The sequence below is a fragment of the Mesocricetus auratus genome, unplaced genomic scaffold, assembly GCF_017639785.1.
Source record: "Mesocricetus auratus isolate SY011 unplaced genomic scaffold, BCM_Maur_2.0 Super-Scaffold_100691, whole genome shotgun sequence".
In the NCBI taxonomy this organism is placed as follows: domain Eukaryota; kingdom Metazoa; phylum Chordata; class Mammalia; order Rodentia; family Cricetidae; genus Mesocricetus; species Mesocricetus auratus.
Window position 1 is genome coordinate 3,468,557 of NW_024429267.1, and position 246,664 is coordinate 3,715,220.

The 246,664-nt window shown below is 41.5% G+C and overlaps 2 protein-coding genes across 11 annotated transcripts; one reads left to right on the top strand and one right to left on the bottom strand.

Annotated features, from left to right (window-relative positions):
• Window positions 1–6,402: 6,402 nt before the first annotated feature.
• Iqch (IQ motif containing H) lies at window positions 6,403–199,646 on the bottom strand. 6 transcript variants are annotated; one of them, XM_040739798.1, is made up of 22 exons: window positions 199,525–199,645; window positions 190,996–191,118; window positions 190,434–190,525; window positions 180,239–180,359; window positions 165,891–166,007; window positions 136,860–136,980; window positions 133,674–133,802; window positions 128,015–128,133; window positions 126,195–126,233; window positions 115,534–116,085; window positions 114,762–114,828; window positions 103,783–103,866; window positions 99,999–100,174; window positions 92,001–92,273; window positions 86,836–87,027; window positions 75,935–76,055; window positions 64,463–64,749; window positions 40,942–41,112; window positions 32,826–32,948; window positions 15,821–15,882; window positions 11,597–11,705; window positions 6,403–6,722 (listed from the first exon to the last, which is right to left on the bottom strand). In XM_040739798.1, exons 1-22 carry the CDS (start codon window positions 199,573–199,575, stop codon window positions 6,588–6,590), a joined length of 3,264 nt encoding a protein of 1,087 aa, XP_040595732.1. In that variant the 5' UTR covers window positions 199,576–199,645; the 3' UTR covers window positions 6,403–6,587. The 6 variants fall into 6 exon arrangements, with proteins under 6 accessions (XP_040595732.1, XP_040595735.1, XP_040595738.1 ...); XM_040739799.1 differs by lacking the exons at window positions 6,403–6,722; window positions 11,597–11,705 and adding an exon at window positions 11,720–11,833 and having other exon boundaries at window positions 199,525–199,646; XM_040739801.1 differs by lacking the exons at window positions 180,239–180,359; window positions 190,996–191,118; window positions 199,525–199,645 and having other exon boundaries at window positions 190,434–190,499.
• Window positions 199,647–199,731: 85 nt separating this feature from the next.
• On the top strand, window positions 199,732–241,029 carry Aagab (alpha and gamma adaptin binding protein). 5 transcript variants are annotated; one of them, XM_013117457.3, is made up of 10 exons: window positions 199,732–199,886; window positions 214,045–214,235; window positions 214,346–214,442; window positions 214,675–214,764; window positions 218,205–218,288; window positions 234,964–235,046; window positions 235,799–235,898; window positions 238,157–238,261; window positions 238,708–238,757; window positions 239,339–241,029. In XM_013117457.3, exons 1-10 carry the CDS (start codon window positions 199,814–199,816, stop codon window positions 239,414–239,416), a joined length of 951 nt encoding a protein of 316 aa, XP_012972911.1. In that variant the 5' UTR covers window positions 199,732–199,813; the 3' UTR covers window positions 239,417–241,029. The 5 variants fall into 5 exon arrangements, with proteins under 5 accessions (XP_012972911.1, XP_040595739.1, XP_021086061.1 ...); XM_040739805.1 differs by lacking the exon at window positions 199,732–199,886 and adding an exon at window positions 199,899–200,193; XM_021230402.2 differs by lacking the exon at window positions 199,732–199,886 and adding an exon at window positions 199,899–200,135.
• Window positions 241,030–246,664: the final 5,635 nt, after the last annotated feature.

Here is a 246,664-nt window from a genome sequence, read left to right on the forward strand (position 1 = left end):
TTCCTTGTTATTGTCTACTGGTCTTACTCTATCAAGCAGCTTTCTGTTCCCTATTTCATTTTCTCTTCACAATACCCAGTTACCTCTTTATAAATCAAAGTTGATTTCGGTTCATACTGGACCCTATTGCTATAGCTAGTTCAATTCTGATTAAATATGCCCTTACCCACTTTAACCAGTATGTGGTCTTGTTTATCTTTAACAATATTTAAAGTGTATAGATTGATGTTTCAATACGTGCTCATATCCAAAGACCACTTGGATTGCAACACAGTGAATAGAATACTACCCTCGGAATTTTCTCTTTATTCCTTTATCACCCTCCTGTTTCTCCTCACTCCAGTTCACCCCAGGCTAGCATTTCCTACAGTTTATAATTCCTAATGTTAAATAAATATACTTTCTGTCTGAAGTTCTTCATTCTGTGTAATTAGAGATTGCTTTATGTAATGGAGTTTATCAGTTCTTTACTCCTTTTCATTGCTGAATAGTAACCCATTGTACTATATCATTCTTTTTTCACCTGTTTATCACTCCATGGATAATGGGTTGTTTCCAGTTTTTATTTGGAAGTTCCTATAGACTTGTATTGTAAGTACTTCCATGAACATGAGTTTTCTTTTCTCTTGAGTAAACACCTACAAGTGGAATGGCTAGATTATGTGGTAGGCATAGTAATATATGCTTTCTAATAGTTAAATGGAGGTCTTTTATAGGAAATACCTCATAAAAGGCTTGTTGAACATTTATACCATTCTGGTTTTTCACTACTGTTGCAAATGACTAGAGTTTATTGTTACTTCTTTCCTCCCTTCTCTTTCCATCCTTTGTTCTTTGTATGTATGGTGGTGGTGCATGCCCTCGAGTACACACACACACACACACACACACACACACACACACACACACACACACTGTTGTATGCACATATAATGATAATTATAAGCATGAAGCAAAATGTTATGGAGTGGCAAAGAAATGCTTTTGGGAAAATCCATTATCCAAAAAAGAAATATAAAACCAAGGACTGGGAAGATGGCTTAGTCAACAAAATGCTTAACTTGCAATCATGAAGATCCAGAACCCACATTTTTGTGTTTTGTTTTTTGTTTACAAAAAAAACCAACAACCAGCCATAGTGGTTGGTATACACTTGTAATCCAGTCCTGGGGAGGCTGAGACAGGTGGTTATTTGCTACTTACTGGCCAACTAGCTAGCCTAGCCTACCTAGAGAATTCCAGGCCAGTGAGAGAATCAACCCGAAAAAGAAAGGTAGACAGTAACTGAACAGCAATACCCAGGGTTGTCCTCTGGCCTTTACATTCGTATGCATACATGTGCACATTCATTCAACACAAATGTGCCTTCCCACACATAGAGACACAAAGAAATTAAAACAAAACCTTCCAAATCTACTTTATTCATTGGTATCAAAGCTATATTTTCCTGTGCTATATTTAGGTTGTTTTTACCAACAGATTTTTAAACAGCAGGGACATGCTTATTATTTACTGTTTTGGTGTCTTTCCCTCATTTACATAAATACCCCAGAAACCAGCAGTTTAAAACTAATAAAAGCCAAGGCCTTCCATCAAGTGCAATAAAGTTTCACAACCATGAGTTAGATTGTTAGAGTGAAAAATAAACCTATATATGTAGTTATGAAGTTTTTTTTTTCCTGGAAAGTGTATAATCACATTTCAAAGTTAGAACTTCCATTTGAAGTAGCAGTGTAATAATAATGCTTAAACATTTATGCAGAATGTTTCATCTTTGAAATACTCTCCCAACACTGGCTATTTAATCTCTGTGGCTTCCTTAAGGAGCAGGTATTACCATCTGCCATTTATCTACATAGAAAATTGTGGGAGATAGGACTAGACTGAAGAGAGGGAGAGCTGGAACAAAAAATTTCTGGCCCTTATTAAGTCTGTGTGTCTTTGGAATGTAGCTCCTAAAGCTCCAAGAGAACACATCAGGTTTCAAAAAATTATGTAAATAACAGCTTACTTTATAAACTCAGGCTCTTAGATACACTGCTGACTAATCTGTGGTATGTGCTGTGGAGGAATGGTGTCTCAGTCCATTCTGTTTCTATAACAAAATACCTGAAAATTGTCTCTTTTTAACAATGAGATGCATATTTGGTTCATCATCTGGTGACTAGAAACTCCAAACAACATAGTGCCAATATCTGATTAGGGGCCCCTTGGTTGTATGACAGAACAAAAAACGGGAAAGGGAAACCCAGAGCATGTGTGGGAGCCTTGTTTTACAACTGGCTCTTGCAGAAAAATTAACTCCATCCTCAGAGAACTACATTAACCTCTTCCAAGGGGGAGTGCCTATGAATTAACTTTCTTTCATCTTCCAACTCTCAATAGTGTTATGCCTGGAGACTAAGCTACCAGCACACATACCTTTGGAGGCACACTGAAACCATGTAACAAAAGAGAAAGGATCCATAGCATACTCCATTTACACTTGTAGTGGATTGAAACAAACATTTTATAGTGAGAAAAGCAAAGGCAGGCTATGGCCATATCATCCTGAAATATAAGTCTCGTCTGATCTTGGAATCTAAGCAGGGTCTAGCACAGTGAGTACTTGGAAGGGAAAATAGCAAAAGCAAATGATTCCTTCCTTCCTGTCTTCCACCCTCATGTGATCTTGCCATCTTAGTTTTTCAAATAAGACTATGATTAGTGCATTTGAGGAATTGAACAAACGAGCTCTGCACATTAAAGCTAGAGGAACAGTAAAATAAAACTAATGAACATTTATAGTTTTGAAAATATAATTAATATATGCTTGAGAAATTTTGAAAGATAAACATTTAAATGTTAAGATACTTATTACTTTCCCCACAGGGACAATGTGGGGAATTAATGAGATAACAAATGGAAAGTGCTTTGAGCTCTTTAGAAGAAAGGTGCCAGATGAATACAAATGGTTATTAATTGTTAAAACTATCAGATGGTTACTAATAAATCACTCATGATAGAAAGGGTATTTTCACACTTGAAAATCAGGGTGTTTATACTTCTTAGGCTGTTACAAATGAAATGCTCCCCTTCCCTAACTGATCTCCATCTTGTCAGAGTCCCACTTCTTGACCTCATACTCATTTCTCAAAACTTCACAATGGAACTTCCCTATTTCCAAACTCCAACACTTTCCTGTGTCATTTCCTTTCCAAAGTCTCACAGATCTCACACCTCAGGAGAATTCTACTGACAAAATGTCCTTTTCCCCTTAATTATTTGATCACATAACTGTGATGTCTTGTGATACTGCCTGCTCACAAGTAGACTTTTTGCTATATATTTATTGTAAATTTAGGAAAAGAATGTTAAAAGTGTAATAGAATTTTCACCACAAACTTCCTACTTTTAAAGGGGATGGGTATGAAGCTCAAAGGATGAAATGTAATTGATAGTTGTTTTAATCAGTGTTCTATTGCTGTGCAGAGACACCAAGGCCATGACAACTCTTATAAACAAAAACATTTAATTGGGGCTTGCTTACAGTTCCAGAGATTTAGTCCATCTTGAGCATGACAGGAAGCAAGGAAGCATGCAGGCAGATGCGAGAGCAGTAGCTGAGAACTACATCCCGAGCCACAGGCAGAGAGAAGATAGACAGACAGTTACTCTGGCCTTGGCAAGGGCTTTTGAAAAGTCAAAGCTCACCCTCAATAACACACTTCCTCCAACAAAGCCACACCTCCCAATCCTTTCAAGTAGTGCCACTCCACAGAAGGCCATTCTTATTCAAAGGACCACAAAGCTCCATTCAAAGCTCCATTGTTTTAGAGTAGCCAGTCTCACTGTAAAGAAATTCATTGAGATGTAGAACTGGGGACTAGGCAAGTGCTGGAGTGGTTTCCTTAATGAAGCTATATGATAGTTTTATTTGTGAGTTAGTTAGAATAAAGTGATTTTATTTAAAAATAAAATTTGTTTGCCTTGGCGATATATGCCTTCAATCCCAGCACTTGGGAGACAGAGAGGCAGATATCTGTGAATTTGAGGCCAGCCTAGTCTACATAGTGAGTTTTAGGTCAGCCAGGGATAAATAGTAAGTTCCTATCTCAAAATAAGTAAATACTTAAATTAAAAATTTGTATTTATCATTTGAAAATTTTATACATGGATATATATATTCCCATGCCCTTGCTCCAGCCCTCCCCAGGACTGCCCTAGCAAGTTGATTTTGTTATCAGGAAATGTGTTTAACTTGTTTTCCTATATTTTAGGCAACACACTAGAATTGTTATAAAAGAAAGCAAATGTGTTGTGTGACCTGGAACAAGTGTTAAATCATGGCCAAAAGGAGCAAATCTCAAATTTATTTTCATTTAATCTAAAGCATGGGGTGAAGCACTTTTACTAAGTCTTGATTTTTTCATATCTAAGATGAGGACAGTAGTAATAACTACCTGCATGGGTTTGTTGGGAAGATGCAACAGAATTACATAACTTCTGGTCCAGCATGTACCTAGTCCTACTAAATGTTCAGTGAGTGGCAAGTCTAAGTAACCAGTGGGCAGAAGGTATTTCAGTGCACAGCATGGTTTATGACCTATTGGTTTCTTTAGAGTTAATATGAAATGAACAATACATTAAAGACACTCACCAACAATGCTTTCCTAAGTAGTGAGTGCACTTTTCCACTGAAACTCATCAGGAGGCAGTAGGTCACATCTCATACAGAATTAGCTCTACTGTCATTTTCCAACTTTTGCTAATACAGGTTAGTAAGAATTCAGCAATTCATCTTCACTTGACTATTTGGGATGCTTTAGACTACACACATAAGCTTGTTTTCAAACTAAATTTAGTTTGCTAGCTACACAGTATCTTTGTAACATATATATGCTGAAAGATAATGGACTGTGTTTCTTTGCAAATATTCTGTAATTAAAACATTTCACTAATTTAATCTGGTCCTCTGGCTTCTTCCACTTAATTACTTGATGTGATTGTGTTAGTCTACAGATATTTTGCCTTTTATTGTGAAACTGTAGGTGTCTGGGCAGAGAACCTTCTTCCTATTACTTAGTATGGGCCTGAATCTGGAGAGGCCTGAATTTGGAATCAAGTGTTTTGCGTTACAAAATAATGATGTATGCAAAGGAGGCAAGTGGCATTGTTTGAGAAACCAATCATGTTGTTTAAAAAAAAAAGTTACAGGAAAGCAAGCTCCTTTACTGTTGCCAGCAGCTCCAGGCTCAGGAGTGCTAATCACAGGCCACACTCGGAACTTCCCTATGGCTTTGATGGTTTTGTGAGGAGGGTTTTGACCATGTGAATGATCCACTGCTGTGCTGAACAAAATGGAGACAGTTTTCTTTTAAAGTCCAGAGCAGATGAGAGCCATAAGGAGACAGAGGGTTTCATTTACTCTCAGGACATGATTGTGCCAGTGAACTAATGAGTCTCCTGGACCTTATGTTGCTCTGGCTTCGATATAAGAGCGACCATAATGGGCATGCAGCACTTCCTATCCGTCAAGTGTCTGGACAATAGGCCCCTCGTATGGATTAGAGAGATCTGGCAAGAAAAAGAGGTCATCACTGTACCTAGCACAGACAGGAAACCTGGCTAATTAATGTATTTCCTACGATGGCTAAACAAAAGCCAACACACAGAGAAATGTTAATTTTATTGCAGAAACTCTTAGCCTGTGGCTGAAGCAGTTTTAGAATGACTGTAATTCCACAGGTAAAAAATATTTCCCGAGTGTATGTGTTTTTATAGATGTAAAGGTTGTTCTTTAAAACTGTATGTGATTTTGGTGTTGCACCTTGCCTATTTTATCCTTCAGTAAAGCTGGCAAATGTAGAAATGTTTTTAGACAATGTATGAAGCAAATACCGGTGGTTCATGGCACACTTAACTTCAGCCAGTTGCCCTTTAAAAGGTGCAGTCGAATTCAGCTTGCAAAAATCCTACTGTTGTGTAATACAGAAAACTTGCAACAGGGATTTTTAACCAAGCTAGGGGCTCCAGTTACACTGTCTTAAACCAAGAGCAGATACTGCCACCTAGACACATTCAGATGTCGTGGCTAACTTCATGTCTGCTTTTCTTACTCTGTGACATCAAAAACAAACAATAAGTGCTTGGTACAGTGTAAACAGTGAATGATAAAGAATCACTTAAACTGATTTAATTTGATGGGGGAAGAAGATGTTTATGTTTAGACAAGATTTATTCATTGTTTTAGAGGCGGAAGCTAAGTGACTCTTGAAGAAGAAAACTAGGTGTCACAGTACTGAAATCATGGAGAAGTAGATGTAGGAGTGAGGCAAAGGCTTCCTTCTGGTTTTTTTTCTTTTCTGAGGTCACGGCTGGTTACTTTGGGAGGAGGAAGGGATTACTTACCACTCACAAGTGAAAACACCAGTAGGTTTGTTTAATGAGTAAGATAACAACATTACATAATAAATAGGATTTTAAAGACTATTACATTACAATTTGTTCTGATTTACCTCTTGGCAAACAAAGCAAACTTAACTTCCCCACTTTTACACTAACAGCAAAGGAAATATTGTTCTTTCTTTCTCTAGACAGGGATCCAGTCATGATGTATCTAAGTGTATCTCAACAGGCTCATACTGGTTTTTCTCCTTGTCTTTGAGCTCTTTTTCTCCTTCAAATCTCATTTTATTTTCTTCAGTTACTCCTAAAATGGTTTCGATATCATCAATGGTAGTCTGGAAATAACAGTAAAAACAGTATTTATTACTTTACAGATTTCTTATAACACCTACCTCTCCTCAAGTATTTATTCCTTTTTGGAATTAAGTGTGGTTTAGATCAATTTTGCTCAAAATGTGTTCCACTCACTGGCACCCATCCACATATTACTGGTTTTTAGAATTGCTGATGAGTGTTTTCAAAAAATGATCTAGAAGCCAGGTGATGGTGGCACACGCCTTTAATCCTAGCACTCAGGAAGCAGAGGCAGTTGGATCTCTGTGAGTTCAAGGCCATCTTGGTCTACAGAGTGAGTTCCAGGACAGCCAGGCCTACACAGAAAAACCCTGTCTTGAAAAACAAAACAAAACAGGCAAAAAAGAGCTAGAACTCAAAAATTTTATATCCTAGAATTTTTATATTCATTAAGTCTAACAATGAAAACATTAGGTTTATATTTTGCACATTTTTAGTTTTTTATTATTTGATGTTTCTAGTCAACTTGGTGTACCAGATAAAAAGCATTAATCTATGATAGGTCAGAAAAAACAACTTGAGAAGTAGCAATATAAAACACTTTAAAAGGAGGGCTAGTCAGCTGCCATGGTAGGTCAGAAAAACCAATTTAAGAAGTAGCAGTCTAAGATACTTTAAAAGGAGGGCTAGTAGGTTGAAAGACTATTTTCATTGTTTTCTGGGAACAAAGCTGACAGCTTCCTATTTTCCTTTATGTATATTAAGGAATTGTCTTACTATATGAGACATCTCTTTTTTAATTTGTTTTTCTGACAGTAGATATTTTATTTTTTTATTTAAATTAGAAACATGCTTGTTTTATATGTCAATCCCAGTTCCCTCTCCCTCCCCTTCTCCCCTGCCCCCCATCAGCCCCCTATCCCATTCCCATTTTGCTCCCCAGGGAGGGCGAGGCCTTTAATCTTCAAAGTCTGTTATATCATTTGGAGCAGGGCCTAGGCCCTCTCCCATGGAGACATCTCTCTTTTTGTGTGTGTGTGTGTGTGTCCACATTTTTTTTATTTTATAGAAAATTACATATCCGTCTCTCCATTCCCTCACCCTCCCATTCTTCCATGCTTCCCACCAACCCCCCAACCCACCCACCATCCACTCTCCAGGGATAGTGAGATCCTCCACGAGGGATCATCAAAATCCATCACATCATTTGGGGGAGGGCCCAGGCCCTCCTTTCCGTATCTGGGCTGCAATAGTAGGGGATGGACTTCCCAGGTCCCATTTGTGGCCTGGGAATAAACTCTGGCTCCACTGTTAGAGGTTCCATAGACTGTCTTGGCCTCCTAGCTGGTTTGGTCCAATGCTGGTTCCCCCACTTTATAACTTGGGTCTGCGTGCTCTCATTAGGTCAGGTCAACTGTTTCTGCGGGTATCTCCAGTTCAGTCTTGGTTTATTTGGTCATCCCTCCTCTCTCTCCACAACTGGATTCTGGGAGTATGGCTCAGTTCTCAGCTGTGAGTGCCTGTTTCTGCTTCCATCAGACATCTCTTTCTAGTATAGAATTCAGTAGGCAAACACATGGTGTGATTTCATAGCATCTTCATCATCCCAGATAGGAACCTTCTATCTATTAGCCCGTGTTCTCCCTTTCTTCCCTTTTCCCCCAGCCCCTGGCAACCACTTACCCATCTCTTGTCTATGGATTGGCTTGCTTTGCTTACTTCATATAATGGAATCATACAGGAATTGTCTTTCTATGACTGGTTTCTTTCACTTAACACAATGTCTTCAACATTCGTCCATGTTGTAGTACACACTGTCAACACACATCATTTCTTTTATGGCTGAACAATATTCCATAGTATTCCATTATATGAATATTATCCATATACTATAATGGAATTTACTATTTTCTCACTGATATACATTTGGGTTGTTTATACTTTTTAGTTATAATGAAGCATGCTTCAATGAACCTTAATGTACAATGTTTTTGATAATTTTGTGTACATATCTAAGAATAGAGTTATTGTATCATAGGTAATTTTATATTTAATTTATTAAGTTATTATCAAACTCTTTTACAACAATATGTGACATTTCCAGTTCCCATTTTCCCCAAATCCTTGCAAATGTTTGTTATTTCTTTTCTTTTTGATTATAGCCATTTTAGCTAGATATAATCTTGATTTGTATTTCATTAATGACTTATGATGTTTAATATTCATACATTGGCCATTTGTATATCTACTTTGAAGACATATCTATTCAAATCATTTTAACTGAATTATTTGCATTTCTATTGTTGTGTTATAAGAATATTTTTATATACCCTGATACTATAGGCTTCTCAAATATATACTTTGCAAATGTTTTTACAACATTCTATGTCTCATTTGATAAGGCCCAAATAATTTGTTTTTAATTTGATCACTTTTGCTTTAGGCATCACAGCCTTATACCTAAAATAGCCTGATCCCTGTGTTTCTTCCTAAGCATCTGGTAGTTTTAACTGCTATATTGTGGCTGTTGATCCATCTATTTGAAAAGGGTACTTTGGAGAAATCCAACCTTATTATTTGTAAGTCTTGTTTGTTCCAACACTTTGTATTAAAAAAGACTGTTTTTTTTCTTCCACTGAATTGTTTTAGTACCCTTTTAGAAATCATAACCTATGGAGAGGCTACCTTAAATGCCCTTCCCCGATAATGAGATTGATGACTACCTTATATGCCATCCTAGAGCCTTCATCCAATGACTGATGGAAGCAGAGGCAAACACCCACAGTTAAACACTGAACTGAACTCCTGGAATCCAGTTGCAGAGAGGAAGGAGCAATGAGCAAAGGGGTCAAGACCAGCCTGGTAAAATCCACAGAGACAGCTGACCTGAACAAAGGAGAGCTCATGGACCCTAGACTGATGGTTGAGAGGCCAGCATGGGACTGATCCAGACCCCCTGAATGTGGGTGTCAGTGAGGAGGCCTTGGCAATCTATGGAGCCTCAGGTGGTAGATCAGTATTTACCCCTGGCATACGAATGGATTGGGGAGCCCATTCCACATGGAGAGATGCTCTCTCAGCCTGGACACATGGGGGACGGCCTAGATCCTGCCCTGAACAGAATGACAGACTCTGGAGATCCCCCATGGAGGGCCTCATTCTCCCTGGGGAATGGAGTGGGGATGGGGTGGGAGCATGGGGGGGCTGCTGGGGCGTGGGGAAGAAGGGCAGGGAGAGGGAGCTGGGATTGACATGTGAAGCAAGCTTGTTTCTAATTTAAATAAAAAAAGAAATAATAAAATATGGGTCTGTTTCTGTTATCCCCATTTCATCCTATTATACATACTTTAGCTCACAACTTTGGAGGCTGAAAGTCCAAGATTGGGTGTCAATACAGTCTCTTACCCCTTAGCAAATGGCACCATAATGGGAATTCTACTCAATAGGAAGAGATGTCAAGGGGAGTCAGGAAGCCCAGAAAGTGGGGAGAGGCCAGTCTTGTCTTCTCTTGCAAGGACTAAATAGTATTCTATGAGAATTACATCAGCCTCATTCAAGCAGGATTTCCCCAATGAATTCCAGACCAGCTTCATCTCATATCACGGGGAAACTGAAGATCAGGCTTCCACCACGGGAACCACTGGGATACACACACAAACTGTATCCAAACCTTTGCAGATTCCTTGGTAATTTTGAATAATGACACAGAAGTGAGCCTTATTTGGACAGACGCACATTCTTGGGCCTCACTACCCCAAACCAAGATTCTGACTTTGTGAATTTGGGTAGAGGCCAGGAATCTGTTCTTAGGAAGAATCAAGAGTCTAGCATGAACTCTGGTAATGAAACACAAATTACTTTTCAAAATTTCTGAGAGAGAGAGAGACAGAGAGAGAGAGAGACAGAGAGAGAGAGAGAGACTAGTGAGTAGCAGCTAGAAAGGACAGGCTTGTCCTTAGACTTTAGGATTGCAGCACAAAAAATGCAGAAGCACCAATTTAGTCTAATTTGTTCACATAAGATAATTTTTACTTTATTTTTGTCAAATCATCTCAGTCATGATGGGCAAAAACCAACGGTCAGTCTCTTAGGTCTTAAATCATTTGAAGGCAGAAACATTGTTATTAAAGGGGTTAACCCCTAGCTTGAGTAAAAAAGGAGAAAGATTAATATTTTGTATGAAGCTTGAGCTGTCTATTTAAGAGAAAAGTGACATGTGATTTCCATTTGCGTTCTTAGAGTTATGTGATCCATTCAAATACTGCTAAGGCCTACACTAGGAGTAAGATGAAAACTTTGCTTGTCAGGACCACGCCAGCAGCTCTTCTCGGCAGCTGTCTCCTGCATTCTAGACTGTGGAGACTTTGGAGTTTTAGAGGCCATATAGAGGTTTAAAAAGGTTAGTGATGAAGGTCACTTCACTTTGGAGAAATGGAATGAGTAGATGACCCACATAGGTGCTTAGATTTTTTTCTTCTGCTTCTCTTTAACATACACTGTTCTTGGGTCTGAGTGCTTATCTGGCTCTAGAAACTAGGCACTGTAGGAATCACTAGCCAGACACGCATCTACAGATAGGTACATCGTAAATTAGTTACAGTCTTAATTTTGGTTCTATTGCGACGTTTCAGCTTCACCTCCAACATCAGAGAGCTCTGTTGTCTTATGAGCCTGACTTTCAAAATGGCAGCAAGTTAAAGCAAGTCTACTATATTTCAAAGAAAAAGTTTCAAACTATTAAATTTAACTAACGCGTTCAATGGGAACCTTACAAAATTGACCCTGCTCATTGTAAAATGTGTACTGCTTACAAGAAGAAAAAAAGATGGTTTAGCACTTGTTTACAATACAGCATGAGGTATTTTCAGCCCTTGTATAGAAATTAACCAGAATCGTTAGTTAATTAACACCTCACCTTAAAATTGGTCTCGCCTTGCATATTAGGTGCTGATATTTCCTGATGGATGATGAAGAGATTGCGAGCAAAGGTCATGAGGACCCCCTGGAGATCCACACCGATTGTTCTGTTAATGATATCCAAACAAATGAGTTTACCAGCGATTCTCCTCACATGCTTAAAAACAATCGCCCTCTCATTTGTACTGCTGGTGATGGAATTTAATGAGTATTTTCAATCTCACAAGGTGGCAATCTTCAGGGAGATATGAAAGATGAGACTCCATTTTAACTTGTCAACAGAAAGGATTTGTGTAATAAATATTTTTTATTAATCAACTTAGCAGAATATAGCAATAGGTTCAGTCATTTCTAGTAAAAGGCTACTACTATACTAGGACAGCAGTGCTGATTTTGAGAAGAATCGTTGATAAGTGTCTTTCATATCTAAAATTTTTCTTATCTGTAGAGACATTTGCATCTCTGGTTTCTTAGAGGCTTGTCTGAGTTTTACTTTTCTATTTCATATGAAAAAGTAAATTCTGCTTCTTATGAGTAACTCATATTCAAAGATATATGTGCCCATTCATGAACAGCTACTGTTACTCTATACCATTTATACCATGACCAGAGAACATGTCAAATGAGGAGATTATTGTTTCACTAGAGAAAATCAAGAGAACTTTTTATATGTATGTATGTATATATATATATATATATATATTAAACCTTATCAAAGGAAAAAGCAAAAAAAGTTAGGTGCATGGGTTGGTATTATTATTTTAGATAGGAACACATCATGTAGTCCTGGCTGGACTAGAACTCACAGAGATCTGCTTGCCATGTGCTGGATTTAAAGGCATGTGCCACAACATCTGTCATGAGTGGATTAATTTTTAATAAGTATTACTTCTTTTTTTTTTGGTTTTTTGAGACAGGGTTTCTCTGTATTGTTTTGTAAGTATTATTTCTTAAGGGAGATAACACTTAAGTCAAGTGAGATGCCCCTTAAGTCAACTGCAAGGATGAAGACAAAACTGGACTGCTTTCACAGTCACCTCTTGAAAACAAGCCCTGAAATCAAAGCCTCCTAGTTTCTAAAACTGGAGTTCAGTTTTTGTTTTGTAGTTTTGTTTTGTTTTGTTTTGCCACTGGATAATTTTGTGGCAAGTCTCTGAGCCTTCATGTCCTTCTTCTATAATAAATGACTTGGACTAAATCAGTGATTCTGAGCTTTTTGAGTTCCATTTCCTAAATCCAAGGACAAGCCCACTGATTAAATGGACAACCATTAGTATCTCTTCTTTTAAGCAAATAAATGAGCTGGTGGTCATGGTGTGTGCCTTTAATTTCAGCACATCGGATGCAGAGGCAGGTGGCTCTCTGTGAGTTCCAGGATGGCCTGGTCATGTTATATAGTGACTTCTAGGACAGTCAGGGCTACAAACAAGCAAATAAAAAGAAAATAAATCATAGTAAAAATCAACTCCGGACTGAGTAATTTTGAAAAGTAATTTGTGTTTTATTACCAGAGTTAAGTGTTAGACCCTGGCTTCTTAGGGCAACAGATTCTAGGGTATCTGAGAATGTCTGTCTTCATGAAGCTCCTTGGGCATTTTTCATGTATACATTAAAAATAGAGATCCACTGAAAATTTTGTAGGTATATGTGTGCATGTGTAGATATATGTGTGTACAAATGGTTAAATGCCTTCTCTTTCAATTCATTTTAAGAATTTTCTTCATATTTCCCTTCCTTGGAATTTCTCCAATTTTATATCTTCCAGAAATATCCCAGAATAAATGGAGTTGTGAAGTTATCCCAGAAAAGCCAAACTGCAGATGTCTGGTCTGTAGGGTCTTCCTCTCTCGAACTGTTTCCCATTTTTTCCTAAAGGGGTGATTGCCTGGTGTGCCACACCTGGCATGACATGATTTTAGTAAAGCCAAACATGCTGAGCCGTCTCCTGAAAGTCCTTTGTTAAAGTACTAGAGACAATTAAGGAGCAGCTTTTCTTTTTCTGTGCAAATTGTATAAAAACGAGACCATCTCCTGGACACTGCCTCTTAAATAACCTATTCTCCACTGCCCATGTTCCTAGTGTAGTGCAATTCTTTTGTGTAGCTGTTATTCTGCCCCTTCATTCAGCTAGATACAAGTGAGAATTGCAAGGACATCTGGGATCTTCTCTAATATTCAGAAAAAGTAAATCAGCAATTTTGTACAAATGTGAACAATGATGTACCCTAACTCACAAAAATCCAAACAAGTCACATCTCTTCTCTAAGCCTATTTCCTACCTATAATACGAGTGTGGCTTAATCCTCAGGGTCCTACCCTGCTCTAACATTCTTTAGCTCATGATTGCAATAAGAGATGAGAAAATGAAGGGGCACACAACATAGTAGAAAAGGCAGTAGACTCTGAAGTTCATTTCAATGCTACCCTTTCTGTAGACTGTGTGGGTAGCAATGACTTCCTAGGAAGTACACTGATAGGGCCTTTTCTGCTGCTGAAGCTGTGATGCAGGTCAAAACATTCCTGCCTGAACTTTCAGGTCAAGGTGTAGGGACAGCTGGGTGAGGACTACCAGTCTGATTATTTTTTCTGTGGGCATAAGTATCAAATCTACCTTGCTGATAGGTCAGCTTGATGATTGGGAGCTTGTTCATGGAAGTCACTTATAGTTCTTAAATTCTGTAGTGGACTTCCTCTTGCCTGGTACTTCTAAGCCTAGGAACCCACCACATAAATCTTCCTGTGGCCCATATGCCAGGAGCTTTGCCTATGCTCTATTAATACTTGCTGGTGCCACTCTGTCAGCTTTGGGATACAAATCCTGCTCCTGACCCTGGGCCCTGCCACTTGCTGACAAGCTTTCCACAGCCTCCTACTGACCTTCATGCATCTCCCAAAGTGGCCTCATTTTAAAGATCCTATGGCCAGGTTCCCCCTTTATGACTTTCAAGTTGTCTGTCTACTCTTTGTGACTGAAATTTTGCTAATGGTGTGGGCTTCTTGCCTCAGATGACCTGCTCCTATCCACCTGAATCCAAGGGGATTTGGCTTCCCTACCTGGCTGCCTCACCTCATCCCATGTGCATGTGGGTTTATTTAGTTGCAGCCCTAAGGCAGCTTGTCCTTAGTAGTTCACCTTTTATGCCAGCTGGTGGACAGTAAGAGTTCATATATCCGTGTTCTGACTTCTAGTTCTTGTAATTAACCAATGTATTTGCCTGAGTTCCTGAGCTTAAAAATATACTTGGAGCTTGTATCTTTCCCATCTAATTAGACTCCTACTCTGGAAAATACTTATTTTTTTATTAGCTTGCCAACATCAAATCCAATTGGCTGTATTGTTTGCCTAGTCACAGTAGTTGCCTTGCTGGTTTTGCCCTGCTACTGCCCTAGCACCCCAGTAGCACATCTGTAGAGTGTAGACATCTAGGTTAGGGCTCAGAGCAAAGAGGGAGCTGAGGGATAGGATGTCACTGGGACGCAGAAGGTGCTCCTTTCTTACTCCTTGTTATTCTGGATGTAAATACCTGAATAGATGAAATGAATGCATGTTTGTGTAGATGTTACAGGTAGAGAGCTCATTTCTGGTATGATTAAACTGTAGCCACATTCTATCTCCAAAGGGAAAGAAACAGCACTTCTATGAATGCAAAAGCATCAATGGGGATGAGTGGATCTAACATCAGGACTCTGCTCAGAATCCATATTCCCTGAGAAGACTGTACCTACTTTGGAAGAACATCTGCCCAGGTCACCAGAGCATTTTTCTAAGCACTCCAGAATGACAACTAGCTTTTCACAACTGGGTCATCTGAGCTGGCTCCCTATCAGTAACACGTGAGCCTTCTATGTGTATGAAGTTATGTTAAGCATAGACTCCTACCTGATGATTGGGATACCATATTTATAAGGAACCTGACACCAACATCTACAGGTACTTTGTGAAGTACTAGAGGATCTAAATAAAACAAGATAAATTAGCATGCTGATTAAAACTCAAGAGAAGCTGGGCGGTAGTGGCGCACGCCTTTAATCCCAGCACTCTGGAGGCAGTTGGATCCCTATGAGTTTGAGACCAGCCTCCAAAGCCACAGAGAAACCCTGTCTCGAAACAAAACAAAACAAAACAAAACAAAAACAAAACCTCAAGAGAAGCACCAATCTTGTTGGTGTTATAGACATTTTTTACTTATTACATATCATAATAGACATACTTCATACTTACAACATGCCCAACTTGTATCTCTTCAGAGGTTCATATAATATAAAAACAGTTCCTTGTCTGTCCTATAAGGTTTTCGTGAGAAGAAAACAAACAGTATATTTATATAGGAAGCAAAGACATTATAGTCTACCACAGGCAAAAAGACTGACCAGAACTGAAATCTAGAGCTACCTTCAAGTACCATTTAAGGAAGTTGCCTCCAGAAAAGGGAGGTAATAATGCTGGAGGGTGATACTTTCATTTAGTATGCTCCTTACAATATCTACAACAGAATTATCTATTGCACCGTTAAGATGATCTTCATGGACATCATCCAAACTTAGAATCCTTGGACTTTGCCTTTTAGGTCCTTCTTAGGTGATTATTATATCAAAACTTGTGAACCAATCACTGTTATAAGAACAACCCATAAAACTGGGTGTGTGTATGTGTGTCTATGAAAAAGAATTTGAGGGTGAGGGAGATGGCTGAAGTGCCTACCTTAAAAGTATGAGGATCAGAGCTTGATCCCAAGAACTAACATATTATATAAGCTGGTTAAAGGGGTACACATGGCCCTAGCACTGGGAGATGGAGACAGGTCCATCCCTGGGACTTGTTGGCCAGCCAGCCTAACCTAATCAGTGAGTTCCAGTTTAGTGAGAGACTGGGGAAGGTTGTCCCTCTGGCCTCCACAGGCATATACCTACACATGTACCTGTACCTGCATTTACATACATGAACATGTTCATACATACATACAAAAGAATTTGAATTTCAGTGGGAAATCACATATAGTATAGCACACCCTACTGCCTTATGGCATAGATTTTGTAAGACATTTTATACTTCTGTAAGTGATAGCTTGAAATACTGCCTTTGCTGACTTCAAGGACAATGGTCCTCTTATGGCATAGATTTTGTAAGATATTTTATACTTCTGTAAGTGATAGCTTGAAATACTGCCTTTGCTGACTTCAAGGACAATGGTCCTCTTAGGCTCTTATGTTTGAATGCTTGCTTCCCAGCTGGTGGGACTGTTTTGGGAAGGATTAGGAGGTGTGGCCTTGTTGGAGGAGGTGTGTTACTGGGCATGGGATTTGAGGGTTTAAAAGCCCCATGTCAGGCCAAGATACCCTCCCTCCCTTTCTTCTTCCCTCCATCCCTCCCTTTCTCTCTCTCCCTTCCCTGCTCTCTCCCATTCTCTGTCTCTGTCTCTCTTCTCTCTCCCCCTCTCTCTTCTCTGTGTGTGTGTGTCCTCCCCCCCCCCCGCAACGTGCTCTCGAGACTCCTGCTTATGGATCAGATAATAAACTCTCAGCTACTACTTCCAGCACCATGCCTGCCCACTGTCATGCTCCCCACACAATGGTCATGGACTCACCCTCTCAACGGTAAGCAAGCCTCCAAGTAAATGTTAAGTGTTGCCTTGGTAATGGGTTGTCTTAGAGTAATAGAACAGTAACTAAGACAGAAGTTGGTGCCAGGGAGTGGTGTATTGCTGTGACAGGCAGGCCTGATCAGGTAGGTTGTTGGGAGAATATGGACTTTGGGATTTTGGATTAGGAGAATGGTAGAATTCTATAAATAGGGATTAACAAGCATCTTAATAGAAATTTAGAGGGCAGTAGTGTTGAGAACTGTGTAGGCACAGTTTAAGAGGTTTCAGGAGGGAACAATATTAGCAACTGGGGTAAAACCATTCTTTAGAACATAGCTTTTTTTCTAACCTTTCCAAAACAATCTGCAGAGGCTAAATTGAAGAGTTTTGGACTAAACCACCGGCACAAGAGATTTCAAGACATTCTAATATTGACTGTGTCATGTGGTTATTAGTGATTTTTCTTACTCAGATATATAATGGAAAAGAGCAAGCAGGGTGAAAAAAATACAAAATGGACAGTTAAAGGGGAAAAAAGAACACTAGGAATTTTAATGTTAGAACCTTGGTTTGTGCTGGAAGAGTTGAGAAGAAATGAAATAAAGGGAGTTGTGCCTTTAGGGCAAGACCTCACCCAGCAAAGCTTCCAACTTAGCTGGAATGCCTAAGGAATCTTCTCCTAAAGCAAAAGAAAGTTTATTCAACAAAGGAAAGCATCAACAGATCAAATCTTATGCCAGTGTAATGCTCCTGGAACTTTCTCTAAAACTGACCACATCCTTGCACACAAAGCAAGACTCAAGAGATATAAGAAAATTGAAGTAACACCACCCCATCTAATCACCGTGAACTAAAGTGGATAACAGAAACAAACTTATGAAAACTGAGCTCACTACTGAGTGAAAAATGAGTCAAGACAAATATCAAGAAGGAAATTAAGCTGTTTAGAATTAAATGAAAATGAAAACATAACATACCCAAACCTATAGTAGTTCTATGAACTCATAGCATTAAATGCCTACATCAAAAAATTGGAGAGATCTCATATTAGTAACTTAATAGCACACCTGAAAAATCTAGAACAACAAGAATAACACCTAGAAAGAATATATGTCAAGAAATAATCAAAGTCAGGTCTGAAATCATTGAAATAGAAACAAACAAAAAAGCAATATAAAGAGTCAATGAAACAAATAATTGATTCTTTGAGAAAATCAACAAGATTATCCAGACCTTTACCCAAATTAACTAAAAGACAGAAGATACAAATTAATAAAATTATAAATGAAAGGGGGAAATTACTACAGACACTGAGGAAATTCTGAGAATCATGAAGATATACTTTAAAATTATATTCCACTTATGTGGAATAATTCTTCTGTAAATTGTGAATTGCTAATAAAGAGTTTATTAGATTGATAGCTAGGCAGGATTTTTGGGGTAGAGAGAATGCTGGGAAGAAGAGCAGAGTAGGAGTAATTGGAGGAGTCTCATGCCAGATAAGGAAGAAGCAACATGGGAAGTTCACAGATGAGGTAAACAAGCCTCAGGACAGCAAATAAATTAATAGAAATGGGTTAATTTAAGTTGTAAGAGCTGGCAGAAGTCAAGCCTAAGCTATTGGCCAAGACCCAGAGAAACTTCTATACTCCACCAAAATGGAAAACTAAAATCAGTGACTGTCTTGACATATTTAACTTACCAAAGGTTAAATAAGATCAAATAATCAATTTAAACAGATCCATAACCCCAATGAAATAGAAAACAGTAGTTAAAAGTCTCACAAACAGCTGGGCGTTGGTGGCGCACGCCTTTAATCCCAGCACTCGGAAGGCAGAGGCAGGCGGATCTCTGTGAGTTCGAGGCCAGCCTGGTCTACAAAGTGAGTTCCAGGACAGCCTCCAAAGCTACAGAGAAACCCTGTCTCGAAAAACCAAAAAAAAAAAAAAAAAGTCTCACAAGCAAACAAAAAACCCACCATCAAGTTGCAGAAGAATTCATGCTAACATCTCTCAAATTATTTCCCAAAATAGAAACCGAAGGCACCTTTCTTAGTTCTTCTTTTTTCTTTCCTTCTTATCTCCTTATTCCTCCTCCTTCTCTTTGAGATAGAGTTTCTCTGTGTAGCCCTACTGTCCTGGAACTCTGTAGACCAGGCTAGCCTCGAACTCAGAGGTCTACCAGGCTCTGCCTCTAGAGCACTAGAACATGTGCCATCATGACCAGCTCTCCTAATTCTTAAGAGCCCACTGATACCAAAGTCACACAAAGGTGTAGTGAGATATCCACCTGCCCATACCTGTAGAACTGACCACGTATGTTTGGGCATGGTCACAGGTGAGGATGTGATGGAGGACAGGACTAGATCTGGGGTGCAGACCCCAGAGTGCTCTCTTGCTGCTGGTCTAGTCACAGGGAACAGCCTGGGAGAATCCTTGGAGCTGGAACCTGTGGCAGCCACCCTCCTCTTGTGTAAGTGTTATCTCTCTGAATAAACTTCATCTAACCTGTACTGAGTCTAGTGAATCTTGATTCCCACTCAATACAAAGACTCAACAGTAAAAGAAAATTATAGATCTTCCGGAGGCTGCTCCAGGCATTGAGAGGACCTGCCCACACAGGAAAGACTTCACTCTTCACAGACCCAACCCGCAGCAGTGCTCCTCACACCTGCATGCCCAGTCCCAGGTGATGTTGGGTCCTCCTGGGACCCTTTCCTCACCCACCATCCACTCCCTCAATCTTCTAGGGGCCCACTCCTGGCATCAAGAGGATCAGCACACACAGGAAAAACATAAGCCCTTCCAGACCCCACCCTCCGGCATGCCCAGCCTCAGCTTCAGGAGAGAAGGAGACCAGTGGAGACAGAAAGACCCCACCTGCACCCACTGGAAGGGAGATGGGAAGAAGACGGAATAAGAACTCACTCAGTGATAGAAAGACCCAATGCCAGGAAGACCTGAAAAGCACAACATAGATGAAGAAGAGACAGACCTTAAAAATTATTTTATGAAGATGATAGAGACCCTCAAAGAGGAAACGAGGAAATCCCTTAAAGAAATAGAAGAAAAAACAAACAAAAATACATGAAATGGAGGAAAAAATGAACCAAAATATTCAAGAAATAAACAAATCTCTTAAAGAATCTAAAGAGTACCAAGAAAAAACAACCAAACACATGAAGGAAGCAACTTAAACAGTTGAAGGATTGAAAGCTGAAATACAAACAATAAAGAAAACACAGAATGAGGGGATGCTGGAAATAGAAAAGCTGAGTAAATGATCAGGAACTACAGATGCAAGTATCACCAATAGAATATAAGAGATACAAGAGAGAATCTCAGGTGTTAAAGACTCATTAGAGGATATACAGTCATCAACCAAAGAAAATCTCAAAACCAAAAAATCCCTAACACAAAATATCCAGGAAATATGGGACACACGAAGAAGCCAAACCTGAGGATAATAGGTATAGAAGAAGGCGAAGATATACAGCTCAAAGGTACAGGAAACATATTCAACAAAATCATAGAGTAAAACTTCCCTAACCTAAAGAAGGATATGCCTATGAAAATACAAGAATCTTACAGAACACCAAATAGGCTGGACCAGAAAAAGAAGTCACCTCGCCACATAATAATCAAAACATCAAACCTACAGAATAAAGAGAAAATATTAAGAGCAGCTAAAGAAAAAGGCCAAGTAACATATAAAGGTAGACCTATCCGAATTACACCAGACTTCTCAATGGAAACTAGGAAAGCCAGAAGATCCTGGACAGATGTCATACAAATGCTAAGGGAACAAGGATGCCAGCCCAGACTACTATATCCAGCAAAGCTTTCAATTACCATAGATGGAGAAAACAAAATATTCCACGACAAAGCCAGATTTAAACAATACATATCCATGAATCCAGTCCTACAGAAAGTGCTAGAAGGAAAACCTAGACCCAACAAAGATAACTACCCTGACAAAGACATAGGCAATAGATAATCCCACTTTACCAAACACCAAAAGATAAAGGGAGGAGAACCTACATACAATAACACCACTACCAATAAATAAAAACAAACAAGAATCATCAATTAATGGCCATTAATATCCTTCAATGTCAATGGTCTCAACTTACCCGCAAAAAAACACAGACTAGCAGAATGAATACGAAGACAGAACCCATCCTTCTGCTGCATACAAGAAACACATCTCAACATCAAAGAAAGACGTTACCTCAGAGTAAAGGGTTGGGAGAAGATTTTCCAATCAAACTGACCCAAGAAACAAGCTGATGTAACAATCCTAATATCCAACAAATTAGACTTCAAATTAAAATCAATCAAAAGAGATGAAGAAGGACATTTCATATTCATCAAAGGAAAAGTCCATCAAGATGAAGTCTCAGTTCTGAACATCTATGCCCCAAATAAAAAGGCATCCACATTCGTGAAAGAAACATTACTGAAGCTCAAATCACACATAAAATATCACACTCTAGTAGTAGGAGACTTCAACACTCTGCTCTCACCGCTAGACAGGACCTCCAGACAGAAACTTAACAAAGAAACAAAAGGACTAATAGAAGTTATGACCCAACTGGGTTTAACAGACATCTATAGAACATCCGCCCAAACACAAAGGGATATACCTTCTTCTCAGCGCCACATGGATCCTTCCTGAAATCGACCACATAATAGGAAACATAGCAAACCTCCATAGATACAAAAAAATTGGAATAACCCCCTGTATCTTATCAGACCACCATGCATTAAAATTAGAATTCAACAATAACACAAATCGCAGAAACCCTACAAACTCATGGAAATTGAACAATGCACAATTGCATCACGCCTGGGTATAGGAAGAAATAAAAAAGGAAATTAAAGACTTCCTGGAATTCAATGAGAATGAAGACACAACATAACCAAACTTATGGGACACTCTGAAAGCAGTGCTGAGAAGGAAGTTCATAGCACTAAGTGCACACATGAAGAAACTGGAGAACAGTCACACTAGTGAATTAATAGCACAACTGAATGTTCTAGAACAAAAAGAAGCAAACTCACCCAGGAGGAGCAGATGCCAGGAAATAATCAAATTGAGGGCTGAAATCAATCACGTAGAAACCAGGAAAACATTGCAAAGAATCAATGAAACAAAGAGTTGGTTCTTTGAGAAAATCAACAAGATAGACAAACCTTTGTCCAAACTAATCTAAAGGCAGAGAGAGACTATGCTAATTAACAAAATCAGAAATGAAAGGGGGGACATAATAACAGACACTGAGGAAGTCCAGAGAATCATCAGGGCATACTTTGAAAACCTGTACTCCACAAAATTTGAAAAATTTAAAGAAAATGGACAGTTTCCTGGATAGATGTCACTTGCCAAAACTAAATCAAGAACAGATAAACAATCTAAACAGACCTATAACCCTTAATGAACTAGAAGCAGTCATCAAAAGTCTCCCAACCAAAAAAAGCCCAGGCCCAGATGACCTCAGTGCAGAATTCTACCAGAAAAATCAAAGAAGAGCTAATTCCAATACTCCTCAAAGTGTTCCACACTATAGAAGCAGGAGGCTCACTAGCAAACTCTTTTTACAAGGCTACAATTACCTTGGTACCCAAGCCACACAAAGACACAACTAAGAAAAAGAACTATAGACCAATTTCCCTGATGAACATCAATGAAAAACACTGAATAAAATACTAGCAAATCAGATTCAAGAACACATCAGAAAGATCATCCACCATGATCAAGTAGGCTTCATCCCAGGAATGCAGAGATGGTTCAACATTAGAAAATCTATCAATGTAATTTACCATATAAACAAATTGCAAAGAAAAAACTACATGATCATCTCACTAGATGCTGAAAAAGCCTTTGACAAAATCCAACACCCCTTCATGATAAAGGTCCTAGAGAGATCAAGGATAACAGGAACATACCTGAACATAATAAAAGCAATATACAGTAAACCAACAGCTAACATCAAAATAAATGGAGAGAAACTCAACGCAATTCCTCTAAAATCAGGAACAAGAGAAAACTGTCCACTTTCTCCATACCTCTTCAATACTGTACTTGAAGTTCTAGCTAGAGCAATAAGACAACAAAAGGAGATCAAGGGGATACAAACAGAAAAAGAAGAAGTCAAGCGTTCACTATTTGCAGATGATATGATAGTTTATGTAAGTGACCCAAAAAACTCTGCAAGGGAACTCCTAGAACTGATAAACACCTTCAGCAAAGTGGTAGGATACAAGGTTAACTAAAAAAATCAGTAGCCCTATTATATACAGATGATAAAGTGACTGAGAAAGAAATCAGAGAAACATCACCCTTTACAATAGCCATAAACAGCATCAAATATCTGGGGATAACGTTAACTAAAGAAGTGAAAGACCTGTATATCAAGAACTTTGAGTCTCTAAAGAAAGAAATCAAAGAGGATATCAGAAAATGAAAAGATCTCCCATGCTCTTGGATTGATAGGATCAACATAATAAAAATGGCAATTTTGCCAAAGGCAATCTACCGATTCAATGCAATCCCTATCAAAATTCCAGCACAATTCTTCACAGACCTTGAAAGAATAATAATCAACTTTATATGGAAAAACAAAAGACTCAGGATAGCCAAAACAACCCTATACAATAAAGGAACTTCAGGAGGCATCACCATCCCTGACTTCAAGCTCTATTATAGAGCTGTAGTCCTGAAAACAGCTTGGTATAGGCACAAAAATAGACAGGTAGACCAATGGAATAGAATTGAAAACCCTGATTTTGACCCACACACCTATGAACACTTGGTTTTTGACAAAAAGATAAAATTATACAATGGGGAAAAAAGCATCTTCAACAAATGGTGTTGGTATAACTGGATATTGGCATGCAGAAGACTGCAGATAGATCCATGTCTATGACCTTGCACAAAACTTAATTCCAAATGAGTCAAAGACCTCAACATAAATCCAACCACACTGAAACTTTTAGAAGAGAAAGTGGGAGATACTCTTCAACAAATTGGTACAGAAGACTGTTTCCTGAACATAACACCAGTAGCACAGACACTGAGATCGACAATTAACAAATGGGACCTCATGAAACTAAGAAGCTTCTGTAAGGCAAAGAACACAGTCAACAAGACAAAAAGGCAGTACACAGAATGAGAAAAGACATTCACTAACCCCATATCTGACAGAGGGCTAATCTCCAAAATTTACAAAGAACTCAAGAAACAAGTCTCCAAAACACCAAATGATGCAATTAAAAAGTGGGGTACAGAACTAAGTAGAGAATTCTCAATAGTGGAGTCTAAAATAGCTGAGAGACACTTGAGAAAGTGCTCAACATCCTTAGCCATCAGGTAAAAATAATCAAAAAACTCTGAGATACCATCTTACTGCTGTTAGAATGGCTAAAATCACAAACACCAATGACAATTTATGCTGGAGAGGATGTGGAGAGAGGGGAACACTCCTCCACTGCTGGTGAGAGTGCCAACTTGTACAACCACTTTGGAAATCAGTATGGAGATTCCTCAGAAAAATGGGACTCAGTCTACCACAAGATCCATCAATTCCACTCTTAGGCATATACCCAAAAGATGCACATTCATACAACAAAGACATCTCTTCCACTGTTCACAGCAGCATTATTTGTAATATCCAGAACCTGGAAGCAACCTAGATGCCCCTCAACTGAAGAATGGATAGAGAAAATGTGGTACACAATGGAGTACTTCAGCGGAAAAAAACAGTGGAATCTTGAAATTCGCAGGCAAAATGGATGGCACTAGAAGAAACCATCCTGAGTGAAGTAACCCAGTCACAAAAAGAGAAACATTGTATGTACTCACTCATATATGGATTTTAGACATGGATCATGAGAGTGCCAGTCTGGAGTTCCACTGACAGAGAGTCTGGGAAACAGGAAAGAACCTAAGAGAGATATACATGGTACCCCAGAGAAGAGGAATGAAAATCTTCATCCAGTGACTGATGGAAGCAGAGGTAAACACCCACAGCTAAACACTAAACTGAACCCGTGGAACCCAGTGACAGAGAAAGAGGAGCGACGAGCAAATGGGCAAAGAATGGGCTGGCAAAACCAGCAGAGACAGCTGATCTGAACAAGGGGGAGTTCTTGGACCCCAGACTGACATCTAGGAGGCCAGCATGGGACTGATCCAGATCCCCTTAGTGTGAGAGTCAGTGAGGAGGCCTGGGCAACCTATGGGGCCCAGATCAGTATTTATCCCTGGCATACAAATGGACTTCTTGTGTCTATAACACAAAGAGAAATGATCTCTCAGGCTGGACTCTTAGGGGGAGTGCCTGGACCCTGCCCTGAGGGAAATGACAGACTCTGGATATCCCCTATGTGGAAGGAAGTGGGGGATAGGATGGGAAGCTGGGGGAGATGGAAAGGGGGTGCGGAAGGAGGGGAGGGAGAGGGAACTGGGATTAACATGTGAAGCAAACTATTTAATAATAAAAAAGAAAATTATAGCCCAATATCCCTTATGAATATAGATGCAAATATTCTCATTAAAATACTTTCCAACTGAATCCAAGAACACATAAAAAATTGCCCACCATGATCAAGTTGGCTTTATTACAGAGATGCAAGAATGGTTCAACATACATAAATTAATAAACATGATCCATCACATAAACAGATTGAAAACATGAAATTACATAAACATGAAAGTCACATGATTACCTCATTAGAAGAGGCTTTTGACAAAATTCAATGTCTCTTTATTATAAAAGTCCTGGAGAGACTAGGGATACAAGGCAATTTATAGTAAGTCTACAGTCAACATCAACTTAAGCTGAGAGAAATTTGAAGAATTTCCGATAAAATCAGAGCAAAACTCTTCCCATACCTATTCAGTTTAAGTACTTGGAGGGTTAGCTAGAATAATAAGGCAAGTGAAGGAGTTCAAGGGGCTACAAATAAGAAAAGAACTGAAACTATCTTTATTTGTAGATGATAAAATTTTTATAAATAAAAGGCTCTAAAAACTTCACCAAGAAACTTCTACATCTGACAAACATCTTCAGTAATGTAGCAGGATACAAAATTAACTCACAAAATCTTCTGATATACAAATGACAAATAAGAAAGAAACCAGGGAAAGTGTACCTTTTAAAATAGCCTAAAAATAAAAAACAAAGATAAAATAAAACAAAAACTTGGAATAACTCTAACCAAGCAAGGGAAAGTCTTGTGCAAGAAAATCTTTAAGACATTAAAGAAAGAAATTGAAAATACACAGGAAGATGAGATCTCCCATGCAATCAAGATTATTGCAATTAATATAGTGAAAATAACTATCCTACCAAAAGCCATCTATAGATTCAATATATAAAAATTACAACACAACTCTTCACAGAAATTGAAAAAAAACTTCATAGTCACATGGATATAAAACAAAACCATAATCGCTAAAACAATCCTGAAAAACAAAAGACTGGCTGGAGGTATCACCATCCCAGATATGAAGTTGTAACTAGGGAGATTTTTTTAAACCATGGTTATTGGACTAAAAATACACACACTGACCAATGGACTAGAAGACACAGATCATAAGTCCACACACTTGATTTTTGACAAAGGAGCCAAAAATACACACTAGAAAAAAGATAGTATCTTCAACAAATGATTCTGGTTTATGGTTGCATGTAGAGGAATGCATCCTTCACAAACTTCAACTCAAAATGGACTAAAGACTTCAACATAAGGCCAGTTCCCCTGACTATGGTAAAGGGAAAGTGGAGGCTTAGTATCTAAAATATCATATAAAGAACTAAAAAAAAACCTGAACTAAAAGAAACAAACAGCCCAATATAAAAATGGGGCACAGAGCCAGTAGGCAGTGGCACACTTCTCTAATCCCAGCACCTTGGAGGCAGAGGCAAGAGAACCTCTCTGAGTTTGAGGTCAGACCGGTCTACAGAGTGAGTTTCAGGACAGGCTCCAAAGCTACAGAGAAACCCTGTCTTGAAAAACAAACAAAAATAGAGAATAAAAAAAGAGAAAGAAACAAACAAATAAACAAAGAGGGGTACAGAACTAAGCAGAAAGTTCTCAAAAGGTGAATTCCAAATGGTTAAGAAATATTTAAAGAAATGCTCAATACACTTAGTTATCAGGAAAATGCAAATCAAAGCTATTTTGAGATTTCATCTTACACCAGTCTTAATGATGAAGGTCAATAAGGTGAATGACAACATATGTTGGTGAGAATGGGGAGGAGGGAACAATTATTCATTGCTGATGGGAATACAAACTTGTACAGCCACTATGGAAATCAGTGTGGTGGTTCCATAGGATGCTGGGAATCGATCTACTTCAAAACACAGCTATACCACTCTTGGACATATGCCCAAAATCCTACTATACAGATACTTGCTCATTCATGCTCATTGTTGCTATATTCATAATAAACAGAAAATAACTGTTATCCGTCTGATAACTTAAATATTGGATCACTTGTGGACACTTTTTTTTCTATTTGCTTTTAATTCTTTGGTCCTATCTTTCAGTACATCTTATGATTTTTATTGGATTCCAGTAACTTAAGAGAGAAAACTGCAGAGGCTTTGTATCAGCATTTCTCAATCTGTGGGCCATGACCCATTTGGCAAACCTCTATCTCCAAAAATATTTACATTTATGATTCATAACAGTATCCAACTTACAGTTATGGAGTAGCAATGAAAATAATTTTATGGTTGGGGGTTACCACAGCACGAGTTATTAAAGGGTCACAGCATTAGGAAGATTGAAAACCACTGCCCTAGATGGTGTTATTGTTCGGTGTGGTGGGTTCTAAGTTTGTTTTCTGTTAGAGAAATGGCTATTCGTCTGGATATACCAAGGGCTGAGGTTAAAAGGCAGTTTTTCCATCCTCCTTGTGTTGGGTCTTTTCCCGTAGGCAAATGCCACTCCTCTCACACTCTTCTTGAAGTTCTCACTTAAAGTTTGGGGTGTTTCTTAGGATCCTTCCAGGTTAATAGCTTGGGACATTTCATCCCCAGTATCACAGGGTTTTTGAAGTCCTTACCTGGTCTTTAGCCTTCCAGCTATTCATTGTATTAGTAATAAAGTACTAAATTCTTTGGCCATTCTGAATTTAACCCTTTCTCTCCTTAGACCAGTATGATTGTGATTTCTGTTTGGATCTATTGTTCTCAAAGCAAAGTAAAACAAAACAATCCTACCTAAAACAAACAAAATTGGGGTAAATTTGACAGTCGTATTCCTTTTTTTTTTTATTTGAAATAGGGTTTCTCTGTGTAGTCTTGGCATTCACTCTGTAGACCAGGCTGGCCTCAAACTCACAGAGATCCAACTGCCTCTGCCTCCCGAGTGCTGGGATTAAAGGTGTGCACTGCCTGGTGACAGTCTTATTCTTAAGGACCAGAGTTCTTCATGTATTGATTGATTGGTTGTGATTATTTTCAAAAAGTAGTTCTATAAATGTTTGTGCACGTTTTACAATTCAGTTTTGGTGATTAAGTTGAGTACAAACTACATTGTCATAGACAGAAAGAGATCTCTAGGCATGGCAGTACATTTGTAAGTATCTCTCTAGGACAGTTAGCCAGGACTTTTTTCAGCCTTCATCCGAAGGCTTACTCAAACTTTTTGTCTTTAATATCCATAAAAGAAGTATTTTACTTCACTTGTGCGTCAGAATGACTTCAGCGTAGACAATTCTACTCTAGCTCCATGGCCTAGTCTTATTTCCTGGAAAACACCCTCCCATTGTTACTTGCCGGCCATCAGTTTCCTTGTTTCTATTTTACTCAGGCATGCTTCCCTGGGATGGTAACTTAAATTAACTTTTTACATTTGTTTTTATCTTATTCTTTCTTTTAAAATATTTAAGAATTTGCTCTTGCATAAAAATCCTTTATACAAGACTAGTTACTGGAAAGCACACAAAAATAAGGCTATGCTATGGATCCTTGCAAAGCTGTTAATTTTAAACCTTAGCGTTCTCATCTACAAAATCAAAGCAATGATGTTTACTTTTTAAGTTATGGCAGCGATAAAACAAATTTTTGGAACATATTTTACACAGTATATGATGTGTTAGAACAACATGATTATGGATGACCCATGTTGTCTCCAGATTAGGTCTGGGTCTCGAAATGGAAAGACATGTGCTAAAAAGGAGAAAATAATTATCTGTTCAACCTTCACCACTCAAACCCTGTGGGTAAAGGGACGAGGCCACTGCTATAATTTCTTCCATTTGGAAGGGGAAAGAATGACACAAATGGAAGACAGTCTGTAGCGGTTCTGAAGTTCCACTGGGCTCCTGTAGTATGTGGGGGAAATATTCTCTAGCAGGGTGTTTCCATGAACTTCAGAGGACTCTTGTAAGTGGTGGGTTTTGTGTTTTGTTTCTTGTGGCCTTGACTGTGCCTTCTGATTATCCTCTTTCCATAATAATCCTTGGCCATATCTGAAGTGGACATCAGAGATTATGCTTTCCTTAGAACCTCTAAGACTTCCTACCACTTACTATCTATTGATAGCTGAGGACCCAGAGGTTGTTTTATGTCTTAAACTTGTACAACCTCCTTCAGTGTATATTAATGTTTCATTTAACTGTTGAAGTCCTCAAAAATCTTTACTTCAGGTTAAGAAGATGGCTCAGTTCATAAGAGGTCCTGAGTTTGGATTCTCATGGCCATCATCTCCCTTCCTGAGAGAGGTCCATCAAGACAGGAAGGGGAGCAGGCATGTGAAGAATGCCTGCAATCCCAGGGATTGAGCAGTTGAGGCAGGAAGATTGCCAGGAATTTAAAACCAGCCTAAGATTCAGAGTAAGATCTTGTCTCAGGAAATCAAAAGAAGATGATGAAGAAAAAGGGAGCAAGGGGGCAGGAGGAAGACGAAAGAGGGAAATGTAAGGAAAGGAAGAGGAGTTCTCACTAGGGATCAGTTTCTAAATCCGTTTCTACAGTCTAGAAACATGAGAGCCCAGCTTAGGGAAAGTCAGGCAATAATACAACTGGAAAGCTTGTAAGCACCCATGTGTTCAGATGATTATCACTTCAGCCTCGCTCGCTTCCTCTCTCTCTCTGTCACATACCACATGCATACATTGTGTTGTCCCTAATCCATACACATGCGTGCATGTATGATTTATGTGGTATATCTATATACATTTATGTGTATTAATTTATGTACGTGCGTATACATTTATGTATATAAATGTATTTATTAATATATATTTGTTTGCTTGGATTCCGGTTATCCTCCCTGTTTTCTTATGAGTTCCTCCAATCTCTGGGCTTTATCTTTCCTTTGTTTCTGATTCTGTTTTTCTTCTTCGTATTGTTCCATTACTCTGTTGTCCCTAATCTGTATTTTTCTTTACATTTTTATCTTCCATCCTTTGTAAGTTATTGAACACAAGCAAATGTGCAGATGAGTCTGTGGAACTGTCATGGCTATCTGTGATGCCTCTCTGTCCATTCTTTCTGTATCTTTCCCTAGCAAGGCCTGACCCTCACCGATCTGCTTCCTCTGCACCATGTGCTTGCCCCCTGGACCACAACAATTCTCTCATTACGATACTGCTCTTAGTTGCAGCATCATAGCCAATGAGGTTTACTGTAGGCACAATTATCACTAATTAACAACTTTTCCCAATACCTCTTGTGACAACTTGCAATACACTCAGCATTGGCAAATTTTGACAGTCTCTACAGAGACCAAATTGGGAAAAAAAAAAAAAGAAGTGACTGCAGGCAATCAATCAAGAAACAAAGGTGTAAATAATTCCTTGAGTTCTGGGCTTTACTTTTCTCAAAAGTATTATAACTCCAATCAAGTGCAAAGCCTTGAGCTCAAGAATAAACACACTTTAGTAGGAAGTGATAAAGTATGTTTTGTTCTGGGCGTCTTTGAGACTTTCCCTGCCAAATGTGCTGATTCATAGAATGTATTCTGTTTTGATAGTTTAGAAAAATAAAAACAAATAGATTAGCTATCTTGTGATACATGGAAATATTTCAGTCCCATCAGTTTGGGACTAAAAACTATTTCATTCTGAAGGGATTGTGTGCACTATATGTAACAATTTCAGGTAAATCAGTTCATTCTTGTATTTTCATTTTTTCTGAATTGCATCAAATTGAATGTAATTTACAAAGCAATATGAGCTCTATTATATACATTTGCACCAGCACAGATCAAGCTAACCAAAGGGCCTCATGATCGTGACAGTGCCCTGGCAGCTGACTGGGGTTGCCATCTGTCATCCAGGGCGTCCTGTTCATAGCTGGTACTGTGCTTAATGTCTGGATGACTTTAAGGAGCCCATAAAAAGTTGACTCTTGAAAACAGTATTGTTTCTCAAGTAGGAAAACTGAAAATTCATAGACACCAGAGCTGTGAATGTGGCTCAGTGGCGACTGCTTGCCTAAAATTCATAGGTATTGAATTGTATCTCTACAAATCAAAAAATCAATTAAGTTGTAACTTATAATTATCATGTCATTATATTTAATGTGGGCAGCGGAATTTATTCTTATAACATTGGTGTGATGTGGGTTTGTATCTGTCAAATCAGCACAGGGTCATGTAGGGTCTCAGAGCATCCTGGAGTGCCAGAGATTTGAAAATATGTGTTCAAGTGGAAAAATAGGAAATTATTTCTCCAGAGCAGCATGAATTTCTGGACATAAACTGGAGGTCCTGGTTTAGGAATAAGGCCTTGTATTTCGCATGCTACATGAAGGTACATTAGATGGAGCTGCTTCACAGGGACAAAAATGGAGATACTGCCTCCCTCTTTAAAAAGTAATCATAACTCCTTCCTGAAAGAAGCCATCACATGTAAACAGCAGAATGGTAAAGACTTCTTTTTGTTGTTGCCCAATTTGTATTTTTAACCCTAAGACACATATGTGACTATACTGGAAACAGGGCCTTTGAGGAGGTCACTAAGTTAAATGACTCATAAGAGTAGAGCCCTGATCGTTTAGAGTTGATTTCCATATACAAAAGACATCATGTCCTCTGGTGCGTGCGTGCGTGCGTGCATGAGTGTGTGTGTGTGTGTGTGTGTGTGTGTGTGTGTGTGTGTGTGTTAGGGACACAAGAAGATGATGGTGGTCTATAATCAAATAAATAGATTCCCTTACCAGGAACCAAATCTACCAGGGACTTGTTCTTGGATTTCCACCCTCTAGTTGTGAGAAAACAAATTTTTTTCTGCTTAAGCCACTCTGTTAGTGCTTTCTGTTCTATGCATCTAAAAAGACCAAGAGAATATTTCTTAGTAGTGGGTAGGCTCTGGAGGCTCAGGGCATGCCTGCTGCAGGATCAAGAAATGCCTCCAGGGTAATCCTAAATCTGGTAACCAGGATTATTGCTCTATGATGTGGTTGTGCAAGTCTGGAGAAGAAGGGAACTTTCCAGGACTAGTGCTACCCCTGGTGGAGCTGTTGTTGTGCAGGTGCCTGTCCTGTGAAATGCCTAGCCTTCCTCTGAACACACCCACTTAATCTTTAAAAATAAACTCTTTGAAGGGGCAGCAGTTTATCAGCCACCTAAATTCTACACATACATGATTGGTCCAGTCCCAATGAACTATAACCCCTCATACCTCAAGGTCATAGCCAATGCCACGGGCCTTACACATCTGAAGAAAAACATAATAGAAGACTAGGGAGAGATTGTCGTGCTTCAGCTGGGTGGTCATCACTGCATAGCGACTGGTTTCTGGTGACTAGAAAAGTCACAACTGAAAGTTAGACTCTAAAAATTTTCAAATCAAATTTTAACTTTATAGTTATAGATCTGCAGAAATTACTAGATAACACAGAAGTGCTTATCCCACCACAATTGCATGGCTATTACTATCTTACATTGCTTTGGAACATTTGTCTTAACTAGGAACCAAACTGCTACATTACTATGATCTACCTAAGTTCATACTTAATTTGAATTTCATCAGTTTTCCCATATTTCCCCTTTCATGTTCCAGGATTCCATCTTATTTTTAGTTCTTTCTTAGGTTACTTTTTCAATTTTTTTAAAGAGTGAGAAACTATTTTTAATAGAATGGATAAATGAATTTCATTCTATTTCCATTTTACATGCAATGAAAAGGTGGATCACACAACAAACCCCAGCAGGCAGTGTCAGAACTAGGATCTATTCCCTGTCTCCTTATTTCCATTTATCTCAGAAGATGCTGCTCCATCTGCTAGGCAATGGGGATTCCCAACAAGCTAGAGCTACTGGAATTGCTTACTAAACAAAGCCATACCATGTAAAGTATGTTTATCTCGAGTTTCATTTTTTTGTTTTTATTTTATTTTTTATTACTTTAATTTTTAAATAGCTTGCTTCCCATGTCAATCCCAGTTCCCTCTCCCTCCCCTCCTCCCGCACCCTCCCGCCATCCCCCCCAGCCTCCCATCCTATCCCCACTTCCTTCCACATAGGAGATATCTAGAGTCTGTCGTTTCACTCAGGGCAGGGTCCATGTGCAGTACATAACTATTGTCAGTAGTCACCATGTTGCAAATATCGTGGTGACAAGAGCCGGCTAAGAGAACCTCTGATTCAGCTGGCTAGACTCTGTCATGCCAGACACACACCTATTCTCATAGCGAAGGCCCCGAAGCCTGAGCCTTTACACATGGATATGAACTGCAACACTTTGGAATTCCACTGTGGCTGCTGAGCATGTAAGTGTATGGCAATTTCTGTGAACTCACATGATAATTCCATCCAAGAGGTTATATTTGTCTTCTAAACTTGTCTTATGCTACCTCAGTATATAAATAAGCACAACCAAGACTGTGCCACAGTCAGTGAGAGAGGCAGGGAAGCACCTGGTAGGCAGGTCACCCTCCATACTGTGGTGCTCCCTCACAAAGCTCAGCAGAAGAGCTCAGGGCCCAACAGAGTAGGACTTCCGGGTGTCAGTAAGACCAGGGCACCCCGAGGCTACTTCTCGGTGGAATTCAGAGCCTAGCTTAGTGTGCAGACTCTTCCAGAGCTCAGTGCACTTCTTCCATCACTCCCCTCCCTCTTCCAATGATTTGCCATCTTCTAAGAGACCACCGGTCGTACAGACATTCTCCCTCTCTAATGGAGGCCTTCCCTTCCTTCCTACTCAGTGACTACCCTGTCTTTAAGGCCTGACCATGTATGTCTAAAGAGCCTCCTCACCCTACCAGGCTATTGTCACCCTCTTAAGAACTCTGGAGCAGTCACTCTAATGGCACCTATAGATGGCCTTGTGGATTTTCTTTGCGAAAATGTATATTTCATGTTTTAGTATATAAACTGTTCGTTTTTAGAAAAGGTGGCTCTTTGTTTTAATTGACTTGATCTTTTCCCTCCTCTCTGTTACTTATGTAGACATCTGTGCTGCCTAGAAAACCAGAGCTATGTCTACTCATGCTTCCTTTAAAAAATGTACAACTCCATGATCACCAGCCTATCCTGTCACTGAGACAGTGAGTGGGTAATACATACTGGAAAGCAACTTAGTCACAGGGACATGGCTTGCCCTTTGGAAAGTGAGTTCTGAAGTCTCAACCAGAAGCATCCTCAGGAAGGAGCTGAAGCTCCCAGGAACTCAAGCCCTAACTCTGAATCAGTGCAGGGCAAACACAGGTTTCAAGTTTGACAGTCTGTACATTAAACCTTGGCTTCCCCATTTGTTTGCTAAGCAATCTTTAACACGTGTTCACCTTCTCTTAACCCAAATTTTCACATCTAAAAATGAACATAAGCCAGACATTAGTGGTACAAGCCTTTAATCCCAGCACTCGGGAGGCAGAGGCAGGTGGATCTCTGTGAGTTTGAGGCCAGCCTGGTCTTCAAAGCGAGTTCCAGGACAGTCTCCAAACCTATAGAGAAATCCTGTCTCAAAAAACGAAAAAAAAAAGTTAAAAAATGGACATAATAGTGCCTGCCTAATATATTGGGCTATGAACAGGTTTATGTGATGGTCTTAGTGCATATGGATAAGGCTTAGTGAATTGTGATGCTGCCCTCACCCTAAGCTCTGTGCAGATCCAGGCACTGCCTTTCATAAGTGGTTCTTTGCCACTTATTCCAGTTTTCTCCATGTTTCATGTGTTGGATGAAAGACCTTCTGTTTTTACTTCTAGCTGATTCTTGATGAGTGTTTAATGATACAGCTAAGTGATGACTGATAGTCTCAGGTATGGCCTTTCAGAACAGTTTCTGCAACAACAATAAAAACCAACCTAAGGACCTTTTCGAGAAAGGCTGTGGTATAGAGAGACAGCCTTTCCTATTGGTTCGTGACTGTGTTCATCCTTCTGTCCTCTCCAGTGTGTGAGGTTCCAGCCAGGCGTCCTACAGACAATCTCATTCTCTAGGACCCATAACATAAAGCTGTTCAGGACACCTTGGGGATTATTTAGCCCTTCCTTGTTTACAACTGAGGAAACTGATGCCAGAACTAAGATCAGAATTCGTGGTCTCTGACCTCTCAGACCAACATCTTCCCTCCAGATTCCCATTGGCCACATCTGGAATGTGTGGGGAATCTTGGAAAGATAGCCTTTCCATGAAAACAAGAAGAAACAGCACACAAAACATTATCAGTGCTAGTCTAGTCTTATTAAACCACCTTTCTAAATCATGATCTAACAAGAATACTTCAAGCTAAATAAAAGAAGCCAGGAATACTCTTTTTCACTGGAGAATATAATTTTGCTTCAGCCACAATTTAAATTGATTTAGTTGTGAGCACAGCGTCTGAAGTGTGGGACGCATTCTATTTTCACCATGATACTTGTTTTGACAGTGATGCATTTCAGTTGACATAGCTGAAATCCTCATGTAATAAATCTCTGCCTGAAAATTAATCATGTTTATAATATTCTGAGAATTAATAACACCCATTGCTCAAATCATTAACTTAAAAAAGGAGCTTCCAAAATCTGTTCTCGGCAGTAAGGGACCACAAATAAATGAATGTTTGATAAAATAATCCAAGTAGCAGTTTAACAAGCGTAAACTGGAATGTGGCTGCAATAACACAGAACTATTGTTTAAGGGTTGGCAGAGGCTGATGAGGTTCTTATTCCAGTTATGAAGCAGGCATCCACATGCATAATGAACTGCTCTCTGAATTATTAATGTGTTGCTTATTTAGCCTCATCTGTCTAGAAGATAATGTATCCTAACTCTAATGAGTGATCGGTTTTGTACATAATTACAGTAGCAGCAGTAGTGGGGAAATGTGTGCCTTCAACGAAGGAGTTCTAAAAATAAAGTCATCACATAAACTCTGATGTGGTTGCATTCTATCAAAATCAAACCCGAAGCATTTGAGAATTCATAATAAATTACAGGAGACAGAGTCATTATTAACATCATAATTTAACACAAAAGGTTTTACTTAATCATTCATTACAGATCATATCTGTTCAAACATGTATAAATGACTTGGGTTGTTTTAAGATGTAGCAAAGATGACTTGTTTATGGCTACTCAGCATCTGTGGTTTAGAAGGTCCAGGAAGAGACCTTCTAAAGTTGACAGAAAAGGGTGATTATTTATGCTAATTTTGAAGTTAATTAAAAGTTTTTAAAAAATGACCCCCTTTGTGTGTATGTGTGCATGTGTACACACGTATGTAAAGGTAGAAGATGGCACTGAATGTCTTCCTCAATCACCCATTGTCTTATTTTTCACTAACCCTGAAGCTTACGGATTTACCTAGGCAGCACTGCACCCAGATTCGTATGTGGGTGCTGGGGACCGAACTCGGGTCTTTGTGCTTGTGCAGCAACTGTAGCAAGCACTGTGCTTACTAATCCAGCACCCCGGCCCTTTTTATTTCTAAAATATGCATATCTGGGATTTCTCAGGCTTTGCTAATGCCTTCAAATGTATTTGGTTAGCTGACTGTAAAGGAGTCTAGATCAGACGTCATGACCTGACCCAAGGGGTTCCCAACAGTCTTGACACCTGTTGCTCACAGTGGACATGGCTGAGCGCTCCTGAGAGTCTAGATCTGGGTCTTTGCTCTTTTGTTGTTTGCTTTTCTTGTCTCAGCACAGCACTTTATTTAAGGAATAGAAGCAAACTAGGAGCATTTTACATTCCAGCTCTTAGTTCTGAATGTGCTGTCATCAGAGTGGGAACATTATCACAAATGTCATCCCTTCATAGTGACCTCCTAATTTCCTCCTACCATCTGCAAAAAGGTGCTGATTGTGAACCTATCACTGTGAACATTATCACAAATGTCATCCCTTCATAGTGACCTCCTAATTTCCTCCTACCATCTGCAAAAGGGTGCTGATTGTGAACCTATCACTGTGTGTTCATACTTGCTTTGGAAGTTTCAGGTTGGCTGAAAATTGTTCTGTGTACACATGTACATGCTTCCTTTTAAAGAACCTAGCGCATGTATAAATATGCCTGGGGCCTACACACACACACACACACACACACACACACGCGCGCACACACACACACACACACACACACAGGTTCAGACTGGAAGAATCTATTACACTCTGAAGCCTACAGCACTTTAAGCTAATTCTCACACCAGAATCCCTGAATAGCTTTTCTGCCATGATTCTAGAAATACTTGATTTCTCAAGGGTTTCCTGTTTTGTGTGGGCAATTCATAAAAGTAAACAATAGTTTTCACGGAATTCCCATTGTTGGCCTGTATCTAGGAATGTCACTTAGAGGCAAGAGGGGGAGAAATGGGAGAATGCTGCTGATTTGAGGTACAACTACTGCTTATGGCTACCCAAAGCTACACTCCTATGCAGTGGATTGTCTTTGGAAGGCTGTGCTGAGACCAGCTCAGCGTCTAGCTTCTTACTGGCATGGGGTTTTACTGCATCTTTTCATCCAGCACTGAGCCAAGGCTTTCACGGATCCTCCTGCTGAAAATAGAAACCTTTAGTGGGGGCAATTTCCTCATACCCAGTTCAGTTCTTCTTTTCAATAAGCAAAGATTGAGGTGACTCCTGGGAGCAAGGCCCTAGCTGGCACCTCACAGGAGAACTGGACTGAAGGGGCAAAGGAAGAAGCCACATGAGCATTCAAGAACCTCTCTAGGATGGTGGAGGTACAGGGCAGACTCAAACAGGCCCCTTTAAACCTAGAGGCATCTAGTTCTGAAGTTGTTCAGCAGAAAGGTAGAGGATGTTGCTCCAAGAAGGCTCTGAAACAGAGTCTAATTAAATATTGATGGGCTGTAGACCAGGCTGGCTTTGAATTCACAGAGATCCTCTTGCCTCTGTCTCCCCAGTGCTAGAATTAAAGGTGTGCGCCACCATTCCCAGTTGGAATTCTCTGTCTATTTAATGTATTTGGGTGTCAGATGGAGCCTCATTTTCAAGAAGGACAAGAAGCTACTGTTTGAAAGGGCAGAAGAAACGCTTCAGCAGCACTCAGGACAATTGTGGCTGCAGAGCCTCAATTACACTCTTACACCAAGGGCCATCTCACCGTGCTGACCTTTGTTCTTTTCCACAGTGACCTGTTTAGCTAGTTCCACAAGCACCCACTCTCCCCATGGAGACCTAATCTCTTTATACCCCGGATGCTATAGTTGGTAAACTTTACTAACAGCAGGTCTTAGGCCTGTCATCCTAGTGATGATAAAGGAGACTATGGTACAGAGAGAGACAGATCATGGGAGGCCTCAGGAACTAAGCTAGGAAGGGAAACCTCCAGTGCCAGGAATAGGTTACATCTGGCTGAATTATTGGCCAAAGGGGCCCATGGAAACCCCCAAACATCTCAGACTATTGGCAAGCCTATTGGTTACTTTCCACAACCTGATTGTAAGACCTTATCTCATTGAACACAGAGAAGTCAAGCTGGTGTCCAACTACAGCCTTTACCCCCCACTCGATAGCGTTCACGGTAGTGGAAGGTACTCTGTATGCTACCACTAACCCAACTACAAACCCTGCGGTGATGCGCTGGTGCGATGGTGGCACAGACTTTGTGGGTGTAGCCAACCACTCTGATTGTTTTTAAGGTCTGCTCCACAAGATGGAACCCACACCTGACAGTGCTCAGGTGGCCAAGAACCTGAGACTGCATAAGCTACGGACTTATGGAAAAACAAATAATATTGTTTTGCTAAAGGAAAACATCAATAAAATGACTCCTTAGGACATTCTGTTATATCCACAGACAAGCGTCTCATTCAGCCATTATCACAGAAGCTTCTTTCTGCAGTAGATGGGAACTAACAGAGACCCATAATGACAATGTGCAGAGTAAGAGACTTTGGGACACTCAATCCTAAATGAGATTAAACCCGTTCTCTACAGGCTCAGGGAACTATGTAGAAGAGAAGGTAGAAAGGTCCTTAAGAGCTATAGGAAACAGTGTTTTCTAGACACAAGAGGACTAACACACCTAGGAGACTGGCAGCATCCACAGGTTCAATCCAGACAGGACCCCAGTGCTGAGAATGGGAAGTGAACACTGGCTCCCAACGCCTAACCGAGAAGCTATCTCCAGTTGATATCCACTTGCAAGGGAAAAGTTAGTTTTCTCCAGTGGATTCTCACTGGATACATTAACCACACTTAAGGGCAGGCCCCATGACAGGCAGTATGTGGCAAAACAAAACAAACTCAGTGATACTTCTTTTTAGTCTTGTCTTCATATGGCTTAGTTTGGGCATTTTTTTTTGTCTTATTGGTCTTTTGTTGGTCTACTAAGTTTCTGGTTTTGTTTTTATGTGTCTTTTTGTTTATGTTTCTTGTTTTTTTTAAAATTCATGTTTATTTGTTGTTTTGTTTGCCTGTTTTCTGAAGAGAGAGAAAAAGAAAGGACATGAAATTGGATGGGGGAGAGGAGGGTGGTCCAGGAGGAGCTGGGGGAGGGAAAATAGTAAACAAAATATATCATATATTTTGTTTTGTTTTTTGTTTTTCAAGATAGGGTTTCTCTGTGTAGTCCCAGCAGTCTTGGAACTCACTCTGTGAACCAGGCTGGCCTCAAACTCAGAGATCCATCTGCTTCTGCCTTCAAGTACTGGGATTAAAAGTGTGTGCCACCATGTCCAACTTAAAAACAATTCTATTGAAAAAATTCTGGGTAGGGGAGTGGGATGCTTAAAGTTGTCTTTTGCTATTCATCAGTCTTCACTGTAGTTTCTAGACTAAGGAGAAAGAAGGGAGACAGGAAATCTGGAGGAATTGCTCCTAAACTAGTGTGAGATGGGGGCAGTTCTAAGGTGGCATCTTCATGGAAGCAGGGTACTGGTAGGATCTAAGACATTTTAGCAGCTAGAAGTATTGTAGTCTGGTTGTGGCAGGGAGTAGGATGAAGGTAAGTCTTGCTGGTCTCTGGTTTGATTCCCCAAGAAGATGTAGGGGGAAGAGACCATACAGTTTTAAATAGTTTGGATCTAGGAGTGTAAGCTCAAAATGGAAATGAGGGCCAGAAAAATAGGGATTAAGGTTGTCAAAAATAGCTGTTCACTGATGCACTATGGAGAGAAATGGAGAAAGCTAGGAGGTTCCCAAACAGAAAGCCTATGGCCTCTGGCATTCCATACCTTGCTTCCTCCCTCTTCCTGGGTGGCTACCCCTTTTTATGGCAAAGACTGTCACATTTATGGACCTTGTTTTGAAATGGTTCAGTGACCTCTCTGGTACGTCATTCTCTTTTTGCTCACTTAGCAGTTAAGTACTGCTGAACACCAGACCAACCAGAAAGAATCTGTTGCTTACCAGCTCTGCCTGGATGCTAAGGCGCGTTTTCTTCCTTTCTGTATCTTGATCAAAGCGGGGCACTTCCAGGGTGCTCATACCACAATCCAGATGGCCATTTGTCAAGTACAGGGTGAGCTGAGTCATGGATAACTGGTCACTGTATGAGAGGTTGAGGCCTGTTGTCCATACCTGGTTAAAACATGAACCAGAGAAGTGAGGGTATGGTAAGACCAAGAAGAAAGTGAGCTACACCAGTCCTAACTAGATCAAGCAAGAGGCCAAGAAGATTCATGGAGAAGAGATGTCTTTGCTTCTGTTTCTGTATCACATAGCTGGGGGTCAGCGCTTGTTTCTCATTAGAATTTTTGTGATTATACAGGAAGTTTAAAAAAATGACAACACCTGACCAAGACAATCTAACAGAGATCTTGGCAATGTTTTTTGGTGGTGGTTTGTTATTTCAGAGGTGGACAGTACAATGTTCTCAACTGAGACTGGATAAAAGCTAAAGAAGGTGGTAACTAAAGTAAATACTGAACATTCACTGTGTGTTCAACTGGCTGTGACAAAAGTAGGTCATGTGCTACCTCCTCCTTCTCCTTTAAGTTTGTCATTCAGGCTCCCATGAGAGCCCCAGAATCCAACTTAGTTGAATGCTCAAGGCAGAGCATGCAAGTCAGCAGAGTCAAAGATATAGAGGCCTAGGCCATGCCATCAAGATAACAGATCCACATATACTCAGTGAATCACAGCACAGTGTAACATATACTACAGTGATGATTATGGAAGCAGAAAGGACAGCCTGAGTTTGCTTGGTAGAATCAAAGCTGCCTTTGAAGGTGACATTTGAGCTTTAAACTAGTAATAAAGCCATCTTTTGCATGGACTAAGTATATATGGTATTCTAGGTATTGCACAGACTTCTCTGATCTTTCTAGTAACTTTAAAAACTACAACCCATGCTACAGATAAAGAAACAGGTCCAGGAGGTCCCTAAGTCCACACAGTAAGGTAGGGGTAGCACTCAGACTCTAATCATATCTGTCTGGTTCCAAGCCCACCCTTCTCCCATGCACCACCACAAAAGAGGCCATTGATGTTGTACCAATCTTCTAGTCAAATTAAAAGTCAAAGTTGCAGAGGATCAGAACATGTTCTTGTTTAATACAACCCATGCCATGGAAGTGTCTTGTGGAGAAAACATAAAGTATTGTATTTCTGCAGCATGATGTAATTAGCAGTAATGCATTTTCACTGTAGGAAGTTGGAAACTAACACATTTTCAGGAAGATTTGATTAAATATTTTTTTCCTCTTAGAAGGCATACAAGTGCCCCACTCACCAACTCTGTATGTTAAAATACACAATACATCTGCCCTAGAGTGGACTCCTCTAAAACAAATCTAGCAGTGAGTGACTTGAGTAAGCATTGAATGTAAATGGCATCATTATAAGAATATTAAGGGGTCAAGCTGTCAAGGCCCCTTGCTAAACTGAAGCTAATTTCAAGATCATATTCACACAGTAATCCTCTTTCATAACAGCAAATAAATCACATTTGCAACAATTGTTAAAAACTAGCTGCCAAGTATCTGCTGCAGTTGTAAATACCCTATTTGTCAACTTAAATATTTCCTGCTGTATGGCAGTACATGTAAATCAGATTGGGACAGCTCCTGTTCCCTCTGAGGAGAAAGAGGACTTACACTCCTTACACATCCTTCTCCAAAGCTTCTCTTTTCATACTTTGGTGCTCTTCACCAGAAGATGTATACACAAACGATTGCTGATATTTATATTAATGATACTAATGTTTTGGTGATAAAGCTTTTGATAAGAAGGCAGCATAGTCTAGGGAAGACAGAACCAAGGAGTAAGAGCACATGTGTGTGGTCCTCACAGGCAGCATACATTTAGACTAGTGTTGGTGCGCTCTCCATCCCCGTATACTCAAGAGTCAAGGAGCAAACAGTAATACCTATCTCATGAGGTTCTGAAAGTCAAACAAAAGCCCCAAGATACACATAAATTACCCTATGAAGCTGAATACAAAAGCTATTTACAATTACTAAGCATTCCCTTTAAAAGGACAGTCTCCTTACTAAGCATAGTGGTGTGAACTCATAATCCCAGCACTCTGGAAGCTGAATCAAGGAGGATCACAAATTCAAAGCCAGCCTGGGCTAATGGTGGCAAATGCTGTCTTTTAAAACAGATTCTCAGGTGACTTGTGGCTACTAGATGGTACAGTTTTCTAACTGGTTTGCCCTATAATGGCAGGTTTGGGGCAATGCTGCTACTACTCTAGCTCCATTTTACTGAGGATACTGAGAGCAAAAAGCTGTCTCATAATTTGTCTGAGATGGTAGAGCATGGGCCAGAGCTCTGAATTTTCTAGAGGTCAGTATTTTTGCTTCTTGCCTCCCCAGGCTGCCCTAACTTCTTGGTTCACAAAGGAGATAGAACACATTTCCTTAAGCCTTTTCCTCAACAGCAGGCTTGCCTGATTTGCTCAGATAATTGTTCCCTTCTCCATCTGGTTTTCCCTGCTGAAAACATTGCCTAAGGCATACTTGTTTGTGTACAGGGGTTCCAATATTCCCCTCTAGATTGTTAATCCTTTAGGGGAAGCTGCTAAGTCTTTGTCTTCCTGCAGCCCCCAGTGTGTGGGGTATGGTTGGCAAAGCAGGGGACAACCACTATTCCAGTCCCATTCTGTGATTGCCTCTGGAGCCGTTCAGGAGCAGGCAGCTGGGGGCCATTTATGGCTGAGTCCAGATTCAAATCAAGTAAGTATTTCTCTGCACCTCCTTGGTGCCTGTCGCATGTTCTTACTTCCTCTTACTTAATCCTGTTTTTAAAATTCAATGTTCACTTTGTAAACTTAAAGCTCTGGGCAGTGGATGTTCCTGTCACAAGCACCCCAAGAAGGGATAAGGACAGAATGAAGGTGGTGCCTTTGACACGACTTGCTTTGATGGCTTGTAATGACTTGTTTGATGGATTCATTGATTAGATTCGAAGGTAAGGCTAAGGCAGGAAAGACTCTTAAAAAACACACAACAACAAAAACCCACACTCAGCCTTGTAGTGGTGGCACATGCTTTTAAAACTAGTAAGATTATTTTCATCTTTTTGTAACTTACTAGAAAATAAGAGTTATGCATGTGGTTTAACACCCTCTATGCCACTGCAACTTTACCAAAGAGGTGAACCCAGTGTGTGGGTAGGAGGCCCCTGCTCTCCACTTTTCCGACTGTACTTGCCTGAATCCAGAGAACTAGCATAGGCCAGAACTGTCCTGTTCTCAAGTTCTTTGGGATGACAAGGCAATAACATGCTCCTGTGTGAAAAGGGTTGGTATAGAGGCCTAATGTAAACCCCCTTTGCCTTAGGTATTCTGGGCAGATGGAGGCCGCCTGCTCACCCCTGCTGCTTCTGCCTTTTTCTGGTGACAGGCAGGATGGATGGGTGATGAAGCATCCAGATGTGGGCAGCTGTGCTTTGGTCCTACATTCTGTAATTGTCCTCAAGTGGAAGTAAAGTTACATGGCAAAGAGCTTTGTCTTGTTTCTTGTTAGCCTTCTTTTATGAACATTAGTGTAAGAATGAGACTGGGAGACTCGTTTATAGACTGTCTAGTAGACATTGAAGAACCAGAATTTCTGAGATTTGAGAATCCACAGACTTTATAAATTCATTTTTTCATCTGCTTTTCTTTTCTATGGAGAAATTGAGGCCTAGAGCAGCTAACAGGTTACTTGTCCAAGCTTATTCTGTCAGTGTCTGAGATACATATTTGTAGTCCACAATTAAGTCACCTCTTTGAGCCCCACTTCCCTTGACTAGTTCCTGGAGATTAAGGTCTGGGCAGACCCCTTCATTGCCCCCAGATATGTCAATGAGGCCAATTTGGGATTATGAAGATTTGCCATATGGTGATAACAAAATTTAAGTGTTTTATTATTCTCCAAACTGGCCAATCTTAAGAAATGTAACACTGAAAATTCAGCTACTATAAGGTTGGCACCAGTCCTTTGGAGTATATTGTGATGTATATCCACTCTCCTTAGCAGCCTGTTGGACTGAGGGATATAGGAATGACCTCCATGCCCATATTCACAGCTCCAAATCTGATGGGCAGTTTATTATTGGACCATTTTATTCTTCTTAGAGAAGGTCCAAACCATCTGTCAGACCAATGGGCAACTCTTCTGGGAGTCACATAATCCAGCTGTGGCTAGGCCAGGGTTCCTTCTACCCTTATGGCTTGACTAAGAGGCAAGCAACGGACTTATTTCCCACATACAACTAAGTGACAAACAAAGGACTTATTTCCCACATACAACTAAGTGACAAGCAAAGGACTTATTTCCCACATACAACTAAGTGACAAACAAAGGACTTATTTCCCACAAACAACTAAGTGACAAATGGAAGGACTTATTTCCCACATACAACTAAGTGACAAACAAAGGACTTATTTCCCACAAACAACTAAGTGACAAACAGAAGGACTTATTTCCCACATACAACTAAGTGACAAATGAAGGACTTGCTTCTTGCATATAATTTCAGAGGCTGGAAATTTGTTGGAGGGTGTTGAACAGAGGGATGACATGCTCTGGTGTCTATTTTTAAAGAGTTGATACACAGTAAGGGACCATGAACAGTAAGAATGAAGACAGGGGGTCCAGTTAGGATGACACTGCCATAGTTTGGGTGACAGATGACAGTGGCAAGACCAGTATCAGAACCATTAAGGGTAGGAGTGATTTTCTATAGACACATTTCAATAGTAGGTCTCAATGGACATACTGATGGGCTTGATGTGGGACATGAGACAAAGAATCAAAGATGTCCCTAAGCCTTTCCCCCAGAAAATGGAAGAATTACGTCCTAGTAGAACAAATTGGAGACTACTTAGAGGGTAAAATCCAGGCTTCAGGCTTAGGTGTATTCAGCTTGCAATACCTCTATTGGACAATATTCCAAGGGGTTGCGATCACCTATTCTTTCTCACTGTATGTCAGAAGCATGTGTTGGGCTTCTCTTGAGGCTTAAAGATGGCTCAGGCTGTGGTAAGCAGACAGCTCATCTCTGATATCATTTCTGAGCTTAGAGTACCAGGCTTTCCCTGGATGGGGAGACAGGTGAGGCCCATAGGACCTGAGATCTTATCTAAGAGACTGTTGTAGAGATAGGTCATCCTGCTGCTCACCATGGTTAGGCCAAGATGCACCAAGCATGAGAAGGATAGAACAGATGGATTGGGGCACAGAAGTGCCAGCAGTGGAGGGTAAAGATGGCTAAAGAGGAGAGTGGGTTGAGGGAGGCAAGTTCCTCCTGGGTGGAGACTTTTGGACAAGTTACAAGGACTTGCTGGGGATGCCAGCATTGCCTTTTCTGTTATCTGGTCTTCCGAATTTCCTTTCCTATCTCTAGGCCTCCTTCCTTGTCTGTTAACATAGGCCAAAGGCCATGGAGTGCTTACCTAACACACAGGAGGCCCTAGGTTCAATCTCTAGTTCTGTCAAATCAAACCAAATACAGTGGGCCTACTGGCATGAATCCTTGTCTGTTGTAAGGTGACTGTATGAGACAGTGCATGTGTGGCTAGTATTGCAAGGTCAGGGCAGTGGGAGAACTCAGTCGTTTGACTCTGAATTTGATATGCTTGCCCATGTCTCAGAAACAGAAAGCAGGACAGGCCCCAGCATCCCTGTAACCATGAAGACATGATCTCCTTGGCATAGTAAATGCCATCTCTTCCCCATCTTAAAATGCCAGACAGCATTGAGGACACTATGTGGTAAACACACCTTGCACTTCATTTTTAAATAAGTGGGTACACCACACTGAAAGAATTTTCAATTAGTAAAATAGTAATAAGACTGTGATATTTAGTAAGAGTTGTCTGCATTACAATAAAAAAATCAGTAGACAGGCAGAGCAGGGACCAGCTGCCTCTTGGCCTGTTGCCACCTAGTGGCAATTTCTGGGATAGCTCAATGTCTTCTAGAAGTCTCTCTGAGAGATGGCAACAATCACCTACCAGATTAACTGTTCAACAATTGAAACTTTAACTGTTCAACAATCGAAACTTCTGGAGTTACATGAGATCCCACTTACATGAGGTGTCTAAGATAATGAAATCCACAGAGACAGAAAATAGTTCACAGTGGCTAAGGGAAAAAGGGATGGGAAATGACTGCTAATTGGCCTATACTCATTTTTCAGGCTGTGGGGAGTAAAATAAATGTAAAATTTGATAATGATGATGGTTGTGCAAGTCTGAATACATGTGAAACTACTAAATATTGTCTTTGAAAAACTGTCCTTTCTGGCATAAAGTGTATCAATAAAGCTGTTACAATGTATCCCCACAGCCCAGGCTCCAGAAAGCCCATTGTAGTATAGACACTTGCACTATCTGTGTGTCCCTTCTTTGAATGTGGTTGAGTATAACTGATAACTGAATGAATCAGTCTGTGACAAACCTCTTCTAAAATTGCCTTCCGTGTTTACTTTAGGTACTCTTCAAGGTGGAACCTTATAAACCTTTGCTATGTCCAACAAATGTCTGTCACATATGTTAAAGCTAACTAGTGGCCAACAGAGGTTAATACACAGGGCTTAATAAGCAGCCATGGAATGGAAGAGATAACCCATTTAGCATAATATCATATGCATAGTGTCAGATAGACTCAATGCATGCTAAGAACCAAGTGTCACTGTTCTAAAAGCCGGGCTATTTCCTCCTGCCCTACACACAGGCTTTCATTTTGTGCAGCATCTGGACTGAGTTGGGCTGGGCGCCATCAGGAAGGCGGGACTGGTGAGACCGTTGGTGAATATGTGGCACAGGAAAGCTATGTCCAAGACACACTTTCCACCTTCTCTCTCTGCTCATTCTCCACAGACAGCGTTTCCCACCCCAACGCTCCTCCACGGGGGGCTCTCCTCATCCCCATCAGGTTAGTCCAATAATTTAATAAGTCCTGATTATTTCTTGAATTTTTTCCCCCATTTCATGGATTTTTTTTGTTTGTTTTTTCTTCTATTTCTTTAAGGGATTTCCTCATTTCTTCTTTGAGGCTCTCCATCATCTTCATGAAATAATTTTTAAGGTCTGTCTCCTCTTCTTCATCTATGTAGTGCTTTTCAGGTCTTGCTGGTGTTGGATCCCTGGATTCTGGTGGGGTCATGTTGGTGTTTCTATTGCTGAGTGATCTCTTATTCTGTCTTCTTCCCATCTCTTCTTCCAGTGGGTGCTGGTGGGGGCTTTCTGTCTCCACTGGTCTCCTTCCTTACTGCAGCTGAAGCTGAAGCTGGCCTCGCTGGGGTTGGGGTCTTGGAGGGGCTGATCTCTTTTCTGAAGCTGGGCTCGCTGGGTTGGAGTCTTGGAGGGGCTGATCTCTTTCCTGTGTGGGCGGCTCTTCTGGAAGCCGGGAGCGGCCCCAAAGATGGAGGGGGATGGGTGATGGGCGGGTGGTCCCAGCCAGAGACCCAATCTCACCTGAAGCTGGGCTCGCTGGGTTGGGGTAAAGAGGAAGGGAGTTGGTCATGGGGGAACAGGAAGTTGAGGGGGTGGGGGTAGAATAGGGGGAAGAGGGAATCATAGGATCGAAGACAGATCAGGCACCAGAGTGACCTCGAGTGATCTAAAGGTGTAACATCAATTGGCAAGCTAAGCAATAGTGGAAGGACCACCTCGAATGCCCATTCCTGATAATGAACTTGATGTCTATAACTATCCGGGAGCCTACATCCTGGGACTGATGGAAGCAGAGGCAAACACACAACTAAGCACTGAACTGAACCCAAGGAACCCAGTGACAGAGAGAGAGGAATGATGAGCAAATTGGCAAAGAATGGGCTGGCAAAACCAGCAGAGACAGCTGATCTGAACAGGGGAGTGCTCTTGGACCCCAGACCGAGAGTGGGGAGGCCAGAATGGGACTGATCTGGACCCCCCAAATGTGAGTGTCAGTGAGAAGGCCTGGACAACCTATGGGGCTCTGAGCTGTGGATCAGTGTCTATCCCTGGTATACAATCTGTCTTCATGTGCCTATAGCACAAAGAGAGATGCTCTCTCAGCCTGGACTCTTAGGGGAGTGCCTTGACCCTACCAAGAGTAAAATGATAGACTCTAGACATCCCCTATGTGGAAGGATTTGGCAATAGGGTGGGAGGGAGGGTGGAAGGGGAGTGCGGGAGGAGGGGAGGGAGAGGGAACTGGGATTGACATGTAAATAAGTCCTGATTAACCTCATGGTGGTGGAGGCATGGTTCCCTGGTGACATATTTGTCATAGCGCGGCCTTTTGGAGGATGGTTATCTGGAGGTGAACCTGGATTCCACTTTGCCTTTGCTCCTTACAGTGTCTTGTGTTGGAAAAGAGTGAGCACCCTATCGAGACACTACGCTGTCATTTTTATGGGACTGGTATTTAGGGAACTGCCTATTTGATGTCATGTAGTGAAGACTGCAGAAAGGAAATGTGGGAAACGAAGAGGAAGGGAAATGAGTGTGTAGTTAAGGGCTGTCAAGTGCAAAGCATTGTGGCTTTTCTCATCGTCCTCATGGCAGCCTTGTGAAGTAGATATCAAACGTGTGTTTAATATAATTGAAAGCAGAGGTTCAAAGATTCCACGAAATGTGCTGTCAGTTCCCAGCTGAGGCAGGGCTAGATTAAACTCCAGAGCCCAGGTTTTCTCTGCCATGCTCGATCCTGGAGGTGATAGAGCTTGGCCAGAGGAGTCATGTCAGGAAGCTCCACTAGTTACTAGATAGTTCTAAAGCCAGGAGAGTCTCAACTTACTGTGACTTTGGGGAAGTCTCTTAACATCCTTCAGCCCCATGTTCTCATTATTTACCTGCGAAACACTCTAAGAATGTGTGTTTCTAGAAATCCATGAGGATAGAGAAATACTGTAGTACATGAGGACAGAGATTACCTTGCAAGGCCCCTACCTCAGTCCAATAACTCGTGTGGCTCTTTCCACAAGTGCGCGGGTGAAGCTCTGGGGCCTTGGAAAACATCCCAGCAGACTCACTGCTGACTACACGTCACCCTGGAGTTACACTGAATGCATGTGGTGAGCCTTACTTTTTCACTTGCATTCCCAGGCTCTGCCCTGTGTTAACTTGGCTGTTGAGCTACCCCCACAGGCTGCTTAGAACTGACCACCTCTCTGAAACCACTCATTCCTGGGCGGATCTCTAACAGAGTTAACTTGAGGAAGATATTTTTCCTTCCTTCCTCTTCTGTTCATCTCTTCCTACTCCTCTTCTACCCAGTCACTGCACGGTTTCTCTGTGTGCTCTTTCATCTCAGGAGAATGCACCAGAAGACTCTTCATTATAGCGGCTAACTATCAAATCTGGGTTTGTAACTGTTTGTACCCACTAAGTGCTTTACATAGAAAACAACTGTGAAATTCCTGTCTTCACATTTCCTTCATTGATTTTTTTTTGTTCATCCATTGAATCCCCCCCCCAAAGCTCTGGGGTGGCATATTCTTTAGTACATTCTAGGTCTTTGGTGTGACTAGAAGTTTCACATTGTTACTCCTTTGGAAACTGTCTCTTGAGTTTTAGAAGTGACTTCATGCGCATGTCTGTTGTAGAAAGTAGGGAACGTCACTGCAGTGCTATACAGTGGGAGAGATTCAACACATAGTTCACCCAGCCAGGAAAGGGCTCCGTTGTCTGCCCTGGTGGTGGCTGCTAGCCTTAGGAGAGCTCAGTGTTCTTCAGCACCCTGCCTTCTGTGCTTTCCTTAAGGAAGCGGTGAATTGCATTGATCTATTTGCACTTGGTTTTGGAAAGGCTCCTTACTCTGCCTGAACAGATTTCAATGGTTGGCTTAGTATCATCTATATACTTAGGAATTAGTATAGAAACTTAAAGAGGTTAAAAAACAGACATCAGGTAAGTAGGTCTTCCAGGTCAGGTAGGCCTGTGGCATGATGGGCAGGTCCGCTTCCCAGGAAGGCGGGTTTTTCATTTGCTCATAAGGATTTGGGTCCAACTGTCAGTACAGTAAATCTTATGTTTAAGAAAGTGAACTATATGTTGAAATGAATGTACATATTGTTAAAGCATTTCTATTTATGCAAAAGATTCATGTAATTTTATAAAGGATTTTAAGTGTTGTGTTAGACTGTACTAGTAACAGATGTTCAACCACATGTTTACATTGTTGTTATACTGAAAAGTCATGGACTACCTGATATTTTACTTTTAAAACATTATGCCAATGCCATCACATTTTAAGTTAGCTCAAATTAGTTATTACTAGAAAAAGATGAATAATTTAAAATAACAGAAGGGCTCTTAAAAACCAATACCGCTAATAGAGCCAGAAGATTTTGTTAAAGGAGCCCCTTCAGAATCCCAGGCTCTTGTGCTGGTTCTCGTTCTTTTTCTGCAAAGACAGATGGTGCCAGTAATTGCCTATATATTTAATTAAGTTAAAAAGCTACATAGTAAGGGCTTGGCAAACAACAACAACAACAGGAAATTTCGTGTTGTGAGCAAAGTAAGCAAAGGGGCAAACACTGGTAAGTAAGACAGAACCCCCATCGCATAGCTACTCAGATACCCACATGGACTGGAGTGTGGACTGCATTTTATCCACCTAATTATAAGAACAATAATAAAGCCCACACTAGAAACATCAGCAGAAGAGCTTTTTATTGTTTTTGACCAACTGAAGGAGAATGACCCTGCTTGTTGTGGCCCTACCATTTGACCTAACACTCAAATCACTTTTGACTTAATATTTGAGCAGTTACTGTAAAGTCCTTTCACACTGTTTGCCTGGGATTTCTCACCTAGCATGCTGGCTAATCATTGTGAAATTATTATGGGTGGTGGGGAGCAGGATCTACTTGTAGAAAGTTGTTTGGAAAACTGACTTAACCATTCTTGTGGTGTCTGTTTTCAATGTTCCCATTCCGTGAATCCACCTTCTGGCTTAATGGCAATATGGTGCTCCCAGCTGTGGTATAGTTATATGGGCTGCACATTTAAACTCTTAAAGCTTAAAAATGGCTACCACAACACTGATTTTATTCCATTTCTCTTAGTCATTAACATTTAACGATTACCTTATGTGCTGAGCACAAGGATGGAATATATTAACAAAAATAGGAGATGTGTTTTTCCAGCTTTAAGCTGTTCAACTCAATTCAACAAGCATATTGAGGAAATGCAAGAGAACAGACATTTTCTCTGGTGTGTGCATGGTGTGGGGAGGGCATGGAGCTCTCGAGGGTGTCACCATCAAGCCTGTGTGGTACCACAGTGTTTACTGGGAAAGACCATAGGCTCTGTAGTCACCTAAGCCATGGTGGGAACCCAGAACTAGCTACTACACAGCTGTGTGATCCAGAGCATGGCACTGTAGCCTCAGTCTCCTCATTTGTAAATTAGGGATAATAATTTACAGTGATTATCAGAATACTTACCCTGACCATCAGTACTATACCTCAGCCCAAAGAGACTAGAGGACTAAGCAGTAGTTGAAAGGGAATTAATTAAGATAGGTGTCCATGTAGAGTTGAATTTTGAAAGAGGGGAATTGAAAATTTGCATATTAATAGACAAAAAAGGAAAGGCAAGTTGGGATGAAGGTAGACTGTGAGAGGTAGGACAAGAATACGTTTGTTGAAAATGGAATCACTAACCCTGCTTGTTTTGGAGAGTTCTGTGGACGTGATAAATAAACCCCCAAACAGTGCCATATTTACTGCAATAGGAAATGATTCAGGGTATTTAACAAAATAAGACTTAGGGCAAATTATCTTGTGTGTAGTCACTCTAACATTATGGTATAAAAAATTAAAATTTGAGTGTTAAAGACAGTTTTATGGATCCCATTCAACTCAACAGCAATGGGCAACTCAACTCAATTATTTCCTAAAGAAGACAAATGGCCAGTAGACATATGAAAGGCATTCAACTGATTATCAGTGAAATACGCATTGGAACTGTGAGATATTTTCTCATACCTGTTGGAATAGCTATTGCCATGGAGTAGGTATGGTCCATTCATTTCACACTCTCCCATACAGAGGGCCATATGCTGGAAGCTTGATTTAAATGTGATGAAATTTTTAAGGGTCATGTTCTACTGGGAAGTAAGTAGTTCATTGACCATCTATGAATAGACTGATACTGGTTTTACAGAGTAGAAAGGGTAAGTTCTCTAAAGAGCAGGTGGTTCTAAGGGAGTCTAGCATTCCTTCTCAATTCCTCCTTTAAAAAACCATCTATTGTCATTATATCACACACACACACACACACACACACACACACAGCACCCACACATACACACACACAGCACACACACTATATATATGACATGTGAGCCACAGCATACATGTGGAGGTCAGAGGACAACTTTCTGGAGTTGGTTCTCTCCTTCCACCTTTCTGTGGATTCCAGAGATCCAACTCAGGTTGCCAGACAGCAAGCATGTTTACCTGCAGAGCCATCTCACTGGCTCTTTTACTTCCTGTCTTACCATGGACAGTTAAAGGGAATTTTTTAACTAATATATATTTCCATGTGGAATTGAATTTTCAGACCTATTTTGAGAGAAGGGAAGGCATATACTGACAGGCAAGAGAAGAAAGAAAGAAAGAAAGAAAGAAAGAAAGAAAGAAAGAAAGAAAGAAAGAAAGAAAGAAAGGAAGGAAGGAAGGAAGGAAGGAAGGAAGGAAGGAAGGAAGGAAGGCAGGAAGGCAGGAAGGCAGGAAGGCAGGAAGGCAGGAAGGCAGGAAGGCAGGCAGGAAGGCAGGAAGGCAGGAAGGCAGGAAGGCAGGAAGGCAGGAAGGCAGGAAGGCAGGCAAGTTGAATGAAGGTAAGAGTAGGAGGTAGGAAGAGAAGGCGTGTGCATCTGGATGTGCTTTTCTTCTTGGGATACCATCCACCATGAGACTCTCCCAGGCTTAAGTTCCAGTTCAGCTCCTGAGCCTCCAGCACTGCTGACTGAGGAAGTCTCTTTATAAGTTAGTCCATTTCAGTTTTTTTATAGTAACACAGAACAAATATAGCAATTTCAAAAACCCAAAAGATAGGGCTGGGTGTGGTATCGAACACTTTTAAACCCAAAACTCAGGAAAAGAAGGCAGGTTAATCTTTGTCAGTTCAAGACCAGCCTGGTCTGCATAACAAGTTCCAGGCCAACAGGGCCCCATAGTGAGATTACTATATTTTTATAGCTAGTTGTAAAGTTGTAATACAACGCTATCTAGTATGGAAAAACAGTATGGAGACTCCTAAGAATAGGGGTAATGGAGAGATGGCTCAGTCGTTAAGGGCACCGGCTGCTTCTTCAGATGACCTAGGTTCAATTGCCAGCACCCATATGGCAGTTTAAAATTGTCTGTAACTCCAGTTCCAGGGAACTTCTGACCTTTGTGGACACCAGGCACACTTGTGGTACACATGCATACATACAGGCAAAACACAAACATAAAATAAAAATAAACAAATCTTTAGAAAGGAATAAAATAAAAATAGACAATTCTTTAGAAATAAATAAAAGAACAGAACTGTCATATGATCCAGCAGTTCTACCATTGGGTCTGTACCCAAAGAAAACAAAGTCATTATTTTGAAGATATATGCATGACTATGTTCATGAAAGCATCATTCATAATAGCCAAGATCTTGAACAACTTTTCAGTGGATTAATAAATAAATTGTGGTATATACACACACAGATGTGGACACACAAAATGGAGTGTTAGTCAGCCATTGCAAAGGAAATCCTAACATTTGTGATAATATGGGTAAATCTGAAGATTGTTTTACCTACATAAAGAAACTGCAAATGTCTACCAGGGGTCAGGAGGTAGGAGAAATAAGGGAATACTGGTTAAAGAGCACAGACTTCAAGTTAAAGATGAGTAAGCTCTGGAGACCTAGCATATGGCATGGTGACTATAGTTGAATAATTCTGTGGGCTGCCAGGGAAGGCCCCATGCCCAGTAATAGTTGGCCAACACAAAACAAACTCAATGTAGTTTTATGGGCTTTTTGTTTAATTTTGCTTTGTTTTGGCATTTTTGTCTAATTGGCCTTTTGCCTGATTGTTTTGATTTTCAGTTTTGTGTGTATTTTCCTGTTCATCGCTTTTTTATTTGTTTGCTTTTGAAAGAGAGAGAAAAAGAACAAAAAGTTGTATGGGGAGAGAGATAGGGAGGAAAAAAATTATTCATATTGTATGAAACATAATTTCTTCAGTAAAAAGCTTCTAATTGAATAAGGAGTAAGAAATACTATGCGATACTGTATGGCATTGTAACCATAGTTGGTAATACTGTGTGCCTGAAGTCTGGCATACAGGAGTAGTCTCTCACAAACAAGACAGCCATATGAGGTGATAGATGTGTTACCATTTGATTGTGGTAATCACTTTACAGTGTGGATACACACTAAAATATCGCAGTGTGTACCTTAAACAATTGTTTTTATTTGTCAGTTTAATAAAGCTAGGGAGAAGGAAGGGCAGCCTTGCCAGGGAACACTCATCCTACAGAAAGTCAGGTGACAGCTGAAGAGGGAGATTTGTGGGAACACCAGACCTTGAGCAGAGACCCACTTCCCCTTCTGCCTGGGAGTAGGCAGCTGTAAGACAATGTTTACTAAAAACATGTTTACTAAAAACAATACAATGCCCGGGGGCAATAAGTTCCTGGAAAAGGCCTGCCCACAGAAACCACCCTCGACCTTGTCCAAAGACTAACCGCCTCTTCTGCCACGCCCAGATCAGTTTGGTGTCAGGGCAGAACCAGCCAGGGGAGAGGAGAGAGCAGAAGCTTCTCTGGTGGGAGCCTTTCTTAGGAAGTTTTCTTGAACCTTTTTGGAGCCTGTTTAAAGTTTTCTTTACATCGTTGAACAAGTCTCTGTGTTGTCAATCCCCGACACCCTCCGCACGTTCTTGGACACAGGCCGCGCAGCAGACGCGACAGAGATTGTCAGCCTTGTTTCTGCCACATTGTATGGCAAGGGACACACACCTTGTGTATGGAATCTTCTAGTCTTTCTTAGCATTTACAGGAAAGCTTCCCTGCCCTCCTGAATACTGCTAAATTGCGGATCTTCTGAACAGCGCACAGGCAGTGAGCATGCCCAGATTCTCTATGCCCTGGAAGTGTTTCTGGGGGAGAGAAGTGTCTTGGTTCTGAAAGGAAATAAGGATGTGAGAGACATTGGGGAGAGTAGCTAACAGAACAGGGTTGCTGTTGTTTAGGATGTGGAGTGTTCCCTCACAGTGCCCATGCTCTCAAAGGTTGGCCCTCAGCTGCTGGTGATGTATGGGGGATTCAGGAAACTCTAGGTAGTGGAGTACAGCTGGAAGAACCAAGTTGCTGAAAACAAGTTCTTGAGTGCTCTGTTTTCCCCAGGTCCCTATCTGTATCTTTGTCCTTGTCCATCAGGAGGTAAAGGACTCCTCTGTCATATGACCCACTGTAAGGTTGAAAAACCATAGCCTGAACCCTCTAAAAGTGGGTTCAGATAAGTCCTTCCTCCCTTACACTGTTTCTCTATCAGGGGATAACAGTGACACAAAGGTAGCTAAAACAGGTTCACTTTATGTAGGTCCACAGGCTGCCCACCTAAGATCTGAGGTTTAGGCTTAGATTCAAGCTTCCTAAGTGTCAGGGTTTATAAAGTAAGGAGGTTCGTAAAACATTTAAGAATAGTCACATATGGTAATATTGTACATAAAGCTGGCCACTTGTTCACTAATCAATATAAATGCAATTTCACACTATAAAACCTGTCATTGTGTCCTTGTGTTTATTGCTGAAATTCTCATCATCATCATTGTCATCATCACTTGTATGTTGCAGGTCTCTATCACTGACACAGAGATACACATTTAAAAGGGACAAGGCTTTTGTTTTACTGTTTCAGGATCCTCTGGGATCTAATTCCCCTTCACTAGGTATTAAGTTGTGATTAACAGTGTGCCTATTATAGCATTTAGAAACACTGACTAATAGGCACTTCTGTTTATACCAAAGGCCTATTAAATTTTAATTTAGATATACACTATTAACCCTCTTATATATAAATAAAATACCTTCCCTAAAGAGGAAAAGTAAATCTCCTTGAGCTCCCTTGGTGAATTCCTTATATATCTTGAAAACAAAGATAAGGAGCTCTTGCAAATGATATTACCAGAGGGGGACTGAGAGAGAAGTATTCATTCATTCATTTAATAAATATTTATTCAGCATCTATTATCTGCCAGACAGGGTGCTAGGTGCTGGGCTTACAGAAACAAGCAAGAAGGAATTATGATATTTCTGTAGACCTTGAGCTTTGCATTCTCTGAAATAAATGTATTCATTTTTGATGCTTATATATCACTTTGAGATGATAATACTCAGTGAGTTTTTAAAAATAATGCTAATTCGATTCAGATTCCACTCACAGTTTGAGAACCTGCTGAGGGTCTCTCTGACAGTTTTACATGTGCTTATGGCATTTGATTTAGTAACAGCAGCACCTTGCATCTATCTGTTCAGCCTCTCAGAACATTCTGTGAGAAACAGGGCAGGAATTCTCCACTTGCTAATGCTGGATCAAGGCTCAGTGAGTTGTCTATGTGAAGAGAGAGGCTGACACTCACAGCATCATAGTGAAATATTTTTAGGTGATGTTTCTGTTGCAGGATTAAACTCTGCATTTAGAAACCCATAGATGCATTTTTCAGAATATTTGGGTTTGATAAGTCCATGTATTGAAAGATCCTTGATACTACTTGCATTCAGAGGTGACATGGATGGATTAAATCACAAGTGGATTAAAAATCCGAATGCACTATTGTAAAGTGTTAGAACTGTGAAGGGTGGGGTCTGGTTGGGGGATGTAGGTCATTTGGGGCAAGGCTTGAAGGATGGAGTTTGTCCTCTGCCCTTGTACATGATATTCAGCTTTGTCTCAGGCTCACAGTAATGGAGCCAGCTAGCCACAGACCAAAGCCTCTGAAACTGTAATCTAAAATAAGTATTTCCTCCATATATATATATATACATATATATATATATATATATATATATGAAGCAAAAAGTCTGACCAATGCCATATGGTATATGGTCTGATATACACCAGGGGCTCCGGTTTCTGTCCTCCCTCACAATTTTTATCTTGTAATAAGTTTTGTCTTCTGTGACTACCCTATTGATGAAGAACCATTACTAAGCACTTGTAGCCATTTTTCATATCAACTCTTTTCTTAAAGATTAGATTTGGATGGGGGAATAGTGTGGTGGTAGAATTCCTGCCTAGAATGAGAGGCTTTGGGTTCAATCCCCAACACACCAAAAAATGATACAAAAACATTTAATTTCCCTTCCCTGTTTTCTTTTAAATACACATATCAGCACTCATAAATGAGTTTTTTTCACAAAGCTCACGATTAGTATGGCTGAAGAGATGGCTCAGTGGGTAAAGTGCTTGCTGCACAAGTATGAGGACCTGAGTTCAATTCCCAGCACCCATGTAAAAAAAGCCAGGCATGGTGGTGAGTGCCTATCATCCCAATCCTTGAGAAGAGAGACAGACTTACTGGCTAGGTAGGCAAATTCCAGGTTCAGTGAGAGAATCTGTGGTGGCGCACGCCTTTAATCCCAGCACTCGGGAGGCAGAAGCAGGCAGATCTCTGTGAGTTCGAGGCCGGGTGGGTCCGACAGCCTCCAAAACCAAAAAATAAATAAATAATAAAAATAAAAACAAAAAAGTCACAGTGACAAAGTCACAGTGGTTCATGCCTTTAAATCAGCACTTGGTTGGAGGTATGTGGATTGGTAGTCAGCCTTATTTACACTCAGTAGTAGTTCCAGGCCAGCTAGGACTCCATGAGACCCCATCTCAAAACAGAATAAGAGGGGAGAGTGATTGTAGAAGACAACTGATGTCAACTTCTGGCCTCTACATACAGGCACACACACGAATGAGCATTACCCCACACACACACAGCTACACATACATGAACACAGTTCACCGTTATCTACAAGCAAAGACTTTTTAAATTTGGGATTTCAACAGACAGCATCTTTGACAGTTTGTTTAAATGTTATATAAATTCGTATTTATATAAGGTAAAACATAGTATTTGTAAGACACAGATTGTCCTCTTTCTCCATATGTGTTGTTGTCTTTTACCACCACCTTTTACGACCTCTTCCTACTTAGAACACATTGTTTCTTACACTCCTTCAATCTTAATTATCCTTCAGCTCCCATCCCACCTATTCTGTAAAAACCTCCCTTGATTGCTCCAAACAGAAGGGACCTTGCTCTTATCTGAATGCACACAGCAAGTGTTGTGGCAGTTAAGCTGACATTACCTTTTGATGTCTCTTTTATTGTTCTTAGAAGTTGTCAGTTAAGCCTTTTCTTGTGATTCATTTTTCCAGTTTGTCTCCCCTGCTCGACTGTGCACTCCCTGAAGGCAGGCACTTCCCATCTCTATTATCTCTGCAGCTTCTCTAGCACCTGCTATAATGGCGTGTGCATTATAGATGCTCAATAAACACTTGTTTCATTAGTGTTTCCCCTAAATGAGTAAACTCCAAAGATCTTGATTTCCTAGTGGTTCAAAGACCTTCTACTAACTATTACTAAGTAATAATTAGATAGTTAAACTAAGGGGACTGCCATTGTGATAACTCTCTTGGAAGAGTAGAACATGCAAATAACCTTAATTCATTTTCTAGATGATGTAAAAAGTCACAGAGGTAATATACATGCCTATGAACCTTAAGAGCACAGACCACGGTGAACCTATAGCAAGTGACACTGGATGATTGATATAAAGTAGCTGACAGAACACATGGCTTGTTTATCTTTGATTCACCAACACGGGACATCAGAATAAGCCCTCAGAATGTGTTTGTTCAGAGAGTATGTCAATCTCTCCCCAACCTAAAGCTTTTGGAGTTACTTGATGCTACTCTTAGAACTGTCCACTCCATAACCCTAGGCAGAACCTCTTCCCTTATTCTCTGATGAGAAGGCCAGATCTTCAACAGGGCTGCCACGAAACCACCTTCTGGAATACCATGTATTCTGTGTGCAGTCTCTAAAGGCCTGAGATTACCATTTCTAGTACCCTGAGATCTCAGACGTATTACCCTGCTGGAAACTGTCTGTACCGTGTTCTGCCAGCTCCATTTTCCAGAGACCAGCTCTCTTCCTTTTATTCCCATACAGTGCTGTGTTCTGCCTGACACTCCCAGTTCCATTTATTTGTTTATTCATTTAGAAACAGAATCACAGTATTTAGCCCAGGCTGGATGCCTGGCATCTGTTATTTAAATCCTACATTTCCAAAACCTCTCCTCCACTCTGCATTTTAGAGCCTCATTTTCATCTCCTGGGGACAGAATTTTTACCTTCTTATCTGAAGTTAATTTATAACTGTGGGCTTGTCCTTAGTGCTTGCCTCTAATTTATTTGCTTCTCCTTGGCCCTAGTCCCCTTTGCTTCTATCACGCCAACATGGTAAATTATAGGTCCCAGCTGGAGCTACCTAGCAAAAACCTGAATGGATGTAGGGACCTCAGTTTTTTGCTTCTCATGTCTATTCTTGTGTACATATGTGAAATTATGTACATGAATGTGCTTTACAGACTAGAACACTCTATACAAATCTATATCATTATTCATATATTTATTTCTCTGATTAGAAATTTAAAACATTTTTGTTTACTCTTGAAAATGCAAATGCAGGGACTAGGGTGTAGTTTGGCATATACAAAGCTGTAGTTTCAACAACGATTACCAAAACAAATGAATGAACATAAACACACACATTAATAAAGCTATAAAGGGAAACGCAGAAAGCCCAGGAAACAAAATATCAGCCATTTTCTTTGTTACTTTCATAGTTCTGTTCTAACGAATTGTCACCAATTCACTGGTGTAAAGTGGCATAAATAAACAGTTCAAAGTCAGTAATGTAGTGTCCTCCCCCCCTCCAGCCTTCCTGCCTCCTTAAAAGGAATCTGTAAGTAGGTGGTCCCTAGATAACCCAAGATAATCTTCCATCTCATTGTTGAACTCATCTGCAAAGTCCTTCTGCTGTGTGAGGTATCATAAGGGACCACTGCTCTGCTTATCACAGCCTCAATCTTCTCATACAGAAACAATGATATGATATTTTACTATAATCTTTAGGATCCTTTTGCTCTATGTATTTGTGTGTATTTTTATAAAATTATAATACGATATATTGTTTATGATTTGTTTTTCAATCTTGTACTACTATATTAACACTTTTAAATATTTTTCAGAACCATGAGTTTTAATATCACAATATTTGCTTCCATTTATATATGATACTTTCTTTAAAAATTTTCTATTGTTAGAATTTAGCCCATTTTGTGATTAATATATCTACATACATCTTTGTGGTTATTTTTTCATAATTTTTCAAATATATATATGTTTTTTTGAGACAGGGTTTCTCTGTAGCTTTAGAGACTGACCTGTAACTTGCTCTGTAAATCAGACGGGCCTTGAACTCACAGAGATCCATCTGCCTCTGCCTTCTGAGTGTTGGGATTAAAGGTGTGTACCACCAACACCCAGCTTCAAAAGCCAATTTAAAGTTTAAATTTGCTGGTATAGAAAACAAGTATTATGAAAATATCATTAAAACAAATAATTTTCTGGACTGAAAATTTACTTGGTGATTAAGAAAACTAATCTGCTAATTTTACAGCAGAGGAAATTGAAGACCAGGGGAAAGTGTTAAGTCCAGAGTAATAGAACAGAAAAGAATTAAATTTAACTATTTGAATTGCGTGATGACAAATATCACAGAAATAGCACAGGTGGCTGGCCTTGGTGTCTGAGCCCATGAGGCATGGTGGGAGCACACGCGATGAGGGAAGGAAATGGCAGCGAGCTTGGGAGATTGGATGCATTCAGCCCAATGACGAAACTGAGCAAGTGAAATACATGGAGGCTGAAGGGACTCACGGTCCTTACTGTTGGGGAAAGTATTTATCCTTATGTTTAAGCATGGAAAATGTGAAGCCTAGAACTAACTTTGAGGCATTCAAATATTATTGAAGATATTTGCAGGAATCCATAGTTTAATACATGTTCTGATAGATTTATAGTTACATACATACATACACCTATGTGTGAGAGAGGAGACAAATAACAATCTGAGAGGAAGTATTTGCAACATGTAGGTCGAGGAATGAGTTTTTTTTTAATATATAAACAGCTTCTACAAATCAGTATTTTCATGATAACTCAGTTTAAAGGGGACAAAAGCTATGACCAGACAATTATTTTATGACCAGACAATTAAGCGGAGATAAGCAGAAGGGCTGGCAAACATGAGAAGCTGTTCGTTATCAGTAATACTGATTAAATGAGATAATGGTCACTGTCTGCTAAACAGGTGAGAGTTGAGAGGCTGAGAGTATGTCTGTCTCCCAGGTGGCATCATGGGGAGGCCAGTCAGAATATTACGGTGCTTTTTGAGGTGATATCACTTGCAAAACTGCTGGAGAATATGTCTACATTTGTAAGTTAAACACAGAAAACCTATTTGTGTTGACCCAATACAGAGATATTGCTTAGCAAATAATGGGAAGCACAAGGAGACATGGGGAAACAGATAATCAGACGATCACATAAACAGGTTTAAGCTGCCACTGAGATTAGTAATAGAAGTATGGTGGATAATAATATAAGAACCAAACAGGGAAGCCAGGAAGGGCTTCTCCAATTAGGTATGGTCTGTACTTAAATATTATGGGTAGGAAGAAGGGTTAACTCCGTTATTTTAAAACAAAGAGCAAAACGCCGAGGGGTAGGAGCTTGTTCATGTCTGTAACCTCAGTGAGTAGGATGCCAAGACAGAAGGATCAAGTTTGAAGGCAGTCTGGAACTACATAGCAGACCCTGACAAGAGCGTTTCAGGCTGAGGCAGCATATTTCTGGCAGAGTGTGGTATAGTGAACAAGAGAGATGGGGGAAGTTGTGTGGGTGGACTCAGGATAAAAAGAGAGATCTGAGATGAGAGAGGGCTGGGCAAATGCACACAGGACTGGTGTGGGATATCTTCTCCGGAGCCCATATAGGTGGTAAGCCCAGGAAGAATCAAATGTTGTGTTTAGAGGAGGTCCCTCTTCTGTGTGCAAGTCTTTCTATATCAAACTCAAATAAGAGCTATCAGTGAGCTGCGTCCATAGTTTCATCTTCTCTACCACCCCAGGAGCCTCAGACTTTCTCCTTCTTCCTAGGACATACATGTGAAGGTACAGTCTCCTCCCACCCCATTCCCGGCCACTTGAGTCTTTCACCAGGGAAGTTTCTGAATGCCTCTCAGTGTGTCCTTTTCTCCGTCTTGTGAGTCTGGGAACAGAATGGTCGAATGGAGGCGAATAAAAAATGGTTACTTAACAAACCCCAAACTGCCTAAAACATAAACCCTTGCTTTTAAACCATAATCTGACTCAAATAGCAAAGGTAAAACTGAACAATGAACACAGTTTATTGACACTACAGTGTTTGATGCTAGAGGATATGGGAGGGTGGGAAACTGCAAAGCCATTTCAACCTTCAGCCCGAAATCTAGACACTCAACATGAGAAGTAGAGGAACCAAATATTAAGCAAGTGAGTCCTGTGAAGTAGTAAATTTACACATTATCACTCTAGGGGAAAATTATTTATAGAAAATAAAACCTGCAGAGTCAAAGAATATCACACATGTAATCTTGAATAAATAAAAGCCTATTATAGAATACGTATGTATATGTACAATATCTAAGATACTTCCTTAAAAACATATAGAGTGGAACCATATATTATTTCTGGTGCCTTTGTGTACGCTAAAAGTATAAAGATATGTAATATTATCACCCCACTAAATTTGAGATGGAAGTCCCCACCTATCCACAAGGAGGAGGAAGAGCTACATGTTCAGCAAGGGTACCCTGACTGGAGGTGCTGTTCATGTCACGTTATCTTTTAAGTGGAGAGAGGGCATATGATATTGATTGTATAATTACTTAGACCTTTTTGTTTCTGAAATATACCCCAATACATGACTAAAAGAAAACATTGGTAATCTGAATTGTTAATGAACTACTGACAAGGAAAAAAAAAGAACAGATACAAGCTCTTAACTCATTTCTGGCTATTCATTTTTCTACTCAAGAACACAGTTTAGATAGGTTCAGTCCCTTAACAGTGTAAAATAGTTTCCCAATAAGATATAATCGTAGCAATAATGGACTGAAATGAGAGGCCCAGCTAACAACTGGGTTGGATGAGTTTCAGTCATTTAAACGTCTACTGTGCATGAATGATAGAACTTTGAACATATTAATCGACAGAAATCCTTAGGTCAGCATAGATGTCACTGATGTAGATTTACAGTCAGCTCACCAGTGAATACTGGATGCTCCCTGATACTGTCTGCTGCATGAGTGTGGTGGGTATTTCAGTGTCATATATGCCAACTGTTTGTTTGACTTACCTGCTGCTCTAAGGTGTTTGGGTCAATAAAAGTCACCAGATCTATAGAAAAGTAACCAATCACATCTTTCTTTTTGCAGGCATTTCCAATTCGTAGACACAAAGATCTGAGAACTTGGGGATCCACTGAGGTCTGAGGCATGGTGGTACCAGAAGAAATAAAGGGGCCTTCAGCATGAAACTGGTCCCCCACTGACAGCACTCTGACTTCTCCATCAGGCTCTATCAACATGTCTACGGTGATGTTGGTGACACTGTCTGCAGGTGGGTATGCTTCAATCACGCCACCTGGTTGGAAACCATGGGGTAGATGAAAGAACAGAGTCAAGGGAATGACCCACTTGCAGGCAGAAGAAATGGTCTATGTTGGCAGGGGAACTTGGACTCAGATCTTGCACTTGCTATCTTGGGAAACTAGACAAATAGCTTCAACCTTCAACTTGCTTATCTTTATTTATAAAATGGGGGCATAATATCTACCTCACCAAGCTGTTACAAAGTTTGAGAAATTGTGTCTATGGTATTTAGCCTGGTACTTGACACATGGGAGGGCTCAATGAACAGTAGTCTTGATTATGATCATAATTACACACACCTTATAGATACCCTGCTTAGAACTACTCATTACATTAATGAAGAATCCAAGGATTATGATCAAATCCCTCAGAGGCAATTAACTGTCCACTGTCCACTGTTTGTATCCTAATAACCAGTGTGCTCCTTCTGCCTAGCATTATTACTTTTCTAAGGTTTGACATGTGTGAGCTTGTAATAGGCATAGAAAACACTGACCATCATGCTGCTCCTAATAATCCTGTAGAAAGCCAAACATAGGAACTGGGGAGATGATACAGTTAGTAAAGTGTTTGCCACAAAAGCATTGTGGAGGACTTCAGTTTAAATCTCAGCACCCATGTAAAAACTGGGTGTGCTGACATATGCCTGTGACACAGGACTAGAGAAGCAGAGACAGGAAGATCCTTGAGGTTTATTGACTAGCTCATGTAGTTGAACCAGCAAGTCAAACATTTTGTGAGAGACCCTGTCTCAAAAGTAAAGTGGAAAACAACCAAGGAAAACATTTCAACATCAACCTGTGTCCTCCACATGCATGCACATTCACCCCTACACACACACACACACACACACACACACACACACACTTGATGCTTTGGCTAAGTAATAGTTGGGCAGTGATTTCTGTCCATCTTTACAAACCACACTTGAAGCAGTATCATATATAGTTAACTTCTGAGATTTTTTAGCAGTTCTAAAAGGCAGTCATATAGGAGACACTTTCACTCAATGTCTATGACTTTGATTAGGGGTAGCCTTAATGGATGCTAAATTTCAGAAGGAAAACCATTTGTGTATGTGTGTGTGGGTGCATATTTGATCTCTACTTTATCTGCTGGGTTTGTTCAAGATGTTCTTCAAATGACCTCTGCTATAGTGTGTAACAACTGAATGCCAGTTGTTGGGGATTTAATAAGAAGAATATAACCAAACCAAACCAAACCAAACCAAACAAATAAACAAGAAAGTGAGTCTCTATGGTTCAGTTAACTTGGTGTTTTGGCTGCCACTTGGGATAACGTATCGGTATCCTTCATGATTTGCGAAATCACTTTGGATGCCATGGAGTCTTTTTATTTTTATTTTTTATTAATTTTTTTAAATTTAAAATAGAAACAAGCTTACTTCACATGCCAATCCCAGCTCCCCCTCCCTCCCCATCTCCCCAGTCACCCACCAACCTCCTCCCATCCTCCATCCAATCCCCACTCCACTCCCCAGGGAGGGTGAGGCCCTTCATGAGGAATTTCCAAAGTCTGTCATATCATCCGGGGCAGGGCCCTGCCCCATGTGTCCAGGATAAGAAGACACCTCTCCATGTGGTATGGGCTCTCAAAGTCCATTTGGATGCCAGGGATAAATACTGATCTACTACCTGAGGCCCCATAAAATTGCCAAGGCCTGCTCAATGACACCCAAATTTAGGGGGTCTGGATAAGTTCCATGGTGGGCTCTCAGCCATCAGTCTGGACTCCATCAGGTCCCTCTTGTTCAGGTAAGCTGTTTCTGTGGGTTTCTCCAGTCTGGTTTTTGACCCCTTTTTCATCTTTCCTCCCTCTCTGCAACTGGGTTCCAGGAGTTCAGTTCAGTGTTTAGCTGTGGGTGTCTGCCTCTGCTTCCATCAGCCAATGGATGAAGGCTCTAGGACAGTATATAAGCTAGTTGTCAATCTCATTATTAGGGAAGGGCTTTTAATGTAGCCTCTCCACTATTGTTTAGATTGCCAGTTGGTGTCATCCTTGTAGATCTCTGGAAATCGCACTAGTGCCAGATCTCTCCTCAAACCTATAATGACTCCCTCTATTATGGTATCTCTCATTCTACGCTCTATTCTTCCCCAGATTCAACTCCTACTCCCTCTTCTCTCACCCCATGCTCCCAATCCTCTCAGGAGATCCTGTCCCATTCTCCTTCTCCAGGGTACCAAGTATATCTCTCTTAGGGTCCTCCCTGTTTCCCAGACTCTCTGGTGGTGGGACTGTAGACTGGCAATCCCCTGCTCCATGTCTAAAACCCATAAATGAGTGAGTACATACCGTGTTTGTCTTTTTGTGACTGGGTTACCTCACTCAGGATGATATCTTCTAGTGCCATCCATTTGCCTGCAAATTTCAAGATTCCATTGTTTTTTTCCATTGTGTAACGTACTACATTTTCTCTATTCACTCTTCCGTTGAGGGGCATCTAGGTTGCTTCCAGGTTCTGGCTATTACAAATAATGCTGCTATGAACATAGTGGAACAGATGTCCTTGTTGTATGAATGTGCATCTTTTGGGTATATGTCTAAGAGTGGAATTGATGGATCTTGTGGTAGACTGAGTCCCATTTTTCTGAGGAATCTCCATACTGATTTCCAAAGTGACTGTACAAGTTGGCACTCCCACCAGCAATGGAGGAGTGTTCCCCTTTCTCCACATCCTCTCCAGCATAAACTATCATTGGTGTTTTTTATTTTAGCCATTCGAACAGGATTAAGATGGTATCTCAGAGTTGTTTTGATTTGCATTTCCCTAATGGGTAAGGATGTCGAGCACTTTCTTAAGTGTCTATCAGCCATTTTAGATTTCTCTACTGAGAATTCTCTATTTAGTTCTGTATCCCACTTTTTTTTTGGATTTTTTTTCAATTATTTTTTTTAATTTTATTTTCCAGTTTAAATTTAGACAAGAAACAAGGTTGCTTCAACAAGTCAGTTCCAGGTCCCTCTCCCATTCCCTCCCATCCTCCCGTGCCCTCCCCCCAACCCCCCCCCCCCCGCTATCCCCTCATTCCCCCAGGGAGGGTGAGACCCTCCATGGGGGTGTCCATAGTCTGTCATTTCATATAGGGCAGGGCCTAGACCCTTCCCCAAGAGTTCAGGGTGAGAGTGCACCTCACATTGTTCTATGGGAGTCCAAATTCCGTGTGTATACTTGGGATGGGTACTGATCTGCTGCCCAAGGCTCAATAGATTCCCTAGGCCTCCTCACTGACACCCAGATTCAGGGGGTATTGATCAGTCCCATGCTGGATTCCCAGGCTGATGCCTGGGATTCAAGAGTTAACCTTTGTCTGGTCAGCTGTTTCTGGGGATTAAACCAGCCCAGTCTTAATCCCTTTGATCATCAGTCCTCCCTCTCTGTTACTGGCTTTCTTGAGTTCAGCTCAGTACTTAACCAAGGGAGTCTGCCTCTTCTTCGATCAGCCACTAAATGAAGTTTCTGTTTCCCAGACTCTCTGGCCATAGGATTGTAGGCTGGCACTCCCCAGATCTATGTCTAAAATCCATATATGAGAGAGTACATGCCATGTTTCTTTTTTTGTGACTGGGTTACCTCACTCAGGGTGGTTTCTTCTAGTGTCATCCATTTGCCTGCGAATCTCATGATTCCATTTTTTTTTCTGCTGAATAGTACTCCATTGTGTAGATGTACCACATTTTCTCTATCCACTCTTCTGGTGTTTTGGAGACTTGTTTCTTGAGTTCTTTGCTATTTTGGAAATCAGCCCTCTGTCAGATGTGGGGCTAGCGAATATCTTTTCCCATTCTGTGGGCTGCCTTTTTGTCTTGTTAACTGTGTCCTTTGCCTTAAAGAAGCTTCTCAGTTTCAGGAGGTCCCATTTATTAATTGTTGATCTTGGTGTCTGTGCTACTGGTGTTATATTCAGAAAGCAGTATCCTGTACCAATTAATTCGAGGGTACCTCCCACTTTCTCTTCTAAGAGGTTCAGTGTGGCTGGATTTATCTTGAGGTGTTTGATCCATTTGGACTTAAGTTTTGTGCATGGTGATAGATATGGATCTATCTGCAGTCTCCTACAAGCCAACATCCAGTTATGCCAGCACCATTTGTTGAAGATGCTTTCTTTTTTCCATTGTATAATTTTAGCTTCTTTGTCAAAAATCAAGTGTTTGTAGGTGTGTGGGTTGATATCAGGGTTTTCAATTCAATTCCCTTGGTCTACCTGTCAATTTTTGTGCCAATACCAAGCTGTTTTCAGGACTATAGCTCCATAATAGAGCTTGAAGACAGAGATGGTGATGCCTAAGTTCCTTTATTGTACAAGGTTGTTTTGGCTATCTTGGGTCTTTTGTTTTACCATATAAAGCTGATTATTGTTCTTTCAAGGTCTGTGAAGAATTGTGCTGGGATTTTGACAGATGTTGCACTGAATCTGTACATTGTTTTTGGTAAAATTGTCATTTTTACTATGTTGATCCTACCTATCCAAGAGCATGGGAGATCCTTCCATTTTCTGGTATCTAATTTCTTTCCTTAAAGACTCAAAGTTCTTGCTATACAGGTCTTTGACTTGTTTGGTTGGCATTACCCCCAAGATAGTTTATGCTGTTTGTGGCTATTGTAAAGGGCAATGTTTCTCTGATTTCTTTCTCGGCCCATTTATTATCTGTATACAGTAGGGCTACTGATTTTTTTTAGTTAATCTTGTATCCTGCCACTTTGCTGAAGGTGTTTATCAGCTGTAGGTGTTCCTATGTAGAGTTTTTCAAGTCATTTATGTAAACTGTCATATTTCCTGCAAACTGAAAGTTTGACTTCTTCCTTTCCAATTTGTATTCCCTTGATCTTCTTTTGTTGTCTTATTGCTCTAGCTAGAACTTCTAGTACAATATTAAAGAGATAAGGAGAGAGTAGACAGCCTTGTCTTGTTCCTGATTTTAGAGGAATTGCGGTCGCGTTTCTCTCCATTTAGTTTGATGTTGGCTTTTGGTTTGCTGTACATTGCTTTTATTATGTTCAAGTATGTTCCTGTTATCCCTGATCTCTCCAGGACCTTTATCAAGAAGAGGTGTTGGATTTTGTCAAAAGTTTTTTTCAGCATCTAGTGAGATGATTATATGGTTTTTCTTTTACAGTTTGTTTATATGCTGGAATACATTGATGGATTTTCGTATGTTGAACTATCCCTGTATCCCTTCGATGAAGCCTACCTGATCATGGTGGATGATTTTTCTGATGTGTTCTCGGATTCGATTTGCCAGTATTTTTGCATCAATGTTCATGACTGATATTGGTCTGTAGTTCTCTTTCTTAGCTGTGTCTTTGTGTGTCTTTGGTACCAAGGTAATTGTAGCCTTGTAAAAAGAGTTTTGTAATGACCCTTCTGCTTCTATTGTGTGTGACACTTTGAGGTGAATTGGTATTAGCTGTCTTTGAATTTCTGGTAGAATTTTGCACTGAAGCCATCTGGGTCTGGGCTTTTATTGGTTGGGAGACTTTTGATGACTGCTTCTATTTCATTAGGGGATGTAGGTCTGTTTAAATTGCTTATCTGTTCTTGATTTAATTTTGGTGAGTGATATCTATCCAGAAAATTGTTCATTTCCTTTAAATTTTTGAATTTTGGGGAGTACAGGTTTTTAAGTACTCTGATGATTCTCTGGATTTCCTCTGTGTCCATTGTTATGTCCCCCTTTTCATTCCTGATTTTGGTAATTTGCGTGTTCTCTCTCTGCTTTTTGGTCAGTTTGGATAAAGGTTTGTTTATCTTGTTGATTTTCTCAAAGAACCAACTCTTTGTTACATTGATTCTTTGTATTGTTTTCTTTGTTTCGACTTTATTAACTTCAGCTCTTGGTTTGGTTATTTTCTGGCATCTGCTCCTCCAGGATGAGTTTGCCTCTTTGTTCTAGAGCTTTCAGTTGTGCTGTTAATTCTCTACTGTGACTATTCTCCAGTTTCTTCATGTGAACACTTAGTGCTATGAACTTTTCTCTTAGTACTACTTTCAAAGTGTCCCATAAGTTTAGGTATGTTGTGTCTTCATTTTCATTGATTTCTATGAACTTATTTTTTTCCTTGACCCAGGAATGGTGCAATTATGTGTTGTTCAATTTCCATGAATTTGTAGGGTTTCTGCAGTTTGTGTTGTTATTGAATTCTAATTTGAAACCATGGTGATCTGATAGGATACAGTGGGTTATTCCAATTTTTTTGTATCTGTTGAGGTTTGCTATGTTGCCTAGTATGTGGTCAATTTTAGAGATAGTTCCATATGGCGCTGAGAAGAAGAAACTGTGTTTGGATGGAATGTTCTATAGATGTCTGTTAATCCCAATTGGATTATAACTTCTGTTAGTTCCTTTGTTTCTTTTTTAAGTTTCTGATTGGTGGTCCTGTCTAGTGGTGGGAGTGGAGTGTTCTAATCTCCCACCATAACTGTGTGAGATCTTATGTGTGAGTTGAGTTCTAGTAATGTGCCTTTGTATTTGGAGCATAGATGTTCAGAACTGAGACTTCTTCCTGATGGATTTTTCCTGTGATGAATATGAAATGACCTTCTTCATCTCTTTTGATTGATTTTAGTTTGAAATAAAATTTGTTAGATACTACGATAGCTACACCAGCTTGTTTCTTGGGTCCATTTGATTGGAAAATCTTATCCCAACCCTTTACTCTGAGGTAATGTCTGTCTTTGAAGTTGAGGTGTGTTTCTTGTATGCAGCAGAAGGATGGATTCTTTTTTCATATCCATTCTATTAGCCTGGGTCTTTTCATAGGCAAATTAAGACCATTAATATTGAGGGGAATTAAGACCATTTAGAGTTAATTCTTGTTTGTTTTTGATTTGTTGGTGGTGGTGGTATTGTTTGTGGATCTACCCCACTTTTTCTTTTGGCTTTTGGTAAAGTGGGATTATCTATTGCCTATGTTTTTGTGAATGTAGTTAACTTCCTTGGGTTGGAGTTTTCCTTCCAGTATTTTCTATAGGGCTGGATTAGTGGATATGTATTGTTTAAATCTCATTTTGTCATGGAATATCTTGTTTTCCCATCTATAGTGATTAAAAGCTTTTCTGGGTAGAATAGTCTGGGATGGCATCCCTGGTCTCTTGGTGTTTGTTGAATATCTATCCAGGATCTTCTGTCTTTCAGAATTTCCATGGAGAATTCAGGTGTGATTCTGATAGGTTTGCCTTTATATGTTACTTGGCCTTTTTCCTTTGCTGCTCTTAATATTCTTCCTTTATTCTATATATCTGGTGTCTTAATTATTATGTGCCGGGAGGACTTATTTTTTTTTTTTTGGTCCGCTCTATTTGATGTTCTGTAGGCTTCTTGTACTTTCATTGGCATGTCTTTCTTTAGGTTGGGAAAATTTTCTTCTATGATTTTGTTGAATATGTTTTCTGCACTTCTGACTTGGGTTTCTTCACCTTCTTCTATACCTATTATTCTTAGGTTTGGCCTTTTCACGGTGTCCCATATTTCCTGGATATTTTGTATTAGAAATTTGTTGGACTTAAGATTCTCTTTGGTCGATGAAACTATTTCTCTTAGTGTATCTTCAATGCTTGAGATTCTTTCTTCCATATCTTGTATTCTGTTAGTTATGCTTGCATCTATAGTTCCTGACTGTTTACCCACCTTTTCTAATTCCAGCATTCCTTCAGACTGTGTTTTTTTAATTGCCTCTATTTCAGCCTTCAAATCTTACTGTTTGAATTGTTTCATGCAAATTTTGGTTTGTATTTTCTTCCATTTCTTTAAAGGATTTTTTCATTTCTTCTCTTAGGGTCTATATCATCTTCATCAAGTTGTTTTTAATGTCATTCTCTTCTGCTTCATTTGTGTTGGAATGTTCAGGTCTTGCTGGTGTAGAGTCCCTATAATCTGGTGGCGTCATATTGGTTTTTCGGTTATTATATTTTAATATAATATACATATTATATTTTTGGTTTTTATATTGTCGTCTTCCCATCCCTTCTTCCAGTGGGTACAGGTGGGGTCTCTTCCTCTCCTGGTGGGTCCAATGTTCTCTTCTGGTGGGTGCATGCAGGTCCAATACTCTGATCACGGTGGGTGCAGGCAGGTCTGAGTTACACCCTCTCCCAGTGGGTGGGAGCTGGATTAGGACAGTGCAGACTGGATGTTGCTTGGTCCACGGGGGTTTGAGTCAACCTGCCTGCAGTCCTCAGGTCAAGAGATCCCAGCGTGGGCAAGAGGAAGTGCCATGGAGCTTTAAATGAGAAACATCCACCATAGGCTCACATAGTTGAATACTTGGGCTGTATTGGTAGAACTGTTCAGGAGTTATGGAGCCTTGCTGGAGAGAGAACATCACTGGGGCGGGCTTTAAGAGTTTATAGACTTGCCCTACTTTCACTTTAATCTCTCTGCTTCCTGCTTGAGGTTGAAAATGTGATCTCCCAGTTTCCTCTTCTGGCAGCCTGATGCCATTCCTCCATCACTATATTTGACTCTCCCTCTGGAAGCACAAGCCAAAATAAACTCTTTCATAAGTCATTTTTGGTCATGGTGTTTCATCACAGCAACAAAAGTAACCAATGCAGATACATTATATCAAACTTCCTTAGTTGTGTTGTCTTCTTAGCATCAAGACTTTAGGTAATCTTTTTCCTTTCAAAACAATTATTTTTTTTCAAAAATGTATTGCCTTTTATATAAATCTGACAGTGTAGAAATCAAATCTGTAGCACATTTTGTGGCCATAAAGCTCACTCAAGAGAATAGAAATGGGATAAAATAGGCAATGGTAGAAGCTGGTGAGAGAGAGTCAAGAATATGGGGAGATGTCCTTCTCAAGTCAGAAAATACATAAGGCCTTCTGCATGCACTAGGTCCAGACCAACGAAGAACCTTCAAAACTGTATTATGTATGCCATGGTCTCAACCTTCCTAACATTGTGACCCTTTAATGCAGCTCCTCATGTTGTGGCAATCCCCAACCATAAAATTATTTCCATCGCTACTTCGTAACAGTAAATTTGCTACTGCTATGAATTATGTGATATCTGATATGCAGAATATGTGATATGTGACCTCTTCGAAAGGGCTGTTTGACCTCAGAGGGGTCATGGCCCACAGGTTGAGAAACACTGGCTTATAAGACCCATATTTTATAATGTTCTAAAAGTATGGGGTCTGATTGTGTTATCACTTATCTGGAGTGTTATTTTTTTCCCACGTCTCTAACCCTCCATTTCTTCCTCTGTGGAACTGGGTTTAACAAAGCCTGCTCTGCTTCTTATCCAGTGTTATAGCATGACTGAGGAGGAGGGAGGGAGATGAACAGGAGTGGGGGAAAGGTGAAGCCTTAGCTTGGGCCACATAGCTCAGGTGAGAGAGATCTAGGAACTCACATAAGAAGGAATGGTGGTCTAGACCAGTGGTTCTCAACCTATGGGTTGTGACCCCGTTGGGAGTTAAACAACTTTTCACAGGGGTCACATATCAGATATCCTGCATATCAGATATTTACATTATGATTCATAATTGTAGCAAAATTACAATGAAAATAATTTTATGGTTGGGTCCCATATTAAAGAGTCCCAGCATTAGGAAGATTGAGAACCACTGCTTTACAGGAAGGACTATCAAGCTGACCTTGGCTGTATGTAAGCTTCCTAATACTCTGTCTATAATGGACCTGAAGATCCTCATGATTTTCCCTCTTAACTTAAATCCCTTCCCTTCTTCTAAACCTGTTTATTTGCTTGCTTGTAGAAGACATTGTGTTTCTTCCAATTCCAAATGGAGCCGACTTTCTTCTTGCTTTCTCTTTTCTGTCCATGCACACATGTGGAAATTTGTTTATTCATACATTTACAGAGATGAGAGGACACTGAAGGTACCCTAACACGTGCACATGTGCACGCACACACACACACACACACACACACACACACACACGTGCACACGCCAGATCCACCCCCAGCATTCCTGTTAGAAGACTGGCATCCAACCTCTTATTTAAATAATTCATTAATAGGGCATCTGCCACACTCTGCCCAGCCAATGTATTCAATAGCCAACAGGCCTGTCCTTTTTGACAAACCCCTTTCATACATAGGGCTGAGTCATGCTCCTGATGAATAGACCATTGGCTGTGGCCAAGACTCCTGCTGGAACATGGGGATAGACTTTTATGAGCTCTTCTATGTGTTGGCAACTTATTTGGTGTGATCTAATCTTTTGTTCCTTGGGCTCCCTGTGCTTAAAATAAGGGTGGTAGCAGTACCCACTCATAAGACTGATAGGAGGATGAAGTAAGCTAATGTTCCTCTAGTTGGGAGGATGTTGGCATATAACACCTACTTTGTGCTGTTACTATTGTTGTGTTGTCACTATAATATGATAGCTCTATCAGTTTATCATTTTATATTGAGGTCAGTGTATTATTATCATTATCACTTGACAGCATCAAGTAAATACGTTAAGCAGATCATGTGTGCCTTACACTGCAACCTCCTAGAGAGAGAAAGCCTTTGCCTAGATGTGGCCTTGTGTAGCACCCCAGAGACCTCTGGGACTGCAGATAAGCTTTGTTCTGTTCATCCCCTCATTCATCATTGACTTCCCAATGTCATTTTAGAATGAGGATGAGGAAGGAGAAGAACATAAAAAGAATGGAGGCTGGTTTTATTCCTAGTCTGTAGAGGATTCTGGTTTGAAAACATCACCTTTCTGAGCTAGGCCATTTCTGTTCTCCTAGAAAATGGGAGGGAAAACTAGACTTAGTAAAGGCCTTTGTTCATTAGTCTGTGATAGAAATATTCCTATTTCTATCCCTGAATTTTCCCAACAGCCATATGCAGTAAGTAACCAAGGAAACTGGGTCTCTGAGGATTGTCTGAGGCCACAGGTGGTTCAGATGGAGAGCTTCCACTCAAGACAAGTCTGGGCTAAGACATGCCCAGAGTCCTGAGTTCTGCATGGCATGTTTGGCACGCTCAGCTCCTATTTACTTAAGAGGCTGGGTGCACGATAAATATTAGGCAGGGCCTGAGAAAGAACAAAGTCAGCAGCAGAAACGTTGTTCTAAGCCAGCATCGGCTGATGCAGAGTATTTGAATTGGCCCTGGCTTGACCCAGAACTAGAACCTAAGCTTGTACACGCTGATCCTCAGTAGAAACTTTACAGTCTTATTTACCTTGAGTGAGAAACATTTGGAGGAATTTCCTCCACGTCGGGAACCGTTTCTCATTGACTGGCTGTACGTGCTGTGCTAAAATGCCCGCCAGCTCCTCGGAGATCTTCGCCAGAGCTGGCTCCTGCAGAAACAAATTAAATAGAACCACAAGCAATTTTACTACAGAAATGAAAACTGCTTGTGGAGTGATTAAAAACCAGGCCTCCAACAGGCAAAAAAAATGTGGTTACTGTTTACCCAGAGCCAGAAAGCCATTTTGAGATTGTTCTATTTTTCCAGCCATTTCACTTTTCATATTTCAAAGTGGTTCCCCCTCCCTGAAATTGATGCTAATTGTGCATGTTGTCTCCAAACTGCACCCCGTGCTGGTCATCAGGAGCCCAGGTTTCAGATCCACTGCAGCCTGACCTGCAGAATGTCCTCTGCCTCAGTTTCTCATTCTGGAAAAGTAGAGCTGAGTGGCTTGTCCCTTAACTCCTTTAGATGAGAATGTTTTTTTCTCGGAATCTAACTGCACTTGAGCCTAGAAGGAACAATGGAGTTGATGATGTCTTTCTTTGACACTTCTGTCTCTTTAACCTGTGCCCACTCTGTTGGTGGAGAGCTGCCTTTTTACAGTGTTGGTAGGAAAGCCTAACCTCTTGACTAAAACTGTAAAGGTGGGATTTTAAGTTAGGGAACATGTTCTACAGTCAGTCTTAGTCAACCTAGAATTCCTGCAGATCGCAGCGTCACCTGTCTAGCTATGTAGCTGGCCCCCATTATTGGTGAGATGATCCAAAGACAAGAGTCTCCCATCAGGAGGGAAAACAGTAGGAAGCTCTCACATCAAATGGAAGTCTATCTTTTTATATAAAAGGTGCGGCTTGCTATGATAATTCCTTCTCTGTCCTAAGTTATAATGCTCTTAAGACTCAGTACAACTTTTCAATGGAAGCCACAGTTCAGATACTACTTGTCTAAAGCAGGACAGGGCAGGGCAGGGCAGGGCAGGGCAGGGCAGGGCAGGGCAGGGCAGGGTAGGGCAGGGCACTCCATACAAGAACTTTTGGTGACCAGTATTCATGTTCTAATGCGGAACAGGGACAAGCAAAGCTCCAGCTTGCCTTGGGGTCCCGGGCAAACTGAGAGTGAACCCCGAGTGATGTGTGAGCATCAGCTCTAGGAATGGGGCCAGTTGTAATCCTAGAAGCTATTTGCATACTCATTTTTCCAATTTCCCTAACATTAAAAAGTGATTGTCCTCTGCCATCTCCCAATTCCTTAGAACATCTGGTTGGCTGATTCTGGTTCAGTGCCCACTGAAAATCCAGAATAAAAGGCAAATAAGTTAGAATATGTGATAGGCAGATCTAAATAATCTGAATTGTTTCTCACTACCTGGAAACCCCTGTGGGCTGTGTCATTAGTTAGTCTTAGTAAGCAATTGACATACTAAACAAACTCACTCAGAAGCAGAGTTCTCTGGCCTCTCCCGATTTCACAGTGATTTGCCAGCACAAGGTACAGAGTCCTTCTAGAAAGGGCTAGAAAGGCTCATGCATTACACCTCTGCCTTGCCATGCAGAAGCAAGGAAGATGACAGTAAAAGCAGCAGGCCCTTCCCCACCTCATACCCTGTACATTGTACATTTACTCTCATTGTTAGTGTAAATTTACTGATGGTGTCGAAGCTTCATGTGCAAATCATGAGCAAGTAGTTCCAGCACAAGGAACCCACTCTGCTCTCTGAATACCCACACTCTTGTCTCATACTTGTTTCAGTTCACATTCTGCTCTGTGGAAGAAAACTGTCTCTGAACGGGGTGGGGGGGTGGGGAGATGGGACGGAGTGAAGCCTAGCTTTAGATTTGGCCCCTTTCTGGAAAACTATTCCAGAGAAAAGAAACCTCACTTACAGAAAGCTTAACATGTTACAGCCATGTCGGAGGTCCTACATATACTATCTTAAGTCACTATCTAGAGATATTATCTTCATTTCATAACATACAGCTAGGAAGTGGCAAAACTTGGGTATAAACCCAGTTGCTACTAATGTGCCATAGTAGAGTGGGATCTGCGCCTGTAACACTCTGGTCAGATTAGATCAACTACAGATGCGATGTTAAACATGGGAAAATGGTAGGACAGATATCTGCTGTTGGCTATGCATCCTATATGTTCCCTCTTTCAGGCTAAGGATACCCCACACTTCCTTTGAGGAACTGCTCTTCCCTATTCTTTGCTATGGAAGACTGATTGAGGGGGGATTCCACTCTCACCTCCAAAGAAACCTAACCTTGCCCTGGCACAGTGGCTGGTTCAGTATACAGATGCAACCCAATGAGGGCAATCATGCTTACTGGGGCTCTGGAAAGAAAGTGTGTGATCTGAGTTGCTACCAGGTGAGGTGTTCTCTCTTTCTATTGCCTGGACCCAAACCAAATTCTGGAATCTAGTCTTAGGAAAGAAGCAGCCTTATGAATTGTTCAAAGGAGAGACAGAAAACTGTGTGGGTCCTTGGTGATATTGCTGTTTGGAGCCAGAACAGTCTTTCATTTCCAGATACCCATGGCCAGTTTCTCTTTCTTTGGAAAGCCATTTGAGTTGAGGTTCTGTTACTTGAAGCTTAAACATTTTAAAGGATACAACAAATGGGTGGGCCAAAGCGTGTCCCCATGATCCTCAATGGTAGTTTTAAGTCAGCGGATGCTCTGCTAACCCCCGCATGGTGATTACTTTCATTTTGCAGTCAGGAGTGAAGTTTTCACTCATTCCTTTCCACTAAGATCATTAGGAACAGTCCCTCTTTAGGGTGCAGAAATATGTTGAAAGGATGAAGAACAAAGTGAAAATGTCTCCAGCAAGTCAGAAACTACTTCCCATACCTACTTAAAGTTTAAGGACAGCTTTAATAGTCCATGTTTAATTGCTAATGGAGAATTTAAAAACCAAAAATGCCAAGTTTGCCTTCGATGAGATGGAAAATTATGCTGCAGTAGAAGGTAACATAATGTAAAACAACCAGCATTACCAAAGCACACAAATGTTTTTGGTATGTAAAATTGCTTTGTAAAATATTTGCTCCATCTGCTAAAAGCAGCAAAGACAATTTTCCCTTGATAGCTAATGGCCCATTTCGGGTGTGTGGCAAGTGATTCGCTGCAGTGGCAGCTCTCATTAAACAGAATGTTGGAAACACGGTATATAATTCCATACTTATGTAGCATTATCCACTCGCTGCGTCTTGAGGAGTCTGTCCCTCATTATCTAGGCCTCTACCTTGCACCAACATGCAGGCCTAGCCGTTGATTTGACTCGAGAGGCGTTTCGTCCAACTGAGGCACATATGCTGTGCTTCCATTCCAAAGCTCAGCACAACTGTTTCACTGCGACCACAAACGCTGGAGAAGTTCATTCCCTCTCCACTTTGCAGCATGCACACTGCTGTTTCCCTCCCCTCACCACAGGGAGCGGTGCTTTTTGTTTGTTTGTTTGTTTGTTTGTTTGTTTGTATGTTTCCAGGCTCATCCTGTCGCGATGCATGCTGGGGGTTTCAATAGATAAAGATTAAGTGCTTCTAGAAATTCTTGACTGAACTTTGCACACACACAAAAGGAGGAAAAAAAATTCTCCCTCCCTCGACAAAAACTACCATTATAAAAGCCTGATAATACGCTGCCCCCTTTTTCCTGGTGTATCTGTGATTTCTCTCTTTAAAAGAATTGTTTATATTACACCCCAAATGACTTCAACATCTGCTAAAGGAACGATTAGAAATAAATACAGTAATCCAGGGTGGTTTAAAAGGAGAAGAATATGTTCATGTTTGGGGAATGATACTGAAAAGTAGTTACCGCAGCAAATGACTGGTGATAGACAAATATTCTTACCATTGGAGAATAGTTTTTAAGGAAATTATACTGAACTGTAAGAATGACAACCAGTAAATACATATGACTGTTTTAAAGATTATACAATATTTTCAAACGGAAGCCATGTCGTGTTTAAATCAACCATACGTGGAATTAGCCATGACCATTACTACTGGACACAGGTATCTTCCTATCCACGTAGAGAAATAAGGCTGGCTGGGAAAACTGTGGCTGCTGATGGAAGCTCTCTAATTGTAGATTGAGGACAAAAGGAAATACACGTGCCCTTTGACTCGACTCTCCTTTCTTTCTTTTTGTTTTGTTTTGTTTGTCTGTGTAGCCCTGGCTGTCCTGGTACTCACTTTATAGACCAGGCTTTGATTCTCATTCAAGTGTGGGGAAAGACTGAGTTCCAGGAATAAAACTGAGATTATCAAGAGACTTTTGTATTTAATTCTATACAAAAGGAATGGGCAAGCAACACCATTTCTCAATCAAGAGAAGAGCTGGCCCTGTTTACATATTTCCACACATCGGATACAAGGAGTCAGGAAGCTGTAATAGCGTTGCAAATTGATTGTTGTCTTTCCACAGAGCATGTTCAGGACAAGACCAGTGAGCCCCACAGTGCGGGTCTGTCTTGAGTCTCGTTCAGTCACAGAAAGTCCTAGACTTCTCAAGGGCATCCCTGGCTCACCAAGGGGCACCGAGGACAGATGACCAGAAGCACATGGCACTATGGCTGTCAGAGAAGAAAAGCTCACTTTGAATCCATTCCAAAGCCTGAGCCTGCCCTGTGGTTTTCACCAGAGCAGACATTTCCAAAAGGACTCCAGCAGGACCTTCCTGGGTGTGAAAACACCAACCAATTCTCCTTCCTCTCATCTTCTGCTTTATTCCTTCCTTCCATGCTGTTATTGTGAAAAACTGGCAGTTAAATTCAATTGATTCAAATTTTTCTGGATCCATATGGCCGCCAACCCCGGAGCTGAAGCGGCGGCAGTGCCTCGCCACTGTTTTCAAGCATTTGCCTCTCCTCCAGTCCCCAGATGGTGGGAGTAACATTTAAACCTCCTTTTCTCTGCCTTGTACAATAGACCTTGGCACCATTTCAACTGTTTACTCCGGTAATTAACAGCTCTGATACCACAACAATTACAACTCCTCTACTCTCCACAATAATGCTATGAATTAGTGAGAGCTAATGGCTGGAAGGTAGAGTGTTTCCAGACTGTGAGATCTGTGCATTTTTAGAATAAAATAAAAGGTACAAACAGCACGCTTGCAGTAGACAATGATTACCTAGTAATTAGTTTACACAAAGCTTCCTATTTAATGGCAAAACGCTGTAATTAACGTGTGACAGAAAATCAAAGGGTACTTTGTAAGCATATGAAAAATTAACACTGCAGGCCCATAGCTTTATGTACTGATTAGAAGCATATTAAATCAATAGGACACACAAGCCAACAGCTTGTATAGCTGATTATTATAGGTCCTCGGAAGGGGTACCCTGGCTTTCATTTAACTGGGGAGGCAATTTTCCTTCTCCTGTCATCATCCTCGGGCACAGAGAAGTACCTCAAATTCAACCCTGGCAGCTCCATGAAAATAACCATTGAACTGGAAGAAAACATTCTAAGTCATTCTCAGAGCTAAGAAAAAATATGTAAATGATTAAGACTTTCCAATGATCATGGTAACGTGCTGCTACACTAATTAGAAAATATGCCAACTGGAACCAGAAAGTGAAGCATCCAGACTCAATGTTTTGGTCAGAATAATCTCTGCTCTATTAAGCTTCTTTATTCAGCATGGAAAAAAGCTCCAACACACACCTTGTTTTTCTACTTTCAAATGTTAAGATCCAGGATGCTAGCAAGGGCTATTCTTTTTTAAAGGCATTCATTGGGAAAATCGTAGCATAGGAACAATTGGATCATCGTTCTGAATTTTTGACAGCATCTTGTATAATGATAATTGAAGCGTGTGACAGTATTCTTTGAGGCCACAAAGACCTTCTAAAGAACCTTCTGAATTGCCAAAGAACAACTGATTTATATTAGTCACTCAGTATTGCTTGTATTTTCTTATAATACAAATTTAATTAATATCCATAATCAAAAGCAGCAATGTCTTAAATTTTCATATGCTAAGAACATTGCTAGCCAACTCACAGGATTCATTTGATTCCCAAGGGACAGGTGTACTGTTATCTGTTTCCAGATAAAGAAATGGCAGCTTAGAGAGCCTGGTCGTTTGCTTATGGCTGCTCCCTAGGAAGCTCGAAGGGAGCAGAGCAGTGGCACCTTCTGAAGCCCTGCCCCTCAGTTACCCTGAACGTTCACTCAATGGCTGGCTTCCCAGCCTCACACTGACCCATTGCAACTCTTTTTCTGCTTAAAAGTGTTTACTATGTAAACCTGAATTATGTCCAAACAATAAAACACAACCAAAAATTTTGGTGGCTTATGAAAAAGAACAATGAGTTGAATTGCTCATCGTGTTTTTAGCGCCACATCTGATTGTGAAGGTAGGCTATTCAGCACTTTTTGATAATCTATAGGTGGACTCAAATGACTATGAAAATGTATCAAATTGAGAAAGTCACCAAGATGTGTATCCCCATGACTGGGCAGAAGGTAATACATAACATTCTCTTTTGTCAACTATGCGCATTAACAGGTATGCACGTGGTGAGGCAGCTGGGTTTTCTAGGGACTCCTGAGCAGGCTCCTCCCTTCTGCAGCTGAGGTGTGCGTACTCACAGCTCTCCTCACCTCCCAATTTACTGCCTTGTGGAAAAGGGAAGCACTCTAGAGTAGTGACCTTGGTCTGGGGACATCTGTGCCTTGAGAAAGTCTGTGGAAAGCAGACAATCTGTCAGAGCAGCAGCACTGGCATGGGCCCCAAGGCCAGACCTAAGGTGGGGGTGGGGGTGGGGGTTGGGGGGTGGGGGGCTTCTCTAGGAATTTGAGGAAGTGATTTCTAGGTGCACTCAGCTCCTTCTGCGCACTCTGCTAGTGGTTTTGGAAGCAATTAGCACCTTCTTATAAAAAGGCATGTACAACAGGAGCCAAAGCTCTCCTGCTTCATACAGCATTCCACTCATGGGTCTTTCTCCTAGAAAAAAAAAAAAAAGAACAGAAGCTTTTTGTTTTGGGTGCATATAAAAACAAAGCTTTTCTCTGGTCCACAATTTGAAAACAAAACAAAACAAAAAAACAGAGAAGAGCTTATGTTTTCAGACAGGTGAATGGTTTAACGTATTAGAATTAATAAAACGGAGCAACATGGAGCTATTAATTGTGATGGATATGAATAAACAGGTAAATGGCTAAGATCCTATGTTTAATTAGCATATTTACAATTATTGTGGCAATGAGAGATGATATACATTTGAGAATTAATTCAGGAAAATGAGAACAATGGGAAAAGTGATTTTACACTTACTTGGTTAGACATATCTTTAATATTGTTCTATTACATTTTAACTTTACTAAACATTCTGTGGTGACAAGTCAATGGCTTTTTGAGCTCACCTAATAAAGCCAAACCATGTTCTACATGAGGCACCTAGGTCAGTCACCTGCAGGTGGTTCCCATTACTGCTTGCAAGGCTTCACAGAGGCAGTGGGAGTTGTTCTGAGCTCATCGTGGTGGGCGGGTCTCCTCTGTAATGATTTGTTCACTGACTTAGTTCTCTAAGAAGATGAAATAATAATTACAGTTTATTCTGCCTTTCTAAGTTTGGGTACCCTGGATTAGGATCTTCCCTTCGGGTGATGCTTAAATTAATACCAAATGTCTAATGCTCTAACACAGAAAAACAAAGTAGTGTACAAGGAAAGGTTAAAAACAAAGCAAAACTATTATTGCTGGCTAGAGAGGTGGCTGAGCAGCTAAGAGCACTTGCTACTCTCTTGGAGGACCAGTTTGGTCTCAGAACCCACATGATGGCTATAAAACTGTGACTCCAGTTCCAGGGTGCCCTCTTCTGCCTTCTGCAAACACCAGGTACACGCAGTACAAAGACATGCATGCAGGCCAAGCATTCATACACATCAAACTAAAAAAACTACATCTCTAAAATACATGTTGTTCCTACAAAAGGCTAAATAACAATATGTAATGGCACTGTTCAAGAGCCAGTTCAGTTTCCTTTCTCCCATTAAGTGTCAAAGTAGCAATGCCACGACCCATATCCCAGACTCTGCAGGACAGTGAAGGTCCAATGAAGGGATGCTCAGAACCCTAAAAAGAATCCAGTTTCACTCTCTACCCAGAGGAACTGCTCCACAGAAAGCTGCTGCATCAGAATACCATCCCCATCACCATAGCGTCCCAGAATTGAGAGAGGGAAGATTTACCCCTTAACAGAATAGAAAACAGCCACAGGAAAGATGGTAGCACAGAAAAGAAGCAGATAGATTTTCCCAGACTGTGGCAAGGGAATACACCAGGAAGACTTCTGTCCTATGAGTGTGTCTCTAGTTAAGTCTTCATTCCTACTAACTGAAACAAATACTGTGACTCAGAAGTAAGGAATCTCGTATTTGTGCAAGTGGATTCACAAACCTTAGCAAGCACTGTGTACTCCACAACTGAGCTTACTGGGATCCAGTGGGTGGAGCAAGGGGAGCTGATCCATTAGCCAATAGGATGACAAGCAGAGGCTTATAACCAGCCTCCAAGAAAACACGAAAATTCATGTTTTGCTTTCATCATGGCCTTTCTGCTTTTCCAGAGGTTCCTACATCTTTATATGAAATTTTCAAAGGTGACTGTCTTTTTAGCATCTGATGACTCCTATGATTTTGTTTCAAGTCTCAACTGCAACCAGCCAAAGCTCAGTTCAAATCAGAGTGGAAAAAGAGGTTATCGTTGTTACATGTCTATGTCTACACCAAATCCTACCTACCTCTAAGACTAGTATCTGCGTAAGACTCCAAAGTAGCTCCCACCCCATAAACAGCAATGCTTTCATCTGTCGCCTACGACATACCAATAAAGAAATCACGGCGTTGTGTCACAAACTGCTATGCAAATGATGCTATTTGTAAGTATTAACATAATTTAGTGCTTACAGTCATATTCTCATTTCTAATAATTCTCCCAGAATGGAGTCTTTCTCTGGACTCTTAGCCTGCAGGATAGTCTTTCATCAAGAAGCTGAAATTTTTAATAACCTGCCAGCATATGTTTGTATGTGCCAGGCTAGGCTTGATGACACAACATCTTCATTATCAAAAGGAACAGGTCTGCAGACTGTAATAGGACATTAAAACACGCCTGTGCTCATAAAGTAATGCTTTGATGTCTAAATGTGCACCGTTACAATGGTCCTCTGGAACAAAGCTGGATGCCAGTCTTAAATTCTCAAGAGACACCCGCAGCTCGCCTCCACTCTGAGGAGAGTCTCCCTTTGAAGGCATAAGCTGCCTTCAGTTCCTGCAAGAGGGACGGGAGCTCACAGGAGCTTTATTTCCATTTTCAGCTTTGGCTTCTCATGCTTCACAGCTAAGCGTGAGCCCTGCATTATAACAGGATTTCTGAATAATTATTTTTCCCTGTTAAGTTTTTTAAATGATTTAAATAGACCATTAATTATTTAAGAGTTTCAAATTTAATAACATTAACAATAGTGCCAAATGTATTTAGTAACAATTTTAAATGGCATAGTTTAAAATAATTGAAATTAAATAATCTACAGTGAGGTTTCTAACCACAATTCAGCCAAATGTCAGTAGTGTAAATATTTTTAAAACTCAAAAGTCAAACAGTTTATAGTCCAATGTCAGGGGAACTCTTTAAAAATTATTGGTTTGAAATGCTGAGTCCAGTAAACACTATACACACTAGTATTTCAATTCTTTAAAATAAAAGTGCTAGACCTTTTCATGGTTTAAACTCAACAGCTTTGCTTCAAGAAGATAAGACCCAGTTCAAAGAGAACATAAGAGAAACCTCTACTGGCCTCAAAATTAAATACATTTTCTTTGCTTTATTTTTTTTCTAGAAGAGTAATTCACTTTGGTATCCTTTAAATAATATGTAAAGAGCTAGCCATGACAGGTACTGCATTTAGTCTGTTCACTGTTGGAGGGGGAAGAAAGCCCCAATAGATCATGGGGAGAACCGACCCATTTGTCAAAGGGAACTCTCCCTCCTGACTGTTCTCTAGATTTATTCATCATTCCACTTGCCCAGGAATAATGTGGTTCCCACCAGTGTGCCCCTTCCTTTCTATCACTTGTGTCTTGATTCATAGACTTCTGTAGTGGGATGCGCAAAGCAGATGCAAATCACTGCAAGGCCTGCCGCTACGCATGCTGGGGGAAAGGGACCATATAAGGAGTTTGCCTGTCAATTTTCTTTTTCCTAGTAGGTCAGGCAAAACAGGGTGGGGTGATAAAGAGAAGCTGGAGGTAAGGATACAAAGTGGGACAATGTTCAGAGGTCAGGTTAAACATAAACCATGTACAACTATTAAGAAAAATTGGAACAGACTGAGGTTGTATAATTAATTTCACCCACATATGTGGAAAGATTTACATACTTCTACTCATAGTCGAGACCCTGAGCCTACTACTCAGCTTTTGCTGGAAGTTTTCTTGTGGGGCCTATTCTTCTCTCAGTATCTCACAGGGACCAATAGTTACACAGATTTCTTTGGAGTGTCTTCAAACCCATGGCTTCCGATAGCATGCTCTTTTACATTACTTACAGTGACCACCATTTGCTAGTAGACTTCCTATATTAAAACACAGCTCAACTAATCACAGTAGTTGACAGAAGCACAGGATCTGCTCAGGGCATATGCTAAGATTTGCAATGCTGCCTGAATATGGCTTTTTAGTCATTTCTTAGGTGTGAGAAAGATGTTTTGGGCCCCCCAAACGGACATTTAAGTGACCCAATAAGTTGTACACTAGGCGTGAGGCCCCAGAGAGGCTCTGCGGACAGGTGACAGAGCAGAGTCTGGGAGGAGGAACCTTGTCTCCTAACCATCCACAGCACGGGTTCCCGGCGCCACTCAACACTCACTTGGGCCCACTTCTTCTTCCAGTCTTCTTGGCCGTACTTGTTACTCTCCTTTAGCACCCACTTGTAGCACTGGAGGTGGGAAGGGATGTCACAAAATGCTGTCCCATTTCCTCCAAATTCTGTGTTCATTTTAAAGACCCAGCGTCGGATTTGTAGGTGATCAGTCACCAACTGGCTCAATTGTTCTATCATCTGTGAGGCAAAAGTACAGAACAGCAATGAACTGCATTTCCTTTCTGTTGTAGTAACTTTGAGACTTTACATAGTCTGTTTATTAGGTTCCCTTCGACTCATTAGAAAAAAATCAAGGAGCTTTAAGTGATATATGAGATAAAGACATCACTAGACAACGGTATAAAAGTCATGTTTAAAATACAGTTGTATTTGTGAGAAATTAAATAACTATTACTATGTTGGCTTGTGAGGACAAAAGCATCTGTAACTGGACCCTGGTATTGTCATCTTTCTTCCTCAGCATCTTAGGTGTTTCCTTTTGGATCTTCAAATGATTTTTAAAAATAATGTTAAGACTATAAAATATATAGTCCTGAAAACTTTGTTGAGCTTTTAAATACTGTAACCTAAAATAAAAAAATACTGTAATGTATAAGGCATTTTCCCTCACTAACATACATTTATTTGGCCAGTAGGTAAGTTGCCTGTATATGTGACATAAATGAATGTATTATAGAGAAAGACAAATGACTGAGATAAAACACTTGCATATCACAATGGGATGAAATTCAAGAAAAATATTATGTTAGAAAAAAAGATTCTATTTTTAGGATTTAAAAAGAAATAAAAACTTAACAAAAATCACTTGTAGAAACAGCCTTCCTGGAGTGTCAGCTGCCCTGCATTTGATATGAAACAAATACTCTCTCAACAACTGTGCTTTAAATAGATGAAATTTTAAGGGATCCAAATCCACGCTTTAATTCCAAAATGATAGTGAGAACAATAGTGACTAACATTACTGAACACTCAGTAGGAACCAGCCCTTGCCACATGTATCCTCTACATGAGTTTCCAAATTAAAATAATAACCTATGATGAAAGCACCATTAGTGTTTCCATTTAATACGTAAGTAGAAGCTGACTAATTTAAGTGACTTGTCCATGATCATACAGCACTGAATGGTAGAGCTGGCTTCTCTTGGATTGCTTTGACTCCAAACCCTACACTCATTCCCTCTTTATGGGGCATCATATCTAAGCCTGCAGATAGCTGGAGAAGGGTGAAATGCAGAAAGAGGTCAGAGGAGGAGCCTGAGAATCAACCTGCTTCCAAGTAAGTAAGTCATTTGTGTTGTATTTGAATCAGACAAAAGTCTCTCTAGCAAGACTATTAATTCTATATAAGAACATTCTGTTACAGCTTTGAAGAGAACCAGCTCATTAGATCACAAAATGACTTTGTTGTCTGTACACTAAGCATTGTGTCTCCTGTATCTACCCATGCTATTCTTGCCTGTGCCATCCTATACTTGACATCGTATTCTTATTCTCTATTGTCTTAGTTAGGGTTATCTCTGGTGTAATGAAACATCATGACCAAAACAACTTGGGGAGGAAAGGGTTCTCTTTACACTTCCACATCACTGTCCATCATTGAAGGAGGAAGTCAGGACAGGAACTCAAACAGGGCAGAAACCTGGAGGCAGGAACTGATGCAGAGACCATGGAGGATGTTACTCATGGCTTGTTCCTTACGGTTTTATCAATCTGATTACTTACAGAACCCAGGATTACCAGCTCAGGCGTAGCCCCACCCACAATGGGCTACGCCCTCCCACTTCAATCACTAATTAAGAAAATGCCTAACAGGCTCGCCTACAGCTCAATCTTTTTTGTTTGTTGGTTCTTGTTTTTTGAAACAGGGTTTCTCTGTGGCTTTGGAGGCTGCCCTGGAACTAGCTCATGTAGACCAGGCTGGTCTTTAACTCACAGAGATCCTCCTGCCTCTGCCTCCCGAGTGCTAGGATTAAAGGCGTGCGCCACCACTGCCCGGCTGCCTACAGCACAATCTTAAGGAGATATTTTCTCAATTGAATTCCCTCTACTGAGATGATTATAGCTTGTGTCAAGTTGACATAAAATTATGTAGTACATCTATTCTTTTAACTACCAAATGGATTTTTATTTTTTAACTAAAGAATTTGAAAGCACTGAAGACTAATGGTTCTTCTGAGGTCTGAAACTGCAAAATTAAAAAAAAATTTAAGGCACACACACACAATATGTTATCCTGAATTGTGTCTATTCAGCAAATGGTTTTGGGCATGCAACATGACATGGCAGTGTGGAAGAGATAGCAAGATAGCCACACTTGGGGTTTCCAGAAAGCTCAGGCAACTATGGGTTATTCAATAAAGGTGAAAATGAAATTGTCTCAGCACTCTAATTATCAATTTATTGATATTTTGGATCTTTAAATAAGCACTGTGGTCTGCGTACATATGGCTATGAGGAGGTTCCCGCTGTGTCTTCCAAGGTTGTATGCCTTATTTTTCCAGCTAGCTATGTTCTATATTAATTATATTTGCTGTGGTTTGTGTGTGCTGTGGTCACAAGTTATAGAAGTGCTGTTTAGTCTTAACATTGGCTAAAAACTTATTTTGATAGTTTAAGGAAAGGTGTTCCAGCATAGCCTTTAAAATTGTGTATTTAGATATATTGCATACTTGGAGGCTTCAAATGCTAACAGAATTAGTATGTGTTTCCTCCAAATCCTATTATTTGTTGCTTCTGAAAGTCCTATAAATGGGTGCCTGTGGCAGGATCTCTACAGTAATGAAAACGATCAATAGTATTGTAAAGACTACACCACTGGAAGAATTATGTGCTATCTTTAAGTGAAAATTGAACAGTGCTTTAAAATAGCATTGCCATTTTTGATTATTTAACCAAAGCTGTCAATATTTCACACAGAGCACATGCCAGAAAGGGACTTACATGGTTATTTTATGGATCAAAACAGGAAATGCTCACTGTGCTTATGCTAGATTTTAAAAACTCAGTCATAAACCACATGACTTTCTGCTATTTCCAAACATTTATCATTTTCTGTTTGAATATGTTTTTAGAATGTAATATATCTTTAGCTGTGATTCATTTATATTGGTGAAGAGCAGAAGCAGAAAAATTGCCACTGTAAAAATTCAACTAAGACCCAAGAATACTTATTAACCTAAGTTAAAATAATCACAGTTTGGGGGCTGGAGAGATGGCTCAGAGGTTAAGAGCACTGACTGCTCTTCCAGGGGTCCTGAGTTCAATTCCCAGCAACCACATGGTGGCTCACAACCATCTACAATTCAATCTGGTGTCTTCTTCTGGCATGTAGGCAGAACATTGTATATGTAATAAAATAAAATAAATCTTAAAAAAAATAACTACATACACAATACTCTCCTTAGATGCCATAAAAAAAATAATCACATTTTTCACCCACTTTAAATTTGCAATGCATGTCAATAGAAAGTCAGGATTGATTCATCACCATCTGCAGATTCAAAATACTGATATGCTCAGATTGATTAAGTAGAGCCATTACTATCTAGAAAGCCTCAGTGGGGTATTTCAGTTATTGCTGACCTCAGATGCATGTCTTCCAAACAAGCACAGAACTCAGTTACAACTTGGCTTACTGCTATACTATTGATACACATTATATGTCAATAACATCCCTCAATCTGAGGGTCTATGAGAAGGGTTTTAGTCCTACTTCTGAATACTAGAACCAGACAGAATTTGTGTTGTATTAAATATGCCCACACCTTTAACCACAATTAATGTATAAAATTCTAAAATATTTCAGAGCATAGATTGATTGCCTGTGTTATTCTCAATGAAGATGAAACTAAGACTTGATACAAATTTTACACATGCATTTTAAAGACATGAAGATTGTTTAGTGTAGTATGTGCATTCAATTGTATCATTCAAAAATCTGTTTCTCCCACATTAAGGTTGTCAGCCAGAACATTCCATTAAGAAGCAAAATCAAGCAATCTACCTTGATACCTTCAAATTTCAGTGGAAGTTAATGACAGTGGAAATCTCTCCATCATTCTTCAACTAAAATCCCAGACTGTGTTTCTGCTATAAGCCAGTTGTTGGCTGGGAACTCTCTATAGCAAGACTCCAATACTTTAGGGCAGCTCGATGAATTCAGTGTCCTCCAAACGGTCTTTCAAAAGTGTGATTTGCTTAAAGGCAGCATTTTGTTCTCAGTGGCTATGCTGTGAGGAGCATCCTGACCAAACAACTGAGAGTAGAGGGAGATCCCCAAATCCGACCCTTATTCGCTGCCTCAATGCTCACGGTTCCTTAATTTTCCAAGAAGAAGGGAAAAGAGATCATTTGTGATTGGCTCTGACAACTGGTCAAGAGAAATTCAAAATTAGAGGTTTGGAAATGTTAACAGCCTGCAGTTTGTCTTTTAATCTTCTTTATTATGTAAACAGATGGCAGTTAAATGGGAGAATAAATGCCGGAGCAAATCAGAATGAAAATATTTCTAGAGGAGTGTAGAGTCACAGACTGGGTAAACCAAGGGAAACCTGGAAGTAGTTTTATTTCTCAGGTCAATTTACTTCCTGTTTCTACTCTTTGTAGGGTCAAAGAATGATGTATTCAGTATTCTGCAGTCTCACCAAGGACTCTTAAAAGCTTCCAAACCCACTTCTTTGCCAAAACAGGCTCTCGTGTTCTTAGGGTCCTATTAAATGACTGAATGGCAAATGTGGTGATGAACTAATAGATATCAAGGCAAATGCTGACAAATTAGTTCCAATGATTAATTTTAACAAGCACTTAGTAACTTAACCCAACAGGTAAGCCTTTTGAAAACTCCAGGCCTGGTAGTTCAGACATGTAATCATAAATTCTTGGGAACCACAAGTTCAAGGACAGCCTGTGTAACTTGGTAAAACTCTGTCTCAAAAAGTTAAAAGAGAGCTGAAGATAAAACCACACAGTTCTTACCTGCCATGTGAGAAGACCTGAGTTCAGTTCACGGTATGGAAAACAAACAAACACAAGCCTAACAAACACAAAGGCATAATGTAGATCTCTTCACTGGGTAGGGCTGGAAGCAGATTACCCGAAGCCGTACAATGTCAAGGGGATAGAAGACATCTGAACAGAGCCACCCTACATACCTGCTGGTAAGTATAGATGTCATATATTCCAGGAGGCATTGGCACATTATCACTGTCAAAGATCCGTTTACTTCCAGACTTGCCACTGTAAAGGTGAACAAGCTCGGGCTCTGAGCCCAGGATGGGTACGTTCAGCATATCAGCCACAGCCAAGTCGTCTCTGTGGAGGAGCCCGCCCACGATGTAGGCCTCCTTTCCTTGGATGAGATTTTTGATTCTTTTGATTGCCTTGGGACTGTACATCAGGTGAGTGGCCAGGCACATGTGATGCTTCTGGAGGACAATCAAATCACCCCTCTTAAAAGGTGTCCCAATTTGTAATGTTGTACATAGTAAATACATTATTAATAGCAGGCTGGGTTATGACCTATCCTGTTGTTTAGCCGTTTAAATTGATAAAAGCTGTTGGGGTGAGGTTCCATAATCGCTCACATCTTTAGTGTGTTGGAAATAGGCTCACTGGGAATAGAACTAATTACTACACATCTGTATTTATTTGATCCACGTGGAATTATCCTTCTGTCAGAAGGAAAAGAGGCTGGCGGCCTTTGGATAATAGTGATTCATCTCCACACACTTCTGGCATGGTTTAACACTAAAGCATCTGGAAAATCGATACAAAAAAATGAAGGAAAAGGCCCCATAGTGTTCTCCTCTATATAGACTCTATATAGACTCCTAAGCCGGCAATGTTTTCAGTGTTTCCAAAGGAGAAAGGTATTTGATTTGATCCCCTCCCCCAAACTCTCACCCAGAATCCTTTTCTGAGAACATATGATTTACAGTGATTACCAGGGTTCTAGCCAACACTTTGGAAAACAATAAGGAATAGAAAATATTTGAAAATTACAGCAAGACTCAAATTTCTTTTCCAATACAAACTTTTTAAAATCCTATTTTGACTAGGTAGACCTGGCTCAGCAATGCCTGTGACTGTCTCATTCTATTAAAAAGTGATTTTATTCATATCTAGCAGGGTAGAAGACAGACAGATGGGCAAACCTCATACAGTGTTTCAGCTCAGCCTTCAAGGAGTGGGACAGCACTCTCCCTCTCTCTCTCTCTCCCTCTCTCTCTCTCTCCCTCTCTCTCTCTCTCTCCCTCTCCCTCCCTCTCTCTCCCTCTCCCTCCCTCTCTCTCCCTCTCTCCCCCCTCCTCTCCATCTCCACACACTTCTGGCATGGTTTAACACTAAAGCATCTGGAAAATCAATACAAAAAATGAAGGAAAAAGCCCCATAGTGTTCTCCTTTATATAGACTCTCCCTCCCTCCCTCCCTCCTTCCTTCCCTCCCTCTCTCCCTCCTTCCCTTCCTGTCCTCTCTTCTCTCTCTTTCCACCTGTTTTAATCTATTAAGTTAATTGTTTTCAGCAAGCTTCCATGTCCTCATCTGTAAGGTGTGTGTAACAGTTCCAGCCTTAGGGATGTTGTGAGGATTGAATGAGATAATGCACTGTGAAGCCCTTGTAACATACATGGGAGCATGGTAAGCACGGAAGACGAAGTCCATTTCGAGGCATGGGGAAGCTTTTAAAAGGTGAAGATGGGCATGGAAAAACCATTGCTGAAGGATGGAATATAAGAACCTTAGACTAAGTCTACTGTTGAACTGCTACATTGTGTTCACATTCTGTTCAAGAGAGGATAGCATGGAACCCAAGAAAATGCTGCGAGTTTGTAGTCAAGTTCATCTGCTGTATATCTAGTTCTATTACTTATATGTATGAACTTGTATATAACTTAGACTCCATGAACCCATTTTTTTGTTTTGTTTTGTTTTGGTTTAGGTTTTTTGAGACAAGAGTTTCTCTCTATTGCTTTGGAGGCTGACTTGGAACTTGCTCTGGAGACCAGGGTGGCTTCAAACTCACAGAGATCTGCCTGCCTCTGCCTCCTGAGTGCTGGGGTTAAAGGCATGCGCCACCAACACCTGGCTGCCCATTTCTTTATTTGTCAAACTAGAGTAAAAAAATTACCTGTATGCTGGAGTTGCTCCAAGACTGAAATAAGATTATGAACATGCATAACACTGGGCCAATAGTCCATAATGATAGTAATATTTTATTGGGAATTTTAAAACTAAAACCATTAGAGCCAGGCATGGTAGCACACATCTTTAATCCCAGCACTTGGGAGGGAGGCAGAGGCAGGCAGATCTCTGTGAGTTCAAGGCCAGCTTGGTCTACATGGTGAATTCCAGGACAGCCAGGGCTGTTACACAGAGAAACCCTTTCTTAAAAAACTGATAGATAGATAATTAGATAAATAGATAGATAGATAGATAGATAGATAGATAGATAGATAGATAGATAAAGTAAAACCATTAAAATGTCATACAACTAATATAATGCAAAGGTACTGGACGCTTGAGGAATTCGAAGGGTTTTAGAAGGTAGCACCTAGTACAATTTTAAGGAAAATTTATTTATCTAAACAAAAAATGTGAAGAAATGTGAATGACTGTGTTTAAGAACATCCAATGCAGCTGTCTATAAATGGTTTCAGGGTATAATCTTGCAAGTGTGCAAGCAAGAGAGTTGAGCTAGGAAAGCCCTAACTCTTGGTCTTAAATGAATCTGTAACTTACTGGGTGATTTAGAACAAGTCTGCTTAAATGTTTTCCTGCTTGTCACACCCCCCATAGAAATTGTTATGCAACTCTGGGTGTTTATAAAATAGTTATACAAATCAAACTTTTGTTGATAAAAAGTCACAAATTTATTTTAAAACAATTCTTTGGTATGTGTATAATTTTATCACTTATTAAAGATGAAAGAAAATTCATATACTATTGAGATTATATGCATGTTCATTTTTAATAAAAAATTAAGTTTTTGCTGAATATTTGATACTTTGGGAATAGAACATCTTCAATAAATATTTTCTCAGAATTGATCAATATTTTTAATTTTATAGTCATCAATGCTGAAAATGCTACTTTGCCAAAATTTCTGATCCCAAGTCAAAATTAATTCAACAGTTTTTAAAACTATAACTCAGTAAGAAATTCAGCAGCATTTAAACACATTTTTTATTTATGTGTATGGGTGTGTGCCCATGTGAGTTTATGTGCACCATGTTTACTTATGCAAGGAGCCCCTTCTACTGGAGTTACAGGTGTTTATGAGCCACCATGTGTGTGCTAAGAACCTAACCCCAGTCCTCTGGAGGAACAGTCAGTGCTCTTAACAGTTGAGCCATCTCTCCAGCCCCTCAAACAGCAATTTTTAAAAATCAAGCAGTCTAGTAGAATGCAATGTAAAACTACAAATTTGATACTTACTTGCTGGGGAATGATGATAGGAAAATATCAAATGTCTTTGAGTTCTGTAATTAACCCATACTCCTATAAAAGCAGAAAAGTATGTATGTACAGTGTGTTTGTTAGCTTTTGTTGACTTAATACAAGCTAGAGTCATCTAGAAAGAGTAACCTCAATTGAGAAAATGCCCCCCCATTAGATTGACCTAAGAGGCATTTTATTGATTGATGATTGATACAGGAGGGCCTACGTTGCTGTTCTTGCAGAGGACCTGACATGGGTTAGGTTCCCAGCAATCACATGGTGGCACACAGCTGCCTCATTAGGGGTGAAGACACCCCTGGGCAGATAGTTCTGAGTTGGATAAAAAGTAAGACGAGCAAGTCATAGAAAGCAAGCTAGTAAGCAGCACTCCTCCATGGTCTCTGTTTCAAATTCCTCCCTCTGCATACTTGCCTTCAGTTCCTGCACTGACTTTCCTTCATGATAGACTATAAGCTCTAAGGTGAAATAAACCCTCTCCTCTCCAAGTTGCTTGTGGACATGGTGTTCATCATAGCAATAGAAGCCCTAAGACATGGAGTAAAAACACTGCAGTTCATACTACATTATAGTCTCCAGCTGAGGAGGTCTTTTAGGCAATGGTAGTTGGCACTGTTTGGGGCTGGAGGATGGCTCAGGGATTAAGAGCACTTGCTGCTCTTGCAGAGGACTTGGGTTCAATTCCAAGTAATCACATGGCAGTACACAAGTGTCTGAAACTCTAGCATCAGTGGATCCGATGCCCTCTTCTGGCTTCAGTGGGTATCAGGCACAGATGAGGTGCAGAGACATACATGCAGGCAAAATACTCATATGCATAAGAAATAAAAGCAACATTTCAACTGGCATTTCTTTGCCATGAAGGCATGTGCAGTGCAGTGTGTACAAGTTGTCTGGTCAGGCCAAGAGGTGGTGGTGCATGCCTTTAGCCCCAGCACTTGGGAGGCAGAGGCAGGTGTGAGATCCAGGCCAGCTTGATCTACAGAGGGAGTTCAGGACAGCCAAGGATACACTGAGAAAGTCTGTCTCAAAAAACAAAAATAGATAGATAGATAGATAGATAGATAGATAGATAGATAGATAGATAGATACAAATTGTCTGGTCAGAACTGAGGCTCCAGGACATTTGTATCCAGTGACATAAACAAGTGTCACGGAAAAATGCATTGGATTCATTAGGAATTGATTTTGAATTAACTATTGGTCAAAGAATGTCTAGAAACATTTTGAAAACCTTCACATTCAGTTTGCAACCAAGAGTTAAGAAGTTAGGGCATAAAACACCCAGCCTTTCTGAAACTCAGCTCCTTATATTCAAGTGAGAGTTCGGAAAGGAAGTCTCTAAGTTCCTTCCATCTTGAAAGACCTCCTAAGTAAAGCCAGAGCACTTCCATAGTTATATAATGTGCATAGAGCTTCTGCTGACATGATTAAAGTTCTGAGATAGATGATAGTGACATCTGTACAATATGAATGTCCTTAACACTACAGAACTGTTCCCTAAAAAATGTCTGAGATGATAAAAATTTTATCTTATATATTGTTTATCCCAGTTAAAAGAGAGAGAGAAAAAAATTCAGAGCTCCTCTGAGGAAAATTAGGTAATTTACTTTTGGGCCCTTCCTCCAAGTCATGAGTTTAAGTCTCTGCCTTAGATCTCTACAATATGACTTTTCTAACATAAGTGACTCACATCCCAGATACACTTCTGAGAGTGGTGGCTGCCTGGAGCTGGCCACCTACCCTCCTGTTTAACTAATTGCTTTCCTTTTCCCACAAATCACTTCAATGTGAAGATGTCAAACAAATAAAACACACCCAGAATTGCTCCTGACTTGAGTTACAATAGGGTATTTGATGATAGATTAAGAAGCTCAGGGCTGGATCTGGAATGATAACTCAATGGGTAACAGCACTTGCTACTTTTCCAGAGGACTCAAGTTCAGTTCCCAGTGCCCACATCAGGTGGTTTACAACAGCTCTAACTCTAGGGAATCCAACAACCTCTTCTGGTCTCTGTGAGCACCTACACATGCACACATATAGACTAAAAATAATATAAGCCTTTAAAATAGAAGCTTGATCTTTCTTACATCGTCTCTCATTTGATCTGTACGACAGTCCTTGCCATGGACATGAATGATTTGTCCAAAGATACACAGCTCTGCATAAAGCAGAGGATTTGAACCCAGTGAGCACAACTGGTCTACTACAACTTTTCTTATAAAGTGAGAAGTGAAGGCCTGTGGGTTTATGAACTGTGAAGAAGGGAAAGCACATAGCAATCAAGTTCAACCTCCGAGTACATGTCCAGCCAGGGTACATTTCTGTCTCCTCTAGATTTACACAACTCTGCTGACAATATTCTCTCTAGCTCCATGTCTTTCTGAGCATGCCTTAGTCTTCAGAAATGATGGTGTGCCATAATACTATCTTCAGTTTATGTTTAATAAAGATTCAAATGTAAGTAAGTGGTGGCAGAGGACACGCCACTGACCTCAGGTCTTGTGAGACCATTTAGAGAAAATCAGCATCATCAGTTCCAGATAGCAAAACACCACAGATAACAAAGATCTAAAAATGTTCCTATGCCCTTCCGTAAGGCTACATTCACTTTTACCACCACTTATTTCTTACTTTTGACCTGAGACAAAGGTAGTTGTTTAGAATGTCTTCATAAACATTAAAATGCTCCAAAATAGGCATGATGACTTTTATACACGCACAATTCTAGCTTTACATTCTGGTAACTTGGAAAGATGCACAAACAGATTTTTGGCACGCTTTAAAAAATCTCCTCAAAGCCATCCATTTGAATGAAAATCAGCACTGACACAATCTCTCAGGCCCATTAAAAAGAAATAAAGCAATAGCTAAACAGGAGCAAAACTGATTTGAAAGTGAGAGTTTAATTTTTGTGTTTTAAAAAGTTGATTGCCTATGAATGATTAATCACTCAAATAATTTGAATTCAAGCTCCAAGCAGCAAGATTGAGTACTTCAAACCTTGCCTACCTGTTTCTACCTGATCACCAAGATGAAGACCTGCACTGGCTGGAGCTGAGGCTGTCGATGGTGCCAGCTGCCTGGCTCTAGCCTGGAAGTGAGAAGGGCACTGCCAGGGCAGCCTTCTCAGCGATGAGGACTACAGGCTGGGAGAGGACTTTGGAATTACCCAATCTATCACCCCATTTCATGGATGAAGAACAGAGGACAAGAAAGCTAAGGAGGCTTGCCCACGGCCACTGGGTCATCAACAAACAAAACGGTCATTCCCGTGTGTAATAGTGACCTAGAGGAGACAGATTTTGGTTCACAATCTGGCCCTACCAGATACATTGAACTAGAAAATGAGTTTTGGTTTCTGCAGCAATAAAAAGAGAGCAGATATTTCTGTGTTGCCACATTGTGTGGGGCTCAAATGAAAAAATGTATGCTAAGAATCCAATAAATGTCACTTTACCTACCATCCATATCACAAATCCCCTTCCTTGCCAATGCCTCTTCAGTTCTACAGGCATTTCAGAGGTGCACACACTCTACTGGCAGCTAGCAGGTGTTAGCTTGAGTTTCTGGATCTGAGAATATCAACAGTTTCACTAAACACAAATGGGTTTTGGTGTTTTCTTCTTTGCTTCCTAACGTCTACATCAGTTGTGCCACAGGGGGCGTGGGATATCAGGGAAGCACCTGAGATCCCTACATTTGATGGGGGTATGAAAGACCCCCAGAGTATAAGTAAGTTGTCTTCCCTTTCCACAGCCAGATGTGCCAGTGAAGCAGAGCTGAGCAGAATGCCATCTCTGAGGTGTCCTCTGCTGAGAGTTGGTCTTGATGGACGAGAGTGAATGCAGAAGGTGCCTCACTGAGCATATACAAAGCCGAAAGGCTACGGCAGCACTCCTCCCTGCAGCCCCTGTGGAACTCTCTCAGGTTTAATCCCCCTCCCTGCCACCACTTTCTCTGGTAATACGTGGAGAGCTGACTATAGTGTACCTCATCTATAAATGGAGAGCGCGATCTATTAGCAAATACAGAGTCTTTCTTTTTAAAACAAACTTCAAAATTGTTTAGCTCATTAGATAATAAAATGTGTGTGAAAGAGAAGTCCCTTTCAAGTCATCCGTTGTGCTATCTTTGACTAGAACACTGCCCTCATGGTTCTATAAATGTCTTAGTAGCTCTTGTGCAGACTTAAGAGTCCATTCTATCCATTAGGATGTGAACCTTGTTCATACAGGATCATGTGATGTGGAAAGGTCCTAAAAGTATGAAAGTATGGGGTGACAAGGAATACCTGTGTGCAAGTCAGAAATCAGGGGCCCTGGTCCACTTTCTCTACCTGAGTAGTCTTATGGCTGCATAGGCCTGGCCAGCCTTTCACTGTCCTGGTGAACTACACATAAATTAAGAAAAAGGAGTGATAAATGTTATAAATCTATCTATTTGATTGTGCCTCCCAGTAGCTGCAATTAGGTTTCTGCCACAGAGAAACTGGGCAGGGACAGCTCAGCTAAGTTTGAAAGTTAAACTGTGGTATTTATTTCCTACAGTCCAACTAGTAGTCTAATCAGCAAAGCTGTTAAACTTGCAATAATATTTCACTGATGTGTACCAGAGCATTGCAAGTTATAAAATTTCCAATTTAATTTTACTGCATCCCTGAAGCCATAGTAATTAGAAGACAAACTCACAGTGAAGATGTTTACAGCTTCAGGGGTGATAATTCTGAACCTGTTCTGCAGGTCACTCCTATCCTCATAGTACCCCGACTTGACAGCTGCTTGTAGACTCAGGAGTTTTTTGTAGTACAGCTTTAACTCATCATTCATAGGATGGGAGCAGATGTAGATGACATTGACATTGGGATCTAAGAAATAACGGGCACAATGTTAATTACTGATATAAAGGTAAATGACATGATGAACTCTGCCAATTGATGCTACAGTAGTTTAAAACAAAGAGCATATCCAAAAGCCACACCAAAGTTAATTTAGATTGGCTTTGCACGTGTCTCAGCAATCTAAAGCAGCCTTTCTGCACTTTATCATTTCTCTAAAGAAAAGATACTACCACCAACAAAATACAGAAGACTGTGAGGGAACATGGAAGCAAAGTTTCAGATAATGCACAGGAATCCATCTGAACCATGCCCTTTAGCATCATTGGGAATGTATTCCATTCAGGTCAGCAAATTATAAAGCAGAGCTGTTAACTTTAGAAAGCTGAAACAACCTGTCCCAGCTCCACTCCCAGAGAGGATTATATTGCCTCAGTAACACATCTAACGGTTCCTAGTCCAGAGAAAACACTGCCCCAACTGCTTTCTTCCACAAGATGTTCTTCTTAATGCACGCACAGAAAACGACCTAATTGAGTATCTGGTCCAAATGGAATAGTGAGATGAGACTACTCACTCTGCTGCGGAACATTTTAAGGGCATATGGATGGAAATTAGCAGCGGATGGAGCTATTAATTCATTCACAAAATAACTAACTAATCTAGGTACAAATAGGAACAAAGCACTTGGCTCAATACTCCAGGAAATTTAGGGTCAAAGTGACTGAGAAATGTCTTTGGGAGCAACCATTTCAAACACACAGGTACTCAAGGAAGTTCAGGGGAGGGAGGGCCACCTGAACTTTGCTGGCTGAAAAGGTCAAGAGGAAGTTGCCAGACTGCTGTTTGGTTTGGCAGAGTACACAGAACATGGGCCCTGGGCACATTTTTTTTAACTTTTCTAAGCATTGGTTTCTTCGTCTGTAAATGGGGGTTTGATCACCTAGATATAGAGTTCTGGAATATTAAATGAAAGGAAAAATATTCTTGGTATGTGGCACAAAGAAAGTGTTGAACAAATGACACAGTCAACAGTGACTCCCTGCTGTGCCCTCTGTACCTGGCTCCTTTTGATCAATCGCTTTATTTATTATGATGAAGTAGTGTCATCTGCAGTCTCTGGTAATTTTTCAATCTATCAATCCAAGCTCCTTTTTCATATCTTTTTTTCCTGAGATGGGGCCTTATGCAGCCCAGGTCCATCTTTAACTCACTATGTAATAGAGTCTGGTCTCCAATCTCCACCTCCTAAGTGCTGGTGTTGCAAATTTGCATGGCCGCATCAGGTTTGTTTATTCAGTGCTGGGGATCTAACCCAAGGCTTTATACATTCTAGGTAAACACCAGCTGAGCTACACCCTCAGCAGTCACCAAGCTCCTTAAATTCTGTATATCCTTCAGGTCACAGTACAGTGTAGACTACAGAGGAGTTATTCAATAGGCACTCTTGGTAAGGTGGGGGTTTGGAAGAATGAAATGTAGATGACAGAATGTTTTCCTCCCTTATTGAGTACATGGTAGGTAGGAGAAGTCCCTCCCTATGGAAACAGGGTGACTTTTCGACTGGTCCAGGAAAAGGCTGATAGGAGGTGCTCCAGATACATAGTTAATTTTCTTTTAAAACTACATTGTCATATAAACATCAAAATAAGTTAGCTGAACAGAAAGTAGTTGAATAACTTGTATCCAATTGTTGACTGATCACATTAGTTATTGCTAGCCTTGCGTTTTGGGGAAGAAACTAGTGTCTTATCAAACTAGTGAGTCTAAAAACCAAATGTGTGGTGGTTGTTGTTATTGTGTGTGTGAGTTTTTAAGAAAGCATAAAAGAATAGAACATAAACAGCAAAAATAGTTATAGTAACAGAAGATGAATTTTACTTGGGAAGAAATCTCTAAGCTTCAAATAATAAGAAATCAAGTTGACAATGCCATTTTTCTTGCTCATTTCTGTCAGAACAATACATATCACTAACTCTAATACCCAATGGAGAGGGAATTCGCTGTGAATCTACAAACACAATTAATTGACATGTAGTTATGGAAAGGAGCTGTTATGGAGATGAAGCTTCCTTTGAATGGTAGTCAAAATCAGTTCCTCTATTTCTTTTCCTCTAACTGACCATCCTAACATCACAGCCCATATCCAGAGGCAAGTCTTACTGTGATCAAAATATATTTATTTCCCTCCTGAATAAGCAGGCAAACCAATACCCTTTACTAGTAATTAACAGAATAAAAGAAGTTTTATTCTTCCTCCCCAAATCATTTATCATTTCTCCTTTTCTTTTTCTACTTTTATTTCACAACAAAACACCTTCAACTTCACTACCCACCTCTAAGCTGCCCCTATGAAGAGGTTACGTGGACACATTGTTGGATCAGAATGATAATGTACCAGAAAAAGGCACAATCTCTCAGAAATGGCCATAGTTGCAAAATTTTTCTTTGTAGGTACAGATAGAATTATTGGATTACTAAAAATAGTACCCAAGTACTTTTTTCTTCTATAACGAGAAATTTTTATAAAGATACTCCTTTGTGATGACTTGTACTATATATAGAAGGGTATATAAAAAGCTGAGGAAAAAAATTAATTCAAATAAATCAGGGTAAAGTCTGCCCTCTGCTGTACCTCAGTGGTCCCAGGCAGTCAGGCTTTTAGTTGAATAGCTCAGCTATAACAAGTCAATCTCGCATCACTAAAGGGCTTGTTGTATAATGCTGAAACATAGCATTGGTGCCTAGATAACAGATTAAAGCAATTATGCTATTATTATTTTGGGACACTGTAAATTTCTAGTACTGATGTATTTTTGTTACCAAATGGCATTTATAAAATAATAATGATGTTGAAATATCTATGAATCATGTAAAGTATGTCATTCCAGGAAGCCAGCTAAGTTGGCCGTTGATAATATAAAATTCTTCCTCATAGTGCTTAAATAAGGGCCAAAGCAATTATATTTTAACAAAACAAAGAAGTTCTTATTAACTTCTAAAAATCTAATTTTTATTTAACCCTTAATTGGAGGCCAGTTCCTCATAAACTGACTTCTTGTAATAACATATACTTTGTAATCTGTATTTTTTTCCAGCCATGCTTGCAACCTGGCCATAGCAGGATCCAGTCTGTGGCTGAGTGCTGACTAAAACAGTACCAGTTTGACTTTTGCAAAGACATTTCCATCAGCCTAGAGCCTGGATTTCTAAGAATTCCCTCCACAAGGCACTCCATGTTTTCTCAGAATCTGTCTTTGCTTTCCTCTTATTCTTATAATGAAAATACAGTGCTTCATTCTTTCTACTCCATGCCCAGAAGTATAGACAATATCGACAAATAAAGAGTTTTGACCCATTTCACTGGAAGGAATCGATAAACCAAGATTATTTGAGTCTATGATAGGGAAACTGTTTTTCAAAAAAGAATTTAGAAAACTTCAAAAATTGCTCAAACATTTAAAAATTCAAGCTGACTTCACTGTAAATCTATTACTTAAAACAAAATAATCATTTACCTTGCAAATAGGTTAAAAAGCTAAGTTCTTTCCATGTAGAAGGGGGAAAAATAGGAAATATTTTACGAGTATCTATCCAGAAGATATAGACAGTAATTGATGTAAAATTATTTACTGTACCTAGGATGTCGCACAGCCTCCCCAGCTGCATGTTCTGCTGTATGTCAAAATCAGAGATGCGTTTTCGCACAGGCTGGGCATACCCTAAAAGGCAAAGTGTCAAAACAGAAACAGCACATCAATATAGCACACGAAGAAATTTCAAAACGTCGCAGTCTGCATTTTTAGGGCCAAAATTTTTACTCTGCAGCATTTTGCATTACCGATAATATCCTAAAATCACAGTCTGTGTTTCTCAAGGACTAAGCTTGGAAGGTGTGCTACACAGCATGTTCTGCAATAGCGGTTCCTATTCTTTCAGTACTGACAAAGCTCCCGAGAATTTAGATTACAAATGCATGGAGAAAACATCTGACATTTAACATGAGTGTTCAAAAGGACATGTGAAAATGTTAGGGTCGGGTGTAAGGGATTGTTTTGGCTTTAAAATCATGCAGCAATTTGAAGTTGGTTCCAAGAATCATTCTACACAGGGTTCAATCCATCCCTTTGCTGTCAGAAACTTGTGTTTAAGAACTCGCATATCAAAGCACCACTCTCTGATCCGGGTCAGAACTTTTAACCTTCAAAGGACGAGAAGGGTCAAGGCATTTACTCTGTCGGTACTACCAATGGCCTGTGGTCCCTTTTGTTTTTACTGGAGATGGAGCAGAAGGAAAATAATGTGTTGCCACTGTCCAGAATGCCCACAAAAGAAGTAATAGCTTCTGCTCTAACATCAGGCCTTAAGAAAGCAGATCTGAACATGAACTTGAAAGGCATGTGTCTTCACAAGCAGTCACAGTTGCTTGTTAGGAATTTGAGAACCGAAGGTAGAACTCTCTTAGAAACTGAAATCACTTTGCACATTTTTGAGAGAGGCTTCCATGCCTCCTTGTGGTTACTGAGCCCAAACACATGTCTGTGTGTAACTGCTGTAGAAAAAAGGACGTGATGGATGAATGCAAGATATGCCACACATTTCTTTTTCAGCATAAGAAAAACTATAGCAATTCAGGCAACGGGTCTCCAGACCAAATGAATACTGATAATTGCCTTTTTGCTTTGATGTCAGTGTTTAAACACCAGAAAACATCTGAAAAACAAATGAGTTCATAATTCACCCGAAAGTCTCTTTGTTTTATACATATGAGCCTAAGAACTAGAAAGACAGAAGGACCAATGGGTGGCTGGAGTCATTTTAGAAAATGACTATTAATTTCTCTAATAATTTAGAGAACCACTCCACATCTGAAAGTGTTATTTATATGCATGCCTATGATATTGTAACTCTTAGAATTTTGTGTATCAACAATCAATCTATATACACACATCTATCTACATGCAGGCAAATGTCTTAAAAGACATACTAGCAAATAACATATATTGACGCTATTAAGAAGAAAAGGGAAATGATTAAGGAACAAAGTGTGATTTAGAAACATGCCTGAGACTATCCTGTGACTACATCTTCTTTCAACGGTAAAGAAAAAAGGCATCATGAGATTTCTAGTTACGATGGTGTCCAATTTCAAATGTAAAAGACATTTGAGGACTTTGTAGCCACATGTGCAGTGTGTGAATAAATGCGTTTCATTCATGTGCTTGAGGTCAGTCTCCCAACAAATTACCTGGCATCTCTTTTACCACTGATCAAGGATGCATATTAAACATATATACAGAGCTATAAATAACTGGTTACTTACCAGTTATATGCATCTACCCATTTCCTGTTAGCAATCTTAGAACATTGTTATGGAAAATCACATGAGGCAACAGATATGAAGACATTTTGGGAATTTCAAAGTAGTATAAAATATGAGGTGTTTTAATGTTATGAGGCACAGGGCATATTCTGTGACAAGCAACATGGACATTCTGTGACACGCAGTATATACACCAGCAACAAAGCAAAAGTCAGGAGGCAAGTTTTTAGATTTATTTACATGTGTGTATGTGAGTGTATATGCATATATGTGCATGTGTGTGTCTACGTATGTTGCATATATGCAGGTACCCACAGAGGCCAGGAGAGAGCATCAGGGAGTTACAGGCAGTTGTAAGCTGCCCTATGTGGGTGCTGAGAACTGAACTTGAATCCTCTGGAAGAGCAGCAAGTTCTCTTAACCACTGATCCATCTTTTCCCAGGGAATCATTTTTTGGTTTTTGTTTTGTGTTAAAGCTAAGTTTATTTTTATGTTTTGTATATTGACAAAATACATGTGTTGATAACAGATGAAAACTCTTAACAATGCCAGTAACATAGATTAAATACAATGGTGATTTAACTATGCAAGTATCAGCCCCAGCAGTATTCTGGGGCTTTGGGGTGTTGAGCAGCCTGTCCTGTGTCAAGGAGACATCATACTTCAGAATATAACTGCGAAGGTACAGTTAATTCAAAGGTCAAATAGGAACACTGGGATTTGATAAGCTATCAGCCTCAACCTTGTCTTATTACAGAGGAGGCAGCCAGAGATTAGTGGTCTGTCCAGGATCACCTAAATCTGTAAATTCTTACGTATTTCAGCTACTTCATATTTTGCTCTTATGACCAATTTAAATACATAATATACAAGAAAGCACCCTCAAGTGGTAGCAGGGAAGTATAAGAGGGAAACATTTTTTGAGGTAGACTTTTTTATTTATTTAAATTAGAAACAATCTTGCTTCACATGTCAATCCCAACTCCCTTTCCCTCCCCTCCTCCCCCGCCCCCCACCAACCCCCAATCCCCTATCCAATTCCCACTCTGCTCCCCAGGGAGGGTGAGATCCTCCATGGAGGATCTCATATCATCTAGGGCAGGGTCTAGGCCCTTCCCCATGTGTACAGGCAGAGAGAGCATCCCTCTATGTGGAATGGGTCCCCAAAATCCATTTGGATGCCAGGGATAAATACTGATCTAGTGCCTGAGGCTCCATAGATTGTCGAGGCCACCTCACTGACACCATATTCAGGAGTTCTGGATCAGTCCCATGCTGGCCTCTCAGCCATCAGTCTGGGGTCCTCTGTGGGTTTCATCAGCCTGGTCTTGACTCCTTTGCTCATCACTCCTCCCTCTCTGCAACTGGGTTCTAGGAGTTCAGTTTAGTGTTCAGCTGTCGGTGTCTGCCTCTGCTTCCATCAGGCATTGGATAAAGCCTCTAGGATGGCATATAAGGTAGTCATCAATCTCATTATCTAGGGAGGGCATTTAAGGTAGCCTCATAGCTGTCATCCTTGTAGATCCTAATTGCTGAGCTGTCCCTCCAGCGTCTATTTGTAGTTTTGGGACACCAATTCTATACCCTGTCTATCTCCTTGCTCCCACTAAGATCCACCCTTCTCAGCCATCCTGCCTGCCTTCTTTTACACCTTTGACTGAAAGATGAGAGGGCCAAGATCCCCAGCACATGCTGTGAAATCATTAAGTGTTCCCATCATTAATATATATTTCCTAACACTAGCTAAGCCAAACTAAAATTCTCAAAAGGAACTTCATTTAAATGTGAGAACATTATCACTTCTGTAAGCACAAAACTATCTGAATAGAGCTTCTTTTTATGACAGACTCTTGTGTCTCACTACCATTTCCTTTTCTTTCTTCCTTTCTCTCCTCCCTCCTTCCCCCTGCCTTTCTCCTCTTTCTTTGGATATGGTGTATGTATATGTTCAATGTGTATGCCTGTGGGGAGTGGGCATAGGCCAGAGGTTGATGTTGGCAGTCTTCCTCTATTGTTCTCTACCTTATTTTATAAGACAGGGTCTCACTAAACCTGTGGTTCACAGTTTCAGCTAGACTGGGTGGTCAGTGAGCCCCTAGGCCCCTCCCATCTCCACCATCCCTCCCCTAATGCTTGAGTTACAGGTGTATGCTAGTGGGTTTGGCTTTTACATGGGTGCTGGGATTGCAAACTCAGACTCTATGCAGCAAGCTCTTTACCTGGTGAGCTATCTCCCTACCTCTACCACTCGGCTGTGTTCTAAGTTGGTTCTTGGCCTCTTTACACTGTCATTCTCTTACACGCTTAAATCATCATTTCCTTTTACCATTGTAGGCTCTTTTGCTTGCTTGTTTACTCATATTATCTGTCTCTCTTCTCTCTTCCATAACTCTAGCTGCTATAACCAGACCATAGCCCAGGAGCAGACCCTTGAGGAATCCACAGCCAAACAAGTGAACGAAATGTGCCTGCAGATCTTAACTTAAAGACTTTCTCATGTAATCCCTAGTCCTTTCCTCGTTTGCTCTCTTCATCCTATCCTCTCAACTCTACAATCATGTTCTCTAATCTAGAGAATTTATGATAAGATCAAGGAATGCCAAGAGGAATTTGTAAGATTTTCTAGGTCCTTTATCATCATAGAAAAACCCAGAAGTGACAGAAAGGGGCCCTCTATCTTTCTCTTCACTTGGGAGGAGCCTGGCTTCTCTCCTTATGGGTATTTTTATCACCTGCAAACCATTCCAAGTTGTGTTTTGCTTGTTTGTTTGCTTGTGTTTTAACAGGGTCTTACTATGTATCCCTGGTTGGCCTGTGCAGACTGGAGTAGCTTTGAACTCACAGAGATCTGCCTGCCTCTGCCTCCTGAGAGCTGGAATAAAATGTGTACACCACCATGGCCATTGATGCCCAGTTTTATAGAATGTTCCATCTTGTCCCAAGTAAGTAGTTGAACACATGACTGTCCCACTTCCCATCATAGGGGGTCACTGGTAAGCTGCCTCTCTAAAGTCATTCCACTATTTTGGTCTTTTACTAAATCTATGGTGCTCATTGTTGGTTACCAGCAATGGTTTCTCTGTCCTCACTTCTGCTTTCGCCACCTTCCCCAATACTATGCTCCCACAAACAGCTATATGGGTGATGCGACCAAAAGACTAGTTCTTCTAGCACTGGCTTTTCTTTCGGTGAAACCACAGAAATTAAGAATTCAGCCAAAGACCATTCAAGACAACCTGACATGCCTTCCTGGAAGGCTTCCATTGTGGTAGCTGGTCATATGATGTTGATCACTTAGCTCATTACCCTGTGGTTGACTCTTAACTTCTCCTTTCTTTAAGTACTCTCAAAGGAGAGGAGTTTAAGATAGACTCCTGTTGACAACTACTTGCTTAGTCATCCACTTACGTTAGATGGTCTGATGAAGTAGTTCTCAGCCTTTTTCCCATTTTGAAACATAGCTGGTGATATTGAATACATCACGTCCTTCCTACCTATGGCTCACATTGTTATAACAGCTGTACTAGTAACCCTATCCCTTCTCCTCAATCAAGAAAGTATATTGTGTAGAAGCTAAGCAAGACAGACATTATTACAGAGGCAACCTGGGACCACTCCCATTGGTTAAAAAAAGCTTTGACATTCCAATGATTGAAAACAAAAAGCTCCACATGACAGACCTCACAGATGACTGTGAAGAGTCTTGTAATAACCCAGAGACCTGTGGTGTAGACAGTCAGGTTGTAGCCATGTTTTAGAGACTTGGACCAATGAGAAAGCTCAAGATTTGAGAGAGCAGATCCTAGCTGAGCCATCTATATAATATATGTGCAGTGTCACTTTGTTAAAATGGGTAGTTGTCTTTTGGAGGCAGTAGAAAAAGATTAGAGGATTTTATTATGAAGGTATCATAAACATATCAGATTATTTGCTAAGTTTTGAAAACGTTCTCAAATTAAACAGATTCACTGTCAAAAAATGGCACTTTCTGTAGGTCCAGCTAAATCTAACGAATCTCAGATGGTGTTCAGGGGCTCTGAGGGCATTGAGACCATTTGAGGGGCTCTATAAGGTCAAAACTGTTTTCAAAATGATTTTGAGAAGTTATTTGCCTTTTTCAAGGCAACTCATTCCTCTAAGTCCTGAGACACAGAATCTGTTGGTGCAGACTCCACGGTAAAGCCAACACATAACACCACTACAGCTGAGGTTAGCACAAAGACAGAGAAGAACTACAAGATTATTCGAAAAGATGATAAAACATTCTTCCTTTTTCCAAATAGTTAATCTCTATAGGGTCAGATTCTCTACTTCAGCCTGAACAACACAGGTAACAGGCTAAATACAGAAACATGAAAACCCAGCCATGCTATATTAAGAGATTTGTAAACTTACCAAACTAACCAAAGATGGCTATTTTTTATAGAAGTCAAAATGAACAATAGGTTTATTAGTTCGTTTCTTATTTTCTCAGTTTTATTTCCTTCCTCTATTCTCTCTGTCTCTCCCTCTTCCAGGGGTAGACAGGATCTTTCTATGAAGCCCAAGCTTCATATTTTTCAACCCTCCTGCCTCAGCATCCTCAGTGCTGATGTTACAATAAATACAGCAAATGATCACAAAAAGAATTGAGTTAAAATTCTTTATGGCCTTCAATTATCATTTTGTGTATAAAGCGGTCCTAAAGAAAAATATCTGAGAACCACTGAACAAACTTCAGTATGTTAATGACAATATGAAGGAGATTTCAAAGATTAGATTTTAATTCATATATTAAGTTTATTAATATAGTAAATAAAATACTATCTTATTAAAATATACTAATTTATTAGATTTTAAAGCCTATCCTAATATTGATCCATTTAATGAATATTCTATAAGCTTGTGCCATTTAAAACTCACTTCAATGCCATGTCTTTGTGTCATAGCTTAGTGCTGGGTAACTCAAGACCAACTGTCTTCACATTATGGAATTACTGGGCCAACTCTGATCAAACCTGTGGATGAGTGTTGACTTAGGTTACTTGTTTGAATGTAACATGGAATAATACAAATATGTTTTAATTTTAGTTTGTGCTATGAAGAAAGTAAATGTTTAAGTATTCTTTGTCTTATGCTAAAAGTCCTGGATATCTCTAGGAAAACCCATCAGGGAGATCTTGACTGTACCTCTTCCTGAAATGAGGATCTGGTGTGGCATCTCTATAGTTTATCTATAGACTCCAGACTACCTGCCAAAATACATGGTGAAACCAGGGAAGACTGGGTGGGAAGTTCCAACTTCTTGCCCCCAAGTATAAGGAACAAAATCTATTGACTCTTTGAGTTAATAACTAAAAACTGCGAGTGGAGAGCAGTGTGCTTAGAGGCTCAACACAGACTGACCTCCCATCTGTGCCCTGTAGTAGTTCACTTGCCTGGCGCACAGGGAGCTCTGCTCTCAGCTCCTGGGTTGGGAAGGAAAGCAACTGCAGTTAGGAAACAACCCTCCCACCAGCCTTTAGGGTATCCCAGGATCATGTGCACTTCCTATCTTTTCCTTCAGGCTTTTGCAATAGTACAGGCCAGCTGAAGAATGCTGTCCGTGAATTTTTTATAAAAACAATACTCACAATTTTTATGGAATGAAATATTTTGGAGACCCCTAATTGTGTTAAAGGCAAGAGCCCAGAGGAACATAAAATTATGTATGTAATGTTTAGCCATTAAATCAATTAGGCAATTGGCAATGAAATAAAGTATTACAAGGAGGAAAGCACAAAACCAAGCACTTCAGTGTGTCTTCTGTTTGCATTCGAAGAGAGAAGAGGCTCACTGCTGAGACCTAATGGGAGTACAGTGGCCCCAGAGTTCAGCTGGGGCCTCGGAGCTCAATCTGTGGCACATCCCCTCTTCACTGCAATATATTTTTTAAATTCCATTGGATTTAGGAATAGCACCAGATGATGTACTGTAACAAAGAAGTGCAGGGGATAAGTAAAAAGTGGAGGAAATAACCTAACTAAAGAAACTGCAAGCAGTGTAAGTTGGCAGGTTTTATTTAGACCTCTTTTATTTTTCTAGAGAAATTAGGATTCCTTTTTGCCGTTCTTTCTTCTTTGACTGATAGATTATGCTTAAAATAGACCCTAGTTTTCTATTCCTGCTATGAAGCATAGGTTATTTTGCTATAATTATATTTCATTAATAAAAATGATGAAAATATGCAATATCCAATTAAGAGATCAGCCTACATTTTTATCTTATGAGAGTACAAGGCCAACCAGTTTCTATGGACAATTAGTCAATTTCATTCTACCTTCCTTGTATGTTAAAAATAGCTACGAATATTTGTCACTTCTAGTGAAATACTAACAGTCAATCAAATTTGTAACTCCCTTTTCAAGGAGGCTACTCTGTAATATATAATGTCACAATATTTTCAAACTATAGATTTAAAAATACGTTCTAGTATTTTGCAGCAAAAATGTCACTGACAGGCCATCTTTTCTTCATTTGGAGAATGCAAAACCAGAGCAAACAATCAAACGTCTCCACCAGTAGTATATTATACACCTTTCACTACTTCACCTTAAGGTCAAATAAATGAGTACAGCCCCACCTGGCTGGTAGAATGTTGTAATTACCTCTAGTGATCCTACCATGAGTGCCCTGTAGGAGGGAGAAGCCGGACAGTCTAGAGCAGCTGGAAGTCTTTGCCTGAGCCTGATGAGTCTCCCAACTGATTCTGACTAGTGAACTGAATTTGCCTGCATTCTGGAAGGAAAACTATTATATTTAATAGGATGGGATGGTTTCTTTGTAGTTGTTATTGTTGCTGTTGTTTTGTTTTGCTTTTTTTTTCAATGTACTTAGAAAAAACAGTTTCACTCCCAAGTTTATGAACTGTTTCACTCCCAGGCTTATGAACTGTTGCAATGAGTACTTGGCCCATGAGACAAAGAAGCCATGTTGTATCTGTGTGAAATCTTTGTGCATTCCCACAGGAAAGTGGCAAACAAACAAAAAATGTAACTCATCTTAAGAAGAAAAATGTATATTTTTAAAGAATTCTGCCTGTGGAGTAGGTGAGATGACTACTTTAGGTTATTAACTGACTTTCAGAAAACCTGAAGCACAGGCTTCGGGAACAAGCTTCCCACAAGCTGGGGGAGCAGTCGGCTTCTGTGCATGCTTCACTGGGAATGAACCTGAGCTTACTCTAGTCTATTAAAAATGTACTATTAGGAATTTTCCTGGAAAGTTAATATTTCTGTTGTTTGCAAACAAAAAAATGAAATGGTGGAGATCTTATACTGATGATGTGTTTATTTATACTACACATGCACAGTCTGAAAGAACACAGCTTTAATCATTAATTGAAAATCATGCTCTGTAATTCAAGTGCTTATGATCTGGCCATTCTTGCCCTTGGTTTATATTCACCAAGCCTTTGAAATGGCCTGGAACTTACATTTGGAATTCCAAGCTGCCCTAATTACACTGTTATACAGGTTACTTCTTACTTCTTTGAAGATTCCTTTGTGTCATGCATCTCTGCAGGGTGGACGGTTTATGAAGGTTTTGTTTTGGGGGGTCTTTTGGGGGTATCAAAAGTGGAGTGTAGGAGGGAGCAGCTTGTGGAGATGATTGCACTAACCTCATGCTTATCAACATTGTATTGCAGGGCACAGAGCTTGTCAACCCTGCAAAGTAGGGAACACATACTGAGTGCTTATCAACACTGCAAAGTAGGGACAGATACTGAATGCCTATTGACATTGTAAGGTAGGGGACAGATACTGAGTGCTTATCGACATTGCAAGGTAGGGCCCACTTCTAGTTCTAACTCTGAATAAAATACAGAAAGCAGAAGAGACCCCCTGTACACTAGCAGGCCAAGTCTACAATTAGTTGCAGAAGCAAAATCTCTTGCACCTTATTCTAAGGCCCCAAGTCAGTTAATTGGGTCTTCAATTAGCCTCTTGGGTTGTAATCAATTACAAGTGTAATTTCTGTGTGTGAGTGTATTTTGTGCAAAAGTAGTCTCCCCAAAACCAAAGCCTAAGTTAGAGTGAGGTTCAGATCTCTCTTCACTCACTTACAGGCACAGAAGAGCAAAACCAAAGCCTGTGCAGTGCCAGCATTTCCTCACCAATTCCCACAAGTCCTGGGTCAAAGGACAGACTCTGTAATCCAGGAAGGTTTGTTCACTTTATTACTATTAAATTTTACTAATTTAAAATTCTTAGTTTCAGTTATATAGTGATTATAATAATTTTCTTTCATATTACTGTTTAGATGTGATGTTTCTTTAACACACACTGGTATCCAAACAGGCACTCCCACACTTGAGCACTAGTTGTAGCCTAGGATTTTACAACAATAGATCACTGGCTGTATTGCTCTACTTAAAAGGCCTTAACAAAGCGCTAATGGGTAATATTGAAATCTAGTGTTTTTTGTTGTTTGTCAAAACTCTACTAAGTCAGTGTAAAAAATTTCAGCCTCATTCAAGAAATTTCACAGCCTAGGTAGAGGCAGAACAAAGCAAAGCAAGCAGCCAGAAATGCAAATGCCCACAGCAACTCATGTCTGAAACAAACTTCCAGCACAAATTTCTGAGTTTCCCCACGTCATTTTGGCTTACCTATTTTACCACTGTGTTTCAGACAACAGCTTCTAAGTTCCCCAATTCATAAATGTAATTAAATAATTACATTAGTGCTAATTAACATGAAACTGCAGATTATTTAAGCGCAAAAAACACTATTCAACTTCTTAATTATTCTTGTTCACACAGCATTTCCTTTTGCTCAGGCGCCCTAGGTGCAAATAAAACATCCCATCTGCTCGCAATTAGAACTAAATAATTTCAGAGAATGTAGCTTATCATTTTGACTGCACATTTGATTAAAAACAGTGTACAAGCAATATCCTGGCTTATTGGCGTAACAGCAACAACACACACAAGCCTGTGTTCTTCCATCATTAAAGAAGATCGAAAACATTATCTGTTATTTCAGGGGGAAAAATACAACTTTTTAGTTCATTTCATACAGATGAAAGCGAATTACAGCAAATCACCTCTCCACTGAATAGCAGCCCCCACATAATGACTTTATTTGCTTAATCCCCAAATTAAACGCCGTTTCGAGCGAGGGCCCTGTGTTATTACTCTCATCATGTCGAGAACATTTTCCTGCCGAGACCAATTTGAATAAAACAAGGGGCCTTCCTTGAACTCAATCAAGGAGCCATAATGTGGTGGGTAATAGAGGTTGCTGATAGATTTGCAGGCAAAAGTGTTATACCTAATGATGGGATATGGATAATAGTCCTCCTGGAGGTCCTGATGCGACTCCAGTTGGCTGCCAGATGCTGAAAAGCAAGAAGAGCATTGATCAGTGACAGGAAGCTGTAGTGGATTCATCTAGTCAAACTTCAGCTGTTTTTCCACTGTACAGTTAAGCCAGGCATAAATTATATTAATTGATTTAATTACATACTTAAAACATCTTCCCCAATTAATTTAATTAGGTGGCTACATGATGCTACTGGCAGGGGAAGATTAGAGGCAGCTCACTTAATTAACAGAATATGAATGAAAAAAAGAGAAAGCAAACATAAATGAAATTGTGAGCACTAATTAAAAGGCTGTCTGCAAACTTAAATACTTTCTGACAAAGTGGTGACAGCAATGTAGACAAGTGAGGATTTTTTTTCTAGCAAATTAAAATGTCAGAAGGTGTGTGTGTAATATATATATGGGGAAAAGGTAGTGCAGTTAAAACACTGACTTTCTAACACAACTACCATAGTCAAAACAAGAAGCATTTTCTTTTATAGAAAAATTGTAACTGATTTTGCAGGCATGTAAGTTAGACTCTGGGTTAAGACTAAAATATGCTGCACAAACAAACAAAGTTTGTGCATCTTATATTGCAGAGACTTATAGGTACAGGATGCTGGCTGGGGGGGTGGCTGGAGAAGGAAGGGAAGATAAAGAGACAAGGTGTTGCAATTGTTGAAGCAAGAAATGTTTAGAAAGAGAGGTCTGCTTTAGCAGCTGGCAGCCTGGTGCACCTTGGCTCGAATGCGGAAATTCTCCAGGTGTCTCTGACGAGATTCCTTCAGTATCTTCTTTATCCTTATCTTGTGGCAATATAAAAGCCACGCAAGGGCGATCACACCTGAGGCCCACTTCTTCTGGCGATAAGCAATGAAGAATTGTCTCGCCTTGTGACATTTCCATGTGGCTTGGATCTTGATGGCAGCCTCCGTCTTTCCATCTTGGCCCTTGTACCTCTGTCCCGGAAGGTTTAACAGCATTTGGATCTGAAGAGGGTTCTCTAGCACTAACAGAACATCATCTCGGGTAAGTTTATTCTTCAGCTCAAATTCTGGAAGCAGGGCCAACAAATTCCTCCCTTTAACTTTGGCTTCTGATATTGCATAGTCCTTGAGAAACTTCTCAATTTGTTCCAGAAGAGAAAAAATACTTCCCCAGGCTAAACTATAATGTGCCTTGAATGCTAAGAAGTCTGGGGCTGTCTTGTCTATGGTGCCATCATAAATAAAAAAGTCATAATCCCATGGTAATTTTGCAGTCTTTGACGGTGTAGTAATTTTCATAGCCTGGGGAAAGAAAGTTTGCCAGAAGTGAAATATCCTAGGATCTCTTTTAGTGTGATCAACACATGTGAACTAACACTTCATCAATTACCACTTAGAGATGGGAAAATATGGCTTCTAGGACTGATTTCATATATGTACATCAGGATGTCAAAGTAATGTCATTGAAACTCATTACCTAGTAATATCTTAGAGATTATGAGATGTTTAAACTGTTATAAAAGTGTTTCTACATATATAATAAAGATTTATATACATTTATACATTATATAACATATATGTTGATATATAGATAGCTGTTTATAATATATAACTATCTGTTTCCTTGAATCATTTTATAACAGTTTTATATATATGTATATCTTTATATATAATTATAGATAGATATGTAAGATATATTTATCTTTATATGTGGTTAGCTGATCATATCAAAGGAAACCAAAAGCAGAAACTTGTTATCTGTTTCCTTGAATCATTTTATAAATTATATATAGTACAGCTATGTATCTTTATTATTATTATATATAATTATTAACTATATATTACAATTAAAAATTATAAGTAATATATAGGTATCTAATCTCTTACTAACCTATATTTTAGCTATATACATATAATCTTAAAGAATTATGTTGCTAATTACTTGTTTTTAACTTGTCATCAACCCTAAAAACAGGGAAATATACTATTTTATGTGTAAATATCCAAAGAAATCCTTTAGGAGTGGGACAGTGGGTGATATTTTTATGTATTTTTCTGTGTTAATAACATCATAAATTATAAATTAAGTCAAATCAGAAGATATTTGGATGACAAAAGTAAAACATAATATCACCCTCATTTAAAGAAAACCAAACCTGAATCTGGTGGTATAGTCCTGTCATTCCCTTGGAGTACTGAAGAATAAGGATCATATGTTTTCCTGGACTACAGAGTGACTTCCTGCCTATCATATACAACTTAGTAAGAGACCTTGTCTCGAAGTAAAAAAATGAGAAAAGTACTAAAGATAGGTTTCATGGTAGTGCTTGCCTAATAAACATGAGGCCCGAGATTCAAGCCTTACTATTAAAAAAGGAAATTTTGCCAGTAAAAAAAAACAAAACAACAACAACAAAAAACCCCACTGAATTCAATGGTTAGTACTTGTTGCATGAGAAAATGAGACATTCTGCATCAGAATCCAAAAGTTCCTGGTGACCTAGGGAAGTAGGGAGGGAGGAAACAAGAAGGCAGGGGTGTTTCTGCCTTGAATTCTCCTCAGTGAAGAAGGTGTTAACCCACCATGATGACTGTTTCTGCTTACTCAGGGATTTAAGAGGTCAATTACTTCAGCATATCCATTGAACATACATATGCCCATTTAGGGATTATTGTTCTCTGAATTTTTAAGAGCTTTCATAAGACTCAAAGGGCAAAAGAGTGACTTTATCAGTAACAGCTGTACCATGGCAATGCTAGGTTAGGATGGTTCATGCTTTGTCTCAAATAACTGAACTGTGAGTGATCAATAGGTACAAGGCAAAAGCTCCTCTAAACCTTAGAGTCTAAAGACATAGTAACCAAACATGGTCAAATAAAAACTTCAGATTCCTTTCCCAGGTTCTCAGCAGAATAGCGACTACCATCTCAAGTCAAAATCCTAAGTCCAAAAGGGTGAAGGCCCCTGAGTGTTAGACACCAGCTCCAAACAGCAATGAGCTTTTGCACATTTTTAACTGAAGAACTGTTATAAAGAAGGCGTAAGAGCAGTGGAAAAAAGTCCTTTGGCCAAGATTTTCTTCTTTCTAATCTAATCAAGACGCAGAGAATGTAAATTGTTTCACAAATGGAAGTAAATTTCTTCTTCGTGAGTGGGCAAGAGAGTTTGACAAGAAACGCTCCCCTTAGCAGACGTTAGTGCTGGCAGGGTGAGCCGTGGCTGTGTAGAATACGGCAGGTGGCACATGTTCCCCAAGACACGGCCACGGCTGCATTCCTACCTTCCTGCAAGGATGGGTTCTGCTGGCGGAAGGTTAGAACTCAGAGAAGAATGGCATGGCTCCATCAGTGAGAGCAGACATGCAGAATGGCCACAGATGGTCATGCATGGAGCTGGCTGGTCTTGCTAGTCACGTGCTTGATCCAGACCCCTATAAGAAGCAAAGTCTATGGATGGGTGATTTACCAGAGAATCCTGTCTCCTTAAAGATGTTCAGATAATTTCAAAATTCCTTATTCTTTTGGGGGACTAGTAAGGAAGTAGGCTGTCTATGAAACAGAGCAGTCTGGGAGCAGGGATTCAGAAGCAAAAGGACTCCTTCATCTCTCTGAGACAATGCCTCCCCGCAGGTTGGGTCTAGGAGATCTATGCACATCAACAAACATGGCTTACACCTTCTGATAGAATCACCTAAGGTGGAGTGGATTTGTAGACTTTAACAGGGGTTGTTTTAGAACAAAAGGATTACACCTTTTTACCTTCTTGGATGAGATACCTGCTCTCCAAAGAAACATACTCCTGGACATCAAATAGACCACTCAGGTGCCAGGAAGCTCTGGGTTTGGAGTCAGCTAAAGCATAGCTGTAGTACATCTGTCACAGAGAATGCCACACACGGGAGCACTTCAGACTTAGAGCAAAAAAAGACATGCCTCTCAAGAGAGAGGCTTCCCAAATTAAAGCCGTGTATCAGCATTGTGAGACGCACTGAGCAGGTGAAGACGGAGCGGCCTCACAGCCTGCCGGGAATGAGCCCTGATGAAAGGTCATGCCATGCTTCAGGGGCTGCCTCCTGCTGTTCCCCCTGTATCTCCACGACCTGTCTGGTATCGTTTGCTGGTGTCCCTCACACCCTTCTATTTTCTTCCTCTTTTGTTGACAATGCCCTGCTCTCCCAGTGTGATGTTATTAAGGAGCAAGGTGGGGTGGCTGTGTTGTGACATCCTCATCCTCTCATTCTCTTCTTTCTTGGGGCCACAACTACACCTGTCCCTTTGTGAAATGCCTACGCTCTAGACCAATCCACCCCTCCCCCTGCAGCTCAAACCTGTAGCTGTGGCCTAATTATTAGCATCCTGCTCTAACTGACTGAGTCAACTAGCTGGGAAATGTTCTTTTTCATTTGCAAAGTGTTAATCACTAATTAGGTAACTTTCAGAGTTTCTGGAGCAGTTATTTAGGGGAAATTCTAAATCTAAAGCAAAGCAGAGGAAGGCAGGATGATGACGTATGTTAGTAAGACCCAATGGGAAGCAACATGGATAGGCCCAGGACTGCAACTGTACTAGAAAATTTAGGAATATCATCTGCAAAGATGCAAAGAACACATTCAGGAAGAAGAACTTACCTCTAAGTGGATTTGTTGTTGTTGTTTTTGGTACCTAGAATTTCATTCATGCTAGGTAAGTACTCTACTCTTGAGCTGCATTGCCAGCCCTAGGCTAATTTCTTTTCCATTATTGTTGCTGTTGTTTTGAGATAGGATCTCACTCTACAGCCCAGGCTGCCCTCAAACTTAACCCTCCTGCCTCAGCCTCTTGATTGCTAAGATTGCAAGCATTCAGACCTGGAGAAAGGGTTTAATAGTTAAAAATCACTGTCTGTTTTTTTAGATTCCAAAGGTACTTAAAATTTAGAAGATCCAGGTTCAATTCTCAGCTCCCACAGGGTAGCTCATAACAATCTGTAACTCCAGGTTCAAAGGATCTGACTCCCTCTTCTGACCTCCGCAGGTACCAGACATACATGCAAGCAAAATGTCCATATATATAAACATTTTTAAAAATTACAGGCATGCACCATCATAGCAGGCTAAGATGAATTTCTTATTGATGCATTTTCATATATGTGGACAGCAGATAGACAAGGCACCAAACTGATCTCCTAGTGGTGAACAGTGGGACAGCCGGGAAATTTGCTATGAATGCACCTTTACAAAATGATGATCATTCCACTGCCTGGAAGGACAGACTATGATACTCTGCTGCAGAAACCAGGGTTTGGTTTCTCAGTCACCAAAACACGTCCTCTAGGACTGGTCTAGGTAACCATACTGCATATAGTTCTAGCTGAGAGCTTAGACAAAGGGATGAAGAGAGTTTCCCTTAAGTCTTTAGTTTTTTCCCAAAGACCAAAGATGTCATTTGCCTGACCTTGGTTTTTATTCCTAGTGAAGGTCCTCAATGTGTCAATCTTTCTACAAAACAAAGTTGAGACCCTCAGTGGGCTGGAACTGTTCAAAAGACACAACATTCAGAGAGAGGAAGGGAAGGAGGGAAAGAGAGTGGGAGAGGGAGAGGGGAAAGGAGGGAGGGAGAAGAGAGAGAGAGAGAGAGAGCGCTGCTGACTTAATTGGGGTTTAGGAATATAGCATAAGCACGGTTCTGAATTTTAAAACATAAGGGATCTTTTTGTTTTGTTTTGTTTTGATAGGGTTTCTCTGTATTGCTTTGGAGCCTGTCCTGGAACTCACTCTGTTGACTAGGCTGGTCTCGAACTCACAGAGATCTGCCTGCCTCTGACTCCCAAGTGCTGGGATTAAAGGCGTGTGCCACCAACGTCCAGCAAAACATAAGGAATCTTGTAAGTCACTAGTCTTGCCTTTTGCTCAATAGAGTTGTCACTGAAGTCCACTATCCTGGGTTCAAATCCAACCTCTGCCACAGTCTGATGCATACTGCAGGCAACACACTACCCTCTGTGGACCTGGATTTGACCATCTGTAAGAAGGGGAAGTTCACATAGACCTTCCCCAGTGCCTCACCTTGCCACAATGGCTACCATATAGATGGGAAACTGATGTTCATGGTAAATGAGTTGTGTGAGACAGTGTTTTTGTTATTGACAAAAGTGGCCACATTCCTGAATATCCCCCCAATGCATACAGAAATAAAGGGAAGGAATTCCTAGGTGACGCTTACCCTCACTACTTTTCAATGTCTTTCCTCGTTCCTCTTTGTGTTCTCATGGCATTTTCTCATTTTTCTCTTCCATACCTTACCCTATATTGCCCTACCCCCATACCTCCAAGTTCTCACAGCCTAATGTTTCCATAATTCTCTGTGTGACTCCTTCCTGAGCTGTCCTGGTTCAGCCTTCTAGTAACTTTTTATGTCTGAGCCAACCTGTCCTTCTCTTGACCTGATATTTCTTATTTGCTGGGCTGGAGAGCAATTTGTTAAATTAACCCCCATGAATACAAAAGGGGACATTACATGGTATGGTGGGGAAATGGTGACTCTGGAGCCAGATGACCTGGAATCTGACCTACACTGCCTTCCTCTGTGGACTCTGGTAGTCACTTCCTCTGTAAGACCTGAGTTTCTATTAAGAAACCACTTAACAGAAACTTGGTTAATAATTCTAATTTGCCACCATATGTCCTCTCTGACATAACATGTCACCCCTCTAGATGTATTGGCTTTTAAATTTTTTCTGATTTTTGTTTGTTTGTTTGGGACAGTGGCTTCAAACTTGCTATATAGCTGAAGGCAGCCTTGAACTTCTGGTCCTGCTCTCATCACCTATTGAGAGCTGAGCTTGCAGGCATTTGTCACCATGCTTGGTGTTATGCAGTGCCAGGGACCTGTGCACGCCAAACAAGCACTATGACTCCTGAGACACATCTTCAACCTAGTATTTTTTTTGTTTTGTATTTGTTTTTTTGAGACAGGGTTTCTCTGTATTGCTTTGGAGCCTGGCCTGGAACTTACTCTGTAGATCAGGCTGGCCTCGAACTCACAAAGATCCGCCTGCCTCTGCCTCCCGAGTGCTGGAATTAAAGGTGTGAGCCACCAATGCCCAGCAACCTAGTATCTTTTTAAACAAACTCCTGGAGCTAGTAAAACTGTGAAACCAATACAACCACTTCATGGCTGTTACTTTCTGACCATGAAAAGGAGATTTTTTTTCTTCTCCAGTTTTTATACATAAAATTATTTGTTGCAACTTCCTAACTAAAATGGATGACAAATTACCCACACTATCTGTTGTACAGGATTGAGAAAACCAAAAAAAGTAATGTTCTAGAATTCTGAGGTGTGTGAGTAAGCAAGACAGTCTTTAGGCTGCAATCCACGGAAGCTACCTAAGACTGGACTGTTGGAGTGCACAACCCACACAAAGGGTATAAAAGGAAGAAAGGGCAGAGACACATAAGGGAAAGGACCTGAGTGTCAGGGTCACTTGTATCAGCAGCAGTTTTTTAGAATAATTTCAGCCATTCATATGAAAGATGCCACATGCACTAGGTCTTCCTCAACTCTGAAACCATTCTAAAGAGAAACAGAACCTTCATCCAGCGACAGATGAAAGCAGAGGCAGATACCCACAGACAAACACTGAACTGAACTCCTGGAATCCAGTGTCAGAAAGAGAGAACTGATAGGCAAAGGAGTTAAGAGTGGGCTGGTTTAACCCACAGAAACAGTTGACCTGAACAAGGGGAGCTCTTGGACTACAGATTAATGGCTGTGTGGAAAGCATGGGACTGACCCAGACCCTTGAATGTGGGTGTCAGTGAGGAGGCCTAGGTAATCTATGGAGCCTTGGGTAGTATTTATCCCTGGCATACAAATAGACTTTGAGTGCCCATGCCACAATATGAGAGGCTCTCAGCCAAGACTCTTGGGGGAGGGCCTAGGCCCTGCCCTGGATGAACTGACAGTTACTGGAAATCCACCATGGAGGGCCTCACCCTCCTTGGGGATTGGAGTGGAGATTGGGTGGGGGACTGGGAGACCTGGTAAGGAGGGTGGGGGTGATGGGGAAGGAGAGGGAGCTGCTGACATGTGAAACAAGATTGTTTCTAACCTAAATAAAAAAATAATTTTAAAAAAAGAGAGAGAAAAGGTGAGTTCTCATGAAACAACAACACCGAGTTCGTCTAATCCATATGAAAGATCAAACAGCAGGACCAGAGAGGCACTTTAAATAGTCGGGGTCTGTTCTCAGTCAAATGTGAAATTCCCTTTTCTGGAGGCACATTTGACTTCACTACAGCATTGATTTCACCTTTTCTCATAGCCTTCAAATGCTTGCTGAGAAAATGTGGCACAGTTAAGGACCACTTGGGACAATTATGATGGATGAGCTGAGCCTGCTGGGGATTTGCACAGGAAGCATGACAAGCTGGGGATCAAAAGCAGCTTGGCTCCCAGGTCCCCAAGCAAAGACACATTATTTTCTCCATAGGTACAGGAGAAAGAGCTGGTCTTGTGAAGGGTCGCCATTGCCACAGAAGTGAAGCTTGGCATTCCTGTTCTCCTCAAGAGGTGTATGTAGAGGAAGTCTGTTGGTCACAGACCACTAAAGACTATTTACAGGATTCTCACAGAGCTCTACTTGGGCACAGTCTCAACAGCTATGTGAGTAGTCTGTTTATTTTTCTCTAAGTATGGATCATTCTAGAACATTACAGTAGATGTCTATCATCTGCCTTCCTCAGTAAAATAGAAGTCTTGAGAGGACAAGAAGTTCGTCTCATTCACTATTGTTTGGCTGCCACTGTGGTCCCCTGCTTGATGCACATTAAAAAGGCAGTGAGGATTTACTGAGTGAGTATATGTACATTTAATTTTAACTTCAGAGCTACTTGGACTGATTTACAATACAAAGTTGTTCTGTGATCAGGTAAGATGTCTGATATTTATGATTTAATGTTAAACAACATAATGGCTATTAAAATTATGGGACATCTTTAATTGAAGAATACTATGTAGTGAGCTTTTAACGGCATTGTACAAGCTTGTGATACAGTATTAAAATAAAAATTAAAGACACAGTATGATGGGACTACAGAACATGACAAGGCTTAAATACTTCCAAAGGGTTATGATAGTATCAGAAGATTCTCCCATACTTGACATTTTTCTCCTTTCTGAACTTTATTTTTTCCTGAGTAATCATTAAAAAGTATATTAAGTAAAATACATAAAGGAAAAATATTACTTTGTGGATTGCTGATAAGTTAACCTCTTTTCTGATGTGTATAAATAAAGCCATTTACATGTAACAAATATACATGTAGTAGGCAATGTTGACAAACATTATAAAAGTAATAGTTTCTTTTCTCAGTTACTTTTTACATGAAAAAACCTTCTTTTCAAATAAAACCATATAATTAGATTTATTTTGAAGGTTTAAGGCAAAAATGCTTAGGGGGGAGGGGCAATTTATTAGGGAAAATTAAAACAGCTTCTAAAGGATTCCACAGTCTCCTTTTTGGGAATTTCCCCCCTTCGTCCTTAAATAAGGTGTTATGAGAGAGAGACAGAGAGACAGGAAGACAAAGATACAGACACAGAGAAGCAGACACATACACACTGAGGCAGAGAGACAGAAAGACAGAGGTGCAGAGGGACAGACCTTGACTGACTTCACACACACACACACACACACACACACACACACACACACACACACACACACACGAGAACAGATGAGGGCAGTGGCAGGTTCAATGCTGCACATGTTGTCTAATTAAAATGGTACAGTTGACTCATCCATAAAATATTAAGTTTTCCATGGAGGCAATCACAAGAATATACTTGAAAGATACTAAAGAAACTAACACTATAAAAATGATTAAGAAACAATCCTCATCCAGCTTTCCTAACACTGGGATTACAGACATGCCTCACCACACCCACTAATTATTGACTATTTAATTGATCTAGAAGGCAGAAAAGGCTATCTCTATTGAAACTGATAAAAACAGACATGACAGCAGAGGTGACAACTGCTGTCTGGTAGGGAACGAAGCAAAGACACAAACTTATCATCTAAGCACATGGCACTGGAAAGGGAAAGCATTAAATACACTGGACAGGAGACATGCAATGTATTTTAGAAGGATTCTCTTGTGAACGGTGGAGATTTGTAGGTTTCTAATGCTTTGGGGGCTTGGGAGTCACACAATCCACTTTCCTGCACCAGCTCTATCGTTTACCTTGGATGACTCACCTCTCTCTGTCTGATCCCTCCTAGTCATATGGGAATAATACTAGCACCTACCACCTAGAGATGTGAAAACAAGGGAAGCAGCCCACTGAAGATGTTAGGAACAAATCCCAGTGCAGAGTAGGCACCCAGTACAGGCTAGCAAGCAGCTATACTAGGAGTAGTGTTTGGAGGACTCTTCTAGGAAAGAGCTCCTCACCTGGTATATAACCCTCACACTGCCCTTTTGCAGTGACAGTACAGAGGTTCCTCTATCATCATGAGGATTCAGTGAACGTGGGAAGTGTATCATGCCCCATACACAGATCATGTTGAAGTCATATTAGAAGTTCCTAAGTGTGCCAGGCAAATAAAGCCTTGGGGTTCTTTAAGAACGTTCTCTTTTTGAGGTACAGAGTAAGGCTCATGGTCTCTACACAGTGAGAAGTGATGAGAATGAGAAGGAAGATCTAATTGCACTGACCAGTTATCTGGGAGCAACGCATGCAGGTTCGGAAGGACTGTCCGCAGTCACTGATGTAAACTCCACTGCTGGGAAGAAGTGGAAGGGGCTCTCTTCTGGAGAGGAGGCACTCCTCAATGCCCTGCACAGTCTCATATATTTCAAGTGCAAAGGTTTTACCCCCAATGCATGACCTGGTGGAACAGGCCTTACTAGAATGTACCTGCCATGCTGTGGGGACTTCAAGTTTCCTTTTTGTTGTTGTTGCTGTTGCCTTGGTTGTTATGAACAGCTTAACTCTAAATCCTTTTTCCTCCGTCTACTTTACAAATGTAGTATGCAAGTACAAGTGTACACATGTGCACATGTGAGCAAATACCAAGAAACTAATACATTCATTCTTAACATCTTGCTTCTTTGTAGCTACACTTTCAAATGATGAAAATCTTTGAAGCTAAAGACGCACGTGAGTCAGTCACATTTTGAGGATGGGAAATCATTTGTCTGGACTGAAGACTGTGGCATGATTCAGTCCTGACAGAGATCAAAGAAATGTTTTTCCCTTTAAGTGAACCACGATCTAATTTCTTTTATAAAGAAAGTGCAAAAGAACTTTTGTTGCCAATTTGAGCTGTCAAGTGGCCTCCCATACTTTTGCCCCGAAGCAAAAGGAAGGGAGGACATCAGGTGACAGATTCCAAATTCCAACTAGTCACACAAATTACAGACCTTCCTACTGAGGAGTCCTCTTGACCTTTTGCCTTTCCCCTACAATGAAGAATGAGACACAGTTTAAATGAAAATGGCTCTCATGGGCAATATTACAAAACAAATAGACGGCTTAGTCCTGTCCACCCACCGCCCCCTTCTTCCCTTCCCCCTGCTGGGCCGGCCTGTCCCTACCCACACAGGCAGTGGCGAGTAATTAGAAGGACCTCCCTCTCTCCCAGGCACCCATACTGTGCATGCCAAGCCCCATGCTTTCAGGAAAGGGTTTGAGAAAGTAAATACACATGCAGCCACTCTGGAGGGTATTTGTAAGAAAGAGTTTTCTGTGGTGTCAAGCATGGGGCTGGAGCCTTAGTAGAGCATCTGCAAAGACTCCAGTATGGAGCCCAGCACCTTGTGTCTTTCTCTTCACCGTTAATGTCCACACCCAGTTTACCTCTGCCACTATTACAGAGTCAAGTCAGAAATGTACCAATCTGAGGTCACAGCCTTTAAATAGCACTGCTTTTAAAAGTAGGGGAACCCTTTGCAAATCAACAGGGGAAAATAATGCCAGGGCTAATCAGCATTTTGAAAACACATTATCATTCTTTTTTTTTTAAAGGTAAACTGCTTACTGGCTAAAACCTCACTGTGACATGTGTATTACCTGTAGACCCGATCTCTATAAAACAGAGGGAGCGGAGAACTCACTTGGAGTAAGAATCGAAACAGGTGCCTGGGCCCATCGCATTATGCACATCAGCCCATGGCCTCCTCACAGCCTGTTAAACAGCTGAATTTGAAACAATAATGGTGCCGGCCAAGCACCCGCCTGAAGGCCTGTCTGTCTTGGGAGTTGGCCATTTGCATTGATTTTCTTTCTTTCATTTTTTTAACTCACATTTTTCATGAAACGCAAATATTTGCCATGGCAACTGGGATGTCACATGACATGCTGTTCCATAAGCAGCCTGGCAGTCTCTTAAGAGGAAATGACCCACCAGTGTTGAAAATGCACCCAATACCTCTGGAGGGTGTTTGGGCATTTAAAGAGGAGGTCCAGGAGAGCAGTGGGGCTAATTTCTCTGGAGCTGCTCACTAACTCCTCTTTCTTTTATTCATGAGGACAGCTACAAACATGACTAAACAAGGCATACCAGAAAAAGGACTGCCAGATGTCTCTTTTCTGTGGAGAAAAGTTTCAATTACCCTAAATCTGTCAGTGGTCCTTAAAATGAAAAAGTAACCTATTAAAAAACCCAGGCCCTTTAAACTGGGGACATCTTCAGGAGGGTGAATTACACTTTATGGTGAGGGGCTAATGTTAAAGAACAATTTATTTATTAAACTTGTTCATTAATTTATCATACATTCATTTATTATATATAAATTTATTATTTATTTATTCAAGTTCCTTTAACATTAGTTAAAGGGACTCCCTCCTCTTCCCCAGCATGGTTTTCTGTCAAACTTGGGCTTGTCTTTCCTTATGCAAAAAGACAAATGAGATATGGTAAAAACCCCTCGATAGTACTGCTTATAGACTACAGATGTATGTAAGGCAAGCAGACTCCTGGCCTCTGACCAACTGCTAGCACAGGCTGATCACTTACTTGCAAATCTCACAATAATGCAATGGCTCTGGCTATCTTAGACCCCACCCACAGTGTCATGGAGTTGACTTGTGCATTCATCTTCCTCTTTAAAAGCTGGAGCTGCCTGTGTAAGTTCAGTGAGCTCTTTCCTAGCATGTGGGAGGCCCTGCGTTTGACCCATAGCACCCCAGAGAACAACAGTAAGATGAGATGCCCCTTGGAAGCTGCCGAAATGACACTTACTCGAGGGTGGAACTTGCTTGCTCTCTGTGTTGGCATGAGTACCTTTGTCTTTTGTTTCTTGTGAGGCTCCTCCACTTCTTTCAGAACATGGTGTGTCCTCTGAGCTGGAGCAAAGGGGGCTGTGGATGGAGGCAGGGCAAAGTTATTTCTTCCAGAAAGAGAGGCTGAGCCATTTGGTAGATGCTATGAGGTTTGGCTCAAAAGTCATGTGGCTCTGTCACCCACTGTTTGCTTACTCCCTGAATTTCCTGTACCCAAACTATGACACCTCTGTGACTGCTACAATAGTGTAACTTTTTCCTTAGAACCCATGGTCAGCCTACCTCATGCAGAATGCCTGTGTGAAATTAGACTTGAAAAGCACAAGGATTAGAGAGGAAAATTTGTCTCTTAAAATGAAGACTCCTTTAAGTAGCCAGATTCCCAAGTTTATGTACAAGATAATTAATATAGTTGCATATGATAGACTATTTTGTTAGGTAGATATTAGAAAGATGACCAAAAATTTAAATGACTTGGGGGAACTGATATGGTGAGTAACACCATAAAGATTATTTTTGAAGTTAATCTGTAGGCAACAACTCTCTCAGTCACATCTTTCCTGCCAACTGACTGCAAACTCAACTACTCTCTGCAAATAGCCCAAGCCTGGCATTCTAGGGGAGAAAAACCCTATCATTACCCTTGCCAAGGAAGAAAAGGATTTATTTAAATGGTTAGTTGAATACAAAGGAGTCTTCTTCTATCCCAAGTCCTTCAACTCAGCCTCGCTCTTTTCTGTCTGTACTGTAACAGAAGTCTTGAAAGAATTGATTGACATTGATCAAAACTTAATAAATGATAGCAGTGCACAACTTAGTCTCACTTGGAGGACTCAATGAGCTCAGCCTCAAGTTGGGCTACAAGAAATCCTTTCGTGCATCTTTTTAGAAGTAGCAAGAATTTCAGAGCATCAAAGCTTGCCACTCAGGGAATTTGCTGCATCGAGCCCAGTCATGCCCACTCTCTGATTCCCCTGGTTTCTAGCAAGTCTCTCTGTGACTGTTGTCCATTGTGCTGCCCAGTGCATCAGTGGCTGCAGACCCCATTAGAGGCCTAAAAGCTCTTGCTTTGACCTTTGTGCTCCTCTGCTATGTTGCTCACTTTGGACTCTGCTGTCCATCTCTCCCCCATCCTGGGGTGTCTTGAATGCATACATTCACTGGTAAAACTGATTCTTTCTAATGTCTGCAGACTCAGTACAATTTTTGTTTAAATTTCAGGCTCCTAGAGACAAGTGAGCTTTGTGGCTAAATTCCTGTGCTTAGACAACATAGCAGTTGACAAATTTTTGACTTTTAAAAATTTTTGGTAAAACTCAAAGGTGTATACATTTTGCATGGATGAACCACAGCTAATGGGATCTAAGGTTCTCAGGGACCTGCTCAGAGGCTGTAATTTTGCTGCCCTTCACTCACCGGTCTTGGATTTTATGGAACACACACATTCGAGCAATGTGTCTGCATCTAACAAGACAATCCCTAGGATTGCCTGATTTGAAACTCAATTTCCTTTCTGGAAAATTTAGAAGACAAGCATTTCTAGGAAAAACACTGGCAATTTCAGAAAGAGAAAAACTATTCATTTATAAAGTAAAAAATAAATAATTTCATGTGTAAAAATGCATGCCTGGTGGCCACAGAGTCCAGAAGGGGGCATTGGATCCCTTGGAACTAAAGTTACAGACAGTTGTGAGTTGCCACATGCATGCTGGAAACTGAAACTGAGTCCTTTGCAGGTGCTCTTAACTGCTGAGCCATGTCTCCAACCCCTTGGTAACTTTCCTGACAAATCTGTACACTTCTGTGGTAGTTACTGATATTTGTATACAAATAGTTCTCTCCTTTCTTCCTGGTAATTTTAAAAACCTGTTTTTCTTTAAGATCAAGAATACACCCAGTTCCTAAAGTTGTCAGATTTAGCAAGAAATAAAGGATATGCAATTTAAAAGTTTAATTTTGCAAGTCAGTTTTAAATATATCTCAATTATTAACTCTATTTAGGTAGCAAAAAAGGACAGAATGCTTATTAATGAAATGAACTGGCCTGAGCACAACTCATCATGCTAAGTACGTAGTCTAAGAAAGTCTAAATTAAAACACTGACCATATCCTTGGATATTTCCCCATCTTCCTTGTGGCTAATGCTGATGTAACCTGATAAATTTAAGAGAAAATATGCCTACACCACCATTTCTACCCTTTTCCTACCTAGAATATGTATGTAAGGCCCAGGTTTGCAGGAGGGGTCTTACAGCCAAGACACGGTGGCCATGAGGATGAAAGCGAACATGCTGGAGGGTCAATTAGACAAAGCACTGAGATCCTCTCGCCCCCAAGTAAATAGTTATCACTTAGAAGACTAAACCCAGAAAGTTCTGGCAAGGATGTCAATAAAACATCCTTGGGTATTTTATAAACACACCCCTGCATACTATGCAAGTAGGCACTTTCCATGGTAGTAGAAACTAAGCAGGTGTTGAGCAGGCTATTATTAACTCTGCTGGCTGCACTCAGAATGAGGAGAGAATGCAGCCGAAGAGTTACAGAAGGGAGTAGGGGTGGAGCAAGCTTGAGGTTAGCTGGTCAGGCCCTGACTGGTTGCAGGCAGAACATTTACCAATAAGGACATGGAAGATGTGTGCTGTCTAATGCAGCCTGAGGCGAAGACTTTGATAGGAGCTTTCTTTTTTCTAGGTGGGGGTGTGTCCACTGGAAGAATTGAAACTCACTGCAGCCTTGTAAGCAACTCATTGGTGGACTGAGACAAAATGGTGTCCTACCAATGGGAACATAAATTATGGAAAATGCAAGTTCCACAAGATTTAAAAATAGAACTACCACATGATGACTGCCACATATGTGAAATCTAGATAGGTTAATTTCATAGAAGTCGAGCAGAGTGGTAGCTAACAAAGGCTTGGAGAGTGAGAGGGAGGGAGAGGTGGGGGGATCTTGCTCAGTGGTATTGAATCACAGTATCTTTGATTTCTATTGCTATGAATAAACAGCCTGACCAAAAGCAACTTGGGGATGAAAGGGTTTATTCTGGCTCACAGATTGTAGTCCACTATTCAGGGAGGTCAGAGCAGGAACTCAGAGCAGGAACCTGGAGACAGGAAATGATGCAGAGGCCATGGAGGAGTGCTGCTTACTAGTTTGCCCCCAGGCTTGCTCCGTCTGACTTTTTAATACATCCCAGGTCTACCTGCCTGGGGTGGGGGCACTACCTAAAATGGCTAGATCCTCCTATCAATCACTAAATGCCCCGAACTTGTGGTAAATCTTATGAAGTCATTCCTTCAATTTAGAGTCCCTTTTCCCAAATGATTCTAGCCAGCACAAAATTAGAAAAGAGCAAGAAGTTTTGGTATACTATTTAAACAGCATAGTGACAGTAGATAGTAGTGCTCCATGTATGCCAAAAGGCTAGAAGAAAGGCTTCTAGAGTTCCTCCATATAGAAATGATAGGTGTTTGAGGAGATGAATGTGTTCAACTTGTTTAAACATTATGCAATACATATATGTGTCAAAACATAACATAGCCCATTTATGCATCTGTTAAAGAAAGACATTATGAGGTCAGCATCACACATGAACAAAAAGTCATTCATGAACATTAAAACAATCATATATGATGAAGCAGTCATAAAAATGCCCCTTAAGCAATTATAAACACTTAAAACAAAAAAACTCTACAAAGAATTAAAATGTATGAAAAGAAACAAAAAGAAAAAAATTAAAATGCAATAACCTAAGTTCAAAATCAGAGGATAACTCAAAATTAAAGTGAAGGAGACAAAGGGATCAATGACTTGGAAGATATAAAGCAGAAATCACCAAATCTGAGTAACAGACACAAGGCAGAAGTGAACAGAGCCTAAGGACCTGTATCTGTGCCATTGTAGTACCAGAGGGAGAAAGGATACAGAGGGAAGCTGTAAAGAGAAATAACGGCTGGAAGCATTCAACACCTGGTAAATAAAAGGCCACAGCTTTAAGAAGCTAAGCCAAAATGGGGAAAAGCCAAAGAATTCCAAGGCAACACACATCACGATAAAAACTGAAAACTAGAAACAGAGAATAAAATATTGAGAGAAGGTAGAGAAAACTAACATTTTACCTACTGGAGAGAGATTTCACTGTCCTTGGTTTTCTAATCAGAAGCTGAAAAAAGACCTGGCATGACTTCTTTCTCTCATGCTAAGATGAAGACATGTCAACCAGAATCATATGCTCAATGAAAATTTCTTTTAGGGGCAAGAGAGACAGCACAGTGGTTGGGAGCACTGGCTGCTCTTTCAGAGGACCCAAGTTCAATTTCCAGCACCCACATGATAGCTCATCCACAAGTCTGTAACTCCAGATCCAGGGACACACTCACACACACACACACACACACACACACACACATGAGAGAGAGAGAGAGAGAGAGAGAGAGAGAGAGAGAGAATCAAAATACCAATGCACATAAAAAGTAATCATTTTTTTCTTTTGGGGAAAAAGATGGGAACTGAACACATTCCCAGATAAAATAAAATCAGAATACTATATCACTCATATACAGACTCTAAAAGGACAGCTAAACAGGAAGAAAATGATCAAAAAAGAATGCCTAGAAGATGAGAAAGAAATACCAGCAGAAATAAAAGACATTCATTTTCTTTTTGCTTCTAGAAACTATTTTTGATGGTTGAACCAAAAATCTTTACCACTTCCTGGTATGAATCTAAATGTGGGTGGATGAAGCAGACATGAAGGTGCCTTACGGGACACAGTGATCACATGCCCAGGCACTCACCCAAAAAGAGGAGAGCACGTGTGCAATCACAGGCCTGAGCACTCCTTCAAAGAGTGGAGAGCACTTGTTCCATACAAAACCTGCACACTAATGTTTACAGGAGCTGTCCTATAACTGCTGAAAATTCCAAACTACTCCTGTCCTTCAACAGGTGCATGGCTTAGCAGCTATACCATGCTAACATGGAACATTACTTAGCAGCAAATGGGTAATTATCCCAATGAGCTCCAACTGAATCCAACAACACATTAAAAAGAACACTTACCATGATCAAGACTGATTCATGCCAGGAATTCAAAGATGGCTCAACATATATTTCAGTTAAATGTAATACAAAATATAAGCAGAATCAGATAAAAATCCTGTAGTTATTTCAATACACACAGAAAAAAGTCTTTCATGATAAAAGCTATGAAGAAACCAGGAGTAGAATGATCATACCTCACCATAACAGAGGCCACATATAGACTATATAGCTTAATGATACAAGAAGTGCACAATCTCCCAACTCTCTAACACACCATACAAGACTCTCAACTCTCCAACACACTGTGCACAGACTCTCAATTCTCTAACACACCATACCCAGGCTCTCAACTCTCTAACACACCATACACAGACTCTCAACTCTAATACACTGTGTAGAGACTCTCTGTGGCTATTCTCAGCTGTTTTATTTACACAGATAACATCAAGATGCTTAAACTCTCATCTTGTCTACTACTGAGGATTAAAGTTGTCCACTGGCAGAGTCTACATTTGCTAGGGGGAGACCATTCGTGCAGAACCCCAGCTAAGCACACAGGCATGGTGCCTTACCTTCTGTTGGAATCTTGCGTGGCTCATCAAAACTATGCAGAGGAATTGCTTGGGGTTTAATGGGTGGATTCTGCAAGGTGATCCTTGCTGTTGGGGGAATCAGCCCTCGCTGGATCATACTTAAGATCCCTAAATGGAAGGTTAATAGAACAATAAAACATGAGTTTAACTCTAAGCAATTCTACAAAGTCTGAGCTCTGTGCATTTCACAATGGTAACTTAACATCATTCATCATCTTACTTGTAAAGGTACATTCTAGTGCCTCAATCTTTTGCATGAAAAATAGCTATAGCACATTTTAAGCTTAATATTCTAACCCAAGGGGAAAATCATTTCCAATTTCAGTATTATGAAATCAAATTGTACTAAGATAATTTCATTTTTATGTAGAAATATAATTTCAAGACAAACTAAAACTTCCTTACACTTAGAGCATTTTCAATCACTGGTGATTTTATTGCTCTTTTTGAAATTCAGGGGTGTGAGGCATACAGTCTTAATAACTAAGGTGATCTTTTATTCTGAAAGAAAGTCTGTGTACTTGAACTCATGTGCCTGCTGTTCTAATCACTCATATTTTGTAAATGAAGGGATTACCTCTACACATGCTCATATCACCAGGAGTTATGAGAGCCAGATTGGATATTTGACTATATTAGAGCAACATGTTAGTATTCATGAAACCAATGTACAGTTTCTTGTCATCAGCAAGCCTGAAGCCAGGTCTTTCTAAGGGCAAGACACCTTGTTAAAAGAGTAAATGGGTAAACAAAGCCTGCTGTCAAGGATAGAGCTTTCCTTACAGTGGGTCTATTGTTTAGATGTCAGAAACCCAGAAATTTGGAGAATACCTGCAACAAAGTTGGGCTAGGACTTCAGATACTTGTTGTGCTCTTATACAAGAGAAAGAAAAGCGAAGAACTTTCTATCTCAACAAATACCTAGTAGACAAACTAAAACCAAAAGTTGGACTAAGTTGAAGAAGTTGGCATTCTTAGGAGGAGATACTGATTGTGTCTGCTTCAGGAGCCCTATAAGGATGGTCTATTGTTACTAGGAATGTTAGCTCCATGTCACAGCAGGTCAGAAGAATGGTCACTGATGGGCTGGAAAGCACAATCATTTGTGGGAGGGCTTATTTATCAAAGGTGGAGATTCCTGATCCCTGTTCCAGACCTGTCCAGAAGCTCGAGATTAGAACCTGAGGATATGAAGTCTTGAAGCTTCCTCATAACATGTGTGTGCCCTGACATGTGAGAATGACCATCCATGTTAACCAGCTCTCCAGTCCATCTTCTGCTCTGTGCTTACAACTTTAAACCCTCTGCAAAATCAGTCAGGTTTCAACTTTCTTATCACTAGAACCGAACGAGCTCTGTGTTTAAAATAGCAACATAAATAATTTGTCTTCACAAATATTTTTCACCGTCCACACCAAATCCCATGTGTAAGAGCTGTGTCTGCTTCTCAGCTGTGAAAGCTAGATTCTGGTTTGTGTAGTACAAAACTTGTATTCTCAACCACTGACTCTGTGGGGAGCTTTATTTCTTAGATTTTTGCCAGATAATTCAAGAAAAACTGGGTAATCCTTTTCATGTGGATATTGTTCATCTTTTATCTCATGCTGAACTTGTGCAGACCTGGAGTGGCTCATAGATGTCACTTAACGGCACCAAAACACCTAAAAATTCCACACGTATTCCTGAGACTTGTGCGTTCCTGACACTAATATTACCTTGTACAGTAACCAGACATGTGGCAGATACTCCATGTGTACTAATTGGTTGACTAATTACAAATATGATAGGCCGTGTGTTCTCTGGTAGATTTAGAAATAAAAATATAACTTCTGTCTTCCTGCACAAGTTGTCTTGATCCTAGATTTACCTTTGTCTTATAGTTATTTTTATCTGGTAAAGCAAGGATCAATTCATTCACTCTTCCTAATTTCATCAACTAGGAAGATGACAAGAAATTCAAACTTACTATTGTTACTTAGTGTTCCTGGGACGTCAAAGGTACGTAAGCTACTAGAAGGAGTATGCCACAGGACTTCTCACAGCTAGAAAAGAAATAACTACAGCTATTGGAAGCTTAACAAATTCAGAGACTTATTACTTTCTAGAGTATTCACCACCAGCAGACAGAGGTCAGCAGGCAAGACACAGAGCAAGACACCAGAGGATTGTGAGTCTCCAGGTGTCACAAGGATGGTTTGGAACCAACTCTGGGTCCTGAATACTGCAAACAGACAGGAAGTGAGATTACAAGCAACTCAAGGCCATCTTCCTCCATTATATTTGAGATAGGAAAGGGGATCCACCTAGCCAATCTTTAACACTTCAGCCAATCAAATGAACTAGCGGAAACTAAGGATTATAGTAGATATCTAATCCTCATTCATTTACTTAGTCCTTTAATTTGTTTATTTATTCATTCAATTCACATTATTTTTACCTACAAAACTCTAATACACTCTTGGGCACTGTGGATACTAAGGTAAAGGTGATACCATCTTTTTTTATTAGAAATGCAGTAATTTGCAACACTAGGCTTTAAACTATAACCACGCAATTAAAGGGGCTGGAGAGATGGCGCAGTGGCTAAAAGCAGTGGCTGCTCTTTCAGAGGGTTCATGTTCAATTCCCAGAACCACGTGGTAGCTCACAACCACCTGTAATTCCAGTTCCCAGAGAGCTGATGCCCTCTTCTGACCTCCAAGGGCATGAGGCATGCATATGATACACAGGCATACACATATTCAGGTAAAACATTCATACATATAAAAGAACATGTAGTAAAACTAAAAAAAAAACCACTGGCTTTGTGTTTTTCCACAGCAGTATTTTGAAATAACATTAAAAGGCAACCAGAAGAGCATCAGAAACTACTTAGAAAACAATAACTTCTAATAATATCACATAAACATAATAACAATTTTAATACATAGCACCAATCATAAGTCATAGTAAATGCATGGAATAATGGATTTAGAAGTGGAAATGGATTTAGAAGTGGAAGGGACTCTGGTGATCACCTAGTCCGGGGTGAAACTGAACCCAGGTGAGGACTGACTTGTCTGCTGAGGTGAGTCACCTAGGAAAATTAGTGGCTGAGCTAGGATTCCCTGATTACCCTCAAGGCTCTTGCCTCCCCACACATAACGTGGCTGCACAATCACTAACCTTTGCTGGCATCCCTTTGCAAGATGGGAATGGGAATAAAATGGGGATCAGTGCGATGAGAAGATGGCAGAACCGTGAGGTTGGATATTGTGGACCCTTTTATTAACCGCTGAACCTTCTCCTAGGTGAGAAAAAGTGTTGTTAGCTGACATTTTTGCCTTCACAATGAACATAGTTTTCTTTTTGTGAACAATAAATTAGATTATGAATAGTTTCATTAAGTTTTAATAAAGTAGCAATATCATCTCCGATTTTATTGCTCCTGAGTACCCTGTGCTACTGTCTTCTGTCAAGATTTTGTGTAATTTAAAATAGTTAATTAAATCCAATTAACATGTGGTGATTTCCACTATGCAAATTCAGTGTAGTAGTTAATAAAGGAACTATTAAGATTTTGTTCAATTTTAATGACTACAATATAAAAGTACTAAATCTTGCCATAGGAGGTTTTGAATACAGCAAAGTTGTGCACAGGCAGATTTCCCAGGAAATAAATAAGAGTCTTGAGGTTATAAAAACAAACTGGAAGGAATTAAAAAAGGCACTTAAGTCAATAGTAACAGGTTAAGTGTGAACCCTGAATAAAGACTGCTGAAAACTAAGGAGATGATAAAGGTGCAATGTCTCCATAAGTCACACAGATAACCACTGTTCTTGGAGTCAGAAATGCTCTTATTATCGTTATGAAATAAGAATTGATTCTATTTAATGGGTTTTAGATTTTAAAACTCATTTGAATTGCATATAAGTCACACTTACTTGTATAGCTCAAGTACACTGTTTTTACCTTGATCATAGGAGGTTGTTGATTACTGGGCCCCTCAGTAGGAAGAATTCCTCTGTCTGTTGTTTATAAACATTTAAAATTTCAAGCCATTTTCCAAGCATTAATTAATTTGCATAACTTCCAGGGGAACCAGGTAACGGTTTACAATTGAACTTACGAGGAGCTCAAAGGATGCAAGTTAGTAGATTTGCTTCAGGACACACATACACCAAATATGCAGTTTGTCCATTTAAAATGAATCTGGTTTTCCAATAGTGGATGATGTCATTGTTCTCAGCTGTATTATACTTTCTTGCCCATTAGGCTTAAGGACAGAAAATGGAACATCCCTTCTAAGTGCAGAGGTAGAAAATCTCCTTATGGATTAAATATTAGCTGAGCAAAGTGTTCAGGTCCTCAGCCAGGATGTGGTACTGAGGGGCAATGACAAAGCAGCATCTTCCAATGCACTGAACTCTTCAAGATGCTCAACAAATAGGAGGAAAAATGTTTTTTTGGTGCAGTGAGTCTTGTACATGTTAGACAACCACTGTACCATAGAACTGCATCTCATTGCTACAAATAATATTTAAGAAAAAAAGTATGTGAATACATGTGCAGGTCTGGGGCTAATATCGGGTGTCTCCCTGGATTCCTTTCTTCTTTATTCATCGAGGCAGAGTGTCTTGCTGAACCCAGAGCTTGCTGATCTGGCCTGCTAGCCAGCTTGCCCAGAGGATCCCATTTCTGCCTTCCTGGGATTATAGGCTGCCTTTGCAACTGTTGAGCTTTTACACAGGTTCTAGGGCTCCCAACTCCACGGCTCACTCTTGGGAAAGCTTGTACTTTATCTATTGCACCATCTCTCCAGCCCTTACTAGCATTTTAGGAGGGAAAAGCAGACAGGAAGTGTGGTCTGCTGCCTTCCCTGTGAGTTGGAATAGGAAGAATGACTAGCCTTGCTTCAGATCCAGTGGGGGATCCTGCAGGAGAGTCACACAGAACTCCAGCCTTGCCGAGTTAACAGTGTTGCTCTCCCTTGTCCTTAGCTCTCCTCTCTCCTCCTCTAGACCAGAGTTGCTTCTGGAATCTCCCCTTAATCTGAGAGACAGAGATAATCACCCAATGTACTGTAACTAGACTGGCATATATTACAATGTATTGTAACTAGATGGCATATATGTTACAATGTATTGTAAGTAGAGCAGGCATACATGTGACTCAGGAGACCCAGTATCAAAAGGAGAAAGCTCTCTTACTTGTCTGGCTGGTATCAAGGTCAGTGAAATGAAGGTAAATTGAAGGAGAGAGATTCCACTTCAACAAAACTGTCAAGCTCGGTGAAGAAGTGAAATACAGGTTTGGCAGTCTGGGGGCACAGAGCATAATTTATCTGGATTTTCTGAAAGCCTTTGATAAAGAACACCTGACAACTGCCTTTTGAAAGCCAAAGCAGAAAGATCCAGTATAAAATACATCATTGAGAATGACACAAAGGAGAGGCTGAGGGGCAGGGAACAGATTCTGTCCTGCAACCAGCAGATTTGTAAGGCCGTTTTCTTCAGTTCCCCACACCACACCAAACAACACACTGTGCGTACTGAGGAGGCAATGGGCGCATGAGTGGATCGGATGCAGGAGTGGGCTACAGATTACAGAAAAGAAATCCCTCTGTGGCTAAATAAGAAACATCTGCCCTCTGCTGTCCCTTCTGTATGAACCTGGTTAGGGAGAGAATGGAGCAAACTTCAGCGTTTACTGAGCACTTACTAAGTAACACTAACTTTAATACAGCGATCATTAAGTTTCATGAGCAATGGGAAAACTAAGAACTAAGGGAGTGTAGACTCGGGAGCAGTTAAATCTGCCTACTGGTGTTATGGGGATGTTGCAGCAACTCAATCCTGACTGTATATTGGAACCACTCAGGGAGTCTCTTGAAAACACTGCTGCCTGGGCCCCCAATCCTGGGCAATTAAATCAGAACCGTTTAGTTCAGGCCTGAGCCTTGGTATTTCTGTAAGGCTCCCTGGGCAACTGTGATGTGCAGCCAAGGTTACGATGTAGTGCAGTGGATGATATTTAAATGTCATCTTAAAAGAACATGGAGTTACAGGAGATGTGTTAGAAGATGCAGTTATCGCCGGGCGTTGGTGGCGCACGCCTTTAATCCCAGCACTCGGGAGGCAGAGGCAGGCGGATCTCTGTGAGTTCGAGGCCAGCCTGGTCTACAAAGTGAGTTCCAGGACAGCCTCCAAAGCCACAGAGAAACCCTGTCTCGAAAAACCAAAAAAAAAAAAAGATGCAGTTATAAGTGGTGGTGCAAACCTCAGCAGCACACTAAAGCATGGAGGTGTTGCCAACCAGGACAGGTCTGTGTGACTGGATAAGGGTGGGTCTGTTGGGGGAGGGGTGGAGAGTGACAGGAGTAAGTGGCTCACTGAGAGAATCACCCACCCACCCAAGACAGGGTTCCTCTGTAACAGCCTTGGCTGTCCTGGAACATCTGTAGACCAGGCTGGCCTCAAATTCATAGAGATCCACCTGCCTCTGCCTCCCAGGTGCTGGGATTGAAGGTATGCTCCATCACTTCCCGGAGGCAATTGTTTTTTCTTTAAGGAGCAGGTTGACTGCCATAACTGAAAAGTAGCACTGACAGCATGTAAACAATGGGGTGAAACTGACTGCTGAGGTCTGAATGTCTGTGACCCCCAAAACTGAATATTAAAATGGATGTTCCAGGGATGCTAAAGGGAGGTGGAATCTCTGGGAGATGATTAGGTCTTGAGGATGGAGCCTTAAGTACAGAGTTAGGACCTTTATGGAAAAGGTCCCATAGAATACCTTTCCTTTCCACCATGTGAGACACAATGAGAAAGTACCCCCCCCCAGTCAGAAAGCAGTGCCTTCATCAGACACCAAATCTAAGAACCCTGACTTTGAACTTCCCTGTCACTGCAACTGTAAGAAATCTGTTTCTGTTGTTAGGAGCCATCAACTGTATGGCCTTTTGCTAGTGACTGAATGGACCCAGATACTATATTCTGATGAAGCTTTATTCACAGGAACAGGTGGTAGTCTGTAGACTCATGTTGCACAGCTGAATCAGCTAATAATGGAAAATGCTATGGACAGTACAGCCTACCTTCAGAGGAAGGGGCATCAGAGTTCTTGCCGTGCCTGCCTCCTTTCTCTCAGTTTCAGAGAATTTGTCTAGACTTACAACAGCCACATTCTATGCTGATGCTATGGACACCAATGTTTGCCATGCACGGAAGGGATCCGGTGTCCACCAACCGTCATTTTCACGGCTCTTCTGCACTAGCGTTCCTTGTTTTGGTTGATAGGCTTCCCTGAGCCATCAAATGGATCTGTTCAACCAGGATTCATGGGTATCTTACTCCTTCACACATGAATCACATCTGGGCTCATTATTTTTGGTTTCAAAATTGTGTGGATAGCACACCACTGTCCCTGATTGTAAATACTGTGAAATCTAACGCCAGCATGAGCTTTCACTCTTTATAGGTGATTCCTCACATCCTGGATGTTGAAACTTTCTTCATCTATCAAGTTGGGGTGTTTAACTGAAATAATTTATGATAAATATCCTACACTTTTTTCTGAACTTCAGTTTCCTTTCCACCAGTATTCTGTTCCTTGAGAACTTTTTCTTACATCAGTGAAAATCTCTTTCATTTGCTGGTTCTGTTTGAGGGACACCAAATATCTTTCCGTATTTCTCATCTTTGCCTTTCATATTATAGTACCCATTTATTCTCTAGGGCCTGTTTTATTTTCAAACATGGCATTCAAATTTTGGCCGAGCACATGGCTATCCAGTTACAGATAACATTTTCAGTATCCCTGTGACTAAATGACAAATATATGACAATTTGTGATGTGAGAGGGTCCCGTGAAGCCACCTCCTCAGAAGGCTTTCTCTAGAGTCTTCTTCACCCTTGTCATAAGCTGATATGTGGATGGGGGGAAGCTTCCGCCATACGAAAGAGACTGTCCTGTAACCAGTGAAATGAGGAGACAGGAGGAACAGCATCTTGGGTGGTCATAGCCAGACTTGGGTTCTCCATGGTGAACTGTTTTGTGAGTGAGAATAAACTTATTTAAGTCATTGTCCCTCCCATATTGCAGCAGTATAGTGTATACCAGAGCAATGTGCATATCTGTTATCATCTAATTAATTTCTTTTGTCTTTTTCCTGTGCATATGCTTAGCTAACAGGCTTTCTTCCATGTCAGTATTTCAGTACTCAGCAGTGTCTGTTATGTTCCTTCTATTTATAGTTTATTTATTACTTCCATAAAGTATTTTGGTATTCAATTTGTTTCTGTATGTCTGCAATCTTCCTTTTTGTTTTATTCTGCTATTTTATCATCTTGTGGTTGAGCTCTAGTTTTACTTAATTTATGTTATCAAGCTGTGCTATTTATTACATGAAGAAATTATGAAAAATCCTTATGTTCTTGAGTTATGATATTTTAGATTCTGTCATTTGTGGCCTAGAGTTTCCTCTCCCCATCGCCTTTCCTTTTGTTTGCTGTGGGTGAGATATGAGCATGGATAAAACACAGCAACCATAATCCACACAAGGACTGCACCGTTCATACCAGCCATTAGCGCACCTAGTTGTCCTCCTTAGTACAATGAGCTACCTTCTTCCCCATTTCCTCGTGTGTCCTGTTCTGTCCACTGGAGTTTGTTCCATTTACTTAGTGACTTCTGTGTGGAAAGCTGAGCAAAAATCATCCTAAATTTGTTCAGGCTATCCCAGTTTCAGGCAGGAAAAAGTGAAATTTTGTTTCAACTTTTAAAATTTCAGTGGCCTCAATTATTTCAAACTTGTATATAAACCAAGGACTTCTATTATTATTTGACATCATGATATTTTGAATTTATCTAACTCAACTTCATATAAAATTCAGCCCAGTGTTTTTCAGAAGGCTAGTATAAAGAATCAATGAGTATACATATGGAAAGAGATAGGCCATCAGTTTTGTTTTATTTAAGACAAGGTTTCTCTGTATAGCTCTGACTGTCCTGTAACTCACTTTGTAGACCAGGCTGGCCTCGAACTCATAGAGATCTGCCTGCCTCTGCCTCCTAAGTCCTCGGATTAAAGGTGTGCAGCACCACTACCCAGAAGCCATAAGTTTTCTCTTTTTTTCCACATTATAAATTCATGTGTGTGTGTTTTTAAGGCACAAATCATAAGGTCATCTTTTAACTTTTACCAGGTAAGCAGTGTGGACAGCCAGTGTCCCTGAGAAGCAGAGCACATCCGGCCCACTGGAGGCTCTCACCCAAGCTCACCACAGCAGAGCAAACCACTGCCTGCTCTCTACTGCCTTTTGCTCCAGAACTCCACATGCATGGCTAATGGGTTTCATTCTTTTGTGTTTTCCTTTCTTTTCCTCAAAATTGATTGTGGGACTGAGTTTCTGTTCATTTTCAGTTTTCAGTTATACTTATGAAAGCAAGGACACAGCTTGAGCCTCAAACCTCCCACAGTTTTGCATTGCCTGATACATTGCTTCTTGCATTCTCTTCATCCTTAGACCTGCCATTAACTTCAGTCATTCGCAGACAAGTTTAAAGGAAACCTCTTTTGGAAAATCACCTCTGATCTCTTTCCCTTCTCTTATTGAGTTTTAACACACAATGTAAGAATCTGTACACCATCCCAGAGGCATTCCTTAATTCAGAGCTCATTTTCTTCTGTCTTATGCTTTCATGACCATAGAAAGATAATTTTAAAAAATTAACAAAGCACAGGGCAGCTGTGTGGCTTGGTGTTTTGATCATTTGCTATGCAGTCCCAATGCCCTGAGTTTGATCCCCAGGACCCATAGAAAAGTGGAGGGAGAGAACTGACACATACCACACAGAAAGACACAATAATAGTAAATAAATAATTTAAAACTACTTATGGTTTACTGGAAAGTAACACAGACATATTAACAACAGATATTTTCTTCTTTTTATATAAGGATAATGCCTGGCAAGACTAAACAGTGATCTAGCTATCCTTGTAAAGTCAGAGCACCTTAAAACAAACTCCTCTGAAGATGACAGCTGTAAACTCCAGACATGATGCTTAAAAGGCTGTTTGATGGTATCAGTAGAAGCTGAAAACAGCCAGAAACTAGAAAAGAGCTGGCTTTGAAAGAAGGGAACTGTGCCAGATCAGATTCATGTATGTGTGATTTCTGACATACTTCTCAGAAGTCTGAGAGAGAAAGAGTGGCTGAGAACTAAGAAGGCGTCACACACTCTTACTGACGTGAGAAGTCAGAGCATGGAGTTCCAAGCTAACACAACTAGGAGGAATACTAGACACAAAGAATTGGAAGGGGGCCAAACTCTGTAAATAAATGCTATGTAAATCTTTGGTTGACCTCTGAGCCACACACATAGGAAAGAGATTCTTAGGAACTCAGAAAAAAATAGCTGAAAACTTTAAAAGACTGAGCAATGAATTCAGCCGATACTCCACAAGAATAGAATTTGGAATTTGGTATTTAAATATATCCAGATAAATTGATTACTTGAATCATAATAAAAGTTAGAGAGCAAAGTAGCAGAATATAAGCCCATCGTTTATAATGTACCTAACAATAAAGTTACTATATATACGAAGAAAGAAGACAAAGCATTCCAGAGGGAGTCAAGAAGGAAAAGTACAAGGTTTCTCTTAATTACACAATTTCTGAAAGAAATACAGTTACTTCCTCTGAAGCTACCTGTGTGCACCTTTAACCAGGTTCAAGCTCATTCCCTCACCAGCCTGCACATTTTCATGTCCTTTGTTTCATGTTCTCCTCTTTCTTGCTGTAAATCTGGCTAGAGCAGTAAGCAGTAACTGTGCCACGGCTTGGATGCTATACTGTCTTGAAATGGCCTCTGCCAAACAACTTAGTCCATTGCTTTCAAATTCAACCCCCGTCAAAATTTTAAGACACATACAGGACATAATCAGATTCTAGCAGAATGTAACACGGATGGCCTCTAGTACATTTCCCAGAATAGGTCAGAGTCCACTCTGAAACCTTATAAGGCAGAGCCTTTTGTTGTGGTAAGCATTTCTGTGTGCATTCTCTGATTCCCCTACATTCCTAACACACTTGTATGGAGCTTGTATATATAATGTAAAAAATCTGTGTCCACTTCCAGTAAAAATGTGACTAAGGAGGAAAAATGTGTAATAAAGTCTAATAACTTTTTCCCATTAGAGTTAAACCCAGTACTTAAGCAAGCTTTCCCCAACTGTGCTTGTTGGCTGTGACTCCAGGTGGCCCAACAACAAAAAACAGCTTGAGTCTCTTTAGCCTGTGTTCCCCAATTTTATGAGACAAATAAATGCTCCTTTGTAGGAATCTGTATTCCATGGAACATTATTATCCCAACGGATTAACAGTCTCTAGAATATAGTTTGTAAAAAGGGTTTATTCTACTAACAGGATTAATGTCCAGATGACAAGTATATTGCTGTAATTTGCTAATCTTTGGTGTCCTGCAAAGTTAAGAATAGGTGACACCTTGACATAACAGAAGACTTCTCTTCAAAGGACCTTAATACCCACTTGACAGTTTCCTAATGTCTGGGGGATTTCTGTTGTTAGTTTTTCCTGCTATCACTTCCCTGGCACTCCAACAGAAATAGTCAGTCAGTAGAGCAATCACTGGAGAAGAACTACTGCCCATTTCACCTGTGTCGTCACGACATCTCACACGAGTGGACAGGCCTACACCTGGGACCACACGGGGGAAAACTAGTTTAAGAGTGGCCCTGTCCATTAAGATCTAGGAAAGACTGCGAGTTTACCATTTATCATTACTATCGTTGTTATTATTCCCTCGCTGCAGAGCACTGCCAGTCTGTAAGCATTCTTGTTTAAATACTGGCTGGGGTCATAAGTGAAATGAAGTTTGGTCCTCATTTACCTCATACCAGCAGTTGGGTTGGCACACAGCTGCAGAACTGCTGGGGCCCTTTTTATTTAATTTGGCATCCCTTCCTGAGCAGTACTGAGACTTTACTTCAATGACTCCACTGGGCTTTGCCATAATTTCTGCATAGCATCAGTAGAGGCTGTGAAGAGATGCCTAAGCAGACCTGAAGGGGTTGATGCACTCACCAAGCAGGTGTTTTTGCTGAAGTCAATAGAGAGTTAAGCACAAATATAAATCAAAGCAGTATAAAAAGATATTGACCAAATTCAGCAGTGAAGTGGACTTTAAGGAATAGAATTTGACCATCTTAATGCCATGGGCTTGTCCTTTTTGTAGTTTCCCTTAGAATAGCTTTCCTAACATCTGAACAGTGTTGTCAAAACAAAAGCTATCTCAAGTTCTGAGACGGTCCTGCTTACTACATGGGTTGGTCATGTAGCCGACGTTGTTTCTGACATGTAAAATGAAGTCCCAGTATGAAACGTGGAAACAGGGAAGAGTTATGGGGACAGGAGGCATGATACAGCACTCAGCAAATGTGTCTGGATACATCAACCCCTTCAGCAAAGCTGCCGTTGCAGGGTTGAGGGTGGGCAGTGATGGGAAGAGGAGGGGGCTCCTGGGCTTGCTAGCAGCCTGTGTAGCCAGTCAGTGAGTGGTCCTGTCTCAAAAAACAGGATGGAAAAGTAATTGGGGAAAACGCCCAACATCAGCCTCTGGTCTCCTCATGCACCCTATAGCCACCACTCACATGTGGACCCACATACATGTACACCCCCAAACATGCCCACTCATGTGTTCACATGTACATGTACACGAAGTATTTCTGCAGTCAGAATAGAAGAGAGTTTCCCTGGGCCTGCTTTGCCATTTGCTATGTCATGGGTTGATGTTCCCAAATGAGGGAAGGACACCAATGAAGGAGACCAGTCACTGTCAGAACTTCGAGGTCAGGCCCAGAAAGTGCCTGATTCCAGAGCCCAAGTCACAAATGGACAGTGCTGAAGGAATAGAAATAATCTGTCCAGAAACCATGGACATTCAGAACAGAGCCAGCACTGGAGCCTGTATAAACACAGGCTTTTCTTCTGTACACACATACACGAGGCTTGGTAATATCAACTAAGGTATAGTACAATGGAACAAGGCTTTTCTTTGTTTTAATTTAAATTAGAAACAAGTTTGCTTCACATGTCAATCCAGCTCCCTTACCCTCCCCACCTCCAGCCCACCTAATCCCTACTCCACTCCCCAGGGAAGGTGAGGCCCTCTATGGGGGAATCTCCAAAGCCTGTCATATCATCCAGGGCAGGGGCTAGGTCCTACCCCATGTATCCAGGCTGAGAGAGTATTCCCTGACGTGGAATGGACTCCAAAGGGGTCAGGACCTGGCTTATGAAACCCACAGAACTGCTGAACTGAACAAGCGGGAGCTCATGGACCCCAGACTGATGATTAAGAGGCCAGACCCCCTAAATTTGGGTCTCTGTGAGGAGGCCTCGGCAATCTATGGGGCCTTGGGTAGTAGGTCAGTATTTATCCCTGGAACACATGCTTTTCTTACACACACACACACACACACACACACACACACACACACGATCAGATAAGGCTTCCTTTGACTATGTTGAAAACAGTTCTTAGAGTTTTGTAATTTTTTCTTTCCTTAAAAATTTTTTTAATTATTCCACCTGGAGTTTTCTTTGGTACAAGGTGCAAGACTAGGATTTGACTCAATGCTGTTCTCCAAACCTTTCTCCAAGCCACTGGTGGCTTGGCTGGCAAGCCCTGCTCTCCCTGCTGGTTTCCAGTGCCTCCTTTACCACACAGAGGGCAATGTCTGTGCTCACTTTTCTATTCCACTGATCTGTTAATTTTCTATCCATAGAGTGTCATCATAGTTACTCCATCCTGTGGCGTCTTAGTAAGTGGTATGAGAAGCTCACCTTCATTCATCTTCCTTAGGGGAAAAGACGCCTTTTCCTCATTTATTCCTCACAGCAATGAACACTGGCAAGTTGAAAAGAATTAACATTTCACTCAAACAAAATAAACTCCTATGAATTTTCATTGGAATTGCATTAGATGTGAAGATTAATGTTGACAGACTGCCATGCGTACAGCAGGCATTTCTCCTGCTTGGGCATATGATGCCACACTCCACTTATTCAAGTGTCCTTAGATGTGACACCTCAAAGTTTTGGAGCTCTGTTCACAAAGTTCCTGCACTTTCTGCTTTATGATCTTTTCTTGGTACATTTGCCCTCACATGAGAGAAAAAAAGAGAAAGAGAAGGGAGGGAGGGGAGGAGAGAGAAGGAAGAGGGAGGGAAAACAAATGCACTAAGATGTTTCTGATGTCTGTCTCTTCCCTGCCTAGGGCTGAGGTCATACAGCTTTTTGTCTTTTTACCATTGTATCTGCCATATTTTCTTCCATGACAATGTGAAAAAGTGTCATAATCAGAAAATCATGCATTAGGGACTGGAGGGATGGCTTGTATCTAAGAGCACATGTTGCTCTTCCTGGGCATTCAAGTTCAAGCCTTAGTACCCATGTCAGGACACCTCTAACTCTAGCTGCAGGGGATCTGATGACTCTATCCTCCACAGGCACCTGCACTCACACAACACACACACATAATTAAAAGTAAAATAAAATCCTTAAAAGACAATCATGTATTAGAATGACCAAGGTCTTATGTTTGCTTCTTAATGTCAGTTGCTCTGTTGAGCACCTGGGCTCTGGGCTCACTCCCAAAGAGCAAAGCCTAGGATTCGCCTACAGCCACCTAAGGAAAGTGGTATGCAGAGCTGAAAGCTGGGAGAGGAGAAATACCATGTAAAACCTGCCTATGAAACTAGATCCTCCCTACCTCTTCACGTCTCTATGGAAGCTATCCTAGTCAAATGTTTGATTTGATTATATTAAGTTAAATAAATAATTCACTAAGTACTAGCCATGCATAAGTGCTCTGAAAAGACTATAGAGGATATGAAAGTGGGAAAAAATGGTCCCTGCCTGCCAGGAGGACTAGCAAGAAACAAAGATGAGTCAAGTCACTAATTCATTAAGGCATGCTATCATGATCCAAGCAAGGTAAACTTAATTCTACCTAAGAGACTTAGGTAGAGTTTTTAAATTGTGTGTGTGTGTGTGTGTGTGTGTGTGTGTGTGTGTGTGTGTGTGTGATAGCATGCATGTAAAGGTCAGAGGGCAACTCTTGGAAGTCAGTTCTCTGCTGCCACCTTATAGGATTCAGAGATGGTGCAACAGGCCATCTCTTCTTGATGTGCCATCTTCTGGGCCCTAGCAGGGCCTTGGAGATACATTTATAATCTAAAAGAGGGACATTCTACAAAAGTAGTGAAATTAAGTACATGGCATTTCATTACTTAAATTACACTAGCAGACTAACTCAAAGCTCAGGTCTCAAACCAGTTGTTACTCAGTCATTAGCCAAATCCACAGCATGTTTTGGTCTGACCATGTTGAACATTATGCTCCTGCCCTTAGGAGGTTCAGAGTCTAGACAGGAAAATTCCATGGAAAAGTATCAGCTCCTCTTATCACATGTCTTGAGTTAATTTAATTCTTTTTACTGCTGTCCCAGACAAAAGTGGGGAAACATCTTTATCAAACTTTTTGTTAAGTTCATTCAGAGTCTGAGAACATCTGAAGGCAGCCACTGTACATGTCTAGACCCTTCGCAGGTGACCATGGAGGAAGGAGAAACTGTAGTGTGGGTCTTGGGAACATGGGGAGAGAAACAACATTGCTTACCAGGAGATCCCTCTCTGGCATTTTGCCTTTCTCATTATCCTCCTGATTCCAAAGGCTTTCACAGCCTTCAGACAGTGTCCTACTGAGGTAGGAAGAACAGATTAGTGACCAGCAAGATGTCCCCAACCCTAGTGTTAAATAGAGAAGTAAGATGCATGATTATGTGGACAGCTCTGTGCAGAAATCAATTTAAATAACACCCTCCAAGAGAAAATGGTCAGATCCACATTATTAAAGATACAGGAGGTCAGCTAAAAGCCAGTGGCCCTTTATAAAAGGGAAAGTATCTGTGTGGTTTGAATGAGAAATGTTCCCATTGGCTCATGTATTTGAACACTTGGTCCCCTGCTGATGCTGCTATTTGTGGAACTGTTAGGAGGTACAGTCTAGCTAGAGGAAGCACATCACTGGAGATGGACTTTGGGAGTTGCAGCTTTACCATGCTTCTAGTTAGCTCTCTGCTCCTGTATGCAGTAGAGAGGTTGACATGTGATTTCTCAGCTTCCAGCTCCAGTCACCAGATATTATGGACTCTCCCTCTGAAATTGTAAGCCAAAACCAACTCTTCTCCTCTAAGTTTCTTTTGGTCATGGCATTTTATCACAGCACCAGAAAAGTAAGTAATACGGAAGTCAATAAGGAAGCAGTGGCCAAGAGCACAGGCTCTGACACTGGATAGGATTCTGATGTGTCCTTCTCCCACTTAATGGTGATATTACTATATCAAGTAATTTAATTTCTTTTTTGTTTTGCTTTTTTACCCACTAATATGGCTATGACTTATTTTTTTATGCTTTTCTTCTGGAATCTGTAATTTTTTTATTTAAGTTAGAAACAATCTTTTTTCACATGTCAATCCCAGCTCCCTCTCCCTTCCCTCCTCCCCCACCCTCCTCACCAGGTCCCCCAGCCCCCCCCCTCAATCTCCACTCCAATCCCCAAGTCTATTTGTATGCCAGGGATAAATACTACCCAAGGCCCCATAGATTACCTAGGCCTCCTCACTGACACCCACATTCAGTAGGTCTGAGTCAGTCCCATGCTTTCCACACAGCCATCAATTTGGAGTCCAAGAGCTCCCCCTTGTTCAGGTCAACTGTTTCTGTGGGTTAAATCAGCCCATTCTTAACTCCTTTGCCCATCAGTTCTCTCTTTCTGACACTGGATTCCAGCAGTTCAGTCTTTGTCTATGGGTATCTGCCTCTGCTTTCATCAGTCGCTGGATGAAGGTTCTGTTTCTAGACTCAATGGCAGTGGGATTGTAGGGTGGCACTCCCCTGATTCATGTCTAAAATCCATAAATGAGTGAGTACATACCATGTTTCTCTGTTTGTGACTGGGTTTCCTGACTCAGGATGGTGTCTTCTAGTGGCATCCATTTGCCTGCAAATTTCAAGATTACATTGTTTTTTTTTTTTCTGCTGAATCATACTCCAATGTGTAAATGTACCACATTTTCTCTATCCACTTTTCAGTTGAGGGGCATCTAGGTTGCTTCCTGGTTCTGGCTATTACAAATAATGCTTCTATGAACAAGTGGAACAGACATCCTTGTTATATGAATGTGCATCTTTTGGGTATATGCCTAAGAGTGGATTGCTGGGTCTTGTGGTAGACTGATTCCCATTTTCCTGAGGAATCTCCATACTGATTTCCAAAGTGGCTGTACATGTTGGCACTCCCACCAGCAGTGGAGGAGTGTTCCCCTTTCTCCACATCCTCTCCAGCATAAACTGTTGGAGTTTTTTATTTTAGCCATTCTTTGTCAAAGATCAGATGTTCATACATGTATGGGTTAATATCAGGGTGTTCAATTCGATTCTATTGGTCCACCTGTCTATTTTTGTGCCAAAACCAAACTGTTTTCAGGACTATAGCTCTATAATAGAGCTTGAGGTCGGGGATGGTGATGCCTCCAGATGTTGCTTTGTTGAGTAAGGTTGTTTTGCCTATCCTACGTCTTTTGTTTTTCCATACAAAATTGATTATTGTTCTTTCAAGGTCTGGGAAGAATTGTGCTGGTATTTTAACGGGGATTGCATTGAATCTGTATATTGCTTTTGGCAGGATTGCCATTTTTACTACATTGATTCTATCTATCCAAGAGCATGGGAGATCTTTCCACTTTCTGGGGGCTTCTTTAATTTCTTTCCTTAAAGACTCAAAGTGCTTGTGATACAGGTCTTTCACTTGTTTGGTTAGCATTACCCCAAGGTATTTTATGTAGTTTGTGGCAATTGTAAAGGGTGATGTTTCTCTGATTTCTTTCTCAGCCCGTTTATCATCTGTATATAGTAGGGCTACTGATTTTCTTGAGTTGATCTTGTAGCCTGCCACTTTGTTGAAGGTGTTAATCAGCTGTAAGAGTTCCCTGGTAGAGTTCTTTGGGTCATTTATGTAAACTATCATCTCATGTGCAAATAGTGACCTCTTCCTTTCCAATTTGTATTCCCTTGATCTCCTTTTGTTGTTGTATTGCTCTAGCTAGAACTTCAAGTACAATATTGAAGAGGTATGGAGAGAGTGGACAGCCTTGTCTTCTTCCTGATCTTAGAGGTATTGTGTTGAGTTTCTCTCCATTTGGTTTGATGTTGGCTGTTGGTTTGCTGTATGTAGCTTTTATTATGTTTAGGTATGTTCCTGTTATCCCAGATCTCTCCAAGACCTTTCTCATGAAGGGGTGTTGGATTTTGTCAAAGGCTTTTTCAGCATCCAGTGAGACGATCATGTGATTTTTGTTCCTCAGCATGTTTATATGGTGGATTACATTGATGGATTTTCGTATGTTGAACCAACCCTGCATGCCTAGGATGACGCCTACTTGATCATGGTGGATGAGTTATCTGATGTGTTCTTGGATCCGATTTGCCAGTATTTTATTGAGTATTTTTGCATCGATATTCATGAGGGATATTGGTCTGAAGTTCTCTTTCTTAGTTGTCTCTGTGTGTGGCTTGGGTATCAAGGTTATTGAAGCCTCGTAGAAAGAGTTTGGCAAAGACCCTTCTGCTTCTATTGTGTGGAATACTTTGAGAAGAATTGGTATAAGCTGTTCTTTGAATTTCTGGTAGAATTCTTCACTGAGGCCATCTGGCCCTGGGCTTATTTTTAGTTGGGAGACTTTTGATGACTGCTTCTATTTCCTTACAGGTTATAGGTCTATTTAAAGTGCTTATCTGTTCTTGATCTAATTTTGGCAAGTGATATCTATCCAGAAAATTGTCCATTTCCTTTAGATTTTCAAATTGTGTGGAGTACAGGTTTTCAAAGTATGACCCGATGATTCTCTGGATTTCCTCAGTGTTCGTTGTTATGTCCCCCTTTTCATTCCTGATTTTGTTAATATGCATGTTCACACTCTGTCATTTGGTAAGTTTGGATAAAGGTTTGTCTATCTTGTTGATTTTCTCAAAGAACCAACTCTTTCTTATATTGATTTTTTGTATTGTTTTCCTAGTCTCTGCTTTATTGATTTCAGCCCTCAATTTGATTATTTCCTGGCATCTACTCCTCCTGGGTGAATTTGCTTCTTTGTGTTCTAGAGCTTTCAGTTGTGCTGTTAATTCTCTAGTGTAAAACTATCCTCCAGTTTCTTCATGTGAACACTTAGTGCTATGAACTTCCCTGATAGCACTGCTTTCAAAGTGTCCCATAAGTTTGGGTATGCTGTGTTGTAATTCTCATTGAATTCTAATTTCTTTTTTTATTTCTTCATTGACCCAGGAATGGTGCAATTGTGCATTATTCAACTTCCATGATTTTGTAGGGTTTCTGCAATTTGTGTTGTTGTTGAATTCTTCCAGAACTTTCTGTAGGACTGGATTCGTGGATATGTATTGTTTAAATCTGGTCTTGTCATGGAATGTCTTGTTTTCTCCATCTATAGTGATTGAAAGTTTTGCTGGGTATAGTAGTCTAGGCTGGTATTCCTGGTCTCTCAGTATCTATCCAAGAACTTCTGGCTTTCAAAGTTTCCGTGGAGAAGTCAGTTGTAATTCTGATAGGTTTGCCTTTATATATTACTTGGCCTTTTTCCTTTGCTGCTCTTAATATTCTTTCTTTATTCTGTGTTTGGGGTTTTGATTATTATGTGGTGAGGGGACTTTTTTGTGGCCCACTCTATTTGGTGTTCTGTATGCTTTTTGTACTTTCATTAGCATGTCTCTCTTTAGGCTGGGAAAGTTTTCTTCTATGATTTTGTTGAATATGTTTTCTGCACCTTTGAGGTGGGTTTTTTCACCTTCTTCTATACCATTATTCTTAGGTATGGTCTTTTCACGGTGTCCCATATTTCCTGAATATTTTGTGTTAGGGATTTGTTGGACTTAAGATTTTATTTGGTTGATCGATCTATTTCTTAGTGTATCTTCAATGCCTGAGATTCTTTCTTTCATCTCTTGTATTCTGTTGGTTATGCTTACATCTATATTTCCTGATGTTTACCCAGCTTTTCTATTTCCAGCATTTTCCCAGTTTGTGTTTTCTTTATTGTCTCTATTTCATTTTTCAGGTCTTGAACTGTTTGAATTGTTTCCTTCATCTGTTTGATTGTTTTTTCTTGGCTCTCTTTAAGAGATTTGTTGATTTCTTGTATTTTTTGTTTGTTTTTTTTTCCATTTCTTTAAAGGATTTTCTCATATCCTCTTCGAGGGCCTCTATCATTTTCATGAAGTTGTTTTTAAGGTCATTCTCTTCTGCTTCATATGTGTTGAGACGTTCAGGTCTTGCTGGTGTAGAGTCCCTAGACTCTGGTGGTGTCATATTGTTTTTTCTGTGGTTGAATGTGTTTTTACATTGTCTTCTTCCCATTCCTTCTTCCAGTGGGTACAGGTTGAGTCTCTTCCTCTCCTGGTGTGTACAGGTCCAAGGTTCTCTTCCTGTGGGTGCATGCAGGTCCAGTATTCCAGCACTATGGAACTAGTTTGTCATTCACTATCTGCCTAGCCAGGACACCCAGACTACGATTATAATTCAAAATAACATTTTCTAAAGATTCATTTAAAGTGGAAGAAAGTTGGGAAATGTAAAAAGTCTATTTCATAAATATTTTTTCATTTTTTTCTATTGAGCACAAACAGTAATACATTTGAAAACAACCAGATGAAGCCAGCTTCCTGGGCATAGCTGGGCATGAGCAGACTGGACACAAGGAAGCCGGTGTGAGGTCAGGACAGGGAAGGGCCTCACACTGTAGCGCTGAGTGGGAATTAGCCCTGTGGAGCAAGCAGTGGGAGGGAGAGCACAGTGGCCCCAGGGAAGCACCCACCTTCCCCTCTGTCCTTCCTTGTTTACACTGCTCCCACCTCAACGAGTCCTGCTTGGCTGGTGCTGGAGGAAGGAATGCCATGTGGAGATGACAGATGGGGTCACAGGTAGAGTCCTTGGCAGCAGTTGGGCATGCAGCATTGGGACAGAAAGAAAGAAAGACAGATTTGGGAGGTAATCTAAGCCATCCTGCTAGAGTTGCTCTTCATATGAGAGGGACAAAGGCTTATGCAAATTGTTAGGGAAAGGGGTGCCTGCAGAACTCTAATTAGGGCGCTTCATGAACATCTAGCAAGTTCAGGAGATAATGTGATTTCACGAAGTACTATTGCTTTATAGCCAAGGGGAGAGGAAATAAAGGGTAATAATCAATGAGGACATCAAGGAGCAGAGACTGTTGAAAAGAATTCTAATGATGCCCTTCAGTGAGAGCAACTAAGTGCTATATGTCGGCTGTGTGCCTAAAGCCCTTCCTTTTGCAGTCCAGACAGAGACCACACAATTGGATTTCAGAGCTCAGCCGAGGCCATCCGTCATTTCCAAGTGCATCTTTTGGGAAAATCTGAGACAATGCTAACTGTCCAACCTGTCCTACTGCTTCTGTTTCTAGAGCACACCTCACCAGCCATGAGCAGTCTTGTGAGGCTCCTCAGGCAGCCTCCATCCAGCAACTTCCCTTGTTACTGTCTGCTTTTCCCAGAGGAACTGACTGTTCTAGAAGACATCGAACAAACATTGGCCTGAGAGCTACACAGTCGGGTTTGTGGCCCCTATGGTGACAGAACAAGCCATTTTGTCTTCTCAGTATAGAAACAAGACATCATAGGCTGAAGAATGGCTCCAGGGATAAGAGCTCTTGCTATGCAAGAATAGTTTGAATCCTCAGTGCCCACATAAAAAAACCACACATGGCCTTGTGTGCTTCTAACACATGAAGTTGGGGACAAAGACAGATCGCAGGAGTTCACTGGCTGGCCAGTCCTAGCCAAAATACTGAACTTTGGTGTACTGAAAGACCCTGTCTCATGACAGAGTGACAGAGAAAGGCCCCAACATTTCCTGAGCCACTGCACACAGAGGCACTCACACACAGATGTATATGCAAGTATATGGCACACAAAACACACTGGCAAACAAATGCACAAACAAAAGAAACAAACAACTTAATCTTTCAAGACTAAGTGATGAATTTGCATCTTAATGTGTAGCCATGATATAGGGTAGTGTTGAAGCCTAAGCCCTTGACTCAGGTCTATGGCTTTCCCCTCTAATGTGTACGTGGCTGATTTCAGGTCTTTTCATCTCTAAACACTTACACCATATCATTGCTTGGTTATCAAAAGATGATGTGAATCTACTCTCTCTACCCCGACTGCTAGCCTAATGAGACCTAACCTCCAAATAAATATCTTCTGGGTTTACATTACACATGTGACCCTGAGGCCATGCTTTTAAAGGAAGTGTACAGTGAATCATTCCACATTATGGTACTCAGTTCTCGTCTACCAGAGAGGTTAGTAGATGCGAGGAATGCATACTTGAACTCAAGTACAGTTTAAGCAACAATGGGCTAGGAGACTGGAGAGCACAGCGATAGTATTCATCCATCTCAAGTACCTCTTAGGAGATAATGACCCTGGGCCATGAAAAGTGGCTCTATCAGGCAGGCCAGTTTCTCTTGTGGCTAATGCCATGAAGCTTCTTGCTGTCTTGGTGAAGTTTCTATTGCTATGAAGAGACACCATGATCACAGCAACTCTTGTAAAGAAAACATTTAATTGTAGTGGCTCACTTACAGTTTCAGAGGTTCAGCCCATTATCATCATGATTAGTCTGACGGGGAACGTGGCAGACATGATGTTGGTTACATCTTGATCGGAAGGCAATGGGAAGAGACACTGAGTGGTACCCTGAGCATAGGAAACCTCAAAGCTCACCCCCACAGTGACACACTTCCTTCAGCAAAGCCATACCTACTCCAACAAAGCCATACTTCCTAATAGTGCTACTCCATATGAGGTTATGGGGGCCAATTACAGTCAAACTACCACACTGTTATTGTTCTTGGCTTCAGCTTTGTTTGTTTGTTAGTTTGTTTGCTTATGTATATGAGTGCTTTGATTGCATGAATGTCTGAACACTGGAAGAGGGCACTGTATCCCATTATAGATGGTTGTAAGACACCATATGGTTTCTGGGAATTGAACTCAGGACCTCTGGGAGAGGAGAGGAGACAATACTCTTAACCACTGAGCCGTCTTTCTAGCCCCATGTTTTAACAGAATTCACTGTTTGCTGCTCAATCAACCATAATTAGGCCGAAGAATGAAGGTTTTTATTCTGTTTTGTTTGCTTGAGGCAAGGTCTTACACTGTAGCCCAAGCTGGCCTCAAATTTGATTGATCCTCCTGCCTCAGCTTCACAAGTGACTGGCTCAGAGTGTGAAATGTTCTATTCTTACTCATAACAGTACAGTTCTTATTTAAAAAAAAAAACTCAGGTTTGCACCGTAGACATATCTTTTCTTTTCCTTTCTTTTTTCTTCTTTTCTTTTTTTTTTTTTTTTTTTTTTTGGTGGGGAAGTTTTGTTCACCATCAACTAAGAATAGTGACTATTGCATACATGAAGAACACAACTTCCGGGGCTGGAGAGATGGCTCAGAGGTTAAGAGCACTGACTGCTCTTCCAGAGGTCCTGAGTTCAATTCCCAGCAACCACATGGTGGCTCACAACCATCTACAATTCAATCTGGTGTATATGTAATAAATAAATAAATAAATAAACACAACTTCCATCGTGGGCATTAAAACAATAGCACAATATGGCAACCTTTGTCTCATAGTGAATATTTGAATGAAATAAAATATTGATCATAGAGAGATCTAATTAGGGGAAGTCACCACTTTAGCAGTCTTCTCAGAATAATGTTTTATAAATGTATGAAATGAAATGCAGAGAAAAGAAAAGCAGGTTTGGGCTGGAGAGATGGCTCAGAGGTTAAGAGCACTGACTGCTCATCCAGAGGTCCTGAGTTCAATTCCCAGCAACCACATGGTGGCTCACAGCCATCTACAAGTCAATCTGGCGCCCTCTTCTGGCAGAACACTGTATATGTAATAAATAAATAAATCTTTAAAAAAAAAAAAAAAAGAAAAGCAGGTTTGGTGGTGCACACCTGTAATCCTAGCATTTGGAGGCAAGAGGATGAAGAGTTTAAGGCCAGCCTGAGCTACACAAGGCCTGTCTAAAAAACAAACTAATTATTTGATAATTATTATAAAAACATTATTTAATAATAAAATAAACAGAAGCTGACTATATTGAAATATAATTCTACCTGTAGTTTCCTTGTGCATTAATCCTATCAAATATGTCTGCCCGTGTGTGTGTGTGTGTGTGTGTGTGTATGTGTGTGTGTGTGTGTGTGTGTGTGTGAGTGTGTTGACTTAGACTCCTCTATCTACCTAGTTTTTAATTCTTCAAAGTGGTGGTATGTGGTTAAGAACTACCTCATACCATGGACTCAAATGCTCAGGTCTAAAGCCTCAGGCACAGAGTGAAAAGTGGGTCACTTAAGGGAGTTGGCCCAGCCCCAAGAGCAGGCTGCTGCTAACAGGGGTGAATATGGAGCCGTGCACAGGCTCCTTTCTGGACCACTGCCCCGCCCACCCCAGTCTTCCTTCTCCCTGTCCATTCATGCTTGAAATCCCTCAGCAGAGCTTCACTCCTTCGTTTTAATTAAATAGAGGATTTACTCTTGTGAAAAGGAAAATACACAGGGGAGAGGTAAAACTCCATGCCAAAGGTTCTCACATTCATTTCTAGTAGTAGACCCTGTTTTCCACTATAAAAAAATAAAGACTGATATGCAAATAAATGTGAATGTCATAAGAATTTAGCATAATTCTCTGTTGGCTTTCACATATTTAAAATAGGAGCATATAAACTATTGTACATGTATATATTTATTATGTAAATACTCATATATCTCACTCAGATGGTACATAATAAAACATCTTCATGAGTATGTCAATATTGGAAATCATGAAGTTGTTTTGATGAAGGCAAATTATAAATTCAAGAACTGTAAGTAATAACTGTAGTCTTATAGTCTGCCTATATTTTATTTATATATTTTATTTTGCCTACACAAGATGAAAAAACAATCGCAGTGTGATAAGACAAATCATTTTAAATAGCCAGTAATTTACTATGACACCATAGTCTCAGGACTCCCTTTAGCTAAAATTATCCAGACACTCTGAAGAATAGTAGGGAATTTTATTTTAAGATAGAATCCCTAACATCTAGTAACTGCTCCTGTTCCTTAATAGCTAAACATCTGTTAGTAGTGACTCAATTAGGGAGCCCTGAGGAGTAGATTCCACAACAAATTTGAGTCCTGATTATCTGTCCTTCCTTGCTGTATAACCTTAGACAAGGGGTGTGGCCTTCCTCAGCTTCCTCATCTGCAAAATGGTCAAATAAATGGTATATATTCTCTAGGTACAAAGGTCAAATAAGTATTAGTCACTTAGCACCATATCTTACCCACTGGACATGCTGTATTGTCACAAGACTAAACAACCCATAGCACTTGCATCAAGTGTCATTTCCCAATGGTCCCTCTTCCTTTTCAATTACTTTAGTGCCTTCTCTGCCACATATTCACCCAAATTTCAAAAACAATCTAATTTTGTTAGGGAAATTAAGTATACATTTTGAAATGGTGCTTAATTGTTGGCTGATCTCTGCCATGACCAATAAATTAACATTTTTACCCTAGACTTCAAAATAAAGCAATGACTAATTTCAGATCATGGGAAAGCAGCCTAATTCGAGCATGGAGGCCATGTTTCATGCCTGTCATGGTGCTCTAAGGCTGGTGGCTGGAGCTGTGAAGTTGCCAACTATGCTGTGCCAAAGCAGGCATCAGAGGACCCTCCCAGCTTTTAACTGCAGTAGTCCTAATAGTTCTAGTGTTCTAGTAGTTTTATCCATCAGTTTGCACAGGTCTCCTAGAGGTCAGGTCTTGACATGAAAATTGCCTTTTAAAATTAAAAGATCTACTTATTTGAATGTCTTGTCTACATGTATGCATGTATTGTGCATGTGTGCCTGGTATCCATAGAGGTCAGAAGAGGACATTGGATCCACTGGAACTGGACTTATAGATGGATGTGACCTACGATGTGTGTTCTGGGAACTGAACCTGGGTCTTATACAAGAATGAGTGCTCTTAACTGCCAAGCCATTTTTCCAACCCTCAAAATGAGCTTCTTTAACCTTTGTTTATTCATACATAAAACCATCACAGAAGTCCATATGAGCACATCTGAATTTTCCAACTATGACCAGTGCAAAGCTACAATTTATTTGCTGAAAAGAAACTGGTAGGAAATTCACCTGTGCACACTCATGCACGGACATGGTGGTCTAGTGCACTGTCATCTGGTATCTAACTTAAATAAGTCTGTTGTTCTTTACTGCATTTTAAAGTATTCCTCGTAAAATAAACTGTGACTTAAATGTTCACAAGCTCTCTAAAACTCGCTGTGGTTTTCTGCTGCAATTTGGAAACCAGAGCAGCAGGCCCTGTGCCCTCATTATGCTAGAGGGTGAAGGGAGTTGAATCTGATTCTTTTCTGTGAAGAAGGGAGAAGCACAGGTGTGAAGAGGGGGAAGGAAATAGACTGTTAATGCTAATTCGTTTCTCAGAAAGGCGAGAGTCTTATTGGGCATTTATTACATGCCGGCAGTGTGAGGATATTCTCTGCGGTCCCTGTAACAGCTGTATCTAGTAGGCATCATTATCCTGGCTTTGCACAAGAAGCTAAGGGGCTCAGGAGGTTAATTTGCATACCTGTGGGTTCAAGAATAGACCCACACTCTGTCCCACTCGACCCCAAGCCGTTTCTACCACACCACCTGCCACCCCATCTAGCTTGCCTCCCCCATAAAACAGAGATGTGAGAATGGTCAAGCTATAGTGACATTCATGGAAACAGCTAGGCAGTGGCAAAGCTGTATCATGAATCCAGGAGCAGGGTCATTTCACTAGGAAAAATCCATCAGGTGTCCCCTTAGAAGGAGACTTTGAACAACCAGGCTACCTGCGACTGTCAAAATCAGGACTTCACTTTGGCGCTCAACACCAGGCTACACGGCTTCAAAGCAGAGTGAGCCAGCCCTCTCCTAACTAAAACAGAGAGTGAGCCAGCCCTCTCCTAACTAAAACAGAGAGTGAGCCAGCCCTCTCCTAACTAAAACAGAGCGAGCCAGCCCTCTCCTAACTAAAACAGAGCGAGCCAGCCCTCTCCTAAGATGAGAGAGTGAGTCAGCCCTCTCCTAACTAAGACAGAAAGCTAGCCAACCCTCTCCTAAGATGAGTGAGCCAGCCCTCTCCTAACTAAGCACCTGTTGTGTGTAAAGCATTGCTCAGTGCAGTGGAGGATTTGAAAAACATGTAAACAAGGTCTCCATCCTTATATTTGTATAGGAAAGAAAACATGATCACACGAAATATTAAATAGTGTCTGTTGCCCTCCCTTGGTCCTGACAAAAAAAATGCAAATTTTAAATGACAGTATGAAACAATAGTGTAATATAGTATGTGAGGATTGCTAGTAATAAGAACTAATGTTTTCAGAGCACTTTTTTTGCAGCAAGATCTGCTAATTCATTTGTGTCTTGATACTATCCTAGAGGATAGACACAATCAATGTAGTGCATCCTTCATATTAGAAAATAAAGGTTATCTCCAGGACATCCCCCAGCAAGTGAGACTCACACAGGGCAGTGTGACCCAGATTCGCCACACGAAGTGCTAAGCAGCGCTATGAGGCCAACAAAGGGTTGGCTGGGGAATGCACACAGAATCTCACACCCCCCAAAAAATATTAAATGATGGGATTTGAAAGAAATGATTTTTTTAAAGTCACGACATCTTGGTGTTTTATGAACACTGCTGATGAGGGCACGGCCTCTAATGGCTTTTCCATGCTCCCCCAACAGTGGAGTTTTGTGAAGGAGCTGAACACCAACTAGTGCCACATCGTGTTCCTTAGATGGCCCATTGTTCCAAGGACATCAGTAGTGTATACAGACAACAGGCCCCCGCTGCCATTGCTGCATATTGGTGGGGTACCCTTTACAGCTGGTGAGCTGCGAAGCACACTTTCAAATCCCCCTCTGTACAACCTCAAGAGAAGGCTGTGTGCAACTGCCACAGGTGGGGACGCTGTGCATGTCATTGCAGTCCTTGTGTAAAACTGTGTGTCATAAATAGAATCTGCCATAGCAGAGTGTCTTTAAAGCTATGTCCTTTTGTTAGACTAATTTAATTTACCAAATGCTCCTGGGGAAAGGGAAGGGGACCAAGATGCTGACTCCACATTTCCTGGGGGGGAAAAGTCACCATTTCCTAAAAAAAAAAAAGAAAGAAAGAAAGAAAAGAAAAAAGAAAGAAAGAAAGAAAAAAAAAAGAACCTGCTCTCAAAGAAATTACATCTGATTGTCGTCTGCTGGCTCCCTCAAACTCCACCTCTGTCAAAATCCTGCCCTAGCAGGTGTGGGAAGAATAGATGCCGAACTTGAATGAATACCCACATCTGTTTTTGGAAAGGGGGAACAGAAGCAGCACAGAAGGAAGGAAGAGAGATAATTGCTGGCCTGAACTACAATGCATTTTACTTGTGGGCAGAGGGCCAGCGTACAGCAGGCGAAATATGCAGGCCCATCTTATTGGAATTCCGGGGTGGGCCTCCGTTCCTGTCCGGAGACAGCTGTAAACCAGCAGCCCATGGCATCACAATCAGGCACGGAGTTTTGTCAAGGAATGCTGATATGGACAGAAGCAGCTTTGTCGGCTCCGCCTGCACCCCTGCCTGCTGCAATGACAGTCAATCTCTGCTTCCAGATGACAAGAACTGGATAAAAACTTCAAACACATGGCGACCTTTCCAAAGATTAATTTGTTTACCAACAAAATGCCCCCTCTTTGTCATCTGAAATGGGAGTGACCTTCACTTTGCCACATCTTGGCTGGAAGGATGCTGACTGTAGTCATCTGTTAAGTTAACTCCATCTCAGCAATTATTCCCTTTTTTATTTTTAGTGACAAGAAGGGTTTATTAATTCACTCTGCTTCTTGTTATGGTTTATAAATGCAACAAGCTCGTTCTGAATTACTGCAGTGTAACATCAATTTGTTTAAATCTAATTCTGCTACCGTTGCCAAATTATGTTGTGACTGTAATTGTGGCCATATGCATGGGCTTAAAACACAATCGTGTTTTGAAATCACCCCACCCCCGCTCGTGGTACTTCTTCTAATCATTTGACATTAACACAATTGCCTCACTTTCCATTACTTTATCATCTCAGAAATGATTGTGCTTTCAGTGGGAGAGATTGCTCTGCACACCCCGAGTGAAACAGTAAAGAATGAAGCTATGATTTGTGAAGTGTGGTTGCTACCCAACCAAGTTAGTGAAAAGCATTGTATAACGTACGAGTCATAAAGCTGGGAAGTCATCACAGCATTAAATCCAACCTCATGAATAAATAAAAGGTTCTAAGTTTACATAGCATTATATATTTATTTATTTGGAAAGTGGGACCAAAGAACTGGTATAATTCTCCAGCAACTCATAGCTTGCCAACAAGAAAAATGCTTTTATGATTCTTTTCTAGGTCATAACAGTTGTAATCAGAGTTATTTGTGCAGCAATTCACAGCGATGTTTTGTTTGGCTATTTTGTTATGCATTCATAATCGTTCTTTTAAAATTCATGTTAACAGTTACATGTTTCAAGCCTTTTAAAAAACCCTTTTTATTTGAAAAAAATAAATCAAAGTCAAATTTTCACAGATCTTCCAGCGCATCGCACTGTAAGGCCTGATGGGAACGAGATGCCGTGAGCGGGCAGCAGTGCCGGCGCCTGTCTCTCCACCTCTCCACCGTCCGCCTTCCTCCCTCCTCCCAGTGAGAACCCAACAAAAGCATGGGACAGGGTTGTTCAGCCTTTATGTGGCCCATTTAAGATCCTAAAATCATTAGTGGTTTTGCGTTTAGTGCTTTTTTTTAATAAATTGATTTTATGTAAATGTTTTAAAGGCAAGTTCTGTGATATGATTGTATAGTGTCATGTGTGTGTGTGCATGCGTGTGTGTGTGTGTGTGTGTGTGTGTGTGTGTGTGTGTGTGTGTGTGTTTAATGCACCAAGATCTTCCATTGGGTCCTCGTGGTGAAGAAGGAAACACCTAACTGACTATGTGTCCATATTTGCTTGTCAAAAAACGCCTGAATTATTTGCAGGCCTTTGACAAGCTGTTCAAGTTGCACAGACACAAGACTCTGCACGACCCTCGGCAGCCAGGCAGCCTCCCCATCCTGAGTGGGAAGAGTGGAAAAACTAGCCTTGCTGCTGCGCCTCTAGTTAAATGATGGCCACAATTTGGGAGGTGCTTTTTAAAACATTAAAAAAAAAAGAGGTGAATTCCAGCTGTATTTTACCTCTAGATGTACTACATTGTTGTTTAAAACCAGATAACTGAGTATTTCCCTCAAAGAGCTTTCTGAGCAATGCCTCCATTTCACAAATCCAAACAAAACTTTCTCTCTAGTGACTAACATAAAATGAAAGAGTAAACTATTTGGACAGAAAGGACAATAGTTTGATTAAAATCTACATAACATATGTCCAATTTTAAAATGATCTGCTGCTGATTTTCATGGGTTCATTTTCATGAAAAGGTTCTTTAGTGTCATAAGTGAGTATATGTTATTGACATGTCACATAGGGCAGTGATCTTTCTCAGTCACTGCTCCCGTGTCACAGGAACAATACCCACGCTATTCATTCTACTTTTAAATTATTAAAAACATAGCCAACAGCTAAGATTACATCCTAAAGTTAGGTTGTAATTCCTATTCTTTGAATTCCTTATTTAAGTCTGAATCTTGGAGTCACAAAACAAAGCACAATCCCCCATGTATCTCAGTAGACCTCTAGAAACTTCCATCCTCATCAGAAAGTTTGTGTGCCATGCAGCAGTTGCCCCGGGCTGCAAAGCCGCAGCACTCCACCAGCTAAGCCAATATTAATTCTAGGCCGAGGAGGAAAACCAACAACAACAAAAGAGAAATCTGCTGCTGTCTGTACAGACAGAGAAGTAATATTTTTACTTCAAGGGCTTTGGGGCTCCTGGGAAGCAGATAAAAATCTCTTCACATTATTCACACTGACGTTTTAAATAAAGTTCCAACAGGAATAAAAATATCTAACTTTGTGCTTATGTCTTAGACTAGAAAGTATTTCTAGGATAAAGTACTCTTAATCCAAACATGTAATGATAATATAAAGCAAATTCAGAGGCCAGGAGTGACTGAGTGCCGAGGATGACCTAGGCGGTTGAAAAACAGGAAACTTGAATGATTTAGTCTGGGATAATTAAGCAAGTTAGAAACAGTTTGACAAATTTAATCCTAAAATTAATCTTGTCCTTCGTTCTAATTTCACTAAAAGACACATTTAAAAGCACTGAACGGAGCCAACAGTTATAAATGTATTTTCAAGCTACATAGACTTCACCTTATAAAGGGCTTTTAGTATCAGAAATGATGGCAAATAGTTTACTAGTTAGAACAGAGCACCACTCCTAGATGTCCCAGGAAACCCACAGCACAGGAAGGGGCCAGTCCTCCCCTGAAGCAGCTCAGCCCCGAGCCAGCAGCAGTGGGGTGCAGGCTGTCAGGCTGCTTGTGATGGTTTTGCCTCCAGCACTTTGCTGCAGTAGGAGATGCTGCCGCACTGGCTTCGGGTTGGGAATTCTTGCTTATGTGTCGCTACGGTTACTGGGAAGGAGGATGCTGTGGGATGGTTTCCCCTTGTTTTTTCTAGTGGTAAGCCTACAGTGCAAACTATCCTAAATTCCTCTACTAATTCTTTTTGCTGCTAACTTTTCCCCCTCCCTGTTAAATTATGCCACTAGCTCATTCAAAGAGTTATCAATCACAACGAAAAATCAGAATGAGTTACAAAGAGATCTTTTAAAAATAAGTCTACATCTTTCATAATCATTACTAATTACAGACAGAATGAAAGTCACTTCATATTTTAAAAAAATTCCCAAGGACAAAAGAACCAGTCCTACTTATAAACCTGCATTCTATCTTACACCACTAATAAGTGGCTTGGAACCTTCTTTAGAATTAAGAGTTTGCGGAGCAGCTCATTACTTACATGTGCTTTTCTCTGGTTAATATATGGCAAACTGATCCCATAGCTCTCACTCACGGCAGCTCTGTGGTGCAAGTTCTCCGGATCCTGCATGATCTTTGCATTCAACTCTGTCTTTGGCTGGAACAAAGAAACAATGAAACTTTTAATGTAAAATGAACAAAAATGCTTACTAACATTTTTATATCCTTGGAGGAATATAAAATTCTTAGAAAATAAGGAGTTCAATGCAATTCTCACTGTAAAAAAAAATGGATCTTTTATTTAGGCTGCTAATAGATCCCTTTTATTCAGAGAAAAGGAAGATTTTCCTCTGTATGTTCTGTTTGTGCACAAATATGTCCTCAGACACCATTAATTTACTCAAAAAATAATGCTCCATGTCAACCAGGATGGACAAAGGACAATCAAGAATCTCTCATCTCAATTTATTTCTGGCTTTCCAGGTTAAGGACTTAGTGAATAAAATCTATACTCCAGATACGCAGGTAGAGGGCTCTCTTGGTCTGTTAATGTGGTCACATTCCTCGAGGGACATTACAGGTAACTGTTGGTTTGGACATGATAAATTTTTACCACACCAAGTGTTTATGTCTCTGCAAAGATTTTGCCATCGGTAATTGGCACTTTCATCAGAAAAAAAATGCATCTTGTTCCGATGACCTGTTCTTCATTTTAAAGGATTCCTATCAGAGTGGCGACGGTGGAGGGCATTGGAAGGATGTCACAAGACTTAGGTGACCACCCTAGCCTGGACTGCTGGGTGGGACTCAGCAAAGTGACCTCACTTCTCTGCACGTCAGCCTATTTGCTTGTCAAGGGCAGTAGCTGGGTGTGAGGCTCTCATGGCCACTGCCCTGAGCATCCGTAGTCTATGACTTCAGGTTGAAATGACAGTTGGCACTTAGGTTCAATTGGGAGATGTTGTATGGCTTTTGTTCTACAATATATTTTACAGACCTGTGGTTTTGTTCACAAAGCTAAGCCAGCTCAGTGCCATCTAGTCCCAGAACATTTTTATCTCCCCCAAATGAGACCTTGCTTCATTAGCAATCACTCCCTAGTCCTACTTCCCCCTATCCCAGCAGCCACTAGGACACTTTCTGTCTCTACTCATAACTAACGCTATTCTGGGCATTTATACAAATAGGAGCACAGTATCTGGACTCTGTTTACTTTTAAAGGAACTTGGAGACACTGAGAACAACCAGAAAATTTGATTTGGGTTTAATCAAATATTTTAGTTCAGAGGGTGATCGGGAGCAAGTGGCGCCAGTAACCCAACAGACAGCTCCAGAATCCACGTATTTCTTCCAACTTAAGCATTCATAAAAATACTGAGGCCAGTGTGGAGAGGAAGGCTACAAAAAGGACAAAGGAACCAATCTTGTCAGGATGAGGCTGTTCCTAACATGCGCTCCACGCATCCCTCTGTTTTTCATTGCTCTTGAATAACCAAACCTCCAAATAACTGTCCTCAACTGCCCTCTGTATTTAACCCATCTGGAAACACATGTCACAAACCAGGCATGTCTTGTGACTTTCTCCTTTAGGTACATGTAACAGAAGTAACGTGGAGCCCAGTTACAGATGGTTTTCCTTCTGTGGCTAGCCCACACTCACAGCACTCCTCCGGCGTTTTTGCAGAGAGCTGAGTGCCTTTTTTAAAATTGAAATTAATACCTGAACATATTTTTTCCTCCTTAATTAAACTTTCAGGATAATTTTCATCTTACCAAGGACCAGGAAATTGCTAATATGTATTATATCGACTGGTTGTGGTTTCTGTAATTAGGATGCTTTAAGAATGTGGATGGTGGATACAATTGATGGTAATGGCTTCATCTATCATGTCTCAGCTTCGTTAGAACTTTTAATTCTGGGATCCCTGGCTCGGTGGACCAGACAGGCTTTCTTAGTTAATAAAACTAATAAATGCTCCATCAACTTTGAGTGGTCTAGGGCTGGCTTGGGGAAGAGGTGGCCAGGGTTTTTGTGAGCTCCAGCAGTAAGACCCAGTTCTTCTTTGCCCTGTTTTACATCTCTGGGACACACATATCTGGAACTAAATCACCACGCCAAAAGAAATGGTAGTTTGGAATACCGACTCTTATTGTGAACTCCTAGAATGATATTCCTAAAATTATTAATAGTCTCATCTTCACCATATTGGCACTAAAGCTTAAGTTTATCAAAACGTAATACATAGCCTACATGATTTGATTTCCCTTTTAAAATATTGGATTCTGGGCATGGTGACACATGCCTATAATCCTAACATTTGGGAGGTGGAGACAAAAAGATTAGAAACTCAAGGCCAGCCTTGGCTACATGAAAACTTGTCTCAAGAATAATAAAATATAAAAGCAAATACTGCCAGTGAGATGGCTCAGTGGGTAAACACATTTGCTGCCAAGTCTTGCAACTTGAGTTCTATCTCCAGGTCCCCATGTGGAAGAGAGAACCAGCTCCTAAGTGTTGTCCTCTGACCTCTACACAACCACACATGCATAAGTGAATGAGTTAAAAATATATATCAGGCTGGGGGGTGTAGCTCAGTGGTAGACTACTTGCCTAGCATGTGAGAGGCTCTGGGTTTGATGCCCAGCAACGAATGAAATATTGAAGATGGTTTCACTGAATGTCATGATCAAATAAATTCAGTGCTTAAATATGTTGTACAGTCAGCTTAAGGTGTATTGTCAGATCCAATAATAAGTACTTATTTTTTTAGAAAAACAATTATAGATTTAAAAACCAAAAGGAAATGGATCATTCCATTAAGCAAAAAAGCCACTCTCTGGAAGATGCTTCCTTACTGTCAGTAACAGAAATACCAGAAATAACCAGAAATTTTCTTCAATTGGTCAAGAAAAGGCAGCAATTTCTTTAATCTATTTTGAGTCACTAAACAATCTAAAATTTGCATTCTCTCCTTTTGATAGTAATTACAAGCAGATATATCAAATGTGACTCTCATTTAGACTTTGGTTTGTAGGAACAAAACTTATTATCAGAGCCAATTACTGTTTTACCTACATGGCTGCACAGAAGCAGGGAGCTCAATTCTCATCTCATCAGTGATTTTGTGGTATTTATTTTATTACTATGCCCACAACGCTATATAAGAAGGAAATAGCTTATGCTATTAAAACTCGGGCTGGAATACAAGAGGCTAAGGTTGCTTCTAGAAGAACTTGTGAATTAAAAACACTAGGCAGCATGTAATGCCAGCTCCCCAGACATGGGCAGACCATAAAACAACATACATCTATCTGAGCAGGAGCTCCCACACAGAGTCATCAAAATTGAAATGCTTCACAAACAAAGTTGAGAGAAGCTATTTGCCAAGTTACAGTATTATCAGCAGAACATTGTTCTCAACAGTGTCTGCCCCGAGTAATGTCTTCTAAAGTGGATATTGCTTAATGCTGTATTCCCACTGGTAAAGGACGTCTTCCATTTAAATCTCAAAGCCAGGGAAAGGACAAATAAGAAAATAATTCAGTCACCTTTCACTTATTCTCACAACCATGATTTTATATATTGAAAAGAGCAATAGACAGTGAGTCCCAGTTTGAGCCACATGAGTTAAATTTCTCATCTGTAACATGGAGAATAATATCAGACTTCACATGGTCATTTGTAAGATTCAAATGACTGATATGTGTTGAGTACCTCATAAATTATAAAGTGCTATTTGGGGGAATACTTGAAAAGAGATCTTACTGGCAGGTGGGGGAGGGAGACTGCCATGGACTGAAATACTTCAAATATACTAAAGCATACACATTCTTAGTAGTCATCCTCCAAAATACCTAATGATAACACCAACAAATTAACTTAGAATTTGGAAAATAAAAGGAGTTAAGAATTTAACCTACTTTTCCTTAAAAAATTCTATTTCATATTCACCAAAAATGTCTTTAAAATTATCTTTGTTGATGCTATTAAAGGTCAAAAGACTGCCAGAATTCTAAAAATCACTACAATCCCTAATCCGATCATACATTCAGGTAGCATTGATGGTTTCTGAGATGGATCATGGTGGACAGCTGTAGTTTTATAAAGGGCAAAACAAGATGATTGGAGCCAGATTTACTGATCAACTGTAGTATCAATAAGAGAGTAAAGATACTATAAAGTTACGCGTGGTAACTCAGGCCTGTAATCTCAGGGTCATCCTTGGCTGCACGGTGAGTTCAAGGCAAGCCTGGGCTATGGAAGAATTCTGAGAGAAGAGCAGGGGCAGACTTTGCCCATAAAAGATGGGAATGAGGAAAAGGAGGTGAAGAGCAACAGAAATCCTAATGGCTGTTAAAGCCAGGCGACAGTTAGTTACATTTCATTGTATATTTGTGTCTATTTAAAAAATACAACTTCTTAATAAGTCATTAAAGTTACAGTATAGTCAAAACATTTATTTTATTACCTTTTTTTTCTAACATCCTATTCTCTATGGCATCCTTCCTTCCCTCCCTATCAGGCAGGGAAGGCTCAACATGCAGAAACCCCTCATAGGCTCAGCAGCATCAGCTCCATGATGCTTACAAATAGCCAGAATCTGGCCTGATGCCCCAAGTTCACAAAGCTGTAAGGATAACCACTGCTTTCCAGATGTACCTGTCCTTTTTTTCCCTGAGAACTGAAGAATGAAAGCAAACACTTAGTCAGCTCTGACTTTGTGCCAGGAACAAGTACGTAGGTACTGTCACATCTGACTCTAACTCAGCGTAAAATGGAGCGAGGGTACACATGATAGTTGCCTACCTGGGCAAGCGACTGCCAAGTCCTATGACCTGCCAGTGGGGAAATAGATTTGATTTGCCTGTGACATCAGGTCTCTTTCTGTCACTGGGATGGAAAATAATGGGTCATCTTTCTTAGGAGATGACAATGACTTTGAGACCTGAATGAAGAAACTGAATCAGTCATGCAAAGATCTGGAATTCCCCCAAGGAGAGAGAAACTAATAAGTGAGCAGAGACAGCTGCAAAAGTCAAGGTCACCTGGCCTTCACAGGCAGGAGGAACCAGGTACAGAGGCCAAGGCCACTGGAGGCACCTTCATAGCCGGGAGGAACACTTCTTCCACTGTGGCTAGGAGGAGGAGGAAGAGGCGCTCATCTGCTCCCCTCCCTTTCACTGAATGTGACAGCAAGCTGGAGGACAGGGTGAGGGGCGTGCAAGGGATTGTGGTACAAATGAGTGAAAGCATTTCTGGGCTGAGTTTAGAGTCATGTGAAACCCGAAGGCCATACAATTCAAGCCAGGGCAGTCCACATCACTGTGAGATGTGCCCCGTCACACGCTACTGCTGGGTCCAAATCCAGAGCAGCTGAAGGTGGGACAGCAGAGTGGGAGACAGACTAGGATTCTGTGCGCACGTGACTGTAGCGCCAAACGACTGAAGCCCTTTTGGGTCCCTTGTCACATGCCGGAGTAGATGGCTGCTGGAGTTCTTTAGTCACCCAGAGAAGTCACCAGGGACCTGGCTCCTTCCCTCTCCCACTGCTCTATCCCCAGAGGCCGCCCCCATGCTTGTCACCCTGTGCAAAGCGGCTGCTATGGCTTCAAATGCCATGCTTGTTTCTAGCAGAAAGGAAGGGGAAACAGGAAAAGCAAAGCAATGTGGCATCTGTGACCATCCCCCTTTTTTTTTATTTTATTTGATTTGCATTGGTATAGAAGGTGTCAGATCCCCTGAAACCAGAGTTACAGACAGTTGTGAGCTGCCATATGGGTGCTGGGAATTGAACCCGGGTCCTCTGGAAGAGCATACCAGTGCTCTTAACCTCTGAGCCATCTCTCCAGCCCCGACCATCCCCTTCTTCACAAAGATGAACGGATGACCACACTAGACTACTGCACAGTCCTGAAGTGAAGTGGGTCCCACCACTATATGCAATGCAGGGAAGGCTGAGCAATGGATGGTCTTAGCCGTGGTGGAATGCGCATGTCATAGGTAAGGAACACAAGGAGTCCTGCCAGTGATGCGCATGGGGACATGCACTGTGGGGGAAACAGCTTCTGCCCGAACCAGGGACTCTAACTAGCTGAGGGAAGGAGTAAGAACGCGGTAAGACCTGAGGTCACATGGTCAGAGGTTGGATGTCCTCACAGCAATAGGAGTTGCTAGAAGCAGCCTGGGATGCTCTGAGGTGATGTACTTCCTGGTTCTGACACAGCCAGAACACCAAGTTCAGGGCAGGTTTCCCACACTGCTGTATGGGCCCTGCCCCACTGCCTACCGAATGCCTGTCTCGGGACTGTGGGTTCCCAGAGTTCACAACACACAGCAGCACTGAACCCAAAACATTTGAGGTGAAGACTAGCACACCCATGAGGAAAGGCAAGACTTTAGTTTTGTGTTTGTGTTCTTATAATCTTCCACAGTGACAATTATTACCTTACAGGGTGTTGTGTCAAGGGTGACATTCTGTGCAACTTTTAAAAACTTTTAATCACAATTTTTATTTATTCATTTACCTATGGGTTACAGGGGTATGTGGTGAATGTCAGAGGACAACTTTGAAGAAGTCGGTTTTTTCCTTCCAGGATGTGGGTGCAGGAGATCCGACTTAAGTCATCACACTTGGTGGCTAGGGTCTTGCTGAGCCATCTCACCAGCCCCCAAACATTTATAACACCCCAGCTTTTTATTTTTTAACCAAGTCCTGCTATGTTACTCAAGCTGGCCTTGAACTCAACACACACACACACACACACACACACACACACACTTCTGTGCTGGATAACAGCATGGGCTGTTTATATTTACACAAAGAACTCAACCTCAGCTGGCTAATAGTGTAAGAGTTAAAGCATCTTTACTGTCTAACAGATGGATTCAACTTCTGTCCAGTGTTCACAGCACACAGGCTGCTGCTTACTCCAAGGCCCTCTTGCTATGAATTATTTTGGATGTTGGTGGCCAGAGAATAGTGGCTCTCCTGGAAGGCTGGCTAACAGCATTGGAACTGCAGCATACCCTACAATAAAATCTGGGCAGCAGGCCGGCAAGACAGAACAGCCAGGAAGGGCGCTGCTGTCAAGAAGCCGAGTTTGGTCTCCAGGATGCACACATTGGGAGGAGAGAATGGACCCTTACTCCCGCAGACACCCCAACACACATGTGCACCCTGGCACATGTGCTTCCAAGCCTCATACAAAATAGGAAAGCAATTGTAAAAGGTAAGTAGTTTATACTTATGGAAAAATTACATAAATAAAAATATGCAATCAATTGGATCTTCTCATGGAAATGTCATTAGTGGTATAGGCTGACTTACAGGCCTATTTCTGAGGCCCAATAGATGACCCCAACTCAGTAGGAATCATGTCCCATCAGTTACAACTCAGTTCCACCGTAAACTATAACTCTCTTCAAAGAATTTATAGTACACGTGTACACCAACTAAATAGTAACAGAGTACAGTAAAAGCGTGTGTCTGGCAGTCTCCCAAGGAGCATATAATTCTAATGCAACTCGTAAGTGCAGCCAGTATTACTGTAACAGGGCAGAAAGCGAGGCTGAGAAACTCCTCCCAGTCACTGTGTGCTCAATGTCCAATCCGTTTTTTGGCCATTATTCAGAAACCTTTTACAACTGTCAAATTCTCTGTAACCCCTACAGACCACAGCCTATAGTTGAAGAGGCCAATGTGCTGTATACTTATTTTCAAGTTGTTTGAGTTTTGTTCTACTTTCCTAGTCTGCCCCCACCCCAACTAGAATGTGAGCTTTGTGAGAGCAGAGACATGGAGTGCTTCCTGCCTCAAGTAGTTTGTAGGTTGGTGGGGACTAATCACAAAAATCATCGTGAACACCTGCGCCTGCTCACTGCTCACCGAGCGGTGCACTGCTGCGAACACGGAACCTGTTCCCCTTGCAGCAGCCCTACAAGATGAGTGCTGTCCTTACCCCCACTGTCCATGTAAGGAGCCGGACCACAGACACAGCAAGTGACTGGCCAACGTGTAACTAGCAAATGGTGGAGCCAGGGTACAAGTTCAAACCATGCAGTGCCCCATTCAAAGCCTGCTCCCGGTTCTAAACTGTCTACTTACAGGAGACAGCGCAAACTGAAGTGTCTCTGCTTTAGAAATGAGATGAATGCACCAGGAAAACCTCCCCTGGTTTTGATAAAGAGCATGGAGCACCATCTGAGGACTCACGGGGTCAATCTGAGTGTAAACTGGGATGTATTTATTATATTCACAAGCACTGTTGAATGCATTAGGTGTGATAATGGTATTGCAAGTGGGAGGGAGCTCATTTTAAAAATGCATGCTAAAAGCATTAAGAGGTGAAATGTCATTAGGTCTGTATTTTAAAACACTTCGGTAAAAAGAGATGAAGCAAAAATGGTGAAGGTTAACCACTGTAAAATGTAAGAGGAGAAGGTGGCCTTTCTTACACTGTTTTGTTATTATGTTATGCCACAACTTGCACTGCTTTGGGGTTGACCTGACTGGGGCAACAGGGGGATAACAGATGCTTGTCCAGAAAAGCTGGAATCCTGTGGGCTGTGTGCTCGCTCTAGATGCACCACCAGCAACGCAGAAACAGCTTGTGTGTGGTCTGCCTCTGAATGGAGGGGGCTGGTTCACTGTCATGTGGCTGCTGAAAGCCTTTATTTTCTCCATCACCCTATACATGACTCAAACTCTCGAGCCAAGTTCAGAAGAGCACATTCTGATCTGACCAGTGTGTGTCTAGCTCATTTCATACTCCGCTTAGTCAGACTGGAGCATATTCACTCTCTTTCTCCTTGTGCCCTGCCATGGCCCCATCTTTTAGGAATGCAGTCTCCTCTGCCTGGAAACTCATTGAACACTCTCCTCCCTTAGTGTTCAATTATTCTGGCCATTCCCATTGAGCCTCAAGACCTCAGCTCTAGGGAGCTTTCTTTGAAACCTATTCCTCTTGAGTCTGAATTGGGTATCCTTCAAACATTCCAGCAGAATCCTTTATACGTTTCCCATCACAGCATTTACCCCTGAATTTTATCATTGTCTCCCTACTTATCTCTTCCACTGACATTGTCTCTGTAAGAAAGGAACATGGCTGCATTTCCACAGCACCCAGCAGAGCAAGGACATCTGATAAAGGAACTGATGCCATACAATCGTCTGCTTCCCAAACAGGGTTACACTGGCAGTTATTTGGTAGGGTGCTATGACTATAATAAACACCAGACATAACCCTGGGGCTCTGGTCTTATTGAGAGCTCTTGGAGCAAAATCCACTAGTTCTATATTGAAACAAAACAACTACAATAATGAACAGCAATGACGTTTTTCTTTTCTTTTATACTTTGGGTTTTGAGAGAGGGTCTCATGTGACTCAGTTTGCCTCAGACCTGCTACACTAACTCAGGCTAGTCTTGATCACTTTGCCTCCAACTCCCAAAACAGGCTAACAGGTACATGGTATCACACTTGGCTGAATTTTGCTGTCATTGTTGTTTGTTTGTTTTTGCTTTGGGTTTTGGTTTAGTCAGAATCTCTTTATGGAGCCCAAGGTGGCCTCAAACTCCCTGGCTCAAATGTTTCTCCTGGCCAGCCTCCCACAGAGCTGAGATGGCAGGTGTGTGACACCAGAATGGGTTTAGAGATAAACAACCAAAAACCCCTCATACATATCTATGACAAAAAATAACCACCAAAGATAATTTTTACTTGCTTTAAGCTCTTAATACTCAACCCTGGAACCTACAAGGTCACATTCTTTTGTTGTTATGGATATTCAATAGGAAAAATTCAGAAATATTCCATATTGCTGGTTAAACTGCTTTATCTCAAAGTTCCTTACTTTTGAAATTCCATATATTTTGAGAACAACTACTGGAACCTACTTTCATATAGCATGTATCAGCAAAGAACATCTTTTATTTTTTATTTTTTATGATCCAGAAAAGTAGACATTTATTTTCATCATAGAAATGACAAATTCAAAAAAGTTAAATTGTGTTTTGTTGACAAAAGAATGGAGTAGCAAATGCTCTTTCAATAATTATTCAGTTTCAGTTCTATACATGTTCATAATTACTACACAATATACAAGAGGTCAATGACATAATTCAAGTATAGACTTATTTACTGGAAGTAAAGTATTGCTTTTATTTTATGTTTATGTCAATTTTATATTCATTTCAAGACCAATATAGAAAGGACTAATATAGAAAGCTAATGTGCAAGAAACTTGGAAATAATAGCAACATGAATGGTAAAAATAACTTGCCACTATCATGAACTAATATGGCTGGCTAATTCCAGCTATGGTAATTGTAATAGTTTCATGAAATAAAAGACTACTCCAAATACTTAGAGTGCTATGAAGTCTTTTACAACAACAGAATAAATTCGTATTTTTTTAGAAAACAGTATAAAATAACAAGAAACTTTTTGTTTCTTTATAAGTTTTCCACAACTCAATTATTAAAGCTGAAGAATTCTAGAACCAATAGGAAACCAGGAATTTCTCTCTTTTTTTAGAGCAATTAAGACAACAAAAGGAGATCAAGGACATCTTTTATTTTTTTAACAATTCAAAATATAATGCTTCATCTGGGCCCGAAGGCACTCAGTTAAAATACAGCACTGTTAAGACAAGATGTAGTGAGTGAGAGACTAGAGTGGGTTACATAGGGGGCCCCTGTTTATCTGCCTATGTTCATGCACTAGATGGATTAGTACAAACAAAACAGCCATCCAGAGGAACACACAGGCCAGGCAGTTAGCTTTGCCCCAGCATCTTTGTGTTTGTTATACTTTTCATTTGTTATTTCTGTAGTAAACATGCATTGTTGGTAAATTATGTATGGCTGATAAACTTAGAGAAAAATGAAGTTTAATAAGCAAGTTTGGGGACTATTGATTGTATCCAGAGTGTCTGTTGTGATGATTCATTTTCACTGTCAACTGCTTTTAAAATCACCATGGAAACAACCTGTGTCTCTGAGGGTGAACGGAAGGGGAACCCACCCTGACTGAGGTGGCACCATCCCACAGGCTGGGATCTGGGGCTAAATACAGAGGAGAAAGCTGAGCAGCAGCCTTCAGAACTCTGCTTTCTGACTGCAGACACATGACCTCACACTCTGGCTGCCATGCCTTTCCTGCCAAGACAGACTGTGCCTTCAAATGGTGAGACAAATAAAGCCCTTTCTTCTTTACATTGCTTATGTTTGGTATTTTGTCACAGCAACAGGAAAAATCACTAACACATCTCTAATTCTGAAAAACAAGACTTCAGATTCCAATTTTCTAATATTTCATCACTGCATCTATATTTTTTCAAGAGGAATCCTTCAAAAAAGACTAGACTACTCCTATAAGATTTTCATATATTAAAAAGCTTAGGAAACAATTCTTAGTTGTGATCCTTAATAACAGTTGAGCAACTCCTAATTGTCATCTAAGCTTTTTGGCAAGACTGAGAATTCCAAAAACAGCTATTCATTTTGGGGAGAGATAGTGTGAAATGGCAACTGGGCTTTACCTGGTTTAAAAGGTTGAAAGTCAGTGACCAAAGGTTGGAATCGCCTAGTAGGATTTTATACCTACTTAAAGATATAGGCCTTTATGCCGGTACAGGAGCCTCCTTTCCCTGCGCTTCACAGTACAAAGTCAAAGCTATTGCTTGTGTCTGAAGATGCACACACACACACACACACACACACACACACACACACACACACACACACACACAAAGAATCGCTCCATGTAGTAGTCCTGGCTGTCTGTCTTGTAACTCTCTATATAGATATGGCTGTCCCTGAACTCAGAGATCCATCTGCCTCTGCCTCTCAGTGCTGGGATTAAAGGAGTGAGCCATTAGGCAGGGCAGACACACATTTTAAGCCAGATGTCATCAATATTTAGGGATAAAACATGTCCGGGGAGTCAGGCCTGGAGGGGAAATGAAGTCAGGGTGGGAAAGATCCACACCCCTCTTGAACAGAGCTCCCCTAGTTCAGAGAGCACAGCACTGCTCCCTTCAGCACATGCGTCCTTGTCTTTATATCCATGTTCATTTACTAGGGCTCAAAACTCTTGTGGAAAAAATAAATATCTGATCAATGTTTAATTTTCTTATGGAATAATGATAGGGGGCAAGGTCTTTGTTCAGTGAACAGATTATAAGGGTGGAACTCCCAGGAATGGAGTTAGTGCCAAACTAGGACATGGGTCCTCATCACAGACCCAATCTGCCAGCTTCTTGATTGGGCCTGTAGCATCAGTAACTGTAAGAGGCAGACTTCTTTCATGTCTGCCTGTGAATTCTGTTGGAGAGGGCTGAACCTACTAACACAAAAATGAAATCAGAACCAAACTGAAAAAAACATTCTGTGGAGGTAAAGTCAGAGACCTCATGAACTCTTTAAAAAAAATCTATACTCGGGGCTGGAGAGATGGCTCAGAGGTTAAGAGCACTGACTGCTCTTCCAGAGGTCTTGAGTTCAATTCCCAGCAATGACATGGTGGCTCACAACCATCTACAATTCAATCTGGTGTATATGTAATAAATAAATAAATCTTTTAAAAAAAATCTATACTCACCAAACTGAAAAATCTTAAAAAAAAAAAAAGGTGAATTTCTGGATACATGCAAACTACCTAAGTTCAGTCAAGAAAAGCAGATAATTTAAATAGACCCATAATACCCAGTTAGATAGAAGCAATAATTAAAAATCTCCCAACTAAAAAAGCCCAGGGTCAGAAAAATTCAGGGCAGAATTCTGCCAGATCTTCATAGAACTTACAACAAACTCTTCAAACTATTTTGCAAAATAGAAAAGGAAGGAGCAGCTCCAGATTTCTTCTACCAAGCCAGTATTACCCTGATACCAAAGTGAAACAAAGAAGACAAAAAAAAAAGGAAAGAGAGGAAAATTTTAGGCCAAAATCTCTGATGAACATGATGAACACAAATGTAAAACTTTTCAATAAAACCCAATTCAACAAGAGTATCTACCATAATCAAGTTGGCTTCTCCTAAGAGATGGTTCAATATACATAAATCAATAAACATAATCCACCATATAAATAGTTGGAAGGACAGAAAGGATCATCTCATTGGATGCAGAAAAGGCCTTAGAGAAAATCCACCATCCCTTCATGGTAAAAGTTCTGAAGAGAATGGAGATATGGACAACATACCTCCACATAATAAAGGCAATTTACAGCAAGCCCATAGCCAACATCATATTAAATGGAGAGAAACTCCAAGCATTTCCTACTCAACAGATGACAACAGGGATCCATGCATACAAACAGGAAAGAAGTCAACGCATCTTTATCTGCAGATCATGTGGTTCCATAAGACCCTGGAGACTGCCTGTACCAGGAAGTTCCTACAGTTGATAAACACACTCAGCAGAGTAGCAGGAAATGTTCCTCCTGAACTCTGTTTGGAAAAAATAGTGTGCTTTGATTGACTTTACTTCTGAAGAACTGTTCTTTTGTTGGGAAATTAACTGTGCTATAGACACACCCAAAACAACAGCAACATTGAATTATAGAAACAGATCAAAATATGCATTATATTATCTAATTTAAAACACTGTAAATATTTACTCTTTTTAAAAGTTTAGCAGTTTTCCCACAGGACTGAAGCAGCAAACACAGGGCCTACATGGATCTGCACCAGGTTCTCTGTGTATGTATTATAGCTGTCAGCTTAGTATCTTGATGAGCCTCCTGAGTGTGAGAACAAGTGGGTTTCTGACTCTTGTGCCTGCTCTTGGAACTCTTTTCCTCCTGTTGGATTGTCATGTCCAACTTTGATATGATGGTTTTTGCTTTATCTTTTATATTTTATTTTGTCTTTTTTTAAAAATTGGGTTATAGGCAAACCTGTCAGGCATTTTTTAAAATTAGTGATCAATGGGGGAGGGCCCAGCCCATTGTGGGTAGTGCTATCCTGAGCTGGTGGTCCTGGGTTCTATAAGACAGAAGTCTATGCAGGCCATAAAGAACAAGCGGCACCTTCCATGGCCTCTGCATCAGCTCCTGCCTCCAGGTTCCTGCACTGTTTGAGTTCCTATCCAGACTTCCTTTGATGATGAACAGTGACATGGAAGTATAAGCCAAATAAACCCTTCCCCATCACCACCACCAAATACTAGAGATGCTACCTTGGAAAAACTTTAGCAGTTTTGTTGGGATATAATTTATGTCAGCAGGCTCCCCTTTTGAACGTGAACATTTAGTGGTATTTAGTGCATTTACAGAGTTGTAAGCCCTCACCACTATAAACTTTGGAATATTTTCATTATCCCCAAAGAAAACTCACACCCTGGCCTCCCTTCCCCCTGTCTCTGCAGCCTGTCTCACAGGCTCCTACCTTTGCTCTTGTAAGGCCATGTGAAACCAAACTGCGCTGCTTTTGAGGTCGCCCAAGTTTATTATCCTCAGACTCCATAGGGAAAACAAAGGATTTCTGGTCAATTACATTTGGAATCAACCTAAATAAACAGAAAGAATGTTTAAAATCTCCTGTGGCTCCAAAAGTCTCTCAAATCATAGTGTAAAACAATGCTTCCTACTTAGGATTGTACTCTATAGGAAATACACTATTGGTGACTCCAGGGGACTAGCACAATCTGTAGCCATGTGGCCACTAGAAACTCGCAGCTGTTTGATTAAACACAAGAACTTTCAAGTCTGATAAAGACCCCATAGCAATAATAAAAAGTGCCAGCTCTGGCTCTGCTTATAAAACTATCAATTTATTAGACACAAAGCATATCTTGGTAAAGAAAAAACTAATGCTGTATTTTGCTTAATAAAATCAAATGATAGGATAGCCAATGGTAAATATATCCTTTAAATCTCTGCAATTTTAATAGTTGCAAAGATTAATAGCAGAGCTGGTGGAAGATTTTTCTTATTAGGCAGTAGATTGCTCCAGAGCAATGTAAAATTGTAAGAAAGAGTATATGTGCCTCAAATTATACTTAATTTTTTATATGTAAATGCTGGTTCAGTTTCCATAACATGGCCAAATAATCAAAATGAATAAAATCCAGTCACCGATATAATTCAATCTCTCAGTTTTACTATGATGTCCACTTTTGTACAATTATCAATAAAGAGCAATTTAGACTTCTAGATTTTCCTCTAACATGTTAAGATGTTGAACATGGTTATCTCCATTCTTACAATAAGCAAAAGTGACAAAATATCACTTCCTGTGTCCACCAGAGGATTGCGATCACTGGACAAAGGGTTGCCCTGAAAAAGCAAGATGGTAGTATTCAAATAGAGACAACTCAGAGGGCACAGGAGCCCGAGACTAATGCAGCAGCTGCAGCCATGGGGAGGACATTTAACCTCTGCTTGGCAGTTGCTGGAGGCTCACTGCAGAGAAACTCAAAAATTAAAAGTCCATATTTCACTTCAGGATCCCCATCACATTCTCACTATGGGGACCAGAGAAAACTCTCTGCCTTGCTTTCAGCTAGAAGAAGGGCACACACCCACTATGAAATACTCCTGGGGTTCTGCTCTTTGTTCATTTGTATTGAAAGACAGCTGTCAAGAAACAGTACTTTTACCAAAGATTTAGTCTGACTGGAGAATCATAGATAGTGACCTGAGTTCATCTAGCCTTCTAGAAGCAGGCAGTGCTGAGGGAGACCTGTGCACGTGATAGTTCCGGGACACAAACCCACCTGAAAGAGCTCATAGGAATATAGACTACTTCTCACACTCTTGACAGAACCCCTGCACAATGTAGGGATGCAGATGAAAAAACTGCAGGAGTCAGGCTCTAAAACTTCTGAGGAAACACAGGACAGCAGTAGAGACAAAAGATGCAGGGGGAAATTGAATATGCAGAGATACATAGTCACAGCAGATGATAAACACTGCATAACTCCTAGTCAGATGACCCCTTGTAGTAAAGGTCTATGCAGCTCATTCCCATTACAATACTTCATGTCCAGCAAAAATACTGAGGTATGCCAAGGGCAAGAAAATAGTTTGGAATGACATGTTAAAATTTAGAAACTGATTTAGTGGTGATGGATATTTTGGAATTATCCAACCTGGAACATAAAATAGCTATGATTAACATGCTAAGGACTTAGTGGGAAAGGAAGACGGTGGGAAAAAATAGATAGATGTGCGTCTCCAAATAACCTAAATGGAATCAAAACAGAACGCTAACCCATACACAATCTAAGAAATAAATAGTGCCTTTGGTAGATTTATCAACACAAAAAGGGCAAATTCACTAAAGTGCAGCGGTGAAAAAGAACGAACAAAACATAGCAGAATATCCAAGAACTGTGGGACACCTATAAATGGTGTAATGTCTATACAATGAGAATACTGGAAGAGGACAAAGGAACACGAAAGTGGGTAATGGTAGCTGAGAGTTTTCTGAAATTCCTGACAGGTCCAGTAATCTCGGAAATATCAGCCTGGATAAATACTATAAATTACAGGTATGCATATCAAATTCAGATGACAGGAAAACAAAGACAAAGGGAAAATCTTGCAAGAGAGAAAGAAAACCTTACCATGAGGGAGGAACTAGAATCCAAATCAAATGGTACTTCTTTCCACAAACAAGGCAAGCAAGAAAAGGTGGATTGAAACCTTCAAAACATGGAAAAACGTATCAACCTGGAATTCCAATCTAGCAAAACCGTGTCCCAAACTGAAAGGGAAATAAAGACATCTGTGCGTGAACCAGAACACAGTCAAACTGTTTGAGCTCTGTAGCAGAAAACTGTCTAAAGGAGATCTTTGAAAGAAGGAAAATGACGTGCCAGACGGGGCTACCCAAGGCAGAGAGAAGCCGGCGCTCTCTGCCACATTCCTTATATCCCACAGCCCCAGCTGACTTGCAGCTTCTGTCTCTCAGTTGATTGTGTATGTGATGAACACGGCTTCTTGTTGGACAGAAACAAGAACCTCTGCCCTCCCCCTCCCCCACCAGAGTGAGTCTTGTGGTGGATTGTTGTAAATGGTAGTCATGATGACACTGTCTAATATCATGTATTAGACATCCAAGTGCCCCTCATGTAACTGGCCAGTGGCAGCACATACATGTCTGCCCTCCTCCTCTGTATGTATCACACACACACACACACACACACACACACACACACACACACACACACACACACACACACTGGGATGGGGTGCAGGGACCAGGAACAGACTGAGACCGAAAGGTAGCCATATGTAGTAGTGCTGAGATTTATGTCCTGCACAGGACAACCGGAACAGGCTGGATCCAAGGTGCTTTGCCCATGATTGACAGCAAGCCTTTCTCATCTGCACTCACTGTTAAGAGAAGCCTCTTTTCAGTCTGCTGGTCTTCAGGGCTACTCATTTGTTTACTTGCCCTCCTCAAATGCAAGCACAATCGAGTATAAAGTGAAGGCTCCCAACACTGCTGGTCCAGATGGCAGTCACTCTGCTAGTGTCAACGAGTGGCACATGGCCATTAAGAGCCGTGTGAGCAGGAAGCCTGTCAGCCAGCAACAGGAGCACAAGCACTGCATTTTCACACAGAACCACTGCCAGCCAGTGTGGGGGTCAGAGCGAATCATACAAAACAGTTTCGACTGCTCAGACTAACGGCTACTTTTGATAATGTCCTTATCACTGGAATGACCGGCAGGAAAGGCTTGCACTTGCCAGCGCCAATGATCACTTTGTGTACCTCCTGGCCGTTTGTACTACTCCAGCACCATTTTCCCCTTGAGTAGTAGCAACTAGTGTTGCTTACAAGGAAAACCACATTTGTGAAAAGCAATCTATGGTGTAAGAGGAGGGTACCAGATGGCAGAAATTTGATCTGGACTTGAATGTGGGCCCCAACACTGGCCACCTCCTTTATGACTTAAGTCTCAGTTTCTTCAAGGGGAAAATATCAACTTCATGGATTTAAAGAAAAGGAAAATATCAATTTCATATGCATGAAGAAAGTCCTTGGGGCTGGTTGGTGGCACACACTTTTAATCCCAGCACTAGGGAGACAGAAGCAGGCGGATCTCTGTGAGGTCAAGGTCAGCCTGGTCGACAGAGTGAGTTCCAGGACAGCCAGTGGGTAAAGGTGCTTGATGCACAAGCATGGAGACTAGAGTTCAAATCCCCAGTGCCCACATAAAGAACCAGACGTGGCTCTGTACCTCTGACCTCAGTGCTGTTGGGGGCCAGAGACAGGAAGAATACTGAGGCTCTCTGGCTGCCTGACCAGCTCCAGGTTTAGTGAGAGACTCTCTCAAGGGAACACGGCAGAGAGTGACAGAGAAAGACACCTGAAGTCCTCTTCTGGCCTCTGTACATATACATGTACATACACGACACATACACCTACAGCCCTGCACACACATGGAGAAACCATTACAGGAGGTCGTTCAAACTGTCAAGTGTTGTGAAAATACTGACAGCGATGGAGATCATGAACAAGGAGGGGACAACAACTGTGGTGTGCTTGACCTAAATCACGTTCATAGGTGCTCAGTCCAGAGTGAACCCCTCCCCTAGCAGAGGAAAGCCTCACTGGTCCTGGCAAGGCTGACTCTCGGTACTCACAGCAGCTGTGCTTTTCTGGCAAAGGCGCAGCCGAGGCCCACACTGCTTGCTGTTTGCCTCCCTTTCAGAGGGGCTCACTGCCCCCAGGACATTTGCAGCAGTCTTATAGTCTGAGAGACACTGGGGGTTCCTGCCAGCCTGACCACCAGGTCCCAGCCCTGCTTCAGCCCAGTGCAAGGGGCTTTCTCTAGCCTTTCATAGCCACAGGGAACAGGAAATTTAGGACCAGGCTCTTGATCATGCAGAGGCTGACTCTCCATGCGACCAAAGAGTGCTGGTCACAGGTGCATGCTCATCCCAGGGATTTCAAGCACACATCATCTGTGTCAGAAACTCCAGATTCTGGCATCTCAGCACCTCTGACTGGGAGTCAGTAACAGAAAATCACAAACCTGTTTGAGAACCATGACCAGACCAGGAGATAAGTGTGCACAAGGGGACACCAGGTGTGTACAAGGAAGGCATAAGAATTATATTTACATAAGAAAAAATTAGGACTTGCTTTGTACAATAGTCCTAATTTGCTTTCCTATTGCTGTGACCAAAAATAACTTGGGAGGGAGGGGTTTTTTTTTCAGGTAACACTCTATTACAGAGGAAAGTCAGGACAGGAACCTGAAGATGGGATCTGAAAGTGGAGTGGAGACTTGAGAGAAACACTGCATACTAGCTAGCATCCACCTTGCTCAGCCAGTTTTCACATAAAACCTGGGACCACCTGCTCGGGGTAGCCACTACCCATGGTGGGCCAGGCCCTCCCACATCAACCAACAATTGAGACTCTTCCTCACAGACATGGCATAGGTCAATCTCATCCGGCCAGTCTCTCACTGGAAACACCCCCTTTCAAGGCAATTCTAAGTTATGCCGGGTTGACAATAAAGACTAGACTAACCAGCACAACTACTACATGATATTCTTGTGAGTGACATCTTCCTTACTCTCAGGTGGATAATCACAATTTGTCTTGCACTTGACCCAAGAGACTGTAATAAACAGACTTGGTTTCAGAGCCTGGTGTGTTCTGAGGAAAATGATGAACAAAGCAGGTTTCATAGGCCAGAGCTCCTTGAAGAACTACTCTATCTTTCTAGTGTTTTGACCTTGGTCCATCTCACTTATTCTGAAGTTACATCCTACCTTGCATCCTACAGCTCTTGCATCCAAGGGATGCTCTTGCCTCTCCTCCAGACTTGTAGGGATCCTAGAAACTGGCAGGCTTCCTACCTTCCTGAGAGGAAGACCATGATTATTCAATTGCATAGAACAGGAAAGAGAACACCCAAGGACCCCTTTTGGATGCCAACTTCATGCCCTGGTCTAGGTCCTCTTCCACTCTTCTAGATCCTAATATGGGGAAAGGACATGCCTTGGCAAGAGGGGAGGACCAGGTAAGACACCTCTTGGTGTCTCCCCAGAAATGTTTTTATTCCATTTGCTATTAGTTTGCTCTTTTTGGCCCTCATACAAGTCCCCCATCCTTTCATCTAATGAGAAGAGAGACAAACAGACAACTCAAGACAGGAGAGCTCACTTACTGGATTATTTCACTGGTGGCAGATGCCTCCTTTGATGACTTCTAACCATACTCTCCACTCTGGGGCTCTTACCAGATGTTTGTGTGTTTGTCTGACACTTTGACACACACTGACTTCACCTACTCCTAACCTGCCTATCATCTGTACTGGCCTCTGGCTGTGTCTTCCTCTTTTGATTTTAAACTAAGACTCAATATCCTTAGTGATGAGTAACTCCATATATTTTCTTCCCCAAGAACCCTTCTTTATTTTTCCCTATAGATTCTTTCTTTTCAAAGAATAAGTGGATCAGTCAATCTGCCAGTTATAATTTAACCTATTTGCAAGTGACAGTCCTAAACTTAAAAATTAAGACTATAAAATGAGGGCTGGAAATATGGTTTAATGGGTAAAGGTTCTGTGTCACCAAGCCTGATAACCTAAATTTGATTCCTACAATTTATATAGTGAAAGGCAAGAACATGTGCACATGTGTTACACACACATACACACAAATAAATAAATGTTTTTAAACATATTTTTAAAAGATTATAAATAGCTGAAAACTCAGGTTTTATCAGTATGGGCTGGCAAATTTTATCTCATTGGATTGTTTAATTCAAGTAAGGAACTTTTTTTAAATGTTAGTTAGATTTGCCAGGATTTCTTTTATGAAGGTTAACATACTGAAAACTATTGCAAACATGATTGCACTCTCTTTCAATAGCATTAGAATCAGAAGACGGGGTTTTCTCCTGCAGACTTCTTGGCCATATGATCTTGTGCACATTACTCGGTCTTAAGTCTTTGTCTACAAAATGTCGATAATGATTTACCCAATGTCATTGCAGGACTGATTTTAGGCAACACACATCAAAGTAACTTAAGGCTTTTCATGTAACTGCACACATGTGTGCCCAGTTGCCTGTTGTTTCCAAGACTTTTTCAAAGTCAGCAGTGGCGTTGTCTAGTCACTTAACCTTAGCTTCTCAGCTCATCCTCCTGAGTCTTAACACCCAGTGTCTCTTGCTTCATCTCTCCCAAACCCGGTCTCTTCTGCATTAAGAAGCTCTAAGTTCAGCCTCAGTTAGTAGAGTCAACAGCATTCCAGCCAGAGCTGCCTAGTGGGTTACTGCGCCTGTGTCCAGCCTGAACTTCCCTACCAACTGAGGCTAAGAGGCAGTGTTTGTCAGCTTGTTTTCTATAAAGCCTCTAAAGAGAAGAATTACTGAACTGGGGCAATGGCTCAGAGGTTGAGAGCACTGACTGCTCTTCCAGTTCAGTTCCTGGTTCAATTCCCAGCACCTATAGGGCAGCTCACAACTGTCTATAACTCCAAGATCTGACACCCTTACACAGACACATGCAAGCAAAACACCAATGCACATAAAATAAAAATAAATTATAAAAGGGGGGAGAATTACTACACTTATGGCTGTGGTTTTGAGCTCAGCATGTCAGAGGCCTCCAGGCAGACTGTGACAAAGGTGTGGGATTTCTCATGTGTACAGATGGGACTCACCACAAATCCACAAGATCAAGAATCACAGATAAAGTGTTTTATCTTAGAAAATATGAAAAATATTATGGGGAGCTCCAGAACCCTTAAATGGCACTTTGTCATGAGAATCACAAGTACAAAAATGTGTCTGTATTGGGGAAAAGACACAATGAAGATGTTTGGACTAGGAAAAGAACTTACTCTTCAAATTCCCAAGAACTTCCCTCCAGTGAATGACTGAAAGCTGTTAAACACTTGTCACACGCCCAGTCCAGGAAACTGCCACAAGGCCTCCCACAGAAAAGTGCACTGGGGAGCTAACTGCTAGTGCAGGGACGACTGAAGCCCATGCAGCAGAGGGCTAAGTCCTGAGACCACTGCTTCAGATTCCAAAACGCTGCTATTGAAAAGAAACTGCTTCCACTACAATAAATCTTAAATCCAGCTGTTTTCACTGACCAAAAAAAGGAGGAGGAGGAGGGAGAAGAGGAGGAAGAAGAAGGAACAGTAGCAGCAGCAGCAGCTCCTCCAAGGTCACCACAGAACCTGGTTCTTTCTTCCATAAGCCAGTTACCCCTTGCCAGCATTGTAGATCCACACAACTCTTCTACCTTCTCAGTGGCCCAGACCCCAATATTTGGGGTGACTCATGAGTCTCACTCTTCTTACCTCTATCTAATGTCAAGTGCACTGGGGTTCTTTCCAAATGTTCTGAATGCAAGTTTTCCTTTCCCTGTCCAGCCCTGCAAACACCTTCACCTAGATCTACACACCTCAGATTAGGACAAGATCTGTGACTGATTGACCTGCCTCTCATATCTAAAGGCATGCTTAGCAAATAGCAGCTGTTCAATACATGTTTGCTGAATAAATGAGTGACAGGTAACACATCTGATGACGCATGGGTTACTGCTGGCAATCCAGCTGCTGATCTATCTAGACTGTTTGTCCCCAGCCTCTGTCTACAGCATTTCCAGTGTCATCTTTACAAAACACCACTTCCATTAAGTCACAAATTGACACAAAGCCATCAGTGCTTCCTCCTTTCTAAGGAAAGAAGTTTAGACTTTACTCTTGCCCAGTCTGTCCCCTGCTCTACCTGCCCATTTTTCTTTCCCCATGTCACTCCACCAAGCTGACTTGTCTCCCTGATGAATAGACCTTCTGAGAGCATGCTCTATGTGGTCTTCATGCATGTTCTATTATTCTCCCCAGAAAATGCTCCCTTTTCCTTTCTGTGTGCCTGAGCCCATGAACTACTTTACCTGTGGACTCTCTAGAATGGCCTACAGTAACCTCTCCACACTGCAATTTTCACCAAGTTCAATCCACAGAGCACCAACCACAGTGCTACCAGGAGTACAGATTCCTGGAAACCCTTAAATATGGGCTGATAAATGGTCCTACTCAGGATGACAAGAAAGGGGACAGAGAATGAGGCTTTAGATTCAGACACCCAGAAAGAAGTGGAGATATGGATCGCTGGTATATTGATACAGCAAGCAATCATTGATGAAGCTAGGCAAGGCTGCTTGCCCTTGTTATCTAACACTAGGGCGTCTGAGGCAGGAGGATCACTATCATTTGAAGCCACCATGATGGTGACACAATATTCCTGTACCATGTTGTTCATCATTGTGTCATTCCCAGACCCTTTTTGCTTCCAGAAGGCCCCAGATGGAATGAATTTTCGTCAATTCCTCGGAATGAGAACCTCATATGATTCCATGTGATAATGGGTCCAAAAGGCAAATGGTGATTGTGTGACTAAGGCTGGAAGTAGGTCCTTGCCCATCTCTCAGGCAGCTGCCTTCCCTGTACCATACCATCTTAAAGGGGACTGCTCCAGTCAGCACTGAGATTGTGAGAGACCCTGAGGCAGAGGCTCTTAACATAACTGTGCCCATATATATTCCTGACAACAAACTATGAGATAATAAGTTTTGCTGTCCTAAGATTATTAAACTCGGATAATCTGTTACAATGCATTAATAATTAATACCTAGATGGTATCGCATCTAGTAAGTGAGGATAAAAATGTGGTGAATATAGAATAACCTGATAGGACAGACGGTTATGTGTGCAAGGCAAGGGAGATATAGGGATGACAGGACAGGGTCACCTCTATCAAAAGATAGTGGATACCTGCATCACCACCTTCATGACGTAGACAGGGGACAATGCCTACTCAAAGCTCTACTCCCCACTATCTAGCACTGGGACTTGGCTCTGCCTACACCTCTCCATGTCTCCTTGCAGTTTCAGAACACTACCTTTACCACTTACCACTAGTCACATATGCTGGGTCCATATACAAAGCACAAAGAGCCGCAGGGATTTAAGACTAACTACCAAGGTTAATCTATAGTCATTCATTAGGAGGCCTGACTCTTAGGATATATTACACAATGCGCATCTCAATCAAACTATATTAATTTTTTTGCTTACTATAGATACGAAAATTACTTTTAAGATTGGCTTTATATGAGTATGCTTGTGTGACTGTATGCACGGTGTATATTAGGGGAAGGAGGAGTGCTCTAGAGGCCAGGAGACGTGTCAGACCTCCTGAAGCTCTGAGCCCACCTACTGTCTGTGTGTTTTGGGAACTGAACCCAGGACCTCTAGAAGGGCAGTGTGTACTCTCTGATCTATCTCTCCCTAAATTACTTTAATAATTAAGCACATGGAAGCACAAAACTGTAAACAATGCATCATGGGATCTAAAGAGTGTAAAATTCTTTTTTAATATTTCCTTGAATAATTTTAACCATTTCTCACCAAAAAGCAACAGCAACCTGGAATCCAAAAACAACTGTCATGCTGCCAAACAGTAGGACTGAGGGCAGCCTACAAGCAAGTATCCCTAAATTCCAAATTCTGACACAAACTTAAGGCCTTTCACCAGGAGATAAAAGATTCTGGGTTGTATTTACTTCGGGCTGCAACATGGCTATTTTACTTACCATCTGGAAGTTATAGGAGAATGTACGCTTTCATCCACAGGAGCCGTTAACACCTGGTGGTTTACAACATCTAGATACTTCTCGATGTGAATCTGTTACAGAAAAGTCAAAGTTCAGGCCATTATGGTGGATGTAAAATACTCAGCTAATTTACTCCATTTCATTAGGTCAATACTTTGGATTGTGTAATTAAGCCCCCCAAAATGCACAAAACACTATGTGTTATTACAAGCCTAAGGTATCATTAGGCATCTCAAGGCCACATTACTTCAAATGTCCCAAAAAACATAATGAACAATTGAGACTAAAAGCTAAGTGACCTAAAGCCCTCATCACAAATGAAACTGCACCAAAGTCAGTAATAGCTTGGCTGTGTAGATCTGACCCAGCATATCAACATGCAATCTTTCTCCTACATGAGTTTCAAGCAGCCATCTGAAGAAAACAGGATGGTAGTCACCCTAAACCCAGCTCTGCTAAACAGCGACATAGAGACCTGTGAGGGCCATCGATCCTTCCTTCTTTCCCCAGTATTTTATTTACTGTCTAAAGCTTTACTTACTTTTAACCCCATTTCAGTCCTTTGGATTGCTGTCTCAAGATTCTTAATGTCTAGAGGGTCTCTTGTCTCCCCACTTGAGAATTTTGTTAATTTCTCCTTTAATTGATGAAGGTCCTCCTGGACCTGAATACAAAAATAAACAAATAAATAAATAAAATAGATTGAAGTATACATTGTCTACCTATTGCAGATTTATTGTTAGTTTTGAGACATGGTTTTGCACAGTCTGGGCTAGCCTTGGGTTTTTCACTAAGTAGCTAAGGATGACCTTGGACTTCTTTATCCTGCTGTCTCCTTTTCCAGAAACGGGGATGATTACAGGTGAGCACCAAACACACAGGCTTTTATTCAGTTCTGGAGACTGGATTCAGGGCGAGGCAAGCACTCTAGCAACTGAGCCACGTCTTCAGCCCTGTAGTTAACGACCATACAGACCTACAGTGGGCTTGAGTCGCTAGACACACATGGCTCTATGGGTTTCATTAAAAAGGACTAGCCTCCAGAGAAACCCTGTGTGTGGGGGCCGGGGGGGGAGACTAGCCTACGTGGCTTTAGGGCAACCCTATCATCCCAGAGTTTGGACAAGGAACCTTCTGAATCATTACTATTTTGTGCTGCTTCTAGAAACAGAGTCAAGATGGAGGGGTAGCCAGGATGGCTCTGCTCTCCCAGGTGGTAAAGCAGATGGGCTGGAGATGGTAACTCTGCACAAGGCTCTGACTGCTACACACAGGTTAAGGTAAGAAAACAGGGAGCTTCCAGCAGAAGTGAGGCTCTAGCAGAAGCGGCTCTTTCACGAGTACAGCAAATGTGCACACAGGGCCTGGTGGCTTTCTGCCCTAGCAGGCTCTGCCACACACTGCTCTGAGGAAGCAGTCCTTTATGCAGGTCTTTGATTTTGTTTTGCTTAGTGAGAAACGGAAGTAATCCATGAAGGGGTGAGGGGAGCATCACACGCCATTGCTTTAGCTTGCCCTGCTGATGTGTGTTTCCTTGGAAATGGTGAACATGTTTCCGGCAGGCACCCTCGGGATCAAATCGGCATCAAACACAAGGAAGCGGCTGACTCTCTGCGTGCATATTAGAAACCAAACTTCAGATAAATGCAGATGGCACTGATTATTTCCTGGGCTGCTGCCACAAGGAAAACATTTTGTTATGCTAATTCACAACCCCAGACACCTGTTTCAGCAACAGTCACACCAAGAGCAATCTGCAGATTGGGTTGCTAAAGGCATTTTGAAAAGTCTACCTGTGCTCTGGTAGGATAACTGGACTTGCACATTGGTCCAGCCTATGTTATTGTTTACTTGGGGATGTTCCCACGGAACCCAGTGCCATATTCAAGAGGCAGAATTTGCATCTTTTCACTGATGCACATCAAAGTCTGGCAGACACATCTGATTATTTGTACTCTGCTCAGATCGTCACACAGAATAGAACCTCCAGGGCTCACAGATTGATACCTGAACACACTCACTATTTGCCAGGAGGGACCAAAGATGAAGAGGTATGCCTTCTGATTCTTTTGCCCAGATCACTACTGTGATCTGATTTACCATCTACTGCTTGAAAATATGTGCAGCGTAAGGGGCAGCTCAAGGGGAGAGCTTTTTGGGGCCCTGACATTGTGGTTTCTCCTAGGAGTGAACTGACTCTCTCTTCTGCTTTTGCAGCTCAACCGATCTTTTTATAGTGATGTCTTTCAATCATGTGAGAGAGTGAAACTGATTTGGTTTTAGTTCTCCTCCATCTGCCCCTACTATGAGCAACAATGCTCCTCCATAGAGCTGTGAGAGAATACGTAACAGGCCCAGTACAGAAGAACCCCGGGAATGGCAGCTGCACAGAGCTCCTAGCACTAACTCTAAGCATACAGTTTCCACGTATATTATCCAAAATTTTAGCACCTCCTCTAGTTACTTCTTTTTTTGCCAGAATAGAATCATTTCCCTTCTTTTTTGGAATTAGTAAATGAAAGTGAGGTAATGGGCATAAAAATGAAGCAATACAGGCTTTGTTGCCAGATGTATATGAGCTGGAACTCTGCCTGAACTTGGGAAGGTTCTCACCTGGAAATAGGAATTCACACTAGCTACTTCAGGGTAGATGTCAGAAATGATCTGTAACATGTTTTGTACAGGTAAGCCCCAGAGAAGGAGTGTGGACCCCTGCTCTCCGGATTGAAAACCCTAGCAAAATTCATTGCATGTGACTGGCTGACAGTATCACTGAGTGGAATTGCTCGTTCATCTTTCTCAAGAGGGTTCTTGGGTTCTTGCTAGGTTATTTTGTTCTATCCTCTTAAGAAGACTGCACTAGAGATGAGCATTGTGGGAAACACCACACCAGACCCAGCAGAAAATGGGATTAAATTCTAAGTTTCTATTATTTTTTCAGTTACATCCAGTATGCTGTATTGAAATTTTATAGGCCACCCATTATTATCTCTATGAACATCAAAAACACTACTTGCCATACAGTTTCTGCTTAGAAACTATTATTGTCTTGACAGTCTGGGGACAGAGCCATTATTAATAGAAACCCTTGAAAGGCTTAATGCAGCAAAGATTTGCTGTAGATCCTGAAAGATCCATGAAACCAGACGCCACAAAGTCTTCAGCAATATAAAATTCCATTTTGTTCACTTCTACTCAGCACAAACGTTGGCTGACTCATACTCATCTCTTGGAGTTACTTTTAACCTTGTACATTTTGATATATGTGTATGTTATAAATCATACACAGGGACTGATAAAGTCAATGAAAACATCAATCTGTCAAGTTAGCTTCATTGTTTCCAAGCTATGTCTTCAGATATAACTGCTGGACTTTTGTAATATACTTTCCAAAACTGATCAAAAAGGTGATTTTGATGGAAAAACCATGTATCAGTCATTGCAGGAACAGTATATTAAATGTACAGATACAAAGGAGACACACACACACACACACACACACACACACACACACACACACACACACACGATCTACTTAAGGATCAGCCCACATTGGATTTTACCACTTAGATCAAATTACATGTTTGTACTTGACTTTCTTCTATAGACTGAGGCCTAATACTTGCCTAGCATGGTTGTTAGGACTCCATGAAATAGGCCACAGCTCCCAGCATGGCCTGGTTCTCCCATATAACCCTCTTTACTTCTCTAACCTGACTAGTTGAGGACAGATTCAGCTAAAACTGTAAAAATATCTCAATTATAGGCCCTAAAGTAAAAGAAGTTGTAATTAATAGAATGTTGCCAATAGAACTCCATGAAGACACAGTTCTCTGGTTCCCATATCTGACAATGGCGCAGGATATTGACAGTTGGAACTGTTCTGTAAATTGCAAACATTTAGCTTTTCTGGCAAGTTACCCAGATAGTTCGATTACCACTTGTGCTTAAATTTGCTCCTAAGTACTTCAGATATATTCTCAAAGCACTACTGTCCTACTTTGCTTTCTGTTACTATGATGGACACCATGATCAAAAGCAACTTGGGGAGGAGATGGTGTGTTTCATATTACAGCTCACAGTTTATCTTTGAGGGGAGCCAGGGCAGGAACTCCAGCAGGACTGGAAATTGAAACAGAAGTCATGGAAGAACTCTATTACAATTTTGGTCTCCCTGGTTCATACTCAGTCTGCTATCTTACACAACACAGAACCATCTGCCTAGGGGTGGTACCATACACAGTGGGCTGGGCTCTTTGACATCAATCAGCAACCCAAAAACACCCCAGACTTAACCTACAGGCCAATCTGATGGAGGCAGTCCCCTAGGTGAGACTCCATGGACAATTCTGAGCTCTGTCAAGTTGACAGTGGAAGCTACCTAGAACTATGTCTAACCTTAATCTGTCCTACTCATATAAAAGGGTCTCTATGTATGTTAAATATTAGTACAGCTCTAATCACTTGTTTCTACATTCGGAGAGTTTGATTATCACGGAATCCTTCTGTAAAAAAATCAAACTACATGGTTTTACAAATGAATGTCTAGTTTCTAACATATACCATCTTTCCATGCATTCTATATAGATATATATATATATATATATACATAAACTTCAGAGAGTCATGAACTGTTGAAGGAATAGTTAACAGAAGGGCACCTAACAGGCCTCTGTGCAGAATAAAGGAGTACTGTCATGAATCCTTACTCTCCAACTCCTGCTCACATTGCATGGATTCACAGGTCCTATTATGCCACAGAGCATAAGTGAATTTAGCTTGCTCTTTTAAATGCAACAGTAAACTCTGTGGTGTGAAATCAGCCTGAGCTTTTGTTAAAATCTGATGCTAACCCAGTAAACGGAGTGTTTCTTTAACTGCTTGATGCTTATGGATCATGAGCAACTTAGCCATGTTCCCTGATGCAGATTCTGAGGAAGTAAAGGCTTCTAACAGGCCGAATTGCAAACATTTGCAGATGGGATGAAAAATGGAACAAACCCACAAGGAAACCTATCAGATGACACAGTATAAGTTCTGAGAGTTCTAATTGAGGAGATGATCTGAGGATACTGCTTTCAGGCTGTTCATGGGTATTACATTCAAAATTAAAATTGAGTTTGAGTATTTTAAAGTTATACCATTCAAAACAATCTTAAAATCAGTAATGGTTTTATATTCCCTGCCACTTGAAATAGAATTAGATAATTATGACACAGTTCCTGTTGTAGTTATTTTAATACACTGAAATGGAAAAGGAAGGATTTAAATGCCCAGGAACAAGGGGAGACATAGGGAAAGACCCTGTTTATACAGGGACAAATGGGTTGAAAGGCTTCAGAACCATGTTGGCATTTTCTGTATATATGGACCTACCTGCAATATTTATGTTTTCTTAGTTTCCGAAACATGAACTAATAGCACTAGCCTTGTTGCAAGGTCAAATTAAACTATATGCAGCAAGCACTTAGAATGGTGTGAGATACCTGGTAAGTGCTATGTTAACTTGATTGCTGTGATTTTTCTTTGAATCTATGTTTTGTAATATAATTGAAATAATGGCTGTCAGATTTGAGGATGCTCCCGAATTCTCTGCAAGGTCTATGAAGGCAGATCAGAGCCCTGGCCCCAGAGTTTCTGATCTAGTAGGTATGGAATGGGACCTGGGGATATGGTCTTGTAATATCTAAGCTGGTGCTGATGATGTTGGTCCTGGGACCACACCTTGAGAAACTTTGGTCTAAAGATTAGGACTTTAATGAACCTGACTGGGACAGGTGGAGATTTAAAATATCTGTGCTTTACAACCAATTAATTACACACACGCGTGCGCGTGCGCACGCACACACACACACAACACTTAGCAGAAACACTTTTTACCTAGATTAAAAGTAAAGGAAGGCTACTTTTATAGTAAAATAGAAACCATGTCATGTTGGGGAAACTGGATGATTTTGGAGTCTGAAGTGGATCCAACCCAAACAATACATTCTGTAGAAAAAGGCACAGAAGCCTACAGGTGATGTGACTAGCTCAAAGGTATTTACCTGTGCAAATATCAAAGCACGGTTAGACCTGAGTGTTCTGGCTCCTAACCAAAATTTCCTTTTAGTCAACTCACTTGATTATTGGTAGCCTGTTTGAAGAAATAGTTGAAGGCCCAGACAGAAGTATAATCCATGTGGGCACAGGGCAGTGCTGCTTGTCCCAGAACTCAAGACTCACTGAGAAGTGGGGAGGTTCCATATTGCCTCATCACGCAGATTCTATGTAGAGAATTCCATCCTACACAGAGATCAGCTCCAATAAATAGAATGACCCAGCAGTTGGTAGGCTTTCCTCCTTCACATAGCTCTCCACTCAGTGTGTCTAGAGAAAGCTTCTGCTGTGGAAATCTGTTCTCCAAGCATTACAGTCATTATCACCACCTAACTAGTCACCAGTAGCTGTAACCATCCACAAGTATCCATCAGGCCTGGCCCATTGGCATTCCTCACAGAAGCTGGAGGTGGGGAGGCCATTAGACTGAGATTCCAGTCACTCTTTCCTACACCCTGTATGCAATCCTTCCCAAGCAGCATGTGACCTCATGGTCTCCAGAAGTAAGGTCTCTACAGTGCAGAAGGTTAGCTAAAGTAGAGGACTCCTTGTGTGCGGCTTTAAGGACGCCATTTATGCTGGGGGAAGACGGGTGATTCAGATGTTTGGGGGTCACCTACACTCCTACAAGTAATCCCAATAAAACTAATTACTTTGGTGCTTGTCTTAGTTGGGGTTTTATTGCTGTGAAGAGACACCATAACCATGCAAATCTTATAAAGGAAAACATTTAATTTAATTTAATTGGGGTGTCTTACAGTTCAGAGGTTTTGTCCATTATTGTCATGGTGGGAAGCAAGGCAGCATGCAGGCAGACATGGTGCTGGTGCTGAGCGTCCTTACATCTTGATCCAAAGGCAACAGGAAGTGAACTGTCTCACTGGGTATGGCTTGAGCATATATGAGACCTCAAAGCCTCCACAGTGACACACTTCCTCCAACAAGGCCACACCTCCTAATAGTGCCACTCCCTCTGGGGGCCATTTTCTTTCAAACCACCATAGTTCTTCATCCGAGGAAAGCAAGTGTTGTGTTCATGTCTGCACACAAAAATCTCACACAACACCTTCCTAAACAAGCAGGACACCAGTTAATGTAGAGATGGCTATGTTACACCTTTCCATTTGAGTTTCACAACCCAATGTCACAAGTTGGCTCTCACTGTCATGTAACTTAAGTTAGTCAAACAACTTTATCTGGATTTCACTATGAAGAAGAAATACTCTTAATATACTGTTCTATCCTAGTCCAGACCACAAGAAATAATTGTTTTAAGGAAAAGTGGGAAAGTGAGCCCCAGAGTTCTCTCTTTATTTCTCCCTCTCCCCTCCCTCCCCCTTCCACCTCTCCTCCCACCCCTTGTCCCAGGTTTGGTGAAACAGGAAACTGAGTGCTCCTGTGGTCAAGGTCCCTGTGGGGAAGAACTGGCTGGTCCAAGGGTTGGGGGAAGTCTGGTTGTTTAATGCCAAGGAAAAGGGGGCTCTGTGTAGCGAAAAACTAACTGTACCCAAAGAGAGGTCTGGCCTTTGCCCTTGGCTACTGAGAGATGATCTCTAACCCCCCTGGGATGTCCTGCCTGACAGAAATGTCTGGATGCATTAGCCACAAGACAGTCTAACAGCAAACACAGTTCAGAGTGGGGTTTTAAGCTGCCCTGTGTCGGGTGTGATGTCTGGAGGAATCAGAGCCTACAGTGTGAGATTGAGCCGCAATCAAACTCTGAGTAGGAAAAGCTCAGGTAAGTGTCTCCAGCTGTCCAAATTCTGTATATGTCTGTGCCCGGGAGGAGGTGAAGATGCCCACAGACTCTTCTGGGATTGCCCCAGGAGCGTGCCCTATTATTGCTCTACTTGGTTTTCCATCTTTCTTTTCACTATGACAGATCCTAATCACAAGTGTAGCACATCTGAGTTTCACAAGTCTTGCTCACAAACAATATGATGTGAGGCTGTCTTGGGACCCATAGGCTCATAGCCAGTTTTTCTGACCTGAAGGTTTCCCTGGAGATTCATAACCTTGCACCTGGTGTCAGAGTGAGGGCACTAGTGGGGTCTATCCCCTCCGATGTTCCAGTTGGCTAAACTCATCACAGGGTAAATTGTTGAGAATGATGCAAGGTAAGGTTTGTAGATTCAATTCCTAATGGGGAAATCTATGAATCTGGTGCGTTTAGGGCTTGTATTTCTTCTAGAAGTGACTGACCTTTCAGGAAATTATTTTAAGCCTTAGTCAAAGGGAGCTAAATATGAGAGAGAAGTTATGGTAAGTGAGGAAACATCTTAAAGTGACCATATCTAAACTTGGAAAAAAAACAAAATACCTTAGCTATTTCAGAAAAATAAATTTAACTGTCACAAACTAAAGAAGTCGGGATTTTGATAGCTTTCTCTTTAGATTATATATTTCCCTGAGTTTTCATTTGTGCCACATTTCTATATTGATTTCTAGTTCAAGTTATCTTTAATGTTTGGTGTGTGTGCCCAGGCAAATTAAGAAGCACAGGTCCCATAATTCACTTTCTCTTCAAATTCTTTGAAACATCCTAATGAATCTGTGTCTCCCGCTAACCCCAAGTCACTGACTTTAAACATTTTGTAATATATTTTTAAATGGTGCCGTGAACACCTGAGCCTGCTACTGCAGATTTATAATCCCTGCTACTCGGGAGGCTGAAGCAAGAGGGTCACAAGTTCGAGGCCTGCCTGAAAGACAGCGTGATTTAATGACCAGCGGGTCTCAAAGTAAAAGGAGGGCTGGTGGTGCAGCCTCGTGGTAGTGCACTTGCTTAGCGCCCACCTGGCATGTTCTGTGTTCAACACTCTCCTCCCCACCCCCCACAAACACGAAGCACTACAGGGTAACTGTGTTTCCTGCTGTGAGGCCGAGTGTGAACGGCGGTGCTTGGGGGGGGGCACAGGTTTCGGGACTCGCAGGGAGGTTTGCGCGGCCGATGGCCGGGTCGGTTTCCCACCTGGATTAGGATGGATCCGATGGGGTCATTACCCTCCTGACCCTGCGCCATGGCTGGGGCTGGATAGAGGACTCTTGTCTCGGGAGGTGCGGCTTCCCGAGCGCTTCTAGGAGGCGGGGACGCCCGTCTCCATAGCAACGCGGCGCGCTCCACTGGAGAAGCGGAAGGGGATGTGCTGGCCGCCGGAGCTCAAAGCGCAGCGCGTCCTCTGAGCGTCTCCCCCTCGCGTCGGCCGCTGTGGTGCGGTCCAAGGCGGAAGCGTCAGCGCGGAACCTGCTCTGCTGCAGTCATGGCTGCCGGTGTCCCCTGTGCTCTGGTCACTAGCTGCTCCGCCACCTTCACCGGGGACCGGCTGGTGCAACGTGAGTAACCGGGCGCCTGGGCCGGGCTACAAGGCCCAGTTCGGAGCGGCGGGCCTGGGGCCGGCGGCTTCTCCCTGGCCCTACCAGCGCTGGGCCCCGGGCTCCGGTTCCTACTCAGGTGTCTACCCCCGGCGCTTAACCTTCTTCCTAAATTAAGTGAGGCCAATCTCCGATCTCCAGCTTCAGGGGTGCGGCAAGCAGCCCCTAACGGGATACTCAAGGCCCTGGATATTGTGCCCTTCAGCGAATGTAAGGCGCTGGAGCTGCGGTGTTGTGCTTTGGAGGTGATCCCCCTGCTGCTAGGGTGGTATGTTTGTTTCCTCCTGTGAACTGAAATGCTCAGGGGGGAAAGAAAGACGCTAAATGTCCTGCCAGGATGAGCGACTGACTAGAACTCCTGTGATTGTGGAGAGCTGAATTTTACTAACTGCAGCTCTTGGGCTAACTTTAGGCCCCTTCATAGCCATTTGTTGCCTACCTCCGTGTCTGATTATCAGGTAAATCTTTTTGGAAATAAACAAACCCATAGCTTCCACCAACCCAAAGGCTAAGAATGTTATCATAGTATCTGCAGCCTACAGCTGAGGCTTACCCGATTTTTAGTAATCCACCTACCTGATGTTCTCACCGATGTATTTTTAAAACGCCCTGATTTATGGCCTTTTTATTGTTACTATAAAAACACCGTGAAATTGTTACCATGTTGGAACGATTTATTTGAGGAAAACCCATTTCCTGTTCCCTGTCTGTGATCACTCATATTTGGCTCCAGAATAAACTCTTTTTTTTTTTTTTTTTTTTTTTTTTGGTTTTTCGAGACAGGGTTTCTCTGTGGCTTTGGAGGCTGTCCTGGAACTTGCTTGGTAGTCCTCTGCCTCCCGAGTGCTGGGATTAAAGGCATGCACCACCAACACCTGGCTCAGAACAAACTCTTAACTCCCTTTGAGGTGAGAGCTGTGGGCATTCTTGACTCAGACAGACAGACAGGACAGGACAGGACAGCATTGCAGTTAAATGTTTCAAATTCCTCCTGAGGTGCAGGTTCTCCAGCAAAGTGAGTTTGGGGTATTACTGCACCCAGTGCTTTTGCTTCTGGGCCCTAAGCATGGCTGTAAACTCAAGTGGTTTTCCTTTGGGGGGTGTGTTTTCTGTCTTTTAATTCCCACTGCCCTGTGTATACTAAGTATGACAGTGTACCACTGAGATAGATACACCCCAGCCTCAGAACTAATGAGCCCTGATGTGTAGATTGTCAGACAGACTAGTGAGGCAAGAAGAACTAAAGGGCCCGCTCACAGCCAGTTCTGTCACTCAAGAGCCTTGTGAAGTTGAGTTGCATGTAACTCATGACTTCCGTTTTAAACATGTTGACTCTTTACCCTGACTGTGGGTAAGTCACTTAACCTCTGCCCCTCAGGTTCCTGTCTATGGGAAGAGGGCAGTTCTTAGAGGATTGTGTTTCACCAGGCTAGCGTGTGGTAAGCATTGATAAGTGATTGGCATTATTATAAAAGCGAATCATCTGTTTAACTCAGGGATTGCTGATCCATAAAGGGAGTACAAGTGTATATGGACAGGTGTTTCAGGAGAGACAGTTAATGTTGGTTTGCAAATTTGTCGTAACCTGTAAAGCATTATGCAGTTTGTAATTATTTTTTTACATGTGTTGGCCAAATTAGGCAAGCTGTCCTTCTAGCACAGATATTCTATAGTTTGCTTATTGTGAACACTAGAAAGTTCCTTGCTAGGGCAAAAGCGTAATTACGCACTTACTAAATGGTAACCAAACTCTCTGCCATTCCCTTACGTCCTTCAAGCAATTCTCTTCCTTCCCTCTTGCCAGGTCTCCTGTCCTTTCCCGTTATAGTGTTTCATGTTAAATGCATACTCTGAAAGTAAAATTTAGCATATGGAGAAAAAATGTTAGCCAACATTTTGGTGGTGGTCTTTGCCGTCTCCCCTGGCCCCCTTCATACTTTCTGTATTTCGTAATTATTGTAATTATATACTTCTACTTCATATGTAGTTTTTAGCCTGATGTGTGTGTGGTGTGGGATGGATCCCAGGTTCTTGCACATGCTAAGCAACATACCCTCATCCCCTGTCCTGATATATTGATATATGGGGAATTGTGGGAACAACAGACCTTGGCCGGAGGCCCACTTCCCCATCAGCCTGGGACCAGGCAGCTGTAAGACAATGTTTACTAAAAGCATGTTTACTAAAAACAATACAGTGCCCAGGGCAATAAATTCCTGAAAAGGGCTCGCCCACGGGAATGCCCTGACCTCGACCTTTTCCAAAGAATAACCGCCTCTTTCTAGCCCACCCACCGCTGCCTCTGGTGTCAGGGTATATAATAACCAGCCAGGGTAGGGATAAAAGAGAGCCTTCTTGAGGAGCCTTCTGAAAGCCAAGGACCGGTCTCTGTGTCATCAATCCCGATACCCTCCCTCCGCACATTCTCAGACGCAGACTGTGCAGGGGGGCGCGGCATTAGGTAACTCCAAGTCTTGTTGAAATTAGGTGCCACTCTTTAGTGTCCCAATAGTTAGGAACGCAAGAGCAGAACGGTGGGCAGATTATTTGAGTAAGAGAAGCCATAAGAGGGTTGGAGTGATGGCTCAGCAGTTAAGAGTACTGGCTGTTCTTCCTAGAGGTCTTGAGTTCAATTTTCAGGACCCACATGGTAGCTCACAACCATCTGTAATGAGATCTGGCGCCCTCTTCTGGCATGCAAGCATACATGCAGACAGAACACTGTATATATACTAAATAAATACATCTTTAAAAAAGAAAGCCGGGCGGTGGTGGCGCACGCCTTTAATCCCAGCACTCGGGAGGCAGAGGCAGGCGGATCTCTGTGAGTTCGAGGCCAGGCTGGACTGACAGCCTCCAAAACAATACAGAGAAACCCTGTCTCGTAAATACCAAAAAAAAAAAAAAAAAAAGAAGAAGAAGAAGAAGAAGAGAGAAGCATAAGAGATGGTTTGTCAGCTCTCCCAAGGTCTTGGGGATGGAGACTGCAGATAGCATTAGGATGAAGTGTTTATGTGGCATTTGCTGTTTTGCCATCATTAAAGACTGAGTTACATTATTTGGGGGATGAATTTAATTTAGGAATAGAAGATAGAGGTTACTAAAATGAATGAATGCCTTTGGTCTAGCTTGGACACAGGTCTTGGGTTGAATCTGATATACTTTGAGGAGAAGGTTTTCTTGGTCTGAAAGAGGAATCCTGCCTCTGTCATCAGTCTTTCCATATCTGATCTGTTTTACTGCTTCTGGCCAACAACGAAGTATTTCTTAATCAAATATCAAGTTTGTTAGAAATTCCCTTTAATAATCAGTAGGCCTTGACTGTGGATAGAGTACTTAAATGGACTTTGTCAAAACTCTATTTGCAGTATTCCAGTTAGATACATACATAGCTAGAGGAGGCCTTCTTGTCTTACACTATTGACTTTTAGTAATTTATTTATTTATTTATTTTTGGTTTTTTTGAGACAGGGTTTCTCTGTATTGTTTTGGAGGCTGACCTGGAACTCGCTCTGTAGACTAGGCTGGTCTCGAACTCACAGAGATCCGCCTGCCTCTGCCTCCCGAGTGCTGGGATTAAAGGCTTGAGCCACCAACGCCTGGCTGACTTTTAGTAATTTTTAATTCCACTTATTTATTTGTGGGTAGGACACATATAAGGGTCAGAGGACCACTTGTGGGAGTTGGATCTCTTTCTACTGTATGAGTTCCTGAGATGGAGTTCAGGTCGTTAGGCCTGTCTGCAGGCCCCCTTACCTGCTGAGCTGTCTCACCAGTCTTACGCATTGACCATTAGAAGGAAACCAGAGCCCAGTACACTTGAGGAACTTGTGCAAGGTGTGGCCTGAGAGCAACTGTCTGTGTGTCAGGTCAGGATTCCTTTTGCCTTGAGTGTGTTTTGTGTGAGGCTAATAATTTTATTCTGAAAAGGTGTGATCTGGTAAATGTATATCAAACATGGAACTAGTGCCTGTTCTACTTAACACCACTAAAACCATGACTTTTTAAGCTCCTATTCACACCCTCAAGAGGAATGTTGTAAAAGCACACACTTTACCTGTGAAAACTATAAAATGTTAAGAGCTAACATCTTATTCCTGCAGAGTGGTTTAGTTTTAAAATAGGATGCCAGCCCAGCAACTATAGGCCACTTCATGTCTACATCTGAACAAGCTTCCAGAATATCTGGAACAAAATTCTTTCAATTATTGCCATGCAGAAATTTAGAGATCTTATAATAGTACTTATGTGTATGTAGAACTCTTCCCAAGTGTGTTTTTAATAGGGGTGTGTGTGCACACCCAGGCATGCCAAAGAAACCAGAAGAGGGCATTTGTTGGATGTTGGATCCCTGGAGCTAGAGTTATAAACAGTTGGGAGCTACTGGGAATTGAATTCAAGTCCTCTGGAAGATCAGAAAGTGTTTCTAAGTGCTGAACCATCTTTCTAGGCACCCTCAACTGTGTTTTTAAAAAATATATAATTTACTTTAGTTATCGTAATTGCAATAGGATAGGTTATTTCCATTTTTATGATGAAGAAACTGGTGTGTAAATACAAGGTTTGGTTTGCCCAGAGTGCCCAGGCAGTAACTGCTGTCGTGTGTGTTCATGGTCAAGTCTTAGCCCAGAGGAAGGTACAGCTGAACTGTTTTGTTATTCCTTAGTAGTCAGACTACTTAAGGTGGCTGCTTTGGAGTAAGAAATGATAGAGAGGACTAATACCTACAGACTTTTTAAAAATATGCTTTTATTTCTGTCTGGGATGATTGAAGACTTATGTTGGAAAGGGGGATAAATCTGCCCAGAGAATATATATCACATTAAAATAGAACATTATTTAACATGGGGAGTATGTGTGGTGTATTAAATATACAATAAAAGACCATCTATGTCTTGTCTTTAGCAATGTCTGGGGTTTTCTTTTCTCAGTTCATTATATCTGTTAGCAGTTCTTACTGTGTAGGAGTGATACCAGCAGATCACCTCTGATGTCCGTCTAGATGGAGGGTCTGTGTGGCAGTAACTCCTCCTCCTTGTGTTTGGTTGTGCAGTGCTTCTTAACCTGATTCTGGGTTGTTTTTGTTCGTTGTTCATTTGTTTTTTGAGACAGTTCTCACAGTGTAGCCCTGGCTGGCCTGGGACTCACTATCTAGACCAGGCTATCGTCAAACTCTGCCTGCCTTTGCCTCCTGAGCGGGAGTGGGCCACTCCACCCCACAACTGTGACATTCTCAACCTACGATTACTTTTACTTTGTTTTTATTATTTTTTTTTAAAGAATCAAGCCTTATTTTGAGATTTCAACAGATATTGTAGCAATCTTTTTGTCTAATGATCTTTAGATCACCAGCCCCCAAATAATGACACGGAGACTTATTAATTATGAAAGCTTGTCCTTTAGCTTAGGCTTGTTTCCAACTAGCTCTTATAACTTAATTAGCCCAATTTTTAAAATCTATAGTCTGCCATATGGCTTGGTTACCTTTCCTCTCAGGACAGCATGTCCGACTTGCTGAGTCTGCTGGTGAAATCCAAATGCCTAGAATCCTCCTCTTCTCCACCCCCCCATCCCACCTATCCTCTCCTGACTAGCTATTGGCTATTCAGCACTTAATTAAACCAGTCAGAAGGTGCCTTGGCAAAGACATGTCTTCACAGTGTACAAAAAGGTTATCCCTCAAGACATCTAACATATTGACTAGGAAATTTGTTTCTTCCCCTGTGTAGTACAAAAGGTTGAATCTAAGGCCACTTGCATCTTACAGGAGCCCTCTACTGCTGAGCTACACCCCCAGGGAAAATTTAACTTTCTGGGTTTAGAATTTAGAAGTCTTTGCTCTCTGGTCCTCTGGTTTCTAAAACAGTGGGTCCAAGAAAGCTCAATTCTTTGGATAAACTTGGCCTTGGAAAGTCTCAAAGCAAGTATTCACGATGTTACTTCTTGGCAAAACAAGCATTCTCAACAAGATAGGAGTGTTTCTTCACTCACCAGACTCCAAGGCTTGGAAAAGGCTTCTAAGTTACTGAGGACTCTTATTTCAGGGTAGAGTCTGATGTTTGGTGATGGCAGGGAGGAACTGGAGTTATAACTGGTGGTTTTCCTACAGCTTATAGAGATAATCTGAATGCCTTAGGTACAGTGATGTTTCCAGGTAGATGGAAGAGAGATCTACCACACGCACCCAAAGCTGTCACCACAGCGACTTAGTCAGTTGTCAGATGAAGAACAGTGATGGCCACTGGGAATTAGAGGGCAGAAACTGGTTTGGTTTTTAATTGTGATACTTAATACATTTAAGTTTTCCAGCTAATGTTAGGACTTGAGATTTTTGTGTTTGTTACAAGAGAGATGCTGTCATTAGCATAAGAAGAAGGGAAAGAGGGAGAAGGCTGTCCTCAGACTGAAGGGCCTTACAAACAAGACCATGCTGTGTTCCAGGGTGTAATCAAGACACCATGAGGTGAGCTTCTCCGAAGCCAGCCACTCAGAAAAGTTGGGGAGCCAAGATTTAACCCATCTTTCTGTTCTTGCAAAACATGACTTAACATTTTGGCAACCAGAATTGCACATTGTCAAAGTGGAGACAGGAGAAATGACAGATTTTCCCACAAAAGCAAGAACTTTGACAGTTCTTAAAATAAATTTCTACTCCTGGTGTGTGATCTCTGGAGCCTTTGGTGGGAAATGTATTGTGTCAGTCAAATAGTAAATGAAAACGTCTCTGTAGGTGCCTGTTGCTAGCTTCCTTATCTGTGGAGCAGGGCATCTGAGTTAACATGAGAAGCTTGTCACTCAGTGTTACGGACTGTTGATGAGGGCACCAGTTACAAGGAATTGTCTTTGCAGGAAGTGGGGAGGCGGTGTAGATACCTGTATGCCTTAGCTACGTGGTGCAGGACCATTTGTGACACAGTATTGTATCCCCTGCAAGGGTTGAGCATGTCTAGACACTTTCATTTCTTGTCTGTCTAACTGCTGACTTTTGTGCAATAGAAGGTGAAAACACTCTAGACAGTATGCAGTGGTCATGTGATTTTAACAGCTCGACACCTTTTATAATTCCTTCAGCAATAATTAAATTCAGTAAATAATCAACTCTGATGTAAAATCATTTTATAAGGTTGAAGTCTGAAAGTTATTGGAAACTTTCCTGGCAAGAATGACAGTCTGGACATGACATTGTATTTATGTTGGAGCCAGAGCACAGGTGCCTCAAATAGATCTCTGCAGCCAGCTTGCCCAGCAAGCAAGGTTGACGCAGGTCTCGGCAACCCAGGACAGTTGTGAAACTCAAAGAGCCTTTATGATGTTTTGCAAAGTTCAGAAACAACCAGCTTCGGGTTTAATTTTCCGTACAGACCTGACCCCTGGTTCTGACCTGCCAGCTGAGGCTTCGATCAACATCTGTCTGTTCAGGAGAGGGAAGTGTGCAGTCATTTGGTCATAAGCAGTATAGAGATGCAGGTAGGATGAGTGTGATTCTGTCTGAATTCTGCTGGGGTTTTTTTGGAGGGGGGAAATCAGTCCACTGATTTTTAGTTATCTGATTTTAAGTAAGGTAACATTACTCCACAAATATTTACTGATTTTCTTTCCCTGGGCCACCCAGTGTAAATATCTGAAACATTTGCCCCAGTTACCTACGTTGTCAGCAGAATGAGAGCATATCTCATGGAATAGATTTTATATAGCCTCCTTACTATTTTCAGGCATTTAAAATTAAATTGCCAAATATGTTTTATGATTAATATTCAAAGAAGCCACACAATAGATTAGGCAAACACATTTTGCCAATATAAGGGGAAGACCTGGAGTGACAGGTTCCTCTGGGTGTGTTGGCTCGTTTCAGTTTAGTGAGAAAGGAAAATGCTGACTTAGTCCTATAAGATTTTTATTTTGCTCTTGAACAGATGGGTCACTCCTTTGGGGCTTCTTTCCTCTAGGCTAGGGAGGCTCTGGACCAGGCAACTCTTGCTTGGGGCTGTGCTGTTGAGCAAGCATTCTTGTCCTCTGTGCACTAGATGCCAGTGCCATTTCCCAATTTGTGACAACCAAGACAGAAAGTCCACAGGTGTTCACACAAGTTTGTGGGGCAAAAGATCATGTCCCCATGGAGAACCACAGCTTCGGATGGGATTAGAACTATAGTTTTGAATGTATGAAGGTGAAAGGACTGGAGAAGGTGTTGACCTTAAGGGCACTGGCTGCCCTTGCTGAGGACCAGGGTTCGGTTCCCAGCACTCACCATCAGACAGTTCACAACTGCCTGTAACTAGAACACAGAACACATGCCATGCACATGCAGATGAGCAGATGCATGTATGCATAAATAAAAATGAAGTTTTTTTCAAAGGGATGGAACTCAGAGATGTTTCCTCTTTCTGCAAACTCTGGGTAGGAATTGTCTGTGAGTCGGACCCCCAGGGTTGGGTGAAAGAGGTCTTTGCACAAACACGTAAACTTTGAGGCTGGTGGGCTCTGCTTGGTTCTCATAAAACACATTGCCATATTCTCTCCCAGTTCAATTCCAGATGACTACTGGGAGAAAGTAAACTGGAAGCAAAGTGGGAGGGTTGGGTTGGATTTCCTCTGCTTCAAGTTTTAAAACTTTCCACTGTGATATAAAAAGCCTAAGGGCCTGTGGAAACATGAGTTTAGAGTGTGGCCAGCCGAGGGACGGGGAAGCCAGGGGTGTGCAAGAGCAGAAGCAAAGGGGACGGCTGTTGCACAGTGGCACTGTGCCACCCTGCTGTGTGAGCTATGCATCTCTCTGCATCTCCGCGCTGCTCCCAGCAGTGACCTGTCCTAGACCCCAGACAAAGGCTGCCAGTCTTGCATCAGGAGGCTGCAGGGTGGCTGCTCAGGGAGTTCCAGATAGGAATTTGCTGACATTTCAGTGTGACCTGGCAGCACTAGCTCTATGGTTTTTTACAGCCAGGGTTCTTGACACAGCACCATGATCTCTTGTGTGTGTGGTTTTTCTGTGTTACAGTGAGACAGCATGCAACCCCCAGAAGACATTCACTCAGAGTTTGGCCCTGTGGTTGCGCCAGTTCCAACAGTAGAGGCACGGAGGTTTCTAACACCCTTTTACCTGCTGGCTGATGGAAACCCTGGTCCCATGCTTCTTCCCAAGCCACATCTCGCTGGGTTCTCCTCTTTCATAATGGCTGTCTTCCCCTTTGGCTGACGTCAGACTCTGCTGCCCCCTGTAATTTTCCTAATTGCTTTCTCTTCTGCCTCAACAATGGAAAAGAAAACTTTGAGACATCATATTTTACAAGATGGTCAGACTGGGAAAGAACAGAGGCCTGGGGCATCCTAAGGAGGAGACTCTTTCCCTATAAGAGCTGCATGTGGCTCCAGCCTCAAGTCAGGAGTGCAGTGGCATAGAGAACACTACGCTGGGATTTGGAGAATGAGCATGTTTTATCTTTTTTTTATGAAAAATAAATTGTATGTTTTTATTCGTTGCAAAGGAAAGTTGTGAGGAATAACAGTCAATGATGTGTATCATTTATCTATTGTGTTAACATTTGAAAAGTTTTAAGATGAATTAATTGTACCTCTACATCACCCCTGGCTTTTCAAGGTACCAGATACCAGACTTCTAGCTCAGAGTAAACACAGAACTGAAATTCTGGCCAATGAGCGTGTTTTAAAAGTTAGGTTTTAGTTTTACCTGTACGGTGTTCTGCCTACATGTGCATCTGTGCACTACATTGGTGCCTGGAGTTACAGATGGTTGTGAGCCACAGTGTGGGTTCTGGGAATTGAACGCAGGTCCCTGGAACAACAGCCAGTCCTTGTAAGTGCTGAGCCATCCCACTAGCTCCACGGGAATGAGGATTCTCCTCGGGTCTCCTCTATGTTCAGTTCCTACACCTTCTCACACGTTTCAGCCTTGAAGCCACAAAAGGAGCTCTGCCTATTTGAGGTGGTATGACACAGGCCCCTCTGGCCAGGCTCTTGCTAGCACTTGGATACAGGGCTGTGGCGGCTCAGTTTCCTGTGGTCTCTTCTGCTTCCTTGGTTGGTGCTGACTGCACCAAGAGAAGAAGGAACTTAGGGTCAGCAGGGGAAAGGAGACCATGAAAGAGTCTTGTAGCTGGAGACGCTGCTGCCTGGCTCAAAAGGCAGTTTCAGTTTGCAGGAGAGTGAGGACCTAGCAGAGGATGCGGCTCAGTTGGTACAGTGCTCCTCCAGCTTGCACTAGGCCCTGGTCCCGCTCCTCACACCTCATAAAGCAGACGTATGCCACACCCTGTAACCAGCACTGGGGAGGTGGAAGCAGGAGGATCAAGAAACTTCAAATTCCCAGAATAATACTGGTTTCTGGAAGGATTGTCCTGATTTGCAGTGACAAGTGTCACGTCCCTCAAGCCATGGAAAATGTGATTTGGCCATTAAGTCTGTTGGTATTAAGTGTTCTCATTATACCACTAAAGGAGGCATGGCTAATCCAGGCACAGTAGTACTGTGTCACCACTGGAATGCATTTGTTCTGTTGTTTTGGGCCAAGGTAGATAGAAAGAGGCCAGGTGTGTTTGTGCGCACACACACGTGTGTAAATGGTATATGTGGTGTTTGGCAAATAAACCTTGTACTTCAGTCTGCTTCCTAATCTGGCAAAAAGTGGCTCGCCTCTTACTGGTTCTGAAGAACAGCCTTACTAGTTTCCCTTTCCTTTGATTTCTTGCCAAATTGGCTTGCTCTCCTAGGAGAGGGCACAAAGCCCAGCCAGAGGGTGACAGAGACATTGGGTCACTCCACTGACCATCATGCACACAGCCTCTGTCACATCTCTTTAATCTTTCTTATCAGTACCTCTTCTGGGGCCATAGGAGAAATAAGTTACTTCAGTGAGAAAGTAATGGGCTGAAGGCAGCTGGAGACTCCCTGCCTGCTGAAGAGCAGGTTCTCAAATAGGGACTGCTGTTTGTGCTTGCATGGCTAGCTGAGTGGGGGTGGGGGTTGGATTTGCTGCTGGACCTGGACTGACGTGTTAACATCTTCCATGAAGGCGCCACAAATGAACTATTTCAAGGCGTGAATCCAAGTGGGTGATAACAGACCTGGCAACCAACCGCCTCATTTGTCTCTTAGAAAGTTATGTATTACAGCTCCACCAGGTGGCGGCCAGCAGTGTGGATGAGAGCTGGAGGGGGAAGCTGCTCTGAAAATTTGTTTGTTCACAGTGGAGTTGAGGACATCCACATGTGGTATAATGAAGGGCTGTAAAAGCACAAGCAGACCCTCAGAACTACAGTGCACCTTTGGCACAAATACTCAGATGCCACGAGCAGTTTGTAAATGGCTTTGCAGAATGGTCCCTTTGTTCTACTGTTCCTGTTGGGTCCCAAGGGGACAGTGGCTCTCTAAGTTCAAGGGTGTCTGGTGTCTTGCGGTTATACTCCAGAGTGGCGTAGATCCGTGCCCAGCTTACAAGCATCAGCATCTTGAGGAACCAGGAAAAGATACTGCTACCCTGGCTTCCGGGTTTGGCTTTGCTCCCTTATGTGTTCTCCTTTTTCTACACTGATATTGATGATAGAAACTGGAATAAGGCGGTTTTCACTCTTCTTCCCTCACTCTTACATGGCACAGATGTGATAACAAAATGCATACTCAGCTTTACTGGACAATCTGACTAGATATCACATGCTAAAAGCAAATTAAGTGCTGCTAAGTAGATTGGACTGTCCACTTGTTTTAGGCAGTTCAAAGAGCTGCTAAAACATCAGAGAGTAAAATTCATCTTCCCAGCTTTTGGTTCTATTCATATCTGAGTTTAGCAAAAAGAGAAAGAAATACCCTCCCCCCATTTGTTTTTATTTATTGTCTTACCTTAAAAAGATTGATTAAGATAATAGTCTTGCAGCATATGGTATGCCCACCTAAAGTATACCATCCGGTGCTTCTTAGTGTGAGCAACCCCTTAGTCGGTCCAGATGGTCACAGTTGCAGTTAGCATGTACTTGTAATTTAACTGATTGCATTTTTTTTCATTGAAGACACTGATTTGGAAAAAGCATAATCCCAAATAGAGGCCAGCTTTTAAATACAGGACTTAGGAGATAGTGGCAAGCGGTGGGTGGGACTTAATCTCTAGGATTTCTTCTTTTTTTTTTTAAGATTTGTTTATTTATTATATATATACAGTATTCTGTCTGCATGGATCCCTGCAGGCAGAAGAGGACACCAGATCTCATTATTGATGGTTGTGAGCCATTGTGTGGTTGCTGGGAATTGAACTCAGGACCCCTGGAAGAGCAGCTAGTGCTCTTAACCTCTGAGCCATCTCTCTAGCCCCATCTCCTTTGCATCTTAACAGCGCTGCTGTTTGTATTTCTTCTCCTTTAAAAAAACAGCACGTTCGTTATTTTAATTTAGCCAAGAATGAGGTCGGATTTCATGTTGCCTCCTCCCACCCTTTCAAAGCCTGTTTTGCTTTCCTCCATGTATGCTGTTGACATAATAGAATTATGTTGACTGGATGATATGAAGCTCTGAGAAACATGGCTTCTCAGCTTGAAGTGTTAACTTGGACTGTGAGGTAGACTTTGATCTAGGAGTTTTGTTTTTTTTTTGTTTTTTGTTTTTTTTGCTTGTTTGTGTTCTCTGTGAGACACTGATGTGAGAACTAAGTCTTTGATTTTAATAGCTCATCTGTCCCCTTGCTGTATGCCCACCTGAGCTGTCATAGTGCACCGTGAGGAACATTGTAGCTGGTTGCTATGGAGTTAACACTAAATAAAGGTTTATAACTGAAAGCAGAAGTGAAGCCGAGTTGCCAATTTCTTAAAGAGGTAAAGGATCAGTTTCAGATATGAGTACAGATCTATTCCTTTAAGAGTAATAACTGATTTGGGTGAGAATGTCAAGACCCGGGCTGAACTGATGACTCAGTATGTAAAGTGTTTGCTGGGCAAGTACAAGTTCAAATCCCAGCGCCCACTGCCAAGTATGGCCACATGTGAGGAATGGCATCAGGCATGGCTGCGGGTGCGCTTTTAACCCCTGGAGAATCCCCAGCATGGCTTAAGGTTGGATGAGAAACCCTGCCTCAAGGGAATAAGGTGGAGAGTGATGGCTAAGGCACCTGGTGTGCTCCTCTGGTCTCTGCATGTGCACAGCCTGCTCAGCTGCACACACGTGTGCACATAGACCATGCTCATTCTCACCTCTGGGTGAAGTGGAGGTGGTGGTAGGGATGGTGTGGGAGATGGGAGCTTGGGTGAACACAATTCCAGTCACCTCTTCCGCTTGTAAATGTATGGTGCTGGGACTAGAGTGTTCTGACTGCTCCATGACCACAGCTCTGAGTGTTCCGCCATTATTGATTCATCTTCTGTAGTAAAGGTCTCCTACCTGCATGGCACATAAATTTTTGAAAGTTTTTTTTTAATACTGGAAAACAATTAATTTGCTTTGGTACATTTTTAAATTTGCCGGAGGTGTCTCTGTCAAATAAGGATTGGGCGGTTTTCAAAGACTGAACAAGAATAGATATAAATAGAATTGGGGCCATTTATCAGTATCTATTATTTTGTTTCATTAACTGAATTAATGTCTAAGCATTTAGCCCAAGGAATATATGCAGCTCTATTTTATTAATGACTTAGCCTTAATCCGCTCATCTTCTTAGCGTGCAGTTAAGTGCAAAGTAGTTAGGAATTCTTATAATCATCTACTTCCCATGGAGGACTTACATAATAAAATTAATATCCCCTCATTCTTTCTCTTCCCTTTGCTCTTTTCTGGGTGTTTATCAAAGTGGTTCCCCCCACTACTATTTAATCTAGAGCTAATCAATTTTGTGTCCTGAAAAAAGAATATAACCCAGGGTACAGCATTTAACAAGTACTGGAAGGTCCTGGGTTCAATCCCCAAAACTACAAAAGAAAAAAAAAAGCCAATGAGTTAAATAATGTCACCATTGTTTTTGCAATGATGATTGGAGAAGAAAAATCTCCTAATAAATTAAGGGCTCTTTAGACTCATTGTATAAGGGGAAGCAGCTGAGGCTCCAGGTTAATCTAGTTATCTCACTAAGCAAATTGACCAGTGTGTATTGGTTTTGTGCTTCCATGGTGATACTGTGTTGTTTGTTCAGATATCCTAGGAACAGAAGATGCTGTTGTGGAAGCGACATCCAACGATGCCGTGAGGTTTTACCCCTGGACCATCGATAACAAGTACTATTCAGCAGAGGTCAATCTGTGCGTGGTGCCAAGCAAGTTCCTAGTCACTGCTGAGATCGCGGAGTCTGTCCAGGCATTTGTGGTTTACTTTGACAGCACACAGGTAAGCTCTTGTTTCCAATGGTGCCTTCAATCAGACGTTGTCATACAGCCTTTTTCTCCTCTGAGTTTCTAAATGTGTCTTTTCATTGTTGTTTGTTTCTGCCCCTGTAGAAATCGGGTCTTGATAGTGTCTCCTCATGGCTTCCCCTGGCAGAAGCATGGTTACCTGAGGTGATGATCCTGGTCTGTGATAGAGTGTGTGAAGATGGTAAGAGTCTCTGACATCCTCGGCTCATCATGTTACTCTATGAAAATCCTGCAAGACTTCTGTTATTTTCAGCATACTTTGAGGCTGAGATCATTTACCTTTATGTAGCTTAATTCTAGATGCCTTTAGAATGACATCACATTTGGGGGAAAACACCGAGGCCTGAGGAGTGTTGAAAGTTGTTTGTGTCTCACAATAGTTTTACTTTAGCTTCTTTTACATGTTGTTTTAGGAATAAACCGACAAAAGGCTCAAGAATGGTGCATCAAACATGGCTTTGAACTGGTAGAGCTCAACCCAGAGGAGCTACCTGAGGAAGATGGTGAGTGTTGGCATCTGGAGACTTTGGGTTGAGGCCTAAGAGACTGTTCCATCCTAGGGTAGGGTGATCACAACAAAAGCCTAGAAATGCTAGTTTCTCTATCTGTTTAAAAAGCTTTGAGTAAGAGCCACTAATATGGGCCTACCAGCACTGTCATAGTTTGCTTGCTGGCTTTTTCCACCCATTTTAGAGCCTTTGAAACTGTGTGTGCTTAAATAGGTAAAGTAAGAGATCACTCTTGAAAATTATTGCCATTTCCCTGTCCTTAGTCCACCGTCAGCCAAGGATAGTGAGACCTGTGTTTGTGGAGTTTATGTTCCTTCTTTTGAATTCATAGTAAGCTAATTCCCAGAAACCTCAGGAGGCATGCCAGTCCTATTGATACCCAAGCCAAAAATAGATACAGAGCCTCCCACTCCCCCACCCCCCCAGGGCAGCTGTGCATTGCCTGCCTTCTGCTTCTGCCACCATTTGGACCTTCAGTTTCTCTTTCTTCTTTTTTTTTTTTTGATAAAATTTATTATTTTTTTATTTTATGTGTTTGAATGTTAGGCTACATGTACGTCTGTGTACCACATGCATGCCTAGTGCCATAGGAGGCCAGAAGAGGGCATCAGAATCCCTGGAACTGGAGTTACAGATGGTTGTGAGCTACCATGTAGCTAACAGGAATCAAACTCCAGTTCTCTGGAAGAGCATGAACCTGGGCCCCCTGCAAGAGCAGCCCGTGCTCTTTATCACTGAGCTGTGTCTCCAGTTTTTTCACCTTCTCACTTTCCAAGTATACCTATATAAACCCAACCCAATTCTTGGCCCATAAGGATCTTATAACTTAGTACCAAAAGTGAGCCATAAGCTACATTCACAAATAATTGAGTTTCCCAAATAGAATGTCCCCAGACCAAGAAGGAATATGATGTCATGGTGTTCTGGAGGTGGGGATATTCCTGTGTGTGGTTCAGAGAGCATTTGGCACCCCGACTTTGATGTGTCAGACTCTTCATGGGTAAGAAGTGGAAAAGGAATTGGACTTGAAGAGACCTGGTAGGAGGGGCCCTTGAAGATGTGGGCTGTCCCAGGAGACATTCCAGGCAAAGAAGCCAGTGTGGATGAAATACTAGGTAGGACAGAATGAGAATGAAATAGGGAGGCAGGTTTTCATTCTTACACATCATAAAGAATACTGAAAGTTGGCAAATGAAATATTCCCTTCCATATTTTTTAAGTTCCCTAAAACTTGTACCCAACTTGGTGTAATGACTGTCATCATCTTAGAATTTGCTCCTTCCTACCAGGGAGTTGTTCTGCAAACAGTACCCATCTTTGTGTTTATCATTATCAAGTGTGTGTGTGTGTGTGTGTGTGTGTGTGTGTGTGTGTGTGTGTGTGTGTGTGTGTAGGTGCTCACATGTCCCACAGCACACATATGGAAGTTGGAAGTTAACTTTTTGGATGCAGGTGGACCCAGGGTGGGGAATGAGGTCATTAGGCTCACAGCAAGCCCTGATGCCTGCAAAGCCATCTTGCCAGCCCTAATTCAGTATAATTTTAAGACAGATTTTCTGAGACATGTCATCGTAGAGCAAGGTAATAAATAAAAATTTTCTAGAATTTTTAAATACAAACTGCTCCAAAGCTACCTTTCTTCATTTGTGGGCACTTTTCACACATCCACTGTTTTATCAAGTTTCATATTCCTGCTGCTAGCTCTTCATTTCAGATTGTATTTTTGGTTCCTGGGTTTAGTGTCTTAAGTGTGACTGATTCTTTCAAGAACTGCATCATCCGTAGTTAAGATGAACATGGGATAGACTTAGCTTCATTGGGTATTCCCAGTTTCATCCTCATTTAATGCTTCCAGGTTGGTAGATGTGATTCTTTAGGTGATTCATTAGCCATGAAATACTGTCTGCTGTTACTCAGGCACTCTGAGGCAGTGGGCATAATGAACTCAGTTAGGCATGGTTCCTGCCTGCAGGAGCTTCCAGTATAAAAGGAGAGTACACCCAGTCCCCACCATCATGCCTCCGGGAGAGGTACTAAGAGTACTGCTGTCCCCATTATTTTCAGAGGCTAGTGTAAGTGAACTGCCCTTCATCAAATAGTAAATGGTTGGTAATTGCCAGAGCCTGGATTCAAGTTTAGATCTTCTGATGTCTAAGTCTCTCTTCTTCCTATTTAACCCAGACTAGGCTAGACCACTAGACATGGGTTCTGCAAACTCTTTTCTCTCTGACCCACCCACACTTGGATTATTTCTTCCATTATTTTCCACCTGAAGTCTTGCGTTCCTCATTTCTGAAGGACCCGTGCTTACTGGGCATAGTGATGCCTGGATTGTAGCTAAGAAACTGCTGTTACTGGTTGCTGGCAGAGTAAGGCCTGTTTTAAGTAGAACTGCCAAATTCTAAAGACAGGGTGGTGCTAACTCTAAAGCAGCTGCTGCTTGTCCTTGGTCAAGTTGTTATACTGGGGCAGAAGACTGGGCTTTGACTTCAAACCTAAGGCAAACGTCCGCATTTGAATACATCTCCTGGCCTTCTTTTTGCTTACTCTTTTCATACAAAGTTTCGCTGAGTTGCCAAGCTGAATTTCAGCTTCTGTTGTCCAGGCTGGCCTCCAACAGGAGAACTTCCTGCCTCAGCCTTCAGGTGGCTGGGATTGCAGACTTCCTGGTGCAGCTGCCAGTCCAGCTAAGCTTTGATTCTTAACTGCTTTCTCTGATCAAGAGATAATAGGTAACAGGTGATAATCGCCCACAGTGGAAGACAGCTCACATTACTGAGTGTTGCATTATAGCACACAGAGAGGTCCTCCTTCCAGGGATTAAACTCGGGTCACCAGGCTTGTGCCACAGTCCTTTACCCACTAAGCCATTTTACCAACCCCTGGAAATTCATCCCACATAGATAGCTAAGATGAGAGTATTTATTATTTCTTTTAAGATGTATTACTTTAAAATGTGTATATGCAGGTGCATATGGAGGCATTGTAACTCCCTTGGGGCTGGAGTTACAGGCAGTTGTGAGCCACCTACCATGGGCTCTGGGAATTAAACCTCTGTGAGAGCAGCAAGCACTCTTTAACAACTGAGCCATCTGTCCAGCCCCCAGATTAGTGTCTTTAATGCTACATTGTGGTTGTTTAATGAGAACTTGCTTTTTCTGGAAACTGTGAGTAGATTTCATGGGTGAGGTGACAGAGATAGCGTGATCACACAGCTCTCTTCTGTCGTGACTGTTGGTATCAGGAGTTATGGGCCCTGTATTGCTTTATTCATCTATTTCTGTATACAGTACATTATGAAGCAACAGCTAAATAAACAAGCTGATTAAACCCAGTTATTTAAAAGTTTGGCTTTGGGGACACATAGGCATATACATGAATGCATACCTTTATCTGGATGTGTGTACAGATTTATGTGTTTCTTTCTCTGGTAGATGATTTCCCTGAATCTACAGGCGTAAAGCGGATTGTACAAGCATTGAATGCCAATGTCTGGTCCAATGTTGTGATGAAGAATGGTGAGTAACTGGATGTTGTCATTTTTACCCTGTGACATGTTTTAAATTATATGGATGTATGTGGAAGTATTAGTATTCTGTGGAATCTTTATTCCCATTCTCAAGTTTTCAGTTGAAGGAAGAGCCAGAAGTAACAAACTGGGAATGTTTAATGTATGTTGAATAGGTGGTTCAGCAAGCATATAAATACTACAGTATATCTCACATTGTCTTTGGCTTTAAGAACCACCTAAATTTTTAAGATGTGACCTTTATCATTAAGGAGCTTTCTAGTCTTCTGTGGGATTCTTTATAGTCCTCTCTGTCTTTGCCCTTTCTGGACATTTTATGTTAGTGGAGGTATGTACTTTTCAAATGCCAGGTGTGCAGGCAAGGGGGCATGATGAATACAGAATCAGAAACAAGACTGCTGCATTAGTCCTAATGTAGAGAGAGCTTCCAGGAGAGTATGGGTTCCTGTACCATTCTTCCTGGTGTGGTCAAGACTGAAAGGGGAGAATGCTCTGCTGAAGGAGGCATAGCTCCAAGAACAAGGCTTTCATGTTATAAAGAACCTAGGAGAGTCTCACCTAGCAGTGGGAGCTCCCATATGTGTCAGAAAACTAGGCAAGGAGAAGTGGGCTTTCTTCTGTAGCAAGTGGTGAGACCCTGGAGGTGGAATCTCTGCAGGGTTGACGTTAGGGTGGTGTGTTGGAGATGGGAGTAGAGTCTGAGGTCAGGGAGAACTGAGCTGTTGTTGCAGCATCCTGAGGGTGAGTGTTGGGCCCTGAGTGATGTAGTGATGGTGTCTGTGGGGTGGAAGGCTGGATTTGACATGTAGTCTGTAGTTGGCTGGCACCAGCTCTTGCAGTCTGCATTAGCTTGCTCAGCCTTTGGGAACAAGCTCCCAGTCTAGATGGCTTACCATTGTGAGAATTCATTGCATCGCAGTTTTAGATAAAGTTCAGAAGTCCCACCTTGAGGAGCCAGGGCCACTACCCTCCAAAGGTGCTGGAGAAGGGTTATCCCAGACCTTGGTCCCGACTTCTGTCTATTCTTTGGTGTGACACACTATGGTTTCTCCCTGTGTGCATGATTTTGTTCTTATCTCCTCTCTTATAGGGCCAGCAGTGATACTAAGTTAAGGCCCACCGTATGGTCATGTAACCCATTTTAATTTCCCTGTTTCCAAATAAAGGTGTGCGTGTTGCTGTGTTAGAAGTTATAACTTAACTTTGAGGTTTGGGGAGTGCAGTTCAAGTCTAGAGTGTAGTGTGTTTAACAAGTGTGCAGTGTTAGGTGAAACTCTCCAGAAGGGAATGAGAAAAGCTGTAATTGCTGTAGGTCTATCTAGCCTGTCTTCCTTGAGATAAAAGGCAAGCGGATGGCCAGCATGGTGGATGCAGAGTGCTTCAACCAGCTGTTGGGAGACATTGAGTATTAAGTATTCTTGGCACCCCGACCTCTCATCTACCCCTGATGCCTGGCAAAGCCCCTTCTTGGCAATAAGGTAATTTCCTCTCTCTCTCCTTCTCCTGTCTCCTTCATCCTCCCCACATTCATGTTAGGGAGAATCTGTTATGTCTGCTGTGTCCTTTCCATCCACTCACAATTCATTCATTCATTCATTACTTCTCTGTTGAGCATTTGTCATAGCAAGCTATTGCTTTAGACTCTGTACAGTATAAAACTAAGTTTAAGATATGGTTCATAAACTAGATCAATTTAGAATAGTGTTCTAATTCAGTACTGTCTGTTATAAATTTCTTGAAATAGCTAGAAATTCAGTAAAACTTTTTTGGCTTTAATCATTTTTGAAAACCCTGACCCCTGTTTCATACATTAAAGAAATGATGGCTTATAATTCACTTTATAGCTTTGCAGCCACCCTCTATAGTTATGGCTTCCATGTCCTTGGAGTTAGCAAACCACAGAATGGAAATGGTTGGAAGGAACATGTCTATCTGAAACACACACACACACACACACACGCTTTTTTTCTTTTGCTTGTCACTATACCCTAAACAGCAGTATAAGAGAGATCCCCTTAGTAGTTACACTGTGTTAGCCATGGAAGGTTGCAGGTAATGTAGGAAAGTTAAAGTGTATGATAAGGGATGCCTAGCTTATACCAATTTTGTAACAATCTATAGCAGGGACTGGCCCTCGTATCTGGGAGATCCTAAACATGTAAATCCACAGGCTGCACTGAACATAGTTTTGCCTCTGTCCTAGATGCTTCTTTGTCAGCTTGACACAAGCTAGGGTCATCTGGGACAAGAATATTCTCATGTCCTCAATTGAGAACATGCCTCCATTTGGTCCATGGGCAAGCCTGTGGGGCATTTTCTTGATTGGTGGTTGAGTTGGGAGGGCCCAGCTCACGGTGGATGGGACCACTCCTGGGTTCTATAAGAAAGTAGGCTCTGAGCAAGCCATGGAGAACAAACCAATTAACAGTGTTCCTCCATGGTCTCTGAGTCTATTCCTGCCTTGAGTCCCTGCTCTGACTTCCCTCAGCTACAGCTTTAAGCTGAAATGAACCCTTTCTTCTCCAGAGTTGATTTGGTGCTGTCATTTCTCACAGCAATGGCGAGCAAACTAGACTGTTGGTGCACTGTGGAGCAGTGTTGTGAAGTGTGGAGCAAGGAGGCACATTGCATGGCTCTTTGCCCTGAAGTATCTTTCTATCTTTTTTCTTTCTCTACAGTCTTGAGACATTGATGTGCTTTTAGCTAAAACTCCAAATTTTGGCATTAGCTTGCTTTCATGTTAAGAGGACCCAGATCTTTGTTATGAAGGAAATGACCCGTCTCCTCCTAGGAGAAGCAGTGTGGAAGTTTAGGTCTTACAGAGATCTGTGTAAATGTGTGGTGGGTCGTAGCATCCTTCCAGGGCAGCCTGCCTCCTCTGCCACATGAGAACCTTCAGCCTTTCTGATATGAGTGCCAGCAAGCGTCATCTTCCTCAGCAGCCACTGCCTCCCACCCTTCCTCTCCTCTCCTCTTGCTGTGCATAGATGCAGGTGTGTGTACATGTGTGGGATGGCGTATACATGCATGAGAAGACCAGGGGTCAGCCTTGGATGTTGTTCTTCAGGGGCCATCTACCTTGTATGCTTACACGGAGTCTCTCACTGGGCCCAGGGACTTGCCGACTAGGCTGTACTGACTTAGACTGTGAGCCTGAGACCCACCAGTCTCTACCTCCTCAGTGCTGGGATTACGAGCACATGCCTCCACTCTGGGTAGAGGGGCACACTCAGGGCCTTCTGTTTGCACTTCAATAGCTGAGCTATTCACCTAGTCACATGGGTTTCCTGAAAGTCTAAAGTTAGGCATAAGAGAAGGGCCTATCAATGGTCCATCATGAGTTGGAGGTGGGTTCATGAAGCTCCACCTACCTTAGGAGCGATTGACAAGTTAATGGTTGCTGGTGTAACTAACTGCTGTTAAAGTTGCCAGTAAATAACCTTTCATGCATGCAACACTAATTAAACCCCGTGAGTCACAAAAGAAGCCACAAAACAACGACAAACCCCAAATCAACCATGGGAAATAGGAGAAAGACCTTTGGGAAGATTGGCAAGAGTGGGAAGGGGTGAGGAAGGATAATGGAGAGGGGACGAGAATGACCGAAGTACATCAAATGCACATATAGGAACTTACCAAAAAATAACAATAATGAAAAGGTTGTGCTTAAAGTTACCGTATGCCCAAGTTATTGCACTCTTAGGTGTACTCTCTTAATAGAGCTGAAAATATGGCCATGCATAACATCATTATAAATGCTCATAGCAATGTTATTCATAATAGCCCAAAGGTGGAAACAGCTCCAGAAAACAGTGGTAAGTCCATACAGTGGACTGTTACTCAGCTCTAAAAAGATATGCGCAAGCTACACCAGGGCTGACCTGCCACACTACTGCTGTGCCCAGAGCTTTTATGTCATTGTGCTTGGGTATTGAGAACAATTAAATCAATAGAGACAGAATCTAGGTTAAGTGGTTCTCAGGAGCTGAAGGAGTGTCTGCTAAGAAGATGCAATTTCCTTACCAGAACATGAAAAGCATGTTTTGAATTTAGTGGTGGTTATTGGAGGTTTGCGATTATACTAATAGCACTGAGTTCTGTACTGTGAAGAATGACTTTGAAGTGTGAATGGCACCTCTCAATAAGTAATACAATAATGTTCATACCCATGAGATAGATTATGTCCATTACCCTATTTAACTTCACAGTGTCCGATGTGAGTTAGGCTCAGAGGTCAAGTAACTTTGCCTGGGGCACAGAGGTCAAGAAATGTCTCTCTGCATAGTACCAGGCTGGGGATATGCAGTGGTCCCCTGGGAACTTAGTAAGCAGGTGCACTCAGATTGCCCTCTGAGACACTCTGACTGGTGTGAGGTTAGACTTGACTTCCCAGAGCCCTTTATGCTTTGAACTCGTGCATTTAACTCATACCATGCTGATGAATTATTAACTTGTAAGAAACTTTCCTCCTGACAGTTTTCTTGGGTGACAGTTTCCAGTCTCAATTATGTGTGTGTGAGATGAAGTGCATGCACTTGCAGTGCCTTCAGAGTTCTGAAGAGGGAGTGGGATCCCCTGGAGGTTCCCTGTGAGCTGCCTGACGTGGGCTCTGGAAACCAAACTCAGGGTCCTCCAAAAGAAGAACAGGCGGTTTGCTTTTAACCACTGAGCCAACTCTCCAGCCTTAGGATATATATATGTATGTATGTATTTTAATAATTTATTTAACTTCATTTTATGTGCATTGGTGCAAAGATATCAGATCCCCAGGTGGGTGTGGGAATTGAACCCAGGTCCTCTGGAATAGCAGTCAGTACTCTTAACTGCTGAGCCATCCCTCCAGCCCCCTTGGGCTATATTTTTGATCTGTAGAATAGGTCTTCATCAGTGGCTTCCAGTGCTGGCTGCATGTTGGGAGCTTTTGAGGCCTGTACTATCTGGGCCACATCCAGACCATTTCTGTTAGGAAAGAGGGAGGTGGTGGGGAGGCGGCAGCTGCAGTTTAAGAGCCACAGGGACTCAGTTATGTAGCCATGGTGAGAACTGCTGGCACAGAATAGTCATCTAGTTCTGACTTGTGAGAGTGTGCTGAATTGGGGAGAGTGAATTGGGCATTCTTAAAGCTGCATTAGCCTCTGATTTTGCATCAAGGACCTGTATCCTCACATTCCTGAATCCTGACTTGCAAAGCCACAGGGCCAGTACCATTTTACATTAGGAAAAGCTGTGTCTGTATAGTTAGTACAACACAAAGGTCACCTGTACTCCTTGGCACCTGCCATCTTTATAAGAGTGTTCTTCAGACTCCATACAGTTGACCATTTGGGTTGTCTTCTATTGGCCTCCACTCTCCTTGGTCTAGAGTTTAGGTTCATTTAGGTCTAGAGTTGAAGTTCGTTCAGGAATTGTCTGCTGAGCACACGCTGTGTTCACGCCCAGTGCTCGGTATACACTGCTAAACCATCGGTATCTGCACTTGTGAGGCTCCCTGTGTGGGAACAGTAGTCAGCAGGCAACAGGAGATTAGTAAGCCACACAGGGCTAGAAGATGGTAGGTACTGGGGAAGGACAGCAGAGGGGAATTGAGGTTTGGGGTAGGATGGTCAGGTTAGGGCCCTTTGTGGGTAAAGATTTGAAACTGAGGGAAGAGCATTCTGACAGGGCCTGTGGGAGGGTGAGAGCACACCCAGTGCTAGGTGCTCCCTCTGACTGCAGAAGAGAGATGATGGGAGAAGGGATGGAGATCTTGGGGGTTGAGGCTTTGCAGGCCATTTAGGTAACATTGGCATCTACTTGTGTAAAATAGGGGCTACTCCAAGGCTTAGAATAGAGATGGCATGATCTAAGTGAGCAATTCTCAACTTGGGGGTCACGGCCCCTTTGGCAAACCTCTATTTCATGACAGTAGCAAAATTAAAGTTATAAAGTAGCAACAAAAATAACTTTATGGTTGGGATCACCACAACATGAGGAACTGTGTTAAAGGGTCACAGTATGAGGAAGGTTGAAAACTCTGATCTAACTGAAAGGCTCTTGTATGATGGTAAAGGCTGAGAGAAAGGCAATGTTAGGCATGCCTCAGTTGAGTAATTCTTAGTGGAGGCCCAATAGGGGCAGAAGAGTCTGTATCAGGTGCTACACTCACCTCTAAAGGGGTTTTTCAGAAACACTTAAGCTCTGTTACTGAGTAATGGGTCAGGTATGCCTCTCTCAAACACCTCTCTCAACAGCACTGGGCAGAAAACTTCCAGGAACTTCTGAGCTTGTCTGTTAAATAGTGCAGGAATAGTATAATGGCATCCTTGCCAGATGATCACTAACCCTGCTGGTCTTCTGGAAAAGTCTGTATCTTTTACTCTGTGCTATAATTCCAAAGACAGCGGTAAAACATTTTTATCTGTCAATGATATGTTTTCCCATGCCACTACTCCAGTACCATCTTTGGTTTTGACCACTCTCCTTCCTGGTTTTCCTATGAGGTGAAGAAAGTTCTTATAGAAGTTGGGTGCTGGGTGTGGAGGCCCATGCCTGTAAACCTAGCACTAAAGAGACTGAGGCAGGGGTCCCTGAGGCCCGCCTGACTGTATAATGAGACCCTGCCTCAGGGAACTGGGAAATACTAGATCAGGATGACTGAATAATTAAGGAAGATGGGAAGAATGGGAACTGCCTAACGCACTGTGCAAAAAGCAAACAAAAAGATTGCATTATACATTCACATACAAACACACAAAAAAGACATCTGTGGCTGGGTTAACTACTAAATTTAATGTGTGTGTGCATGCGTGCACATGCATGTGCACATGTATAAACATGCAGTTTGTCAAAAGCTTATATAGAGGCTAAACACAAGGCTAAGAGAAAGATGCTTAGGAAGAAAGCAAGATGCACCCAAGAGCATGTGTGTGGATTTGTTAAAGAAGAATTGTAATGTCCTCATAGGTTTGTTGTTGGGTTCTTTTGGTGTGTGTGTATATGTGTTAACAGATGGTGGGCTTATGTACATGTGTGTACTTGTGGAGGCCGAAGATTGCCATCAGTATCGTATTTGTATCTTCCATTTTGTATTTGGAGGCAGGGTCTCTCACTGATAATCTGGAGCACACCATTTTGGCTGCTTTGGTTAGCCAGCTCTCTCAGGGTATCCCCATCACTGCCTCCTACTGCTGAGCTTACCGATGGGTCACCACGCCTACCTGGCTGTTATATGAACCTTGGATATTGAACTCTGGTCCTTACTCTCTTGCGGTAAGGACTTTATCTCACTGAGCCAATTCCTCAGTTGTGGCTTTATAGAATGTAAGGGGCATTGCTTTCTTTGACACAGTCTTGTGTGTGATTGTGTCAAAGGCATGGGAATCTCCACTTATGCATTTGGTATGGCTTCTTCCTTTATAGGAAAAAGAGCCTTGGGCAGGAGAAGGGACTTGTCCATACCCACACAGTGATTAACTAAGGTGGGACAGGACTGCAGGTCTCCTGAGCAAGAATGTTGTTTCCATCATGCTGTGGCAGCTTAGTTAGCTGATGATTAGTGCATTAGAGAGCTGAGCACAGAATGATTAAGTAAGTAGATTTGGCTGCATGGGAAACCATTGGCAGAGCCAGGTGAGTTATTTGCCACAAGTTGTCTCAGCCTAGGTGCTCTGTTGTGAGTAAGATTTTAATGAGACTAACTGGTGGTAATGATTATATCTGAGGTTTGGGGTTTCTTTTGCTTATTGTTTTTAAATCCTTCTATATAATCTATATAGCATGGTATTAGTCCTGATCCATTATCTCTAAACTTAATCCAAAGAAAGTACAGCAAAGCTTCCAGCTAGCTAATACAGCAAATGATGATGAATTACTTTTGAGTGGGAGACAGCACATTGTTGTTGTATTATTTGGAGTCAAGGTGGATTAGCATACTTTTCGATTTGAGTTATGACTATACACCGTAGGTATTCAATTAATGTTTTAAAACAAACTAATTTATACAGTTGTAGGCAAGTGACTGTAGTCCTCCTTTGCTTAACAGGAGGTATGTCCCGAGAAAGGCATCATCAGGTGACGTCATCATTGTATAAAGTCATCATTCTATGTAGGATGTACTCAGACAAACCCAGATGGTATATAGGTCAGTCACTGGCTGGGGCTTTCCAGTGTAGTCACAAAACCCAGTAGGAAGGCATAGGAGGCTGCTACTCACAATTTTACAATAAACTTTCTTTTGTAAGTAGGAATAACAATAAAAACCAGAGTATAAGTGTATAAACCAGTATCATTTTCAAGATTATATGCTGCACATAAATGTGTGTGTGCAGTGAGCCTGTTTACACCAGGGGTCACCATGACTTTGTTGTAGCACATTAAGACATTAATCAGCAACAGTCTTCTTCATCTCTCTGTCTTTGTCACCGTTCTATTGCTGTGAAGAGATGCCGTGACCAAGGCAACTATTAGGAAAGAAAACATTTAGTTAGGTGCTTGCTTACAGTTTCAGAGGTTTGATCCATTATCAGCATGGCAGGAAGCATGACAACATGCGTGGGTGAATTAGATGGGAACAACATCCTGATACACAGTCAGAGAGGAAGATACTGGGTCTAGCATGGGCCTTTGAAACCTCAAAGTCCATCACCAATGACATACTTCTTCCAGCAAGGCCACACCTCTTAATCCTTCTAATCTTTTCAAATAGTGCCATTCCCTAGTGACTAAGCATTCAAGTATATGAGTCCATGGAGGGGGGACGTTCTTAGTCAAACCACCACAAAGCTCCTCAGGGTCTTTTAGACCACTGCCATATATTGCAAGCTATAGTTGATCCAAATGTTATGCAGTATATGACCATACTGGAAAGATGTGCAGATCTTTCTGATAGACATGACTTATGCACTGACTTCAATGGGGTTTCTGCTATTGGTTCTGTCAGAGTCTTGTTTCCTCAAATATAACATTCTTAGTGAACTCATTATGCTCCTAAAGGGATGAACTTTGATGCTTGGAAGACAAAAATAAATTCCTACTCTTATGTATAAGATACAGTTCTATGTAGCATTTAACCAAAGGCAGCATATCTGTTGCATTGAATTGCACTTGGGAGAAAACAGTGTCTAAAACACTCCTGGTGGCAGGGAGCAACCATAAAAATGGCAGCAAGCACTAAGCTCAAGGTCTATTGTGCCTTCTAAGCTCTGCCCAAGAGGAAATCCCCAGAGACCATTGCATCATGAAGATCAGACTTTCAGAGAAGCCCCAGTTTCCATTCAGCATTAAAGACCTAACCACAAATGGTCCAAGAAATGAAGTGGGCAAGACCCATACTCATCATTGAGGGCACCTCTGGGGCTAATTGAGCCTCATCGTTTTGTTTACCCTTTCATTTGCTGTCACACCTTAAACTTCCTCAGCCTGAGCTTAGGCTGCCATTCAAGGAAAGGATGTAGATAAAAATCTTAGCTCCTTGCTGTGGTCCCCAAGCTCCCACCAGAGCCTGCTCTATGGCTTGTAAACCAGCCAGTTGGGCCTGACATTTATGCCTTGGTAATGTCCCTTTATCATCACTCTCATGAAAGTAGAAACTGTAGGTCACTGCCTCATGACAAATATGACAGCTGTTTTAAGTCCCCAGTCCCTCTCCTTTGAGTTTCCCAATAGACTCTTTCAGTTTAAGTGCATTGGAAAACCATGATACAAAGTACTTTGCTTGAGGCAGTGTCTTGAATTTAGGTGGTACTATAAGAGTTGTGTTCTTGTCTGACTTTATTGAGAACTAGCACATCATGGAGGAGGGTAGTAGTATATGCAACACCTTTGCTAGGTGTCAATTTGATGTTATACAGTGTTCCTGTCCCTGGTCTAATAAGCTGGACACAGGCAAGTTCTATGGAGGGCTTTTTCCTGCACTGATGGCTTCTGCCTATTACATCAAGTAGCACCATGGTAAGTGTAGAGGGTGAGGGGAACCAGGGAAGGACTGTTAGACTAAACAAATGCCTAAGAGTTGTGACTCCACCCCCAGTGGGCAAAGAGCAGCTGGACTTAGAACAGTGGGTAGAAGTAACTCTTCATACAGCAGTTTTCCATTTTCCCAATATAAATGAGCTGAATTGATTATTATTAAAATGTCACATAAATGATTCCATGACAGGAGTTCCAGATTCTAGGTCAGGCTGTCCTTTGTAATTGATGGATAGAACAAAAGAAAAAAGAAAAAAAGAAATGCCCACATCACAAGGCCCAGTTCTCACTTCTGCCTGAAGCTGTTCACTTGAGAAAGTAGATAGCTTATGTCTTTTATTTTTAAAAGATTGTTTATTATTATTATTATTATTACTCTTACTATTATTAGCAACAGCTATATAGCTCAGGGTAGCCTTGAACTTGATACTCTTGCCTCAGCCTCCCAAGTGCTGGGATTACAGACAGGCATCACCACATCCATAAGTAAAAAAGTATGATTAAATAAAAATTGAATCTAATGTCACAGAAAAATGAAGAATCAAATTAGTGAGAGGACCAATGGCCAGTGACGAGGGTTCTTGTCAATCTACCTAAAACTGTGTAACCTTGGGAAACCAAATTCATGTCTTTGCCAGTGTCTAGTTCAGGGGATTTCCTTAAATCTCATGAAGCTGAACTGGAGTCCAACTTTTCAACTTCACATTGAGGAACTCAGGAACATTGAGCACTCAGACTGAATCCTCCCTGTGAATGTCATAGTCAAAAAGAAAACAATGACTAAGATAATTGACCATTCTGAGTGTGTAGAAAGCATAATGGGTAGAAGGAGTGTGTTGTAAAAGGAGAAGATTATGGGAGATTAGTGAGGAGAGGAGGAAATGGTGAGCCCTTCAGGTATGGCCTTCAGGAGTGTCCACACACAAAGCAATGGTAGGAACTTCTCCACAGGCCACCTTGGAGGCACTGTTCTTGATCACCTTGCTCTTCAACTGCAGTTGTTTCCAAAGCTGGCTACAAACCACCTAAGAAAGTCGTTGCACTCGGTGTTGGTGGAGCATGCCTTTAATCCCAGTACTGGGGAGGCAGAGGCAGGCGGATCTCTGTGAGTTCGAGGCCAGCCTGGTCTACAGAGTGAGTTCCAGGACAGCCTCCAAAGTAATACAGAGAAAGCCGTCTCTTCGTAGTCTTTGCTGCTATTTCCCACATTTGGGTCTGAATGGCTGCTTTTGATCGCTATCCCCCTTTAAGGGTTTTCCAGGTGTGTGCTCCAGGCTTCAGAGATAGGACTCAGTATGGCCTTTGCTCTGTCTCCTTCATGACTTTGGGAAGGACGGTGCTCACTCCAAAGTTTAGTTAGGTCTTCAGACTGTGTAGAAGTGGGAGGACATTCACCACAGTACTCACTAGTGTCTTTGCTGCTGTCTTTTCTTTCTTGATATTTCCGTTCTCTACAACGAACATACTGTTCGTAGAAAGGAGATCTTGTGATCTCACTTTCCCATGGAAGTGGCTCTTGTTAGCAGCTCTCCCACATCACAGGCAGAGCAGAGACTTGCTTTCCTGAATCTAGCACAAGTGGAACCACGTGGAGTGCTGAGTCTAAAGTGAGCCTAAGTAAGCCTTGCTTTAATAGTGTATTTTGAATACTTCAAGCAGCGGTTGAGTGAGAGAGAATAAATAAGGGTTTGGTTTTGTGGTGTTTTTCAGTTTGTTTTAATGTGCACGGTTGTTTTACCTATATATAAATATAGATATAGATATAGATATATAGATATGTACCATGTGGTTACAGTGCCCACAGATGCCAGAAGATGGCATAAGATCTCCTGGGACTAGAGTTACAGATGGTTGTTACCATTAGGTGCTGGGAATTAAATCCCAAGCCTCTGGAACAGCAGCCAGTGCTCTTAACTGCTGAATCATCTCTCCAACCTACCACATTTTGTTTTGTTTTGTTTTCCTATAACTCACTGGGAGACATGGAATATTCTATAATAATGTAGGTTCCTTTTCCTGATACTGGTGACAGCATTTGAGACTTTCTTAAAGGTTCTATAACTCGGGTGCGATGGCATGGCTTAAGATAATCACTAAAAAAATGGATGCAACTTCTCTATGAACTTAAGAGTCCTTGCTGTGATTAGCATGTGTATGGCCCTAGCTATCACTTACCATATGAGTGGAGAAGACCAGGTTTACACTAAAAGGAAAGTATTTGTGCAGAGAGGAAAAGTATATAAGAATAGTAGAAACACCTTAAAATGTAGAGAGCGCTTGAACTTGCTGAGCTGACGACAAAAAGTTGTTGCTTTCAAGAAATAAAAACTGAAAAATGAATACAGAAAATGTCTAACAGATCATGTAGGTTTGTGGATGTGGCCAAGGAGATTTTTTAACATTTGAAGAATCCATACTAATAACAAGTTGTTGTTGTTGTTGTTGTTGTTTGTTTGTTTTACTTTTTCTGGCACTGACAACTGACATCTTCCATCCATAATTTACTATACCACTGGAATGGAGTCAGATGTTTTGGGGATGAATTTAATACAGAGTGGTCCGTCTATTTGTTACCTGCATAAATTACCCCAGAAGTTTTAGAAATGAATAACTCCTCTTTTCAACTTGCATGCTTTTCTGAGTGACAAGGTGGAATATGTGCCATCCTCCTTACCTGCCCAAGGAGGTGGACTGTCCTTTTGAGCAGCCCATCCCACACATTGCCACCTCCCAGCAGTCACTGTCAATTGACTGCTTAGGTTCTTCAGTGCCTATGTACATGTGATCTTTGTTAATAATGGCTTCAGATGCAGTGACAGGGATGCTGGTTGTCTAAGCAACTGGGATGAGCTGCAGAGAAGTCACCCAGAAATCCCTAGAGTATCTTCTCACAGTCACAAGAGGAGTGAGTTCAGTACATGGTGATATTTGGAGAGATGGCAACCATTCCTGCAGAATTCTTTTTAAAGTTGTAATTAATTTTTTATGTGTATGTATTTGGGACTTAGTGCGTGTGTACATACCATGTGCATGCAGTGCCCACAGAGATCAAAAGATGATGCCAGATCCCCTAAAGTTGGAGTTACAAAGGGTTTTGAGCCACTATGTGATTGCTGGGAACCAAACTACAGTCCTTGGCAGGAACAGTCAGTATTCTTAACTGCTGAGCTATTTCTCCAGCTTGTTTGAGAAATTTTATTACAGTATTCTGCTTGAAATGCCTGTTTTATTGTGGTTATTGTCTTAACTCTGTCTAACTTATAAATTAAACCTTACATATATGTGGACTGAGTGTCCATAACTCAGGTACTTAAAACTAAGTTTTATAACTTTCTGCATTTAGGAATACTCTTCGCACATGTGTACGGGCCATATATGCTATTTGTTCATACGTTATGCATATGACTTGAGGTGACCTGGAACAGGGTTGATAAGGCACCTGTGTTTTGGCTATGTAGACGTTTCCACTGAGGCATCATGTGGTACTCAGCAAGTTTTGGCATTTGGAGCATTTCAGATTTCTGAATTAGGACTGCTTAACTTGATTTGGGAAAAGTAATATGGAAAGGGTTTGGTTCCAGCCACAGTTGTAAGCATCAGGGGTACCTGGTTCCTTGCTGGTGTGTGGGACTGGTGGGGGGCGGGGGTTGGTCCTGCTTATGCTTCCTGACTAATTTCTTTTTCATAAAAACTTGCTCCTCGAGCCCATTCCACATGAAGGGATGCTCTCTCAGCCTGAACACAGGGGGGGAGGGCCCAGACCCTGCCCCAGATGATATGACTGACTTTGGAGATCCCCCATGGAGAGCCTCACCTTCCCTGGGGAGCAAAGTGAGGGTTGGGTGGGGGGTGAGGGAATTGGTGGGGGACAGGAGAGGAGGGGAGGGTGAGGGAGCTGGGATTCACATGTGAAAGAAGCTTATTTCTACTTTAAATTAAAAAAAATTAAAAAATTTGCCCCTCCCACATCCCTGAAGTTCTAGAAGAATCAGTTGAACAAGTACCATGATTTGTTCCTTCCTAGTCCAGTGTTTTTATGCTGCCAATAAAACCATAAATGCTAGAATTAGTCTCAGCAGCTGAAGGGAAAGGCCCTTCTCAATAGGAGTAGCATTCCCATGCTGGAAACCTGGGGGCCTGGGATGGTTACTATCAAGTAGTAAGAGGAGATTATGTAACTCCCCTTTCCGTGAGCGTGGCTTGCAGTGGGCGCATGTGGGTGGAAGTGTGAAGAACACCAGAGCAAAACAGGCAGGGTGTAAAATAGCATCTAAGCCTTTTGAGCAACACTCAATGCAGGCAGTCTGCTTTGAATAAACAAATGTGGGTTCCTTCCTCAAGTGTATAAATGTATGTGTCTCTGACTTCCTTAAAATATAAGCAAGGGACATCATGAGCCCTCTGATGAGCTGACTGAATCCTCCATTGTTTATCAGAAAGCGCTGAGCACAACTCCTTACAATTCATTCTAAACACATGGCTCATCATGCACTTTTTAAGGTTTTGAAATATAAGGATTTTAAATATATGTGTGTGTATGTGTATCCAAAAAAAAAAAGGTACTTAAACACAGTGAATTCCAAGGAGAATGAGGAGAGGGTGCAGACAACCCCTTCTCTCATCACAGGTTTCTAGCGAACTGCAGACTAAGGCCCTGGGGGATTGCTTTGTCTGAGGTCACAAGGTGGTTGGAGCCATGAGTGGAAGCTAAAGTTTTGATCATAAGCTCCACCTCTTCCCTTTCTTTTTCTTCTTCCCTGCTCTTTCTTTTCTCACAATTTCATATGTTAGCATCAGAGCATTAAACATTATTTTGCTGGTTTTAAAATCGTGGCTAAATACACATAGCATAAAACAAATTTTTTTAATGGATGAACATAAAAGAAAACAAAGGTGCCCAAAGTTTTATAGTGTGTTCTCAGTTGCATCCCCCCTCTGCCTGGCTGCTCACAGGGAGCCACTGTAAGAGAGGTACTGGGAGGTCTGGTGTTGGTGGCGCACACCTTTAGTCCCAGCACTCGGTAGGCAGAGGCAGGTGGATCTCTGTGAGTTCGAGGCCAGCCTGGTCTACAAAGTTACACAGAGAAACCCTGTCTCAAAAAAAAACAAGAGAGGGGGAGGTAATCTAAGATACGCTGAGCTCATATTATGTCCTACTGTGAGTGGCAGCCTGCCAAGTTTAGGGAATGCCAAGCTATAGAGTTGGAATTTGAGCGACTTCTTAATTAGAGGGAAAATTACCCAAAGTCCAAGTTATTTCCAGTAGGAGGAGGGGGCACATGTGTTTGCTGTGGAGAATTTGTCTTTTGTTCCAGACAGCCTACATGTAAGTGCTCATGTGTCACCGTGACAAGTGAAATCCTTGAGTCCTGCATTCTCATATGTATATCGCAAATGAGAGCTACCTGCCATTGGGGTGAACCTGTCCCCAGGCCTGCAAGCTGCAGAAACCTTAGTGCCCTGTCTGCTCCTGATTCTGCTGGCTGAAACACTTGCTAGGTGTTGAGATGAGTGGGCCTCTACCCCAGCTTGGTGACTTAGTGAGCCTCAGAGCCCTTGGATCTTGGGCAGTTTTAGTGTGTATTCTGGGTGATTCTTGGATCAGTTCCAGTTACTCTGCCCCAGACCTGTCTTCATTGTGACACAGACACATTGGGAACCTTGAGTACAGGTGGCTCCTCAGCAGCAAGATGACAACTGTATTAACCACCATGCTTCTTTTTACCCAGCAGTAATTCATTCACGTTGACGTATAAAACATTCGTGGCCGGGCGGTGGTGGTGCACACCTTTAATTCCAGCACTTGGGAGGCAGAGGCAGGCGGATCTCTGTGAGTTCGGGGCTGGGCTGGACCAACAGCCTCCAAAACAATACAGAGAAACCCTGTCTCATAAAACCAAAAAAAAAAAAAAAAAAAAAAAAACAGTCGTGACTTTAACCAATAGCAACTGCTAAAACCCTGGTGTTGTAACTCACAAATGAAGCCATGGAATGGCATTTGTATGTAATAGCCTACAGTTTTTTTCCTTGACCAATATTCTGTTATTTAAAACAAAATTGAGAGATTATATGTGTCAGTCAACTTTGTATCACTGTTATAAAATGCCTGAGATAATCAGCTTATGTGACTCAGCCTACTTTATTTAGTTCAGGGTTTAAATTCATAGTTGATCACCCTTGTCACTTTGAACCTGTCATAACATAGTTCATCATGGTATGTTTGGGTGATAGTGGTGATTGTTTACCTCTTGGTGGTCAGGAAGCAAAAAAGAAGAGGCCCATATCCCAGCATCCCATTCAAGGACATGACCCCAATGACCTTACTTCTTCCAAGTATGTTCTACTACTTCCCAGTAGCACCTTAAGCCTTGAGCACACAGGCCTTCATGGGATATTTCAGATCCAAACTCTTCTCTCTTCCTTCCCCTGCCTCTCTCTCTTTCTCTCTTGGTTTTTCAAGACAGGGTTTCTCTGTGTAGCCTTGACTGTCCTGGAACTCGCTTTGTAGACCAGGCCAGCCTCAAACTCACAGAGATCCGCCTGCCTTTGCCTCCAAGTGCTGGAATTAAAGGTGTGCGCCACCACTGCCCAGCTAGATCCAAACTCTTTTACCAGCAGAGTTAGAGGTGGAATTTTGAGGATTGAGTCTTTGCTTGTCATTGTAGTTACTTCACAATGTAAAACATAAAGCCACAATGCTCATGGTGTCTTCTCTTCAGACAGGAGCCAGGGCTTCAGCCTTCTCAACTCACTGGCTGGAACAAACCACAGCGTTGGATCAGCAGAGAGCTGTCACTCAGAGGTAAAGATTTTCTGCTCTTTTCTCCTCTTTGACTTTACTATCCTCGTGGATCTTTACATGTCTTCATTTCTTTAGCTTCTATTTAAGAGGCAGCAGAGAACTCAGCAGCTGAAAGGAGGCTCTGAAGCACCCCATTGTGCTTGACCCCTGTTGAGGGAATGCTGGTCCAGGTGTATAGAGCCTTGTAATGGTCAAGGCTGTGGGCATTCAAGTACCATATGATTAAGTCATGACTGTCCCTCTAGCGGTGATACAGTTGGCAGGTGCTCACTCAGGGATAGCGGGTAGAGTTTTTGCTAGAGCACTTTTTTAACTATACAAGGATTTCCTTGAAGCATCATCTTACTGTCAGATTGTTATGTAGAAAACAAACATGAATCTTTTTCAATACTTGTTGAACCAAGGTCCTGAGTCAAACCCAAGTGAGCTGACATTCCAATTCATCCTCTGTCCTCAGTAGCTCCATTCTGCCAGCCCATAACATGTATCTTAAATGATACAAACCAAACATGTTTTAGTGGCCAGTAGCAAGATCCTAACATTCATGGTTTTTCCTTGAGGGGAATAGCAGCTGGGATGGTGGCTTTGCAGCCTTTTGTGTTTGAATGTGACCTCATTCCTATTTGCTTCCTCCTTCGTGTTCTGTTATTGCTTCTTCACACCTAGCTGGGTATGGGAAGAATGAACTCTTTTGGATTTTTCACTGAAATAGCTTACTGTTAAATTGTTGGCTTCTATGTATTTCCCCCTAGGAGCAGGCCCCATTGCCAGCAGCTGAGAGGAAAGAGTCCCTTCCCGGCCATCATGGTGGTGCGTGTGGCTCAGCAGGTGCACAGGTTGACAACATTGTAGGTAAGTTCCTCCATGAGCTCCCCAGAGATAACAGCAGAACTCAGAGTAGACACCAGGACAGAAAACATTGAGGGGAAAATTAACTTCAAACATGGAGAAAATGAACGGCATACCCACTGGACATGAGCCCCCTGTGACTGTCCATTTAGCTAACTCATTTAGCTTTCCTTCCCACTCTGACATTCAAATGGCTGTCTGTGAAGGCCACCTGTGACCTCTGTGCCACTAACACTAGTATTCCCCATCCTCATCTTGATTGAGCAAGGGTCTTTAGGATTGTGACTGGCATTTCACTGACATGCTGTTTTCTCTTCACTCACCAACAGTGTCTCCTGGTTTCCCTCCTGGATGTCTTCGTAGGATTGTTCTCCTTTCCTCAAACTTTAAATACTGCTGTCTTCAGTGCTCTGTATAAATTCCTTTTTGTTTGTTTGTTTGTTTGTTTGTTTTTCGAGACAGGGTTTCTCCGTGGCTTTGGAGGCTGTCCTGGAACTCGCTTGGTAGACCAGGCTGGTCTCCAACTCACAGAGATCCGCCTGCCTCTGCCTCCCGAGTGCTGGGATTAAAGGCGTGGGCCACCAACATCCGGCCTAAATTCATTTTTTTAGCATATTTTTTAAAGCACAAAGTGACTCTGTCTTTGTCTCTAGTTCATTTACCATCTCTGTGCACAGATAAATCAGAAATGTCATCTTTGGCCCTGTACACCAACAGCTGACCTGGTGTGCACTGAATCAAGACACACTTTATGACCCCAGATGCACTTAAACAAATTGTACGGCAGTGTGGTAAATGAAAAGGATTATAAATCACCATCTTTGTCTTCAAATTGTTTATGGACAGGTGTATAGAGCCTTGTAATGGTCAAGGCTATGGGTATTTGAGTACCATATGATTGGGTTCAAGTCATGGCTGTACCTCTAACAGTGATACAGCCTTTAGTAGTTGATTCACCTCAGTGGTCCGAGTTTCTGCCTCAGTTAAGCAGGAGTAAGCAATCTGCTCCCCAGGAGTGTTATAAAGTGGAAATACATTCTGGTAGGTTAAAGTACTCCATTTTGATGAAGGTGTGGCCAGTAGTGTAGTTCAGTGGTAGAGTGCTTACCAAGCATGTGTAAGGCCCTGGGTTTGATCCCTGGTGCTCCAAAAATGATGGTGGGGAGACAGAGGGAAGGGAGAACAGGTGGACAGAACTTTGAACATAAGGGAACGGGAACAGATAGATATAAGGGAAAGGGGAATGGATGGACTGAGTGATAGGTGTAAGTGAAGGGGGGTGGGTGTAAGGAAAGGAAGAATGGATGGATGGAATGATGGATGTAAGGGAAGGGGATGGGTGGACAGAGAGATGGATGTAAGGGAAGCGGAAACTGATGGATAAAAATGTATAAAGCAAGCTTCTCTCAGTACTGCATGTGTTCACTGCAGTAGGGGTAGAAAATGTTAGAAAACCAAGGGGCCCACACAAATGCTGCCACAATTCTGCCAGCAGTAGAAAGAATCCGAGGATGGAGTCCTGGGCACTGATGGTCAGAGAAGCCACTGTCATTGTCACAAATATGACGGGGCTGGAGAAATGACTGGATAGTTAAGAGAGTATACAGCTCTTACAGAGGACCTAGGTTTGATTCCCAGCACCCACATCCAGAGGAGGCCCACAGCCACTTAAGGCCAGCTTCAGGAGATCCGAGGCCCTCTTCTGGTCTCTGCCAGCACCTGCACTCACATTCACACATCCACTCACAGGCACACATGTATATATGCATAATTAAAATAAATCTTTTTATTTTTTAAGTAATATGCTGAGGTAGAAATGGCAAAGGATTTGTATTAAGAAAACATGATTCAAAACAGTACCACCTCTGGCATTTATGTGAGTTCATTTTTAAACATGGATTGCTTTGTTTTTCGTCTACAAGTTGTAGAAAATGATAATTGTCCTGCTAGGCTTAGGTGTGGCCGTTTGTAATGGTGGATGTTGACATGATCATACTGGTCCCTGTTGAGAGTGTAGGAAGGGAATATTGCCTTTCAGAGAAAGTTGCTTGAGCAAGTCACATCTCTGGATGGAAGTAGTGTCCTCTACTTCATCACAGTGCTGTGGGGATGAAAGTGAGCCTCCAGCAGCTTGGCAGGGCTCTGTGCAGCCTGTGAAGCCGGCGTGTGTCAGCACTCAGCTATTGCCCACACTCACGAGAGTTAGTGCTGCCTGGTACCCAGCATGTATATAAGGAACGTGTGGCCAACTCTGGTTTCAGATCCCATGTTAGACCTGGATATTCAAGAATTAGCGAGTCTTACCACTGGAGGAGGAGATCTGGAGAACTTCGAGAGGCTCTTTTCAAAATTAAAGGAAATGAAAGGTAATTATCTCAGCACGTCTCAATCCTTTCATGTTGATGCTTTTCTAGTTTATGTGGTAGCAACTCACTTTGTAATGGCTAGATTGGATTCTGAGCTTTGGGCTTGAGAAATTTAGCTGCTTAGGAGATTGGACCATTTTATTGGTAAAAATTCCCTGAGGAAAAATTTCCTGTCTTGATTCTCTTCCCCCTCATTTTCCCTTCTTCGTAAGTGTGTCTCTTTTTTCATTGAGTCTCATTATCACAGCATCTGTCAAATTCCCACCAATTCACTCACATCCCATCTGGAAAATTTGGGAGACTCAAGCTTCCTAATGGCTGTAATGACTATACCATGAGCATATGTCGTAGAAACCCATCTACCATCTTCAAGTGTTAGCACACCCATGCACTCTAGATTCTGCTGTGCTATTAGACAAATTTCTTAAGATATATTTTCCCCCTAGACAAGGCTGCGACGCTTCCTCATGAGCAAAGAAAGTTGCATGCAGAAAAGGTGAGAAGACCCAGCAGGTATTTATCATCTACAAAAGGTCTTCCCTGTGACATGTGCACCACCACAGGGCCATAGTGTGAATGTTGCACTAGATACTATAGCCAGCTGGATGCTTATTTGTACAGTAGTAACACAGTTGCTACAGTCAAACTGACTTTTCTTCAGTGTGTGTTACGTGACATGGAACCTTCACCAGTACTCAGGGTGCTTACCTTCCTGTTAGACTGGAAAACTCTGTTTTTTTGTTTGTAATTGCCAAAGCAACTCATGTTTTTGGCAAGAAACTGACATGATTGGTGACATCTCATTATATGAGCTGTGTCCATTCCGGACATTGAGGCCACCTGCATGCTCATGTTTTTGCTTTTGTCAATAATGAAGCTTCACACTCATGTGCAGCCCTGATCACAAGTGTAGCACATGCCTAGTACAGTGGTCTGGGCCAAAGGCTGCCTGGGGATTTTAATGTGTGTTGCTGGAAGGCCAAAGTGTAGAATTACAGACCTCAGTTCAGGTGTGGCATATGAAATGGTCTGAAGGTTAGTTGTTAGTCTGAAACTTGTCACATGTTTTATTCACAGGTAGCCAAAGCCTTCTGGATGGCAATAGGAGGAGACCGAGATGAGATCGAAGGCCTGTCTTCAGATGAAGAGCACTAAATTCTTCCTGCTAGGTTTGACTGATTGATGCCAGCACTGTGCACTCAAAAGTGCTTCCCATGTCAACCAGGTTCTGTTCTGCCAAGATTGCCATTATCATGCTGGCCACCTGACTGGTTTGGGGGGTTCCCTTAACTGGACTTTTAGAAAAGAACTAGGAAAAAAATCTTTGTTCCTGGGACGTAAGTGAATGAGGGGTGAAATGACAGTATTGAGACATCTTTGGGTCTATATTCTTCGTGCCAGGGTAGAATGAGTCTTAGAGGTCTGTAGTACAGGAGAGCCAGGTGTCAACGAGCACACTGTGGTCCCAGCACGGGTGGAGTGGGAAGGTGGGGACTCTGAAGCCAACATGGGCTCCATAGGAGGCCTGCTTCTGTGCTTGATCTCCTGCATCCCCACTGAAGGTCTGAAGGCCAGGAGCTTGTGCGGTTCCCTGTGTGCTTCCTCTAGTCCCCACAAAGAGCAAGGCTCTGAGCTAAGATGGATGTTGTTGAGAAAAAAAGGAGGCATCTGTAGATCTAGTGTGTGCCTAGGGAGTCCTGGGGACAGGTGACTTATGGGTTTGTCTCCAAGCAAGTCCTTATGGACATTGTAAGTTCAGTGTCTTCTGCCACAAAGCAGTAAAGTCAGGTGTATATCTAAAAGAAACAGAGGCAAAGGTTTCATCCTCTGGGGAGGGTAAACCACCCTTTTCCCTTCTGCAGGACAAGGGCCCTTAGTGCAGCCCTGTGCAGGCCAAAGGAGCAGCGGAAGTTGGTTCTGAGCATGCTGTGCTAACATGCTGGTGACAGTACTTTTCTAACCAAGCATTTTCCCCAGCCATTTGAGATTTCAGAGCTGCTTGGAAGCCAGAGATCACTGTCAGAGCACTAACTCCAAGTAGGGGAAGGTGAGCCCTCAAACAGCCAGGTCCTGAGCCATGGCTTACTCTCAGGGCGATTGGCTCCTCTGCACCCCTCCAGGGCCCAGCCCCATGGAAACCCCTTTGTCCTTTCTCCTGTGTTGTGTATGAGTGCATCAGCCCCAGGAGAGCACAAAGCAGAGTTTTAAAGAAAGAGAGGAAAGTACAAGATAAAGGCCCTTATTCTGTCTTCATAGACACTTCCATGAGGCAGTTTCTGAACAGGTGCAGCCCATGGGCTGAGAGCTGGCCCTGATTTAGTGTGAGGAAACATGGATTAGATCACAAACAGAAGCAAGACTCACCTGCCCTGGGTTCCACTGATGGGACCTGAAACAGATGCTTGGCCAAGCCAGAACCACCACAGGGCAGAGATATCATCTTAGTGATGGTAGTAGCATTCAAGCAAACAGTGGGTGATGGTTTGCTATGAGTCCTGGTGTCATCATATCCTCCCCCCTCCCGCCCCCATTGATCTTGGAATCTTTGAACTTGGGTTTACCCGTTCAGTAGGGCTGATACTTTGAAGTAAGTGCATTAGCCATTGGTTAAGAAAGAAAATTAGGGAAGTTGGCTCTGAGTTGCCAGGAAGGCAGAACATGTTTTTCTTAAAACATGATTAAGAAAAAATAAACTAGAAAAGTTTATTTGTATTTGATTTTGCTAACTAAACAAAGCCAGGTAATTAAAAGATGATTTATTTATAAAATCTGATGTGTATTATATGCTTGGGGGAGGGGCATGAGTTGGGGAAGCCTGGTGTACAAAGTGTAGGCATACAAAGAGTCTAAAGAGTTTGTCAGCTGTATGTGATGTCTACTCCTGAGACCTCAGCTGATTATCAGGGATGTTGGCTCTTCGTGGGAATGCTGAGGGGCAGAGTATCTACTAATGGCTTAGTTTCTGAGCTGATGCTGTGGTAACTGGTGCTTTCTTCTCAAGTGTCCTGTACACATAACTTAGACTTCCAGAGTGGATGGAAAGTAAGAGACTGGCTTTCTATCTTAAATACCTCTGCATTTCTATAACAATGCTGGGTACATAGTAGGCCTACAATTTTTGTTGGCAGGTATGGTCTTCCTGGTGGAAAAGATCACAGAGTCTGATGATCCATGAGTTCTGGAAACTAAAGAGAGAGACAAGAGTCAAATTTTTCTTGCCTGAGACAATCACGTTATGTAATAATTTCAAAGTGATGAAGGCATGGCTATTTTTGTAATTTTAAAATATGGCAGAGTATGAGAAGGTTGACAGAACCAACTGGCTTGCTCTCTATTTATAGGACTTGGCCACATCTGATCCAGAGAGAGTGAAGATTGGGGGAAATGGGGCTCATTTAGATGGTTGAGTAATGTAGGATGTGGTTCAAGGATCACAGAGTGGACACCAGTCCTTTCCTGAGAACTGCTCATGCATGAGGAAGATGTGTGCCCAGTGTCATCCTCCCACTGTAGAGAGGTGGAGAAAACATCTCTGCCATGGTTTGTCATGTTTCTTGGGATCATCTTTTTAAATTTTATTTTTTTATTTTGTGGGTAAGTGTGTTCTGCCATTTTGCCTGCATCTATGTCTGTATACCACATGTATACAGTGCCTGTGGAGGCCAGAAGAGTGTGATGGATCATCTGGGACTGGAGTTACAGGTGGCTGTGAGCTGCCATGTGGGTGCTGGGAACCAGAACCCAGGTTCTCTGAAGGATCCGTGCTCTTGAGATGATCTCTCAACAGTGGCCATTGAGAGAAGATGAGGTGTGCAGGAGAATCGTGGTGCAAGGGTTAGATGTGGGCTCTGAGGACTGTTTTGAGTGTGGGTGTTTGCTACTGCAAAGGTAAATTTACTAAACTTGTCTAGAATGGTCAGGGGTTCTGGTTCATTAGTGCTCTGCTTGAAGGAGAGTTTAAGCAAATGTTCTGATGACCCAGATTGGCTTGTCACAAACCCAGCTACAAGGGACAATTGAGTATTAGATCATTATCAACTAGTATGAGAGGCCTACAGGGAGAGAAAATGCAATATCTTCTCCAGTGCGCTGAACTGGGATGGGCCTGGGGGCTGCTCAGTCTCTGCTCAACTCTGCCAGGGTTTGCTCAGTGACCCACCTCGCATCTATGGAGCACACACTCTTGAGTCTCATGTTCCCCATGTCTGCTTTCTGTCTTTACTAGGAGAGAAGTAGGTTCCAGTGTCAAGAGAAGTAGCTTGCTTAATTCTAGATTGTTCCTCTGATACGTGGAATGAACAGTTAACAATAGAGCCAACGGTAATTGTGCTCACCCCCCCCCCTTTTTTTTTTTAAGAAAAGGACAGATTCAAACCCTGACCTTAAAATCATTACTGTATCTTTGGAACACAAGTGTGCTTGATATGTGTGGTGGTGGTGGTCCTGAAAGCTTTGGTGTGTGCTTTATTTATGTGTGTATATGTGGATCTGTGTGTGTGGAGGTCAGAGGACAACTTGAACTCGACTCCCACTTGACATTTGAACTCAAGGTCATTAGGCTTGACAGCAAGCAACTTGACCCACTGAGCCATCTTGCTAGCCCCCCCTCTTTTTTTTTTGAGATGGAGTTTCGTCATGTGGCTCAGACTGGACTGGCTTTGCATTCTCCATCCCCTGGCCTCAGGCTCCTGAAAACTGGGATGACAAGTATGCACTATCAGTGACTCCCATACCCCTTCCCTCACCACCGAGAACCTGAGCAGCAGAGGTCAGGTGCAGATACTCAAGCCCAGCCTGCTAAACCAGGATCCTCCTTGCTGTTTAAGCCCAGCCTGCTAAACCAGGATCCTCCTTGCTGTTCTTGTGAAAGAAGTGGCCGTCATTGCCTTTGTGCTTCTGGTACCAACCAGATGGCTTTAATGCTACAAAGATGTGGACTCATCAATGCCCAGGTTATGTGCTTTACAAGAATAACTCTGTTGGTTGGAAGAGATATTGATTTAACCTGAGGTTCAAGGACATGGACTGCATTCATCAGTAGGACAATTTGGTGGTCTCAATCTTGTCTCTCTGCCCCACTGAGGATGAAATGAAGACTTAGGAATCCACCAGCATGGCCTGAGACTCTGTTGGTGCCAACATCAGAATGAGACAGACAGAGGAGTCAATCTTAAGGAAGTTTCTTTTCTCCTGGAGCTCAGAGGCGAGCAAGACAAGGTCACAGATGACAGGAGAGCAAGCAGAATGGAAAGAGGGTTGCAGGCAGCCTACACTGCAGCGGTTTCCAAATGTGAGCCCATCCAGAATCACCTGAGAGGCCCCACCGTGTTTCTGGTGAAGTTGGTGTGTGTGAAAAGCCTCATTTTTAATATCCTAGATGATACTGACACATCTTGGACGTGCTTTGAGAATCAGGGAAGTAATGCTGGACTCCAGCTAGGTAAGTGGGAACATGAAAATTCTTACAGTAAATCATGACAAGGTATAGAAATGAGAGCCCAAACAAGTATGCTGGCAAGCCCTGGAACAGTCCCATCAGAAAAATGGTAGTTATTATGGTGCCGACAGAGAAGAGTTGTCTGTCCCAGGGGGAATGAGGTGCCGCAGGCTGCAGGCAGAAAGGTGGTCCACGCATTCTCTGGCTGAGGGGACTCAGTGTTGTGACTAAGGTTGTTGCTATAGACAGAGATATGGAGTAGTAGCCATTGTATCATATGTTTATCCCTGGACTAGAGGGAGACAAATTAGAATTTGGGACAGCAGTCATAGCAAGTGACCCAGAACTAGATTTTAGTCCTCAGTTATACTGTGGAAAGATGCAGAAGGCACAGCACTAAGGCAAAACCCGGGTAGGATACTGGTACACAGAAGAGGCCACAGAAAGCCAGGGATGTAAGAAGAGCCCTGCTTTCAGTGGACTTAGCACTTGCAAGGGATGACAGACACGGGGAACACTGTGAAGGAGACTGGTGGCAAACACTCCTGAAAGGCTTCCTGGAGGAAAGCTGAACCCAACTCAAAGCACTACCGGCTTGGTGGTGTGGCTCGGAGAAGCCGTGAGCAAAGAGGGAGTTATGGGAAGGAGCAGCACAGGCAGGCCCCACCACCAACACCCTGGAGAAAAAGCAAGGAGTGGAGAGCTGCCAAGTATCCCATGGCATGGCCTTAGAGTTTGTGCTCTGAACTGAGGACAGTTTTGTAGTTTAGGTTTGAAATGCGACCCTTAAAGACCATGTGTTAAAAGCCGCCCCCAGCTCATGGCGCTATTGGGAACTGGAGGAACCTCTGAGCTAGGCCTGACTACCGGCACTGAGGCCAAGCCCTTGCTTTCTCTTTGCCTCCTTCCATCAGAGGCCCACAGCAGGGACAAATGACCATGGGTTGAAAGGTTGAGACCGTGAGCCAAAATAAACCTCTCTTACTCTTTCAGACATTTAATTATAGGGCAGTTCCAATAGGCTGTGTGAACTGTTAAAGCAGGCTGGAGACTAGAAGTGTCGGGATGGTGTGGCAGGGTCCAGGTGCCAGAGAAGCTACTGTGCAGGCGATGAGAGCAGTTAGGGAATCTAGAGAGCACCTGGAGGTGGGGAACTGGGGGCAAAGAGGACTTCTGCCAGTCCAGCTTTCAGGGTGCAATCGTTCTGTGATTCTGTGTTGTGAATTGTGAGCATGAGCAATTGATGGGCCAGCAGACCTTTGTCCCCAAGTTGAAGCTTGGGGCTGCTACAGGAGTCACTAGCATTCATGCAGCTGAAAACTCTGAGGGTTGATGAACTCATTGCAAGACTGTCAAGAGCACACGAGTGGTCTGGGAACACCAGATGGCAGAGATGCAGGCTCAAGGAAAAGGCAGATCCAAGAACTAGGAAGGCTCAGGGGACAAGGCTGAGTAATGGGAAAGGTGGCTCCATGATCCACTTCTCACAAATCCCTGTAATCAAGGTCTAGTTCAAGGAGCAGATTGGGGTACAGGCCCATCCACATCAACTACTGAAAAGTCTCCACACAAAGCCTGGAGGGAGTGAGGGGAGGAAGAATAGACCAAGGAATACCCCTAAGGTGGGAATGAGGTGGCTTATGGAGGCCTGTCTGAAGTGGTTCCTTCCTGAACAGGAGGCGCTGGATCCTTACAGGGCAGGTGGAAGGGATCCCCTGAAGGATGGGGCGCCATCTCTGTCCCAGCTGTGCTTCATTCTTTGGTATTTTGGTACATCTAATGATGTAAAATTTCAGTCAGGACACATACTGTCTTGTTCTTGTTTTTAGAATTCAGAATGACACCCTGGGGCTTGTAGGGGTTCTTGTGATACTTGTGTGTCTCTGTGAAGGTATATATTGGCATGGGGGACATGGTGACAGTACGGCAGAGGACAGCGAGGGGAGGCCCAGCAGCAGGACTGGAGCTGGGATAATGGCCTGCAGTCACTTGCCAAAGTTCTTGGTGTGCAAGAGGAGTGTACAGAGGGGTCCCACAGTGTGCATCTGTGGGGTTGGTGCCATATCTGGGGGATCCAGGAATCCCTGTTGGTCCTGTGTGGTGTCCTCGGTGAGGAAGTGGCCATGGCAGTGGGCCAGGCACAGCGTTGTGGTATTGGCTCTTGCTGAGCTCTGAACCCCCGCCCCCTTACTAGGATCCCTTTGAAATCCATGTACCCGGAGACATCAGCAGGAATGAGACTGCGCTCCTCGCCCAGGAGCCTTACAGTGAAAAGTTTATTAGGAGGGCACTTATAAGAGGGGACACAGCTCCTTAACATTGGGGTACAATGCTGTAAGATACAAAAGTTAGAAAAATCTAAAACACTATAAATACATGCTTTTTACAAAGATACTAAAGCCCCAGATGGCTGAATAGTGACAGTAACCTCAGCCTCCAGGTTTCCCCAAATGAGAGTCCACACCAGCTCGCTTGCCCTGGCAGCGGCCCCAGAAGGGAGGGGCCTTGGTGCAGAGGACATGCTGTTGAAGGGTCTGGGATTGACTACAGCAGCATGCCACCACTTGTTAACCCAGTCTGGTCTGATGTTCGTGGATCCTGTACCAAAAAAATCACTGCAGCCTCGATCAGGGTTTGGGACTGGCTGTGCCCCAACTTGACCGAGTCACTGTCCTGGGGGAGAGACCTTTACAACTGTCTTTAAGAAATTAAATAGTTATCTGTCTGAATGGTTTTAAGGAGTTGTTACATAAATATGAAAATAGCAGAACGCTAAACATCACTTTTGTGTTAACACCAGCCAACTGCAGGGGATGTTTCAAAGGTGATAGCCATGCCTCAGCATGTTCGCCTCCATCTAGTACCCCGTCAGCAATGCCACATCTTCATGTTTGACCCCCATCCTGGTGTGTGGCTCTCTGCCCACTTGGGGAGTTGCTGAGCACTGTGGAGACCGTTACTGAAAG

Coding starts and splice junctions, on each gene's coding strand:
- Aagab (XM_013117457.3), top strand. CDS start 199,814: ATGGCTGCCGGTGTCCCCTGTGCTCTGGTCACTAGCTGCTCCGCCACC. Junction 214,236..214,345: donor TTTACTTTGACAGCACACAG/GTAAGCTCTTGT, acceptor CTGCCCCTGTAG/AAATCGGGTCTTGATAGTGT. Junction 235,047..235,798: donor CAGAGAGCTGTCACTCAGAG/GTAAAGATTTTC, acceptor ATTTCCCCCTAG/GAGCAGGCCCCATTGCCAGC.
- Iqch (XM_040739798.1), bottom strand. CDS start 199,575: ATGGCGCAGGGTCAGGAGGGTAATGACCCCATCGGATCCATCCTAATC. Junction 76,056..86,835: donor GGAAGAAGAAGTGGGCCCAA/GTGAGTGTTGAG, acceptor TTGTTTCTGCAG/GAGCCAGCTCTGGCGAAGAT. Junction 11,706..15,820: donor AGATACAAGTTGGGCATGTT/GTAAGTATGAAG, acceptor TATCATTAACAG/AACAATCGGTGTGGATCTCC.